Source organism: Pieris napi, chromosome 10, assembly GCF_905475465.1.
Source record: "Pieris napi chromosome 10, ilPieNapi1.2, whole genome shotgun sequence".
Classification (NCBI taxonomy): Eukaryota; Metazoa; Arthropoda; class Insecta; order Lepidoptera; family Pieridae; genus Pieris; species Pieris napi.
The window spans coordinates 11713427-11917099 of NC_062243.1; the positions used below are offsets into that span (position 1 = coordinate 11713427).

General features: G+C 33.8%; 11 protein-coding genes, 1 long non-coding RNA gene and 1 pseudogene across 21 annotated transcripts; 5 read left to right on the top strand and 8 right to left on the bottom strand.

Moving 5' to 3' along the window:
- Positions 1 to 35516: 35516 nt before the first annotated feature.
- On the top strand, positions 35517 to 40661 carry LOC125053170 (protein Asterix). Its single transcript, XM_047654399.1, has 4 exons — positions 35517 to 35761; positions 35911 to 36022; positions 36272 to 36387; positions 40440 to 40661. The coding sequence occupies exons 2-4, from the start codon at positions 35911 to 35913 to the stop codon at positions 40536 to 40538; spliced, it is 327 nt and encodes a 108-aa protein (XP_047510355.1). The 5' UTR covers positions 35517 to 35761; the 3' UTR covers positions 40539 to 40661.
- Positions 40662 to 41072: 411 nt separating this feature from the next.
- On the top strand, positions 41073 to 58094 carry LOC125052977 (obg-like ATPase 1). The gene is made up of 11 exons (XM_047654114.1): positions 41073 to 41207; positions 41445 to 41629; positions 48415 to 48475; positions 49876 to 50003; positions 52345 to 52520; positions 52631 to 52708; positions 53045 to 53142; positions 54010 to 54150; positions 55783 to 55879; positions 56521 to 56668; positions 57221 to 58094. The coding sequence occupies exons 2-11, from the start codon at positions 41449 to 41451 to the stop codon at positions 57304 to 57306; spliced, it is 1194 nt and encodes a 397-aa protein (XP_047510070.1). The 5' UTR covers positions 41073 to 41207; positions 41445 to 41448; the 3' UTR covers positions 57307 to 58094.
- Positions 51883 to 52332, bottom strand: LOC125052980. The gene is made up of 2 exons (XR_007117515.1): positions 52186 to 52332; positions 51883 to 52005 (listed from the first exon to the last, which is right to left on the bottom strand). It is a non-coding gene; the product is annotated as an uncharacterized LOC125052980 (long non-coding RNA).
- Positions 55306 to 55424, bottom strand: LOC125053440 (annotated as a pseudogene).
- On the bottom strand, positions 58084 to 69836 carry LOC125052973 (protein PTHB1). Its single transcript, XM_047654109.1, has 11 exons — positions 69198 to 69836; positions 68352 to 68440; positions 66655 to 66919; positions 66263 to 66374; positions 64971 to 65112; positions 63844 to 64155; positions 62345 to 62788; positions 61502 to 61785; positions 60073 to 60248; positions 59190 to 59319; positions 58084 to 58620 (listed from the first exon to the last, which is right to left on the bottom strand). Exons 1-11 carry the CDS (start codon positions 69449 to 69451, stop codon positions 58402 to 58404), a joined length of 2427 nt encoding a protein of 808 aa, XP_047510065.1. The 5' UTR covers positions 69452 to 69836; the 3' UTR covers positions 58084 to 58401.
- A 1084-nt stretch (positions 69837 to 70920) lies between these two features.
- On the top strand, positions 70921 to 72771 carry LOC125052978 (caspase-1). The gene has a single exon (XM_047654115.1). It carries the CDS (start codon positions 71112 to 71114, stop codon positions 71997 to 71999), a length of 888 nt encoding a protein of 295 aa, XP_047510071.1. The 5' UTR covers positions 70921 to 71111; the 3' UTR covers positions 72000 to 72771.
- Positions 72772 to 73310: 539 nt separating this feature from the next.
- On the bottom strand, positions 73311 to 102856 carry LOC125052972 (GATOR complex protein Iml1). Of its 8 annotated transcripts, none has more exons than XM_047654103.1 (27): positions 102497 to 102856; positions 102219 to 102356; positions 101901 to 102070; positions 101304 to 101570; positions 100921 to 101063; positions 100484 to 100671; positions 99665 to 100142; positions 99182 to 99321; positions 97553 to 97732; positions 96757 to 96900; positions 95551 to 95703; positions 94701 to 94715; positions 91925 to 92142; positions 90513 to 90724; positions 89098 to 89272; positions 88373 to 88567; positions 87472 to 87549; positions 86532 to 86617; positions 84714 to 84785; positions 83684 to 83882; positions 82764 to 82869; positions 81816 to 82037; positions 80485 to 80645; positions 79503 to 79671; positions 76120 to 76348; positions 74096 to 74195; positions 73311 to 73547 (listed from the first exon to the last, which is right to left on the bottom strand). In XM_047654103.1, exons 1-27 carry the CDS (start codon positions 102537 to 102539, stop codon positions 73344 to 73346), a joined length of 4485 nt encoding a protein of 1494 aa, XP_047510059.1. In that variant the 5' UTR covers positions 102540 to 102856; the 3' UTR covers positions 73311 to 73343. The 8 variants fall into 8 exon arrangements, with proteins under 8 accessions (XP_047510059.1, XP_047510061.1, XP_047510058.1 ...); XM_047654105.1 differs by lacking the exon at positions 86532 to 86617 and adding an exon at positions 85512 to 85552 and having other exon boundaries at positions 97553 to 97744; XM_047654102.1 differs by having other exon boundaries at positions 86532 to 86614; positions 97553 to 97744.
- A 53-nt stretch (positions 102857 to 102909) lies between these two features.
- On the top strand, positions 102910 to 107153 carry LOC125052979 (sugar transporter SWEET1). The gene is made up of 5 exons (XM_047654116.1): positions 102910 to 103143; positions 103218 to 103295; positions 103371 to 103597; positions 103803 to 103978; positions 105216 to 107153. The coding sequence occupies exons 1-5, from the start codon at positions 103067 to 103069 to the stop codon at positions 105321 to 105323; spliced, it is 666 nt and encodes a 221-aa protein (XP_047510072.1). The 5' UTR covers positions 102910 to 103066; the 3' UTR covers positions 105324 to 107153.
- A 375-nt stretch (positions 107154 to 107528) lies between these two features.
- Positions 107529 to 114422, bottom strand: LOC125052976. The gene is made up of 5 exons (XM_047654112.1): positions 114305 to 114422; positions 111030 to 111195; positions 110288 to 110546; positions 109068 to 109353; positions 107529 to 108709 (listed from the first exon to the last, which is right to left on the bottom strand). The coding sequence occupies exons 2-5, from the start codon at positions 111187 to 111189 to the stop codon at positions 107549 to 107551; spliced, it is 1866 nt and encodes a 621-aa protein (XP_047510068.1). The 5' UTR covers positions 111190 to 111195; positions 114305 to 114422; the 3' UTR covers positions 107529 to 107548.
- Positions 114423 to 114545: 123 nt separating this feature from the next.
- On the bottom strand, positions 114546 to 123732 carry LOC125052975. 2 transcript variants are annotated; one of them, XM_047654110.1, is made up of 5 exons: positions 123604 to 123732; positions 117136 to 117386; positions 116631 to 116874; positions 116168 to 116462; positions 114546 to 116082 (listed from the first exon to the last, which is right to left on the bottom strand). In XM_047654110.1, exons 2-5 carry the CDS (start codon positions 117362 to 117364, stop codon positions 114874 to 114876), a joined length of 1977 nt encoding a protein of 658 aa, XP_047510066.1. In that variant the 5' UTR covers positions 117365 to 117386; positions 123604 to 123732; the 3' UTR covers positions 114546 to 114873. The 2 variants fall into 2 exon arrangements, with proteins under 2 accessions (XP_047510066.1, XP_047510067.1); XM_047654111.1 differs by lacking the exon at positions 123604 to 123732 and adding an exon at positions 121836 to 121955.
- Positions 123733 to 127246: 3514 nt separating this feature from the next.
- On the bottom strand, positions 127247 to 186267 carry LOC125053181. 2 transcript variants are annotated; one of them, XM_047654417.1, is made up of 10 exons: positions 186074 to 186267; positions 155894 to 156029; positions 138215 to 138346; positions 134730 to 135332; positions 133367 to 133572; positions 132804 to 132891; positions 132182 to 132329; positions 129591 to 129716; positions 128757 to 128881; positions 127247 to 127791 (listed from the first exon to the last, which is right to left on the bottom strand). In XM_047654417.1, the coding sequence occupies exons 1-10, from the start codon at positions 186128 to 186130 to the stop codon at positions 127763 to 127765; spliced, it is 1650 nt and encodes a 549-aa protein (XP_047510373.1). In that variant the 5' UTR covers positions 186131 to 186267; the 3' UTR covers positions 127247 to 127762. The 2 variants fall into 2 exon arrangements, with proteins under 2 accessions (XP_047510373.1, XP_047510372.1); XM_047654416.1 differs by having other exon boundaries at positions 132792 to 132891; positions 186074 to 186266.
- A 3068-nt stretch (positions 186268 to 189335) lies between these two features.
- Positions 189336 to 191806, bottom strand: LOC125052944 (isocitrate dehydrogenase [NADP] cytoplasmic). Its single transcript, XM_047654047.1, has 2 exons — positions 191658 to 191806; positions 189336 to 190718 (listed from the first exon to the last, which is right to left on the bottom strand). Exon 2 carries the CDS (start codon positions 190706 to 190708, stop codon positions 189482 to 189484), a length of 1227 nt encoding a protein of 408 aa, XP_047510003.1. The 5' UTR covers positions 190709 to 190718; positions 191658 to 191806; the 3' UTR covers positions 189336 to 189481.
- A 2372-nt stretch (positions 191807 to 194178) lies between these two features.
- LOC125052943 lies at positions 194179 to 201887 on the top strand. The gene is made up of 9 exons (XM_047654046.1): positions 194179 to 194589; positions 194661 to 194864; positions 194993 to 195061; positions 195345 to 195485; positions 195635 to 195826; positions 196578 to 196718; positions 197177 to 197884; positions 198804 to 199024; positions 199800 to 201887. Exons 1-9 carry the CDS (start codon positions 194455 to 194457, stop codon positions 200359 to 200361), a joined length of 2373 nt encoding a protein of 790 aa, XP_047510002.1. The 5' UTR covers positions 194179 to 194454; the 3' UTR covers positions 200362 to 201887.
- Positions 201888 to 203673: the final 1786 nt, after the last annotated feature.

The window sequence follows — 203673 nt, forward strand, 5'->3', positions numbered from 1 at the left end:
TCAGTTCATGAAAAAAATACACTTTAACATTTTGATATAATCATTTGCTCAGTTTTTTGTTTGTCCACCGTTGGATATAGGCCTTCTCCATCTGGTTCCACTCATGTCTGTCGTTTGCCAGGCACGGCCAGGTGACCCCAGCGACGGCGGTGATGTCATCCGCCCAGCGCCGGCGCGGGTACCAGTACAGCACTCTCTCGTTCCATCGGTTATCGCACTTTCTTGCTGTGTGCCCCACCCACATCGGATTCTACCTTACCGTTCTATATACGAAGGCTTCAAATAGATTTCTCAAACACAAAATGACCGTCCCATGTGTGGTACACACTTTTTAATTAATAATAATATCATATTAGTTTTGCACAAATTCCCATGAAGAAATAAGTTTTACAAGGAATTTTCGACTTAGTTTAAATGTATTGTTCCAAATCCCATACCCAACTTAATGAATACCAACGATTATTTAATATAAACAGTAAAAGTCACGAAATATATTGGATTACGAACTTGTTAACCTCTATAATCGAATTGCATAAACAGTTATTGAAACAGAGCCCTCTTAATGAGAGATTTATCGTCCCTAATACAATTACGAATGTATTTGGGGGAGCTTTTAAAAACATCAGTATATGAAGATTTTGTAAGCAAAGTGAAAATGTAAATTTGTTTATATGTATTTTGTTATCTAGTTAAAGTAATAACAGTTATTTTAGACGATTACGTGCTTTTCTGCCTGTGTTTTTCGATTGGCGGTGAATGACTTCCGTCGCTGGAATCCCTGCTAACATGCACGGCCTGACGAGATTAAGAACTGCCCCCGTGAACTTCGTTTCCCCATAATATGATTTTTTACCTAGCCTACCTATATAGTAGCTATATAGTACATTTGGAACATTTTGTAATGCTACCAAATAGAGTTAGCGTTTTCGGAATAAAAACCAAATTACTAAAAAGACTAAATTTTTAATTTTTTTCATGAGAGTTTTGCGCTTGGCAACATATTTTGCTTGTAATTTTTATTTATATAGATTATTACAATTCAAGAGAATTCTATTTTTATTGGTTAAAAAAACACAAGTCGATAATAACAACGTCTATAATAAGCTATTTTTTTGTAAAATGTCTTTAGTCATTCTATAAAACATCACATATTAAAGTCATTTGATAATGCTAAAACAATTTAATAATATTTATAACATTACTCGCAAAAGACAAACTCTACAAAATTTAATTTATGTAACAAAACAAAACACAAATTTATTTGTATTTTAATTTCTGGATAACGCTTTTATTTTTATCTATTGTCAAAAATAAATAAATCAGTCAGCCCTCGGAATTCTGTATATGTTTCATTGATCATTTCTCAATATAATAGTAGTAGGTGTTCAGCCTCCTGTGCCTAATACACGCTGGCTTTTTGGACTAAGGCAAGCCGGTTTCCTCACGATGTTTTCCTTCACCATTCGAGAGTTAAGCACAGTCGCGTATTGAACCTACGACCTCAGGGATGAGAGTCGCTTTAGTCACAAGCCGAACTCTACTCTAATAGGATCAACTTATTAAAAATCATAAACGAATATGAAAAGTGTTTCAAATAAATCTATGTCATATTAATTAGCAAATAAACTAGATTTTTTGCGAAATGTTCTCAGAATATGATCAGACACGTGTTGCGGCTTCTTTGCTTTACGAGGGTCAAAATTTACGACGACTTATTCATCTCACATTAATGAGCTGGTTTTTGTGTTAACTTTGTACAGCTTATCCTAACTTTGACCGTCCAATGTTTGCGAAATGTTTATTTTAATATTTTTTAGAAGCCTTTTTAGAGCCTCATACGCTTTGACCATGAATCCTGTTCCCCTGTAATTAAACCCAAAAGCGAAGATTTTTTTAGTGTTTCCTTATTGGGTCCTTTCCTTCGTGCCACCTAGAAGCAGATATATATCGACCCTCTGTGAGTTCCATTCAGTGGGTTAAATTTAAAGATTATATTTATAATACTTGTATCGTATTCGCAAGTCAATTCTATTCGAAATGCTTTTAGTACGTATGCGGTAGGTATGCGTCCGGCACTCCTAGTAAAAAGTAAAACACTCCGTCGGCGAATTGGAACACTTGCTGTCAAACGGAGGACTACAAACAACGCCATCACTATAAGAATTATTTAAATTAAACATAATATGGCATCTGCTGTTGGTACAGAATATATTTAGTATGTTTTCTGTAATATGATTGGATTTTTATCGTTTCGGTAAGATAAATATTATAAAACAGTCCCGCCTTGTATGATCTGATAAAATCATTGAAAACTTCTGAAAATATAGAATCTCTTCTGACAAGAGTACCTCGAAGTCGACCTTAGATACATTTTGTAATATGTTGAAAATAAGTTACTCAGGGATAATATAGCATTCTCTTGAAGAATCGAAATCTGTCCAGTAGTTTTTGTTAATATAAAAATAAATTTTCCTATTAGACTAAAGATTAGAAGACTAAGATGGATATATGCTGCTGCAACTTAATGGTAATGGAAGGTGCTTCCTTGCTCACCACGACATGAGCTGCCGATCGAATAGAGAGAGGAGGGTTGGAAGTTTCTGGTTTCGAAGGCCAAGACACATTGCAGAATCAGTGTAGTGAGTGAGTGAATCTTGATAAAAGCAACATTGTTGCGAACAAGCGAAGAACGGAAACACAGGCAGTTTACAACTTTTTAAAAGCACAGTCCGCTCGCAGTAAATCACGAGTTGTAGACCCTTCAGAAGTAATATTGACTTCTCCGAACTCGCATTAATCTGCCATTTCTCATACAATGAATGTTATACAGATTTTTAGTGACTGCGCAAGCATTTATTTCTTGTAAGGGCAAGTATTTTTAATACGTAAATTCGTAGTATATTTTTACGATATGACTGTGAATTCTACTAAAAGTGACCATGATATAGCTAATATAGAAAAAATTCGGTCATACAATTTCTCGATACCATTATATGTAAGTAGTACGTTTTATCTTTAGCCTCCAAATAGGCTTCAGATTCGGTGATTACCTCTTCATCAGCGCAAAATTTCTGTCCAGCTAGCATTCCCTTGGGATCACAGGAAAAAGGGAGCCAAATCTGGAGAATACGGTGTATACAGAAGAAATCCTAAGCCCAATTTATGGAATTATGCTATCGTTTAAATTGATTTGTGACACGGTGCATTGTCTTGATAAAACAGAACTTTGAATAAGTAGGTACCTACTCCTGAACTGTATTGAAACGTATTGAAAAAGACAATTGATATTTTACTCTTCGAGACTCGAACTCAGATACTTAACGCTTAAATATTCAATTATTGAAAGTACGTGCCTAAATATTGAGAAAGGTTATAAATTTATAAATGTAATTCATTTCTCTTCCCGATTATCTCATAATTACGTTTCATGTTCGATTACCAATAGACCATTTTAATTACTAAAAACAATCTCGTAATTTGGAATGTAATATAAATAACAAATGCCTATAACACGCATGCGCGACACAACTGTCAAGTTTAAACGTCATAATTTAGTGTGGCACTCCGTCATATCCGCCATTCGATACCCCGAAGTGATAAATCTGGCGCGGAGTCGCAATCACGGATATGAGTTTTTACAATGTTCCACTCGAGTGCTACTGTTTTAAGACTTCATCTGAACCATCAAATGGGAACGCGAATGACAGGGGACTATTTATATTTTTTACTTTAAAGAAGTTATGGGATTTCTTACCCTCTTACCTTATGTTTTTATAGTATGAAACTTATAAACTGAGCTTTTTTCACTTAATAAGACAATCAATAAGAATAGGTATATTTAACTAGCATATTTCATATTAGAAAAGGCCGGCAACGCACTCGCGAGCCCTCTGGCATAGATAGAGCGCTGGTCCTAGATTACCAATAGTAATAAAAGTAAGAACAAGATAAAAGTAAAATCTAGGGAGGGTTTATGAATAATTTTCCTCTTTTTATTGAACAGGCTTACCTGATGTTAAGTGATACCGCCGCCATGGACACTCAATGCCAAAGGACTCGCGTTGCCGGCCTTTTAAGTAATGGTTTGCTAATTTCGTGAAGGACCCTAAGTTAATTTGGAAATTTTAGAAAAATTTCGGAAATCCGGGTTCTGGTTCTACATAATTATGGTGCGGGCAAAACTGTCTTAAAAACGCTCAGTTGTGAAACAAAAAAAAGCGCTTTTTTTAAAATAAAATTGCATAATTCTATAGAACGGTAAAAACCATCCTGAGGAAACCGTCTTGCCTTAGACCCAAAAAGTCGCGGCGGGTGTCAGGCACAGGAGGCTGATCACTGGCTGTTTTATGGGCTGCAGCTCCGGTTGCCCTCTCCTATCCCTGTCCATACATTGTGTTAGTTACAATATTATCCTAAATATTATATTAGTAGTTTAACTTAGAGTATTAAAAAAAATCAGAAGGGCACATGCAGTCCATTGCATTGACCCATGTAAGGGCAATTTGCTATTATTATCTACCGCTAGCATGCTGTTAGAAACATAATATAATATGAATATGAACAATAAAAACAAATTCACATAACGGACATAGTTCTTCTAATTTTACATTTACTGCCAGTTCTACAACCTTTTTAGGTCTGGGACTCAGATTTCTCTATCTGTTTCATGATCATTTGTCAATCTAAAAGGCAAGTAGGTCGACTATTTGTTGTGCCGTCGACGATGTTTTCCTTCACCGTTCGAGCAAATGTTAAATGCGCACATAGAAAGAAAGTCCATTGGTGCACAGCCGGGGATCGAACCTACGACGGAGATGAGAGTCACCATACATGAATAATTAAAGCAAAAAACCTTCTCAGGCTTGTTATTGAGAAAAACAAGTGAATAAATCAGCGTTGACACTTCATTGTTTCCTTAATTAAATTACTTCAACATTAAAACAAAACCGACATAATTAAATTATAACGAATGGCTACGCCTCAAAAAGCGTTAATTCTGTTGTCCAAACATTAAAATAACCGGCGTGTCGGTTTCCGCTCATGCGATATAATTCAATAAATTTTTCAGTCACCAATTAAGGGAACAATCGGCGCGACCGAGCGGAGAAAAGCCAAACAAAATATTGCCGTAAGTTGGGCGGCGCCCTGGCACAAAGGGTATTCACAAAACAATAAGCTCTTTATTAAAAAGACATTCAATTTATTTTATTCATTATTTACAGAACAAAAGTGTTGAATGCAGGCGCGATAGACAATTTTAATGGTATTATTTATTTATGTGTGAGAAATTTGATATAGGTAATAGACAGACATAACAGACTGACATACATTATTACTAACGAAACACACACACAGAAACACACAAAAATAATAATCAATAAAGAAAAATAACAACAAAAATGGAAAAAAAGGAATAAGGTACATACCTAATGTGTGTAATGCGTGTGTGTTGTGGTAGTTACTGGCCCTGGCTCAGCATTATTCTGTGGAGCAGATGTACCACAGCGCTGGTCATTCTGCCAGAGACCACAACAGTTAGTTTGCGCCACAGACGCAAAAAATTAATGTAAAAATAATTTGTACTTAGAATAAAATGGGCTTAAAAAAGATAAAGCATATCATTGGAACAACACAAGAACAGAGTGTCTTCCATTTATTAGAGATTGTAAGTATTTGGATCGTGTCTTAAATATGCTTAATAGTAAATTAGGTTAGACTTAAATTACTTATTAGTCTTAGATCTTTAATCCCTTTCCCTGAAGTCTTAGTAACACATGTATTAAACAATAAAAAATAAAAGGTCATTGAACCCCGGCTGTAGATCCAAAGGTGTATTGCTCGTACGGTGAAGATAACATATCTTCCACGAACCTAAACTTCGTCAACGATACTCGAAGCTCGTATTGTTCCTGTATCAATTGTGTGCGCCTAATTGAGTTTAATTAAAGATATATGTAACTAGTATATCAGCCGTGCGATTCTGTAACTCACTTTTCCAACTCACACAGCGGTTTTCGCATCGGCGGTCGCTCTCAAATCAGTCGTGATGCAGTCATTTTATGATTTGGCATTCTGATAAACAATAAACTACAAGCTCCCACCTTTTGAGAGTTACAGAATCGCAAGGCAGTGTTAAATAAAATTGTCGAGACTATATGTGGTGATATTTAGTTGGTTGACAATGGACTTATTAATCTACATATAACCCCGTAAACTAGAATTCGTAAAGGGAAATTTATATATCAATGTTATATTTTTAATATTTGCACTCGTCAGGCGTCTGACACGTAATCAAGGAATGTTCAAGCAGCTCATATGACACACCATCTGCCAGGGGCGGTTTCAGACATTTTTGGCAAATAGTTGCGTAATTACATACTTCCGTGTCCGGAAACGCGTGCGCAGACGTCGTCACTCCCGCCCACTATGCAATGCGATATCTTTATCGCACCTTTAAGAAATGTTACAATTGTGGTAAAAAATCTATTGTACGGCGCAGAGCAGGAAAATAAATAAACGGCTCAAATATAAGAGTCTTTCCTTCAACTTAAAGTAAAGTAAAGTAAAAAATCATTTAATCACATAGGTAAAGAAATACATATTAATGCTTCTAATTTTACATTTCAATTTTAAGAAGTTATGGTCTTGTCTTTGCATATTTTTGCGTGTTGTTCCCACGAGAATGTAAGTGCGTGTTTCTATTTCACCATTTCTAATGCTGATAGAGGCCAAATCTTTGCTTTTATTTTATTTTTTATTAACTAACTATTAATTACTTAAGATTTCATGTGGAACATGGTGTAATGGTTGCAGCTCCTTACAAACATTTTGTAAAACAAAAAAATGGCAATTAAAAAGAGTGGCGGAGAGTTTATTGCCAGTTCTTTTCGTTCTACGCCCTTGATTTGAGAACTGGCAGTAAATGTAAAATTAGCATTTAATATGTATGTAACCAAAATGAATCAATGATTTTGAATATTATTTGTCTTTTTACTCTCATATCTAATGCTATGTTATTATATACCTAATACTGACAATTCATTAATTTCCATTCAACGTCAAGAATTCACATTAAATGAAGGTCCCGAGTTATTCCAAAGATTTATTTCGACATTCAAAGGAATTTTCGTTTTTGCTCTGACACACGACAGTCGTTAACGCTTATAAAGTGGTTTAACAAAAACTTGTCAAATCTTCTAATTACGTCTAATATTGTCTTAGAAACTTGGGTTATTTGACATTATTTATTTGCTCAACGGTATTCCTACAGCTACTTACTAAACAATATTCAAACAATTACACTGTACACAAAAGCCAAAAACGGAATAAACATTTAAACGTAAACAAAGCAAAACAAACAAATACAAAAAATATACAAAGATTTATTGTTTATTATAATATACATTTAATATAAAGGAAGAATAACAAAGTCATTGTTAATAAAAGATACCAGAGATTTTTAAATAATTTTTTAAAAATTTTTTAGTTACATATAGACATATTAAATAAAAAATACCAGTGGCTACATTTTTGGCCTCAGTTACCGTTCTTGATATTTTTTTTTATAGCAGTTAGGTAGGTTTCCTCGCGATGTCTTCATTCACCATTCGAGCTAGTGTTAGAAGAGCATAGGTATGTTAGAGATAGAATTCAGTTGCTTTTACATATAATTTTTGTTTAATATTACGGCGGAATATTATATAAAAGTATCATATAGGTAATGAACGAACTAACGTTTAGATTTACATGTAATATTTTTACAAGTAAAATAAAACTTGATTAATAAAAACACGAATTTCCTTTCGCCTTAGTAATTACTAAGCCTACCTTTTTCGTAGCTACCTATCAACATATGAAACATTTTGCTATGCTACCCCATAGACACTGTTCGCTTTTCCAAAAACAAAAACGAAATCTTTCATAAAAATCGTTAAAGAATTAAATTTAAAAAATGTCTTCGAGTCTTGCGCTTAGCAACAAATTTTGCGATTCATTTTTATTTATATCGATTATCATAACTTAATTAAAATTTAATTTTAAATATAACGTATCAGTAACCTTAGTTTGCGATAGTACTGGTTACCCCAGAGCTGGTGCTTTCCTCGTTCATCAAATAAGTATCACAATACAGTGAGGAAACGCCGGCATTAAAGGCCACAGGGACCAAACTTTTCAAATTTGTTTTAATTTCCTATTAATAATTTTTTTTATTTTTTTAGTATGTAGGTGTATTACTGTAAATACTATATATTTGTTTCGCTTTAAATTTGATATACGTAAGATTTATATGATTTAGTGGTGTCAGCCTTGCGATTCTGTAACTCACTTTTCGAACTCACACAGCGGTTTTCGCATCGGCGGTCGCTCTCAAATCAGTCGTAAAGCAGTCATTTTATGATTTGGCATTCTGATAAGGTGGGAGCTTGTAGTTTATTGTTTATCAGAATGCCAAATCATAAAATTACTGCTTCACGACTGATTTGTGAGCGACCGCCGCGGCGAAAACCGCTATGTGAGTTCGAAAAGTGAGTTACAGAATCGCAAGGCAGTTTCCAATTCTCCACAGATGCTGTCAATTTTAAATACACACGTAAACAAATGAACCTAACTGTTGTTGTAACGGAACTGATTTAACATAACACTAGGGCGGTGAAACATCCTACAATAATATTCACTCGTAACGTTTGATTGGCGAACGGCGAACGACTTACGACTCGCCGACAAAGCCCAAATTTGCATTCACTTTGTCATTCATGTCGCCTCTCAAGCTCATTCCTATTCTGCGCTTATGTCATTGAATGTGGTATGCTAATCGGGTTCAACTGCTTCCCAATTTCTTTTATAAACGTAATTTGAATCTTAAGTTTTTATGTTCACTCGTTTTGGGTACGATTCGTAGATATTTCGTGTTCCCGATATAGGAAACCTCCTTAATGCGTTTTGTTTTTTTTTTAAACAGAATTCTGTTGGCCGTCTTCCAATTGGAAGACGTTTGGCCACAATCCCACCTGAAGTTAAGTGAGATGTAGCCCATTGAAGGTCCTGTCCAGGAAGTTCCTATTTGACCGCCGCTTAAATGAATCCATGTACTGTCTAGGGAAGATGGAAGCAAGGAGTTCCACTCTATTGCTGTTTTATAAGAAACGATGCGATCACGAACACCTGGAGATGTCAACAACGAAGAGGTGGCAATCCAGAGTGCTTATGCATGCCTGTTGGAACTACTCAAGTATTACCCATCCTTAGTAGCAAAAAAAATCATGTGTCCAATTGACACGTGGTAGAAGTGAAACCTTCAAAAACAAAGTTTTTATAATTTTAATATGTAAATTAGACTTTTTCTCTATCTAAATGTAGGATCTTTTCTTTAAAAAAAATATATTTTAATATTAAATTTTTATTTATAACTTTAATATCAATCTTTTATTTGGTAAAAACTAAAATAATAAAAGTTTAAAATAAATTCACAAGATCCAACGTGGGAGAAAATGAGATAGGAAGCATAATACAGTGTATAAACTTTTAATTAAGTGTAGTACGAAGTTTTCACTTCAAAAAGTTTCTATAACTAATGATTTGTAAATAAAATAGATAAAATATAATCTAATTGTATAATTAAACTACTTACTTGACTTACTTATTTAATTTTCATCAAATCTGTTTATTTTTATTTCAGAAAATGTTCAAATACACACTAATTTAAAGTATATACACTGTATAATGCCTCCTATCTCACTCTCTCTCACGCCAAATCCTATTAATTTATGTGTCTGTCACTTTTTACTGTCGCTTTTTCCGTTGCATCCGGTTTGAAATCACAACGTTTCTAAAGAAGTTTCACTTCCAAAATTCTGGTAGGTCTGGTAGGTCTATTGGCACCACATACCCTTGTTATTTTGAGGAGCAATGCGCAAATGTATTACCTCAGTTTAAGAAAAGGCAATTTCACTGTAAAATCGCAATTTCCTTCTAATGTGGATTTCTGAAGCCATAAACATTTGTTCTGTTTTTTAAATTAGTGAGTAAACTATTCGTATATATTGACTGATAGTATATCTAGATTAAATATATATTATAAAGATAAAATAACCCTTAATATGTACAATTATTTTATCATTAGAACCGTACAAACTAATTCCCTAACCTGTATATTTTGATCATATCGTAAACATATACCTACAAGTGACGAATAAGTTTTTCAGTACTTAAATATTCTATATATTTTTAATCTGTTGCTATGAATAAGAGTCCAAATTCAACAAGGCATTGAACCACCGTCATTGTTCACGCTTAATGCAAACACCGCGGTGCTTTTATACAAGAACCCACAGTATAGAAATGAAAGCAAACACTAATTACTTGCCCTTGAGAAATGATTACTGAACGCAACAATAAGCCACTGGGGACTTTACAAGTGATCACATAGAAAAATATTTGCACAAAGTGAAAACAGAAAGTGAAGCAGAAAGTAATAAAGTGACGCGATTGCTTTAATGTACCCCAAACGAGGGCTGATTGAAACGCTCCCTAACGTATTTGCTGAATAGATAATTTGCATCCTTTAAATATATTGAACTTATGCTAATCTGTGCTCACTGTATATCTTTTGATTCTGTAATTACGCTTTTCGTTTGACACATCAGTCACAGAATAAGCAATAGACAATTTATTTTAAGCGAGGTTTTAATTATTCTATAGATAACTGAAAAATTAGAACAATATCTATATGAACATACATTATATTTTTCTTGAATTTTTTTTTAATATAATAGGGGGGCAAACGAGCTTGCGGGACGACCAAAATGGGCAGTCTACGCAGCCCATAGACACCCATTTTAGTGGGTGCGTTGCCGGCCTTTGAGGGAGGAGTAGAGTCGCTTTTTGAACATTTGGAGGTCGTATCTCTGAGGGAAGACCCCCGGGAGCCGATTCCACAGTTCGCTAGTTCGCAAAAGAAAATGCCTTGTGAAACGGACTGTGGAAGACCTCCAACCATCAAGATGATGCTGGTGAAATTTAGAGGTCGTTCGGCTCGTACGGTGTTGAAAATACAACGCAACGGAGTTCAAGCAATATTTTTTAATTAATAATTAAAATTTTATTAGGTTGGCTTCAGCAACGGGTTGGTGGAACTGTTTCGGTGCCTCCCCATAGCGAGCAGATGGGGCTATTGGATTTTGTTTATAGTTCTATTGCACCTCACAGACCGATCCGCACATTCCCCGCGTCACTTTTAAAAGTTGCTCCGGCGCAGGCTTCTGCAAATTAATTTCCCAATAAGAAAAATTGGTTGATAGTAAGATTTATGTTTTACGATAAGATGTTTTAAATTTAATCTTCTAGATGCCTTTAACTTAAAATGGGTAGTTTATAAGTAAAGTACAGTTGAAAGGTTAGTTAAAAGTACAACAGCGAAAAGGGTCGTGAAAGTGGATCCGAGAACAATTTGTTGTCATTATTTTATCACGTCACAAAGAGACGGATTAGTTGAATATTTACAGAATTTAAATTCGCTTGACAGTGTGTGAAAACAACGCCCCTCGCTTTTATTAACTCCCTAATCTTATTGATTTTCGTTTACAAACATATTGCGGAATAATGTGTTCCGTGCACTTCTGAATCTGTTTTATTATGCTATAACCTTTTTAGGTCTTGGCCTCAGATTTCTGTATAAGTTTCTTGATCATTTACCAGTTTTCTTCTGATATTTTTTTTTCGCTGATTTACGTTTGTACAAACAATGATTATATTGTTATTTAATATTAATAGAAATCATTGATCTGTTCTATATTTTATATGTATATACAATTATATATCAAGTAGGTTTCTCAATAAATTATAGATTGTAATACACGGCAGATTTTTTTTTTCATTTTGTAAAATAATTTGCAGTAACTCTTTCGTTGCCCTTAAGGGCCTCCAGACCTCTAAATCCGACACTGACTTATAATTAGAAAACAATCTTGTCAAACACTTAGTGCTTAATGCATCTAACTTAGAAGTCTAGACTTCAAATTTTTTCCTCAGATGACCAGCTAAGTTCAGTGAAACAGACACAGAAATATGTCCGCAATCAAACCCATTGTCACGGAGCTTAATTCTAAACATACAATTACTTTATTTTGAAATTATTGCGGTTAGACACAACCTAATAATTTCACGGCAGTTTGAAGAGCATAAGGAAATAACTAAACTTTCTACACGACTGTACTTTCATTTCTTTATTAGGTACATAATTATCATTTAAAAATGTAATGTATGCATAACAAAAGCTAGCGGGTTGAGTTTCAAAGAGTAGGATGTAATTATGGCGACAGATGGCGCTTTACCTAACCACAAATTCGTCCGGTGACGAACGCTCCGACCACAGATGGTTTAACATTGTGTTTGAACTGGTACAGATTATATTAATGACAAATAAATAAGTTAACCTATAAATACAGATAAAGTTCTCGTGTCATAGTGTAACTAAACTCCTCCGAACCAGATTGAGCGATTTTTATATTTTTAGAATATGATTTTTTCCTAAGAGATAAAGGTGGTCCAGAACCAAACGACATTATTTTAGTTGATTTTTTTTAATAGTGGTATTAGTACTGAAATAATCATTAAATTAATAAGCAATATTTTCACGGTCAGCTAGCATATAAATGTAGGGTAGACCGAGGCGAATCGGATCACAGGGCGAATCGGATCAAAATAAGAAATGTGTTGATAATTCAAATATCACATTCACATAGAACGCACTCAACCGGCGTTTTGTGTCTGTCCATTTACTGAGCACCTCCCGACATAAGCAGTATTTCGATCGCGCTTGTGGATCAGTGGCAATGCCGCTCGTCAGCCACTCGGTTTTTTGTGTGTATCGCAATTTGGCGCTCATCTAAGGTTACGTACTTACGATTTCTTTGTGTCATATGACGGATTTGTCTTAAAATTTAACTACATTGCTTTATATTGTTAAGCAAGGTGTTAATATTGAAGAACCAATTCGCTTTTAAGTATAACCTTAGAGGTTAACGTCTAAAATATTTATTTCAAAAGTCTTAATTACGGGGCTAATCGGATCATATCCTTAGGGGCGAATTGGATGATACTTTTAAACTGATTTATTACATGTTTGAGGTTATTGATTCATATTTATTTCATGACCACCGGAGAATGGTGTCAAGAAAAAATGAAAGAGGCTGTAAATTAAGTCCAGAACAAAGAGTTGACCTTGCGTAAAGCTGCTAAGAGTTTTTCAGTACCGTTCACGAGCTAACAGAAAAAAGGACCATAATATATATGTGAATTATGTGCCAATAATTAAAATTGATCTTATTATTATATATTTTTACTGATTCCAAAGTTATTTAACACTATACCTTAAAATTTTGTTATATTTTGTGCACGATCCGATTCACCCCGAATGTTGGGGCGAATCGGATATTTTCCTTTTTTTAGTTTTTAATAGCTAATTAAGAGATTATATGTATGATTTAAGTTTTCAAATATTTATTTCATAGGTAATTGTTACTTCTTACGATTTTATCAATAAAAATAGCATTATGTAGCACTTTAGTATGATTTACTCAACCTCAAAGAAAAAGTGATCCGATTCGCCTCGGTCTACTATATATGTTAAAGGCAAAACCAAGAAAACAATAGAGGATAAATAGAGGTTGATTTCAAAAGAATTCAAAAATGTAACGATATATAATATATTTTTTATATAATAGGAGGCAAACGGTCATGAGGCTCAAATACAACTTTAACGATATAAGCCCAAATTACAATATTTACATAAGTCTAGTACCTACTTTGCAACGTCGTAAGCCAACAAGAAAAAAAAAGAGAATTAAGAAAGGTCTGACAAAAATTACGTAGATTTTTATCGTTCTTTTATTTAATTTTTTCAAATTTCTCAGGTCCTGTCATTTTCAAATCCCTGTGAAACAATAGTTGAATGGGTTTCAAAGCTATTAGGAAACTCACGTGGTATATCGTGATTTTATTTTTATCAATATGTTTAACAGTACACAACAGTCCAAATTCTTCCACTTGTCCCTCATCCTCGCCCTATTCCAATCCTTCCCCGCTATCCCTTTTATTGAATAAATAAATAACTATGAATGAAAAAATAACTATCTCAAAAATACTAACAAACGTCGCTGTCTGTAAATGATAAAACTATTCTTTACTAGAGACTAAAGAACAGAGTTTGGGGCTTACACTTAAAGACTAGTGAAATAAACAATAGAACTATGTTATACTGATGACGTGATATATCAAATTAACAATGATATATCTTCCTAATGTGACAAAATTGCCCTTATTGATCGGGTAAGTGAATAACGCATTGTCAGACGACAAAATGCCAGCTGGAAGCAAACGCGACCGCTACTCCACAATTCTCTATGCCTTTTTGACTTTGATTTATTATTTTTTTATACACCATTCAATGGGCCCTTTGCGTTACGGAATACGATTAACAACTTTGGGTGAATCACGCAAGGTTTATTATATAATGAATAGCGAAGTATGAATTTATACTTGCGTCTGCGCAGAGTATCGCTACGTCACCTAATAGTAGGGGCCGTTGAGTTTTTATCGCATTTTCACAGTAATTTATTTTTGTATAGATGTTATTGTGTTTAATTTTAAAGCAAATATGTACGAGTTTGAAGGGAGTGTAGGGGATACGGTTCACACCCTCTCAAAATCCATTGATTATGATATGATTAGGAAAATGTATTGATTGAGTTCTACCTTAGTATTATTCTTCTTTATTTTGTCTATTATTTTCTTCCTATCATACATCGATTCGGTCAGAAGATGTTATAATAAAAAACAGTAAAGTGGAAATGGGCGGTGCACATGGCAAGAGGAACAGAAAACTGGAGTATTAAAGTACTAAACTGGTGCTAAGGTACAGCAAACGAAAAAGAGGAAGAAAACTTAGAAGGTGGAAAAACCAAATTAAGGAAACAGCAGGTGGTACATGGCAGAGAGTGGCACAGTGCAGAGAGGAATGGCAGGATTTGGAGGAGGCCTTTGGCAAAAAAGGACACACAGATACCTAAAAGAAGATTGAAATAGAAACGTGTTTAATTACTAGATGATTGCGATTTCTAAATCTTTGAACTTTAGAACTAGTATTGCTTTATATATAGCGCAATTTAAGTTATTGTCATTGTATAATCATAGAAAATGAATTGATATATTATATGCATTTAAAGCAATTAACAATCAGATTGATTACCCCAATCTTTTAACTAAATTTAAATTTCGTGTACTCTCTAGATATCCCAGGCCTCTCATCATCCCTTTTGTCCCTCCTTTCTGAAGAGCACGTTTTGGTCAAAATATCAATACTCAGATTCTTAAAACGAGCGAGGTCTGGATATCCATAGCGCCCCTCACACTTTGAAATGGATTTTCGTTTAGTTTTTACAATTTAATTGTTCTGCTTAATTATTTTTTATCTCCAGAAACACCCCCCCCCCCCCCCCATAAGAGTTTTTTTTAAGTAGGTATAGAATTAGGCCTAAGTCCAATATTTATATTATTGACATCCGGGAGTCAGACTAAGTGCTTAGTCTCGCTTATGAATCTTACCGCCTTTTTTTTATATTTACTTTGGTGTAATCCGCTAAACCGCCGTAAATAAACATTCCTGACCTCAAAAGTTAAACCAATATTTTATACGCGGTAAGTTACAAGGATCTATAGAACATATTTGCTTTATTATTGAATTTCGAATTCATACCTATAAAAACAACATTGAAGAATTGTGAGGCAAATAAAGGGACCGATATGTCTTGTCACCCGCAAGATATAATAAAATCGATTTGTAGGTGAAAATTACACTTACAAAAGTGATTCGGTAAAATCGCATTGTACTACAATGACGACAAAAGGTTCCCAGAGCTTCGGTAGCCAACAATGTGGCGGCAAGCGAGAGGGGCAATTTGTCAGAATCGACAATGCCGCTCGACATATTGACCATAATTTATGATCCCAGTAAAATACTACGCCAGTTTTATTGCGAGACTGCTCGAACATCGTGTATTACATATGATGACGTCGGATCCATTTTGTTGCGTTATCATTGTTTATGACTGCAACTTTTTAAACATACGTAGAGGAAAGTGACCAAATATGGGATAGTATCCCTAATATGGAATACCCCTATTTCTCCCAAATGCAAACTCACATACTCATTAAACAATGATTTTCTGTCTCCTCTTACTTCCGTTTACGCGTACAAGTTGTCGCATGTCAGTTGAGCAAGAGCTTTCGTCATTGTGACAGTTTTTTGTTTTGTCGCTACCGCATAACTTTCTAAGGTATGTTAAAAATACGTATTTTTCGTAAAGAAAGTGCACACAGTATTGATTTTATACCTTTTGGAGACCGTTTAGACGTTCTTTTGTATGTTTTAGCGGTATTAGATGATATTACTTTCTTAAATATAAAAATCTGAATGTCATTTTGAAATCGTTGGAAAATCCAAATATGGACAGATCACAGTATCCAATTATGGACTATTCCATAATTGGTTCTCTGAAGTATCAGCTGACATGATGATTTTGTTAATTATATTTTTTTTAAATGTTTTACCAAAATGGCGGGCGTCAACTCAAAAACAAAGCGAAAAGAATGGATTCAGAGCATATGGCGGAAGTAATAAAATTAGTAAGAGAGAAACAAATGGGTTATGTGTCAAGCTGGAAAATACTTTGATGTGTCAAGATCTACTTTGTTTTGATTATGTCAGAAAAACGAATTTTCTCCAGAACAAGCCGCAGCTACTACACTGGGAAAGAAAACTGTCGTGTTGGCAAAAAAAAAGAAGTAAGAATGAGAAAATATCAAAAGGATAAAACCAAAAGAGAAGACTAAGCCTAATTTAGATAATGAGGAGGTGATGCTATTTGATACTGACAGTGAACCCGATGCCTTGATAGGATATACAGCTCCAGAATCTGAAGATTCGGAGTGTATTTTCTGTGGTGTGCTGTTTTCGAATGATACTCATGGGGAAACATGGATCAAGTATCTTCTGTGTGGACTCTGGGCATGTAATGATTGCGCTGTGCCAGAGTTTGATACCTGGATTTGTGACTTTTGTAAAAAAATTGTGTACCTTTCTATATTTTTACCAAGTTTCCAAAGAGTCTCGTGTATTTTAAGGTTAATTTTTGATAGTGTTTATAGTATTCCATATTTGGGGTACCTATTCCATATTTAGATACCTAAATCTTTATTTAGTTTCTTAAATTTTTTCTTACCTTAAACTAATCAATAAAACCTAAACTTATTACAAACTAAAGTGCAAATATATGATTGTTAATAATTACCACAAAAAGTTTTTTATTTATAACACTTGTGGAAATTATGCCTAAAAATCAAAATGGTATTCCATATTTGGTCACTCTCCTCTATGTGCAAACTCTGGTTCAAAAATTTCTAAACTATACTTATACATATAGTTAAAAAAGCAGATTTTATTGCACCAATGGACTTTCTTTCTTTCTTTAACATTTAACATTTGCCATCTTAGAAAAGTCGACGGCGTGTGTCAGGCACTAGAGGCTGATCACCTACTTGCCTATTAGATTTAAAAAAAGATCATGAAACATATTCAGAGGCCAAGACCTAAAGAGGTTGTAGCTGTTGTATTTTTTAATAGAAGCAGAAATTTAAAATAGTTTTACGTCCACCTGGGCGAATGTTATATACCAACTGTGGTTTGAACAATTCTAAATTATACTTATACATGTAGTTAATAAACAGATTTTATTGTAGTAATAGAATTTACAACTTGTAATGTAATGCGTTTCAACTTACATAATTAAGGTTTTTGTAGTAGGTAAGTGAGATAAAAAATAAAAATGTGTCAGACTTCCCAGCTCTTCCATAACAAGCTTAATAGTTATTAACAATGTTTTGGTTTTTTTCATTTTCTTAACCTAAATAGTAATAATAAAAACAATTATAAATTTTAAAAGAAAATTAAAACAAATTTAAAAAGTTTCGTCCCTGTGTACTTTTAACGCTGGCAGCAGCTGAAAGCACCAGCTCTGGAGACACCGGTACTATCTACCAGACGCCAACTTAAATCTTTAATTAGCGCCTGTGCACTTGAACCCCACGGTCCAAGAGTCTACTCCAAAGGGCACAAAATGGAAGTGCCAGTGCTTTGACCGTTTCACATTATGGACAAAGATATGAAGATAAGAATACAATCGGTATTAAACCAAGCTTGGATCTTGTTGCACACTTATATTGTGTTTAAACTTTGCCTTTTAAAACGCTATTTAGAGCTGTAATAATCAAGAAACATTGTGAGCAAAAGTTTTTCTTCCTTCCTTTCTTCCTTCAATGTTTGTACTGTAGTTGCTTATACATGGAGCATAAACCTAACGCCCAGAACTTTTTCGAAATCGAGTCGAGTCTTAAACCGCTGTGTGAGTTCGAAAAGTGAGTTACAGAATCGCATGGCAGGCAATAGACTGATCATATCTGAAAAGTTTATTCATTAATGTTGATGAAACAGACACAAATCTTCGCCATGACAGGATTTCAAATAATATAACAGAAATATCAACCATTTTGGAATGGCTTCAATTATAAGTTTTTACCTAAAAACAGATTCTAACCATCTCAGACTATTTCTTATTAAAGACATATCTTTAAAGGCACAGGGTTATGGTGGGTATATTTTGTATGATGTATTGACATCCCACGGAACTTTCTAAATTGTTTACAAGTGTTTACTTAACAATGAAGGCCTAATAGCTTATTGAATGTAAGTCGAAGCGAATCCGCGAGGCGGTTCGGTGCCGCCCCGACGCCCCCTCAGCTGCCGAACGTGCCAAGAACCAGCACGTGTGGGTCATACCACTACTTACTATAGACTCCACTATACTCCGGTGTACTTTGCAATAAGGCCGATTTACATTATCTTAGTGTTTAGGAGAGTGCTTTAGGATAGTACTTTAGTTGAAACATGTAAACGCTACTTGCTTTAGTAAACGCTACGCTAAAGAACTTGCCTTTCAAGTTGTACTAAAGCACTCTCCTAAACACTAAGATAATGTAAATCGGCCTATATTTGCGTAAGAACACGGAATAAATATATATTTACGTCGTACAAATTTAGAAGTTTGTAGTTCCGTAAACAGTTAGACAGTTTTTTGTGTCTGTTTCATTGAACGACTTTTAAAAGCAAAGAGGTAGAAGATTATAATAAATATTGTTTCATCTGGACTCAAATCAAGTCTGTCCATTCGAGCTTGTTACCAGGTCAGGAAGGTGGAAGGTTTTTTATTTAAATATAAAGTATTTTAGTTTATTGAACAACTTCGTCGTTTACATCGTAATCTCCATCTAGTGATAGTTTTAGAAACTATGAAACTGTAATTCAGCGCCCTCTATTAGCGAGTAGCATTATATAAAGTATTAATGATTGAGTATTCATTTTAGAAATATTTTACTAAATTTAAAAGAAAATTTACAATAATGTAGATAATGCATAAGCGACCGAGTATATGATGTGAAAAATGCGTGGCTCACGCTTGGCACGCGATGGGGGAATAATATGAACAACATTTGCATTTTCAGGCCTCATACAAAAATTATTGAACAGGTCCAGTATATGCGAAAAACGATTGTATTGTGAAAATTTTAGTTTTTTGTAGAGCTTTGTAATAAAAAATCTTTATGCTTTTTGTTACTTCTCATAATCTAAACGTATCGATTCAAGTAGGTTTTGAGATCCAAAACAAATAAAATTATTTATTTATTATAACTTCAGTTGTGTGGTTAATATATATGTCACCGTAAAATTGTAAACACCGTTAGATAGTAATCTATCTCGCGAGATTGTAAACTGTCGAAAGATTGTGAACCTCAACGAACTGCTTACAATTTAACGTATTATTAAAATTACCTAAAGAGATATTTAAAAAATACTTAAACATAGTTCTGTAACTAGATACTAGGATAGATGCCCTTAAAATGAGGTACCTATTGGAGGATGCTCACAAATCCTTGGACAGCGAAAAGGACGAATTCGTCAATTAAAAGACAACTACCAGTGACAATCTTTCTTCAGTGTGTTGCCAAAGGACAGGATCCTTCTATGGACATACACACATTTTCTTGATAGCTTAAAGAAGCTGGTGGTGACCGGTAAAGTTGAAGTCGCGAGCCTCCGAAGCCGATCTTCTACTTGCTGGACCGACAAACTTATGATCCTTACAGCTATAAGTGATATACAGGCGCTGAGGCTTTCCAAAGACAATTAACCCCAAATTTCATCCACATCACCTTGACAACTGGAATTCCTCCACGGTCGACCAACGACAAGATACGGCAACTCAAAGGCCGGCAACGCACCCACTAAAATGGATGTCTATGGGCTGTGCGATGCCCTTTTTGGGCGTCCCATAGGCTATTAAAAACAGATTATAACTACGAATGAAAGATATGCAACACCAATATTACCTTCAGTAAAAGCCAGAGTTAAAAGCAAAAATAAATCTTCTCCTAAAAACGGATATGAAAACTCGACTCAAAATCTCAGTTACGCGACAAAACTTATACTTATTTTACTAAACACTTTATCATTTACATACATATATTAATCTAACTAGATACAATTAATTTATAACCAGCTTTATTAAAGTCACATCCCATTCCAAAATATAATTCAGGCAATTTAACTGTAAAGTTGCATTATAAATGTTCATTTAATTTCGTAGGCTATAATAATGATACAATCTTTGTCAAATTTGTGTCAATTTGGAGCAATAAAGGTAGTTTTATGTCGCATTTAGTTTGATGCGGTCGATAGAAACGTGTAATTACGAACAGTCAAAAAGCCTTTTCTTCGACAACCTCTATTTCGGTTTCCTATTAAAATTATATTATGTTTTAATGTGCGATTCTCGAAGATTGGTGATTACCTTCTTGTCTTAAAGCTGTATATTTCATCATAGGTGGAATTGTTTATTGAAATACTGTAAGCAGATATTTTTTATAACTCGTAGTTATAATGCGACATCCCTGAATCACCGTAACAAAATTATCAGTTTTTTACTATCCTATGTGTGTATATTTGATTGTTATGATTACTAATAAACAATATATTCAAAGTCATGAACTATATTTCAAATGTATGAAGTGCTTAGCCTAACCTAACTTGTGCACTACAATAAAATCATTAGTTTCATCATCGGACGTCGAGGCAGAATTCCACCCGTATCATCTCGATGTCCGTCGTTCCACAACAGAGCGTTTTTTAAGGCAGGTCGCGCACTATGTGAAACCAACTGCCCACTGAAGTATTTCCGAAACGAAATTCGACGTTCCTTCCTTCAAGAAAAGAGCGTACCAATTCATAAAAGGCACTTGCCAACCTCTGGCAATGTGAGTGTCTAAATTGATGAAATTAAGCTTTAAAATATATTATTTTGTGCCTATATATACAGTGAATTACCTTTGAATTACAATAGAAAAGGCAACACAATAAACTCATAATTTAATAAGCGCATAATTTTCCGGTTGGAAAACGACAAAAGCGTGTAACAATAAAAGTGCATCTTTGTTAATGCATTCCCGTAACCAATGCCGCAAACACAGCCATCACAAACATCAACTCTATAATCTAGCTGCCATTATGCATAGAAAACATTGGTTGGAACATTAAAAAATTTCCCGCAATGGAAAATCAAAAGCTATTACGGGCTATTACTCGAAGCTAACTTCTATGCCCCGACCGCTGGGTATTGTTTGCAAGTGGTTAGAAATTTGCATTTTTCATACTGCACTATTCATTGGATTTAGGTCTGAAGCATTTATTACTGACAGCATTTGCAATTGTTTCACAATAACATACATTTTTTAAGTCAAAGGGAATTGACAACTGGCGAAGTAGACTTGGGGAAAAATGTGCTATGCCACAAATTTATCTGGATACAAAAACAACTTTTGTATGGCAATCAAGGTGTATAATAATTTATAAAAAAACATTCAAAGATCTTTTGGAAAAAATGTATTATTTTATTAATGATACGTGAAACATTACAATTGACATTAATTTGATGACGTAATAATATATTTTAATCATGTAGTGATAAAATAATATAAGAATTGACTATAATGATATGGCTCATAATGTAATTGTAACTTCTATGTAAAATTCTACCTTTTAAGACAATTAAAATAAATAAAAAATACATCAGTGTCGCTACCACCTTTTTAGGTCTGGGCCTCAGATTTCTGCATCTGGAAAAATCACTATAAGGATTAGGTGCACCCAATTATAGGCTAGGTAACCTAGCTTGCTTATGGCATTGACCGAATCGCTGCAGCCGTACTCTCTTCTCTTATGAATGAAACCGCGTCGTCAAACAAATTGTTATCAAGTGAAGTCAAGTCAAAATCATTTATTCATATAGGTAACACAGTGTACTTATGAACGTCAAAAAAGAAATATATATGAAATGCTTCTAATTTTACATTTACTGCCAGTTCTTAAATCAAGGGCGTAGAACGGAACAGAAGAACTGGCAATAAACTGTGAGCCGTATTAACTCCAACTTCACAAGACTTTGTGATCTGCGAACTGTGGTTCCACTCCCGTTGGGAGTCTTTCCTACCTCCAAAAACAGCCAGCAAAGTCCACTTACTTGGGTGCGTTGCTGGCTTTTTTTACACCCACTGGTGACCATGGCCTTGTTGCCCCTAAAATCTATTCAAACCTTAGCAAAGAAATATCTATCAATACTTTCAAGTGAAGATAACTGCCGTCATTATTCTATTCAAAATAGTCAGGTGCGGCACTGCGCCGCAAGGAACAATTCGTTTTGCAACAATCGCTGACCGCTGCGCTTTCCGCCTTCAAATGACTGTTATCACAAGGAGACGAAAGCCTCGGGGTCGGATTATATTATTAGGCTGGACAATCTTTGATACCGTTGAAGGCAATAGCCGTGAGTTATAAGCCGGGCGTTATGGGCTAAATGTCTTTGATGTTCTGTAATTTGTGGTTAAAATAGATTTAAATGCACGAACGACTATTGAGTATGGATTAAACGAACAATTCTTTTCTTATAATTAATTTTATTATTTCATGCAAAGAGTGCTTTCGTGTTGTGCTGCGATATTGCGTACTCGATTGTTTGAAGTTGCATGGATCTGGCGCCTTCATAAGTTCTAATGATGCTTTCACACATTTATTTCCTTTCTATAACATATTTTCATATGTATCTGATTGTTCAAACTCAAACTCAAAATATCTTTATTCATGCAGGTAAACGTACAAAGTACACCTTTGAACGTCAAAAAAGAAGTTAAATTAATTGTAAATTTACATTTACTACCAGTTCGCAAGTAGGCGTTGAGCGGGCAAGAAGAAATGGCAAGAAACTTTCCGCTTTTTAATCGCTAAGTTTTGAGTCATACAAATTGTTTGAATTGGAGCAAATCAATCCCAACGATTAGGATCATTTAAGTATTCGTCAAATTTATAAAAAAGCTTTATTGACACACACACACACATTTTAACATGTGTGATGTTTGAGAGCAAAAATAAAAAACAATAGGTATTTGTAAGGAAGTAACAACTCTGGTCATTGGGGCTGGGTCGTTTATATATACGTTATTAGAGATACGTCAATAGATTCTAAGTACTTCATTTAATATCGTTGTTAATGGTATCACAAGTCAAGTCAGTCATTACCAACTCCGGGGAAATAAATACAGATAGGTACTTAACACAACTTTTTCTACAGCTGTGATACTTTTTGACATTCAACACCTTTTGTCTTTAGTAACCGTGAACACGCACGCTGTAAAGCACGCGAAACGTCGGTTAAATTTAAAATAATTTATTATTATTATTATTTATAAAACATAACTTCAAACCCGTTAAAAAAGTGTTAATCTATTTCCAAGTCAGTCAAGTCAATCATAGACAAAATCCATAAAGAAATCTAATAAGTGGGACGAGAGATTTCAAATGTACATTCTTACAATTGATTTTGACTTAATAACATCGCATGCTTAGTTCACATGAGTTACAAAATTTGCATAAATAAAAATGCAAAGTACGACTACTGTGCAGCGCGCGCGCATTGGTGCCTCCGCCTCCAATCGCCGTTGAGAGTCACGCCCCCGTCTATAACTTCATATTTTTAACACGTATGCACTTTGGTTTTTCCATTTGCTTGCTCCTATTAAATCACACTATTATTTCTACGTAATTAACAAGTTACAGCCATGATAAGGTACTAACAAAAAAACTGTTATTATTCATATAGGATTCCTTCAACAAAGGAGCATCGTGCATGATGAGCAGACCCCACATACCCACCTTCACGTTCATACCCACTACACCATCACACAGCACAGCTGAATTTGGTATTACGTATTTAATAATTTTTATTTTATTTTTTCCTTTCGTAAATGTTTAAACATATTTGTATAGGTATATATTAGATAAATATTCCATCTTTAGTATAATTGTTTCATGTTGTATAATATTTCAAAAGTGTTTATTTAGCCTAAAATTCCTAGCGACGTTTTAAATTATTATTTAAAAAAAATATTGTTTTTTATTTATACGATCCTAGAACTTTCTATAAAATAAATAAGCATCAGTGGTGCTATAACCCCTTTTTATTTCTGGGCGTCATATTTATGTATGATCAATTTATTTGTCAATCTAATAGGCAAGTAGGTGATCTGCAGTAGGTACACACACCGTCGACTTTTTGTGTCTAAGGCAAGCCGGTTTCCTCACGATGTTTTCCTTCACCGTTCGAGCGAATGTTAAATGCGTACATAGAAAATCCATAGGTGCACAGCCGGGGATCGGACCTACGACCTCTGGGATGAGAGTCGCACGATGAAGCCACTAGACTAACACTGCTCTCACATAAATGTTTTACTGAACTGTCTATAATGTCTTTTAACGACATAATAAATTGTTACCATGGAACTTAGGTATATCGTGGAAACTTAATAGAATATCAGGAAAAGACTGGCAGACTACTGGCAAAGATAGTGCCATAGTTAAGTTTAGCCATAGCTAGTTTATAGAAATTAAACAAGGCTTTATTATTATTATTAAAAATAGCGCAAAACTCTACCCATATTACGTCCGCAAAATGCCTCCACTAACGATTCAGCTTCCTAAGAACATTTAAAACTCCGATATTACCCATAATTGAAGATATCCAATCATTATCTGCCGGTTACTATTTATTACTCGAAGAATTATGTACGGACTGCGCTTCCTAATAACTATGATAACACATATTATACGATTTGTTCGGAATTTTGTTGGAAATGGCGAAAACATTACAGAAAACTACAGGTATCCAAGTAGCCTGGGGCGGGAGGCGAGTTCTCCGCCTATATGCAAATTAATCGCAATCAAAATAATCATTTTCGTGTCTGAAACGAGGTGAATTTCCACCATGTTGGTTAGATTGCCTTTTTGTTCTGGAATTTACATAAATCTATATATAAGACATCTTTTAGAAGGAATGTCTACTAACAAAGACTAGGTATGTAAATGAATCATATAATATAAAAAAACAATAATTATTTATTTATAAGTAATCTTACACCTATACATATGCATGTTATAAAAGACAACAATTAGACAATATACAAAGCCAAAACAGATTACATTGATAAATAAAATATACGAAACAGAAAACAGAAGTCAATTTGAAGATGGAAAACTGAAATTAAACATTAAACACACGACAACTTAATATTTTAAAGGAAAAACTATATTTCTATTTTCTAGTGCTAAATGTCAAAGTTTTCCCGCTTCTTAAAATATTTCCTCACACCCTTATTGGTAAGGTGTAAATAACTATTTACAATCGACTATTTGAATCTACATGCGTCCCATCAAAAATGTATTGGATTTTGACATAAAGCCGTAAATTTCGCGCCATTTTCTAAATCATAAAGTATTGTATAGTCTGTGTGATACCTACAAAGAGTGTCATCAACCACTTGACATTCATTCCTATTACGCCGTAGTAGAAACCGCTATTTAATTAGAGTCACGCTTGGTTTGCACTGAAGCAATGATTACACTAGCAATTGGTTGCGATTAAAAATAATTTTCTCTATGTCATACATTAGTAAGCCTTGGTAACTGTTTGATGTGGCTTATTATCTATGGTTTAACACCATTATTCACTACTTAGAAATAATAGACAATTGAAGATTGGTCATATCAATAGATAGGAATATTTAATGGCGATTTCCGTTCCGTTTCTGAGTGCTTGATTTACGGCTGGACCAAATCTAATTCTCGGCTTGTTCTTTAAATGCTTTACAGTCACACAATATTGTCTTGCGCGCTAGGCCCTACTAAAAATCAGTAACACCCTTTTTCGGTCTGTGCTTGAGATTTATGTAGGTATCTGTTTTATGATCATTTCTCTAATTGACAGAACATATAGCCAAAATGGAAAATATAATGTATATGTTAACGTAAAATTGTAAATACCGCTAGATTGTAATCTATCTCGCGAGATTATAAACTGTCGAAAGATTGTGAACCTCAGCGTACTGCTTACAATTTAACGTATTATTATTCGGTAGATTGTACTCTATCGAAGTGAAACCGTCAAATTACAATCTAAAATTGTCAACTGTCCGAAGGTTGTCCCTGATTGGGCGGCTTTATAGTAGACCGTTAATTAGTAATAGGTACGTTAAATTGTAAGCAGTACGTTGAGTTCACAATCTTTCGACAGTTTACAATCTCGCGAGATAGATTACAATCTAACGGTGTTTACAATTTTACGGTGACATATACAAAAAGATTCAAATAATTACGAAAGGAAAAATCTATAAAAATTAATATCTAATTCGACTGTGCTGTGTGATGGTGTACTACGTGCGTTATGTGGCACCTAACATTAGCATAGACGTAATGTCAAAATGATTCCGGCTTTCAGTGGAATTATCAGCAGTTCAGCAGTGCGTTCGTTGCGCAATTTACCTCCATTTGTTGTAATGACAGACCGCGTCCGTGGATGCTGCATAATGAGCCGTTTGATCCCGACTATCCTATATAACGTTAAATAGTATTTAGGAGTGTGGGTTAGGCGTTAATTCCTAAATTCAAGACCTCAACGTAACTATATCTAAACTAATATAAGGGGAAAGATTTGTATGTTTGTTTGGCTCATAAAATACTGGACCGATTTTTGAAATTCCTTCAGCATTTGAAAATTATCACTGATTTATATAGGCTATTGCTTATTGCCAATTGCAAGAAAAAAATAAGGATTCCTCCTTAAATTACAAAAATGTTACCCAAGGTGTAAAAAATGCCTATAAATATCATTCATCGCATGCGCTGCGAAAATTATTGATGATAGAACAAAAAAATGTTCCACAATATTAAAGAACATATCAATATCTACAAAGGAAATTAAAGATTTACTAAATGTTTCGCAATATTCAGCTTTTTTTTATTATATAATTCTACATATCTATGTAGAACTATATAATATATAAAAAAATCTGTGGCGCTACAACCTTTTTAGGTCCGGGCCTAAGATTACTGATCACCTACTTGCCTATTAAATTGACAAATGACGTTGCATGATCATTTGTCAATCTAAAAGGCAAGTAGGTGATCAGCCTCTTGTGCTTGGCGCACGCCATCGACTTTTCTAAGGAAAGCCGGTTTCCTCATGATGTTTTCCTTTATCGTTTGAGTGAATGTTGTACGTAGAAAGAAAGTTCATTGCTGCACAGCCTCAGGGATGACAGTCTCACAGAGAGAGACATTTAAAGATTTAAGTTGGTGCCTGCTAGATAGTACCGGGGACCTCAGAGCTGGTGCTTTTCTCGTTCAACGAATAAGTATCGCAATACAATAAGGAAATGCTGCCAGCGTTAAAAGTACATTGCCACAGGGACCAAACTTTTCAAATTTGTTTCAATTTCCTCTTTATTAATTGATAATTTTTGTTATCACTTTGTAGGTTAAGAAAATTGTAAATACTTAATAGTTATGATTACGAATTATAAATATACTTTAACTATATATTAAACACTTCTAAAGATTGGATATAAACGGGCTTTATTATTATTATTGTGGTCTACTAACAGACTGTAATGAAACAATTAAAGCAGTAAAATCTTATAACAGAATTATATTTTATTTATATAACAGCAGTAACCGAATATTTCTCAAACCGTTTGCATCAATGTCACGTGCGTATAATACAGTCTTAGGGGGCGGAGTTCCTACATCAATATGACGCTGAGGTTACTTCCGGAGCCTGCTGCTTGGCAAATTGATGAAGAAAGGGTACCGTGCGCCGCCATTGTCAACCGATCCCATAACAGTAGCGATTGGTTCTTTGTGCACAGTAATTACATCACTGAAAGGGTCATATTTTCTATTAAATTTATACTTAATATACAGCGTGATTTTATTTTACATTTAGTTATGTGTATAATCATGAAACAGACAGAAATCTGAGGCCCGGACCTAAAATTGTTGCTGCACTTTTTTTTGTTTGTTGACAAAGACAATTTAAATTCAATTATCTTTGGTTTACGGGTAGGTAATTCTTTGAATAAATAGGAAACAAATAAGCTATGATTTATATAATTTTTATATCCAGGCCTCAGATTTCTGTATCTTTTTCATGATCATTTGTCAATCTAATAGGAAAGTAGGTGATCAGCCTCCTGTGCCTAACACGCCGTTGACGATTGTTAAATACGCACATTGAAAGAACGTCCATTGATACAGGGATCGAACTTACGACCTCAGGGTTGAGAGTCGCACGGTGAAGCCACTAGGCCAATACTTCTCGTTATATAAACTATGTGAACCAAAACGCAACTTCATAGGCACTTTAGTTCATAAGAAACACCCTGTAGATGGAGGCATGCGGTGGCCTGAGTGCATTGCTATTGTTCCCTCATGAGCAGATTACTATAATCATTGCTCACGTAATGCGGTAAATGATAAGGTGCGCACTAACATTCAAAACATATGCTTTTGTGACTCGTTCGTTGCGCTAGGACCTTCTGCCTTGTTTTGTTTAAGTACCCCGTAAAATTCGTTTCCTTTGTACGGTAGGGTTTGTTGTACATACTCCGTGATCGATGGACATTATTCACTTAAAAACAACATAAAATAATAAGGATGTGAACCCTGTCTCAATAGTTCCGATTATTTGTCCACCACCGGAATAATCCCAAGCTTCAAAAACCCATTTATATTATCCTCCATCAGTTAAATACGCAAAGAATAACCCGCAAATTTCTACAAGATAACCCAGAAAAAACTGTGTTCACTTGGCTTAGGCCCATGTGCAACAGTGTACCATGATTCATTCAACCCTTAGCTAAAGTAAACAGTTACTAAACATTATAATAATTTATTATATGGTACAAAAATATTATGGTTGTAAAATTTAAACGTCTCATATTCTGCCACTTACGGACGTGCAAATTTATCTTAAAGGTAGAATTTACGCCGAAGTTATATTAAACATGAATCATATCATTATAGTAAATTATATTATTTTGTCACTACATCACCACATTACTAAAACATATTATTACATTATCAATTTAATATGTTACACTCAAATAATCATTTTTAAAAACTCTAGTATCTTTAAATCTTTTTGGTAAGTTATAAACCTCGATTTCCACACAAAAAGATTTTTCCTATACCAATGTCTAAGATGCCTATCAGAAAGCAACACCTTAAAACTAATATTAACCAAATTAACATAAAAAGTGTTTTTCGACGGTCAATCTCTGTTTAATTACCCGTTTAAGCCACATGAAACAAATAACAATTCGTTTATTTTGTTTATATAATAATAATAGACATCTTTACCTAATTTTTATCTGTGTTTTAATTCTCCTCTCGATATAACAGTTTATTTGGGTTTAAGCTTAGTTTACATTAACAAAGCTTTAATAAATACTGGTGGTTGTTCATCAAATTAAATGGGTTTTTATTATATTGAAGATACTACTCAATCCCGCTGAGCTACACTTGCCTATCTCTTCTCACGCACTCCCAAGGGAGCTTGGAAAGTAATTTTCCAAAGCTAAAATTTAGTGTCGCGTATTGATTGATTCACATTTAATATGAATTAAATTTGAAATTAATTTAATAAATAATTAATTCCAACTTATTCAGTCTCAAAACTTATAAAATCAAGAACAACACAGAAGCAGAAATGCTTTAACCAAAGTGTCGCAAGCGGACTAAAACCACGTACTTGATTTTGTTTTGTTTTGTATAAATATTAAATTATAACGATTCTTGAGGCACTTCGTGAGAATTAACTCTTTCACATTATAATTTAGACACGCCACAGAGACGCCGAAGACAGACAAAATTAAGTCTTGTGACCTTGAAAGCAACCATTCATTACCGAATTATTGCAGCAAAGACTATACTTAGCTTATGATCGATTTAAATAGTATTACTATAATATTGGAGCATTCTCTATGTCTGTTAATTTATTTAATACAATTATTATAAACATATCAGTCTAATTAAACTTTTTTTTATTTATTAAAATTCACCAGTAGGTATCTTATATGAAAATTATGGTAAATATTTAAATAATTACAAAATTTAAATTACATTTCCAATTTTAGATTTAACCAGTAATTCCTTGCTTATTGTTAAATAAAAATTAGGATTAGGTATCAGATAGGCACTTAAATTAAAAAAACATTGTTCAGTGACTACGGTTCCAATTTATTTTTATTCTGTGGAGACAGATGATAGTTTAAATGCAATTGTTTTATTTAATTGTATATGAAATAGTTTAACGTGCTAAGCTACTTTCAGTTTCAAAAACAAGGGCTTAGTCTGAATCCCGTAGGTACGTCAAAAATTTAATTTTGACATTCGGGGGCCTTGTATCGAGACTTTAGGATAATATATATCGCATTTTGAATCCGAAGTAATGAGGTATTAAGTTATTACTGGGTAACGTAATAGGTTGTAGACTTAAGAATAGTAATGTTAGATTTTTATACAATAACGCAAGCAAACGACTGAGCAACACATAAAACACGGAAAAATAGTAACTAATTGGATATATGACACCGTAAAAATAAATTATGACAAAACACTTAATAAAAAAATATTTTTCCATTCTCTATGGGGAAAAGCTGTCCCGACGAAACACCATGCTTTATGGGGAAAAGGTAGAATTTCAGTGGGTGTGTTACCGGGCTTTAAGGGATGAATATACAATTATATACCAGGCAAACGATACACAGGCAGACCCTACGCTCGATGGGATGATTACATCAAAAAAGTCACGGGTCCTCAATAGATCCAAATAGCTCGAGATAGAGAAAGATGGCAAGCCTTGGAGGAGGCCTTTACCGGAGAGGGTTCCTGATACATACTAACTGGAAAAGATATTCACTAACACATGAGATAATTAGTTATTTTTGTATTAAGAAATAAGTAAGGGTACAAAATTAAAAAAAAATACAATGATTTAATCAGTTGGAGGTTCTTCTTCTGCATCCCCCAGGGAAGACCCCCACAGGGAATCGAGTCAGGAAGACTTCCAAGGTGATAATTTATAAGTTATGTTATTATTTTAAGGATATTATGTAGACAAAGCCGCGAGAAGCCCGTAAGCATTGTGTTATAGTTTCAAAAGGCCATACTAATGACCCGTATTAACTTCAATCGGTAATAAAATTGGGTTCACCACAATATTGACTTAATTCGCTACAATCATTTCTGAATCAGACACGCAGATTGTTAGAACTTTGAACGTCCTTTTGCAGGCGAAAAAGGTTAACAGCCTTTAATTTTAAAGAACAGACAAAGATTCAGATTTCTGTTCCTTTCCGTGATTTTTTGAAGTGATTCTTTAGGCGCATGAGGGTAAAAAATTTTCACGAAGATGTGCAGCATTTTTGTCGAAGAAAAGGAAGAGACCGATTGAGAGAGAGTGAGAAGGGTGAATTTACCTTATAGAAATTCTAATTTTCTTTCTATATTCTATTCTATAACATATCGTCCATTTCCCCTCCCTCTAAGTCTCGAAAATCTAAAGTTTTAGATTTGTATGAATATGAAAAAGAGTTAAAAATTAGTTTGCCAAAGAAGTTTCACTCCAGACATATATACTTTGAACGCACGCACTTATTTTTCTAATAGGTAAGTAGGTAATCAGCCATCTGTGCCTGACGTTGTCAGCCTTACAAGTATTAAACCCTTACAGAAAAGTCTATTGGTGCTCAGCCGGGGTTCGAACGACCACAAGAATGAGAGCTGCACACTCAAAGCACTACCAAGAGTGCTTCTGGAGTTCCTACACTCTTAGATAATAATTTCTGTCAACAATTTATGTATTTCATAAATCGATGATATTTTGATTGACATATCCCAGACCAACTGATTTTGTTAAGACATGATGATAATATAAGGCACTGCTTTTATTTGATACGAAATCTAAAGCAATATTTTTTCCATTCCATTTTTACCAACAACTCTCAGTTTCACTTAATCAGTCAAGGTAATATGCTTAGAACTAGTTTAGGGAACATCGGGGGACGTAGAAATCAGTGCAGAGAAATTTTAATAGAGAAAATATGAGAGGATTTTACTAATAATTTAAATCACTGGTGCATTATATTACATATAATATAATTTCTACCTCTAAACGTTTATGTATCTACGCCTGGTAAACTAATAAATTAAAATTTCCATAGACGATAACAGATTATACTATAGTATAGACTATACAATTAATATACATGTGCAGACTTATAATTGAAAAATAAAAACTGCCATCTTCTTGAATAGAAACGTCATTATTTCTTGGAAAAGATAGTAATTAATCCGCCATATTAGTTAATTGTTCCCGCCTTTTTCGTTCGTTCCGGTAGCTACTGCGATACGCTTCACTCGCGATCGGATAACCACACTAATTATTCGCAACAATTATATGTTTTTTAATACATTTAATGAATAATTTAAAAGAAGTTAATTTAACGTAGGTGTTTTAGTATGTTTTGCTTAATTAAGATGTTTATATTACTGGTAATTATTAATATACGATTTCATAATGATAGTACTTAAGACCGTATATATATTGACAATAGTGTGAAGCCATCATCTTAATTTTTTGTCTAGGTTTTCCGCATAAAGATTTTTTTCAAAACATTGGTGCGCTCTTCGTTGCACACAGAAATAAAATAAAAATGATATAATTTAATGAAAAGGTGGGCAACTGGCAGCCTTATCACTTTCGACCTTTCTCTTCCAGGCAACCAGTGTAAGAAAAAAGTTAAATTAGATAAAGTTAGCAAGAAATGCAAAAATACATAATACATAATATAAACTAAAACAGGAACACAAAACTAAAACTTTATTAAATGAAAAATCAACTATATTTGTTAATATTTCAAATTAATTTATATTCCGTATACCAAACAGGGTTTTTTGTATTTACAAAAGCTTACCAACGGTCGACGCACTGGTAGGTACATTGGTACATAACGAAAATAAGATTTAATGTGACAGGCAACTTATAGGTAAACATAACGAACACGAAGAGAAAAAATACATCGATTACTAAATTATAAAACTAAAGGATAATTGATTTGAAAGTGTGAGGGGAGATATCCAGGCCTCGCTCGTTTATCAGAATGCACATCTGGATATCGGTGAGTTTTGACCAAACGCGTTCTACATAATGAAAGGACAAATAGATGACTGAATACCTGGCGTATCTAGAGAGAAGACACAACCAATTACAGGACAATTATTAATCTCAAAATATAAATAATAAGATAGAGACAATTACGAGCCACTGTCTCCTTAATAAACTTCTCTTTGTCCTAGACGCGACAGACAGTCCCTTGTGCAGAGCCTGTTTCAGAAATGCTCGGAGCAGCTCCTTGAAGACTATGAATTGCTATGGAAACTTCTGAGCTTCTGAAATTGAGTCCACTACTAATACTAATAGAGGGTACACGAAATTTAAATTTTGTTTTTAATTTAATTTAAAAAAGATACAGACGTATAGTTTCATCCAAGTTTGAAAACATATTTGTGTCAGTATAGTGAGGTACAATTCAGTACTTATATTTGATATTTTGCGATTTTAGAAAAAAGTGCAGTTTTGAAATTATCGAAACTATCTTTCAGAAGCTACTCGATGAGATTAATTATACGAGAGTAATTTTAAGGTACAAAAATTTGTGGCTCGTTTATCTACCCCGTTGTTGAATGTTTGCAATATTGTTGACATAACACAAACCGGGCATTCGTGTGGCCTACAATAATAAGGAGTATAATTTAAATGTTGTTAGAATAAGGTACTTAGATGGCGCCATCGATTAGCTTCTTGGATTGTCTTTCTTTTTGTCGTGTCGCAATCAGAGAAAAAACTCGAAAACATTTAGACAGATATGCCTGCTCCTCCGAGGACTAGGTAGTTCTTCATTATAAGCAGTAAAGTGTGAAAAATAATTGGACCAGGGAGGAACAACATTTATAATCGTCATGACATGTAATTGTGAGTAGTCACTAAAATGAGGAACGTTTAGTGAAATCTCGTGTTTCAAGTCGTAAGTGCACGTAATTTACATATGTGATACCAGTTATGTAATTTCAGATTTCACATACAAATCGTTGGGCGAGGCACTGCGTGCCTCGGGTGGTGGGCGTGCGGCAAACAGCCAATAGTCAGGGATTTTTCGAACCTACAAATATATTATTATTAGCTGGGTAATTGAGATGTTTTGCATAATTTTAACATAACATCATCGCGAATTAAATAGTTAAAAAATTCTTGGTTTAAAACATCACTATGTTTTAAACTGCTTTTATAATAGATAAGCATCGTTATTAAACTTAGCAAGTTCATAGAGGCAAAGACAATAGACGTTAGGTAAGCTCCCAAACCGTAAGAGTTGACCATAGAGTTGACTCTAAGGTAGTCTCGCGTGCAAACTCTGGCTTTGCACTTAAGAAGGTTACCTCTTATCGTGAAGTAACAAGCATACTTACCTGTTTTAAAAGTTCGAATTCTCCTTTTTCTTGATGCACTTAATTTTAAATTACATGTTGTTTGCATTTTGCTTAAGCCCTCCGTGATTGAGTAGAAGTGCGATCGTACACGCTCTGTGTACCTAAACCGTTTTTATACAATTACTAACGCCATCTAGTAGCGAGTAGACCGAACAAATATCTGTAAGGTGATATTTTTTAACAATTAAGCGTTGCTATTTTGAAACTACTTCAACATACATATAACATTCATTAACAAATAACTCATTATGCAATGAGCACTTTATAAAACAATAACTAAATAAATGTTTTTTTTAAGCTGCCTTGCTGACACAGAGACGAGATTGTCTAGTCTAAGCAATTTTAAGTTTTGTATTTCTATCTGTCGAGTCCTGTCATACTCGACTTTTGTCAAATGCCAATTTTAACTTGCTGATGACGAAACAAGTTTGAAGTTTTAAGATTATTTATTATAATTTAGTTGGTTTTTTTATTGCTACCTAAAGATCAGTGATATTATTTAAGTTTTAATCGCTCCTTTATTTTCCACAAATATTGATACAGGAAAATATCTCATTGATCAGCAACCTGCAGTGAAGAGAAACATACCTATTAATAATATTGTTTTATTAATTTGGTTTTTTAAAAACTGCAATTATTTGTGGGCCATTAATTACATTACGAAAGGTAATTCATTTGAGTAGGAAACTATTTAAAGGTGCTACTAACTTTCGTACTATGAAGGCTATCACAAATCTATTTTAATTATAAGGCTTTTCTACTGAAATCAATCTAATTTAGATAATGATAATGACCTAAATTATGATATTTTTTAGATGCAGTTGTCTTTAGATCCAAGACGAGCAGATCGCGAGCGTCACTACAAACCACCACCACCTACCTCAGCACCAGCTGAAGATCTTACTACAGATTATATGAACATACTTGGTAAAACTTAGTATACTTAAGGTTTAAAATTAGATATTGTAATTATATTCCAAGCTTTTGCCTTGACTTTACCTTCACCTTTATTGTATTATTATGGCTAAAATCATTTTAACAGGAATGAAATGTTGTCTTCTTAACAAAGCAGAATATTATTCCCATACCATCTTTTTTATATAACTTAAGTAATGTAATAATAGAAATAAAAATTCTAGCTGCATACATCACTAATATTAATATATTAAATAACAGGTATGGTATTCTCAATGTGTGGACTGATGATGCGGTTAAAGTGGTGTGCTTGGGCAGCCGTGTTTTGTTCCAGCGTAAGTTTTGCCAATTCCCGGATTACTGATGATACTAAACAGGTATTGTGAGATATTTTATATATTAAAAATACTTTATTTTTCATTTTCTAGTTTGAAAAGTTGTAAACCATTGCAATAATAGCAATTATATAGAAGAAATATACTACTCTCAGATATTTATTAAAACTTATGTTTGAAACCCGTCAATTTGCCAAGAAACATAACTACTCGTGCTGGCATTCAAATGGAAGAATACTTTTGCGTAAGGATTCGACTGGTAGACCGATTTTAATCCAATCAGAAAAATGCTTATCTCAGCTGGCAAAGGAATCATGACTCATTGTATGTAACTGCTTTCTCATTAACCTATATTGCCAATTAACTGTATATTGTCATTTATTTCTATTGATTTACTTTAGTCTTGCTAGTAATAAAATTACCTTAGTCAATTTTTTCATGTTAAGTTCTCGTTTAGTCTATAATGTATTTTCGTTTGAATTTGTATTTGCTCTTACACTAATTTTAACCTATATTCACACACTCACTGAAATTATACATCACTTGCACTCAATATATACAAAGTGTACTCATAGAAAGAATGTAACTGTTAACAACAATCTCAGTCTGTTTTCGTGCCGTGTGTATGTGTATTGTGTTGGTCTCATTTGTGTGGCGTTGTCCCCGGGATTGTGGAATCCTCGTAGGGTTGTGCTGTACCGCGTGCCTTTTTGTCTTACCATAGTTGCGGACTCAATAAATAAAATTCGATAAAACTAATGCAATTATAAATGATATCGATAAACTTGATGTTGCACAATCTTCTCTTTGTGACATAGAGGACTGCCAGAGACTTATGAACTGCCCGAATAAGTGTCTAAAAATTATCCATCAAAACATTCGTAGTATAAACCGTAACTTTTCTGATTTTCAAACCTTATTGTTTAGATCCAGGACTGATTGGGACTTAATAATCTTAACGGAATGTTGGCTGCATAATAATCGTAACTTACCATCTCTTGAGGGATACAACTCTGCTATAACCGAGAAAAACTTCACACAGAATGAAGGAGTTGTAGTATTTTACAAAAAACATTTGAAATTAGTTATATCCGAGCCTGACCTTTGTGATGCCAACTGTTTACTGATTAACCTTGAGGATAATGTAACACTAATTGCAGTATATAGACCACCTGGTTACAAAGATGTTCAACGGTTTTTGGTATCTCTTGACAAACTTCTTTCTGAGATTAGTAGTCCACATAAAGTTCTGATAGGTGATATCAATATTGATATATTGGATAACAATAAGGATGTTAATTCTTCAACGTATTTGAATATGTTGGCTTCTCACGGTTTATTGCCAGCCCACATATTTCCAACTCATGGCAGGACTTGTCTTGACCATGTAATACTAAAATGTTCTTATCGCGTCTTTTGTTATGTTGCTGAAACCTCAGTCACGGATCACGACACTTTAATTCTGAAACTTGAACGTAGCACTATGACTGACAAATACTCATCTCTGAAAAAGATTGATTACCCGTCTCTGGACGATGCTATGAAGAACTTAAATCTAAGCCTTGTATATAAAATGACTGATCCCAATGAGGCAACAGCATTTCTTCTGACTGCGCTTGACACTGTAATTAAAGCAAATACGAAAACTTTAACCATCCCAAATCGTAAAAGGATCAAGAGGCCTTGGATGACTGCAGGTCTACTAAGATGTGTAAAGCATCGTGACAAACTACATCAAAAATCAAGAAAAAATCCTAGTAACGAAATATTAACGTTAACTTACAAGAGGTATAGAAATTTCTGCAACTCACTTTTAAAAAATATTAAAAATACTTATGAGAGCAACCGCCTACTTAAAGCTGCTAAGACTAATACAAAAGTTCTCTGGGACACTATCAAACAACTAACCTACTCTAACAATACAACTAGCACTGCACTTGAATTGGTCTCTCCACTGGACCCGATGGTCTCAGTCAACAACATTAATAAATATTTCGTTTCTATCGGGAAAGATATTGCCGAAAAATCATATTCTAATAGCTCTTATAAAAAACCATCAATCAATCCTACACTGTCCTCATTCGTCATGCTACCTACTGATGAAGTTGAAGTTCAATCTCTTATCTTGCAACTGAAGAAGGACGGTGCTGCGGGCAGAGATAATATTTCTGGAGCCTTTCTCAAACGTTATCATGAAATCTTAGTCCCTCCACTTACATATATATTTAATTTGATTCTTTCTACAGGGATCTTTCCGGACCTATTCAAGCTAGCTGAAGTAATTCCGGTTTTTAAAGGTGGTAATAGAGATTGTGTCGGTAACTACCGACCTATTTCTAAACTATCTACCCTATCCAAAATCATTGAGAAATTGATTAACAAACGCCTCATCGATTATTTAGAAAGTAATAACCTACTCTCCAGCTCACAGTTTGGATTCAGACCGGGTTCATCAACAAGCGACGCAGTTCATCAATTAACTGATCATATTGTTACAAAACTAAATAAGAAAAATAAAATTTTAGCTGTATTTTTGGACATTGCGAAAGCTTTTGACGCGGTCGCTGGTCCTATTCTGCTGGATAAATTGGAGGCTTTGGGTATACGTGGTTTGCAGCTTAAACTATTTGAAAGCTACTTGAGTGATAGACAGCAAAGAGTAAGGGTGGGCAACATTGTTAGTGACGATTTGCCGATACGCTATGGTGTGCCACAGGGTAGTGTTTTAGGTCCGACACTGTTTCTGGCATTTATCAATGATCTTTGTGACCTCCAGTTACAAAATGGTAAAATAATAACATTTGCAGATGATACTGCACTTGTGTTTCATGGTGATAGCTGGAAAGATACTGTCGACATTGCTCAAAGAGGATTCGACGTTGTTAACAAATGGCTCAGAATGAATGCCCTAACTATCAATGTCAATAAAACTAAATGTATACCGTTCTATATAAAAACTCCTGGTTCTAGTACTAACCTTGGTTTAACTGCTCATGTATGTTCTGATACTGATTCTTGTGACTGTCAAAAGATCTTTGTTGCCAACAATACTAAGTATCTAGGTGTCGTTGTTGATAGCACGCTAAATTTTAACTACCACATTGACCTGCTACTATCGCGAACTCGGAAACTTATCTTCACCTTTAAGAATCTCCGTAATATTGCTGAAAAATCGATAATTAAAGTGGTTTATCAATCCCTCTGCCAATCCGTTTTAAGCTATTGTGTTACTGTCTGGGGAGGGGCTTGTAAAACTAATCTTATAAAACTGGAGAGGGCTCAGCGTGCGTTATTGAAAGTAAGTTATTCTAAACCATTTTTTTACCCTACCAAAGATCTATATCTTTTATCTGACGTGTTGAGTGTTCGTCAACTATTTATACTGAACACTGTGCTCAAACAACACTCCATAACTCGCTATGATCCTTCTTTGAATGACAACAAACGATGCAAATATAAAGTCTGCACCTCAGATACCCGTTGGTCCACAGCTTTCTCAAGAAGGTTTTTTGGTTTTATGGGCTGTCACCTATATAACAAGATAAACAGGTTGATCAACATATATCCGCTTACTAAATATGAGTGTAAAAAAGCTACAGTCAAATGGCTTAAAAATCTAGACTACGAGGGGACTGAGAAGTTGTTAGTAGTCCTCAGCTAATACCTAACACTAACACGTTATGTATACGAGTACATAGGTACACTATCACCCAGGCTCATATATGCTTCACTAAGACATATATACACTAAGTCATAAATTCACTAACACATACATACATTAACACTTACATACACTAAACCATACATGCACCATCACATACACCCACTTAAATGTGAGTATATTTGTAATATTTGTAATAGTTTCTCGATCAAATTGATGTACCTACTTAAATTCCATTCGGTCCGGATGCGGAGGGACTGGCAATCTGTAATACAGGTATCCTAGTACAGTCGCCAGTCTCTCACACAGATTTTGCCTGTTAATGCTGAAATTTGTATTTTGTGTCTGTATTTTTTTTTGTGTGAGAGAAAACAAATAAATATTTTATTATTATTATTATTATTTATTGACTCATGTAATTTTATCTTTGCAGATCATCAGCTCGTTTATGTTATCCGTATCTGCAGTTGTTATGTCTTATTTACAAAATCCAGCTCCTATGTCACCTCCGTGGGCCTCACTTATATCATAGACCAATTATGGTTATAGCTTTTAAGATAATAACTTATTTGTATTCTTTAAATAAAGAGTTTTTAGTCCAATTCAACTTTATTAAAATGTTTAGTGTGGCAGGTCATTAAAAATCTAAAAGTTATTACTTTTTTTTATTACTTAAAGAAGGCATGGCATGCTTATATGATATCAGCTGGTATCTTAATACCAATAATGAATCATGATTCCCTTAAAATAATGATTCTAGTGTGATGAGAGGCAAGGAGTAAGGACGCATATTACGCAAAAGATTGTCTTTTTACGTAGAAGGTTGTCTCTACATTGATACTTTTTGCACGAGATGTACTAAAATTATAAGTGTCAAAGGCAAATCTTTAAGATAATATATTTCATAGAATGTGATGAATTTCTAGTCTCAGTCTTCGTATATTCAAAATAAAGAATAAGATTGTAACTATCTATGCAATTTGTGTAAGCAGCAATAAGCATGTGTACACTGTACACACATCAGGACTACGTCAAACTTCAAAGTTGTCAATGTACGGATTGACAGATTTGTTTGACATTACACATACCGGTGTTGTGTTCAATTTTGCATGGCATGTGGTACCTATATCTTATGATAAAGCTAGAAATATATATTAAATAAATAGTATTAATTCATTTAAATTGAGGAGCCTTATAGAATGTATGTATGGACAAATAACTTTTTTTAATGTTATACCGCGCAAACTTAATTCACTTTTAAATGTATTCAACCTTAATTAGGTTATACTTATAATTATACATAATATTTATCTATTACCTAATTATCATTAAAAAAATCATTAATATTGGATTTAGGTCATTAAAATGCAAAAAGGTTTTATATTTACACAATAACTAAACAATATAAGTATTCTTATTGGCATTTTGATAATTTCAGTATAATGCCACCTAAAAAAGTAGAAGAACCTGAAAAGAAACCACTTATTGGCCGTGTCGGAACAAATTTAAAAGTGGGAATAGTTGGTGTACCAAATGTGGGAAAGTCAACATTCTTTAATGTTCTCACCAAGAGTCAAGCAGCTGCAGAAAATTTCCCTTTCTGCACCATAGATCCTAATGAAAATAAGTATCCAATTTGTTCATCTCATTTTATAATTCACATATTATTGTGACATGAAATTTTATTTTGTTTATTGTTTAGAACTATTTGTATTAATGAGAACTTTAAAACTTATATTTTTAAACAATTTCTAAATTATATTGTATTAAACTAAGGCTATTTAGACCCAAATCTAGATAGGAATCTATAAAATCAAATTCCATGTCACCTTAACACCAAAAGGGTTATTATTATTATTATGTATATAAACACACTAGCAGCTTAATATGCTGATGTGCGCGTATTTTGAGATTTGGTGAAACTATCCAATCTATTTTTAAAAGAGTTCAAAGATGGTGCACTGATTACACTTTCCGGAAGCCAATTCCAGTCAGCCACTACTCGGTTTGCGAGAAAGTTCTTTAGAGAATCAGTAAGGTCAAGTGCTTTTGGACGCTCATTATAAGATTTCTTCCAGAGTGACCTGATCATTTTCGTGGCTTTTCTTTGAACCCTTTCAAGCATACTAATACCGTTTATGAAATAACGATCCCAAATGCAAAGCAACCTACATGCTTTAAAGTTTTATATGCCATTTATATAGATTTTTTTAGCATTTCATGTATGACACATTTCTAATTGCAAACTGTTCAAGCTGAATTGATTTTATCTTGGCTACTGATAGTCACATCATATAAGTTATATTTAATGAGAAAAATACCTTTTCTTATTTCAAACAAGAATTACCTATAAAACAATACATACAACACATTTCATTTGAGTTTAAAGCATAAACCTTTTTTAAAAATAAAAATGTAATACTGTCAAATAATTACATGTCATTAAGCAATGCATCAATTTAAAAAGGCAAAATGAATCAATTTGAAAAATATTTTTCAAATGTAGAAATTAATGATGAAAACTATATAAATGAAATAGAAATTTGCAACGGTGTTTGCTTTAGAGGAAAATATAAGTTAATAAAGAAACATGAAAGTGTTTGTAAATGTCACCCACCACCATTAGGTGCTTCAGTTCTTGGGTTAGAGAACACCGATATACCTATTCCAGATAATTTGGAGTTTTTCAATGCTTGGACAGATGCAGATGCGCAAGAAGCATACTTAAAAACAAAACCAACCTGCTACTTAATCTTAGGAAAACCTGGTACAAATTCATACACTTTGGGGGAATCCCTCTCAAAAAAGATGAACTGTGTTCACATTTGTCCAAAAAATGTATTAAACGATGAAATTGACCAAAAAAGTCCTACTGGACGCTGCTTAGACTATAATATGAAACTTAATAAAGTTTGTCTAATTGATAATATACTGCCTATAATGAAAAGAAAATTGGAATCAGCAGCAGTTAAACATAGAGGCTTTGTTATATCAGGAATACCATTAATATCATATGAAAGAAATTTGCAAACCTATTTTAACAGTCTCCATGGTGAAGAATCTATTGATGTGGTTGAGGGAATGCTCTTTGACATTATATGTAATTTGAAGAAAAAAAAGTCAAAAGCCAAGAAGGAATCAGCTACATCGTCGGTTACTAGTGGAGTTGGAGTAGGTGAAGAAAATGAGGAGGAGGAAATAGAAGAGGAACATGAACAAGAACCGGAAGAGGAAGAAGTACCGCGGGTTGAATTGCCAAAACACATCTTAGATACATGTTCTAATATAATTTCTTATAAGAAACCTTATTTTGAAATTATGAGAGCCATAATCATTCATCAGATTGAGGAAGTATTTAATTTTAAGCCAGATATTTTAATTCATATAACATGTCCTAACAGTGATTTAATAACAAAAAGAAGTCATAAGTATTTTAACTATTTGACCGGTGCCAATACTTTGTGCCCATTTACAGTTAATCCTGATAGTGAGATAAAATGGCCATCAAAATATTATTTGCGAGACTACAATCAACCGTTTGATAGTCATACATTTAATCCTAAATATAACTGTAAGCATCCAAGTAACTTTTCTTATAATGTCGAGAAACAAATATGTAATTTTAAAGATCATCTTTTTGAATTTTTGGACACTAAAATAAAAAGCTATGATCCAAAATGCCTTATTAAATTGGATGGCCGTGTTTCAATTCATCAGATGATGCATAACATCATGGAGAGGATAACTCTACTACCTATAAAACCTGTTTTACTTCCTGAGCCACTGTACTTAGAGGAGCCACCAGAAGATATGGATGAATTTTGGAAAACAGTAGAGGAATTGAATGTTGTTAGAACTCAGAATGTTAATTTTAACAGATATTCTTCACCATGGTACAATAGATGTCCCGTGGAGTTAATGAAAAGAAGATCAGTGCAAGGAAATCCTAGATTTGCAGTATCATTTTTTAAACATGTGTATTTATTGTCTTCACTGAATGATATGATATCATTTTGCAGAAATCCTCGTCCTTTTCTAAAACTGAAGTACCTAGAGCCCACCTGCAGAATTATTGTTCTAGGTTCAAAATGTTCTGGAAAAACTCTTGTGTCAAATTGCTTGTCGTGGTTGTTTGATGCAACAGTCATTAATTATTCAGATATTTTAAATAAAGAAACAGAGAAGAAGTACAATTATTACTCAAAGAACATTTTATCAGAAATTATAGCTTCTATTGAAGATGCTAGATTTATGAAATGGGAGAGTAGTGAGATTCAGAGAATATCAGACTTGAATATGTGGTTTAATACAAATCACAATATTTTAAATAGATACATACAAGTGTTGCAAGAAGTTTTGACTAAAAAGCAGGGAGGTGAAGTTGTTGGTGGACCTCTATTGAAAAAATTAAACAATTTGAAAGTGAAATTACCGTTTATTCCATTTTTGAGTGATATGGAACTATGTCAGGAAGCCGTACAGGGGGAGAACCTGCAGAAATATGCTCCAGCTGATTTGTTAATTGTAACAGAAAAACCAAAGATACCAGTTCTTGGTGATGAAGATGTTACTAAGGGAATAGCTGAATATATAAAAACAAATGATTTACAAAAGGAAATTGAGCCAACTTGTGAAGAAATAATGACAGAAATTATGAATCACCTTAAAGCTATTGAAAATGACTTTTCGCAAAATTTCGAACCATGTTATGGTAAATTTATAATCGATGGTTTTCCATCTGAAGTAGAATATTGGGAATATTTATCTGAAGCTGACATGCTACCTGACTATACCATTGTATTAACTGAAAACCGAGAAATTGATGACGATCTTTTACAGCATTATAAGGGAATAGAAAAAAGCATTAAAAATTACCAAGAGCGATTTCTTAATAGCAACGACTCATTAGTCAAAACAAAGCTTCTCAGAGGTCTTCCTTTAAATTCTACATATTTAAATATGAAAACAACTGTGAATGAAATCATAGATAATATATTAGGTTTGATATCGGCTGATGACTTATCTCTAGAAGGCAATGTCAATCCTGATTTACAAATGTTACTCACTGAAGGAATAGAGAAATTTCGAGAAGGTTGGGAATCAGTAAAAGCCAAACTAGACAATTATTCGAAATGGTATGGAGAAGTAGAACTTGAAGGTAAGACTGATATAGATGTCTTAGACGAAGTCTTGTTACGACTGCGAAGAGCGTACTGTACTGTTTCCATTGTTGATGAAGATAGAGATGGTCAGGACCATGACTATGATAATGAAATAAACCAGGACGTTTTAACATACAATGACGACCGCAATTTGTCAGATACCAATATATTTTGTCCAATAGCTTTCTTTGATTATAATGTGCTTTGGGAAGGTAAACCCGAATTAAGTGCCAAATTTAATAATAAAACTATAATGTTTTGCAAAGAAGATTGCATAGAAAAATTTCAAAAAGATAGCATACGTTTCCAATCCTTAGTAAAACCCTTTAAAAAAACGCCTTGTTTGAGAATTTGCACGATAGGTAATATAGGCAGTGGAAAGTCTACTTTATCAAGACGCCTAGCTAAAGAATCTGGCTTATTATATGTAAACTTTGACGAGTTTATCAATAACTATGTGATTCCAAAACATTTTAAAAAGGTTGGTTGGCAATATGAAAACAGTTTTGTAGAAAAAGCTGTAGAAGAAGAAAATGCTATCGAGTTTCAAATGGATGAGGAGAACGCCAACCTTATGTCGGACTTGCTTTTTAACGAAGCTGAAATAAGAAGAACAATCTTTAATTATTTTGAACAGGGCGTCCCATTGCCATCTTTACTGTTGCAACAAATCTTAAAAATATTGTGGTTTGAGGAACCTTACAAGTCAACGGGTATTATAATTGATGGGTTTCCAAAATTGCCAAATGATGTAGAGGATATGGTATCATCTTTTTGCATTCCAAACGCAGTAATAGGATTAGAGGCAAGTACAGAAAAAGCGATAGAAAGAATTTCACCAATCATGTTTAAAATGTGGCGAAATCAATACAAAGAGGCAAAGCTGCAAGCTCAGGCAAAGTTCGAACGTGAAAAACAAGAGTGGTTCGATTTTATTACAAAAAATATAGTTATCAAATTGATTGTGGATGAAATGATTGAATTAGTAATTCCCAATGAAAACGAACTTGTACAAAATTTGTCTGTGCAAAGCACAATTTTTGATGCCAATCCTTTAGGATCCTCAAACGTTGATGTAAATTTATTTAACATTTATAACGAGGTTATACAGGAGTACCCAGCTCCGGTCGATCAAAGTGAATGGGAGAAGCCGGACGATGTTTCAGAGAGAATAAATACAAGAATCGAAGCCATCTTTGAAGTGTTTGAAGAAAATATCCAATCTGCAATGGATACTCTAACAGAACAAAGAGTGAAGGTTATTGCTGTGAACGGCTTAAAGTCTATAGAAAAAGTATTTAGAAATGCCTTGGACAAATTATCTCCTTTGTTAAACAGAAATGAATCGTTTTTAGAACAAACATTTATTATAAATGGCGATATAGCTGAAATGTTGATTTATGAGGGTTTTTTCTTTTTAAGCAAGTTTAATAGAATGTGTCCAGTTTTCTTATACGATAATCCGTTAACACTACACAACCCATACTATATTCGTAAACGTAAGGGTAACATATTTCCTGTTATTCATCGTGCCTACATATATTTTATTTCATCTGAAGATAATGTTAAAAAATTCAGGTCTAACCCCTTAAAATACATTAAAAGTAGGCGTATCGAGGCGTATGTAGAATATCCCTTACGGATAAGCATTATTGGGCCACCTAAATCTGGAAAATCTACGTTGGCTGCGAAACTTGCGAATCGATTTGGATTACTTTGCGTCAGTAGAGGTACTTCGATTCGACATATTATGGAGAATATGAATTGGACCCAACTTAATTCTAAGATAAAAACATCACTTGAGGGAGGAGATACCATAGACACAGAAGAAATTATAAAGTCCATTCAAACCACAGCTATTGACCATAGATCTATATCGTACGGATTAGTGTTTGATGGTTTTCCAGAAACAGCTTTTGAAGCTTCTGAATTAGTGAGACACGGTCTTTATCCTTCAATTGTTTTCGATCTTAAAACAAGTCTGTCAAAAGCTTTAGAAAATACCCACAGGGAAATACATTTTGATATTATAAAGGAAAAGCCGACGTTTTCGAAAGCATTTGTCGAGTATCGATTTCGTGAATGGGAAAGAAATAGCTCTTCCGTACGAAAATGGATTAACGGTGACATTCAAAATATTTACGAATTACCTGCAAATGGTACATCGTGGCAGTGTTTTCACACTTCACTGAATATTATTGAAGATATATCAAAGAAAGTTCATCACTACTTATCCAATTACGATTTAAAAGTTGTCAGTGCCGGTGTTATGGGTATCACGAATGAAATATTTGTATCAAAAATGTCTGATTTTAAAAACTTTTGCCCAATGTGCTTCATGAAGAAAATATATATAAACAACGATCACCCTGTGGATAAATCTGGAGTTGTTCAGTATAGAGATGTTTATTACTGGATTTGTCGGAATCACATTAAGGATTTAGATAAATTACCAAACATTCTGTCTTTGCAAATGAAAATAGAAATACCTGAAATCCCAGCTATCGTAAAATCCATTTACCCATCACTTGTCTATGAAAATGGAGTATGTATAGTGACATATGCTGAAAATCTTCCATCACAGAATATAATAAAAGGCAACAATAACTTTGCGGCAGTCTACAATGGTCGCTATTACTTATTTTGTAGTTCCAAGTGCCTGGACTCATTTATGCGTAAACCCTACTTATATTTCGACATTGAAGTTTTTAAAGAAACGTCAGGATTTCCCGAGATATCTCTAAAGACCTTGCCCAATCTTGGGTATCTAGAACAAGCCGTGGGGAATATGATAACAGCGGCTTGTTGCGCCGTCAATGTACTACGTCCGAAATATCTTGGACTAAACGTTTCCATCTCCGGGGTTATTTATATAGCACTTTATTTTAAAACTCATAATTGTATTGATTCGTCACAATTGAAGTTATATAAGAAAGCTTTAAAGGTGTATGAAGCTAGATGTAAGCTTCCCATTGATGTAGGCTTGAAGTTACGATCTATGGATAATCCTTTTGCTGACTATGTAAAGTGTTACGGCAGAATCAAAAGTATTATGGGAACCGACTCTGGTACGGGAAAACAATCGAGTACGGAGACTAATGAAACTTGGAAATAATTATTAATAAATTGTGTTTTTAATAATTAGTTTTATTCCTAAAATTGCTGCGTTCATATTTACAAGGTAATTGTATTTTCTACATTATGTTATTCCATACAAATGTCTAACCAGATCATTTCTTCCAGCACGTCGTGTACCGGTCCCGGATGAACGATACGATTATCTTTGCCAGTACCATAAACCTGCCAGGTATATTTCTTTGCCTTCAGATATAATAGTAATTAAGCCTTATTTATTCCTTGAAACAATTTTTTTTAATAAATAAAAACTTTATTAATGACAAATAGGTTGTGACAAAATTCATCTATCGCTAATCCCCACTACTAGATAACAATTATTACGTGGTACATGTTTAAAAAGTAATGTGTGTATCTTTTGTAAATAATAAGAATTATTTACAAAAGATACACACTATACAGAACTATCTCTTAAGAGTAAAGCCCTTCTCCAACCGGCTCCATCTCTTTCTCTATCTTAAGCACTTCCTCGCCAACTTCTTTACGCTCATCAGCTCACCGTGCAAGAAGACGACTCCACTTTTCTTTGGTGGGCCTTTCCACCATCCATCATCTCTTGCGAGCGGTGTGGCCGCCCATTTCCACTAAAGTTTTTTCTGTGGTACCCACTATCGTGGGTCAAAAAATATTGTTTTCTTTCTTATTTCTCTACTTCTTATATTGTCTTTTACACGTACGTGAACCAATAAAAAAAATATGTGTTCTTACACATACCTATAACCTCGGTCTACAACAATTATGTATATTTGTTCATGAAGTTTAAACGTATTGCGTGAGAGAAGAATAGAGAAGATGAAACTTTATTATACACTATTCAAAGGGGGAACGCTGCCAGTATCCTCGGAACCTAAAGGGACTCCTTTTTATAATATATTTTAGTTATTATATTTTAAGGTTAGTTATTCTTTTTATTGTTATAAAAAGGATATTTAGGCAATAAGAAAGTACCCATACTAGTATTCCCTGTGTCGCGGGCAGACAGTCTCTTCCTTTTGACGTGTTAAAGCTAGTTGACAGTAATTTCTATATTACACTTGCATTTTATAATTAAACTATTGTTGCACAATGGTGTTTTTTTTAAGATTTTTAGTCAATGTATATATTGTTTTAATAAATAAAATAAAAAAAATAAAAATAGCCTTTATTCGAGTACATTATAACTACAGTAAGTCCATGTCTTTTAAGTTTTACACTTGTACTCGACCTCCGATGGAGTGAAGGCCTCCTCCAGATTCTTCCACTTATCCCTATCTGATGCGACAATTTTCCAGTTTTTTCCCGCTATCCCTTTTATATCATCTTCCCAAGTTTTCGGTGGGCATCCTCTCTTTCTTCTTCCCACTGGGCCCTTCCAGCCCATTTCCACTTTAGCCTTTTTTTATAAGTTACAACATCTTTTATTTTTGTACGACTTCGTATCACCTTGTTTTTTATTTTGTCTTTAAGCTTCAATTGAAGAATGGAGCGCTCCATGGATTTTTACAAAGCGTTAATAAAAAAAATTGTAGTATGTCAAAGGGCTATGGAGCGCTCCATTCTTCAATTGTTTTAATATGTGATAGTAATTTCCAGTAAAGTGCCTGCGTTTTTGAACGTGGTGGACATCGCGGGGTTGGTGCGAGGGGCGGCCGAAGGTCAAGGACTGGGAAATGCCTTCCTGTCACATATCAAGGCCTGCGATGCAATCTTCAACTTATGTCGTGAGTATTTAATACAAACTTATTCTTACTACTATGTGAAACAACTTCAAACTGAAGTATTTTCGAACCATCTCAACTTAAGGTCAAGAAAAGAGCATATCAATTCTTATAAGGCCGGAAACACACTCGCCCTCTGGCATTGAGTGTCCATGGGCGTCGGTATCACTTAACTTCAAATGAGTCTCATGCCCGTTTGTTTTTGTTTAAAAAATTTCACCCCAATTAAAACCATAGACATTCATAGATCACTACTCACTGAATATTAAATTATGACGAAAAATTACGTAATTATTTTTTTAGAAAAAAAAAACAAGGTAATACTATTATTACTAGGATACTAAGAACATTACATATACAAATGAATGCTAATTCGAAAGCTAAACATTGTTGTTCTGTGTTTAGTGTAAGAGTAATGTATTACAGTAATTTATCTAATTATACTGTAGAGTAAAAGCGTTTTAAGATTGTTTCACCGTTTAAATACGGACGACACAGTAACCGCACATTTTTTTTACTAATATCAAGAACGCACTAATTGTATTACCACTATTTTCGCGGAAATATGGTGAAACATTATTACCACTCTTTGTTTTTAAACTGTCGCAATCTATTTCAGGAAAGTAAAATTAGATAAACTAGTATTACTAACCTTTTGCACGAAATAATTTCCGTAGAATAAAGACATCCTCGTGATCGCTTGATAGAGGACAAATCTTTGTTTTTAATTTATTTTATTATTATTAATTAACTATTAATTACTTGAGGTTAAATGGTGTAATGGTTGCAGCTCCTTACAAACGTTGTATATAACAAAAAATTTGGCGAATAAAAAGAGTGGCGGAGAGTTTATTGCCAGTTCATAAGTGTACATATATGTATGTATAAATAAATGATTTTGACTTGAAGCGATATATTATGTATTCCACCTCTGGCTATATCTTTAGTATAATAGTTTTTTATTATATATAATTTATGTTAGTTGTAGGATTACGAAATAAATAAATATAGTTTTTGGACTTAATTGTTAACCCTAGAAAGATAACGTTATTTTTTTGTACTGAAAAGATAAACATGCGCCTGAGAGGCGCACTGTTTTAATACCAGATTTTTTTTATGAATGTCAATTATTTTTATTTCATTCACTACTGTAAATTGTTGAATTATTAATAAGTAAATAAAATACATAAGTATTATCATAAATTTTTATTCAAAATATGAAAATTTGTAGGTATTTATAAACCCTTAACAAAATTTTTAAGTCTTCTGTACTTAGGTAGAAATTTTTAAAAATAGGTAATTTTTATAGTGTTTTTTCTTATTAAATAATTAGTTATTATATAATCAGTCTCAATTTTTAAAAAATACTGGAAAAATCAACGGCTAAAGACAATTGTTGAAAACATCTTTTTTATGTTCTCCGCACACTGTCTTTTTACATTTTGTGCAACTCATCTTGGACATTCTCTTCTTTTTTTTGTATATAAGCTACAGTACCGTCGAATTTTAGCTGGAGGTTCCTCATCAGCTTCTTCAGACATCTCTCGGTTAGTCTGTGGGAGGATATTCTCAATATTTTGTCTTGAATAATCTCGTCAGTTATAAGTAACTCAAAGCATGGAAGTGGTTCAAAAATATTTCGAGACATGCGACTAGGCCCTCTATTGGAATGAAGTATATTGATCGCAGACGTTCTTCTGTTATTTTGTCCTTTAGCAGTAGCCCAAACATGCCTATTCTTGCCCCTAATCACATCATTAGGCGGCGTTGGTCATGTCCAGTATTTTCAGTGACATTCTGCGATGAAGGATCATTCGAATTTTCATAAATCATAGCTTCAACTACGTACTCATCACCAGTATCACTTTGCACATTGTCTTCACTTACATGGTCCTCGATCTCACTGTCACTGCCGACATCTGCGCCTTCATCTTCTTCATTCAATAAATAAACAATTTCTCTTTTTTACCAACACTCTTCTGCTCGCCATGATGCGAAAACGCTCCTAAAAACAATTAATTACAATAAGTATTCACCAATAAAAAAACCTACCTTTAAACTTACCGTACATTGGAAAAAATTATAAAAACAAAATCACTATGAAAGTGGCGAAAGTTACACAAAAGATAAACATGCGCCTCCCGAGCGCAACGCATCGCTCTAACAGCAAACCTGTGGTACTTACCGAACAGATGCAGCCGTCTCTCGGAAGTGATGACCAAGGACTGAATTGGCGAGGAAACACAAACTTGTATGCGCGTCGGTAACAAAATGGCAGCGAAATATATATTTCGCGGGCGCCTCTGAGGCGCACGTTATCTTTCTAGGGTTAAATGCGTTTCAGGTGCCTTCGATGATGAAGACGTGATCCACGTGGACGGTGATGTGAACCCCGTCAGGGATTTGGAGACGATTGGTGAAGAGTTGCGGTTGAAGGATGAAGAGCAGCTGTTGCAGAATATTGAGAAGTTGGATCGGGTGGTCGTCCGTGGTAATGATAAGAAACTCAAGCCGGAGTATGTAAGTGATTAAAAAACTGCTGTTTTTTTTCTAAATTCAGAATGATATATACTTAGCCAGTATTAACCAATACATATTTGCATATAAAAATTATTTATATTGGTTTCCAGGACTCCCTGATGAAGATTAAGAGCATTTTAGTTGATGAGAAGAAGCATATTCGTTTCGGAGACTGGAGCTCATTTGATGTAAGTGAATGATAATTAACAGACACAATATTAATTAAGATATTGATTAAGAGTTATCACTTTGACCTATACCTAATCAATTTGGGTTCCAAGCATGTGTGCTGAATTTCGTAAGTGTATGTATGTCCACTTATTTCTCAGAAAGTTGTGGTTATGCACTTCTTGCACTTTGTTTCTGGATGAGATTGCTTTTTAGCGATAAGCATCCCTTATAATTTTTATGTATTATGTTATTTGTTTTTCTATAAATGTAACGAAGTGTAAATAAATAAAAATAAAATAAATGATTGACTCCGCCATTTTGCCTTTATACCTAAGCTATTTTTTTAATTACAGATTGAAATTTTAAATAAATACCTGTTCCTCACTTCGAAGCCAGCGCTTTATCTTGTGAATTTATCGGAAAAGGACTATATTAGGAAGAAAAATAAATGGTAATTTGGTTTCTTTGATAAATAGGCTTTCAATTTGAATAATGTTTTGTTAAACGTATGGACTTGTAGATATCGATGTCTTCTATAAAACTGTAGTACATCACTTTGCTCTATTGTCAATAGTTTCCACACCGTACTATTGAAATATTCTATAGCCTATGTTCTTTGAGCAGTGTTGGGCTAGTGGCTTTAGCGTCTTTCATCGCTGAGGTCGTAGTTTCGGTCCCCGGCTGTGCACCAATGGACTTTCTGTCGCATTTAACATTCGCTCGAACGGTGCCTTAAACCCAAAAGAGGACAGCGTGTGTCAGGCACAGGAGGCTGATCACTTACTTGCCTATTAGATTGACTAATGATCATGAAACAGATACAGAAATCTGAGGCCCAGACCTAAAAAGGAAAACGTAGGGTTATGGTGAAATAATTTTTTAAATCGGCACTGTAGTTTTGGAGCTTGAAGGAATCAAAATATCATTCCTATTTATAATGTGTTAAAATAACCTGAAAAAAATAAATCTGTATTGCATTGCTAATCATCTGTCTCATCGCTGTTTGACAGAAAGACGAAAGAATTAAAAATCTTTTCTGTGTAAACTTGGAAACTGTCGAGAGTTCAAACCCCGGTTATGAATTCTTTTTTGTGTAATATTTATTTTTTTAACGTTTTTTATATTTTTTTTACGATCTACTACAATTTTATTTTTCAAACTACTCCATTTTTGTTTCACAAACTTTTTAAGGTTTTTTTTTCTTTATTTTTACGAATTTCTACTATTTTTCCGAACTACAACTTTTCTATTTTTGTATAACATCTGTCCGTACCTTGAAAGAAACATTGTAAGAAAATTTCATATATTTGTTTTTCAGGCTACCAAAACTAAAGGAATGGATCGATAAGAACGACCCAGGTGCACCTTTGATCCCCTTCTCTGGAGTCTTCGAGAGCAAACTACTGGACATGGACCCAGAAGAGAGACAGGCCTTCTTGAAAGAACAGAATGTTACTAGGTATTTTTTCTAAATTTTAAATTTAATGCTTATAAGAAATTGCGTTTCGTTTTGCGAAAACAATATTTAATGTCTTTTCCCGGGCTGCAATAATTATATTATGTTATTAATCATCATACAATATTCCCAACAATAAAGGGTATGTTCCGATATACACTGCGACCACTGTACAGAGTAACGTCAATTTAGTATACTGTGAAACCGTTTCTCTATAGCCAGCTATACTGGTTACAATTTAAAACGGAACGCAGTCCAGTATACTAGTCAGCTTCGTTTTTCGACACAGTTTTCAAATGAGTGCATCAAAGTTTTTCAATTCAACAAGAAAAACTATTATTGGAGTATTATCGCATTAAAAAAATCTATATTAATTTTAACTGTCAATTTAATTAATACTACAAAGAAAGTAAGTTAGAATTTTAAATGTTTGTTATTAAACTGTAAGTTATATCAGCCGTTAGGCATTCAAGTGGTTTTGATTGATCACGTGATCAAAGCACTGCGAGTACCTTACCTCGAAAACGCCAGTGCTCGCAGTAGAAGTATAGCGGGGATTTGTGACGTCATATATTTCCCTAGGACGCTGCGGCTGTATACTGGCAGTCCATAGCGGAACGAATTTTTGAACAGTGGGAGCACTATACAGTACTCGCAGTGTATATCGGAACATACCCAAAATAAACTAAAAAAATATAACCTCATTGGATGTCACTCTTTGACATTGAGCTGTCAGATATTTAATTTAGTTTTCTCCAAATTTATTTCTTTTCAATTAATAAACACAAAAATACGACAATTGTATCCAAACATGGACCTTCATATTTTTCTTTTATTATTTTTCTTAAATAAACTTTACCTTTTGACTAATTTCCATTTAAATGGACGCGTGTTTAGATGACTTTGTACATATATGTTTGATACCTGGCATATCATTAATATATGAACACTTCGTTGCATTTATAGAAAAACAAATAACATAACAAGCGATCCCATGTAGGCAGCCCTAGTAAGGAAAAAAACTAAAAAAAAAAAAACTTTAGAGGTGTCAAGGGACACCCGGATGGAACGAAATTCCTTTCGATTAATTTATATGTTAATTGGTATCATAACAGTGTGATAGATTTTCTCGACACCAATCTTACGACGAAAAAAAAAAGCCAACATCACGAGGTGTTCTCAGGCGGTCACCCATCCAAGTACTGACCTCGCCCGACGTTGCTTAACTTCGGTGATCGGACGAGAACCGGTGTATTACAATAGACAAAAAAAGTGTCGTGACAACTTTTCGTAAGAATTTTTTCCGTCTAGCCCCCTTTCACAACGCGCGATAAGGAACTTCGTTCCAAAAAGAATTAAAGAAAGAAATGAATATTACATTTTTTTGCCTCTGAGGCGCAAACAAACTGTTGTGATGTCTAGCAGAACACGTCTGTTCCACAGCGTAATGCTGAGCCAGGGCCAGTTACAACCACAACGCACACATATTACACACTTAAGATGTACCTTATTCCTCTTTTTTTTTTTAATTTTTTTTCTAGTTCTTTTTTGATTATTGTAATTATAGTTTCGTGAGTAATAAATGTGATGTCTGTTTGTATCTGTCAAATACAAATAATTAATTTTACATTTCAGTGCGTTAGATAAAATTATTGTCCAAGGGTACAAAGCCCTGCAATTGGAGTACTTTTTCACGGCGGGAGCGGACGAAGTTAAGGCTTGGACTATTCAGGTAACAAGTGATTAATATATCGAAAACTTAACATTCCTTCGTTTTCGAATAGTAATCTTATCGTAAAGTTAAATTTCTTTTGGCTTTTGCCAACCATTAATGTTGCTAGGGGGGGGGGGGGGGGGTATGAGTTCAAACGGCGTGTCCAATAGATTTTTCTAGCGATTTGTATTAAATACATGGTCATACGGTAAGCTGAATAATCTATTTTTAGCCCTAAAACAGGCATATCGCAGGACAATAAAAATTAAAAAAAAATAGTCATACTACGGAATTATCGCATTAAATAGCCATAGTACTCGCTTTTCCTAAGATACGCGGACAACGTACTGTAATGGTATGTCAATATGTAAAATGTCTGCCATTTTTTTGTATTCAAGGGGTTCTAATAAATTGAATGGGCTCAATTACAGCTACAAGCAAATGATTTAGTAGAACTTATTTTTTGCATTTTTACATCTACCTCCTGTGAATCCTGTGATAATGCAGAGATCTGATTATAGATTTTCTTCATTATTTAAATTTTATTGACCACTCACCCCTGAGGCAGACACGTGCAAATGATTGAATATCGATTTTTTTTTTTACAAATTAATTTTTTTTTTCGTATTAATCCGAAGTTTTTGCAAAAATATTCGCAGAAAGGCACCAAAGCCCCTCAGGCCGCGGGTCGCATCCACACGGACTTCGAGAAAGGTTTCATAATGGCTGAAGTGATGCACTTCAAGGACTTCAAGGAGGAAGGCTCCGAAGCCGCCTGCAAAGGGGCCGGCAAGTACCGGCAGCAAGGTAAATAAATATTTATTCATGTGTTTGGATTCCTCTGAAACAGAGCAAGTTTTTTTGGGTAGGTTAACTATTTTTAGCCATTAAGTAAGTGCGCCCACCATTTTGGCCAATTCTTTTAATATTTGTCATCAAAAAAATTCAAAACCATTTCTTCATATTACACCAGGGTAGAAAGAAGCCTTTAAAAATAGTAAAAAGTAAAAAAAAAATTCAACGAACAGAAAACACAGCAACATTTTGAAAAAAGCTGATATTTTGACGGGTGAATTTTCGATTGAAATTTAGGGTGCTTTTTCGATATTAATTCAATAAAACGTGAAAAAATAACAGCGTATTTAGGACATAAAAAGGTAACTTTTCACCAAATTTCGTGGGAAAAAAATTAATTTTGTTGAAAAAAATAAAAAATATAGATAAAAATAAAAAACCAAAAACTTGTTTTTTTTTAATTTTTCACATTAATTTTGAGGTTATGTGAAAAATGTGAAAAAAGTTTTAAATCTTTTTATTATCTATTCTATTTATTATCTAAATCTATCTTTTTTTTTTCAGGCCGTAACTACGTAGTAGAAGACGGCGACATAATTTTCTTTAAGTTCAACGCAGGCGCAGGTTTGAAGGACGCAAAGAAGAAATGACGTGACAAAGTCCTCTTACTTCTAGTGCATATGCTATACATGAACCTCGCTCTTTACTCTTTGCTACACGTCGCTTGATTTGACACAATTGTATATCGTTAGTTAAGAAATATTAACTCTGTTTTCCTGTGAATATTATTTACCTAAATACATGTATCTTAATAACGACTGAACCGATTTTGATAAATGTTGAATAGTATAACATACTGATTTTTTTAAGTTTGGTTAATTCTTTTGTATGATTTTTTAATATAAACACTTAGTCATAAAGCGTTGTAGAGAAATCCATAAGTCCAAATTGAATATGGCATAGTATAAACACAAACCACAAAAATTAACCTCATTCATAATAAAAACGTGTTAAATAAATTAATACGCCATTTTCAATGTCAAAAATGTTAGCAATATACAGAGTGTCTTATATATCAAAGTCAAGCCGTAGTCATATAGGGCCTGTTATTGTCTTCTTAAAAGGGCGGCAACGCACTCGCGAGCCCTCCTAAATACGTGACAGAATTTTTTTTTTCTGGGGTTAACTAGAACCTTTCCTTTCATCCGATTTCGGCTTGACGATAACTTTATCCTGTATAATGCGTATATTTTAGTTTTCTAAATCGAAATTGTTGTGTCGTGTAAATGAAACCTTTGTAAATTATTAAATATCATAATTTCAGTGTGATTTTGCTAATCCTGTTGTTTCATTCTCACATATTGTAACAAACAATGTTAGAATGAGATAGCATACTGGGTATGTACCTTGGTACATTTAATAAAACTGTTATATTATATTATTTTTTTTATTTTAATATCCCTTGGTATCCCTTAAGTGTAAGTTTGAACAAATTTTAAAACAATGGTGAAAAATTAGGATAATTTTTCGAGAATTTTTCACGTGACACACGTGACTGAGGTATAAAAAATTATTTTTTTTAATAACGCTTTTTAAAGTTATTTTTACACATATTACTCTCAATAACGCTTTATTTTGAATGGCAAATAGCCCATTACCATTTACTACAGATACAACTTGAATGTAAATATTATCTATGCTGTGTTTCAATATTTATACTTTTTGGTTTTGACCACATTCTATTTTCAAATCACTTCAACGAATTCTTCTATACGTGTTATATTTTCTGATTTTTCGGTCAAATTTTCGAGTATAAATTTAGTTTGCTTGAGGAATCTTTTAATATTGACTTGTGACAGAACATCTTGGTCGGTTACGGGAGATATTTTTTCTTTATCTTTGCTCTTCTTGAGTTTTGAGTTGAGAATGTAGGAGGACGCTTGAGTAACTGACTCCTCCCAGTCCTGAAAATAAATTATTCTTATATTCTATAAAATATATATATATGTAATATCTCGTAACAAGTTATAAAGGACCGTGAGACATTTACTTAAAAGGGGAGGATCTAAAAAATTTATTGCATGTTTTTTTTAATAGAAACTTCTTTAGGAGGGTAACATTTTTACGGATGAAACGCAATAATAATAATATTAGCGTCACGAAGATGTGCAGCGTTTTTGTCGAATAAAAGGGAGAGAGCGATTGAAACCGATTGAGAGAGAGTGTGAAAGCATGAAGCAAATAGCCATGGAGCAAGCAAGTAAGAAAGATCGAGAGAGAGAGAGTGAGATAGAGCGAACGTCGCATCACTCCCAGTGCCATGGAGCTAGTGGTGGGAGAGAGCAATAGTGAGAAAGATTAAGAGATCGAGTAAGGAAGATCGAGAAAAATACATCACTATTGGTTGATGTATTCGTTTCACTGACATGTGTACTTTGTACGCACGCACTTTTTATTTAACAAAATCGTTACAGTGTTTTAAATTTTCTAAATTACTTTTATTATTTCGTATTATTGCATGTCTATTTTATACCTGAATATCATCACAGAATGTGTCCAATGATAGTGTTTCTTCGAGTATTTGAATTTTTCCTTCTTCAATACCAGAATGTTTGAGTACGCAAAGCACAAGATGTCCAATTGCACTCACCTCACACGATATACTAAAATAAAATTAGAAATAATGTAGTTTTATTAAATACTTTTAATAAACAGTGTTACAGTCGTCCTGAGGTCGTTCCTTCATTAATGTACATTTTGTGCACAAACACTCGATCATACGGTGATGGAAATCCATGAAAAGGCCGACTATGTCACGCACAGAAGGCTGATCATCTACTTGCCTATTATAAAAATTATCACGAAACAGATAGGCATGGTACTCTCAGATCATAAATTAATAATTATTATTGGAACGAAGTTCCTTATCGCGCGTTGTGAAAGGGGGCTAGACGGAAAAAATTCTTACGAAAAGTTGTCACGACACTTTTTTGCTATTTGCTATTGTACACCGGTTCTCGTCCGATCACCGAAGTTAAGCAACGTCGGGCGAGGTCAGTACTTGGATGGGTGACCGCCTGGGAACACCTCGTGATGTTGGCTTTTTTTTTTCGACGTAAGATTGGAGTCGAGAAAATCTATCATACTGTTATGATACCAATTAACATATAAATTGATCGAAAGGAATTTCGTTCCATCCGGGTGTCCCTTGACACCTCTAAAGTTTTTATTTATTTACATCACAATAACACAAAACAGGAGAAAAAAAATACAATACCGAACTTAAAACTTCACTAAACTACTGTTTATAAAAGCCTTTACAGATTATAAATTTCCTGAAAGAAGTTTCACAAATCTGTGTCCGACTTAGAGAAAATTAAACACATAGATTTTGCCTTGTATAAAGAAAAACTTACCTGATTACTTTATCTTTACATGCTAAGACATCTTCAGCAGTTCTAACAATCATTGAATATGTGTCTCGCATTAGAAATTCCAGGGCTTCACAGTCACCCGGTGGCAAAGACCCATACTGGACCAACAGCTTCTTTTGAATGAGAGTGAACTGTGATTGTAAAACGTTTAGTTCGGCCTGAAAATAACATTCATTATTAGGTTTAAAGAAGTTTATTCTTAGTTACATGAGATAGAAAAAAAGTAAAAAGCAAAATATATCACGCCATCCATCTACTAAAAAACTTTGCAGGCGTATTTGAAACGTGTCCACTACTAATATTTCACATATCTCTAGAGGCAAGCAGTTGTAAATACTCGCTCCGAAATAGGTTATATTTTTGCGACCGTATACGGTACTGAGATGTATTTATTTTGATATTTATTATTTATTCTGATCTGTAGGTAGATTAGTTGTGATGGCAGATGGTTCCAAAGACACTTGCAATGGCCCAGTGGAAAGAAAAAGGAGAGCCCACTATAAACCTGGGAAGATGGAATAAAAGGGATAGCGGAGAAGGATTGGAAAATGGTAGCGAGGATGAGAGACATGTGGAAAAAAAAAAAAAAAAGTTTAATTTCAAAAGAGAAGTAATATATATTCTATATATTTATATTGTTACATAAGCAGATTTATTGCAACTAATACCCCCCCCCTCCCCCTCCTGTTGTCAGCAAAAGTAAGCAAAACTCTCAAAAATAATAGTTCATAAACGTATTAATTTTTTGTAGGAATCGTCGAAAATGCATTTCGTTTTCAAGCATAGACAATGTGTGGGTAATGTGTGTAAAAATGCAAATAATTACTGTTGACGTAACCACCAAATAAGAAAATCAAAGACGCCCCCCATAAGGTGCGTCGTACGTAATACTTGAACGGCCACTTTTACATTATCGAAGTTTTCATGCGGTTTCCTTACTTTAAAAAAATATTCTACACCCAAGTTCATAAGGGTTGCAAGATTCTAATAGAGAGATAATTATTCAAATCGGTCCAGTAGTTTTGGAGCCTATACAAACAAGCAATGAAATCTTCATAATATTAGTGTAGATTTATCTAAATAAAAAAATCAATGGCGCTACAACCTCTTTAGGTCTGGGCCTCAGACTTCTGAATATGTTTCATGATCGTTTGTTTCATCTAATAGGTAAGGTTATCGGCCTCCTGTACCTGACACCGTCGACTTTTTGGGTCTAAGACATGTCGGTTTCCTCACGATGTTTTCCTTCACCGCTCAAGCGAATGTTAAATGCTCACACAAAAAGAAAGTCATTGGTGCACAGCCGGGGATCGAACCTACGACCTCAGGGATGAGAGTCATACTCTGAAGCCACTAGACCAAAACTGATCAGTATCTAAATAAAGGCAATTCTAAAAAAAGTCTACCAAACCTCAAATTTCTTCAAAACAATGCGTTCCTTGGCATGCTTTTCGATGGATTTTAAAAATCGATGAATCATATGTTTGTACAGCTCGGGATCAATTTTAAGCATTACTTCTAAATTATTTATTCCCATTTTCCTGTAATGTTCTTGTAATTTATCAAGGAAGTAATTTAAAATCGGATATATCTCCGTACAATCGTTTCCTTCAACCGCGTATTGATCGTCCATAGTTCTAATTGTCACTGTTTTATTTTTGTATGAAAACGTAATACTATTTGGATTAATTGTGTCTGAAAGAAAATATCTTTAAATTAAAACAAAGTATTTTCTGTGTAAAGTTGAGTATTAAAGTTTTTTATATACCTATACAGTATACATATTAGCCGACCTGACAGACTTAGTAGAAATCTTCAATACAAATTTAACCAAATCAGTTCAACCGTTATAAGGAGTTTAATTACAAACACACACACAGATTTAAATGTATAAATATATCATTTAATTTACATAAAATTTCCTAGATTTCCTAGAATTTTACTTGGCTTTAATCAATTTAAAGTAGAACAAAAATTTCAAAAATATAGCAATAAAGAATATGTTATAATAATCCAGTGGGGCTACAACGTGGCCATCCGATTCTTAATCAATATTTAATAGAGAAGTACGCTTAATTGTTTGATCAGCCTACTGTTGTGTTGTTTATCTTTACCAAGCAAGTGCTAATTGGGCACATAAATAACATCGTGTAGCCATGATTAACACAAGACGCCAGAGATGATGCCAACGTTTCATAGAAAAATCTTAACGTACCAAGTTTGTATTAAGAAATTTATATAACGTAAAACTTACCTTCAAATACATTATCTAAACTAATACAGCCAAGATTAATTTGTAAATACAAAATAAATGCATTATTTTCAACAGTATCAACTACACGAGTATACAATGACAGCGGTACCAAAACATCTTTAACCAACACATGGATCTTTCCAGAACAATCTGTTATTGTAAAAATAATTTTAATTTTATTATTTGAAACGCAAAAATCATTGAGAGAAATTCGCGTTTCGACAATCTCTGTTCCATTAATATCGTCTAGGCATACACACGAATCGCTAAATGAAAATGGCTGTTTGCAGAAGTAGGTTATTTGTATATTCTGGATTTGTTTAGGTTCACATGTGAGGATGATTATTAATGAACAGTTGGGTGTTAAAACGTCGTTGATGAAGCTCTCAACTGGTTTTCCCATTTCAATCTTTATTTTGATAAGCTCGGGCGTAGGGAGGGATTCTGAAAGAAGACAATAAAATTATGTCTATTATAGCACGATATTAATTAAACAGGTCGACGTATAAAGTGATAAAAAAAGTTAAACTTCTTTGGCAAACAAATTTTTAAGTCTTGTTCATATTTATACAAATCTAAAACTTTATATTTCCGAGACTTAGAGGGAGGGAAAAAGGAATATATGTTAGAAATTTAATGAATTTAATTGTCATTAAAATGTTAAAAGTGTCGAAAATTAATACAAATAATAAATTTAGTTCATTTCTTCGATAATAAAAACACGTGAATTATTGTAAGGTAATTCACCCTTCTCACTCTCTGTCCCAATCGGTCTCAATCGCTCTCTCCCTTTTATTCGACAAAAACGCTGCACATCTTCGTGATGTTCCGTAAAAATTTTACCCTCATGCGCCTAAAGAAGTTTCACTTTCGAAAACTCTTTTCAGACGATATTCAAACTCAAACTCAAAATATCTTTATTCAAGTGGGTAACCAAGTACACTTTTGAATCGTCAAGTTAAATTAATCATACATTTACATTTACTACCAGTTCGCAAGTCAAGGGCGTAGAGCGGGTAATAATATTACAGCTGCACCGAGTGTGCATAGAAATGAAGTGCATGTCGTCGAAATATGAATGGCATAAGCTGGAGAAGGAATATAATTGGATTCCAAACCTTCACTTAAGTTCCAACCAAACCAAACCAAATTCCTTAATTTTATATATTTTTTGTTTTGTATTGTTTTTCATATGGTTGTAGGTAATTACAATAAAGGCTTAATGTACTTAGGGTAAGATTTTGACATACAAAAGCGATAGTGAATGTTGAGTTTCGACTTGAAATACAAGAGCGAACTTTGTCTCGCGTGTCAAATTGTCAAATCCTACTATACGTTTACACATATGGGAGTTATACTTTGTACCATCCAGATTCTGGATCTAATTTATTTGTATCTAAGTTAATTCTATCACTCTGTGCCTTATTTGTCTAGTCTATGTTTAATTTAAAGTCTGTTATATACAAATCTAAATAATAAATAGCAATGGAAGCACGTACCTTCGTTCCCCATAATTTTCTCAAGAGCTTCCTCAATGGCCCCTATCTCCGCTAGGATATCTTCTGGTTCAGCAGCAGCCGTCATCGGTACTATAGCCGAATTCAGATCAGGCTCCGTTCCCAAATAGCTCACACTTATAATTCCATTCGTGGACAGTGTTACAATTCCTCCAGCTAAGTTTTTGAGAAAACATCGAGATATCGCCATTGTATTATTTAGTAAATCACACGACCATAACAACGCTGTGTCTTCATAGATGAAGAGCTTTGCATCGTCGGATACAACCATTATAATTAATCTTGAATTTGGTTCTGAAAATTTACGTTAAAATACGATTTATTGGTTTTTACATCTAGGAACTAGGAAGTGGACTGCGGACAGTGGTGTAACAATAGGGTGGCAGGGCTGGCAAAATGCCACGGGCCCCCGACCCAAGAGGGCCCCTGCCCAAGAGATGTTATGTTGCATGTATACATTGGGCTAGCGTGGGGACTACAGACCATTCCCTCTCGCCTAAGAGAGGAGGCCTATGGCCATTAGTGGAACATATACAACGTGTAATTGAGTACGCTGAAAAGTTTATTAAAATTAAACTGAGTACAACGTGACAATTTTTACTGATAGGGCCCCATCAAAAGAATTTTCCACGAGCCCCAGATAGTATAGTTACGCCACCGCTAGATATAATATCATTATAATAAGACCTAATATTGTAAATGCTCTACATGAATATAATGCGTCATTTAATTATTTTTAATTTAATAACTTTATTTTTAATTTTAATAACTTTATATTTAATTTAAATTGTTATATCTTTAATATTTTTAATGTACGTAAATAAATGTAACTAGGCAGTCACAGGCACCTAAAACGGAATTCCTTTACAATAATTATCTATTCCCGAAAACATTACCAATCTGACGAAAATCAGATGTGCATGTGTTTTCTGTTTCTGACCTAGCGGTAGTAAACTCCGATTTCTGACAACGTAAATTTGAAAGGAAGGTCAGGAACCCGTGCCTCTTCCAGTACTGATCACCCACGAGGTCTTAGAATAAGCGCTTCTCAGTGAGGAAATTTAGCAGCCATGGAGAAACTGGTTTGAAACTAAGCTGAAGATACATACCGTAGTACCAACCAATAAGGTAGGCGTAAAAGCAGACGGGCATAAAATCAAATCGAATCATAAATTTCATCAATCCATTATCCTGGAAACAATAGAGATATCGCTCTCCCAAAGCGATTATGCTGGAAAAGTTACTGCTTGTCTGGAAGGGAAAACGTGTGTATAACTAATGCTTTTCATTATTTCATTATTTTTCATTTCTTTGAAAAGCATTCTCGTACATACGAATTGCAAATAAAAATTAAGTTGGCGAATTGTAGATAGTACCCCAGAGCTGGTGGTTTCCTCGCTCAACAAAAAATGCGATAGTTATTCTTCAACAGGGACGTTTTCCTTTTCGAATTGCATTTTTCTTGTCCATTTTAATAGTCACTTACAATGATATTTTACAATAAATACTATGTTTTTATCACATAGGAACGGGCTTTCTCGTATAGAAATCATTATTTTGGTTTAAATAAACCCGACTCTGAAAAACACTACACCATGACAGACAATGCAACTGTCGATAAAACAGAGCAAGCGCCAACTAGCAGTGTTTGAACAGATATTCAGGGTGTCGGTTTTTTGTGACGATGTGCACGCGCATCGTAAAAATGTACTCTCGTAGTCTTTCCCTAACGCGCCAAAAGAAGTATAACTTCAAAAGATTGGTCCCTCTGGCAGTGTACATTTAACGCTGACAGCATTTCCTCGCTGTATTGCGATACTTATTCGTTGAGCGAGGTCCACGTCCACCAGCTCTGGGGTCACCGGTACTATCTACCAGGCGCCAATTTAAATCTTTAATTAGCGCCTGTGCACTTGAACCCCACGGCCCAAGAGCCTCTACTCCAAAGGAAACTAAATCGAAGTTGGAGGAAAGACGTTTATTATTTTCCGCCTGCTCTGCGGCCGCCCCAGCTTTATTGCTTGTCCGAGGGAGATGAGACGGGGCTAACGTGTTCACACAAGTAGCATCCCATACCAAAGCCCGCCCCATCTTCCAAGGGATTAACGACATCCCATCCGGCCGCTTGCCATCCACGTCGTTTTTTATTATTTATGATAATATTATTACTATGTAGGTTAAAATTGTAAATACTGTATATAATGTATATTTGATTTTTATATTTAGGTTTTAATAAACGATTTACATTAATGTGTTTTGGATTATATTATTCTATTATAAATTTTAAAAAGTAAATTTTAATTATACACCTAATCTTTCCTCGAGAACCACACTATCTGTTGTCGACTATTTCAGAGCCATCTGTAAAGTACGATTTAATTTTCAAATATGTAAGGATTACCCGTATAACTTGCAGAGCTGATATTTCTTCGCCAGGACTATATGTCCATTGCGGAATGTTTTTCTTATTCTGTCGGCCACTTAGTTCACTCAACTCGCGTAATTGCTGGTAACTAAAATAAAGTTATATACGAATTAAATAATCGAAATAACGCTATAAAAACTATTTTCAAACACATATTTTTTTCCTAAAGAAATATATCGCTTTTTCTCCTTAAGTGTAGCTGTAATGTTGTATAATATGAGTTCGTTTCCCGATGAATTAAAATACATTTCCTTCTTGTATTTAAAATTGATAAAGAAATATGGTTTATACGATGACCACATGCTAAACTAAATTTCTCCTTTATTGCCAAATTTAAACCGGAATTAAGACAGTTCTGTAAGTTTTACCTGTATATTTCCATAATCCACGTAGATTTGCAAATAATAAATACATCACTACTAGGCACATAGTTGATAGGTGTCGGTATTATAATATCATCGAACAAACACATAAAGAGAAATGTGTCTTGGTCGAAAAAACTCAAAGCGCCATCTAACGCTTGAATACAAATAAGGTCTCTGCTTCTTGTTACGCCAAAGGGCCCAACAATAACACTAGACGCTTTTCTTGTAAATGAGTGTTTTAATACGGGTCTTAGGTAGTTTTGAACACCTGAAATATCATGTAATCTGAGGGTAAAGGTCACGTCCTATAAAAAATAAAAACGAAATGATTCCATAGGTACATACATAAGACGACTTCTACCAATTGTCATTTAGAAAATAGAATTCTGTTTTTTTTTCTATTTAATAAGTAAAGTATGCGCTACACGGTATGAAACGGCGGTTTGAAACTTTGGTTTCAAACCGTGTGGATAGTTGTTTTATGCCAAATTTCGTTTAACCTTGGTATGCCCTTGGCAGCACGCTTTGCGTTGCAAACCGCGACCAAAACCGTTGGTTTGAAACCGTCTAGCCGCTTGTTTAAAACCACGCGTTCGGCAATCGGCAGTCGTGCTGCGGCGGCGAGGGTAGACGCACGCGACGACGACGTTCTTCACAATGGCACAAGAAGCAAATGAACGTGAAGTTATTACCGAATTGCTCGAATTATACAGAGAATTGCCATGTCTTTGGGATAGGGATGTGAAAAAAAAATCTATTTTTTTTTTTACGTGATTTTTATATTTAAAATAATCGATTATTTTTATAATTGAAATCAATCATAGTCGATTTTTTATCTGCCACCTCCCGACATTATATCTGGAATTTTGGCCTAAAGGTCCAGGCCATATACTCCAAAAAAAAAAAAAAAAATGTCTGGAATTTTATAACCCGGACCTCGAACTATTAGGGATATTCGATATACAACGATGTTTACAATGCGATACATTGAATCCGATTCTTTGAAGATGTATTGTTTTTTTGTAAAACATCGAAAGGATAATAAAACTATAACTTAAAAGTAAAATAAATTTATTCAGCAGCAAAAGACTACATACAATTAAAAATACAACAAAAATACTGCAATGTGCTACTGAAAAGGCATACACTCAGCATTTATCAAATTTCACCTAAAATCTATCAAAACGAAATTTAGTTAATTTCGATTTTGATTATTCTTAAACGTTAATTTGTGTTTATAATTTCTATTGTTTACTTTTAATTAAAAAAACCATGAAAAATAAAAAATTAAGGGTGTTTATTTTGAAATTGATTCAAAAATTAGGAAAAAATCGATTAATAAAAAATCGATTTTTTTATGCAGAATGTCACATCCCTACGGAGACGTCTTATCAGCGCAACGTTATTTTGGACACTGTTGGTTTTAAACCGTGTAGCCGAAAAGCGCAACTCGCTTTTATTTCGTTTCAAACCGCCGTTTCATACCGTGTAGCACATGCTTTAGTGAAACGAAAATAATCTGTGGAACTTCAAAACCGATTTTTAAAATATCTGTGTTTTCCTAAACAGCAACTTATTTTCAAAATTTGTATTCATTTCTATTTGGTTAATTTTGTGTATCCGATCTCTATCTGCTTATATCAAACAATTCACGGTATTGTATTTTTGCATATATTTTTAAAACATTAAGGAAATCGTACCCGCATCAATATGTCCATCCTTCTTCTCAAGAAAATATGTTGCATAACTTTGAGGATGCAATATGAAAATTTGTCTATCACTGGAATCCCTGGAATACATTTAGTTTTGTATTAAACTGTTGAGATAGGTTATCATGTTTTTAGTTTATATTGCATTAATATTAAGTAATGAATGTAAGAATAGAAAATAATTTATATTTATATATTATTTATAGTGTTTGTGTCTAACCTTCGGTTGAAAATTATATCAAAGTAGGAAACAGTGTAATACAAAAATAACAGACGTCGTAACACATTAAAAAAAAGGCCAGTCACATTTCACCAGTGATGTGATAGCGTGAAAAGATTGGAAAATAGTGGCGAAGATGAGAGACAAACGGAAGAATTTGGAGGAGGCCTTCACTCCGTCGGAGATCGTGTAATATATCTAATATTTACACCAATAACTTAAACTTAATGTAATTCGTATTATAGTAATCGAATACAGGCTATTTTTATTCTGGATTTTTTTATGGAGCCTATTCCAGTCAATCACTACTCGGTTTGGGAGAAAGTTCTTTAGGGAATTTATATTGAGAGGAACTACCTTTTAACCAATGCCTATATAATAAAAAAAATATACTAAATTTCAGTTCAACAATTTTGAAGATAATTTTGCCGCGATTTTAGGCACCATAGACATTTAGCTTTACCGGTTTGACAAGTATTAACGCTGACGTCTGCGACCAATTAACATAATTCGGATTAAAAAAGCTTACAGCGCTATAACAATAAACGAGTAGAAAATAAACACAAACAAGAAAATTCATATGAATATGTAAAAACTATCCGGTAAAATAAACTTACATAATAAATTTTCCAGTTTCAATCTGTAGGATAACATCTTTTTGGTCAGATTCTAAAATAATATCAGATTCGGACTCTTTGCTGGGTTTATAGATCTTCAATTGTCGTCCTTCACAAGCAATTATGCAGTCGCTATCATTGTGCGAGTTAAATTTATCCACTTTGACGCAATAGCTATTTTGAATACCTTCATCGTATGCTTCGCTTTGTAATTTCTCGTTAGACCAAAATGGTTTCGATTTAAATATAGACATTGGTGTCTATTGAGTATTTAGTCGCTTAAGCGTTGAAATTTGTTTACATGATATGGTGGCATAGCAACCATATAAAACCAAGTTTAGAAAACTTGCCTAAAGTTTACTAAATAGTGGTTCTAAATCACTAAACAAAGTAAATAATTAAAAAACAAATGTGCTAGTCATAAGTCGCAATATTATGCACCTTCACCTAATATTACTACATTAGTTACCTTAGGTGGTATTGTACAGTGTACCCCAAGCTTAATTTATTAGCCTGCCTACCCGTCTCAAGTAAAACCACTTTACAATGGGCGCAACACTAATTTGTTTTTACTCTCGTATGTATGTGTTATGTTGCTCAGCGTGAGGTTGTGCCATTTATACAATATAATAAAATAAAATTCCTTTTAAGACAAATATGCACGCCATTATGTGTGGCAGAATGTGCGAACTTTAGATTGTACCACCATAACATTTTTGTACCATATTCTTGTATACCGTATGCTTCGCTTTGTAATTTCTCGTTAGACCAAAATGGTTTCGATTTAAATATAGACATTGGTGTCTATTGAGTATTTAGTCGCTTAAGCGTTGAAATTTGTTTACATGATATGGTGGCATAGCAACCATATAAAACCAAGTTTAGAAAACTTGCCTAAAGTTTACTAAATAGTGGTTCTAAATCACTAAACAAAGTAAATAATTAAAAAACAAATGTGCTAGTCATAAGTCGCAATATTATGCACCTTCACCTAATATTACTACATTAGTTACCTTAGGTGGTATTGTACAGTGTACCCCAAGCTTAATTTATTAGCCTGCCTACCCGTCTCAAGTAAAACCACTTTACAATGGGCGCAACACTAATTTGTTTTTACTCTCGTATGTATGTGTTATGTTGCTCAGCGTGAGGTTGTGCCATTTATACAATATAATAAAATAAAATTCCTTTTAAGACAAATATGCACGCCATTATGTGTGGCAGAATGTGCGAACTTTAGATTGTACCACCATAACATTTTTGTACCATATTCTTGCAAATAAAATATTATTATTATTATAGTGTGGCGTAATGAATGGATTATGCTATAGGTAGGATACCTACCTGCGAGTAGAGGTAAGAGGCAGTTCAGAAAAATACGTTTTATTTTTAGTAAAAGTCACTCAGTTTTCGAGAAATTTAACATTTTGAAAAATTCGAAAAGGTAATGAAATTTCAATGCCACTCTTTTTGGTGCGAAGCCTTCAAAACTGCCACAATGTCCTCTATCCATAGGTACTATATTATCTATTCATTACGCCACACCCTGCATATTCCATGAAATAAATATAATGATTTTGTCTCAGGCCTTGTCGCGCTAATGTGCGTCAGTTCTTTGACTACAACAGAGCACAGAATATATTCATAATATTATGTGCTAGACCGACCTTTCACCTTAGGAGCATCCATTACTCTGTGCATTTGTGGAGATCTATGGATATAAATCGAGTCGCGTTGTTTTGCTGAATGCTGGCTTTGGTTTGTTAATCGATTCAATTATTGGTACTCTACACTCGTCTCGTGGTTGTTTTTTGAAATTCAGTTTTAAATACCCATTCGTTGGCTAGCGTGTCTACGTAGTGAGTTTGATATCATTCCGTTTTTATATGTAGAAAGGTTTAACATATCGTAAAAATGTCCGACATTGAAGTGCAAGACAATGCCAATACTGATAAAGAACAAAGAACCAACGGCGGAGGTGATGAAGGTGATGCATGGGGAAGTCATGAGTCTTCCTCAGTTCGACGATACGCTAAGATGCCTGTTGATAAAAATGCTCCCTTCTACAACATGAATCACAAATACCGTGGTATGGCAATAATATTTAACCATGAACATTTCGATATCCACAGTCTTAAATCTCGCACTGGCACGAATGTCGATAGTGATAATTTATCCAGAGTCTTGAAAGGTCTAGGATTCCGCGTCACGGTTCTAACTAATTTGAAGTCGGAAGATGTAAACAGGTACCTACAACAAACTTCAGAGATGGATCATTCTGACTATGATTGTGTTCTTATAGCAGTTCTAACTCATGGAGAAATGGGCATGTTGTATGCTAAAGATACCCATTACAAACCTGATAATTTGTGGTATTATTTTACAGCTGACAAATGCCCCACATTAGCAGGAAAACCTAAGATATTTTTTATCCAAGCTTGTCAAGGGGACAAACTGGACGGTGGAATAACACTGACTAGCCGATCTGAGACTGATGGCTCTGCAAGTGCCTCCTACAAGATACCTATACATGCAGATTTCTTGATTGTGTTTTCGACTGTTCCTGGTTTTTATTCTTGGAGAAACACTACTCGTGGTTCTTGGTTTATGCAAGCACTTTGTGAGGAGTTACGTTATTCAGGAACAGAAAGAGACATACTTACGCTGTTGACTTTTGTTTGTCAAAAAGTAGCTCTTGATTATGAGTCCAACACTCCAGATGTGATGACCATGCATCAGCAGAAACAAGTTCCATGTATTACAAGTATGCTAACTCGTTTACTTGTATTTGGCAAGAAATAGATTTATTGTAGTAATCCTTTGTTGTTAATTTACAGTAATATTTTTTAGTATTTCTAGAACAAACTATTTTACACTGTTAATTTTTATTAACCTTGAGTTACTTGCATGTTAACTGCTAGATGCATTGTAATTTTTTCTTTTTTCATTGTTTATATGAAGATGATACTCATAGTTGTTTGAGTAGGTGTTATTTAGAATGTAAGATAATTATTTAGAAGCAATTTTAGATTTTATAAGTAAATGAATCTCTATGCTCAAACATTTAGATGTTAATGCACAAATTGTCAATTGCTTGAAAAAAGTACTTAAAAAAAGTGAATTAACGCACAATTTGCATTGTAGATTTTCTACATATCATATATTGTAAATGCTTGCACACTGCAAGTATTGCTTAACTATTAGAATGATTGAATTTATTTCATACTTAAATTACAGGCCTGTTAATAGCATTTATATCTAATGTAAGAAATTTCTAAGTAATGGAGATCTGCCATGTATATTTTCTAACTTGCCCATTCCTTAATGTATTTAAAATTCTTCAGTATATTTGTTAATACTGATAGCATTGATTTTCTATGTTACTAGCGTGGGTTAGATAAAGTATGTTTTAAGGACTGATTAAAATTGGTGAAAGTGATTGTGCCTTGTTGAAAGACACTTAGAAAAATATGGATTATGAATGAATTTCTTAGTTTTGGTAAGCAAAGTGACATATTTTGTTACCTACAATAAGTATTTTTGTATTTTATAAGCAATACATGTCTTATCCAGTTATAAAGCTTTTATTTTAATCACGAAATTATGTCAACACATTCATAGATTTGTTTATAACATATATTCCCAAAGGTTCCCAAATTTTACGCAGTGTAATGCATATCTATATTGAATAAACATAATTTTCATTGAAAAAATCTAAATTGAAGAACTTTTATTGTAAAGATTTTTTGGAGAAAAAGTTTATTTGCCTGAAGTCACTATAATTAAGAAACACTCACTAAAATTCATGTCTAGTCAATGGGACAGACTGTTTTACTGATACATAAATGTAAAGACTTCTATGACTATTAATGCAAAAAAAAAAATTTCATTAAGCACATATCAAGAACTTCTGAATTCTTACTATGACGACTAACATTACCTATGAATTATAAGTATATACGAAAATTGTGAAGAAGTATGTTAGGCCCTCCTTATTATATTAGATTATTATTTACAATTAATTCATGCAAACAAAAAAAGGACTATACTAAGAGTGTTGTAAGCAAAACAACTACCTCTGCTTGCCAAACTAGTTGGTTGATAAATAAATAATTGCAATTCATTAATTTATTAAAAAAATATAAACTAGCAACATTTTATCCCTTTGGCTTTCTCTTGTAGTTCCCAACATTGATCCCAGAATTGGCTCAGTCTTTGTTCTTGATTTGCACAAAAGTGTTTGAAGTCCCTTAACATTCTCATTTGAAAGGGTTCATCGCCTGTTGCAAGTGATTGTGACCACTTCCATTTCTTTGAGATCATGTGATTCCATGACCAGAGGAAACCCATCTGTAACATTAAAGATGTGTCATATATATATAAAATTTATTTCAGAAAAAACAGTGTTTTATAGACACAAGTCCACACTGTTGTGAGTGATCTAAGTAAGGCAAATTTTGTGTGTTCATGTACACGCGCTTTTTTTTAAATAAATGCATAAGACTAAAATAAGATGTCTATTATAATTTTGATTAACCCAGTCATCAGCGCACAGTATCACGTGTTTTTAATTTGCAGAAATGAATAACGTTGAAAACTATAATTTACGTTTAAAAAAGTACTTGTCAAATTATAATGTACATCAACACAAGTAATAGTTCTCCCTAATATTAAACTAATTATTTATAGTATAGTGGGGCAATAAAAGGCAGTCATCGCAGCACATTTGAGTCCGGCGTGGAATAAGTTTTTTTAAACAATTAGGGGTCATATCTTCCATGGAAGACCCTCACCGGAATACGATTCCACAGTTCGTAAAAGATCTTAAATATAGAATCTTGTTCTGAAGTCCATATTAAACAGTAGTTCTAATTGTATCGTCGTTTTAAAATACATACCCGGCGACTATTGTCGTAGTCGTCCTTATTTTTGCCACTCACGTGACGAGTTATGTAACCCTCGTGCGGACTCGGAGCAGCTTCGGAATGGACAGGATATCTGATAAAAATAAAAAATACCTGTCAAAATATCGAAAAATTCTAATGATTTATTTCGCCTGGTAAAGTCTAAAAATAGGACTATACGGTATACCGTATAGTCTCAACAAGCTGAAAGTTAGGGTTACCACTCTAATGATATGCTGAAAATTTCCCATCAATTTCGCGTTGTAAAAAATTGTTCAAAGGTCAAAGGTCGGTTAGGTTATCGTGTTTTATAACACAATAGTTTGATAACAATATTACTTTAATACTAATTTTCTAAAGGAATGTTCACGTTTGGAATGGAGAAACAAAATCTATTAAACCGATCAAAAAGATTATTCCCTCTTCAGAGCTTCCCTCCAAGTTCCAATCATTTATTGGCAAAGGTTATATTGACCTGACCATTGACCACGACGGAAACACAAGGTCACAGACTTTGTACAGTCTAATAACAAATTGTGGGTCCAATATAAACAAGTTGTGTTAAGTGGATATACGATAAGCTCCGGTCAGAGCTCTCCCGTAAACAATTATTCTAAGAATATGACATTTCAAGATTGACCATATGATCTAAACATTCTAAACAAAGGCGCGTGTGACGTATGCCCTACATGGCTAGTGCAATTTATCACTTCACACAATGATTCATTGTTAAATAAGAGGCTAGCGAACTTTTGAGTGCATTTAGTTCATTGCACGGCGCGTCGGGCTATTCACTAAATATCGATTAATTTCTATTACGTCATGAAATGCCGTTAAAAGTGACCGAACTCTTGCCCTTATAGATGACCGGCGATACACAAAGGCTATACTCAGAACCATGATTAATGTTTGCCCTAAATTAGTATAATTACATTGCCAACTAGACTTGCAAGGTGCTAAATAAAGTAAAACAGTTTTCAAGTAATTTCTCAATAATAGAAATAGATTGACTAGACACAAATATCTCTTTTACACGCCTGCTCAAGTATTTGATTTGCCTCCTTGTGTGTGATATTTGTGAGCAAAAGTAAAATATTATTTCACACGAGACCAAAACTTAGCGATTAAAAAGAGTGGAGGAAAGTTTCTTGCCCGCTCTACGCCCTTGACTTGTGAACTGGTAGTAAATGTAAATTTATAATTAATTTAACTTCTTTTCTGACGATCATAAGTGTACTTTACTTGTATATGAATAAAGTTATTTTGACTTTGAAAACAAAATAACATATCCTGCTGCAAAGATTACTGCTATAATCGATTAGATTTATGGTGAACTTTTAAAATCTAGGTAAGCGAAATGTCTTTACTAACCGCTAATGGTCAACACTAAATACGGCTGTAAACTTTAATGGTAGTGCTTTAGATACTACTATCTCTGAACGCGTCATACCTTGAAACGCAAGAGCTAAGCGCACGGTATGTACCTATTGCAAAGAATGATATAAAAATAGTATATAGAGACTGTCGATAACTACGTAAACTAAACTGAATGTCCAGTGATCTTTTGTTCTTTCTCTATTAAATAATAAGTTGTTTACAACATCGTGATTTATTTATACTATGTATATAATTTTAATAAAATACATAGCTAAGTCTTTATCGGCCATTTATTTAGTATATAGGTAATCATCGGAGACTTGTATAGAGATTTTTTTATCGAATAGGGGGCAACGGGCAGGAGGCTCACGAGGTGTTAAGTGATAAACTCAAAATAACTTTATTCATATAGGTAACCACGTACACTTATGAACGTCAACAGAAAAGATGTGAAATTGATTCTAAATTTTCATTCACCAGTTCCTAAGGCGTAGAGCGGGCGAGAAATTATCTGCCACTCTTTTTAATCGCCAAGTTTTGAGTCATACCGCCCATGGACACTATCAATACAAGAGGGCTTGCGAGTGCGTTGCCGGCCTTTTAAGAATTGGTACGCTCTTGAAGGACCCTATGTTACGTACCTGCTCGCATTCAACGGCTTATTTATTGGTTTTCGAAGCGCTCGTTGTTCCGATTTCACCGTTGTAGGGATAAGTATGAACATATTCCCCGTCACGTGGACGTACAAATGATCTCCAACACCTGCAGCGTGTGATGTACTCTCTACTGTACATTTGATGAATCCAAACCTCCCAACTATCGCCTCTTGGAAAAGGAAGAGGCGCTCCGGCCACTCTTCTTCAGGGAAACCTTGGACAAAGAATAAAAATCAGTGGCGCTACAACCTTTTTAGGTTTCTGTATCTGTTTCATGATCATTTGTTAACCTAATAGGCAAGTAGATCAGCGTTCTGTACACCCGCCGTCGACTTTTTGGGTCTAAGGCAAGCCGGTTTCTCTACGTTTTGCTTCGCCGTATTTTTTATTTGATAATTTAAAACTTATGACTTGAAATCAGAGGTTTATATAGAGAAAAATTCACAGAAAAACCTAAAAAGTTTTCACTCCAGAAAACCGAACAGGCTCTGGGGTAGCATAGCAAAATGTTCTATGTTGGTAGGTACTAAAAAAGTAGGCTGAGTAAAATCCCATTAAGCAGAAACGAAGATCGCGGGGGCAGCTAGTAATAATATATATTTTTCTATACATTTAATAATTGCAAGAGAAATTTAATACTTAATTGCCTTACGTATTTACTAAATAACCTTGGTAACTTATTAAATCATAATAATTTATTAAACCATGACCTTTCCCTAACATTGCAGTAAATGCAGAAAGGGCGTCTTGCGTCAGCCAAGCGAAAATAATATTTTATTAGACATTAGTGACACATTTTCCTCTTCAAATATAAACCTTGAGGAAATCGTGTTATTACGCGAATATAAGGAAAAAAATTAATGAAATTAAATCATGCGATCAGAACATATTTGCTGTCTGATCTAAATAGTTTAAATAAAAATTTGATGGGTAAAATTCTATCATTATTATTCGACGAGTTGTCTGACCAAAGTTTGAACGAAGTCCAAACCATAGGGTTTGGACTTCGTTCAAACTTTGGTCAGACTTTGGACAGACAAGCAAGGTTTTCTAAGTGCCAAGTCTCATCATATAACCAGATATGATTTTGTACGATATGGTAATGTGAATGAACTTTGGAAGGGGATATAAACCCTAAAAACTTTGCGAAGGACCGACACCCTTATCTACTAAGGCCATCCTAACGCGTAAGACAAAACAATATTAGGAGTTGTTTTCTTCAACCAGAATATCTTAAACAATTATCTCAATATATCTACTAGTGCAAAATTTTGTTTAAATATTTATGATTTACGGAAAATTTAAAATTAATATTACTTTATGTAAACAATAACATAAAGATATCGCTAAACTTACTCTAATGTATACGACACACTTAAATTGATGGTATTTAAAAAGCTTGTATTAATTGATAAACGAAAGAATAAAGCACACTCGTGAATATGCTGTCTCATTCACTCATACACATATGTCATATAAAGTTTAGAGCCAAATAGCTATGCGTCCACCCTTTTTACACGCTCTCTCGGTTTCCACATAGTCCTTGTTCTTAGGGAGTATCGTGTCATATCACGCCATATCTGACGTCACGCGGTAATTATCGCACTTGTCTATTAGATTAATAAATGATCATGAAACAAATAGACAAATCTGAGGCCCAGACCTAAAAAGGTTGTAGCACCATTGATTTTATGATTACTTAAGATGTCACGTGGAATATGGTGTAATGGTTGCAGCTCCTTACAAACATTGTGTAAAATAAAAAACTTGACGATTAAAAAGAGTGGCGGAGAGTTTATTGCCAGTTCTTCTACCGATTATGTCGTATCACGCCACATCTGTCGTCATAGTGTCTATGACCCCTTGCGCATTTGTGATTGCCAGTGGCACGACAAAGGCCAACCATAGATCAATGCCCTTACAAATTGTATGGGAAATCTATTCGTTTGAGCCATCAGAAACTGACATTACTGTATTGACATAAAACTTGACAAAGTTACAGATTAACGCAAGTACATGTTTCGTGTCATATCACGTCAATTGTGACGTCACGCGTTGATGTCTACGCCTCTTCGCATTGGTGCATTGAAATTTAATTTTTATAATATTCTCCTCCTTTCCTAATGGGTTTCATACTACTATAATTTTTTTGTTTTCAAAAATTATCGACCCTGGTCTATAGGGGTAGTGTATGTATTTATTAGTAAATAAATTTGAGAGACAGTCACATTAATGCAAGCGCATATTGCGTCAGCCAGACGCATTGCAAGAGTAACATTATTTAGTCAAACATATTCCTCTTCAAGAATAAACCTCAAACATCCTAATTTTACACTCATATACGAAAAAATACAAATAAAATTTAGTTAAAAACCAGACGTAAATTTTATAAGCGAATGGTTTATATAATATAATAGATTTCTGCGGTTTTAGATATTTTAATACAAGAAAATTACGTCACGCATCTAGTGTCTATGACCTCTTGCGCATTGATGTCTTTACTATGTCCCGCCCGTTTCCTAATAACTTATGTAAGCTGCTTTATATATGTATTTTTTTGTATAAGGTAAGGAAGTGTAAATAAATAAATGTGTTCTTAATTGTCTAAATTATTACATAACAAATAGATACCTCGGGAAGTACGATATATTTTAATATTGCTGTGTTATAGTGTATTTGAAAGACATCGCGAGCATTTCAGTTAAGACTCGTATCGAACGAACTTTCTGAATACAATAGGTATACTGGTATAGCATGTCGAAATAGAAAAACCACAATCAAGGGAAATATATAAAAAATACGATATAAAACATACAACATAGATAAAATAATTTGATAACATAACCACATAGTTTGTATATATGTTTTGTAGGTATTTAGAGAATGTATAAAATAGCAATTCAATTCAGAAACTCAAATTTCACTTAACTATTTTTCTCAGTTGTAGAAAGAGGACAAGTGTAAAAGAAGAGGAATGTGAATGAAGAGGGGTGTGAAAGAAGGTAAGTGTAAAAGAAGAGAAATGTGAATGAAAAGGAATGTGAAAGAAGAGGAATGTGAATGAAGAGGGGTGTGAAAGAAGATGAGTGGGAAAGAAGAAGTATGTGAAAGATGCGAGTGAAAGAAGATGAGTATGAAGGAAGAGGAGTGCGAGGATATAGAGAGAATTACAACTTACTTGCGTATATTTATATGCGGGCAGGTACAAATTTGGTTTTAAAATCATTATTAATTTATACGACTGAGCCGAAATACCTATATTTAAATACATTTAAAAAGGAAATATCAACTGTAATAAATCGACCAGGGTGGGATCTCAAATGGCCAAACACTTATGAAATGGGTATTGATAAAAATAGTGTAATTACCTTGAAACAAGGCAGTTTTTCCTCTTAGCAGTGGTTCTTCGTTCAGCGGGACATAAATGGGTCCCCGGAGAGGGTCCGACTTCTCAGTGAAGGGCAATGCTAGGGGATCGGCGGGTATCGGCACCATTTGCAATCTACAGCTTTGCGCTTTGCGAGCCCAACCGAATATCTGCCAAATATTTTTATTTTATTTAACATTAAAATATTTTGTTCAGATAAATTTATCCAGAAATTATCGTGATGAATATTTTAAATATGTTTTCTATCGTTTCTAAACGTTCACAGACAAAACGAGCTGTCAAAATCTATAATCTATGCGACATTTAATGTTGACAAAACTGTCATTAAAATTTGATTCTTGATACCTAATATTAACAAAATAAAAATATATATTTTTTTGTGAATAAATATGTTAAAAGTAGTGTTGGCCTAGTGGCTTCATTGTGCTTTCCTTGAGGTCATAGGTTCGAGTCTCGCCTATGAACCTGTGGAGTTTCTGTCTATGTACGCATTTAACATTCGCTGAAGGAAAACATAGCGAGGAATCCCGCATGCCTTAGACCAAAAAATCGTCTGTGTGTGTCAAGAACAGAAGGCTGATCACTTACTTGCCTATTAGAAATGATCACGGAACATATACACAAATCTGACGCCTAGACTTTTACTTTTAAGGCTAAAGTTTATAGAGAGGTTAGGGTGCAGGCCTATACCCAGGATGGGGTTCCAACCTCAAAGTAAATACTCGACCAAATCCTGAATTTTATACGTTCTTAAATAATTATTTTTTCGTATATCATCAAGTTGAAAATACAATAAAGCGTCAAATTTTACAGCTTATTGAGATACGGGAGTCATTCTTAACGCTGCTCTCAATAAACCTTCACTTTACTTAAGTTTTGCTTGCCAAACTACTGCTCTAGAAAGTTCCACATATTTCACACATAAAATAAATTTCTTAATAATCTAATAATTAGAATCTTACCAGATCGGAGACAATATTTCCGCTAGCCACAGCCCACTGTATGCACATCTCGTACGCCTGGTCAGGTCTGAACGTGGCCTGATAACGCGCATGGCCCCATTCTATACGATCGCTTTTGTTGTTCACGTCTATGTCCAGGTGAGTGTTTTTGTATAGAGGCACTTTGGAAAACAATTTACAATTGATAACCATAAACAATTTCTTGGCACTGTACATAGACTAAAGAATTCCTCTCAAGGAAAGAAAGAAACCTTTCCTTTTTGTAGAGGGCGCTGTTTGTTTGTTCCATTCAGTTGAACGTCAAAAATCTCCGTATTTTTTTACGAATCTGATTTTTACAAGTTTTTCAATATGTATTCTATTTGGAGAAGAGCAGTGTTGGCCTAGTGGCTTCAGCTTGCGACCAGCGACTCATTCCTGAGATCGTGGGTTCGATTCCCAGCTGTGCACAATTGGACTCTATATATGCGCATTTAACATCGCTCGAATGGTGAAGGAAAACACCGTGAGGAAACCGGCTTCCCACGACGACCAAAAAGTCGATGGCGTGTGTCAGGCACAGGAGTCTGATCACCTACTTGCTAATGTATTAGACAAATGATCATGAAACAGATACAGATATCTGAGGCCCATACCTTAAAAGGTTGTAGCACCACTGATGTATTTATTTTTTATCCTATTTGGAGAATTGCAGTTTCCTTAGAAATTGTTTCAAAATCTATAACTTTGAAGTGTACTTAGTAGATAACCTACAATAATCAGTTGCTTTAAAATTAACTCTTCTCTATACTCTTTCCCATTTTCTTCTTAGGGTGGGATTGGAAGGGAATTTATGTGAACTTATTTCTTTACATCCAAAAGCCTCACATCCATTTAATAATAAAACGTAAAAAAGTTTTATAATTTACTATGGAGTTTGACAGTTTCCCTGTAACAAACATTTGGCGCCCTCTACAAGGAACCCTTTGACAGTAATCTTCCCCATTGACGTTTCAAAGTTCAAACTCAAACTCAAAATAACTTTATTCATATAGGTAAACAAGTGCACTTATGAACGTCAAAAAAGAAGTTAAAGTAATTGTAAATTTACATTTACTACCAGTTCGCAAGTCAAGGGCGTAGAGCGGGCAAGAAGAACTGGCAAGAAACTCTCCGCCACTATTTTTAATCGCTAAGTTTTGAGTTATACAAATTGTTTGAACTGGAGCAAATCAATCCCAAAGATTAGGATCATTTAAATATTCGTCAAAAATTAAAAGATTTATTAATTAATTTACGTTTAACGAGGGCTAAATGTCTCCAGCTTGAATTAAAATTAAATTGCCACTCACTGTCATCATTTCCCAATTGCATATAATTTGGGTCAATATGGTCGCAGAGGAAGGCGGGTATTCCCGAGTCGTCGATAACGGGGCTCGATCCCGATATATCGATAGCGCCAGTGTTCGACTCTGTCCTGAGTATGGGCGAACGAGGGCCTAAGACCTCAACTTCCATCCATTCGTTCTCGAAACTTTGCAAATCGCCTAACGGCTTCACGTAGTCTGGCATTTCTGAAATGACGGTTCAAATACGAATATCTTGGAGTACAATATTTTTGAAGTCAAACTTCTTTATCGGCGTTAGAATGAATTTTTTATCGACGTATGGGAGAAATTTTGTAGTAAATCGTCACGTTTTCGGTTACGCGCCATCTTTTTCTTGTCTTGTCATCTGTTGATCCGAAGAGATTCGAAGCCATTAATAACAAAAATATATAATAACGATAACAATAATTAATGAAATTCTGTAATAATCTTAGTAGTAATAAGGTAAAATGAAATAATTGTATTTGTATTCATGTCTATGATAAATAAAAGCCTTTTGTTAAACTTTATCTAATTTAACTTTATTTAAACAATTTCTGTAAAGTTGCATAGAGGTTTCACTTCTGACGTGTGTACACTAGTACACGCACAATTTTTTTATTTTTATTAAATAGGTAATATACTTTATTAATAAATTTTTGTTGTTAACAGATACGTAATTATAACACACAGAGTCAACAGGCAAGTAATGTAACGTCATCGATCCAAGTCATTTGCCTAGCTGTGGTCAACTGGCTGAACATCTTTCAGGCCGCTAGTTAAACAGCGCTGTTTAGTTAAAAGGCCAGGCTGTTAATTGAACGGCTAAATACGCTAGTTGGCTGCGACATAAGATAGAAAATACGATAGATCGTCTGTCACTTTCCCTCGTCCTCAGGGGAAAAGAGACAGACAAGTCTCAAATGAAAATACCTTTATCTTTCTTTTGCGGTAAAATGTGATACATGTAGTAGCCGACGACGTATCGCTTCAATGTGTCACCCGAAGCGTGGCATATCATTTTCTCTTGCAGTAATTTCTGAAAATAGCATTTGTATTAGTTATAAAATAGGGGGCAAACGGGCTGGAGGTTTTTCCTTGTCTTTATTTGTAGCATAATTGTTTGACTTATCCAAAACACAAACGCCACTTAGAATAAAAAAAACGGGCCGGAGGCTCACACACTGCGAGGCTTGCAAGTGCGTTGCCGGTCTTTTAAGAATCTACATGAAGTCGTGTATTTATTATAGACTTGTTTGGTCATATAATTATTATTTATATATCAAATAGTATTGCGCAACTATTAATATGAAATAATCGTAATTCATTACGATTGGAATGTAAATTTTACGTATATACGTACGTTACGTACATATATGCAAAGATCTTATTGTATGAAATACAGCACCATTTGGGATGGACCCGAGACTTCCTGTACTGGGAAAGAACATGCTAAACGTTTTACGATTAGTTCAATACTACAAAGCTGGAACGATAATGATAAAATATACCTTAATTTACTTAAGGTAAAAAAAAACATTGAAAAATATGACATCTTTAAATGTTTTGCAATTTTAAACAACTGATCAGTCATCAAATTTAGGTCTGGGTCTCAGATATCTATTTCATCATCATTTGTCAATGTAATAGGCAAGTAGATCAGCGTTCTGTACACACGCTGTCGGGTTTTTGGGTCTAAGGCAATCCAGTTTCCTTACGATGTTTTCCTTGTGTGTTAAATGCACACATAGAAAGAAAGTACATTGGTGCACAGCCGTATATCGAACTTATGACCTCAAGGATGAGTTTCACACTGAAGCCACTAGGCCAACATTTCTCTTTTCTATACTTACTTCCATAATATTAGTGGCCTTTTCATATGTTATATTCTCCATATTGGCTTGCAACCAATGTATAGCATATATAGATACGAATGTGTGTGAAGGTAAACTGACAGTTTGCTGCAAAAACGCTATGCCAAGAGATGGATTTCGCATCCTTTCTATTATCTCTGACAAGGTCGCGTTGGCTTTGAGTTTCGGCTCTATGACTCTGTAAAAAAGTATTTTTTTATAGTTTTTCGGATAAGCCAAGAGAGTACTTACTACTACTACTAATAACGGCGTCTAGTGGCGCTATTCTATACTATTTGCATACATTTCTTTTGTTAATTTTTGAAGTGAAACTTGAACTTGAGGGTAACATTTTTACGGATGTAACGCAATAATAATAATATTATCGTCACGAAGATGTGCAGCGTTTTTGTCGAAGAAAAGGGAGAGATTGAGACCGATTGAGAGAGAGAGTCAGAAGGGCGAATTACCTTATAGACATTCTATTTTTAGGGAATATTATAAAAAAAATCAGACAAATCGGCCAAGCCGTTTTCATGTTACGTCGTGACAACGGAAAACGTGTTTCATTTTTATATATATAGATATATAATTTGTATTAATTTTCGACACTTAATATTTTAATGACGATTAAATTCATTAAATTCCTAACATATCTTCCTTTTTACCTCCCTCTAAGTCTCTGGTTAGCATAGTCAACATTTTAAAATAAAAAATGTCCATTTCTTTAATTATGTAGAAATACTTTTTGTTGTGATATTTAAATAAACTTTATTTAACTAGATAATGCGTTATAACAAAAATTTCAGTGTATTCAATACCTTTTTTCTATTGTTAGTGTTTTTTGTACAAAAGTAGAATCGCCTTATTCTAACAAGAAAAAAATCTTTTTAATATAAATTTTTTTTAAAGATTTTTATTTTGGTACGCCAAAGATGTACGTATATAACTTCTAACGCGTGTACATAAGTACACACACTCTTTTTTTTCATTCCGACTCATCCTTAAAATAAAAATTCCTCGAACTCACCCATCATCGTAGCCATCTTCACATTCGCCAGTTTGAGATTGCGTTCTTTCTAGAACAGTTTTTGCTGCTTGTCTGAAAACATTTTGTAATGAGTGTATGTAAGGAGATTTCTTCCAATCGCAAGCAAAAGCAGAAAGCATAATGAGGTAATGAGAATAACTGAAATCATTTATGACGTAAAACACTGAAAATAAAATAAGTTTTCACTAACAAAGTTTTCTACAAAATCACATCTTGAAATCTATGCAAAAATAAAGACATTTTTAAAATTTCCGTCATTCGTAACAATACAAACGAAACTACTTTTATACGATATTGTAATAGATTTTTGAAGTGAAACTTCTTTATCGGGGTTGGAAAAAAATTTAGTGTAACATTTTTTCGTTACGCGTCACATTTTTCCGTTACGCGCCATGTTGCTTTTTGAAGTCAAACTTCTTTATCAGCGTTAGAATGAATTTTTTATCGACGTATGGGAGATATTTTGTAGCAAAATAACGATAACAATGATAGTAATAATTCTATTACAATTAATGAAATACTGTAATAATCTTAGTAGTAATAAGGTAAAATGAAATAATTGTATTTGTATTCATGTCTATGATAATAAAAGCCTTTTGTTAAACTTTATTTAACCAATTTCATTAAGTTGCATATAGTAGATCAATTTTCGAAAAATAAGGTCATAAAGAAGTTTCACTTCTTACGTGTGTACACCTAGTACACGCACACATTTTTTTTGCACAACTTAAAATAATTTTAATAAATGATATCAGTGTGAAGAAAGAGGGTACTCACTTGGTCCCTTGGCTACTTATTGACTTAGTAGGCGAAACTTGCTGAAATGAATAGAAATATCAAGCATCTAGAGGAAGAAGCATTGGGTCAAAAGGTTGAAAGACTCTGAAATTAGTCACAAGGAGATTATGGGTAACATTTAGAGAAGACTGTATGAATTCTAAGTCTTCTAAGTGTTACCCTAAGGTTCAGATAGGTAAATGACTATGTATTAAAATACATAAGTCAAGCTGTAAGAAGTAAGCTGTAAGGTGAAATTGTATGACAAAACAAAAGCAACACGCAAGCAAGCTCCTACAACTCATCCATGAAACTACGATACCACAGCTTAACAATTGTACCCCATCCCGAGTATTTCATAGGTCCAAATATTTTGCTTTTGACAGCTTCTGTATTTAGTATTGTCTTTTATTGACATAACCTTTACACATTTAAAGAAAAAAACTGTTTAGCCGGATTAAAGTTATGTATTATTATAAATTTACAATTATTTAACATAATTGTAAATTTAACCGACGTTTCGCGTGCTTTACAGCGTGCGTGGTCACGGTGACTGAAGACAAAAGGTGTTGGATGTCAAAAAGTATCACAGCTGTAGAAAAAGTTGTGTTATCTGTATTTATTTCCCCGGAGTTGGTATCGACTAAAAGATGGAGGATTTTGGCAGAAATGGCTCACGGTGTCCTCTATTATAATAATACATAACTTTTATCCGGTTAAAAAGTTTTTTCTTTAGCTTCTGTATTGTTTATATTTTCATTTAAAATTAAACTTTAAAAAAATCTCAGAAAAGTCATTCGAAAATCTATTACGAATATTTTCCTTTGATAGAAGAAATACGTAATAAGCTGCCAAAAGTAAAATCATGTTAACGTGAGCATTAAACCAGGTCTGATACACAAAAATGCATTAAACGCAATCAAAATAAATGCACCAGTTCTGCTAGAGCTCATATGTCCCTCTCAGTAGCGTATTTAATGATAAGGATAGCATTTGGTAAGCTAGTCGCAAGGTACTGACATAGCTTCGATGCGTAGACGCGGTCGGTCTGGAAGTCTGGTGCTGCCCACGCGCTCTCTGAAGGGAGAGCTCGATACACCACCCTGCTACACCATATACCTCGTGTTATAAACGCTTTATAAATTGGCTATATAACTAAATAATAATTATAAATGAGGTAACCTGCAGTTATGTTATCTAATATTCTGATATTAGCACGAACCATACGTATAATCGTTTAATAATTAATTTTGTATGAAAGCTTGGTCGTAAAGAAACGCAAGCGCGTACGTGAAGAAACGTACACAACAGTCTTGTACATACAAATACAGGATACACTAATATTATTAAATACCAGAACTAATTGTAAAGTTCGTGTTTAATTATTAAATGTTGGCAATGTGTCCATTTGTGGAGCATTGTAAATTTAAATTTTCAACGTTCGTGTAAAAACACCTAATTTTTACTAGTTTAGTTAAAAAAGTATTCAAGCGCTAAGAAGACTTATACAGCTCTAAAAGTTTCAAGAAAGTTTCTTTATCTCCGAAGTACTAAAGCCAGACAGCTACAGTGTTGTGCGATCGTGCAATATTGATAATTTAAGCGGTGCTCATAAATAGGCAGCTACTTACTAATGAAATGACTTACAAGCTTCATTTACTATTACCAACTACTGTACACTTTTCTTGAAACCCACGCTCTAAAAGTTTAGGAATTAATACACTATGTTAACTTGTTAAAAAATGCCAATTACATATTATAATTTCACTATGAATGAGTAAATAAAAGGGCAAAGAAACGCGTTAAATCTGCGATCGAAATACCTTCAAAATCACTTACCAAAAATGTTTGCCAAAATGAATTTTGCTCAAAAACTAAAAGGCCGAAAACTAAAAAAACCAAACCGAAAGACCGAAAGAGATTTTTTAGTGTTCGGCCGGGACGGGCCTTGCCCCTATACCTGGGCGTTCCGAGTGACGATAGACGTGGAATGTCTCCGACGAGTGAGCGCGCTCTCCGCGTTGCCCGACGTCGCCATCTGCACACAATCACTTTCCAAACGCCCGTTTCAAAGGAAATTTTGATAATTTGGAATAAACGCCTCCAACGGGCCGGGTCACCTCTCATCTGCGCGTCAAAATCGCAAATGGGCGCTAGACTTCCGAGGTATTAGTGCATGCGACTCAAACGAGAACTTTTAAAGCATGCTCAGATATTAAAACTTCTAGTTTGAGGGTGTAAGTATTTTAGAAGCTTTGTAAGTTCTGTGCAAAATTTCATCATGCAGTGCAGTAATCTACGTGTCATTCGTTCGAGTGTAATCATGCTGACATTTCACAAGGCTCGCGACGCATCATGGATGGGACGGATGTGACGTCATATGAAATTTATTTTTAAAAACTCGGCTTTGTACAAAAAAATATTTAATGTGACAAGCACTTGTAGGCGAACATAACAAACGCGAAGAGATAAAATAAATACCAAAAAATTCAATTTATGTATTGCGTTGTAGAAGAAAAAAATCAAAGAATGGTAAACATGACAACAACAGCGTATCGCATTTATATATAAGGACGACATTAGAAGAAATTTTGATCAATTATTGACAGCACGCTTGACTAATATTTTCAAATCTTACTATACCATCCGTAAATTAAAAAATATTTCAATGGATTCATAGATTATCTTTGAATATTAAATAGCATACATTGAAAAGGGATCATCCGCTGTACCATCACATAATGCGTCGATCGCTTACTCTAACACAGAAGACAAATAACAAGAGACAGCGAATCTGAGTGTCAGTAATGACAGCTGACATTTGACAGATCAACCTAACCATAGTGTTTACCGCTACTCACCCGCTTATTAGGTCTTTTGACCTTATTAAAATAGGATTCTGTCATTTTTAAGAAACCCTCAGTCAGGTGATCCAAGTCGTGGCGCGTGGGAGCGGGATAGACGTCACAATGGGTCGTTTCGGCCTCTAATATTTGCTTGGTGGCTGGGTTGTTGAGCGGGAGGAGCAATGTGCGGAATCGCCAGTACTTCAAAGGCTGAAATTAATATATAACAACTCTCAGCTACGCACACATCCATTCACATACTCACACATTCACGCATACTCAACGACTTATGATTGATTAGTTGTAACATTAAAACGTCTTAAAAAAACTGTTTTAAGCATGTACCATCCAAGGAATAATTGTTATCTAGGAAGTGGAAGAATTTGGAGTAGGCCTTCACTACATCGGATGTCGACATCATGATGATAATAATAACATAAACTTAATGTAATCCTTATTACAGTACAATATCACGTGGAGATTTCTCAAGATACATTTCAGTAGCGTGAAATTTATAATAATTTGTCAAGTCCATAATTAGTTTTGGGTACCTTTGCACATGATTCACCTGTTATAAAATTAAACTACAAATATTAAATTCGTGTTCCTAGTTCTTGAATTGTTAAAAAAACGAGAATACTCCTATAACGCGATTTTCCATAGGAGATTATTGTACTCGAATATCCACTATTTTTGTAATTATTAGAAAATCATCGTGATTATTTAAATCCGATAATTACCTCGACAAGTGCAAAGTCAGTATCTCCCCTCGTACATATGTAATGGTCCATATAATTCCAGTTATAATTCTCCAATTTCTCAGTGGTGAAGGAAACCCAGGAAACTTCGTATGTGTCGTGATTTGGCGCATGAAATCTGTATCTATAGTGGATGTTGAAAGGTGGGTAGGGGTGTCTGAAATCAACGATTTCCTCATATAATACTATACAAACTTTTTGAAGTTATACTTCTTTAGGCGCGTTATGAAAAATTGATGAGATTTTTACGATGCGCGCACACCGTGACACAAAATTACCAGAATGAAGTTGCCCACGGAAGATGCTACGACATTGGACATAATTTAAAAACAACATTCGAATAATAATAGAATTTATGTTACACTTAATGTAAGAGAATAATAATAAATATTTATTCATTTAATTTTTCAAATGTAAACTGAACTTTTTTGACTATAATGACTCCGTTTCCAGTCTTTGATTATTTTATTGTAATTAATTATTTGCATGCAATCAAAAACTATTTTTAATAATGCCAAAAAAGTATAACTTCTTACGCGCGTACATAAGTACACGCACCTTTTTTTATAGAATAGGGGGCCAACCGGCAGGGACACTCAATGCCAGAGGGATCGCAAGTCAGTGCCGGCCTTTTATAGTCGAATTAGTTCGGAAATACTTTAAGAAGCGAATAAAAAAATCTATAAATTAAATAGTTTTTTTTTTCTAAATTGTCGGGTCCAGACTAGATTAAAAAAAGGAAAATGATCCGTGCGGGTCGCACTTTAGACTTCTAGAACTCGTACGACAATCTGACTAAAAAAATGGATGTTTTTCAATACGACGTGTATATTTTAAGCATAGCTCTGCCGTCTATGGATAATTGACACCTCAAATGATTAGGATTTGCGGCATTAGGTTCCGTAGAACGAATATAATAAATTATAATCTTATTATATTATTATAATCATTTGATTCTCTTGATAGTACAATAACTTGCAAATAACATTGTAATTTCCTTTTTACATTTCCCTATATGGTAGATAAAAACACTTTGTGCCAGTAGTTTGTATAAAAATGGTCACGTGATAAAGTCCGTCTGTACGTTGTACATTGACAAATTTCTAATTTAATAAATATATAGTATTTTAAATAACAGCCTAAAATTAATAAATAAATAATATAATATATAATAAAAAATATTCTAAATTCTAATATACAATGTATGTCTATTGGCTTTGATACATAGACAAGATTTTTTTTAATGTTTTATTTTATATAGAATAGGTGTCCTGAGCAGACATCGCAGCCCATGTGCACCCATTTTTAGTGGGTGCGTTGCCGGCCTTTGAGGGAGGAGTATACTCTTACTTTAATAACAATATGTTCCTTAATATTATTAAACAATAGCGACTTACCTTGGTCTATATCTAGTAACGGTAATAGTAGAACCAACAAGCGTCAACTTATGGAAAATCCTTCCAATGGACAGCAGATACCGTTTGGTGGGCGCCGAGTTCACATTCTTCCCGCACTGCGGCGCCACCTTCGAAGGCGGCGGCGTACGCGCAGACGGACAGTGAGATTCTATTACTTCGTACTCATTTACCCCCACGATTAGTTGGAAGCCCTGAAATTTTATAATTAACTAGCTTACCCGGCAAACGTTGTTTTGATATAATATAGTATATTATTTGTAGGATTTGGAGGATTAGTTCAATAAAAATTTCTATAACAAAAAATAGGGGTTGATTGTAGAGGGGTAAAAATTAAGGGTTGTATGGATTTTTTAATTTTAAATTTTAATCATAAAAAAATAGAAATTAAAAATTTTGTCTAAAAAATAAAAATAAAATTTAGGGCTGGACTACCCCTTACATTTAGGGGGATGAAAAATAGATGTTGGCCGATTCTCATAGATACCGGATAAGCACAAAAAATTTCATCAAAATCGGTCAAGCCGTTTCGGAGGAGTATGGCAACGAAAACTGTGACACGAGAATTTTATATATTAGATTTATTTAAAAAAAAAATTTTGCCTCCATAACTTAAATCGATTTTCGATATCTGCGTCTGGTCTTACTTGCGTTGCACCTAATATGCATAGACAGTAAGGAATTATACTTTTTATTTATTTCGCAATCCAAATAAATAAATAATACAAATTTAAATACTAATCATATAGCCAAAGATGTAATACATAATATGGATGGAATACAAAAAGGTTCAATCATTTACGAAAAACAATAAAACATATTAAATACATTTAAATAAATAAAAACAAGTATTTATCTTTCTTTTTATGATTATTATTTTGTGTGTTGTGTGTGTTTCGTTACGTTATAAATGATATGTCTATGTCCCGGACACACGAACATAGTGTCAAAACATTACAGAACTAAGACTGTTAATGAACATTACCTTAGTTTTAGAGCCATTCACTAGTATTGTATAAAATTAAGTCAACATAATATTACTTATTCGCCAAAATTATTGTATAGGCTAGAATGTAATTCATGTAAAGTCGCACTCTTTTTTGTTTACTTTATTGTAGGAAACAAATGTCTTTGTCTAAGTGATACCTAATGGGGAAGTATGTACGCACGTAAGCAAGCAACGCACGCAAGTATGTAGCACACACATACGTATAATACCTAAAGGGTATGTATGTGTGTGTGTGTATGTGTGTGCTTCGGATGCCGGTAATTTAGCGCTATGGATATTTTTAATACTCCTTTTAAGCATATTCCGCGATAGAAGAGCACTTATAAGTGATAGGGACATTGCCCGTAAATTATCACCATTACTGCGTGAAACTATTTTTGCATACCTGCGCCAATCGTTGCGAGACGAGTTCCTTAAAAACCTCCATGGTGGTCAGAGGCTCCTTATATATCGCTCTATTCTGTGCAAAATCTGCGTTGACGTCATCCGGCAACAGATTATAATCAGACACCAGATAATCATTTTGCAACGAACGTTTATCGGGGAAGTAATCTGTGGTTATTGGCAGACACGCCGGAATCGTTAACGATTTCCAGTCAACTCCTGTTTCAGAAGATAATATTTATAATTGCGGTCATTTAAAACTTCCCAACTCATCCGCACTTAATGCAGCTATGTATTATGAAATTTAAAATGTTAGTAATAATAATGATTACGTAATGAAGCGATAACTGTTTTATTAAGATAGCCTAAAAGTAGGAAATTTTGACACTTGTATCTTTTAAAATTAATGCATAATTGCTGTTAACACAGATATATTATGTGAATTTCAGTAATAACTATAATCTAGATAATTTTTTTTATCAGATTTTACTTATTATTTTGCGCAAAGTCGCTAGTAGTATTTTTGAGAGCAGAACGAATGTGCAGGACGTTACAACCGTCGTTCAGGTAACTCACATTGACGGAAATCTACCGTTACCGGCCTTTAAGTCGTTGTAAAATCCAATGAAGTATTTCCGAACCAATTCGACTTAGGGTCCTTCAAGAAAAGCGCGTACCAATTCTTAAAAGGCCGGCAACGCGCCTCTGGCGTTGAGAGTGTCAATGGGCGGCGGTGTCACTTATATTAAATGAGCTTCCCGCCCGTAAGCCCCTTGTCTATAAAAAATCTAATAAAATTGTTTACTAACGAACGCTCTCAATACCGTAAGGTGCAAAAGCGTTCAACATCTCCCCATCGAAACCTACAGAAAAGCATTGGGGTAATCCTAACCATGCATTTTCGTATTTTCATTACCCAAGCTTCCTTATTCATGCAGACGCGACACCGCACTAAACGTTTATCGAGAATCTTGGCACGAGTTAGATATATATTTATTTATTAAAATAAATAAATCAGTGGCGCTACAACCTTTTTAGGTCTGGGCCTCATATCTGTTTCATGAATAGGCAAGTTCAGCCTGTGCCTAACACGCTGTCGACCTTTTGGGTCTAAGCCGGTTTCCTCACGATATTTTCCTTCACCGTTCGAGCGAATGTTAGATGCGCACATAGAATGAGAGTCCATTTGTGCACAGCCGGGGATCGAACCTACGACCTCAGGGATGAGAGTCGCACGCTAGAGCCACTAGGCCAACTGTGCTCGTTACATTTATCAACTTAGTAAAAAGTAGCTAAATTGGACCATTCTTTAGATGTTTTATCTGACATATCACTGTAAATTGCGCTTTGAACTTTTTTTTATGGATTAAAATATTCGTATTTCTAAACGCTCCAAGGTATTCGATAAACGTTTTATTCCAGCTATAATCGACGTCTACTACACAATTAAATAAATGAATATATAATAGTTAACACAATAAGCGATAAGTGATATTTTAGGAACATTGCCGACCAAAAGAAATAAAAAAATCTTATAGGTCTTAAATACGCGGATTGGGCATATTAAATCAATACAACATATTGTAAGCAAATATTGCAGGATATATAACAAAAACCCTATTAATTTAAATGATTTGAGAACATTCAACCAATTATGGTTTCAAAAAAACTCCATTCATTTAAATGATTTGAGATGAATGATGAATGTTTCAACCAATTATGGTTTTAAATTGGGGTCATTCAAATTACACCAAATTTTGAAAACACAGGATTTTTGTTACATATTATACGTATTGGTGGATTTTAAGCATTACCCTCATTTCTAACTCGTATAAAGCATTTCTTTAAGGTTTGGCTACGTTAATATTACCATATTACCAGGTAATGTGCGTGTTTTGAAAACTAATACTACCTCCATACAGTGTACTTTTGACAGCGCTTTGACTCAAATTTAGCTTGAAGACTTCTTAATTATGTTTTTTTTAATGAGCAATAAATAATGGAATTTAAAGTAAAAAAAAAACATTCTGATAAGTAAAAGTGAGGTACATAAGTGTGACAAGGATATGAATGAGAATGGTTAAGTGGTTTCGTGTAGAACTGGGGCCGTTCAAGCATTACGTAAGCACTATAGGGCTTTGATTGTCTTATTTGGTGATTACATCAACAATAATTATTTACTTTTTAAAACATATTACCCACACATTGTCTTTGCTTGAAAACGAAATGCATTTTCGAGGATTCCTACAAAAAAATAAGTTTTTGTACTATTATTTTTGAGAGCTTTGCTTATTTTTGCTGACAAGAGGAGAGTGATGATGATATAATATATAAGTAAAAAGGTTTTCTTCATTCATATTGGAATAACTAACATAAGTTTTAGGATAAAACAACTTCGACTTTTTGCGTCTAAAACATGTCGGTTTCCTCACGATGTTTTTCTTCACCGTTCGAGTAAATGTTAAATGCGCACATAGAAAGAAAGTCCATTGGTGCACAGCCGGGGACTTTTTTAAACGAACCAACGACCTCAGATATGAGAGTCGCACGCTGAAGCCACTAGGCCAACACTGCTTTTTTAGTGGGATTATCACGTTGAAATCATTCATAGACACTCAAATTTACTGTCATTGTTCTTCATAATTTCTTACATAAGAAGTTTTATACAGAAAATGTCAAAGTCAACTGTCAAAAACATGCTTGCCTTTAAAATACGCCCATAACCTGGTAATAAGCGGACTAACTACGATGCAAATCCAATGATAAGGATATCAAACCTATTTCTCGATTTGCTTTGGGCCGCAACGTTCCAAAATGTTCGTCGATATCATGAAACATCAAATGATGATATTAAAAAAAACAAAAAGCCTTCTAAATGGGAAATTAATAAAACTTCTTTAATATGAATTAATTTATTAAAAATTAGGTAATAAATCTAAATGCTGAGGAAAACAGGTGTTCTTATATCTTTCAGATAATTAAAAGAGAATAACAGAGCAAAGCAAACAAAAGAAAATAATTAAAAAAATGGAACTTAAGGATTCATTCACTGAAAAATTATAGAAAAAAAATAGATGAAAAACTACAACCTGTTTTATAGAAAATAAAAACGTAACCATAGTATAAAGTTATTTAAATTAACTTCAATTCATATGGTTAGATGGAAGGAAACGATAAGAGATATCAAAGATGGGAGAAGATAGTGGAACTAATTACGAAGTTATGCAGAAAATAGAGCAGCGTATAAATCTTTTAAAGAAGTTTTATTTTTTCGATAGCGTACGCGTACGTATACGGCAACGTAAACACAAATTATATCAAAAGAAAATATATATTCTGTACATAATAAGACACATTTTCATACTTTTGGATTTTGTCTTATGGATTTAACTATGAAAATGAAATATGGCCTATTAATTAATGTTTTTTTATACGTTGAAATTAATGAATTAAGCGGAGCTTAACACTTTTTAGTATTAAATATTGGTTAAAATTGAGGTTTATCTACATTTAATAAATCTTATTAATAATTTCAAAGAAAATTCTTTAATAAAATAAAAGACTTTGATTATTACATATAATTTGCAGTACTTTAAGAATGCAACTAATAAAATAAATTGAGGTTACCAGTGGTTAAGGCCGGTGTCCACTCCTGTTCGCCCGTAGCACCCCACAATAAGGCCAGTGACGCATTGTTGGTGGTGGGTGTTCCGACTACAGTCCCCAAAACGCTCAACACACCGGACGCACTGATCATTCGCTTACGACTCATCATATTGCCTGAAAGTAAGATAGACCGGTCTCAATAAAACCTCTTTACTAATTAAAAAAAAGTGTGGCGTTATTAGGGGCCGTTCAAGTACGTAAGCACTATAGCCACAGGGGGGTCTTTGATTTTCTTACTTTTGATGACATGAAGGGTTGGGGGGATCTAGATGGTGATTACGTCATCTGTAATTATTTACTTTGTACACACATGGCAACCCACACATTGTCTATGCTTGAAAACGAAATCCATTTTCGAGGATTCCTACAAATAATTAATACGTTTATGAAATCGCTTAGAACTGAATAAAATAGGGAATTACCAACATATATCATAATTGTATATGTAATTTACTTAGTATCCTAGCATAACTTTCTTTTATTTTTTCTGAAAAAAAAAAAATTGATTTTGCTTTCACGACTGTTCCTCGGGGAAAGGATATATTAAGCTGAAAAATGTCAAGACGCGTCGTAAGGGGTAACTAACTAACTAGTTATGTATATGTTTTAAAATATATAGTGTAGTTCATTTCGTGAATTATTTATTTTAGTAATTTTATATGTTAATTGCTAACTATACACTATGTATATTTATATAGTTAGCAATTATATATACTCTGATTTTGCCCGTCCAGAGCACATTTTTCAGTTATGTATGCATTGTTAGTTGTATGCATTTTATTAAGTGCGGTGCTCCACATAATATGTGCTTTACGGAGAGTGATAATTATGTCTCTTTTCATCACAAACAGTAAAAAACGCACAATAAAATTTTTTTTTAAAGGTTTACTAAACCTGGAATTGTTGACTGTAGGCAGTGATGCCAGCCAAAGAATAAAATAAAGTAATTAAAGTTAATTCGATATATTGTTCGTGATATTGATATATTTATTATTTTTGTATTAGGTCACTTGAGTAAGTAAATATTTAGATTTACATTTTGTAGGTAAAACAAAAAAAACGTAGCATTTTTTTATTGCCCTCAAATACGTCAAATTTGTCCTTTTTTCGGTGGAGAACTTTTTTAGTAGCAACACTTATGCAATGCCAGAATTATTACAATCTCACCATCGACCTGGTATACAGAGTGATTATTGTTGATGCCATTATCTTTGGGTCTGTCGTATGTGTCGTGCTCCTCATGCGTCTGCGTGGCCTCACCGGCAGGTCTGGCCTGGTAGTGATGCTGCTGGATCAACACACCCGTTGGACCTGGAAACATCGAAATACTTATTCTAGTTAATCCCAATACTACTTCTTGACCGTCGAAGTAATGACGAAGTAATTTTAATTGGTGCCGCGATTCGAACTCACGACCTCAAGGCTGAGAGTGGCTCAAACCACTAGCTCAACGCTAAAAATACTAAAATAGGGCAAAAAAAAAAAACATCAACTGCTACTCTAAAAACGCGGCCTTTTTTAGAACAGGGAGCAAACGGCTGGAGGCTCACATGATGTTAAGTGATAGCGCCACCCATGGTCAGTTAATGCCAGAAGGTCGCGAGTCCGTGGTCGGCCTTTTTAATTTTTCTATTTTTGTTTTATTCCTTTTTTTTATGTTTAATTCCCACTATCAATGCTTTAATTAGAGAAAGATTCACAAATTTTTGTATTACATTTTTACGTCCTTTTAAATCTTGAGAGTTGCCTGGAAGAGATCGCTTAAGGCCGCCAGTTGCCCTCCTTTTCATTTAATTATGTCAATTGTATTATATTTCTGTATTCAGCACCACAGAACAAATTCGCTCATAGCCTTAGGGCTGATTGCAAATACCCGCAGAAAAAAAAATCTGTATGCAACGCAGTGTTAATAAATAAATAAATGTGAACAAACACAAATATTTATAGATTATTTCAAACAAACCTTTAGGGAATATGTGCGTCCAGCGTCGTCTGTTACTCGTTAGTTTAACAGTGACATGCGAAGGATCGAACGGGTTGATCAAGGCCCTCCCAGTCCTGATCACCGGCTTGTGACCAGTCACTGAGCTACGGGGAGACAGGCGGTTTATGGAAATCGGTGAATCCGTTGTATCGGCACCCTCTGTAAATTTACCTGGAATTGTTTAACCGCTAGATAAATAATATAAAAGAAATCAGTAGCAACCTTTTTAGGGCTGAGCCTCAGATTATAATAATTATAATCTTTATTTTCTTCGCTCACATATACATACAAGGTTACTATGATTAAACTAAGATGATAACATTTGGAAGTGTATCTGAGAGACTGGTCTCTGTAACAGGAGACCTGAGTGACAGATAACCATCCTCTCCACCACCGGACCGGAACACGTACAATCATGTCATTGTCATAAGTTACAATAGAAGAAAATAAGTATTAAGTGCTAAAGAAAACATTGCAAACGGAGTCTTAAAAATAAATTTGGTGTGTATTTGTGTGTGTGTGTATGTGTGTGTCTCTCTCTCTCTAAGTGTGTGTATGCGTGCGTGGGTGTGTGTATATGTGTGGGGGAGTGGGTGTGTTACAGAATAACAGTTATTAGATCTTCTGTTTCATTTTTCAATGTAATAGGCAAGTAGGTGATCAGTCTTCTGTGCGAGACTTACGCCGTCGACTTTTTGGATCTATTGGGTTTCCTCGCGATGTTTTCCTTCACCGTTCGAGAGAATGTTAAATGCGCACATAGAAAGAAAGTCCGACGCTTTGGGTCCGAAAGAGTCAGACGCTAATGCCACTAATGTGTAATATTTTTATTATTTTTAAATTTACATTCATCGAAATTGTCATGTACTTTAGATTAAATAGATTGTAAGATACTTAATTAAATAAATAAAAGTAAATGGAAAGGACCAGATTGAGCATCATCTGTTTCCGAGAAATTTATGGACAAACATACACACGTGCTTTAAGCCTAACTTTTTTTATAAATTGTCTCTGCATCATTTTACATTACGATCTAGCCTAACATAAGACTAATCTAAATAAGGATATTTAAGATAAGAAAGTGTTCAATAACACTCTCCATTAAAAGGAAGACACTCGCTTGTATTCTATTTTTTCACTAAACACTGTTTAGCACTTAAGACTAACGTGCTTAAGCCTTAAGCTAACATTACGTACAGGGCAAAGATTTTTTATAAAATAGATAGCTAACATTACGTATAGGGCAAATTTTTAATAAAATAGATAGTTCACATTACGTACAGGTAATTTTTTTAATGAAATAGATAGCTAACATTACGTACAGGTAAATTTTTTAATAAAATAGATAGCTAAAATTACGTACAAGATAAACTTTTGAATAAAATAGATAGCTAACATTACGTACAGGGCAAAGTTTTTTTTTATAAAATAGAAAGCTAACATTACGTGCAGGGTAAACTTTTTCATAAAATAGATAGCTAACATTACGTACAGGGCAAACTTTAAATAAAATAGATAGCTAACATTAGGTAGGTACATTTTTTAATAAAATAGATAGCTTACATTAAGTACAGGGCAAAGTTTTTAATAAAACAGAAATACCCTTACCAATACTTAAATCCACGGAACTGTGGTGTATGTCTGGATCGGACATTTTCCTCTGATGCATGATGGAGGAAGGTGGACTCTTCCTATTCATTTCGAGACCTGCCATCGAAGTTTTCTTTGTTCGGGCCACTCTTTGAACACTGAAATTATGATTCACTCATTTTTGTTCTTTAATTATTATATTAAATAAAGTTAAATACTTATATTCCTTTGTTCTATTTTAGTCATATGGAAGGGAACGTTAACAAATCGTTTTTTTTTATTAATCTCAATGGAGTTGCTGAAAATGTCCACCGAGTTATATTTTATCATCAGTTTAGATAATAATTTTTATATGTATCACATACTTGAGAATTTTAAAATTACACAAAATTACAAACACTTATATAATAACACATAAATAATATATGTACATAAGGAATGCAATGAATGCAAAATCTGAATATTGACGACCTGGAAACCAAGAAACGTCTAAAAACTTACCACGTGCTATGAGCTGGCGGTAATTGAAACACTTGGGCGTCGTACGCGTCATAATCAAATATCGAATTGTGCATATATTCATCCTCCTTCAACAGCTTCCCTTTGCATTCGTCTTCGTACATTTTCTTCAACGGCTCTTGACTTTTCCGAGGTGGCAACTTTATTCTCGGTATAAAATTCGAGTAGGCAACCTTTTTGTTTGTCGAATAGAACGACAGGTTGATCCAATGCGGCATAGAGTAATCGTCTATGGAATTCAGATTGCTATCTTTGTTGTGGAACTTTAGGAGCGGGACCGCGTGTAACGGTTGCTCCCCGACACAGACTAAATCGCTTCCCACTCCGTTGTCTATGATTCTTTGTTTTGTGACATTTGTCAACTCTCTGTCAACTTCAAAGACGCCTACGCCGGGTGTAATGACGACGCTTAGCTGTCCGGTTCTGTCAAAACATCTGTCTAGGTAATGCTTCTCGAATACTGTAATGCAAAGCGATTATCAAAATAATGTAACCAAAGTTATATAGGTCTATCCCTTATCCTGGTCTGGTCTAAATGGTCTTTCATTCAAACCATAAAGTAGTAAACAACAATATAAAACTGATGTAGAAATTTCTTTGTATTAATTTAGCAGCAAAACACAAAAATTATTGATATTTTTTATCGTTAAAATCGACATGAATTGTTTTTTTTTTCACGAAACTCACTAGAGTCCAATAGTTCTAGTTTAAAAAAAAAACTTCTAAATAAGTTTTTAATAAAAACATATCACTCAAATAAGTTATGCCAGTAAATTATAAGCTTTCATTATTATTTCATACCATTTAAACTCATATTGAGCACTTCGAGAAAGTTTCCTTGGGCTGCCGTAGAGTTGATAGCAGTTGGTATCTCCATATTGGGGCGTTCATGATATTGGAGGACAATCTTTTGGTAATCTGTGAACAGCCTCCTCAATTGCAAAAGTACGTTAGACCAATCTTCATACCTTTCGTTTTGGACTGCCACCCTAAAAAAACATAATTTTTTTATAAATTTTAAGAACTGGAACAATTTTCGTATATGTGAACTCTATTATTAAATGATTTCTGCTGGCAGTTTTTTTTAAATTTATCAAATACGGTAATATTGCAAATCCTCCTTGGGTTTAGTCGGTTAATAACTTATTTTAAAATTTATATTATTAATAAAAATAAATACTATACTTCTAGTAACCATGTAGGATATGTAGACATTAAATTAATATTTGTGTGTTTACCTATAGAAGTCCTCATAGAACCTCCCTCGATAGTCTTGTTGAAGGCATTCTTTCATATGTTGTGGAAACTCTTCTAATGATTTGGCTTTATAAAATGTTCTTGAGAATAAAACTATTGTGACTTCATGATTACTTCCGTTTTTCTAAAATAAAATGGCAGGTAAACAAACAAATTAAATTCAAATAAATATTGTTGACAAAAATGAGGGTAGGCTTGTTGATTGAATCTACCCACCGAGTGTAGTCATGACTATGATAACATGTTAAAATTATTAAGACATTGTAAACCATTAGAAAACAATAATTGTTTCAAGCTGAGTAGTGCAAGAGGCACATAACATTAGGACAGTCCAGGTAATATTTTAAGTGCATAAAATACATACCTTCCACTTAGCAAATAGATCAGCAAGGAATCCATTTACAGCTTTTTCAAAGTATAAGTCACCATGTATATCAAAGTCCCACATTTCTGACGACATTTGTATAAAAAGATAAACCATGGATGTTGACGATCTGAATACTATCTTTGTGTCTTCAGTTATAACGCCACATGCAACTCTGTCGCCTTGTGACCACATTTCATATACCTGACAGCGTATGGCACCTCCACAGTATTCTATCTTTTTATTAAGGTATACACAAGTGCCTACCTAGATGCACAAGCATTTATCAATGTTAAAATTTAGGATTACGGTGTAACAAAAAAAAATACTTTTCATTTATTGCCCAAAATGTATAAATAATGTAACATTACCTATCTTACAATATGGTAAGTGCCAAAAACTTCTAATAAGTCATATATTGCTTAGTTTTATGAAGTATACATATTTTAATAGATTTAAATATTATTAAGACAAACTGTCTAATTAAATATACTTTAATGTATATTTTACCTTTGTTAATATAAATATAGACCACATTTAGAACATTATATATAAGGAACAAATGGTTTATAACAAGAATAAATTGTATATACTCACTAAATGATTCTTTAGTCTCCACATTTCCGAACGACCCATATACTGATCCTTGAATGTAAGTTCCACTGAGTCCAATGCAACATCAGCTACATTGACAATATTAACATAAACATCAGCAAATGTTCGTAATTGAAATGTTATTGCAATACTCTGTTCCACACTGATAGTGTCTAGAATTAATAAAAGTATGATTGTTAAAATCATATTAGCTTAATAAAATACTTATGCACACAGCATTGTATCAGTTAGAACATATCCAATTACATATTAAGTTATTTTTTTAATAAATTTTAAAATTTGAAGGCATTAAATACTTACCTCTACCTCTTCCTGGTGCATCAACTTTAGACACTTGAAGTAACAATCTTGGATAATCATTTTCAGGATGGTATATTTCCACGACATCTTTTTCTTTTATTCCAGGATAATCTTTTATATTGATAATCAGTTCTTCAGCTAAAATAATTCAGATTAGATGATGTGATAAATTAAATTTTAAATTTGTATGATGATTTTTCCCATAAAATATTTGGTTGAGAGAAATAATATAATATGCAATATTGGCGATAGGTATATATAAGTAACTAACTACTTACTACTAAAGCTGGGTTGATGAACTATAAGCTTGAATGATTTCATTGTGTATGCGATTTGAAAAGGCCTTATTGAGATAATCCTTATTTTTAATGATTAACAGTATTGCAGGAATGGCTTAATGCTAAATTCATCGTAAAGGTAAATATACAACATTACAACCGAGATAACAACAATATTTACTCAATAATTTCTTTATCACAACTATTTACATATCATTTTTTGGTACTCCTATAAATCATTGTAGGTTTTACGTGGTATTGAACTATTTCTATTGCATTAATAACAATTATTAATAATATATAATAATAATTTGAGCAAAATCTGCGTTCAATTCATTTATCACTATTTACATGACAATTCAACACAACACTGGCTAATCATCATGCTTGAGTCAAAATGACAGTGACAGACAATGTCATTATTCAAGTCAACGCAACGAATAAAAATATTTTGCTCATTCAAAAGTTATAAATCGAGCATGAAGTCGTCAGTCTTTTTTAAGATCAATGAAATGAATTTTATTAATGAAAAGGCACAATTTTAAAACGAAGTGCTAATGGAATGTAGCAATGTATTTATACGACATAAAAGAATTGGTAGAATGTCTTGCCGTTGTCACTACGATTATTCAGTTCCTATCGGGCACGTAAGTTCAGATTCAAAGTTTTATTAGGGATCTTCTGTTTCAAATTATATCCTGAATAAGAACTCTTCTTTCAGGTTAGTTTGCAAGCAATATGTTTCTAATCGTACGACTGGTGAAGCTTCACCCTTGCCTTTTACCTGTGGATTTTTTTCGTAAGTTATCCCACGCCAAACCCACGTCATTATTAATTAAAACTTATCCTAAACTCTAATATTTATTATTTCCAGCTGTAGCATATGGCTCCTTTATGGATTGACGAAGGAAGATGGGAATATGATTTTAGTCAATGTGGTTGGTGTAGTCTTCATGGTTGCATATACAATAGTATTTTATTTATATACATTTAAGAAAAGTGTGGTATTGAGACAGGCATATATAACAGTTGGTTGCTGTATGTTTATGATTTGGTATGTTAATATTGAAGAGGATAATGAAGTTCTTCTAAATCGTCTTGGTAAGTTTTCATACAGATGTTTTGTTATTCATAATTTTTAAACATTATCAAGTGAAAAGGAATGAGATTTTATAAAGTACAGTATATTTCTTAATGTAGTGTTTAATTCTTTTTTTAACAATGATTAGTCATAATTATTTTATTAATTAACATATAAATTTATTATTAATACCTATACTTTATTGTGATAATAATACATTTTTAGGACTCTTAGCATGCAGCCTCACATTACTGACTGTTGCTTCGCCAATGAGCAAACTGCTTTATGTTATAAGAACTAGAAGCACTGAATGTCTACCGTTTCCTATCATTCTTATGTCATTTATTGTTATGTCATTATGGTTCTTTTATGGTTTAATTGAAGAGGATATGTATCTTACTGTAAGTACACTGTTATATATTCTAGGTTTTATTACAAACACAAATATAAGTTAGTTTTTATAGAACAAAATATAACTGTACTACATAATATGGCAGTTAGATTAACTGCTTTGTTAAGTACCTACCTACAAGTTTGACATAAATATGAAAGTAAACACACAACAATATACTTCAATTAACGTCTTCCCAAAAGCAGTAAAAAAAGTTACTCAAAGCCCAAAAAAATATATTTCTAGAACTCTGTATTATGAATAAATTTTTTGCCTTGGAACATGTTCCAAGTAGGGATCATCACATCTTACAAAGGATTATTACAGCATCACTAGATTACAGCTCAGATTTTGTTTTTGCAAGTTCATTCCCAGCATTTATAAAAAAAATTGGTGGCTGTTTTTCCGCCGTTATTTGCTGAAAGGTCAGATTTTTAATTCTAATATAGATATAATCTTGCGGTGATATGTATTCTAAGGTCTGTTTCTTTCACCGCGCACATATTCGTAGAAAGAGAAACATTGATCCACAACATCGAATTAAATGTTTAACTACTAAGGCCGACACTGCAAAAACCTTTTAAATCAGAATTACAAATGATTAAATATTGAATAATTTTTGCTCCAACTAAAAATTTGCATATTTTATGGGCATGCTTTTCGATTTCAAAAACAATACTTGCAGTAATGAATTATTATCTTTACGGTAATGACCATTACAATTACACTCACGGTCATAAGAGTAATGGACTCAGTGAATTAGATAGAAATATTTTGTAATTGCAAATTATTAATTGCTTACTTGTGCGTTCAAAGTTCAAACCCCGATGGTGCATCAATGGATATTTCTTTGTATGTGCGCAATTAACACTTGTTTGCTTAGAAAACATCGTGAGGAAACCGGCATCTCTTCTGTTTTTGACCCTCACATAAATAAACTCATTTTATTCCTGCCTCAAAGGCCGGCAACGCACCCTCTAAAAATGGGTGACCATGGGCTGAATACTGCCCTTTTTTAAAAATAATTTTAATACATGTGTCTTTATTAAGACATCATGGAACATTACGATCTAGGCTAACTTAAGTCTAATAAGTAATTTAAGTCTAACCTAATTTACTAATAAAGATATTTAACATAAGAAAGTGTCCAATAACACTACTTATAGTCTATTAAAGCGAAGACACTCTGTTTTTGTGTTCTATTTTTTCACTTACCAATAAAAAAATAATTATAAATATTCTTACAGATACCCAACTTTATTGGCGCGTCACTGGCGCTTGCGCAGCTGTCTCTGTTCGTAATATATCCAAGTAAACCCACATCCCCACTTTTAGTTAAGTCGTTATTAGCGTAAGGATTATGACATATTTTTTTTACATCAGGTATTAAAGAAACAAATTGGTAACGATAATTAAATAATACAATTGGATGTAATTCAAAATTTGAAATAAACGTTCAAATATTTTTGTAGAATTAATATAATTTATTTAGAACAATACTGACATTCACGACAAGTATTGTATAGGTTTGTTAATAAATTATATTTTATTGATCTCCCGTGAGTGAGAACGCACAATAGTTTTATGTAATATTTATTCAGGTGGTTTGATTTTCCTTATATTCCCGCCCTCGAAACTGACTGTGTATAATTCGGAAATCACTATTGTTTATGCGCAGGAGCAATTAACGTTATAAAGGCGAGCAAAGTTTTGATGAGTTAGAGAGATTATAAAGTTATTAGTTTTATTTAATTTGAATGTTATATGCTATCAATCAACACATGGTGTCAATTATCTAAAGCTACTTTCACTAAATAATTTAAAACTCAAACACAAAATAACTTCGCTCATATAGGTAACTAAGTACACTCTTATGAACGTCAACATAATGTTTAATTAATTCTAAATTTCCATTTACTACCAGTTCGCAAGTCAAGATCGTAGAGCGGGCAAGAAAATCTCCGCCACTATTTTTAACCGCTAAGTTTCGTGTCATACAAATTGTTTTAACTGGAGCAAATCAATCACAAGGATTAGAATAATTTAAATAATCGTCAAATTTATAAAAAGCTTTATTGATTAATTTACGTTTAACGAGTGTTATGAATTTATTCAGTGATAATTCTCTGATTTCGCTTGGGAGTGTTGTAAAAACGAATACAATTTCCATATAAGGAGTGGTTTATCTTCTGGAGCCTGGTTGGTTGTACGCTTAGATAAGTTATATTTCAAGTATTATACTGGTGAAAGTCACCATTTGTTTTAAAATTGTTTATATTTTTTTGTACATAAAACTAGGCCTCAAGAATATATTGACCAGATAGTGTCATGTTTAATTCCTTAAACTTATTCCGTACCGACACCCTTGGGGAAACACAATAAATACCCCGAACAACCGGCTTAAAAATTTAAAGCTCCGATTTTCTTTTTCCTTCGCAGTACAGTTATCCGAGGCCCACTGAACGGCAGTTCTGGAAGCCTAAATTTATAATTGATATCGTTACAAAGTTAGTTTATAATTATAAACTAACTTTGTAACTACTTACAGTTTCATGTAAAATTATTCAAATCTCTCACTCTACCAGTACATTAGTGCCTAGAAACACACCTATGTAATGTAAAGTATATAATGTACTAGTAATTAATTATGTGTATGATTTTATATATAAAAAAAATTGACTTTGTGTGATAAAGTGTGTCGCACTATTTAAATGAAACAAGTGTGTATAAGCTTATTACCATGAGTGTCAGTATTATATATCATAGTTACCGTGCCTTTTATGTTTGTATTACATTTTTTTAATATTAAAATGTCCTTAAAATTCCTGGGACTTGGAGTCGACTTAGGTAAATATGACTCCCGTAACACTTTTGATAAACGGTAGTTATACTTGGCGATACTTTAGACCTTATTATAAAAATAGGGTATTTGAGCTTTATGGCGTAACCGCCGAAAACGCTGCATACAACGCTAAAAATATTAATTTGGTGCAGACGTTTTTTCCAGCGTTTTAACCTATACTATAAACTCATGGTTTGGCTGGATGTTGAGAGAAAATATGTTTATTGTATTTTATTGATTAAACCATATTTCCCCAGTTTAACAATTATTTACAGGTTGAGATAACCCGTGATGGCATAGAACATACGTCGGGACAGTTTTATTATATAAAATTGTAAATCCACTAAAGTGTTTTTTTTAATGTGCTCCTACATTATATTAAGATCGAATTGTTGCTACATATTAAAATTAAAACCATACTTTTTTTTTTTAAAGGAATCTCGCTGTTGGCCTTAAGGGCCTTTACAGCTCAGCTCAGGCTGTTTTGGCGAGCGTAGCTCGGCCTGATCATCGTAGCTCGCCCTGATAAACCATACTCAGAGTCGACCGTTAATGTATACCTAAAGCTACAGTGCAACCATTTAAATAATGATGCTTCTTTAAATCTTTTAACTTGATCTAAGTATCCTTAGTTTTAATGGTCGACTCTGAAGTACGGACAACAAATTATATAGGTGTTTATATTAAATTTAAGAGTCAGTAGAGTATAAAAAATAAGTCAAATAATCTCTCTTTTATTTAGCAAAGTTTAACGCAAATACAATAGGCGCGATGTACGGGATTCAACACACAATTGCCTCTTGTATTATACACGGATATCGTCTGTGTTGTGTCCAATACAGTAAAGTTATCTCCCCTTTGTTCGACACTAGCTTCGTACGACACATCACCTGGGGTCATTTTAAACGCGAGAACAAAAATGGTCGCATTTAAAGTGTTGTAAGTATGGGCACGTAATAATTTATTCAATTCGAGATTTGCACATTGCATACACTTTGTTGTTTCGATTTTTTTAATAATATCATCTAAATCGTGTATGGCTGCGTCTATTGCGTTTTTGGTAGCGACGTGGTTAGTTGCTTTCGTCAAGGGATGGCAACTACACCATTTCTCGTGGACGTGCGCATCTGAACACGTTCTATTCGGAGATAATTCGTTGATAATACTGATGCAGTTCGGACATGCGATGGAGTTTTGCTCAGTGTTATTACCTATTTCTAGAATACTCAATAAGGTAACATATATATCGTATGGGGTGACTAGTCTGCTCTGATTTACAAGTAAATTTTTAAACATTTCGTATTTTCTCCTAAAATCATATGGCACCCATAAATATAGCATTGGAAGACGTTCTTCATAATAAGATTCGTATGGCACTCTCATTTCGCCATATCGCAATCCGTGATCGCTTAAAAATAAAATAAAAGTATTATTTAATATACCATTTGTATGAAAGTTCTCAAAAAACTTTGCTAGATCCGAATCGATGAGTTCAGGTACATTATTTAAATTATGACTAAAGGAATTAAACCAAAACATTCCGAAGAATTTGTCGTTTTTATACGTATTCGTAAAATCTAGTGCGTAATCTAACAAATGGTTGGCGGATGGTCTTTTCTTTGTACAAACAAGGTTTCCAATTGAATTTTCGCCCGTAAGGAAGAATGGCCTCATGTAATGATCGGTAGGAGCGTTTTTAAACCCGTCATATCTCGTAAATGTGTCTGGGAGACGCAAGAAATCCTCCCCACTAGCAGTGTAATATCCGGCCTTCTTAAAATAACTCCACAACATTATATCATTGCATTGATCCAAGCTCTTGTGACACTCCGCGTGTACTTGTGACAGGTTCCTTCCTGTCAATAAGGCCATCACGTTGGGAAATGTGTTGTACCCGACCTGGAATATTAGTAACTTGTGTATTTTTCCTCATACAAAGCATTAAGAAATGGGTATAATACAAACAGTACTAAAAAAGCTATTGTTGAATGTGCGTTGATAGCTTTCGCTAACAACAAAAAGTTTGTGAAGTAAATTGTTGCATCGTGCATAATACGCTGACCTAGTCCACACGATGATACTAGACGTCATTGATTTTCAAAATCATTTTTAACTTTCCATAAATAACGACAGAAATTCCAATTATATAATTACGAGTATAAAAACTAGGACATATCTCATGTATTATAACAACTTATCAAATCGATAAACCATCGTTATCAAAATGTTTTTTTTTTGTTATGATTAAATTTCTTACTTTCTGATATGCCCGAAAGTCCAGCCAGTGATGATTTCGTAAAAATTGCGCTGTTTTTGGCATACTACTGATTAAACGCGCTCTTGACATCGTGTCCATTCCTAGAATTAGCACGTTCCATGGTGTTTCTTGATTTAAATCGTCATATTTCTTGGTTTTTAATTTTTTTACAAATATATAAGCATCTTCATAAACTACTTTTAATTTTGTAGCACATTTTACTACGATCATTTCTTCTAATAGCTCTATTTTTGTTTGATTTTTAAATGGCACGCAAGATGAATATCTGTGAATGATATACAGTAGATTTAATATAGTTCTTAGCATCGCTTAGTTTTCAACTTATTCCAAAACAAAGTGCTCAGGGGAATAGTCAATGCTCCCTGGTATATTCGCAATAAAGACCTCTATCGGGACCGAAATGTATAGGTCAGGACGTCGCCACAATTATAAAAAGACTGCTGGAGCCCACGAACAGAGGTCATCCACCATCACGTGAATGTCGAGGCTATTCACCTTCTTGACACCACGGGCGGAGTGAGAAGATTGAAAAGGACAAATCCATTTGAATATGTGAATTAGTGTTAGCGCACGCTAGTCTTAAGTGAATTAAAAGAAAACAAGAACAGAGTGTTTTCCCTTTAATAGAAACTGGACACTTTCTTATGTTAAATAATATCCTTATTAGTAAATTTGGTTAGACTTAAATTACTTATTAGTAATTATATATATTATATAATTGTATTATGTAAGTCTGGCTAGATCGTATTGTTCCATAATCTCTCATTAAAGTCACATATATTTAAAAAAAATATTTCTTATAATTGTACATATAAGATTAAATAATTATAAAAGTTCTTGGAGGGTTTAATCCTAAAATGAAAGGTTTCTATTGGTATTAAAATCTTTGTAAATATTTAGTCGCACCTATATTTATGGGTTACAACGGCGTTCAGGCGTAACAGATAGAACGTCTTGCCGCAAATACCGTCCGTCAACAAACAAACAAATTTTTAAATTAAAGAACCTCTCTACATAGTACCATTTCATGTAAGCGATCACGCAGATCTGTGGTCGAGAAGCTAGGCAGCAGGGTGTCAAATCTCCACTTTCCCAAAAAGGGGCTTTATTTGCTCAAAAGGCTTGGCATCTCCCGCCGGGCCCTACGAATTTCAGTCAATTTACGCAAAATCATAATGAATTATCCTATGTAAACAAACCTTATTTTTCTCTGATCCGTGATGCCTTCAACAACCTCAGGTGTAACAAATTGATAGCAACAATTGTAATCGTTTCCTTTACTGTATTCGTTAATTGTTTCATCAATATTGATAAATAAATATTCTTCAGAAATTTTCTCAATGAACACAGCTCTCGTTCCGCAAAAATGTTTAATTATTTTTGCTTCTCGGAATTTCAAAGTTTTTCCGTAATTTGGTATGTAACATCCTGGTGTTTTTATTAAATAATCTTCTGTACCTGAAAATATAATTATACAGTATTGTCGTCTCCATTTTATTGGCTAACAATATTGAAACATATATACATATGTCGCGTGTATATGCATACAAAAAGTTTAGCTATTCAGTTAGGACGGAAACTAAAATATGTATTAATATGCTATCAATAAATGTCAAAGAGTATCTATTTATTAGTAGTAAGTAGTATTGAATCCAAATCCAATCAAACCTAGTAACCACGACGATACAAGCTACCAATACTCAAGTCAGAATTTTGTTACGTTAATTAGACGGAAAAAACTAAATTAGTTATTTGGAGTTTTTTTTTATAGAACAAGTGCGCAAGGCGGGCAGGAGGCTCACCTGATGTTAAGTTATACCACCGCCTATGGACACTGAATGCCAGAGGGCTCGCGAATGCGTTGCCGGCCTTTTTTAGTGCGTGAACTAACTGCCTTAAAAGCAGAATAGCGTAACAATAAATTATATTTCTTGAACATACCATTATATGTTAAAATCTCTTCAAAACTTAAATCTTTATTGGCGCTGATTACAATTTCTATTCTTGGCTTAATAACTGCACATATTGTATCATAATAGTATAGTGAAAATGTGATCCATGATGCTATCACAAAAACACAGGAAATTCTTCGTACGTTCATCGCAATCTGAAACAATAGTTACCAAATTTTTATTAAAATAAATAATCAAAAAAATATAAATAGAAGTTAAAAATAAAAAATATAAAAATTCCCAGTAGACTATTTGGGATTGAACAATCTGGCATATGTCTGTGACATTCAATTTAAAGCCCAAAATGTCACAACCAAAAATTCTGACATAAAAAACCTACTGGCAATAATCTGCGTAGAGAAATATAGAGAAAGCTGCAAAGAAAAAATGCTGAAACCAAGGTCAATTGTGTATTTAACCATGCCACAGGAATTAATTTATTACCATAAAGTATTACGATGACAAAATGATTTCAGGACGCGGTCATATAAAATTCGTCATATAATTTTCAGTTCCGTAATTTTGTTTCTTTACACTAACGGATAGTTTAAACTACAAAAACTTTGGAGTGTAGTAAAAATACGTCCGATTCTAGCTCGGGCCAGCTTTACGGAGCTACGACCGCTTACGTGCCCCGATGACTTCTTTTGTGACATGACGGTCTAGCAGAACAACATTTATCAAGTAGAAAAGAGTCATACATTTTGGAAAAACCTTGCTCAGTTTCTTTGCGATTTCTTGTCAGACCTTTAAGGCTCTGCATGTAAGCATTTTTATTTTTATATAGAGGGCGAACGGGCAGGGAGGTCATCTGATGTTAAGTGATATCGCGTTGCCGGCCTATTAAGAATTGGTACGCTCTGTTCTTGAAGGACCCTAAGTGGAATTGGTTTGGAAATACTTCAATGGCAGGTTCTACATAGTGGTGGTACGCGGCAAAAACTACCAGTTGTGGAACGACGGACGTCGAGGTGATACGGGGAAGCATTCAAGAACATTCTTTAATACAACTGTGACTGTACCCGAGTTCTAAACACAAACAATGAGTAACTTTATATAGGTATGTATTTGACATGAAAAATAACATTATCATTACAGTGGAAACGTTTTATTGCGTTATCCATTATATTAACGTGTCCGGATGCAACTAGCGATAGATATGTAGGTAAGTGCTCTAGTTCGAATAGAATAACATTTTTGTATTGTGTTTCCTGCATATGACTGTTTCATATGTTATGTTTGCCTAGTATATCTATGATCGTATCGTATCTTATACGTACAATTTATTATTGCAATTTTATAGAACAAACAGGGACAGGGACAAACCAGCTTGGGGCTCACCTGACGTTAAATGATACATGGACACTCTCAATAACAAAGGGCTTGCGGGTGCGTTGCCGGCCTTTTAAGAATTATGCATAATGCTTCTTCTGCTGTGAAGTGTCGAACGAATATTTGTTTGAGATTGGAGGGTGTACACGGATGATGATTGGGATCACCTTGGGATCGGTACAAAAATTCAAAATTGACGTGGGGCTCGCAATTTCTATAGCTATTTATGGACTCACAGTATTAATATATTATATTATATATGTAGGTTCTATTTTTTTTATATAACATTTGGCTCTGCACTTCTCGCACTCGTCATTTTCTTTTTTTAGTTTTTCTCTTTAACTAGGGTTGCCTGGAAGAGATCGCTTTAATTAGCGATAAGGCCGCCCGTTGCATCCCTTCTAATTTTTATGTATTGTGTTATTTGTGATTCTTTTATTTTTATTGCAACGAAGTGTAAATAAATAAATAAATAATACTATTAATTTACCGAAACTGATCTAAGAGACATGTAGAAATTTGTTTTCCCTGTATTATGTTCGGTACATTTTATCTTTTCTAAGTAATTGTTTGTAGGTGTATCTGCGAAGTATTTTCCGTGAAAAATAAACATTATCTATGGCCTTCATTTGTATGTCGGTGGTAATACGTATTATATTGTTTGACGCTTTTACAACCTTGAATGGGCAACATAGGTAAAATATACTGCAATGGTTCTATTTGTATTTAATATATAGTGCAGTGTAGTTATCTATTTTAGTTAAAGTCAGTTTTTTAGTCTGTTTATGGGTAAACTCCAGGGTAAACTGCGTGTTGGTCGAAGGAATAAATCATGGCTTTGCAATGTTAGGGAATGTATGGGTATTGGGACTGCAGAATAGTTAAGCAGTATTAAACAGTCGAGATTTAGATATACCAGTGATCTGAAGGGCCTTTTAAAGTCTGGGCCTCAGATTTGTGTATCAGTATTCTGTTTGTATTCTAATAGGTGATTCCTTCTGTGCAGTCTTTTCAGATCTAAGACATGATTTCCTCACGATGTTTTCGTTCACCGTACGAGTGAGTATTAAATGCAGAATCAAATCAAAATCATTTATTCATATAGGTAACACAATGTCCACCTATGAAGGTGAAAAAAGAAATATTAAATGCTTTTAATTTTACATTTACTGATTCTGAAAGACGGAAAGTCCATTGGTGCACAGCCGGATCGAACCTACGACCTCGTGTATGAGGCTTGCACGCTGAAGCCAACACTACTTGGTCTTATTCCTAACAACATGTTTGTCTGTATGATTATACAACAAAAAGTAACGAACGAATTTTTGTACAGTGTTTCATTAATAGTGTTATTTCTGAAGAATGCTCATGATACGTGGTTTTATATGACGTGTAGTATATTGTTAAATATGACGTAAATATGCATAACAGATATGCACAACTCCAGCAGCAGGCAGCTTGCAACTTTTTTTTTTTAATTCGTGTTTATTTACTTACTTTCTTTCAAATCAATTGTTACATACTCGCTTATGTAACAGCTTAGAACATACTCTACTAATATATAATAATACACTTTCATTGTAAATAAAACATTTTGTATTTTGTTTATATAGCGCGGGACTTACCTATACTATGACTAAGCAAAAAAAGTAATTTTTTGTTCTTGGAACAAAATTTTTAAGGAAATCTATTATAGGAAATTGTATGTATTTCGTATTTTGTAAGTCATAAAATATTACTAATTATTTCAAAATAATTGGTTTTCAATAGTAATTAGATATTCAGGAAACTTCTTTAAGCCTTCAAATTTTTTTAAAAATAAATAATGGAAATTTGGTAAAATAATGATAGTATTTCTAATAAATAATAATATACTATAAAATATTACAAAATACTGCATATATATTAGTAATTTAATTAGATAATTCTTACCTTTCATTTTAATTATCCACCACAGATAAAGAGCACTTCAAACTGTAATTCACGAATGCAATTTTGCTAAAAGTCCGATTCATATCATCCACACTGACCGACTGAATAGTAACTGATAAATATGTACACACGATTCTACAACCATTTTTTTACTCATTTCGAGGTGAGGTCACACTAATTAAAAAGAACTCAAAAATTCTTAAGCAAAGAGAAATTAAAGGGTCTAAATAAAACACAGATATTATTAGATCAGAAAGATTTGATTTAAACATTTACTAATTCACATTTATAAGTTCATTACGATAATATAATTCCTAATTCTAGAAGTAAGTAGATAAATAGGAAATACTCTTATAAAAATAAATGCAAGATGGACATTTCAAACATACAAATCTTAGAATTAGTAATATCAATCAATAAAAATACCTAAAAATATCACAGACAAACGAAATTAAATTTCGTGAAAATAATCGAGAGTATTAACTAAACATATAAAAATGTAAATAATTTAAAAGATCCAGGTATACAGATAAAAACTACGTAAGAGGTATTTTCAAGGACGATTACATCTAACAATCATTATGACATACACAGAAAATACGATCTTTATAATTGTTACTGATAGTACAGGATCCGAGGCCCTTGTAACCCGATATAATGTTAATAGAACCCACAAGTTCCATTTCAAGACCGCGACGCAATACTTTTGCCTCATAAACCATCTCTCCTGGAGTCATTTTAATTGAAATTACGTAATATACGTTGACTTTCTCATCATCATAATAGAAGTGTACTCGTTCAACACTCTCCAGGCTGGTCTTCATGCAGCTTGTGCATGGTTTGGTCACAATTGTGTCAGTTTTGTTCTGGATGTGATCCATAACAAAGTGAACAACTTTGAGGCCGTTAGTGTCGTGCTCTGCGAGGGGATACAGTTTGTGACAACTGCACCACTTCTCACCAATTAGTACGTCCTGACAAGTACGATTTCCGGGAACTATGTTGAAAAGACTTTCGTGATTGTTAAATTTTTTGGTCATGGTTTCTGTATAATCTGTCTTGGAGCTACATTTAGATATTACATATATCTCCAACATCGTTTTGTGAACGTCATATGGGGTGACCAATCTAAATTGATTCACAATCATTGACTTGTATTTCTCGGGATATCTGGATTTAAATAATGTGGGAGGCAAGATGAATAGTAAGGGCATGCGGTCATCGTAATAGCCCTCTACATTCAAACGATCCTTTCCAAATCGTACTCCGTGGTCACTGACAAATATAACGAATGTGTTTTTCAGGACGCCAGTGTAGAAGAGACGGTTCAAGAAATTTTCGTAGATCTTGTCGACGTCTTCTGGGTGATTTGATGGGTTGTGACTAAATGAGTTCATCCAAAACAATCCGAAAAACGGATCATCTCTGTAGGTCATAGCGAAGTCGTAGGCATAATCGAGTAACTGTTGTCCAGATGTAACTTTTCCTGAACATAAGTATGGTGTTCCATCGCAAATTTTGGTTTTTTCGGCCATTTTGAAGAAAGGTTGCATGTAGTGGTCAGTGGGTTTAATTGTTAATGTATAGTTCTTGCTGAATGTATCCGGCAGAGATACGTAATCTTCCCCGTAAGCTGTCACATATCCGAGACGTTTGAATGAGCTCCAAAGTAGTAGATCATTGCAGGGGTCCATTTGTCCCTGACACTTGTCCGAAAATACTTGAAACTTTAGACCAGTCAATATCGCCATTAAGTTTGGGAATGTGTTATCATCAACCTGAAATTATATTCATAAATAATTACATGGAAAAGGAATTACTGATAACTGTCAATTATAATTAATTTATGATAAGGCAATATACCTTGTGATATCCCCTGTAGCTTAACCAGAAGTTACTTTTCATGAAGTTGAGTGTTTCTGTCATGGTCTGAGCAAATCGGGGTAGAGACATTGAATCCATTCCTATCATTAGTATGTTGAATCGCGTGTCACATTTCTTTTTCAGCTGGGGTCTCTTCTTCTTGCAGAAAGCGTACACATCGTCATAAATCACATGAGATTCGTTTTCACTATCGTAACCAAAGCATTGAACGTTTGCGAAGTCGCTTTGTAGCAGAAAAGTGTCTCCATTTTCACATGTGTTACAGCTGGAATACCTATATAAAAATAATTTATTAAATTTCTAAATTATCAATGGTATGGGATATCTATCTACTAACTTGTATCTGATTAAATATTGAAGCTTGTATACAATGTTATTATTATTATTTAAAATACATATATATCTATAAGAACCAACATAATTATGTTTTGATTTGACTTACTCATCACTATCTTCGCTATCATCAACTCCCTTGATATAGAATCGTAAGCAACATATATGGTTTTTGTAGCTTGAATTCTTTTTTAAAACATCATCTTTAATCAAAACCCGTATTTTGTCGGAATCTATTCTTGTCAAAAAGACCAATCGTTTTCCGCAAACATCAGGTTTTGCTTTTCGTTCTCTTTTCTTGTACGATACCATCATGAGGGGAATTTTACATCCAGGCGTCCATAGCATATGGGCTGTAATATTTTTAATAGAATTTAGTATTTATTTATGTTTAAATTGTTAAATTACATAATTAACACCTAAAATTTCGGCCTGGCATTAGGCGTAATATTTAACTGACAGATCGGTATCTAGCTAAATATTCTTCATGATTATTAATTGTCTTTTGAGCCAAACGGTAACAAAAACTCCCCCAACAGTTTTATACAATATTTCTATTGTATGTAAGTTATGCAAGTTTGCATTTGCTAGTTTGAATAAATTAAATTATTTACGGTTGGTATTGTCCTCCTCCATAGAATAATCCGACTCATTTTCAAATTTGTATAGTTCGTCTAATGGCATGTGGTTCATTGGCACTGGTTGATTTTTATCAGCGATCATGTGCAGTTCCGTAGTGAACTTTGAGGTCGAATATGGTGCTTTGTAAAGGTGGTAAATTATCAATGTGATTAAAATTGATCCAACGGTTACCACCCACAAACTTGTTTTAAACTGCCTCATGTTGAATTTTCTGAGGCCTAACCTGGAAATAAAATATCCTATGATGCGACTTATATATGTTAACGTAAAATTGTAAACACCGTTAGATTGTAATTAGACCAGTGCAGATAGCCTTTAAAATAAATAAAAAGTGAAAAAAATTACAGTAGGATGAAACCCATTAGAAAAGCAGGGGAATATGATCAAAATGAAAGGAAAAATAAATTACGGTCGATCTGAGGTCGGGAAGGGGTAGGGGGGGGAGTTTTAAGGGTAAAAAACGGTTTATCTCGATTTCCGGCAAAACTACAAGTCCTATCGAAGAAAGTTAAATGGCAAAGTTGGAGGTAATAAAAAGATCTAAAACTTTTGTATTCACACATTTTTCACATAACCTCAAAATTTATGTGAAAAATTCAAAAAACCAAGTTTTTGGTTTTTTATTTTTATCTTTAACAAAAATATTTTTTTTTTAACGAAATTTGGTGAAAACTTACCTTTCTATGTCCCAAATACACTGTAATTTATTTGATTAAAAATATTTATTTGTTCACCTTATTTTGAATTAATATCGAAAAAACACCCTAATTTTCAATCGAAAATTCTGACGTCAAAATTTCAGCTTTTTTCAAAAAGTTGGTGTGCTTTCAGTTCGTTGAAATCTCTACTTTCCTATGGTAAAAATATATATATATATTACCATAGTAAATCATATTAAATAATATTTTTAATCAAATAAATTACAGTGTATTTGGGACATAGAAAGGTAAGTTTTCACCAAATTTCGTTAAAAAAAAAATATTTTTGTAAAAGATAGAAATAAAAAACCAAAAAGTTTGTTTTTTGAATTTTTCACATAAATTTTGAGGTTATGTGAAAAATGTGTGAATACAAAAGTTGTAGATCTTTTTATGACCTACAACTTTGCCATATAGTTTTCTTCGATAAGACTTTTAGTTTTGCCGGAAATCGAGATAAACCGTTTTTTACCCTTAAACCTCCCCCCCCTACCCCTTCCCGACCTCAGATCGACCGTAATTTATTTTTCCTTTCATTTTGATCATATTCCCCTTCTTTTCTAATGGGTTTCATCCTACTGTAATTTTTTTAGGTTTCAAAAATTATCGGCACTGGTCTAAATCTATCTCGCGAGATTATAAACTGTCGAATGATTGTGAACCTCAGCTTACAGCTTACAATTTAACGTATTATTATTCGGTAGATTGTACTACACTAACTTAGTTATCATTCAAACTTCTTTGGTCAATTACAGATTAATTTTACTTTCCAACAATTTCATATAACTACCGAATAATAATACGTTAATTTGTAAGCAGTTCGTTAAGGTTCACAATCTTTCGACAGTTTATAATCTCGCGAGATAGATTACAATCTAACGGTGTTTACAATTTTACGGTGACATATGCTTCAACATCGGGAAGAGTTTCTGGTCAGAATTGGATAGAGGAAAGAATAAATTCTAATTGAAATTTTAGAAGGAGGCCTGTAGGTACCCATAGGGGTCTATACTGTATAACGGATGGAAATAATTATAACTAACGTAGACTAAATGTATAACTAATACTAACACCCATCTGATGTGTAATTTGTAGTATGAAATTAAAGTGGCTTTATTATTATTAGATGAAACAGTCGCGGATAAATTTGTTTGTTTATTTTCTTATTTTGTTTGTTTACACTTCGTAGCACTTCGTACTGTGTCATTAAAATAATTAATAATCATCAAAACAAATGATCAATCTCATCATCACAAATGATGATCGAGAAAATAGTTCAAAATAAATAGTGAAACAGTCGCAAATGTCTACTTCGCTTGAGTAACGCGCTGTAGTTATTTAGAACTGTAGAAGATATAAACATGAATTTATTACACTTTCTTCGAGGTGCCGTCGTCGTCCTTAAATACAATAGATAATATTATTATTGAATATTCTTAGAATAGACATAGTCGTCCCTTATGCCTAAGGTTCAAACTCAACACAATCTTCCGTCAAGAGTTCTGGCGCCACTCAGATTTTTCGCGAATACAACATACTGACCGTCACTTATTCAGAGCTTGATATATTCGGTAATGGGCTGATTAAATTTAAATCATAAAAAGCGTTGTTAAGAACGTATCGGATACCTAATACGTATTTTTAAATAGATAAATACTAAGCAAAAACTAAAATATGTAGTTGCATATTTTTTCTATTTTGGTCCTTCAATTACGCTAGTACCAATGTTTAAAGGCCGGCAACACACTTGCGAGCCTATGTTATATGAGTGGCCATGGGCTTTATAACAGCAGGTGAGCCTCCTGTCATATAATATCGTTTGTCCCCTGTTATATAATAAAGTGTAGTACTTTATTTTTTTCACCGTAATTGTCATGTATTTTAGAATAGATAGATTATATCGTAGAAAATGTATTATAAATACAATATATTTTGCTAATTAATTGTATTGAATTATAATAATAATAAGAAAAACTTTATTCATGAAGGAAATTAACTGGTAAATTGGATTCATTTATAACAAACCAAATTTTCATAAAAATTAAATTACACGGTAGATTTGAGTTTCTTCGTGCTAAATTTGACTTCGAGAAGTTTTATAAAACCTTGTACCATTATAATTATAATCACGAATTATTAACAAATCGCATACGTAAGCTTTGATGATTCACGGTCGTCACGATTGTATAGAAAAAAATCTAACCTCGACGGTGAAACACACTTTAACACTTTGAAAAAATAAATGCAACATTTTGAATCCATTAAACAGTGTGCGTTGAACACGGCTATGACTTCGGTAATGAAAATTCAATCCATTTCCTTGTTTAATAAACAATTGACTACAAAGAATATTTTTATTTGTAACGGCGTGATTTAATCCGAGATTTAATTGTGATATTATGTTCGTTTCTATTAGTTGATGTTTATCTTTATACCGTGACTCGGTTCAAATAAATTATTTAAAAAGTAATTTCATAGCATTCAATAGCACAATGATTGAACCAACCAATCTAAAGTATTTTCCTTACATAATGGAGACATTCATACAAATATGAAATATACAATCAATTTTCCAGCCATTTTGGAGTCAACAGGCATCGTTAGATCAAAAAAGCTGGAGCGGCCGCAGAGCAGGTGGAAAATAATAGGGGTTCAAGTGCACAGGCGCTAATTAAAGATTTAAGTTAGCGCCTGGGAGATAGTACCGGTGACCCCAGAGCTGGTGCTTTCCTCGCTCAACGAATCGAAATACAGCGAGGAAATGTTGCCAGCGTTAAAGGTACACTGCCACAGGGACCAAACGTTATATTTTATTATTTATATTTTTTTTGTATTTATTATTTATGTAGGTTAAGACAATTGTAAATACTGTATATTTAATTATTATGTTTAGGTTTTATTTAAAGAAATAAGACATACTTATGTGTGCCTTTCTTTGTCTAGTCTACAAATTAAAAAAAATATTATTTAAAAACTCCAGGGGATAAACTATGTTCGTTAACCACAGAGCCACGGGGGTTTAGGATGATATATTTGATTTCGTGTCAGTTAATAATTATTAACACACTTGCAAAATCCACGTATATATCGTCTATGACATATGTTTATTCAAAGGCTCAAGTTCCAATTGTCTACAAGATTCTTACGCACATTAAAAAAACAGTTATTATGTGTCTAGAATCTAAATGAATCATTTATATTTAAATTTATAAAAAAAGAAAACTTTACAGGTGTCAAGGGACACCCGAATGGAACGAAATTCCTTTCGATTAGTTTATATGTTAATTGGTATCATAACAGTATGATAGATTTTCTCGACACCAATCTTACGACGAAAAAAAAAACAGGAGGAGGTGTTCTCAGGCGGTTACCCATCCAAGTACTGACCTCGCCCGACGTTGCTTAACTTCGGTGATCGGACAAGAACCGGTGTATTACAATAGCAAATAGCAAAAAAGTGTCGTGACAACTTTTCGTAAGAATTTTTTCCGCCTAGCCCCCTTTCACAACGCGCGATAAGGAACTTCGTTCCAATAAAATTACAAGAGCACTATTATTATTTATTTAATTTTTCTATATACCGGAAAAGTTTGAAGAGCAGTGTTGTTAAGTGGTTAGGCTTACGAGGCCAACTCTTAACTGTCATGCGTTCAATTCCCGGCTGTGTACCAATATATTTATTTGCGAAAATAACACTTCGTACAGCATCAGTGTAAGACCCAAAATTCAACCACAGTTCTTAACTTTTATAAATAATTAAAAATGCTGTTTCAATTACCGGAAATTAATATCTTGTAAATTACTTAATAATTAGAATATCATATTATTAACTGACATATATTATTAGGACAACACGAAGTAACGTCAACGACCAGTTTCTATACCATACGTGTCGTTAATTAGTCTAAAGAATGACTACGAGTCGTAATAACGATTGATTTATTGAATAGCCCGTATTTATAGATATTACTCACCTAAAATTTGTTCTACTATTTATATATTACACTGATTATTGACTAGTCTCACAGGTCCAGATTCAGATTTACGTATAAACCCTGACATACAGTTCTCCAGCTATCCTAGGTTTTCGAGCATGCGCAGAAGTTCCCAGATATCCAGGGGCCAAATACAGGACTCAGGACATGCGCGAAGCTGCCTCACCCAGTAACCTATATTAGCTAATTCGAAATATATTGCGACATAGCTAATATAGGTATATCATATGAGAGACTATGGTTTAGGAAAAAAATAACTAAATAACAAGTACAGTAAACCCTTTATAACGAATTTCAAGGGACTGAGCAGTTTTTTTCGTTATACGGAAGAAAGAGAAAAAAACAAATTTAACCAATTACAATAATTTATATACAGTGTAAATTCTTTATAACGACATTTTTTAAAACAAAAATCTCTCTATAACGTAAAAAAGAGTTAGATTTATTTAGTTTAACCCAATACCCATGCATAAATTCTTCTCTCTCTATAACAAAACGTCACTACAAGGAATAAAAATGCTCGGTCCCTTGAAATTCGTTATAAAGAGTTTACACTGTATATATAATAGATAGGTGACGAAGGTGAATTTAGTAACTGAGACCAAAATTTCCTACAGGCAATGTAATCTAAAAATAATGGCACTCGTATCAATGAATCCGTTGCCTAGTACCCATAACACAAGCTTCACCAGCTTAGCATGGGTCTAGGTCAATTGGTGTGAATTGTCCAATAAAAAAAAATAAAAAAAACGCAGGCGAGACGGCTGTTTATGACCTCAGGTGTCTTTATTAGAAATTTCGGCACATCAATAGCTTAGTTTTGTAAGCTGATTATAAAAACAATTACACATAAGTATTGTTGATGTCTAAATATGAAAATATTTCTTCGTATTAGAGAATGGCTGTTGCGTTATAAAGGGAGAAATAATGTATGGGTTTGTGTTACACCAAAAAAATTTAACTCATTTTTACGTTATAAGTTAAATATAAGTTTTTCGTTATAACGAATGACGTTATAAAGAGGTTACACTGAACTGTAACGCAACGAAAATTTAGACCAAAATAGATGTAAATTACGATTTTGACCTGACATACACTTTCAAAGTAGGTACATATTATGTAATCATTTATAATATTGCATGATAGGATTAGGATGTCTGTTTGTGTGTAACAATGCGTATAAAATTTTCGCAAAGCTCATATGTAAGATATGTTTTTAAAAGAGGCCCGGGAGAAAAACCCTAATTTTTCACACAAAAATCAACAACAATTAAAAGAATATATCGTTTCTCTGTTCTAAAAGCTGATTTTATGATCTAATGACCATGGCGCATACAAAGAAGTAGAAATCAAGCACATTTAATCTTTTCAATGTATAGTTTTTGTTCGCGCGATCTCTAATAGGAAGAGATCGAATATTAAGGACATTATCAAAATTGCATAATCGGAGTTGGTATTGATATCGCTATTTGAAATTACATTGCAAGTTATAATATCAATTTATTTATTAACCCTTCGTTCCATAAACAAAATTAAATAAAAAGAGGCCAACTGGCGGCTTTATCGCTTTCGAGAGATATCTTCCAGGTAACCATTGTGAAAAAAAATAAAAAATTAACTCAATCTTTTAGACGTCGGTTAAAATCTGACGTATGCGGCTGCGCAAGATTGTAAGAAAACCTTTGCTTATAAGCTTATCATTTATATTAATAATGCATTATCAAATTAAATACAAAATAATACATACCCAGAAGTACGCACAACCAGGACCCAATAAAGATCTCTAAAAAGTGGTACAGCCTCGGAGGCTGCACCTTAGGCTTTGATGGCCGGGAATTGCAGGCCACGCATGCGTGATGCCGTCCGTCGATATTAACTGCACATGCACCTTGCTATCAATTATATTGATGTTGTTACTAGGTCAGGTGTCCTATCCTAGGCCCCGGGTAAACATGCGCACTAAAGCTCTGATTTTTTTTGCCACTGAGGCGCTAACTAGCTGCTGTGGTCTCTGGCAGAATGACCAGCGCTGTGGAACAGTCTGCCCCTCAGCATAATGCTGAGCCAGGGCCAATTACCACCACAGCACACACGTATTACACACTTAAAACGAACCTTGTTCTTTGAAGAGAAAAAACTGTTATCTCTCATAATATTTTTTTTCTTTGTTTATTGTTATTGTGTGTTTTGTAACAGTAACAAATGTTATGTCTATGTCTAAAATATGTTTAATAGTGATATTTTTATATCATGACACAGGTATTTAATAGTTAAAACGGTTACCAAATATTACATTATAGTAATAATGAATAAATACATTTTTTAACTATTGCGAAAATAGGCAATAGAATGCCTAAAAAGGTTTAAAAAATATCGCCGAACTCAGCTTGTCACTTGGCATAGGCCTCCTTTAATAGATTTGTGCTTTTTATGATTAGTAATTTTTCTAGAAGGTGCTAGTCTTCTTTCACGAGAACCAGGTAGTCTTTATTGTGTTGAAGGGCTGAAGGAAGCTTTTGCAGACCGGATCTCCTATTAAAATACAAACGTTACATTGTTCTCTCACGTTAGTAATGAAAATCATTTTCTATTTTGGTGTAACATTAAATAATTTATAATTTATTAGTGAAGTTCGCCCGCATGATAAAAGTACAAGTATAATTCGATACAGGCTAAGGTACGCGTACTTAAAAAAAAGGGTGCGTGTACGCGCGTAAGAAGTTATACTTCTTTGGCATTATTAAAAATAGTTTTTGATTGCATGCAAATAATTATTAATTACAATTAAATAATCAAAGACTGGAAAAGGAGTCATTATAGTCAATAAAGTTCAGTTTACATTTGAAAAATTAAATAAATAAATATTTATTATTATTCTCTTACATTAAGTGTAACATACATTGTATTATTATTCGAATGTAGTTTTTAAATTATGTCCAATGCCTAAGCATCTTCCGTGAGCAACTTCATTCTGCTAATTTTATGTCACGGTGCGCGCGCATCGTAAAATTTCACTCTCATCAATTTTTCATAACGCGCCTAAAGAAGTATAACTTCAAAAATAACCATTTAGGTAGGTGTTCTCTTTTTAAAGAGCCGGCTCGTTTCCTCGTCTTGTTCCCACGGAATAGTTGTTATCTAGTTACCCACAACACAGGTACTCCCTAGTGTGCGAAATAGCGATCGATAAATTTTGAACCTATTTGTCATAAATAAAGTTTAGAAGTGAAAATGTCTTTAGCATTGTTGTGATTTGAAAGTCGATAGCAAAGTTTGATAGCACGAAAAAGAATCAGTGAAAAGAGATAGACACATAAATTTATAAGATTGAACGTGGGAGAAAATGAGATAGGAAGCATTATACAGTGTATAAACTTTATTACACTCGGCGTCAAAAAAATCGCACCTTTCCTAAAATTCGTGTCAAACGATTATAACTCCGAAGATCCTTCCTGTACCCTATCAATATTAGTATCATTTGAAAGCTAATGAAATCCTTTATTTGAAAACGGTAGGAAATTGGCCACCACCCCCATAAAAAAAGGGAAATTCTGGGAAAATGTGAAATAATGTGTATTCTGATCAAAATTACAAAGAAAAGGAAGACTACAAAAATTAAAAATAAACAATGACAATCCTTAAATTAGTCTTAAAACCTAGTTTTGCCTCCTCTAGCCCTCCGACCAGCTTCCAAACGGTCAGTCATGGACCTGATGAGCGTCACGACGTGTTCCTGGGGAATGTTATCCCACTCCTCGATGACGGCAGCTCGAAGCTCATCCAGAGTGGCAGGAGCTGGATAACGGGCCCGAACTCGCCGTTTCAGCTCATCCCAGAGGTGCTCGATAGGATTCAGGTCGGGGCTTCTTGCTGGCCAGTCCATAACCTTGATGCTAACTCGACGTAGGTAGTCCTTGACAATCAAGGCTGTGTGGCACCGGGCGTAGTCGTGCATGAACTCGAAGTTGGCGCCGACAAAACCTGCACATGGGACCACATGCTCCTCCAAAATCAAAATCAAAATCTTGGTGATATACCGGTGGGCAGTCAGAGACCCCTGGCCGCGACCATTTCCAGCTGTGGAGACGCACACGAGGTCTGTCTTGCCGTCGATAGAAATGCCGCCCTAGAACATGCAGGATCCTCCTCCAAACCCGACGGTTTCCACGGTGCAGGCTGGTGTGAAACGCTCCCCTGGTCGCCTGTAGACTCTCTTACGCATGTTGTTGGGTACAGGCACACTCGGGTTTCGTCGGAGAACAGGACATTCCTCCACTGGTCGAATGTCCACGGCACGTGCGTTTCGTAAAATCGCTTCTTTTTCGTCCGGTGGATGGCAGTCAATTGAGGGCCTGTAGCAGCTCTCCGGGGCAGCAAATTCTTCTCTCACAGCCTTCGTCTGATAGTGGAGACGCTGTCAGCTGTCCTTCGAGTAACTCAAAGCCGCTGCTGCAGCTCCACAGCGTTGGAGAAGCGGTTCCGCAAAGACGTCGACACAATGGAGCGATCACCTCTGACGGTAGTGCAGCGTCGTCTCCCGGATCCATGTCTCCTGATGTAACCTCCAGTCTCTTGGAACCGTTGGTATACCCGTTGCACTCGAAATCGGCTGATTTTCAGTTGCCGAGCAACTTCAACCTGCCGCAGTCCGATTTGCAGTAGGGCCACCACTTGAGCTGCTTCTTTGTCATGGTATCCATTTTCACTAGGTTTTTTCTTGTCGAAGCTCATTAGGTGTGACCTCTGTGACGTCTGGATAGCGAATAACCTTGACTTTTACCTCCTCGTTTAATACGCCTCCAGGGTGGTACAATTAGTGAGCCTCCAAACGCGTGCATCGCCACTTTTTAATCAAAGTGCTGGCGATTTGTGGTTTTTGATTTTCCGTTAGCAAATGATTATTTTTTTGAAAGCTTATTAATTGAGCTTTCACATGATACTAATAATGATAGGGTACAGGAAGGATCTTAGAAATTATAATCGCTTGACACGAATTTTAATAAAGGTGCGATTTTTTTGACGCCGAGTGTATTTTAGTTTTTATAAACATTAAAGATTGATATTAAACTTAAAAATTAAAATAACATTACCTCGAACCAAAGTTTTTAAAGGTTTCACTTCTACCACGTGTGAATTCCACACATGTTTTTTTTAATATTATTTTTATAAGGGATAAGAAATAAAATTAAGTTTTTCCTTAAAAATGTAAATATAATTTATCACATTCACACAAACACATTATAATACAATAAGTTACATCACCGACACTCTCATTAAACTAAATCTAGAAGACTCTCCTTACAATTAAAAGTGCAGTAAAAATAATTCACAAAGCTACTGGCTGACAAACATCTTAAAATAATAGCCACAGAGTATATCATAAGTAGGTATATATGCATTTAACAGATCAAACAAATTACGAAATATATATATAATTAAAATTTTGAAGGTTTGGAAAGTTGATACTAAAATTCCAATTCATATCCCGAATAATATCATGAACAATTCAAATATGTCAAACTTAATTCAAACAAAATAGTTTGACAGCTTTTGAAACTAAAATGACGTTGACATTCCCGAATACTGGCCTTACGTCATTTGAAAATGGTCTGGCAAAATTTAACTTCCAATTGGACTATGGAAAAGCGTGCTATCGAAACTGACATTAATATTAAACTATCGTAAAGTTTGGTGGACTTAGTCTATGTATTTACAGCTATATAAAAATGAAATGCAAGATATAGAGTATAACTCGTCAGTCTTATGAGCGGGGGTTTATAATCGGTGTACGTGCCTTTATGAACTTTTTATATCAAACAAAAGATTAGGCCATTGCTATTATAAGGAAATAATTTTAGAATATGCAGAAATTTTCGACCGCAATTATCTAATGTGATTTTTCCAGTTCAAGGTGCTTCTGGTGCTGATGGACATCCTGAAATAATTCATTCATTATTTACCACAAATATTAGTGTATCCTATGAAGGGAGAGATTTTAATAATGTAAGTAATTTAACAAAATTCAAGGGTAGCCATATCATAAAAACATTTAAAACGACTTTTGTGAAATTTGACTGTTCCCTAAGTAGGTAATAATTGCGAAAAAAATCATCATAGTTTGTAGAATAATGTAAAGTTTAATTAATACATTGTAAAGACTAAAAATACTATTTTGTGTGTATAAACTTTGTAGATAATTATTTAAAAATATAAAGCTACACGTGAAAATACGGTGAGCTAAATATTGTGTCAGTATTGAAACAGGTGGTTTGTTCAGGCGTTTAATTATATTTGGTATTTGGTTATGTCACAATTTCATAGTTTAAAATCGATACCAAGAGGTTAAGTTTCGAATAACTGTGAAAAGATTTTTATTTAGAGCTTAAACCGATTTAATTTTTTGTTTGAGATTTAGAAGATTTTTAGTGTTTAAAGATTACATTTCCTGAAAATACTGATATGAAACAACATTGCCAATATAACAATTAAAATCTAAGAAACTCGTAAGGCGAGGTTTCTTTATAGAATCAAAAACATATTATATAAAATGAGAAGGACATCTAATTGTAGAATATATTACATACACCAATTTTTTTTATTGTTATTTAAACGTGATCAAATTATTATAAAACAGTATTGTACGAAGCAATACCGGTGTTTTATTAACGAAACGATGAAGCTTGGTTAGAATTTAGATTGCGACTTACGCGATACGGCTTTCATTCAAAATTACATGTTGGAAAACATAGAGGAAAGACGCCGAGCAGCTTGTGCTACGACATCTAGCGACAAGAATACGTAGTTTTTTATTCGCTTAAAGCCACTTAAGTCATGCCGCGTCATGTCTATTATTTCTTACGTATTTTTTAGAGTTGTATTCTTAATATCCTTAACACTTACTGCAGACTGAGCAGGCTATCTCGTCACTGTTATCCCCACAACCATCCCGGCCCGAGCAAGCCACGGCTGTGCTTCGACATCGTCCATTGCCACAGCGGAGCGGGCAGAAGTCTGCTGCGCGCCATCTATCGGACGGAAAGTAGTTTACTAAGTGAATAAGAGAGGGCGCTGTGATCAACGTTAGCTATTAGCATTTACTGAAATGCTGCTCAAGATACAATGAAAGATGGTGTTAAAAATATAATTTTGTACATTTTTGTATGATAGTAATTTATTTTGATTACTTAGTATTATGAATGCTTCTCTGCTTTCAAACCTGTGAAATATTTATGCTTAAAAATTAACCTTACGTGGTTTCAAATATAACTTTTTTTTATTGACCTGAATTTTTTTTTATAGAACAGGGGCAAACTAGCAGAAGGCTCACCTGATGTTAGGTGATACCGCCGTCCATGGACACTCAATGCCAGGAGGCTCGCAAGCGCGTTGCCGGCCTTTTAAGAATTGGTACGCTCTTTTCTTGAAGGACCCTAAGTCGAATTTGTTCGGAAATACTTCAGTGGGCAGCTGGTTCCACATAGTGGTGGTGCGTGGCAAAAACTGCCTTGAAAAACGCTCAGTTGTGGAACGGCGGACGTCGAGATGATACGGGTGGAATTTCGTATTCTGCCTCGACGTCCGATGATGAAACTCAGCTGCAGGCATTAATCCGAACAACTCCTCTGAACACTTTCCATGGTAAATGCGGTAGAATATGCAGAGTGACCCCACATCTCTACGCAACGCCAAAGGATCAAGCTGCTCATAATTAAACTAATATTTAATTTTACATACCTTGATTGTTCATTACATAGATGAGGTGGTTCGTCAGACGCGTCCTTGCAGGAAATGATAGCGTTGCAGAACTCGTACTCAGGGAGACATTCGCCCGAGTTGCAGCGGAATGTGTGACGTGGACAACTGAAAGATAAAATGAAATAATTAAATGCCCAATTAATCTCGCCGGGAATCGAAGCAGGAACTCCGGCTTAACGAAATTTACATTCAAAGTTGTAACTCAGGAATGGAACGCTCAAACGCAACGCATACGAAATGTAATAAAGTTAACGGTGAATTCAACATTCTAATTACACTTTTGAATGTACATACTTTGAATGAAGGAATTAATATTATAAAGTAAGGTTTGTAAACACTTCTGGACCGATGTCAAGAGTTCTTTCAGCATTAGAATCCGCTACATAATTCTAATGCAATTTATGAATCCGTGAGGTTAGCTTTTAGCTTTGTTTTTTTTTGTATTATTTTAGATTAATTATTTTGTTACTTCTATAATGGTTCAGTGTTAGTTGTAGTTTTTTGTTGATTTGGTTATGCACTTTACCCTGAATTACGTTTTTGTTGCAGTGAGTGTCGTACTTTATATGTACATATATTTCCATTCTGCAATAGAATTGTAATAGTATAACATAGGTTAATAAGGTAATATAGGGTAAATATATAATAATTATTATTACCATGTTAAGAAAATTTTAAATACTGTGTGTTGGAAATAAATACGAGTAGAAACAAAAAAAATACAGGGTAAAATAGGTTTGGAAATATTGAACATCCAGCCGCACCGGGACCGGTGGATAATGAGTTTTACTAAAATGTTAGTGAATAATAAATCCGTTTTTGACAAAATTTAAATATGCAAAAATGATAATCCAGTGGCCTACCACTCTAAATGGGTCTGGGCGTCAGATTGCAGGATCATTTTTTATGTCATAGACAATAGTGTAAGATGCGCTCATAGACGGAAAGTCAATCGGTCTTTGAGGATTGGCATATTAAATACAAATAATTTATTTTGAAGAGAATGAAATAAATTGTTCGCTGTGTTTCAAATCTACCTCAAAACACGTTAACTTCGAAAATGAATGCAATATATTTATTTTTGGGACAAAGCAGACTTCTAAACGTGAACAGAATGACCTGACGACTCATTGGTCTAGTGGTTAGTACCCCTGACTGCGAATCCATGGGTCCCGGGTTCGATCCCCGGCTGAGGCGAACATCGATGTGATGAGCATTTGGTGTTGTTCTTAGGTCTTGGCTGTTTAAATATGTATTTATATGTATATCTATCTATAATATGTATGTATATCCGTTGCCTAGTACCCATAACACAAGCTTCACCAGCTTAGCATGGGACTAGGTCAATTGGTGTGAATTGTCATTTAAAAAAAAAAAAAGAATTAATCACAAAATAATGATAGAGCCACGTTGCCATAATAAACATATATTTGTCATCGGCGCGACAGACAGTCCCTTGTGCAGAGGCTGTTACGCAGAGGAATCAGTCAAGGTGGACCTGGAATCTACGAAGCAGTGATCGCTTCGCAAAGCCCAGGAATGTTCTGAGCTTCTAGAAAGAGCTATACGGGCTAAATTAGCCAGGATTTAACGCACAACGGACAAAATGGACGTCTAAATTCGGAAACTGAGTTCACACTACATATGGTATAAAGGATGTGCAAAGCAGGTTAACTGGTAATACCAAGTATTGTATAACATATTGTTGGATGAAGGAATGTGAACGGTGAAACCTGTTCAGTATCTATTACGTTGAAGTAATTACATGCGTGGGAATTGTTTGTTTACACACTTCGTCCATTGTGGGACCACATATGACGAATTGATGTAACGAATTATTGAAGCGACTTCAAAAAAGGAGGCTTACTTGAACGCATTTTTGTACACATTTGTCGATTGATATTAAAAAATTTTGAAGTAACTTTTTCCTTTCGTTTTTTATATAACAAGGGACTTTATGTGGGAATATCCTATGTAAAATTGGTGTATGTACATCATAACGACTGCGCATTTAATAACTGTTGCCAAATTATACCTATAATTACTAAATATACTTGGTCACGTATATTTAGTAATTATAAGTATAATAAAATAAAGAGAAAATGTATGTTTGTGTAATAAATAAATTACACATACATACATTTTTCACTACTAACACCTGAATAAATATTTGAATAATAATAATTTATTTGCCCGAATACGGTGCAAGTTTTTTTTATGTTACAGAAGGCGTTTTACTCACCTGATGGCAAGTGATACCACCGCCCATGGACACTCAATGCCAGAGGGCTCGCGAGTGCGTTGCCGGCCTTGTAAGAATTGGTACGCTCTCTTCTTGAAGGACCCTAAGTCGAATTAGTTCGGAAATACTTCAGTGGACAGCTGGTTCCACTGGTTGTGGTTTGGTGGAACAATAATATACAGTAACATCTATCTAATATAATTTTTTCCTCATTTCCTGCGAGTTACGTGCAAATTTGTCATAGACAATTTGGGGAAGTTTAGAATTGAATATTTAAACTACATCATAAAATTATCTATATATTGTTCCATAAAATCTATAAACATACCCTTTACGCCTAGTCGCTTTGCAATTCCTCTCATCCTCTCCTCCGGGACATTGTGGCGTCCCGTCACACCGTGACGCGCGGGACACGCACGGCGAACCAGGGCCGCCGCAACGGAACGCGTGCATCGGACAGCGTTCGCCCATGCCGTCTTAAAAGTGAACAAATTTCCGTCAAATCTTGATATAAGAAGTGTACACATACATTTCCTGAATATAATATATATGTAATAATGTCTAATAACACTAATTAAGCACAAGTCAACTTAAGAGAGCTGCTTAGGACCGATCAAATAATAATATTTTCTACGCTGGATCTACACTTTAAGTCACGTAAGTCAGGATTGAACTCGAAAGGTTACTTATTCATAAACGTTCAATTATAAGTTTCAACATTACAACACTACAAACTTTCTTTTTTAATAGAACAGAGGGAAAGGTAGCAGTATCATCCCATGGACACTCCCAGGCTCGCAATTGCGTTGCCGGCCTTTTTAAAATTGGTACGCTCTTATCTAGAATCTTCTTTAACTAATAATGAAGTATTAGTAGGTTTTGAAAGTTAGACAAGTAACGAGTAGTGCAAGGGATGTAGTAAGGTGCTAGACAGTTACCTTTACCAGTACCTAAGCATTTCTCGTCGGAGCCATCGGGGCAGTCCTTCCGCCCATCGCACACGAAGTACCAGCTGATGCAGGTGCCAGTGGATCGACACTGAAAAACCATTCTCCATGACATGTACGGTTTTAAAACAAAAATATAATCGATAAATAGGGAGTGGAAGTGGTGTCGTCTGGCTCTACCGTGACGACCGGCCGTGGTGAGAGAGAGGGGGGCTGTATTATAGTGTGTTATTATTGTATTGGTGTAAAACAAAAAACTTGTCGATTAAAAAGAGTGGCGGAGAGTTTATTGCCAGTCCTTCTCTTTCGTTCTACGCAGTTCTGGCAGTAAATGTAAAATTAGAAGCATTTAATGTATATTTCTTTTTTTCACGTTCATAAGTGTACATTGTGTTACGTATAGGAATAAATGATTTTTGACTATTGTATTGTTTGTGAAGAATGGGATTGAGTTGTGTGGATTTAGTTGCTTTTGTTAAGTCATTTTCTGTACATATTCTTTTCTGCTGTAACTTCATCGCGCGAACGTTCAGTCTTTTTTTACAAGAAATATTAATTAATCTTACTTGGAAAGTTCCCGGAAGACAGCCCCTATTTCTAGCAGAACACGCAGCAGTGGAATTAGTACGGTACATGCAGTCACAGCGTTTGTTCACGCACTGTGCGTTAGGATCCACCTTCTGGCATTGGCTATCGATGTAACAAGGCATACCCAAGGACACTGGCCCCAGGTCCAGTTTAGGCACTCCATCTGCCCTTACGCGTTGCTTATCTGAAATGACCGGTTTTATACTTACCTAAATCTTAGGATTTTTGAACGTATATATTTGACTTTGTTGGCATTATTTGACAGTGCTCAAGACGACATTATGACTTGAGATACGAATTAGAATATGGACCTTAATGATGATCAATATGTGAATGTAACCGCAATCCTGTTTAAAATTAAACTCATAACTCTGGCAAAGTACTCTATCAAATACTATAAGTACGAAAACATTGACAGTAAAATTTGACGATGTGGATTATTTCTATACAGTGCCACATACTTTTTTTATGGCTCTGGCACGGTTTGTGCATTAGCCAGCGTTAAGTATAAGATTTTTATTATTCGTGCTTTTTGCCTTAGAAATTCGACCATGTCCTCCATGTACGGTTTAGGCACTCGCCCGGTACCGCACAACCCTCCCAAAGGCCGAGAGCAAATTTAAATTAAATTAAAACTTGCCCTCGAACCGGGAATCGAACCCGGTACCCCTCACCTAGCTGCCACTTAATAAGACCGCTAGGCTATGAGGCCCTTTGCCACATACTTTCTTGGCCGGCGGCTGAAATTGGTTTCGCCATTTTGAAATGTCAGACTGACATTGTTTATTTTCTGTAATTTTTTGGTGCGCAATAAATAATTTTACTATCTAACAACATCTAATATAATCCAACTATAATGTATTTATTTAATTTATGCGAGGAATAAAAATAACATTTAAGGCTTTAATTATCGTAGTGCTAGTTATCTTAAAAGATATTATATTAATAGTACAGGTAACAAAAGCTATCATATCAGTTGTTCCTAAGTTTGTGTTACATTTATTTAAGCCTAGAACTGTATTTTCTAGACATTTATTAAGACGTTTCAATAAATTATTAAGTTGGCCTGCATCAAATTACTACCCTTATAATGGTTATTTTTTGTTTACTGGCAATACTAATCCATGACAGCGACGCTCTTACCGGCCAAGAAAAGTACATGTGGCACTGTAGAAAACTACTCTCCTAAATTGTATCTACAAAGAAAAATAATATATACAACTTTAAGGTGACATATTAAACCTCCTGAAGGATTTTAAATCAGTTCTAGAAAGGACTATGGAATCTTGTCAATGATTCTTTTTGGCCCAAATTGCCTAACAACAATACATTGCAATTTACCTTTGAGTGACGATTTCTTCTGATGCCCTTTCTGTTTTGCATTTTCTTTAGAACCACTCTTTTTGTTAGACTTCTTATCAATCGAAGGTTGTGTAACAACTCTATAAACTGGCTGATCATTTGCATGTAGATTCGCAGTCATTTCATCAACCTTAAGTTCATTAGATTCTCCATCCTTCCTATTGGATACTGGTAGACGTTTCGCTTGTTCCACAAATGGTACTTTCATAACGGCTTGCATCAGCGGGCTATCCTCTTGAGTGCTTAGAACATCATTCTTGCTTGTAAACATTGGTAGCTTACTTGGTTTTACATCTTCGGATGCGATGACTAAACTGGCTTGTCCTGAAGGGTCTTTTAAGCTAGCTGCTTCGTAGTTATTTGAATTGTCACTCGAATCATTGATGTTGTCTTGCTCTGCAACAACCGCCTCTGTAGCATACGCGGTTAGTTTGATTGGAAGACATTTATTTCCGGATTGTTTGAAATACGAATTGCAGGAACATCTTCCGAAGAGATTCGGTATGACGAATTCACAATGGCTATCCTTGTCCCAAAGGCGGCAGTGTTCGTTCATGTAACACACATGGGATGGTGGAGCGGCTGAAATGGAAGTTTATTGTATAATATCTACCATATATTTATTGTTATAGCATTATCATGTCCACTTAGTAATCAAGAACAGTTAGTAGCTTTCATGATTATGAAGCTATAGTTAACAATTTCATGCTCCAATTATGATGTCTTTGCAATCATACAATTTAAATCCAGTAGCCACTTAGGTATGGGAAAGTTTCTAACACATACTAATTAAAAAAATAGCCAATTAACACGAGTACGATGAATACTAGATTTGTGGAAGTAAAAATCAGTTTCTTTCGTCAGCGCAAATAATTATATTAAGTTAACTCATGAGATAACCTTTGTGCACTTTAGACATAACAGTTACAATACCAACAATACTATTGTCATTTGAATTGAAGCTACATGCCCTAACCATCCATAACAATCAGTGAAACATTCCCATAACATGATCACATTACATACGGAAACTGTTCACGGTAAGTGCAGTGTTTTAGAGTACACTTTTTCCCATAGAACCAAGATAAACTTTAATAACATCCGTTTATGGTAATGTGTTTAAGATAATGGCGATTAAGAGAACTCAAGACGGCACGCAGTTAAACAAATCATGCTTCACGGAATGTAGTAATATTGACCTAAATTTCTACCCAACTAGGTATAGAAAATGGGTTAAAATATGCTGAGAGGAGCCGCAGTGGTATTATTGGGTCCCAAATTATCTAAATAAGCCTATAGCATAAGGTTGCTGCATTTGAATAAAAAATACTATCAGAACTATTAAAAAGGCACTTTTGAAACAAAATTTACCCCTTCCAAAAGGTAGTTTCAAATAGAAAAGAATGGACAAGAAACTGCACACTAATTATTGTTTTAAAATAGTTTTCACAATATTTTGTACACATTAGTTTGATAATTACATGTGAAGACCATGTACCTAGAACAAAAACTCTGTACTAAAATAAAATAGGCGCATGGTGTTATAAAAAACAATGCAGCACTTAACTAAATTATTATGTAGATACATGATACATTTGTATTATTTAAATAATGTTCTTGTATTCTGATATTCTACCCTTCAAAACTGTTGATGCCCAATTACGAGGCGTATCTAAACTTTCATCTCAATGTCAAGATTGTTTATTTGCAGTGATATTTCTAATCGTGATTTCGATCAGCGGAGATCAAGACCCCGAGATCGCGAAAACGAAAGCATCTAACAAAAGCGTATCTTAAATTGCGTAAAATATGAGATATTTATTGGATAATCTAAACGGTTATTTTGTTAGTTTACCACACTTTTTGAAGTTATACTTCTTTAGGCGCGTTATGAAAAATTGATGAGAGTGAAATTTTACGATGCGCGCGCACCGTGACACTAAATTAACAGAATGAAGTTGCATACGGGAGATGCTACGGCACTGGACATACTTTAAAAACAACATTCAAATAATAATAAAATTTATGTTACACTTAATGTAAGAGAATAATAATAAATATTTATTTATTTAATTTTTCAAATGTAAACTTTATTGACTATAATGAACACTTTTCCAGTCTTTGATTATTTAATTGTAATTAATTATTTGCATGCAATCAAAAACTATTTTTAATAATGCCAAAGAAGTATAACTTCTTACGCGCGTACATAAGTACACGCACCCTTTTTTTTAAACGAACGTTATATAAGCGAATATGCAGTCAAAACCGTTTACAAAGACATCGTTTTGAACAACATACCGGTTATATTGACCAAATTCAAAGGTCCCGGCTGAATTCTATTGTATTAGGTTCTTAATAACAACGTCGACAATCGATTTTTACGACCAAATATGATTATTCCCTTCGATGTCGTTTTAACAGATTTTGACTGTACTTGTAGATGGGCGCATCATGAATTTGTGGGGCTCTGGGTTATTACGAACAAATCCCCCGTCATAGACGCGATACACAATACACCGATCAAAAACAAGCGACGGGGAATTTTCCATTCCGTTCAATAGACGCGCATCGCACATGGGTTGATTGATCTCAGGGATACCAACCTTATGATTGGATTTTTTTTAATTTCAGATTATTATTTTTAATTCAAAACACCGCCTATTATTTTCAGTGGGAACTACCCTTTGTATCCACGGAGCCTTGGGCTGCAGGCCAAAAAGCCCATAAGCAGATCTGCCCCTGCTTGTAGAGTTCTTTTTAGGTTTGATTAAACCACTAATTTCATAGACAAGACGACGTATATACATATGAAGAAGGCTAATAACCGCCTTCTGCGGCATAAAACAATAACTTCCTTCAAAATATTTCAGTATTGTACCGATTTCTTTGGTTAAAACTATCTTTTGTCTTTTTCCGCCACAGCGTAAAAGCAATTTGATAGGAGGAGATGAAAAATTATTTTATTTAAACGTGTACAATTCAACTGATTTCGTCTTGATGAAAGGGGTTAGTCTAGGCTGGAAATATATATCTAATATATAAAATTCTCGTATCACAATGTTCATTCCCATACTCCTCCGAAACAGCTCGACCGATTCTTATGAATTTTTTTATGCATACTCAGTAAGTATGAGAATCAGAAATAATTTTTCATGCCCCTAAATGTTAAGGGTGGTCCAACCCTGAATTTTATTTTTTAGACAAACCTTTTTGTTTTTATTTTTTTATGATACAGCATACAATAATACATATAACCCTTAATTGTCACACCTCTACGATCAACCCCTATTTTTTATCATAGTAGATAGTTTAATTTTATTTATTAAATTTTATTTTGTTTTTTAATTTTATTGAACTAAAACAATGTTTCCTAGAAATAATAATAATAATAATATACATGGCAAAACAACGTTTGTCGGGTCAGCTAGTATTTGAATATAAATAGCAAATACTATACTCACGTGAGAGGCATGTGTGTTTTCTGAATTGCAAATGACCATCGGTGCAACGGCAGACGCCGTCCAAGCACGCACTGTACGCAACTTTTAACGTACACTGTTCGGAGACCACGCACTCTGAACCGAGGAGGGTTGCTGAAAATAAATTAAATATACAATTAAATGGAAAATATTGTTACTGGACATAATATATGTTCATCAATATATCATTTATTTCAAATTATATTCAAATTTCAAAAATTCAATTTTTTTTATTCAATAACAAGGTACATTTTTAGCAGTTATTGGAGCCCCTGAACTAAGTCTAGGGAGTACATCAGGGTACTCGGCTCTTCCAATGGTATAACGAAATAGTAACTTAACAACAATTAAAACCAAAATACTACATAATAAAGAAAAACAGAAATCTAAGACTACATGGTTGAGATTTAAAAGTTTTCATTTGTACGCACCAGAATGATAATTATATAATTGTCCAACGCGCAAAAGCCGGCAACGCATGCGCGAAATCATTCAATTAGGGAGAATGCGTGAACGGCTCGGAACCTATAACGCGGGCTTGTTGGAACTACCCTAGTGGCTTTAGTGGATATTACTCACCCAAACTCTGAATAGTAGAAATTCTGGAGTGAGTCCCACATACCCCCCTTGCTCCTTTCGTGGGCAAGAGAAAATTGCTTTACACCAGTTATGTAACCTAACAATAGTCATTTGACATATATATATTATTCAATAATTAAAAGCGTAATAAAAATGTAAACAATCATCGCACACTAGAAGCCAATATGAGCCCTTTAGTTTTTACCACACTCATGAATTGTAATTTAACATTCTCGTTTCCGATAATGTCTTATAACATAAGTGTCACTTAGATTCACGAACTCTCTAATTCAAGTTAGTTTTTTGTTAATTCAGCTTCGCAACCACACTACCCCTAATGTTATCTTAGTTTAAGCTCAAGTTTTGAAGCCAGCTGCAAACAAAGTGTTTCATTTAACATTTATCTGATCATATCGAAACAACAGCCGCCACTGAACTTAATTCACCTCAGACAAAAAAGACTAAAAAGTGTATTTGAATAGAAGTAGACGTTTGAATCTCACTTGTAAGAAATAATGTTAAAAAGAATTGAGAGTAGAGAATATCTAGTAATATTTATTCGATAACTACGACATTTATAATATTTTTAATAATTTCATCCCAACAAGTCAATCACATTTACAAATATTTTGACAATTGACATCATTCCCTTATTGAATGCTTCTTATTTATTCGTTATTTAATTACAATAATCAACAGCTTTAGCATGTGCAGCATGATGATGGTTGCAGGCGCTTACTTGTAAATTTAGCGATTTAAAAGTGTGGCGGAGAGTTTACAGCCAGTTCTAGTCCTTTGATTTGAGAACCGGCATTAAATGTAAATTAAGAACCATTTTTTTCTAACATTAAGTTACCTATATGAATAAATTATATTTTGACATACCGTGGTGCAATTAAACTGTACCTCGGCTTTGGCTAATTGAATGACAGCTTTGATGTTATCAACTTTTAATGCACTAGAACCGTTATGATACAGTAAAGTGAGTAAAAAGTGTTATGGGAACGCACAATAGAATAAAACATGTCGTGTGCAGTTATTTATAAAAATATTCCTGCGTTAGTCTGACTTTCACGTACTAAGTGTTGCCTAGGTCAATTACGAATCCTCAAAATTTGAGTGACGGGGTCGTGATCCGTGACCTGATGTTAGCAAGTTCAATATTTGCCGGCTATAATTTGCGGTTCTTCATGGCTTGTCACGCAATTATGTCTATTTGACGGAGGTTTTTCGATACCTGACGAAATCAACTCGATCTTGTTCGATAGCAATTTAATACGATTGGCGGAAAAATAATTGTTTTTAATATTTTCTGATATACTAGCTGGCCTGGCGAACATCGTACCGCCTAACAGTCTATTCTTTATTTTTTTTTAAATACTTACTCTGCTATTCGGGACACCGGTCTAGCTAGTAAGATAAAAAAAGAAAGTGATAAGACAACAAATATATTATGTTAAAAATAAAAATTTACCTTCCCGGAACCACTCCACTAACACTTGAACTCTATGATATGGTATTAAAGTTCAAATTGACTATTGATTGAAGTATTATTACGAATATTTTGTATGGGAATATAGAAAAGTTGTTTTTAGACTTTTTCACTCATTTTTTTTTAAATTTTTCTCTCCGTAAGAACCATCCTCGTACTTAAAGGAATATTATTAAAAAAAAATCTGACAAATCGGTCAAGCCGTTTTCATGTTATGTCGTGACAACGGAAAACGGGTTTCATTTTTATATATGTATATAGATTACCTACTTGCGTTTAAAACGAAATTCAGGTCATATTGTATGTACTTTTTTAGTAATTTTTTTTAATAAATCTGAATATGACCTTCTTTCATAAGCATAAATAAAGAAGCTTTATTTAAAAAGGCATCGTAAATTTTAAACTCAATTAAAAGTGTGGCGGAGAGTGTCCTACCAGCTCTTGCTCGCTTTACCCCTGATTTGGTAAATGATAATAAAAATTAAATAATTAATGAAAAATTACGAAATATAGTAACAATTCGAAATATTTATAGTAGAAATAAAGAAACTCATTTATCAATCCTCGACCACGGAAGCTGGAGTTAGCTTTATCAGAGGAATTCTCTCAATAGAGGAGGTTTCTCTTCAATCGCCAGCTGATGTTTGAGCGTCGTGGTCAGCAAGAAAGCATCTGGTACGGACTATCTGTTACCACAGGGTCTGAACAGCGGCTTTCTAATAACAGTGTAAAGATTTGAGGACGATGAGTCTTTCACTTGATCGGTGCATCTGGTTGGTGATTGGCCACGTGATCTTTTGCTTTCTGTGTTACCAACAACCAATCAGTTTCTCCAAGTTCTCATCGCATTGTATGGTCGACATAAGATATGGTAGACAGGCGAATCCGTATGCAGCTTCGCAGTCCACAGTATTCTCAGCATTCGCCGCCAGCGCCACATCTCAAAGGATCCGTTGCCTTTCTCCCGCCAAGATAGTCCACGATTCTACTTCATACAGGAAGATAGAATACTAGAGCCCGTTCTAATCTTATTTTGGTTAAACGTATTCTATGTAGACATAAAAAAACTGTTTTTGAAGTCAACATAAATATAGTACGGGAAAATTGCAGTAAATTAACTAGTACATATCAGTCACGATGAACAATTTAATCTAGATCGTGATGTGAAACTATGCGTTATGAGGTTTTTACATGTAAAATGTAAGTAGGTGAAAAAACTTTTACTGTAAATATTTTTGGTAATAAATATGTTGACAAGATCAAGCACTTTTTACACTATACAATAATGATTACGCAAATTGAGCCTTATTTCTTCATAAAGTTAAACTGGTGTATCAGCACAGGTTAAAACAATGCTCCTGATAAATTAGCCTTATTTTTTATGAATGAAAAGAAGAAATGAGATTCCTATTACAAGAATACTGATATTTATAACAAAATAAAATTTACCACTTTAAAATGCTTAAAATTAATAAGAGAAGGGTATTCTTTAAGTTCACATAATGACATAGTTATCTAAATATTTTCGTACGACTGGACTTTTCTTTAATATTTTTGAAATAGCCTATTTACTAAGGGATAATGTAGCAACTTGACAAGTAGACTGGCCGGTGGTTTCTCTCCAGCAGCCTGGAACCGCAGGTCTTGATTGAGCTCAATGTCGGATGAAAACCCAGGTCCCTTGAATGTCTTGGTAAACCCCGAGGGCCCATCTTAAATGTGAGCGCTGAGATGTTTTAAGTGGGTCGCTTAAAATATCGCGCTCCCTTGGAATAGCAGAGGGCTTTAAATGTAGACCCAGCCCCGCAGTACCCGCGTCACGCTCGACTACTGTGGTGCGAGCCTGCGTAAGCGCATTTTTACCTCGTGAAAAAATCCATTCTATGGGTATTTGAATAGTATTCGATACAAACAGACAAAATTACAAATCTTTCCTCTTTATATTAGTGCACCTACACCTACAATCTACAAATGACGTCATACCCTGATTTGCGCTAACAAAGTTATTCCGACCGGTAGACATATACGACCTTAGCCTCTGAGGCATTCGGGCCAGTCAGTCGCTGGTCCTCCGTTAGTTCGGAGGAAGAGTTCACATTCTTCCTCTACATTTATTCTACGTTATTTTCTATGTAGTATAGGAATAAAATAACATATTATTATTTTAAATAGAATAATGTATGACCCAAAAATGTAATTTATTCTAAAAATATTTGAACGTTCCGTGATACAAGGGCGCTAGACACGTGCGTTGAATAGCAATTGTTTAGTTTCAAATTCATAGTACGTACGTAACTGTAATATTACTATTCATTTCCTATATTTTAAATAACTTGAACTATTCGTGGTAGTAACGATTTCTGGCCAAAAATTATTTATTTATTTATAAGTACTAAAACAACGTGTATGCATAAAATTATACAAGAAGATATTATGACATTACAAATTTTACAAATATACACATACATTTTATTAGAACATAAGCAGGGGAAGAATTAAACAAGCAATCACAAAATAAAACACAAATAATAACTAAAACTAAATATAAACTTAAGCCTCGTAAGAGATAAACAAAGTTACGGTAAGTTGGAAGATTGTTGTAAAATATGTATATCAATATTTTGATCAATGTTAGTAATTAAGTTGTAAGAGCGAGATAGCCTATTCACTGGACCAATAAAAGTAGCAGGTGTATTAGCGTATAAATAACCAAAGGGCAGATGAGACCTATAGATCTTCTATTTTTGGTTTTAGACTTTAGACTTTGCAGTTTGATAAGGACCAAAATACTTATAAAGTCTACGGTATGTGTATTTTTCTAGGACACAGCCACGAATCTCACTTCGCGGCCCTTCCGCTACAAAGCCAGTTGGCACGACAGCAGTTTGTCTTTCTAACACAATAAGACGTATTCGAACCAGTAGTTTCTGATATCATCAAAACAAACCGACTCTTTAAATTGAAAATATATGAAATTCTATTACAACAAATTTATCAAGTTAATCGTTCCGGAAATCGTATAGGTACAAAAACGTTAATTAACTAAGACAGGAGTACATGTTGATGGTAATGATAAACTAATCCGTTTAAAGCCGACAAAAACATGCTGTGAGTTAATCAACTGGACATAATCTAAGTGAATTGATAATCTAATAGAAAAAGTTTTGATGATAACGATCATAACTGATTTACATTTTATGCTTTCAATGTTCATTTATTTATAAGTAATCTTACAGCTAACATACATATAATGAACAAAACACTTAGACAATATATAAAACAGTTTACATAGATAAAGCATATATATGAAACAGAAAACTTCAGCAAGTAATACACAAAAACACAAAAAAATTAAAGAAACTGAAATTTAACATTAATTAATACGTCTACATTAAAAAAAACACAAACGACAAACAATACGTAATATTTCAAAGATTGTTAATGCTAAACGAAGGAAAATATCAATATCCTCATATTAAGTTAGATGCAACCCGAAACATTAGTGAATTCGAATTCGTACGAAGCACATGGAACAATAATTGTAAGTATCTTGTCGCATACGGGGGTGGCATTCTTAGTGAAATTAACGACGGCAAATAGTTTCAATGTATGTTCCACCGATTTATTTCATTTTAATATATAAATACCCGGTAAACAAGGCTGCGTTGGTGGGTTGGAGTTGTCAAGGAAACAATAGTTCAAAGATGGACGCAAGAAGCTCGAAATAAATTACTATGGCAAAATAAGCTTAAGGAGGCTTACCCACGAGGGGCTGTATAGTCATTGATGATGATGATGATATAAATACATGGTTGATATATATGAAACATAATATTTACATACGAAAAAACTAATATTATAGACGCTATTACTGTACTGCAAAAAATTTATTAAGACATACAATTCGACGCAATGTCAATTGGACAATGTTGTATTTTAATATGTACATGGTTGATAGATAAAAAACGCAATACTTACATAAGAAAAAGCTAATATTATAGATGCTATTGCAAACTGAAAAAAAATTCAGAAATGGGGAGGCCTTACTCCAATTGGACGAAGAAAATAACAGTTTGGCTTCCACCCAGAAAAAGAGAGGTCAATGGAGAGATCCGAAGAATTTTAAAGATTGGAATTTTGGATATACTTGGCGTAGGATAGAGAAAAATGGAGTGGTATGTAGGAGACCTTTAGTCGTTGCCGTTATTTTATATTACTTAATTTTTTAAGATTACATTTTGATTTAAAAAATTTGGTATAAATTTGTAAGTTAGGTGTAAACAGGCTTAATTTTATTTTCTTTATTTATAAAATTTAGCAGTGTTGGCCTAGTCGCTTCAGCGTGCGACTCCCATACCTGAGGTCGTAGGTTCGATCCCCGGCAGTGAACCAATGGACTTTCTATGTGCGCATTTAACATTCGCTCGAACGGTGAAGGAAAACATCGTGAGGAAACCGACATGTCTTAGACCCAAAACGACGGCATGTGTCAGGCACTGGAGACTGATCACCTACTTGCCTATATGATTGAAAAATTATCATGAAACAGATTCAGAAATCTGAGGCCCACACCTAAAAGAGGTTGTAGCGCCACTGATTTATTTTTATTTTCCTTATTTATATAAATACATTAGAGCTTATTTCAATATTTATCCATCAGTAAAATCCATCATAGAGAAACCTCAAATAAATCATAACAATAGAAGACACGTCTTTCATATCAGACAAAAGAGATAACTTTTCTATAAAAAATGTGAACGCTATTGGGCGTTATGTGTAATACTTAAGACGCCAACTTGTCGCAACCAAAACAAATGAAGTAAAGAAAAAATTACCCAATAAATATAATTTGTTTTGCGACAATAAAAAAAATCTTTGACAAAATTTAAAAAAAATTCGCACAATTTTAGAGTACATAAAATCAATATAATTTAATCCAAAATTGAGATTTCCGTATCTAGAACGGGTTAACACCCGTGAAATAATTCGACTTTTGCGATACTTTGATTTTATCTTTAGCCCAAATTCGTGTCACAGTGACCGCTATTCGATAACTCGAATGCAATTACGTTCACAATTAAATAAGTTTTTACGCCACGAAGTATTTGGTGTAAAAAATTACATTAAGATTCTTATATGAAACGCACGTGCCAAGGTGGCGTGATAATAAGTTATGCAAATTCTTTGTGAGCTTTTATTTTAATAGCTTTTGAACCAAATTTATTTGTATTATTGAAATATTATGAAAGTTACAATTTAATAGTACACATATTATGTATATACTTAATCATGTATAAAAAATATCACAAACACACAAAGAATCTAACAAAATTGCTTTCAAGAAGTAGCAATAACTAAGAATAAGTCTACACGTACCTAGTCGTTTTAAAAAATAACACAAGCTCACAAAGAATCTAAAAAAATTGCATTCAAGAAGTAGCAATAACTATGAATTAGTACACACATAGTCATGTATTAAAAATAACACAAACACAAAAGAAAGCATTTTTAGTTATTTTTTTATTTTATTTTGTGGTTGCTTGTTTAATTTATTCCCTTGCTGCTTTGCTTATGTTCTAAATTCTAATATAATTGATGTGTATGTGTGTACAATTTGTGATGTCATATTTTCGTTTATGTTATGCATACACGTTGTTTTGGAACTTATAAATAAATCTAACAAAATTGCATTCAAGACTCAATTAGTATCACAGGTAGAGTAAGGCTCAGTTATATTCTACTTCAGAAAAACCTATATATACCTGTATAGGGTTCTAGTTTCATTCAAGCTGAAATCAAAAACTGACAACATAATTATAACAATAAAAATTCTACACTTACACCTTGAAAGAATTTATTGCAATTTAATTCGAGACGACAAGATCAATTTATTTGATAAGACTGGCAGCGGTGGTGATACTTTATTATTTAACTAGCTGGTTGGGAGGTTTTTTACTGCTTTGGAATGTAAATACTATTTAACAGGTGGTTAAATTATCTGTTACCTTTTTGTTATAAATAAATAAAGAAGCTACGGTGATGTAAGTACGGTGGTGGTACACTAAGAGTTTTGTAGATAATCTCTATTACAAAAAACATTTAAAAACTTTATTGTTATACGTTACGTAAGCCATTGAATATACTTTCGCTATGTTTTTAAACTGATTATTGTTCATCCAGAAGGACCATTGCTCAGATTTAACTTGAACATTGACATACTGTTGACACGGCGGCTTATTACTTATTACTCACAAGAATAATATTATATATGTGTGAATATGTGTAAGTAGTATTTAAAATGTTTTATAACAATCAGATTTTGAATATTGCTCTGTCTTATTCATTTCTCGCGTCCTCTCGAAGAGGCGAAGACTACTTCAAGCCCTTAATTATCGTGTTGAGCCTGCCCGATAGCTTTGAGATAATCCCACCACCTTGAACCTTTGATCCTACCCGTAGGGCTCTGACTGTTTAGGTCTCTTGGTGCAGAAATCCCATTCTTATTTATATATTTATACATTCACTATTTATGTGTTAGGGTACGTCTGTAGGGCTCGGGTTGTTAGGTTCTTACATCGCACCCTCTCATATATTTAGTTATCAGCTTGGTTATGACCAAGCTGATAACTAAATATGATATTGATACACAACATATACTATACAGATACTTCTGACATTTAATACATATATGTTTAACCACACATTTCATAGTCCACTGACTGGCAAGCTATTATAAAACGATATTATTTTGAATCCTATTCCTATATTAAAATCGCGATACTGGTTGACAAAAATATTTAATTATTCATTAACATGACATATTATAAATGCTAACGTCTAGCTTACGTCAAGAGGTACTTGCTGAGAGGTGTGTATTTTTAAGTATCGTTTAAGTTAAAAAGAATCGAAGTTAATTTTAAAATAAGCCTCTTCAAAATACAAATTAATTTCGCTTTGATCTTGTTCTCAATTGAGCAAATCAATATTTGATGGAATTTATAATCGGTCTCGATAAAACAATTCCGGTTTTTCAATTAACTATTAGTTTTGATTATTTTTACTGTTCCCATATTGAAGTCATTCGTATAGTTTATACATATCAAAAACGATGAACTTGTAAATTACGGGTACTTGTACTCGTAATAACGGAGAAAAATTAAGTCGTATTATTTTTCCGTAAATAAGAGTATAGAGTTTGTTAAGAAAACTGTTGACAATACAGCTGTTAATCAGTCGATACGTTACAGAATGTTCTAACATTTTAATTTAATCAAATTTAACGCGTATTTACATAAAAATATATGTCGATCTTGGGGGCGACCAATTCTTAATTGATACTATATCAGTGTATATATATATATTAAATATATCCAAATTGGTCACTACTACGTTATAAACACGTACACGTGCGCTAAACGACTGCGTGCGACTCTCCTCCCTGAGGTCGCAGGTTCGATTCCTGCCGGTGTACCAATGGACTTTCTGTCTATCTGTTTTAACATTCGCTCGAACGGTGAAGGAAAACATCGTCAGGAAACCGGCTTTAGACCCAAAAAGTCGACGGCACAGGAGGCTGAACACCTACTTGCCTATTCGATTGACAAATGATCATAAAACAGATACATCAATCTGAGGCCCAGACCTTTAAAATAATGTAGACCTACTGGTATGATATAGGTATCAAAGTTGTGTCTTATAACAATCTTTTATGATTTTGAGGCAATTTTACATAGATGTTTCTTTGAAAATTAAACATCAATGTAAAATAGTAACAGATAACGTATGGCAACATTTTACTGGCGCGTCGATTTACTGGTAAATTGTTTAACGTGAAGTTAAACGCACGCATGGCCACTGAATGAGGATTTATTGATATTGTACTTGGTTAAATTGTAGCGGAAATGCTCTAGCGTGCCCGCTGCTTTATCATTGAACATGTTTACGACATCTTTATCGAATTACGAGTAGTGTTGCCCAAAATCGGTCTTGGTCTTGCAGTCTTGGTCTTGTTCTTGCGTTTTTGCAAGACCAAGACCAATACCAAGACCGCCTTATTATAGCAAGACCAATACCAAGACTGAACCCTGCAAGACTTGAGCAAGACAATACTTAAGCCTGCAAGACTCTTGCGTCTTGCAGTTAAGACAAACTGAGATTTGGGCGTTATTAAGTAGGTATTTGGTTTCAATCCCGATTTTGAGAAACGTTCCCCAGTATCAAAACCGTAGGTATCACATATCCTAACACTAAACTAAGGGCTGCAGTTGGCAACGTGCCGCTCGTCTGAAAGCACCCTGAAACGTATTGTATTGATTAGGTAGGTAAGTACTTATTATATTTCAACAATTTATTAAGTAGGTAGCGTGTTAATACTCACAAATCTGTTCCCTAATAACTTTCTAGCAAAGTTCATATCTTGTAGGTATCTACCTATAATAATATGTTATGCTTGTTTATGTCCAGATGTGCAGATCTAACGTTAGTACCTACTCGTAGGTCGGTATGTGCTTAAAATTATAGTTAACAAAATTATATAAACATCATGTAGGTGTGAAACTTATGTTTCAAAGTTTATATTATTCTTCTATTTAGCAAAATTTAAAACTAACAGCGAGTCGAGTTACGAGTAGGTCTAGTAACAGTTTCTACGGCAGCCAATACTATGGTACAGACGCCAGCACATCAAGCTACTACAATCTATCAAATTTCTTCAACAGATTTTCAAGTTTATCGCTAAAGAATTAAGGTTCAAAGTTGATTGGGGAAATGTGACGTTCTGCGAATAAACTGTTGGTCGGTCGGTGTATTAAATACCTACTTATTTGATAATTTACCGACAAAGACGCGGTTTGCAACAAGTGTAACACAGCATTTGACACTGAGCGCCGCATTCGCCGACAAAGAGTACGGACAGAGGCACACAAATTTTTACCTATTTCTGTAGGGTTGGTATAGGAGTATAAAATTAAATGACCTTGAAGATGTCCCAGCAGTAGGTAGGTATAAATTGAATGCTCTGAGTTTTTTTTATTTAAATACATTCTCACACTGGCTTGAATTCGAACACTACAGCGTTAAAAGCTGTCGGGCGAGATGATAATTAATAACTAAGTAGGTATTGCATCTATTGAATTGCGAATATTTTGATTTCGAAATAATCATTGTTAATATCGGTAAATGATAGATAGTGAGTGATACCTAGGTACTAAAATGTGAGCAGCAAGATTGAAAAGTGTATATGCCATGTCAGTGCTTTCAATAAGTTTATTTTAAAAAAGCTCTCTAGTAAGATTTAGAGTTTACCATTCAATTACACACAAAAATTATGAAAAAGATATTTAGACTGAGTACTTAGGGTCGATTCGACCAAACAAGAGTAAATCTTAATCTTAGAATAAATCGTCAGTTAATCGAGAGTAAATAAATTTTACGTTTTACCAACTACAAATTCTAAGAATAGTGGGCTTATTCGGGAATTGTAACTATACCGCCGTTTCGCACGGAATAACAGCTATTCCTAGAATAATTTAATGGCGTCAGTCAGTCCAATCAGCTGATTTCTATCATTTCACAAATATGTGTTCTGTGTTTTAATTTCAAGTCAACGTAACGCACTAAATTAATAGTCTGGCATTGTATAATGAAACGTTTAAACAATTTATTATTTATTTATTTATTTTTAGATTTTTTATTTTCTATAATATTAGAATGAAATTCAACTGGGCTCAAGAGAAGTTCCTTTTTAGACGAAAGCCTCAAACAAACAAGAAATAAAAACTTTTTGTTGTCGTTTGACACCTGTTAAAAGCTACTTTTTCACACTATAATACGGCAAAATCGAGTTGACATGATGTATGCTCTTACACTGTCCCGTTGTAGAACAACATTTATTTGCCGAGTTTTATTTTCGTTCACCATTTTCTTGCTATTCGCGTATTGTTATTCCTAGCGCAATTATACTATCGATTACGTGGACAAACGACTATGGATTTACTCGAGATTAAAATCATGGAATAGATTATTCTTGGTATAGTTACTCGTGTATAAATTGAAGTTTGGTCGAATCGACCCTTAGGAAATTAGTAGGAAAAATATTCTATCGTGGATACCTAGTTATTGAAAAGTGGATAAACGTTGTGTTTACTTAATTTTATTTTTCTGTGCTAATGCCAACATTGACAACCCCACCAAAATAGGTAAAAATTTAGTCCGCTTCTAGACTTTGTGTTGCCGCCGTCGCTTTCATGTCAAAGGTCGCCGCCACTGCCCATGTTCTAATGAATAAAATAAGTTTCCGGGTGCTCAGAACGGACGCAAATAGATTATGTTGTCCTCGCAAGGAAGAATGTAGTCGTAAGGATAGGTAGATTTTATAAAAATTGTTGTAAGTAATAAAAATATACCTAGTTTATATTATTACTAGCTGGCCTGGCGAACATCGTACCGCCTAACAGTCGATTCTTTATATTTATACTTATTCTGCTATTCGGGACACCGGTCTAGCTAGTAAGATAAAAAAAGAAAATTGATAAGACAACAAATACATTATGTCAAAAAATAAAAATTTACCTTCCCGGAACCCCTCCACTAACACTTGAACTTTATGCTATGGTATTAAAGTTCAAATTCACTTTTAAGTATTATTACGAATATTTTGTATGGGAATATAGAAAAGTGTTGTTTTTAGACTGATTCACTCAATTTTATTTTAATTTTTCTCCGTAAGAACCATCTTCGTACTTCAAGGTATATTATTAAAAAAAATCAGACAAATCGGTCAAACCGTTTTCATGTTATGTCGTGACAACGGAAAATGGGTTTCATTTTTATATATATAGATTACCTATTATACCTTTTTAAAGGACATTGCACTGCAAAATTGGAAGTGGGTGATTTTAACAAACTTGAAACGTGCATTACGCATTTTGTTTTAAAATCATCGAGAATTGCAGTGTCGGTTTATCAACTTCTATCGTACCTACTCTAGTAGCGACTATTGTCTTCAGCGATGATTTACTAAATAAATAAAAATAATCGTCGTGTAGGTACGACGATTATTTTTCTAAGGAATACAATTTTGTTGTAGTAGGTACCTACATCGTTTCTTACTTACACATACTTTAACGACAGTACCTACGTAGCAAAGCGCGCCAGTCACGAGTACGACAAATTGCCTAAAAAATGTACCTACGCACACTGTAATGAAATCTGCTAATCTCAACACAATGCCTGTAGCCTGCCTGCTATTATTAGTTGATGAACATTGTACATTAGTGAATGTTCCAGGATAGCCCGCAAGCCCCCACAAATAGCAATAGGCAAATAGGTATTTGCAAGTCTTGCGAGACTTGCAAGACTCTTGCTGCAAGATCAAGACCAAGACCAAGACTGAGAGCGCAATACCAATACCAAGACCGAGACCAGGTGTATTGACGCAAGACAATACCAAGACTGGCCTAAGTCTCGTCTTGGTCTTGCATTTGGGCAACACTAATTACGAGAAAGTGTAAAATTGCCTCAGATTATTCTCTTTTTAGCGCTTTTTAGGGATTTTTATAGAATTGGAACTGTTTAAAAATAGTTTATCTATTAACGTATTTTTTTAACTAACGTTTTAATGAAAGTAATAGATATTGTAGTTTTATTCCTTACTAGAGATGCCTGGAAGAGATCGCATGTTTGTGATAGGGCCGCCCGTTGAATCGTTACAACATGTTTATTTGTAATGTAAAGAAACAAGTTTTCTTGTTTATTTTTAAAATGTTGAACAACAGTAACTTTTTATATACGACTTAAGTACGGTCTCTAAGTCAAGAAAGTATCACTTAGTTCATTCAGTGAGTTAAATATGTATGGGCTAAGCTATGAGGTTCTATTCCCAGAGAAACAAGCTTCGAAGGCACGGAGATAAATGTTTTAAAAAAGTTCAAATCCGCGGAGAAAGCTCGTAAACACCAGGATCTAATTCACACAGAAACTCAAGCGTCAAGAACCTTTTAAGAATTGGACGAAGAAAGCGAGACGCGTGGGATTGTTTTCACAAAACAATTTATTTTATTACACTTTGCCCATATTCCACCATCAAAACGTTACTAATAGTTTATAACTGTATATTTTATTGGTTTAAATTATTTTTAATCTATTGTTTTGCGATATAAGGATTGAAGTTAAAGTCTATTGGGCTAAACGAATTACTTTTAAAGTCCTACTTAATCTTGCTGTAGATATTCAGAAAGGATACGGGAAAATATTCCCTGTATGTGTTCGGTTCCTAGGTCAACGGGATGTTTTAAATAATTGAGAATATTATTTGCTCCTAATATATTTATTGATGAAGAGAGTGCCTGCGTCTGGCTATACTGTCGGGGGGTAACTCCGACTATTTAGGTAGGTAATCACCACGCTTATAAAACTACTAGTAGACTCGGCCAAGCGTTGCTGCTATATAGATAGATTTTTGTTATATTACATAGTAGTAAACTATTTAAGAGAAACGGCAGGAGAACATCAATCCACCATGCTTTTTTGGTGGTTATGCCATTAAATTGTAGCTTATGTGAAACGTTGGTATTTATTTTGATAAGGATCAATACCTAGGTACGAATAAAGAGCCTTTTCTAGCGGTGGTATTTTAATAAAAAAATAATAATAAAAGGACGCTTATTGTAACGTAACTAGAAAAGATAGAGACATGCTGTCGCGACATTTTTTATAGATTTTTTTATAGTCCTGAAAAATTTTAATACATCATTTTGATCTATCATTAATAGTTTTCGCAGCGCACGCGATTGAAGGAAGTTGTTTTGTTTATTTTTTTACACCTTGGGTTAGATTATTCAAGTTTTAGTAAGCAAGTTAGTTTTTTTAAATGAAACATAGCCTATGTCACTCAGGAATAGTGTAGCTTGCCAACGGTGAAAGAATTTTTGAAATCGGTCCAGTCGTTTCGGAGCCTATTCATTTCAAACAAACAAAAAATCTAATCTTTCCTCTTTATAATATTAGTATAGATAAAAGTCGTATACAACCTTGGGTCGTACAGCAGTAATAATAACTCTGTGGCTCTTGAATAAGGTATTTTTATCTGTTATAGAAATAAAAAAAACATTGGGAGTGAGATTTGAACGCCCGATCTCTGGGCCGCTCTTGGCCAACATGGTGCAATACTCCGAGAGACTCTTCAGAGAGCTATTCTTTTTTAATTCTAAGTCTATCTGCACATTTGTATCTCACTTGTGCGGTGAACAATAACACCATGAGGACGCAAATCGCGCTGGCATTGGCCTTGGCTATTGGGTACTTGCCTATTAAGAAATTATAAAGATACAGAAATCTGAGGGCAAGGGTTAAGGCGACACTGATTTTATAAGTTAAGGATAAGAACAACAGGTGTTATTCGCTAAGTAATTTTTTAAATAGACTTCTAGATACAATCGAATAGCTAGCTACCTATTGTAACTACAAATTTACGTCCGAAATTTATCGTATTATTGGAGAGTGGATTTTGTTAGGTAATGCCTACGAGTAATGGTTTTTTGAGATCAGAGATAAAAAGTGCCGCGGACGCTTATTGTTATGGACGAGTGAAAGTGAAAATGAAGCCACAAGTTAGGTCTATTACGATAAACGCTTGAATTATTCGACGATAATGATCTTATATCGAAACTTAAAAAAAACTACTATAGAGCAATTGGCCCAGTGGCTTCACCGTGCGACTCTCATCCCCGAGGTCTTAGGTTCGATCCCCGGCTGTGCACCAATGGACATTCTTGTGCGCATTTAACGGTGAAGTAAAACATTGTAAAGTATGCCTTAAACCGAAAAAGTCGACGGCGTGTCAGGCACAGGGGCTGATCACCTATTTGCCTATTATATTGACTGGATCATGAAACAGATAAAGAAATCCGAGGCCCAACCTTGAAGGTTGTAGCGCCACTGATTTATTTTCTTATTTTATCGGATGACTATATTTCTATCTATTAATAATTCTTACGCTAAAAAAGACGGCGCCGTAAAAGCGCTTAGCGCTATGTTTAATGTTTAAAGAACTTTATTTCTCATTACAAAAATTATTTTTTATTTACATGAGAAATTTAATATTAAGTATATACGAACGAGATACACGTCGCCATCAGCTAGCCCAATTTTAGTCTAATGGGCCCATTCTGATGTGTGTCTTTAATGCCCTTTTGAACTGATCAATCACGCTAATGTTACGAACCTTAGACGGCAACCGATTAAACAATTGCACACCCTCATACCTAATATGCTATCTCATTTAATATCTCAATACTTTTTTTAAATTATTGTTACTGGAAAGACGCCTTTTGAATCGCAATACAGGTTTATAATAATTTACCAAAAACATTCATAGAGTTTTTCTATAAGAGTTTTTAAAAATCGACTTAATATACTTTAGGCTAAAATTTATTATTCTATTAATGATTATTTGAGTGAAATATATAAAAATAACAGATAATAATGTTAAATAAAATACATAATAGAAGAATATAATGTAATTTATTTCGTAATGCTACAGCTAACATAAATTAATATAACAATTATGTTTTATTTACAAAACATTCATCACAGGAGACCGAAGACCTCAAGACAAAGAATTAATCTAGCTATTCGAAGGGGGAACGCTGCGAGTATCTTCGGAACCTTGCCTAAAGGGACTCCGTTTAATAATATATTTTACTTATTATATTATATTTTATTAGGGCTTTTAGTTTTAGTTTAATTTAATCAATAAAATAACTAGAAGATCCGGCAAAGCGTTGCTATGGCAAAGGTTTTTGAATTTTTGATATATTTCATAGTAGTAAACTATTCAAGGGAAACGGTAGGAGAACACCAGTCATGGGGACCACCATGTTTTTTTCACCATGGCCATGCCATTAAATGGTAGCTTAAGTGAAACGTTGGTGCTTTCAACTCAACGCCATCTGTTAGATTTCTGACTGTCAAATAATTTCCAATAAAAAATGCGGTTATTGAGATGTTATATTTAATTGAGATGTAAGATATCGTTTCTTTTAAGTTAGAACAAACTGGACACAGTGTGCAAATTTGATTTATATATATTAAGATAACCCTCGAAACAAATCTTGCATTACCTAAAATACGTACGAACTACGGCAAAAAAATTTTTACCTACGAAGGCGCACAGCTGTATAATAAACTACCCACAGATATAAAAAATATTACTTCTATCAATTCATTCAAATCGAAGCTAAGTGAATATGTTAAACAAAATTACTTTTAAATTCATTTCTTATAATTACTTTTAATTCATATTTCTTTGTTTACTTTTATTTTTGAATTTATTGCATGTACGGCTATATTTTATTGTGATTATTTTAAGAACGACTACAATGTTATGTTAATCTAGAGTATTATTCTCATGTAAGTGACATTTTTTTGTCTTTTTGAGAAATAAAGTCTTTAAACCTAACAAAGTTTAAGACATTATTTCTTATTTTATTATTATACAATATTAATCCATTGTTTTTTGTTATTTGTTTTATATAATTTATGTTAGCTGCGGGATTACGAAATAAATAATATAAACACGTGAAATCACTTACATTCAAGACAAGTGGCGTTGTCAACTTGTGCAAAGTAAGGTTGACAGGTGCAGGAGCCTCTTATGCACTGCGCATTGGATACCTTGCAGTCTGAGTTGAGACGACATCGCGATCCGAGCAAGTCCCCATGCGCTATCTGTAAATTATTATTTAAGATGACAAGAACTACTTTGAAATACTATTTTTGGAATGTCAGTCGGCTGGGTTGGGAATTTAGTTGCATTGTCTTAAGATTTATGTTCTATATTTGTAATAAGATTTTTTTATTTTTCATGTTATATTTTTTTTTAATTGTTAATATTTTTGTTTATAGCTGTCATTGCGAGATAGTATAGGCCCACTGAAAATCAGTGCTGACAGCAACTTATAGCTTTGGCTCTTTTTTGATTGAAGTAATTGTGTTTGTATTACTTTTTTTATATATTTTGCTTACATTAATTACGATTATTAATTTAAAAAAGTGCACCGTTTTAACCAAAGTACCTATATCTATCTTTTACATCACAGCGTATACACAATTTGACTTTAATAGTATAGTGAAGACGTTGTTTAAATTGTTGAACCTTTTGGTTATCTATACTACTTTATTGAAGAGTTTTCTGGTTTGATTGAAAATGACTCAAACATAAAAATCGCCGAAGTACAGTGTATAATGTGTCATGAGGTCGTGTATTCGATTCTGAATTACTTAGAGTCGAGCATCGCATACGAATTTATAATTTCAAATATAGTCTTTACTAACCATAGATATTATTTCTAGGAAACATTTTTTTAGTTCAATAAAAATAACTATCTACTATAATAAAAAAGAGGTTGATCGTAGAGGGGTGAAAATTAAGGGTTGTATGTATTTTTGTATGCTGAATTATAAAAAAATAAAAACAAAAATTTTGTTTAAAAAATTAAAAACATTTTTTTGGGGTGGACAACCCTTATCATTTAGGGGGTTGAAAGATAGATAGTAGCCGATTCTCAGACTTACTGAATATGCATAACATAATAATTATATTATATTAAGGAAAAAACTGGAGACACTGTCAGCTTAGAAAAGATCTCCATAAAGCGCACTTGCGACTACAATGCTTTTAAATTCTTTGTCTCACAGAAAAAACTTTCAGTTTATTTGGATCATGGAATGTGGCCAGAAGGCATCATTTTCCGTCGCTTTATTCACTTCAAAATAAAGCGCAAGTTTGAAATGTCTATGAAGGAAGGCAGCACGATTTCCATACGTTAATATTATGAACCTGGAACCAACGTATAAATTTTCTTCTTTCAATTGTAAGAACGTAAAACGGTCCATCGATGACTTACGTAATATGTGTAAAGTTGTCGATATTATAGCATTGCAAGAAACATGGTTATTCTCGGAGGAGATGCCACTTCTTAGTACCATAAGTCAAGAATTCAGTGGCACGGGGGTATCGTCAATGGATGCGGAGGCTGGCTTACTAAGAGGTCGGCCATACGGAGGTGTTGCCCTGCTCTGGAGAAAGAGCATCTTTCAAAATGTCTCAGTGATTGAGTGTCATAACCCGCGTGTGTGTGCGATTAAAGTGATCTCAAATGATAAGCCATTCCTAGTGCTAAGTGTGTATATGCCCACGGACGAGGCGGTAAATGTAGCCGAGTTTACGGATGTCCTTAGCTCGGTAAGTGCTATAATAGACAGTTGTGCGATAGAAAATACATACATTTTAGGGGACTTTAAAGGCGGAAACATACTACCAAAACGCGACGCTACACCACGCCATCCGACGCATGTCAGTACTTATCAATCCCATATATTTAATATGGTCAGATGCACATAGACAACACGCCATGTGATCACACGCGGTAACATCCAATCGATTTGGATCGGCGTGTTGTGGATGTTGTGATGATGACGTCATGCGTCAGTCTTTCGAGTTTTTGACACGAATGTTAATTTATATACTTAGATATTTTTGGATTTATTTGGCGAAATGAACGACGAACAATTTATTGAGTTGGTGAAACAATATTCTGTTTTATATGACATGAGATTACTTCAATACAAGGACAAAAACAGGGAGTTAGGATGTTGTTAGTTTAATACAAATAACCTGCTAATCAATTCAGTTTATTAGAAAAATACAGGATGGGCCAGAAAGATTTGCGAATTTGAAAAAAATATAATAAAAAAACTAAATACAATACACATACAATTTTTTATTTCAATTAAAATAGACATCTAGGAAATTTATTTCTTAAAAATAACATCATCCAGGTGTGCACCATTGCGCTGCAAACATTCCTCGAATCTGAACCTCAAATTGGTAAAAACTTGCTGGCACATTGCGCGGGGAATAAATCAGGTAAATGACTTCTGAATTTGCAAGCGTGTCGTGGTGTCGCGTGTTGGTAATGTGCACGATGGACATCGGGTGTCGACACGTTGCGTCGCGTGGCGTTTTAGTAGTATGTTTCCACCTTAATGCTCATCCATATGAACGTTTTTATCATGAAATGGATAATTTTGTAAGAGAGCAAGAATGGTGTTGCTTTGATATTGAATGCTTAGGTGTCACTTCTGATACGTACACGTTTGTAAGTGATGCTAACGGGTCACGGCGGTGGCTTGATCATTGTTTAGTAACTAAAGCCGCGGCGAAGACTATTCAAAATGTGTATGTCATGTATGATGTTTTTTGGTCAGATCACATGCCGCTGGTTATTGAGTGTAGTTTAGATATGGTTGTTAGAAAACGAATACATTTAAATAACTATAATAATGCAGTGGTTTGGGGGGAAAGAACACATGAACAAATATTAATGTATCAGAGAGAATGTCATGACAGGTTGAGACAAATTGACTTTCCTCCTGAATTTCGTTATTGTAGTGATAAGCTATGTAGTAATCTTAGTCATAGAAAAGTAATTAATAAGCTATATGACAATATTATTCTGGCCCTTTCGGCATCTTCTGTTAAAACTTGTAAGTCAGTACAAAAAAAGAAAAAACCGATTGTAGGTTGGAATAAGCATGTACAAGGGCATCACAGAGAGGCCAGGCAAAAATTTGGCCTATGGTTAGAGCACGGTAAGCCTTTACAAGGAAAGTTATATGAAGAAATGATTTTGAGTCGTAAAATTTTTAAGTCACGCTTGAGATGGTGCCAAAATAACGAAGACCAAATAAAAATGGATATTTTGGCTGCTCATCACGCTAAGAATGATTTTCGGTCTTTTTGGAAATGTACTAATAGATTAAAAGATAAGTCGGGCCTCCCTGTGAGTGTCAACGGAGTGTGTGAGCCCAAGGAAATTGGTGATCTATTTGCTAATTACTTTACAGTTAAATCGCCGATTGGGCCCTCACAGTCGAGGCTAGATGCTGTGACCCAGTGTAAAGGTGGCATAAGTTTGAAACCTTCTATTAAAGAAATAGATAGCACTATAAAGTCTATGGTTAGAGGTAAGTCACCGGGGTACGACGGTCTCAGCATCGAGCATCTAAAGTTTGCAGGCCCACACTTGCCTCGCGTTCTATTTCTTCTATTTAATGCTTGTATAGCGCATAGTTACATGCCTAGAGATATGATAAGTAGTATTGTAGTTCCAATAGTTAAAAATAGGACAGGCGATCTCGCCGATATTCATAACTACAGGCCTATATCTCTGGCAACCATTATATCAAAAGTGTTTGATGGTGTGCTTAACACTCAATTAAGTAAATATATAAAGCCACACGATAACCAATTTGGTTTTAAACCTGGGCTGTCCACAGATGGTGCTATTTTGAGTCTTAAGCATACTATTAACTATTATGTTAAACGTAAGACGCCTGTCTTCGCATGTTTTTTGGATTTGTCCAGGGCATTTGACCTTGTTTCCTATGATCTGCTTTGGAAAAAACTTGAAAAAATCCATTTACCACAGGATACCATAAATATTCTTAAATATTGGTACAAAAGTCAGGTCAATAGTGTGCGTTGGGAGGGTGTCCTGTCAGATCCGTATAGGATGGAGTGTGGGTTGAGGCAAGGTGGGTTGACTTCTCCCATACTTTTTAACTTGTATGTAAATGAGCTGATAGAGGAGTTAACCGGCACCAGAATTGGCTGTAGCGTAGATGGCGTTAACCTTAACAATTTAAGCTATGCTGATGACATGGTGCTGCTTAGCGCTTCTGTCTGCGGGTTAAGAAAATTATTAGCTATTTGTGAAAAATATGCTGCATCCCATGGTCTTATCTATAATGCCAAGAAAAGCCAAGTGATGGTGTTTGAGTCAGGGAGGAGGAGACTACAAAATGTGCCGACGGTTACTATTAACAACTGTGTTTTACAGCGAGTTAGTAAGTTTAAATACCTTGGGCACGTCCTACTCCCCGACCTCAAAGATAATGGCGATATAGAGAGAGAACGAAGAGCGTTGTCGGTGAGAGCAAATATGCTGGCTCGTAGGTTTGTACGTTGTTCTCATGACGTAAAAGTCACATTATTCAGAGCATATTGCACTAACTTCTACACGTGCAGCCTATGGGCCAGTTTTACTCGACAAACATACAACTCGCTTCGGGTGCAGTATAATAACGCATTTAGGATGTTGCTGGGGCTGCCTCGCTTCTGCAGTGCATCAAGAATGTTTGCAGAGGCGCGGGTGGATTGCTTTTTCGCCACTATGCGAAAGCGGTGCGCTTCTTTGGTGCGCCGGGTGCGGGGCAGCTCCAGCAACATCTTACGGATGATAGTCGAAAGAATGGAGTGCCCCTATTTACGACACTGCTCCGACATCTCCGCAGGGCTTTGTTCCTGATAGTTTTTATTTAACTACTTTTTCCTTATTTTTACTAATTCTCTAACATAGATCTTAAGAAACTATTGTTACTAACACACTAATCAATCAATGGACTGTATTTGTCTGATTAATAAAAATTATTATTATTATTATTATAACAAATTTCGAAACGGTCAAGCCGTTTCGGAGGAGTATGGGATCGAACATTGTGACACGAGAATTTTATATAGAGATTATATGACCAAATTAGTAATAAATAGTATTAAATAGCACTACGAAAAAAAACTGATTACCACTTGTAATGCTTAGAGATTTTATGGAGTCAGTTGAAAAAGATCTCAATTCTCAAGAGGTAAAGCAAAAAAGGGCGTATCAAATCTTATAAAGACGGCAACGCAAATGAGCCTTCTGGCAGTGTGAGTGATCCATGGGGGTTTTCTGAAGACTGTTAACATACAGGCTTCAGAAAACCATACAGAATATATATATATATACAGGATCTGAATTCTCTTGGTAATGCGAGAAAAGGGCGTATTAAATTTGAAAAGCCTTCTGGCAGTATGTTCAATGCTCATGTATCACTTAACATCAGATTAGATGCTCACTGTTTTATGAAGAAAATAATAATAATATACAAGACCAATAAATACATACAACATCCCAAAAACTTCCTTATTCAAGATTTGCCAAATCACTAAGCTGTCTAATTCCTTAGCAAATTCTTTCAACCAAAAACATATCCAAAAAACAAATTGAAACATCGACAACTGCAAGCTATCAATCAATTATGTAAAAAACCTATAAACGAAAATACCTCGGTTGACAATTTCGCTTTATGTCGCCTTTGTGCTATTTTTATACAGAAAGAGATAATTGTCCTTTTCAACAATAAAACGACTCCTGAGCTCGTTGACCTTGGGTATGTCTAGGAATATACTTAAATAGCTGTACGCAAAACAAAAGACTGTTCCACAGTCGAGATTAAATATGGCGCCCGTAAGTCAAAAACGTATTGAATTTGACGGCTGTCATATTTAGCGCTTAGTTTTGATTCTAAATGTCACCCTTAGTTCTGTGGAACAGTTATTTGTTTACAGAGCGAGCCATTTGAAATTCAGAAAGAAAATCTTTCTTATATTGTTTATCGTTTACACATAAGACTTGCCTGTGATTAAGAGGGAAAATTTATATGTATCCCAAAAACAATTTTTCTTGGCCCTAAAAACTACGTGTTGACGTAACGCTGTGTAAACATTTTAACAGCCGTTTGATGGGGCTCTAGTAGTTGAGGCGCTTATTAGTAAAGCCGTCTCCAATTAATAAGATAAATTATAGTGTGTTTCGTTCATTACTATTGAAAAAGCAACCATGATTAAAGGAAATTGCTAAACAAAATAACACCACGTAGCCCGGATTGTGTTATCCATTTGATCTATTTTCCCTGAACTATATTATAGTTAAATAAAGATAGTATGTATTAGAAGACTGATTTAGTGCATTGTACCTATTTAATTTTAGAATTTGCATTGTCTCACTTGTAAATTGATGTAATCTTAACGTGTCTACGCGAATATTAGGATATCCTTTTTCCTACGCTTATGATCTGTTACACAATTATTATATAGGGTAAACTAAAAGTGTTATTTCAAATACGACGTTATAACAAAAATAAACTAATAGTCGTAAACCGAGAAACCTGTGTAAACACACCTAAAAAAAAGAAGCATGCTAATTATTGGTACGTGATAAACGAAACAGACGCAAATCGAAGCGCCCCTGGATTATTATTATCTCTCTGAGAAAAGAAAAAGGTTCATTTTGCAATGTTTCTACTTAGTATTGTACCTAACTGTCAGTATCAAAAACAACAACTGCATTTGACAGTTGACATATGATTATAGTTATTTAAGTAGCGGCCTGCTCCAGCCTTTCATGCCTGGACGTATATATTTTGGAAATAAATACAGGATAATGTATAATGGCGATATTTGATCCAGTAATTTTCGAGTTTATTCGTTACAAATGAACAAAAATACAAATATTTTCGCTCTATATATATATAGAGTGTAGATTGAGCAACATTACGTAATCCCACGACTTTTTGGGGACTAAAAAAGCTTGAAACAGCGAGATTACGTTCCATTTCGAATAATATTCACGTGAAGTTATATTGACGATATAGTTATACTATTACCTTTTTCATACTTGACACACAATCTATAAAATTCTGTGCTAAGGAGAACTGCTCAGAATCGATCGAAATTAAAATTTAAAGCAACAATTCGAAACGAAAGTGTAAATTATTCAGCTGTGAAATTATTCAGTACAGGAGGGCTGGAGTGTTTGATATTTCACGAACATTCCCCATTACTTTGAAACTATATTAATATGTAAGATCGATTTGGAGTTCTTTGATATTGAAACCTTATGTATACTTAGTAATTTTATTTGTTTAGTTACTGATAAGGGCTGGAGTGGAGTAAAATGTAAATTTTTTTAGGTAAGACAATCCTATCATATAATGTTAATATTGTCGTGTGGATTGGACGTATAACGCTTACCACGAAGGTTGGTTAGATGACGTGTATCTTAGGAGAAATAAAAGGCTTTTATTTTTCTCATGTTGCCCTAACATAGTAGTGAAATGAAATGAAATGAAATAGTTTATTCTTGCAAGTAGGACTATATAAATCACTTTTACAATGTCTTCCTAAACTAGATGAAGTCGACATTTCCTAACTGACTGCCCTGAGAAGAAATGTCGAAACAAACTCGGGGGTCTTAGTCTCTTTTATAGTCCAGATAATACAATAATAAATTAATAAATTGGTGTAAACAAATGCAGAGTATTTACTGGACTGGTATTTGGAAGAAAGAACCAGATCGATCTGAGCAAACCTGTGCCAGCAGACGGCAAGCATACCCCGAATAGCTCATGCAGCTCAACCATTTTTGAGGGAGCTGCACAACCCGATACACAACAATACCGTCAGTGGCACCATAAAAATATGTGGGGCAACAACTCAATCAGATCGCCAGCCCAAAATAACTATAGACTAAAATGTATCAAATTATAAATCAAGCAAAAGAGTTTATGATATACCCGCATAATGTTTACACTTACAATGGATACAAAATGTATTTTTAAGGTGTACCTTAAAGCAAGGAAAAAATAATGAAATTGAAAAATATAATCGTAATATAAACATTATTCACTTGGCATGTCAAAGTGTAAAATATTGTATGCAAAAGCACAAAACATGTCAGTAATGTAGAGAAAAAAAAATGAATATGCACTAAGCACAAACATGTCAATAGAATAAAATAAAATGCATATGCAAAAGCACAAGACATGTCAGATTGTAAATATGTACAACATGCAAAAAAATAATAAATTAAAAGTGAAAGACAGCTTAAAAAAACACAAGCGATAGCTGTATAAGCGAGCAGCTCAATCCCACGCGTTTCTATCATTTAAATAATCGGATATCCTGTAATATCCTTTAGTTAATAATTTTGATTTAATAAAAAATTTAAATTTCTTAAGGGGAAGTTTACGAACATCCATAGGAATTGTATACAGTATACATTGACCCATGAACGAGTTGCTTATTCTATGAAGGCGAGTAGCATGAACTGTTAAATTATTTTTGTTCCTAGTATTTCGGGAGTGAAGATCAGACAATTTGACAAAATCCGGTTCGTTTTTGTGAACATAAAGTGAATTTTCAAAAATATATCGTGAAGTTACAGTCAGAATGTTTATCTCTTTGAATTTCTCTCGGAGAGAAACTCTAGGACCTAAGTTATATATAGCGCGGACAGCTCTTTTTTGTAATAAGAAGATTGTATTAATATCCGCACAGTTACCCCAAAGGAGAATGCCGTACGTCATCAAGCTATGAAAATAACTGAAATAAACAATTCTGGCTGTATCCACATCAGTAATTTGTCTAATTTTCCTTACAGCATAAGCAGCTGAACTGAGCCTTCCAGACAATTTGTTAATGTGTGGGCGTACTGTAGTTTGGCGTCAACAGTAATGCCAAGAAAAACAGTTGACTCAACAGGGTCCAACTCTACTCCATTCAGTTGTACATTGGTGCTTAACTGCCTCACATTAGGCGTAGAAAATTTTATGAATTTAGTTTTACTTGAGTTCAAAAGCAGATTATTAACATTAAACCAATGGACAACCTTAGATAGTGCCAAATTAACTTGGTCAAAATTTTCAAGTTGACGCTTAACTTTAAAAACAAGCGAAGTGCCATCCGCAAATAATAGGATTTTCTGATCATCCCTTACACAAAAAGGTAAATCATTGATATAGATAAGGAATAAGAAAGGACCTAGAATTGAACCCTGCGGAACACCCATAGTTACCACAGATCCTTTTGATTTTTTGCCATTAATATCTACACTTTGTATTCTATTGTCTAAATATGAACTGAGAAGTCTAAGAGCCTTATTTCTAATACCATAGTGGTGTAGTTTCTTGATAAGTGTGTCATGGCAAACACAGTCAAAAGCTTTGGACAAGTCACAGAATATGCCTAAAGCATCCTGTGAATTCTCCCAAGCCTCGAATACATTTTTAAATGGTTTTATTTAGCTCACCCCGTTTGTTTTATTCTTGGGTCAAATTTAGTAATTCAAATTTCACCCTCTTCCTGTCAACCGATTAATCTGAAATTTTGTATACACTTTGGATTTTGGTGACAATACAATAAACTAAATAAATAAAATAAAAATAAATAAATAAATAAATATTATATAATATATAAATATATATTATATATATATAACATTATATTAAAAACTGTATCTATTTTATTAATTAAATATATATTATATTTATATTAGAATTGATTTATTTATATAAACTAACGGGCAAGGAACCTTGCAATAATGAAGCACTAAATGCATTAAACAGAATGCGAAATAAAAACTAAAAACTAGAAAATAAAAATAGGTAAAAAAACTTTTTAAGTTAAACGGTTTTATGTTAAACATACATTGCAATGTTTAAGATAAATGTACTAAAAACCAAAAAATAATAAAATAGATACAGTCGTGGGAATTATAAACATATGCATAGACTAGACTAAAATAAAACCGTGGGGCATGTCAATTGTCTACAAATTATCGACTTAATGTGCGATAGAAGAATCGTTTAATTCGTCGTTAAAATAGGCAGTTGGCCCGCAGACGGTCAGGAAATTACTTACTATTTTCTTGCTCATGGAAATTCCAATAGTTATACACTCCATGTAAATAAAAGAGATGTTTTAATTATAGTGTAACATTACAAAACAAACATTTTAATCAACGATTGTAGACAATTGACGTGCCCCACGGTTTTATTTTAGTCTAGTCTATGCATATGTTTATAATTCCCACGACTGTATCTATTTTATTATTTTTTGGTTTTTAGTACATTTATCTTAAACATTGCAATGTATGTTTAACATAAAACCGTTTAACTTAAAAAGTTTTTTTACCTATTTTTATTGAGTAGTTCCACACCTGCATCAGCAGTAGACCGACCCTTAGTAAATCCAAATTGTTTGGAGTGATAAAGATTCTGTCTGTTAAAATGCTTTAGCATTTGCTTTAAAATTATTTTCTCAAAAATTTTGCTCAGTGTAGGCAAAATTGAGATATGGCGAAAATTCGTAGGATCGGTTGTACTACTAGATTTGAAGAGTGGAATCACCTTGCTTAACTTCATTAAGTCCGGAAACACACCAGATGCGACACAAGAGTTGAACACAATTGCCAGAAATGGGGAAATACATTCAATTATTGAGGATATTATTTGAACTGACAACCCCCAAAGATCGGTGGACTATTTTACTTCCAAATCTTTAAATGCATCTAGAATGTCCTTAGCACTAACAACTGTAAATTCAAAACTTGTCCCACATTCTGCGACACAGTCTTTAAGTATGTTGTATGCGGAGCCGGAAGACGACAACAAAGTTTGAGTTGTTAATACAGGAATATTAGTGAAAAAAGATTCAAACTCGGTGGCCATCTCCAAATCCGCCCTAACATCTATATCATTAATTTTAAGATGAAAATCATTATTCTTAACTGTGGTTTTTCCTATTTCAGAATTAATAATATTCCAAGTAGTTTTAATTTTGTTTGCAGAGGATCGTATTTTGTTTTTAATGTGTAAAGATTTTGCGGCAGCGCAGGCTCTCTTAAAAGTCTTAGAGTAATTTTTAACATACTCCCTAAACCTTTCACTATGATCATGGTACCTTTCATTATATAATTCAAATAATCTTATTCTGCTTTTAAAGTGTACATGTTAGTTATTTCGACTATGTATTTGCGTGTAGTTCCCACGAGAAGTGCGTGCTCCTCCTCCTGGTGAAAACCATACCTGCTGCTGATAGAGGACAAATCTTTTGTTTTTAATTTATTTTATTATTATTTATTACTTAAGATGTCATGTGGAACATGGTGTAATGGTTGCAGCTCCGTACAAACGTTGTGTAAAATAAAAAATGTTGGCGATTTAAAAGAGCGGACTTTATTGCCAGTTCTTCTCTTCCGTTCTACGCCCTTGATTTGAGAACTGGCAGTAAATGTAAAATTAGAAGTATTTAATGTATATTTATTTTATGACGTTCATAAGTGTACATTGTGTTACCTATATGAATAAATGATTTTGACTTTGAGTAGGTACTACTTAACATAATACGAGCTTCTTTGATTGCAAGCCTCGACAGCAGCATTGGTATTACGTATATAAGTTGCAAACTGTTTATCACTAAAGAAAGCGCTGAACTACCAACTCTTGATTGATTTTTTTTATAGAACAGGAGGCTGACCTGATGATAACGGCCCATGGATGCTCAAAGCCAGAGACCTCGCGAGTGCTGGTCTTTTAATATTTGGTACGCTCTTTTCTTGAAGGACCCTTAGTCGAATTGGTTCGGAAATACTTCAGTGGGCAGCTGGTTCCACATAGTGGTAGTGCGCGGCAAAAATGCCTTAAAATAACTCTCAAAAATTACAACAAATTGAACTTCACAAGACCGAACACTCTTGTTAGTAATGGTTTTTGTTTTTGAAATAAAAGTTGAAAATTGATATAACATTTTCTCCAATTCTTCATTTAGAAACTTCAAATAAACTGGACTTAATTCTTAATAGGTTAACAATTATTAACCGACGACCAACTTCATCAAGGTAGACATTCGTTATCATAGTTACCATTATTTTAACATGATAACAACCTCGGTACAACGTTTTGTAATTCCGCTAATGTCAGTGAACAAGTTTATTACAATTCCCAACCGATTTTATAGTGTGAATTATAGAACTATTTCCGGGTAACCGCAACTATTCATAGTGTTCATCATGACTTTCATCTTGGAGATGCATTAATCTTTTTCAATTGACCATAAATACATCGTTATAATTTTATGGAGCGACGTAAAACTATGGTTAATAAACATGCTAACGATTTAGCGGTTAGACACTTCAAGTTCTTTTACACACGTTTTATTCACACACCCTTACACATACGCACCCACGACCACTCATGCTTTAGTTTTATTTTCTTTTATTACTTTAATTTAATCATGTTTTTATATATTTCCTGTGCTATTACTAAAGGACTTCTATAATCCTAGTATAGGCACCAGCCTCTCACAGAGATGGTCCAATACCTGCAGCATGTAAACTCGTAAAATGCAATATTGCGAAGACACAAATAAACTTTATTATTGTTATATTATTATAGATATTGCAGTAGCAAAGCACTGTAGGCCTAGTGGCTTCAGCGTGCGTCTCTCATCCCGATCCCAATCTAAGGCCCAAAGCTAAAAAGCTTGTAGCTCCACTGATTTTTTTTATTATAGATATTGGTGATAGAACACTTATACACCTGGCATGGTCACATTATGGAGTTGGAAAACCTAGATGCACAAACTATGAATCCTTATAAAATCCATCTATGCAAATAATGTAATTAATTACACGTTTTTGTATTGTTAATAGTTGCAAAAAAAATGCAAACATTTTTACGAAATTTTAGTTTTATTTAAAATATCACTATTGCGTAAATTCCACCTGATAATCCAGTTATTTTGATACTTTACACAGGACTACGAAATGAACTATGGAATTCAGGCGAAGTAAATACGGTATTTAAGGCTCAAAAAAATGTATTAGAGCAGTTTGTGGAGCAAACTATCTTAATAGTTTACCTTTGCTTAAGAAGCTCAAAATTTTATCTCTTCCCTGTGTGTATATTTTTTCTTCGTTCGTTCACAAAAACGTAAATATTTTTTAAGTCAACAGGAACAGACATCTATCGAACTGAATCGGGAGAAATTAGCTGTGTCAAAAATTGATCTGGAATTGTATAGGAAAAATACCTTTTGTATGGCAATCAAGGTTTATAATAATTTACCAAAAACATTAAAAAATTTACCTAATAGCGTTTTTAAAAATCGACTTAATGGTCTACATTTGGAAAATGTAGATATTATTCTATTAATGGTTATTTGCGGAAAAGTTTATAATAAATGTTAATTTGATAACATACCTAATAATATATTTTAATAAAGTAATATTTTATCACTACAAATAATATATGAATTGACTAATTAATATGACTTAATGTAAAATTCCTTTTAAGACAAATTTGCACGCCATTATGTGTGGCAGAATATGCGAACTTTCGATTATACCACCATAACATTTTTGTACCATATTCTTGAAAATTAATTATTATTATTACGATTTACACCTAATAACCTATGGAAAAGCCCTGTAAATGTCGAAATCTGATATGGTATGCACAAATACATAGCAAAGCTTATCGTACGTGCTACGAGTGATAAAAGTTGCAACCGTTAGAAGTCAGGTTTTCTATAAACATTTAAAGCTTATTCACGCCTGTAGGTCGCGGTGCAATGGATATTTTTTGCTTCTATCCCTATAATTTCATTTCACGCCACACGCATATGTGTACGAATATATAATTAACTCGCAGTTTTCACTACACGATGACATCAACCTCTTCGAACACTACATATTATTAAATCAATTAGCATAGCGATTATGATATAATTAACAAGATTCTTGTATGTTTACGAGAGCGTAAAATATTGTCACACTCTGTCACAAATTATAGAGGTTTTACGTCAAGATTGTTTTCTTGACAACGACCAGGCATTGTTTTCTTATGAACAACTCCAACGCAATAATTGAAGAGATCGCTTGGACGCCCGTTACCTCCCTAAACATATTTTGTAATATTTATTTAGTACACCACATCACATAGAATGCATTTCTTTAGTACAAGTTATAATCATTCTATTCCAAAATCCATGACAATATATGTAACGGGTAACATATTTTATAAACAATTTATATACAATTTTATTTAAAAAATATACTTATTCGCGTAAATAAAGACTAATATTCCAGAGACACACAATAAATCTTTACACATACAAATAATGTATGTGAAAAGATTTACTCTTAAAAGTAGGTTTGCTTATTGTTGATTAGAGTGAAGTTGACCGAACATTACACAATTAACTCAATTTAATTGTACTATTAATTCAAATCAAAAAATCATGTCTTTATTGATTTCTTATTTTTTTTAAGAATTTCGTAGTAAATTGGATCGTTTAGCAATTTTCCTATACGTTTAATTAATTTGAAGATGATAGGATTTCGTTATAAGCACATTCTACCCGTGGTATGCGGAAGTCTGTGGTTACATTCTTTCATGAACAGGGAACCACAAGTGAACATTCGGAGTTGTGGTATAATTTATTACCTTTGATTTACCTTTGTTTATTACGCTTTCTAACACTGGTGATTGATTTAGTGTGAAATTTTTTCATTTCATTTTAAAAATAGCAAGTTAATTTATTGTATTACTAGCCATACTTCGCTGTTTTACTCGCGTTGATGCCGATCTCGTGGTAGTGGAAAGTCTACTAAGTCGGACTATAGAAATATTTTTGCTGTCATAAAAGTTTTATTTTACTTAGTTTTTAATAACTTACAGTTTATTAGATACACACTTGCATTCATAATCTAATCAATATATAGATTTTACTTTACAACGAATATATATCTAATATATTTTTAAATCGTCATATAATTTACATAGAATTTCCAACATTAGTAAATTTCAAAATATTCTACAGATATTGAAGAATTCTTGATTTCAAGTTGGTAATGAAAGAAATAGTTTAATCAGTCCAGGAATATTTGGCATGATCTTTATAAATTGTTAAAAACAAAAGCAAAATTTCAAAATGCAAAACTTTCTTCTAAAATATTAGAAGAGATTTATTTGTAGAACTTCAGTGTCTTAAAACTTTCCTTTACACAACTTTTGACGTAGTTTTGTTTTGGGGAGCAAAATAATGTGATGATCTAGAGTTCCGACTCTAGAGTCTAGACCTATAGACCCTAGACCCTTGGCCTACCAACATACAATTGCCCATGGGTAAAACATTCTTTTTGTAGAAATTGATACGTTCTTTAAGACTTTAAAAAATTTGTTTGTTCTATCATCAATAGTTTTCACAACGCACGCGATGACATATTTTCTACATCTTGGGTTATTTTATTGCATTTTTATTAGGATGCCTATTTTTTTTGAAAATGCAATATAGCCTATGTCAGTCAGTGAAGATGCAGTTTTCTAATGGGGAAAGAATTTTTAAAATCGGTCGGCTAGTTTTTGTGTAAAAACATTACAAACATAAACGCAAAAACACAAATGTTTCCTCTATATAATATTAGTATAGATGTACAAAATACTTGTATTTTTCTTTAGGAAATTTAATTCGTGTTTCTGCTATACTTTTTAAAAGTAACCAGAGGCTTAGAAGATTCTTGGGCACTTGCACTTCCCAGGCTGCACGCAGCGACCTCCTCACTATTAGCTATTAGTATTTAAGACCCGTTCTCAGCGAGTGTGCACGAAACTACAAATATTATGATTCAACATACAAAGACGTTTACGTAAATCAATACTGTAACACATTGTAATAGGGTTCATATTCTCATAAATGTAAAGTGCATTTAACTCACCGGAAGCTCACAAGGCGCGAATGCTGAGCTTAAAGAAACGTTTTAATTTTATTTGAGAATGTGTTCTTTACTTGAATCAATATTTATAATTTTTTGTTGTTTGTACTCATAAATAATGTGTTTAATTCAATAAACTTATAAGTTCCAAAGCAAATAAAGCAATTTTTAATAATTCCTCAGTGAGACATCATGGAACATCAACAATCTAGCATAACTAAGAACACTAATAAGTAATTTAAATCTAACCTAATTTACTTTAAAGGATATTTGACATAAGAAAGTGTCCAATCAATTTTTTTTTTATTGATAAAATCTAGCCAAAGCTCGCCACACTGATACCTTGGTAAAAGAACCACAATATACATTTTTTAATTTGACAAGCACTTATTGGCAAACATGACATACACAAAGAAATAATACAAATATTAAAGAAACAATTGAAATTACAAAAACGAAAAACGATTTTAAAGTGTAAGGGGAGCAACTATATATCCAGACCTAGCTTTTTATTAGAATGCTCAATCTGGACATCGGTGAGCTTTGACCAAAACGCGTTCTTCGGAAAGAAGGGACAAATTGAATGATGGGATGCCTGGGGTAATAAAACTACTTACAATCTCTATTAAGGGGAAAACACTCTGTTCTTGTGTTCTATTCTTAAAACATGAGGAACATGGAACATCTAGGTATGCAATCTTCGTGAATGCATAAACACAACGTGAGTCCTTAATTAACTATGTAAATAATTGCTCATAGATTTCTCAGTGACGCTTCATGAAGTTGTCTATGCGTCGGAGTGCGCTCACGACCGCATCACGGCGTGCGCGACGCAATACCTTGGTCGTTGACCGCGCACGCGCCCTATCCGATTTGAGACCTTACTATGCAGATGTAATACAATTGTTATGTTCGTATGTCGTATAGCTATATATATATATATATTATAATCGCGAATAGAGTTAGTCCATACATTTATTAGACAAGGTTCCTACTCAGATACGTCAGTAGGAACCTTGAACTCAGGAAACGTGCATTGCCTTAGACCCAAAAAGTCGACGGCATGTGACAGGCACAGGTGAACACCTACTTGCCTATTAGATTGACAAATGATCATGAAATAGATACAGAAATCTGAGGCCCAGATCTAAAGGTTGTAGCGAAACTGAAAGTTTACTTCGATTTTGTAAGAAATAAACAGCATGTCATTTTTATATATTTATGTTAACGTAAAATTGTAAACACCGTTAGATTGTAATCTAACTCGCGAGATTATAAACTGTCGAAAGATTGTGAACCTCAGCGTACTGCTTACAATTTAACGTATTATTATTCGGTAGATTGTACTACACTTAGTTATCATTCAAACTTCTTTGGTCCATTACAGATTAATTTTACTTCACAACAATTTCATATTACTACCGAATAATAATACGTTAATTTTTAAGCAGTTCGTTGAGGTTCACAATCTTTCGACAGTTTACAATCTCGCGAGATATATTACAATCTAACGGTTTTTACAATTTTACGGTGACATTTATAAGAGATACTGTCAGGCGAGACCCGCTCCCGAAATATAAAAATTTAAGTAAGTATATTAGCCGACCCTTGGTAATTTGAAGATTTCCATACAAAACTGATTGGCGTTTATCGATAACGCTTGTCGCAATTTCTTTTTGTCTAGACCTCTTTAAGGCTCAAGCTTATTGTCAAACATGGGCTGATATTTTTATAAAATGTAATAATAATTTCCAAGTAACAGTATTTGTTATGTACTTCTTGTAGTATTCGTTGTTGTGCAGGGCATTGTTAACCAATTTTTGTGAGAACCAGAGTTCAGAAACGCTTTTTTCGTGTCAAAGTTGAACCGTTAGTAGGCTGTTAATACTGGGAAAGTACAATCCATTAAATTAAACCGCACAGTGACTTGTGTTAACCCAATATTTTAACTAATCATTTATCAGTACGGTAGTTACATTTGGTTTGTCTGTAATAATGTATATATACTAAGGGATCTCTGGATTGACTAAATAAAAGTATAGTAAAATAAAAAATTCAATTGCCTTTATAAGAGTACTATAATAAGCATTACATTTAGTTTATGTTATTATATTTAATATTAGTACACGACCACCGACGGAGTGATTTTTTTAAATATTTTTTACTAATATTTACTTAAATTCAATATATTTTTTTCGACACAAATTGGAGTCCCGCTAGGCGCTTGGCTTGAAATTCCTTGCCGCGAACTGTATGTCAAAATCCAATAAATTTTAGAAGTATAGAAGTCAGACTTATGCCCTATGCCTCGTCTCTGAATGTTACCCTAAATATATTCACTGTATGTATTTAGAACTCTGGACTACCTATGAACGTATGAATCGCTGGTACGTCGCCGGTTTAATTCATAGATTCTATTTCAAAGAGCTATTATTAAAAGTAAAAGTAAGTAATCGTTTTAAAGTAACATCAAACGATCATTTAAGTTAAACGTCGACTTTGACTTTATCGGTTTTTGCCCGCTCATTCTTAACTTATTACGGTAACTCGAATTGAATTAACCGGTATTAGTTACGGTTTTACACAAATTCATTTCACTTTTAATAGACCGTAACCTTGTCTTTATAATACTTTTATCACGACCGAGCACGCGTAACTGGGGGTGAAAATGTTCGACTTTCTATGAGGCAATCAATCAGAATTTATCGAATTGGTACAAGCTATTTTTTTATATATAACGAAGCTTGTCTTGAAGCATAAGATGCTGGAGGCATTGTTCCGGTACTGATAGAAATATTGTTATCAAAAAATATTGGTTGTTTGTAAAGTAGGTTTACGATCGAGATGTTTACGTGATAACGTCTTATTGGTGATATAAGTTTTTGGGAAGTAAGGAATTTATGAAGATAACAATTTTTTCAAATTTTAAATTACATCTATCGTTTTATTCACACTTTTGATGATAAATTTCGCTTGTAATATGCCAGCCTCCGCTCGTGAGGATTCCGCGTGACAAGTTTCACGGAATGACTGGCAGCGCTCGAGATGAGACGGGAGATCGGTCCGTCTCTCTCTCGTTATACCTGCGATCGCGCTCGTGAGGTTTTGGTGTGACACAAGTTTCTGAACATGTCTCCCGACTAAAACGATTTTAAAGACGTTATCACGTCAAAACTTATTAAATTGATCATAGCTTTTTTTTAAGGGTTTATTTTTCATATTCAATTGAAATTCAAAAGTCATTTATTCATCTAGGTACAATTTGTACACTTATGCATGTCAATTTACGCCATCTCACTATCTTATAGCGGCATTAGTGCCCACACATTGTTATCATCTATGTATTCTTGAATTGTGTAATATCCTTTTTTATTAGGGTTTCTTTGATGTAAAGTTTAAACTTATGTAGCGGATGTTTGGTTACATGATCTGGAATTTTGTTATATATCTGTATACATTTCCCCATTAATGATTGAGCAGTTTTATGATATATAGAAGGCTATGAAAAATAGTAAAATAGTGCAAGTGAAATAATGAGTGAGTGCTACCTCCCGCAGCCACCTGTGTGTGTGAGATATTCAAGCGTAAAATGAAGTGTTGCGGCACTGATGTGATATTATTATCAAAAACATATTAAATTGATCATAGCTTTTCTTTATTTACTGTGTTTATTTTCATAAACTCCTAAGGCAAGTGACAGAATCGAAGTGAGTTCTCCCTACCGCAGCCGCAGCAGTGTGTGTGAGATCTTTAAGCGTAAAATGCTGTAGCCATTGTTCCGGCACTGTTTCATAATAAATTTCAAAATCAGGAAACTAGCTTAGACCCAAAGTCGACGGCGTATATCAGGCCTCCTGTGCCTGATCACCTACTTGTCTATTAGATTGACAAATGATCATGAAACAGACAGAGGCTAAAAAGGTTGTAGCGCCACTGATTTATTTTTAGTTGTTTACTTTCTAACATTAAGACTCAAACTCAAACTCACATCTTTATTGCATTCCTTATGTTCATATTTAACACGTGACACGTTATAATTTATTACAATAAGGACCTTGGTTAGGCACAGCAACGTTGTGAGAGGGCATGCTTTATTATAGTTAATTCTATTCTTATATTCTTATAAGATACATGATTTATTTGGGTATATTTGCTTTGGCTTCACGTTGCGAAAAGGTACTTAACATTATTAATAAACTTAACTTTTATAAAGACATCAAAGTCTATTAGTCAGATACTCTGTAACAGTGTATTATCATTTCTTATATAATAATTCCTTTAAAAATTTGGTAAACCTCAAGTTATTTGTTTCATCCTTCAAATTTTCTGGTAATTTGCTATATCCAAAGCAAAGCAAATAACAGCCGCTATATCGAGACGTCAAAATACAAGAAAGCTAATTTGGGTTCATGTCGATGAATATAATTTCATGTATTGAATATTATGTTAAGCCTCCCCAAGGAGTACACCCTCTGTGATCCGTCTAGACTGTTTTGGCGGCATTTTGAAGCTTTGTAAACATAAGAGCTCACTTTTTCATGTAGAAAGCTGACCCTTGCGTATTTAAATAGCTAAAAAGTAGAAATAGGCATGGGAATAAAATGCTTCGTTCCAGTTACTCATTGCTGAGCTGATGTTAAGTGATACAATGGACAATCGGTAAGAAGGCTCGCGAGTGCGTTGCCGGCCTTTAGAGTATATTGAGAAAAAATATTGCGTACGTTCAATTTTTGTTTATAAACTTTTTCTGAAAATAAAATACTAATTGTACTATTTGGCCAAATCATAAAAAAAGCATTATAATGTTATTTATTAGTGACCTAGTATTGTTAGTTTTGATTCTGTTTATTATTAGCTTTAAAAATACAAATTTAACGAATACTATGTTATTTGACTGCGCTTTGTGGCTCATAACTGACGTATAAGTTATTATTTTTAATTATGGATTTTTGATTAATTATTCTACTCTATTTCGATATTTAAAGCTATGATTTATTCTCTCAATAACACTTTATTTTTCATACTGTTTTAGACTAGTGTTTTCCAACCGTTTTTTGAGCCATGCCCCACCTTACCCATTCTAAAATTCTTATGTAACATACACAATTTTTAATATTAAAAAAATAGTTTAGAAAGTTAAATGATGGGTTTTAGAAACAAATAACTTGGAAATTGTAAACGAAACACAGTAAGTAAATTTTCAAAACAATGAAAAACTAAAATTCAAATTTCAAATAAATTAAATATATTTACGAATAGCTATTAACAATCAACCCCCCTGCCATGGACCCCACGTTGGGAAACACTGGTTGTGACTGTTATTACAAGTTAATTATTTATTTAATATATTTCTTCATGTAATATTACTACTCGCAAATGCCTTTACTAAAAATCTCCAGATAGAAAACTGATATAGCATCTTGTATAATTAATAATAATCATAAATCAAGTATGTATGAAACATAAGAAATGTATTTTCCTGGTTTGTATGTTTTATTAGTTTCATAGTCACACATGAGTGCCCATTGCATATATCAGATATCTAAAGAATAGTTTAAAACGCGAGCTTTTTATAACCGTTGCCATGGTTACACTAAGATTTATCCGTATTATAGGATTTGTAACTCATAGAATTCGTACGTAATTTTGGACAATGATTTATAGAACGGGGGTGTGCCACCCTCGTAGGGGCACCAGCCACCACAATATCACAAACAACATTGATTTCTGGAAACGAGAGACTATTGAGTCACATTTTACGTAAATCAATATTTTGTGCAGTTCAAACTATGTTTGTGATTCACCAATCTAACAAAGATTGCTGTGATAAGCAATCAGCCTATTCAGCCGTTGTTAGATATATCGTTCTTATTGGGAAAATAATAGATCTAAATTTGGAAAAACAAAAGCTTGGCTATTAAGTAAAAATAGGCCTGGTCAAATCCAGTCAATACGCGGAGTCATATTTAGCCCTAAATCTGGCCTTTTTGGACTTCAATTGTAAAGTTCAAAATGACAAAATGTATTTACAAACAAGGTTTTGTTTTAACTAATCAATCTCTTACGAACTCGTCACCTTTAAAATGTTAGGTTAATAATTACAAAATGTATTTATTAACACGGTGTTTTTTAACTAATTAACCACCTAAGACTGCATGTTAGTTTCTTAAACAACATCCCTGTCGACAAAAAAGCAAACACTTGTTTAAGTAAAATAAATATCATAACAGTCTACTATAAAAATTAGCCAACCGTTATTTACGTCGTGTTATATCAATTAATAGATAATCTTATTGGGTTATATCTGATCCTAGTTTTAGAGTTTTTGCCGCCTATTGCTGACAGCTCCTGTCATTGCTGTAATCGAATTAAGCGAGCAAAAACTTTGTACCAATTAACTCTTCAACGTTTCGCAGAGATTTTTTATTTTTGACAGGCCGTGCTTTTTGAAGATGTTAAAACGATATAGCGAAAAATTTGCATAGATAATATCAATGTTTAACTGTATTTCTGATGACCTATATCGCCGAAATGAAGTCTTTTCAAATGCTCTAAGTTTGCTAAGCTTCAAAGCGCAGAGCAGTCCCGCGTGCAGGTGTGTAATGCATAGATGAGTAATAGTTCCTTCAAACCTTTTTTTTTAAAAGAAAATATCTCTCTTTCTTTTTGTTTTATTTCCCAATCAAGGTTCAATTTATACTAATATTATGCTTCTTGTTCACGCCATCCAGATGAATACCGCAAAAGAGACAGAGAGGTGTTGTGGGAATGGATGCGGTGACCAGAGAAGACTAAGGTATCTGGATGGCGTGAACACTTCGTTTCATAAGAGTGTGGCAATCTCAAGAATCACCGGTTGCAATTTAAAATAAATGGTTACCAAGTGTATATATGAACCACGGAAGAGTATCTGGTCATCCACAACAGGGATCTCCCTGCGGGGACTAGCGTCTGTATGACTTGCTAACATATAACTGTCTAATAAATTTAAAAAAAAAAGTTGTGTAGTTATACTTCTTTGGCGTAACGAGATAAAAATCTTTTCAAAATTTTTATCTTTCGCCTTATTCTACGTTTTAAGAAAAAACGACACTAACAATAGAAAAAATTTACTCCCATCATTTTTCCCTACCGCGTCAGAAGACTATAGCCAACTTCAGGGTGTCGGTTTTTTGTGACGGTGTACACGCGAATCTTAAAAATTTACTCTCATAATTTTTCCTTCAATAACCCATAATCTTTAAGCACCACCACATTTAGACCGAACATGGAGGCTCACTGTGTCTTCCCCATCGTGGGGTTATAGACAGCTTTACATCGTGACATAAAAGAACGAAAGTAGTTGCCTAGTTGCTATACCCGTTAAAAATCCCAATAACAATCTGACCTAATTAGCTATTCGAATTAACTATTAATTACTTAAGATGTCATGTGGAACATGTTGTAATGGTTGCAGCTCCTTACAAACATTGTGTTAAACAAAAAACTTGGCAATTAAAAAGAGTGGCGGAGAGGTTATTGCCAGTTCTTCTCTTTCGTTCTACGCCCTTGATTTGAGAACGGTCAGTAAATGAAAAATAAGAAGCATTTAAAACATATTTCTTTTGACGTTCATAAGTTACTTTGATTTTACCTCAATGTAACTGGTACTGTTAATATGCAAGTAAATTGCGCGCATTTACGGATCGATAGGGCGAACAGGGTCGTAGACACAGCGACCTGACCATTGACGGAACACACACAACGGTACTATGGTCAACCCATTCAAAGCCTGTTTGATATAAACCATTAAGTCTTGGCATGCAGTTAGGCGCAATGAATACCCAGTTACCTACACGTTTAGTTGAGGAAAATGGCATAATGCATGCGTCTACCTAACAATTCAAAGGATAACTGTATGTGAACCTGGTTTATGGGTTTCTTGAAGTTTTATAAAAGGCAAAAATTTCTGTGTAAAGTTAGATTGGAAGGAACTTTAACAAATACCCTTATTTTATTTATTTATTTATTTTTATTATACAATTCACAACAATTGACCTAGTCCCATGCTAAGCTGGTGAATCTTGTGTTATGGGTACCTACTAGGCAACGGATATTAAAATTAAAATAATATATTAAAATTTTGTGTTGTTTAAATTCAAATTGAAAAACTGGGCAGATAATTTGAGTTGATATCAGTGGCGCTACAACCTCTTTAGGTCTGAGCCTCAGATTTCTGAATTTGTTTCATGATCATTATTCAATCTAATAGGCAAGTAGGTGATCAGTCTCCAGTGTTTGACACGCCGTCGACTTTTTGGGTCTAAGACATGTCGGTTTCCTCACGATGTTTTCCTTCACCGTTCGAGCGAATGTTAAATGCGCACATAGAAAATCCATTGGTGCACAGCCGGGGATCGAACCTACGACCTCAGGGATGAGAGTTGCACGCTGAAGCCACTAGGCCAACACTGCTCATTTGAGTTAACAAGGATCCCGAATTTTAATTAAACGTTCTACAGATTTTGTTTTCACACTCTAAACCCTATAATTAACAAGTATGTGTGTATTGTGTCGGAGTGTCGGATAATATATTGATCTAATGCATAATATAAAGATAAAAGTATTCCTGTATGTTTTCTTTGTTCAACACAGAAATTTATTATTCGTTAATAAACTCAAAAACTTGAAACGATTTCAATGCAATAGTATCCCTGAGATAGGCTAATTTTATTTCCTAAACATTTTATACGCCATACTTGTCTACGCAAAACAGTTAAAATAAGAGAAGATAAAATCAATCCTAACAAATCAGGTGAAATAACAGTTGTTAATTTGGATTCGTATAACAATACGTAAACACTATTGTGTTTCGATCCGATACTTTTCTAAGAAAGTCAATCTCAATTTATTGTGCTTAATAGATGAGATGAAAGATAGTGATTATCCACAATATTATTCACGCTTTTATTATTTTAAGACTTACTTTCACACCAGTTAAAATATATACGCACTACATCTATTTTATTTTTAAGATTATACGAAATTTGATTGACTATAGTGACACTTGACTCATTTCTGAATCTTATTCTAAGAAGTCGCCTCTCGACACTGCATTAATGGATTTCTCAATAAACGAAATAAATATCCAACTAACTTTGCTTGTTACAGGCCACATGTAAAGAAAATTAATAAGGAAACCAAAATCCAAGTCGAATAATAATTGTTCACATAGTATTACTTTAATATGGCCAGTTAAAAAAAACCTAAAACATTGCAATCTCTTTAGAATTTATTGATCGTACACCATATAATTTTTTTATAAAATATCAGTATAAAAACATGTAAAGTGTGATTACAGTGAAAGCTAGGTATGATAGCTGAGTTTAAAACCGTGTTATTAAGCTTTCAGAGCTTTCATATACAGGATACTCTTGTCAAAGCTAATCGCTTTGAATGTGCGATATGTTCCAAATCTGTCAGATGTTAAGTTTTTTAACACATCTTTGACCTACTCATTTTAAATGCTTTTTGTAAGAAACTGTTACAAAAAATAGTATTACTTGTGATTTTTACACTGAACTTTTTGAACTGTTTATAAATTAATAATAATAATAAATCTTTTATTTGCAAAGAAAGTTGTGTATTCGGATTAATTAATTTTATTAAAACAGCACACTCAGCCACATAAAAATACTCATGCAAATGTCAAAGTAATTATTATCATGTCATAATAATAATAGGAACAGTTACGTTTTTAGTAATTGTTGTCAAAACTTATATGGTCTAAATCAGTGATTCCAAACCTTTTAAATGCCCATACATATTAGCCTAAAATTCTAAGCTCATGTATATGTCACCGTAAAATTGTAAACACCGTTAGATTGTAATCTATCTCGCGAGATTATAAACTGTCGAAAGATTGTGAACCTCAACGAACTGCTTACAATTTAACGTATTATTATTCGGTAGTTATATGAAATTGTTGGAAAGTAAAATTAATCTGTAATTGACCAAAGAAGTTTGAATGATAACTATGTTAGTGTAGTACAATCTACCGAATAATAATACGTTAAATTGTAAGCAGTAAGCTGAGGTTCACAATCTTTCGACAGTTTATAATCTCGCGAGATAGATTACAACCTAACGGTGTTTACAATTTTACGTTAACATATACACTCATAATATTTAATAATAAAAAATGGAACTTAAATGATAGGTTTTAGGAAGAAAATTCTAGGAAATTGTTAACGACGAACGACGCAAAACTGCAATAAAAATTCCAAATAATTTTAATCAATTTTTGAACACCCCCCCTTAGCAATCAAATTGCCCCCCTGTGGGGCGTGGGCCCCACGTTGGGGAACACTGGTCTAAATACTCTCCCACACTATAGGAACCTTGCCTTTTTAATCACCTTCCCCTTGAAAGCATGAAAATAAATATCCTATATCTCCTGTCATAAAATTAATATAAGAAGCAAGAAATTCTAAATTTAACCTGCAATCAACATTTCATATGAAATTTTGCATTATAAACTAGATCTCAAAGTTAAATAACAATGCTTCCATTGTTTTTCCAGAACCAAGCTAATTGGATGAGTCAATCTGCCGACGGTAAATCACAGAAAGTAAATGAATTCTAACAAAAGGTGGAATTTCATTAGATAAGTACTTGCAATGTTACAAAATGTGTTTGTACTCGCAAAAACACGAGTATGTAGTTCCCCTATAGACTATTTGAGAGGAATCTGTAGAAAACATGGTTTTTAAAGTCATGAACACGAATTACCTGCATAATTCCCTGTTTCGGGTTTTAGCTAACTATGACACTAATTATGATATTTTCCACTTCACCAAAGAGGTCTTTTTTTTTTTTTTTGATGTTACAGGAGGCAAACGGGCAGGAAGCTAACCTGATGTTAAGTGATACCGCCTCATTGACACTCACACTACGAGTACTCGCGAGTGCGTTGTTGGCCTTTTACGAAATTCTTCTTAAAGGACTAAGTCGGATTGGTAATAGAATTTTTGTCATAAACAATATTAATAGGACATGGGAGTTATATTTTATCTGTTAATATATTTTCTTCACAATAAAACGCGTGACGGACACTTAGCGCGAAGTATGACTCCTATATGTCAAATGTGTTTTTGACATACGGGAGAGGAACTTTGCTCTACGGCATACCGGTTTCTTCACGAAGTTTTCCCGCGCTGTAAAAGCAAGTATTCGATCACACGACCTCACGGTTCATAATCGCACTACAGGCACTTCAAAATTAAAATGTATGTGTATCGAATTGTTTTCGATTCCGCGTATATAGCAAACTAGTTAAGTTTTTTACGTCAGGTTTTCTTTAGCGGAACGTTAATAACATCCGCGTGATAAACAAATTCTTATCCAAACGTAAAAAAACTGTGATCAATTTTGTATTAAAACAATGTTAATCATTGCAAACAACGCGCTTGCGAGCCCTCTAGCAATGCACCGTCTACTAAAGAATAATTTCTTGTAATGTTAAGTTTGGCCTAATAAGTGTTAGGCCCTATTCTAGCACGAATTGCTGTGTCAGTGTCTCGGGGTGGACTGCGGGAGAGCTGTAGCACTTAGGTGCGCCGCGCCGGCCCGTAATAAAAATTATTAAAATTGTATTAAAACAATGTAAATTTATTATGAAATGGGTTACTTGGCTTGCGATTAAATATATCGTGTAAATTTCAAAATCATGTTCTACGTAATATTTTCGTCATAAAATGAACTCAGTGTCAAAAATTGGCTATGATTTTTTTCTATCGAGCGAAGTTATTTAAATCGTGTATCAATCTTTCAAAATGGAGACAAATAACTCAACTCCACCATATATTTTTCCATTCGTCCTACTTCAAGAAACGATGACGAAAAATGGAAGGAAACATTGTAGTTTTTTGGAGTTTAGCGACTATATAGGTCCTTAATCTTTGGCCTGACTTCGTAATCACAGACAATGACCCATATTTAACTTTTATACTTAAAACAAATAAAGGGTGTCTCAGCGCCGATTTTAAACATGAAATATGTTTAAAAAAATTGTATTAGTAATATTATAATTGCATTAAATTATAATGTATTAGTGCGCATTTTATGTACGGTATATTACACCGTCAAGATGTCTTCCATCACGGTGATTGCACTCTTCAAAGCGGACTAGCAAATTTGCAGACACGACGCAGTACATCAACTGATATGGCTCTCACTTCTGACGTTATTTTAGTCTTCAACTGTATGGTCAAAATTCGTAACAGGGATATCATAAACTATTGCTTTGAGATAACCCCATAAAAAAGTGCGTGCGTACAAAGTACACGTCATTTCAGAAGTGAAATTCTTTGGCAAACTAATTTTTAAGTCTTGTTCATATTTATAAATTAGATTTCCGACACTTAGAGGGAGAGAAAAAGGTTATAAGGATATTTAATAAATTTTCTTTACGAAATTTATATTTTTCTCTCCTCGATATCCTCTCACCTCCTATTCTTCGTGACGCTAATATTATTATTATTGCGTTTCATCCGTAATAATTTTACCCTCATGCGATTAAAGAAGTTTCACTTCAAAAAGTCAGCTGGGGAAGTCGGGAGATCTGGGTGGCCACAATTGCAAGATCAAATGGAACATCACTTAACTTTCGTTTTATAGAATCAAAATTTGAATTGAATTGTATTTAAACACTTCAAAAAAATAATCGTGACATATTTGATTGAAAGCAAGATAATATAATAGCAATATCCATCACATAGACAGAAATGCGGTCAATGTAAGTAAAAGACATTACAATAATATATTTTCTCGTTAAAACCGTGCAATCAGACAGGCAATAAAAACTCAATCATGATAGGAGAAATGTATCGTAAAACTTAGATCCGCCTAATGCAGGTTTCATGGCAAGGAATCGCAATAAAAACAGCTCGTATGTAATTGAGCACCCTCCCTACATTCCCTGATTACGCGGCCTGAGACGATTCCCACGAACATGAGATACAGCATCTGAGAGAATTCTTTTGTCCTTTATCATAATGCCGTCTTAGGGCTTAGATATGACATCGAAGACTGACTTTTTTAATTCCCGGAATTAGTACAGCGTGTAACATATTTCTGCGTCATGTGTTACCATATAGGTAATCTTAGAGATATTTCACCGGTATAATCGGTTCTGTGTCCGTTATACCGATTGGAATATTTGACCATTTTTGATGTACCTACATTCTGGAGAAGAAATAGCTAGTTCTTGCGTTACTTTAGCGATGAACTTTTAGTGATAGTTTAGATAACTAATGTTTGAATATAATCTTTTTAAATTTATGATTGATTTTCGTTTATTTCATTTAGTATATGTGTAATAGAACTGTCAATAAATAACAACTAGAGTGATTATTTCGTAATTATTTTTTTTTAAACACAATTTATTCAATAATAAAAAAAATTGAATGTTTTTTTTAAATTACTTGCCATCTCCAGTAAATGTATTTTTCTCTACTCGAAGTTGTGTTGATATAACAATTTAAAACTATCATATTAAACTTTACCAATACTAAGTGTATCGATAAATCGTGATATATTATTGATATTATATAATAGGATTTACGAGCAAATTAGATCAGTTTTATAATTGCATGAGTTTCGATCGAGCGCAGTCAAGATTTAATTAGCGTGTGTTACAGACATGCTAATAAAATCATAAAATTTTAATTAAATTATATATAAATCATCAACATCAATTATTTCTTGTCGCAGTTATTATTGAGTAATGGTTATTAATGAGTCAATAATTTTCATTAATCTGGCAATTTTGTCCTAAGCATCGATGCGAACTAATCTTAACCATCGTAGTCTGTAATTAATAGACACATTACCACGGTGCTTCGCGTGTTTCCTGAATTTCCCCATAATCTGTGATGCTGGTAATTGGGTGCACCCGAGCGGTGCAATTGATATGAGGAGCTAGCGGTACACGCCCTTCGTATGATTGTTGTATGCAATTGAAGAAAAACAATCGCCCCAGTATCTTGTTCGATAACTGGAAGTGTTATTGTGGGGTGCTATTTGCATTCGATGTCAATTGAGCGTTGTTTGTTTTTGTGTGGTAATTTAAGATGGATTTTTGAGGAGACGATTTTTATTTAATGTTTAAGATTCATTAATTTATATTTAGAAATATAAATATTACATTATTATATACTATTTACATTTACAAATTAAAGAATTTCCTATATTTATAAGGGTTGAGAACTAAAACATATTCGCCATTAAATTTACTAATATATTTTATAATATAGATGTTTCGTTATTTTCGCTTTTAATATTCATAAAAAATCTTACCATAAATATATTTAGAACCGCCCAGCACCATATAAACTCGTACACCATAGACTTCATCGTTTACGAATGTGTCACTTAACCGCGTATTCGCAGTTCCCGCCAAATATTTAAAAGAACTGGCAACACAACTTAATAGCGACGCTTTGCCCGCCAAACTGAAGACGCGAGCGAGCTTCGCGAACAGTCTCTGTGGCACATTGCATTACGGAGGGAGGCAGCCGCGACTCGAGAGGGACAATCTTGTAGGGGACGGTTGAATCAAGAAAACTTATTTGATTCAAAGGGATTGTGTAGAAAGCGAAAACGCTTTACTTTCGTGTAAATACAAATATGTAGTGCGTTGACATACATATTACGATTAATTGGTACACTTGTAAGAGTTCGCTTTGTTATGGATTCGATTAAATTGATTAGATATGCCTTGTACAGCGAAGGTTGAAACTATTATATTATATTAACTTTAAAAAAATCTAAAAAGTACAGACTACAGTTATAATTAATGTAGAAATCATAGTGCATCAAACAATATCTAAATCCCAATAAATATAATTTCCAAGCAAATCGAAAGAAGGATATATAACTCAACAGCGTACACTAACTCGAAATAAAAAAATATATATTGAAAAATATAATAATAATATACAAAACAAAGAAAACAATCCATTTACCAATATGTAAATAATATTCTTTTGTTAATATTGTAACTTGATTCTACGTAATTGCACAGAATCGGTCACTTTGTAGGAGATCCTTAATAAATATTTATAAATTAAACAAAATTAACCTATTTTCATAACAGATATCTTCAGTAGTTTTTTTTTATTATTTTTATTATTTTCTACTTAAAATATTTTGAAGCAATTACCTTAACAGAGAATTTACTTTAAAATTATCAGGCGCTTTAAAATGTAATAATGTGTAACTACGATTTAAAAATAAGTAAAAGAAACCTCGCAACTCAGTTTTTCTAACGCAAAAAATTGTGAGATCCATGTAATACCAAGACTGTTAAGTAATTTATTCAGTCCCTACTTAAGGGATCCTTTGCTTTAAGTTATTACGTAATTAGCTAACCTAACATCTTATAGTAACAATATCAATGTTGAAAAACTTTTATGTTTTAAATAAATAGATTGACTTGGCCATCGTGTGAAAACATTATGTATATGTGTTACAATAAATATTATATTAAATTAGATTGATTACTGTTACTAGCTTCTAGTTTTATTCAAAAAGAAGTTAATGGGGGGGACGGAACTGGCGAGAAAATGATTGTACACAGCCATGCCCACACAAGTATTTTAGAAAAAAGAAATTTTCTTTATTTCATAAATCTTACACCAAGAGACTATCTCGGGTCTGACAAGACCGTATTGCCAAAAAGTCTCTATCTGATTTGCAAATCAGTATTGGCAAATCAGATACAGGTCTGAGAACTATATATAATCAACTATATAATATAAAATTAAACTCCCGTTTGTGAAAAACATACTAGATGGTGACATAGGAATAATAGTAGGCGCCCTAAGTCGTGACGCGGATCTCAGGGTACATTGAACGCGAATTTTAATCAAGCAAGATTATTTTAATCACGTTAGTTGTTTTTTATTTTACCATTGATATTATTGTTCACTATACGCATTAATGATAGCTGGGGGTCAGATACATTTTTGCGTATTCACTTTCGTGTTTTTTGATAAGGCCTTATAGCCCGGTCATTTTAGACATAAAAATAGTGATCAAATAAAGAAAATTCCGACAAAGCCAAATTTTCGTAGAGACCTTAGGTTTACCACAAGCCTTCCCAGGTTATACTAATAATGTATACATAAAAGAGACACGAGTAGGCATTTTTGCTTGCTTGAGTACCTAAATATGTATATACGTGGCATATGTGTGCATACTATGTAGAACATGATTCTTACAAGCGCAATATCTGGGAAATAGTGAGTCTTAGGGAAAAAATCATAGATACCATTTTTATAGAAAATTTTAAGATCTACAACTTTGCTCTAAGGTACTTTTTCGATACAACTTACCGTTTTGGAGAAAAATCCAAAAAACCTAAAATTTTGACCTAGGGCCCCGAATAAGTCCCAAAGTTCACATGGGACTGATGGGGACTTTTGACACTTTATTCCTTGTGGTAAACCTAAGGTCTCTACGAAGATTTGGCTTTGTCGGAATTTTCTTTATTTCAATTGTCTAAAATAACCGGGCTATTAATATTTTTCTCTAAAATATTTTTTGGTATGAATTGAGACTAAAAATGCCTCAACACAGTGAATAATGAAAAAACTTTACTTATTACATAATTATGTAAACTACGTGCTTTTTATGACCTAAAATATGTCTTCAAAGCGACATTAGTTTAAAATAAATGTAATCAAATATTATATTTGATTGATATTGTGATTGATTCATTGGAATATGTTGTGCAAAAACAAGTTGTGATTAAGTCATAATTAGGAAAACAAATTTAGTTTGTTAGTAGTTAGTAAACAACTATTTTCAACAAGTTTTTAGAAATTACCAATCTATAAAAAAAAATACACAATTAAGTCATTGTCCACTGGTGATAAGTATCAAAAATCATAATACCAATAAATTTGGGAATTATTGAATCTAGTTTGAATAATAACACGGACCGTTATGGGATGTCAATTCAAGGAAAATTTGCGGTAATATTTAGCATACATATTATCATACTTTAATTCGACCGTATTTATTGTAGTTATTTTTCGTTTCATGTCCTTGAGAACTGGTTTACGAATTGTTAACTTTGAAGTCGTTAAATTAATATTTAAATATTAAAATCGTTATTCTAAACGGCGAAAAGTATATTATAAAGACCATTACGTTGAATTTAGTTTATAATTTTATCCAAACTAATGTCTTAGGTCAATAGTTTTAAATAACGTATTAGTACACGTGAATGGATTTAATTATTCCCATTTACCTCATTGGCATACATTATAATTTTAATTAGAGGTGTGTCTAGAGGCCAGATTTTTTTATTACGGATAAATTACACGTTTATTTGAAACCGACAAAAATATATTTAAATATTTATGAACATGACTAGCGATAACTATATACTGATAAAAATTGCAATTTGCATTATGATAAGAAACAATGCATAATAGATAACTCTTATTCAGTAACTGACCTGTTCTCGCTCTCATTACAAGTTATTAATCAACAAGAATTTATAATCAGTTGTTTATTACATAATTCTTAGGGCCTCAAAGAAAAATACAGATTTGATTTGTGACAGTAAAGATCATTTATTAGTAATATAAAAATTGAGTACAATAAATAAATGCTGTTTAAATAATATACCATATATCCCCTTATAAGTAATAAATAATTCCATTAGAGATGACATAACTTTTGTTCATGTGATAGTCACTTTCCCAGTCTTTTAGCTAAATTCTCTGCCAACTTATCCATAAATTCAAATGTTTCGTAGTAATCTGACCTCTTCACGTTGTTCATGCCTTTGATACAAATGGCAAGATCCTTTGTCATAATTCCAGACTCAATGGTGTCGATGCAAACACTTTCGAGTGCTTCAGCAAAGTTTTTCAGTTCGGCGTTGTCGTCTAGTTTGGCGCGATGCAGTAGACCTCTTGTCCACGCGAAAATGGAAGCAATAGGATTGGTGGATGTTTCCTTTCCTTGTTGATAGAAGCGGTAGTGTCGTGTAACAGTTCCATGAGCGGCTTCAGCTTCAACGGTCTTTCCATCAGGACAAATAAGCACTGAAGTCATAAGACCAAGAGACCCATATCCTTGGGCAACTGAATCTGATTGCACATCCCCATCATAGTTCTTACAAGCCCAAACAAAACCACCCTCAGACTTCATAGCATATGCAACCATGTCATCAATGAGTCTGTGCTCATACCAAATTCCTGCACCTTCAAATTGAGACTTATAATCCTTTTCATATATTTCTTGGAAAATGTCTTTAAAGCGACCATCATATTTCTTGAGAATTGTGTTCTTAGTACTCAAGTACAATGGATATTTCCTTCCAAGCGCATATTTGAATGAAGAATGGGCGAAATCAACAATTGACGCATCTGTGTTAAACATACCGAGAGCTACACCTGCACCCTTAAATTCATTAACAACATATTTGATTGGTTCACCAGAAGGAGGCGTGAATACCAACTCTAACTTTCCTTCACCAGGAACTACAAAATCAGTGGCTTTATATTGATCAGCATGAGCATGACGTCCAATTATAATTGGTTTTTCCCAACCAGTGACAAGACGTGGGATATTCTTGCAAATAATAGCTTCTCTGAACACTGTACCACCAAGAATGTTACGAATGGTACCATTGGGACTCTTCCACATTTTCTTTAAATTGAATTCTTCAACTCTATTCTCATCTGGTGTGATGGTAGCACACTTAATACCAACATTGTACTTTTTAATAGCATTTGCACAATCAATAGTCACCTGGTCTTCAGTTTGATCACGGTACTCCATTCCCAAATCATATGTATGCAATTCTATGTCTAAGAAAGGTAAAATCAGCTTATTTTTAATCAAATCCCAGATTATTCTTGTCATCTCATCTCCAAGGACATCAACAACAGGTCCAGCCTTTATTTTTGACATTTTTATGAGTCTGAAATTATAAGTAAAGGAAAAATAAATAATACTTATACAGAAAAATTATTATATTATGATAATATGACCATAATATATTTTTTTGTTTTATTACCCAATTGTAACTGGGGTGAAGGTTTAATGAGTTTCACATTCTACAAAATATGATAAGGTGTAGTAACCTTGATTTGTTGATTTTATCATTTTACATTTACACTTTATCATTTACTTATCTTACAAAAATACCTTTTGATATAATATCGTCAAAGGTACAAAGTTCATTAAAAAAGGTTTATAGAAGAGTAAGTAAGAAAAGAATTAAAATAATGCTTTACTTGATGAAATAAAGACATATTTTTATGACTACCCTATTTAATAATAAGTATAAAAACATATTTCTTCTTTCTATGCAGGAGTTATTGTTTACTATAATATAATAATAGAATATTGATACCTATTACTGACACAGTTTCTATTATTTATACTTAAAACTAACTATGTACTGAAATACATCACTATTTATTAGACCTTATGAGGAAGTAAAATGTTGAAAAAAATATTGTTTCAAAGTACAAAGTTCAAAAACTCTTCATTGAATATTGTATCTTTTTGGACATATTTGTTAATTATATTTTGAATCATAATGCAAACATTGTAGATGTAATTTAAAATATTTGTTTAGACATAATATTATATATACCAATAATACATACATAGAGACCAGGCTTATAAATTATTATAATATTATATATATTGAATATATTTCCGATGAATATAGCCAATTTCGGATTAAAAATTTGTATTAGGATGAAAAGATCAGATCTAAGGAAAAAATATCAATTGAGTGATATTCTTTAACACCTTGCGAATACAGTAGTAATGAAAAATAATTCTAAATTTAGAACAGCAGAGATAAAATAGAGCAGACTAATTGCAGGGAAACTAGAAATATACTTACATTGAGTTATTAATGGCTTTACAATGAATCCACGTCTACACCACTTAAGTACGCAAGTAAATATTCAACTCCAGCGGCCAACCCCACTCTCGATTCAAATAGTGATGAGAATTAATTCAACACAAAACAGGAAAAGTAACTGTCAGGCTTAGGACCGCTTGTTTTTAAAATGTTCCGTTTTAGCGCTAGTATCGCACGAAGTAATTATCAGCTTTGGTTACGTAAATTTCAAATACGGCCAAACTTGTAGGAGAAAGATTAGCACTGTTACGATAAATAAAATAGCACTACATCGAGATAATATTTAATAATTCATTTTGTCAGAAAAAATGGATGAGGTGGTTGAGCTATATCGTCATGTCGGTAAATTACTTTTTATTGTATCTTTATTTTTAATTTGGTGTTATTTTTGTTTTTATTTTACAATGTTATAGTAAAAAAATATTTTACCTACAGGCTTGATCTTCGTAACCGCTTCAACGGACTTCATGCTTACGATGACTCAATAGACAAAGAGTGGAAACGCATCAAACTGGTCTACATAGAGACCAGCTCTATCGTGTTAGATCACACTAAGCACTCGCACGAGAACTGGATGTCACAATCCACTTGGCAGCTAATAAGCGTCCGTAGGGAACTCCACCTGAAACTGCTAGGAACCAACGACGAGCTACTTAAAGCCGACATCAGGCAGCAGTGTCAGCAGATTCGTAAGAAAATCTATCGCAGCTCACGCAATGACAGAAAGTTGTGGGTTGACGGTATTGCTGACCACGATCAATTTGCTGCTAACACCGGCAACGTGAGAGAGGCATATAAAGCGGCTACAACCTTGGCAGAGAAGAGTAGACAGCGTAAGAAGCCCCTAAAATCGAAAGACGGTATGCTTATCGTAACTTCAGAAGGACAACTACGACGCTGGCGTGAGCACTTTGACGAAACTTTTCGTCCCTCAGCCCCACAAGATCTCTGGTGCCCCACAAGACACATCTCCACCTCTCAGGCCACTTGACATCAATGACGAACCACCTACATGTGATGAAGTAGTGAGGGCAGTCAAGGCTCTTCAGATTATTAAAGCACCAGGTGTTGACTTAATTACTGCAGAAATGTTTAAGGCGGATTTGGCTACCACAGTCGACACGCTGACACCTTTGATTTACAAAATATGGATCAGCGAGAAGCTTCCGGAGGAATAGAACAGGGGGCTTTTTACTGTATGTTGTTTATACTGATCGTGCCCAAAAAAGGTGATCTAAGCCAATGCAGCAATTGGAGAGGTATCACCTTGCTCTCGGCCCCTTCTAAGGTTTTCTGCAGAATTATCGTGGACAGGTTGTCTGGAGCCATTGAGCCGCTCCTTCGCATAGAACAAGCTGGCTTCCGGCCTTATCGCTCATATACCGTGCAAATTAATACTCTTCCCTTATCATTCTCGAACAGAATCAGAATGGCAGAGGGAGATTTATCTTTCCTTTATTGACTTCGAAAAAGTTTTCAATACTCTGAGATGGAGCAGCATATGGTCGTGACTCTCTAACATTGGTGTCCAGCCAAAGATAATCAACCTAGTAAAGGCTAGCTACAGGAACTATTCTTGTATTCTTGTGACTCATGATGGCCTCGTCTCAGACGATATTCAAGTGCACGCGAGTAGTACGACAAGACTGTTTACTCTCACCACTATTTTTCCTGTTTTTTTTCGACGGGATTTTGCATCGCATACATTAGAACAAGCACCGGGGAATAGAGTGGGGATTAACAAACATCTTGGAAGATTTGGATTATACCAATGACCGATGTCTGCTAAGTTACACGCACCGCGACATGCAATCCAAGTTGCATTACATCTTTTCTATACAAAATTTCATTATAAAGTCTGGTATCTTCATGATGGTACGCTAGGAGGTAACGCAGATGTTGTACTTTCAATAGGTCTAACTTTAAATTTTGATAAATGTGAAATATATCACCATGGAGAGAATTTGTTCACCTACGACAGTAAAAATATAATACCTTAGCTCCAAATATAAAAATAATAAATAAAAATCGCTGTCCCTCTTAAGGGCACTAATTTTCAAAGAACCTTTCGAAGAATACATTGATTAATCATTATAAAAATTTGATAACCTCTCTCAACGTCTTCTCGAAATTACCGTCCACTCAGCACTTCATTGTAAAATTCTGTCTTTTTATTCTCAATTTATATTATGTACGTCACTGTTGTCCTCTATGGAATCATTCAGTTCTATCACGTGATTTGCGTAATCTTTTCTTCGTTCGTTAGATAGTTCTTTGGCATCTATTTTAAACGTTCGTTTTCAAACATCTTAGAATCAAGCATCGCTCCATATTCGTTTTGGCGGATTAAGAGTACCTACGCAAGATAACGAGTGTAGGTAGCTTCTAGTCGAGTGTGAGAGTCGAGAGTCTTGCTTTGACGTATTATTATACTCTGGTCGTGTCTGATGTTCTAATAATCATCTGTGATCTAAGTATTGTAGTCTGTGGTTGATTTTTTTAACTTATTAAGTATTTCATATAAATCGGTATATCCAAATTATTTGACTTTGTTAAAACCGTTGATTTTTAAGCAATAACTTATTTTAATGTATCTAATGTTGAGTATAATTAGAAAATAAAGTGCTTATGGGTACTAAGTTAAATATGTACACATAGAAAATAATAATATGAATTTAGTATCGCTACTACAACTACAATTTGGCGTATCTTTCAAGTTGTGTAGTAAATGTATTTAAAAGAGCCAATGAAAAATTAAAACAATTTGCATTCTAAAATGGTCATTCAGAAAAATGCTAATCAGAATGAGAACTCTTCGTCAAATAATCCGAATATGGAAGCTCTTCCTAACTCATGGACTACGCAAGGTCCTAAGACACTAAGCATTCGGATGAACACCAATATGCAAACAGTGAGTAATTGTAATAATTTCCAATTTCTATTAATTCTGACAAAAGTTACATTTGCGACTAATTTTTTCAGAAACAGCCAATTACTCGGCAAATTGCCATAAATACGCTAGCAGCAATGCATCGTCGATTTAGCCTTCCTGGCCCTGTACAACCGCATTCAAGACCCATAGCAGAATTTCGTGCAAGTGCCAATAAGTCACTGGATATGTTAAGGCAAACCATTCAGTCATCCGTAACCCGTGAAATTGACCAAGTTATTAAAAAGTATTTGGAGGTATAATTATTTTAAATAGTTTAATTCTTAAGAACCTATTTGTATCTGTACTACATGGATCAACATAATTTTATATATGTTTATAAATATATAATTATTATTTATAGTATAAAGAGTAATGTTTTCAGAAATTCTTTGTTCCTGCTGTTAATAATATCCGACTGAATCTAGGAGATGAATCTGTGAGTGAAGATCAGGTAAACATAGAACAGCTAACAATATTAGTTAATAGTTAATAATAATTAATATTTTATTGCTAGTTAGTTGAAGGCAAAGTATTCTATATGTACAGAAATTTCATTTGTCTATTAAGAAAATATGCATAAATTACTTATTAGTCTTTGAAGCTTATGGCTTAATACTAACTGAACTAAAATATCTAACTCAAGAGCTATATTATTTATATAACATAAAAGACAGTCACAGGACTGAAATCTATTTCAATGAACATAACTTGTTAAGTATGATTTACGAATTTAGGTGAGAGCTGTTTGCCGAGCTATGCTGGATGCCACACGTTTGTTATATACTACACCTCCTCGGACTTACCAAGCTACACAAGAGTCGAATGACCTTGAAGCTAGTCAAAGTGTGGAAACAAAATTTGTTAAATATGCTGCTGTAAGTACTCTAGCTTTCAAATAATATGTTTCCTGTATATGTCATGTATTTTTAAACATAAAACAGATTTTTTTTTGTTTTTTTTAAATTTGACAATCTAAACCCACAATCATCCTTTTCATTTTTACATTACTTTTACATATTTTCAGGGTCCCTCACAGAAAAGAAAAGATGTTGAAGTTGAATCTGATCCAATGATTAAGAAAATTAAACAGGAGGAAAGTGGTGACAGTGGACGATCTTCACCAATCTGTTCACCAGCAGTCCGAGATCCCGATAAATGGAACCCGGCCAGATTAACCCAGGACACTTTATTCATTATGGGTTCTCATGCTCACAAAGTCAGTTTTACCAAGTAGTTTTTAAAAATTTTTGATATATAAAAAAAAGTAGATACCTTGAACAAGATTATATAATATAAGCAGTTAATTTAGCTACCAATAGGTACAGATACAGGTACCCATGATACATAGGTATAATAATTTAACTGCCAATAAATCTTAGTCAAAGCTGCTTTGACAAAATTCTGACAAAATGTAACAGTTTCAGGATACTATGCTTATAGCATCCTGAAGAAGGATAATGAGCCCCTTGCATTAATAAAAATTATCATTGAAAATTTAGTTCTTGTCCTATGCTTCATTGGCAGGACTTTTGAGATATTAAAATAAATGTTTTATCATCAATTTAAAAAAAACAGCTCTCGGGATTTAATCTTACATGAAAAAAAAATATTGATCTGGTCTTGGATCAGTGTATAATGTATATGGATATGTATTAATTATTTTCTGCTTTTCACATTAATTATGATAGTAAATGTAAGTGCATACTCCTATTTGACCGACAGTTGAGAGGTGTAACAGTCAGTTTTCTTATTTATTTTTTCAACATTTTAAATTTAATTACAATAATTAAATGCTTTAAGATGTGATGAGAAGCAAATACTTATTACAAATATTTAGTAAGAAAAATCCTTGGCGATTTAAAGGTTTTTGCCCTTGATTTGAGAACTGGCAGTAAATGTAAATTTTCTGATGTTCATAAGTACATTTAAATATATGAATAAATAGTATTTTTGCATTTTGATTTAAGGTTCTCGGATTGGGCAATTCACGCGGTCGTTTGTACACGAGACACGCGGATTTACTGAGGTATCCAGCAGACAGCGCTGACAAAGAATGGATTGCAAGTCACAATCTTGTGAATGCTGTCGGAGGCAAAACTTACATCATGGTATGAGATTTGTGTAGTTAATACTAAGTAGAAGATAGTTAAAATTTAATTTTCAAATGGAGTTTTTAACTTGTTATGCAAACCCTAATTTAGTTATCCTTCACATCTATGATTACAGATACTTTATGTTTAAATAAAAATAAAGTATGTTTATTATGGAATATAAAATACAAGTATCACTTATTCCACGTCATTAACTTTTATCTGAATATATAAAATAGAAAATAATACTAAATATTCAATTAGGTTTAAAGAAGTCTATTCTCATTAAAAAAAAACATGTCGCTTTTAAGAAAAATAAAATGAAAATATATCACGCCACTGACGTACCGTGTTATTGCAGTCTTCTATTAAGACAAATATTAGAAGCCATAAAAATGCGTCCCGTTTATTAAAAAGGCAAAATAAAATTCATTAATTAATTATGTATTTATTTTGATAACTCTAAATTTCTCCAGGTTTTAGAAGATATAGAGGAACTGGCTCACAGTGATGCATACAAGCACAATTCGTTGCCCTTACTTGGCGAGCTGACCGGTTTCAAAGTACCACTATTTATGTTGAGGAAGATAAAGGCATATGTCCTAAAGAGAGCTCTGAGCGGGGATCTAAACGCCGATAGCCCACAGCCAACGACGAGCAATCAAGAGGACAAATTCAAGATTGATGATATAAAAATCGAGGCACACGACGACTTCGATTCTGCCAACTTCAATGCCAGTCAATATATGAACAACTCAGACGGCGCAGGCGTCGCTAACGATAACGACTTCGCCGATATAAAAGTCGAAGATATAGATGACATTAAAGTGGATGGAATCAAAATGGAAGATCTGGATGAGATGAAGGTTGATGGAATCAAAGTGGAAGATCTGGAAGCGAACGGTATAAAAGTTGAAAATATAGACGATATCAATGTTGATGCGATCAAAGTTGAAGATATCAAACTGGAGAATGATGAATTTGATTTGTGTAAGGATAGTGATGAGAACAGCTTGGTCGATGGGTTGCTTGAGGCGGATATTGAGTTTCTGAGCCGGAACTTGGGGGATATTGAAAGTGACGCAGATGCAAGAAAGACAATTGAGAAGTTGACAGGTGTCAACCCGGACACAATCACTTTGGTTGGTGACGAATTTGACATCGGAAGTACACTTAATACAAACGTAAGTTTTGTATTCATTACTTTGACTTATCTTTTTTCTATATATATAATAATTTTTAATAATATTTCAATTGCTCCTATAATGGTCTAAGATCCGGCTGCAGGATTAGTACGCTCATCGGTTATTTGCTAAAAACCAAATTTTTATGTATATTTATAATTAGGAGAATGTATTTTTAATGAAATTATTTTGAATTTTTTTTGTGAAAACATTTCGTTCACTTGTCATTTGATTAAAATATAATCGTGATGTATCACGGCAATTTACGTATAGATTTTAAAAAATCGCAACTTGTTAGATTTACATTCTCCTAATTATAAATATACATAAAAATTTGGTTTTTAGTAAATAACCGATGAGCGCACTAATCCTGCAGCCGGATCTCGTACTATAACTGTTATATTTATTGAAATAATTTTTTTAAAGTTAAGTTCTAAATAACCGTTGGTTAAAACAAGTTGTTAAAAGTGTTAATGGTCCAAAGCGCGTATTTATATTTAACAATATAAAATAACTACAAATATTATTACAAATTCAGTGTAAACTTTTTAAAACTATTTAAAGTCACCCCCTAAAACGTCAAAACTACTTTGTTTCTTTTTTTGTCCTTCCAATGAAACGTTTTTTTCTATATAACAATATCTCTCTATACATAATCCTCTGTTTTGGTTGTAAAATCTATAATAAATAAAAAAATATTGGTAAAATCTAAAATTTAAAGTGTAATATTTTTATTATTAAATTTATTATAAGATTTATGTTTATGGTCATATATTTTAGAATATATTGGTAACATATACATTAAATAGCATTATATATTATGTGGTGAACATTAATGAATAAATTCATCAGCTTTTCATAGATTTTAACACAATTTCAAATAATTTTTTAAATAACTTAACTAACCAGTTCAAAACAGTTTTCAGGCAGTCAAAACACAAAGTGCATAACAGTAGCATCAACCACCAGTGGTATGGTGCACAGTGTCCCCGTGGCCCATTTGGCCCCGGGCCGTATCGGCAGTACAGTGCACTACTACACAAGTGGCACGGTCCAAGGCCAGAGGACTGTCCATCATTTGCCTCAAGCCACTGTCACTATACAAAGCATACCGGCGTCTGCGTCTCAAGTTATTCGCGGGTATGTACTTTTAAAGTAGAGTAAAGAGGAGTGTGTGGATATGAAAAGGAATGCTTAGGTAGTAGAACGGATGAGTGAGAAGCGGTTAACAAGTAGGATATACAAGGCAAGCGTGGATGGTGAGGTTGGGTTGGATAGGCCTAGTCTTACCTGGACCAAATCCGGGACGTACTAGTGAAAGGACAAAAGTACCCATAACTGAAGAGCATGCTTGGTGAATGTGAATGTGGATAAAGTGAGAGAGGTATGTCAGGGCCGTAGCAAGTCAAGATCCCTGGGGTCTGCCACCCCTTCATCGAAAAAGGCTTTAATGTGTAAATAAAAAATAGTAGTCTGTGAAGTCTATATGAACTATTTAATGTATGTTGTTGTAAAAATCATTAGGAAAATTTTCACGATCACTTTTCTAGATGTTTCAGGCTAAGGCTTGCGTGAGTAAAAACACTTTAAAAAATCTTCTACGGATATAAACGTAACTTTAAGACATCACTCTTAGTTGTAAAGAATGTTAAACATTTGCCATATTTTTAGTTTTTTTATGTAATAGGAGGCAAACGGGCAAGAGGCTTTCGACACTCACACTGCCAGTAGGCGTGCAAGTGCGTTGCTGGCCTTTTAAGAATTGGTACGCTCTTTTCTTGAAGGACCCTCAGTCTTAAATGGGCAGCTGGTTCCACATAGTGGTGGTGCGCGGCCCTGCCTCAGAAACGTTTAGTTGTGGAAGCACGTATAACACTTATTATTATATATAATTTACAATATTACAATTTTTCAGCATTCCAATCAACGCCAAGTCTGGGACCATTAGTACTGTGATGTCTCAGGGTACGGCCAACACGATCATCGGTTTTGGAACTCACAACTCGACCATCATCACTCCAGGACAATACAACGTGACGAAATCGTTTCCCAACGGCAACATTCTCCATAACGCGATAATGTCAAAAACCCAGAATTCAGGTATATCCTTTTCAGTTCAGCCGGTAACCACTCCGAAGTCGGACTTCGACATCTCCACGACCAAGGAAATGATCGACAACGCTTGTAATTCCTCGGTTATGTTGAAGAAGGTTCTGACTTTGGGCAGTGCGGGTTCAGGCAAGTCTTTCATAATGCATAACACCCAAAAGGTTCTCTCTACCGGGTTCGCGACGGGTTCCACACCGCCACCTAATGTGACCATAGTTAGTTCTGGTCCTGGGCTCTTGAACAGTCTGGGAAATTCTATTGTGTGCCCTGGTAATGGCAATTTAAGTGCGACTCACGCAACTTTGTCAGCGCTTTTGGCTTCAAGCGCTGAGAAGGCTCAGGCAAATAAAAATGATTTTAAAATCTAGAAATTTCATATAATATATATTCCTTGTAAGTTACTTTAGTTAGTCCCAGCGATATTTAATTTAGCTTGTACTAAAGCGTATTAATTTTATCCGCCGAACTTAGTCTTAAGCCATTTACTCGCTCATAAAGCTTTATTGAATAGTGTTGTATTACTTATCTGTGGTTGGATATTGTGACAACTGTCAACTGCCAAAATTAATAGATTACAAGACTTATAGGTGATAGTGCTAGGGTTGCAATTTTCATAGTAGGATTACAGATATTGAAACTTGAATCTTATTGAATTCGGTTGTATTAATTATCTGTGGTTGAATATTGTGACAACTGTCAACTGCCAAAATTAATGGATGACAAGACTTATAGCGATTGCAATTTTCATAGTAGGATTACAAATACTGAAACTTGAATTGTACAATGCATCTTATTAAGCAGTAAATATTTACAAAATAATTTCCTGCTGTTATTTTGCGAGAAGATTGTTATTTTTTATAAGCATTTTTGACTGTTTCATGTTATCTACCTCGTTAAGTTACCTGATTCTATACATTAGTTACTACTAGACTAAGTTTATGGTTACTTTAGCTTGTTTTGTTTATAAAATAGTTTTAATATCCGCCTATTTATTTAAAAAAATATTCATATCTACTACGTGTCCGTATTTTTACAATAGATTGTGTCAAATGCGCTATAGTAAAACGACTCGTTGCAGATACCGCTGGTAGGTTTAACTAGGCGTTTTGTCATTCGTCTCAGACGTTTTTAAGTAATATTATCAGCCTTGTAAAATGGCCTAAATTTTACAGGGTTGTGGCCATGGTTACCCTTATTTTTATTTGGAAATAATATTGTTGCTATGGTAACAAATACTGTAATAATATTAGTGCATGTTTTATAAGGCCCAAGTTTCGTTTGACAGGTTATTTTGTTACGTGGTTGTGTTTCGCTTTAAGCTTTAATTTTTGACTGATTTAGAAGTGTTTGATCTATTTACAAATTCTAAGGCTGTGCTATTTTTTATAATTATACACTTATGTAAGTTAAATTAGCTTTTATGAGTGGCATATTTGCTTTATACTATTTTTATGTGATTTCGATAGGCTATGAAATTTATTTATTATTTATTTATTTTAATTATGTGAGTTAAATAATACATTGTTGAGGGGAATAGTTTACTATCAAAACAGTTGTGAATTGTGACAAAGAGTGGGAATAATACATTCTGATATGAAAAACTTGAGTAGCGCTCCGTCAGCTTAGTAAGAGCTAAAGTATACTTTGATTTTTCATTCCGTAGAATTCTGACATTTCATAAGTGTTGCTACTAAAAATGTTCTCCACCGAAAAAGGGACAAAATTGACTTATGATTCTTATGACATGATCATGAGGGCAATAAAAAAATGCTACGTATCTTATATGTTTTACTTACAAAAAGGAAGGTGACCTAATACAAAAATAACAAATATATCAATATCACGAACAATATATCGAATAAACTTTAATTACTTTATTTTATTCTTTAGCTGGCATCACTGCCTACTAATTCCAGGTTTAGTAAACCTTTAAAAAAAAGGGTGCGTGTACTTATGTACGCGCGTAAGTTATACTTATTTGGCATTATTAAAAATAGTTTTTGATTGCATGCAAATAATTAATTAAAATTAAATAATCAAAGACTGAAAAAGGAGTCATTATAGTCATTAAAGTTCAGTTTACATTTGAAAAATTAAATAAATATTTATTATTATTATTCTCTTACATTAAGTGTAATATAAATTCTATTATTATTCGAATCTTGTTTTTAAATTATGTCCAATGCCGTAGCATCTTCCGTGGGCAACTTCATTCTCTTAATTTTGTGTCACGGTGCGCGCTTATCGTAAAATTCACTCACATGAATTTTTCATAACGCGCCTAAAGAAGTATACTTCAAAAAATGTTATCTTTACTTGTGCGTTTTTAAATATTTGTGATGAAAAGGGACGTAATTATCACTCGCCGTTAAACTACTTTTAATGTGGAGCACCGCACTTAATAAAATAAAAATTAACTAACAATCATATACACTCAGATGTTCTCAGACTGACTCGTATTGAACTTGAAAAAAGGCCAAAAAGGTTTACCATCTACCATTCTGACATGTCAAAAAATGATAGCTGTCAGAATTCTACGGAATTAAAAATCAGAGTATATATGTGCGTTCGAACAAATATAAACCTAAAGTCTGAGCAATATAATTATTTAAATACAGGCGTGTACTGGGTTTATGTTTGCACTTTAAATGGCCTATACAATTGCAATGTTTCGTCTATTAGGTGCATTTTTTAATATTAAAAATATTACCCACCTTTCTGCCCTAGTCTTTGTTTCATACAGAAATGCAAATCATGATGTGTTAGTATATATCACTACATAGTATAAAACAAAGTCGCTTTCTCTGTCCCTATGTCCCTTTGTATGCTTAAATCTTTGAAACTACACAACGGATTTTGATGCGGTTTTTTTTAATAGATAGAGTGGAAGGTTTATATGTATAATAACATCCATTAAATAGTGGAGAAGTACTGTTATTTTTGAGGTTTCTAATGTGATGTCGTAAATAATTACATTTTTTCCGCTTACATTGCAAACGCAGGCTGAACCCTACGAGTTTTATCAAAATAATGTACTAAGTATTGTACACATTGAAAAGGTCTACCGAAAAGTCCGTGATGGTATATGTCTATCTCTTATGGATAACCCACAATAACTTTTTTTTGTCATTTACTTTTTACGACAAATAATGGCTAATTTTCGAAGCGATTTTAACCAATACAGCATTAATCCTTAACCAATTAAATACCTTGAATACATTGTTCATTTAATATAGATCTATATGGCCCTTTAAAGTATATGATTTAAATGAATATTTTCGAAGCTATTACAAATTTAAAAATTGCGGGACGCAGTGCGTCGGAGGCCGCGGTTCTCCCTATACTTTATAGCACTTTGAATTTAGTATCAGCATTGCATCCGTGCGAAGTCGGGGCGGGTCGCTAGTTGTAATAATAAATTGTGCTAACAAAATGATATTATCATGATGAGTCTAATTTATAGAATACCTGTTTTTATTACATACTAGATTAGGAACGTATATAAACTTTTCCGGTTTTTTCTATATGTCTGAAAAATATGGAAATTATTGCGATAATGTATATAGTGCATATTTATTTTTTGAATTATGTATTAAATCAAAGACAATTCGAATGTTTTTTAAAGAACCTTAAATTTGTTATAGTTTATTTTCTTTTTATAATTTCATCTTTTTACACAT

What these genes read in the sequence shown, in the direction of transcription:
- LOC125052973 (XM_047654109.1), bottom strand. Translation starts at nt 69,451, where the DNA reads ATGTCTATATTTAAATCGAAACCATTTTGGTCTAACGAGAAATTACAA. An exon ending in GAAACTGGAAAATTTATTAT is followed by an intron (nt 68,441 to 69,197) that starts GTAAGTTTATTT and finishes AATGTATTCCAG; the next exon opens with GGATTCCAGTGATAGACAAA. An exon ending in TGGATTATGGAAATATACAG is followed by an intron (nt 66,375 to 66,654) that starts GTAAAACTTACA and finishes ACTTTATTTTAG; the next exon opens with TTACCAGCAATTACGCGAGT.
- LOC125052976 (XM_047654112.1), bottom strand. Translation starts at nt 111,189, where the DNA reads ATGAACGTACGAAGAATTTCCTGTGTTTTTGTGATAGCATCATGGATC. An exon ending in AGAGATTTTAACATATAATG is followed by an intron (nt 110,547 to 111,029) that starts GTATGTTCAAGA and finishes TTATATTTTCAG; the next exon opens with GTACAGAAGATTATTTAATA. An exon ending in ACTTTCGGGCATATCAGAAA is followed by an intron (nt 108,710 to 109,067) that starts GTAAGAAATTTA and finishes CTAATATTCCAG; the next exon opens with GTCGGGTACAACACATTTCC.
- LOC125052979 (XM_047654116.1), top strand. Translation starts at nt 103,067, where the DNA reads ATGTATTTATACGACATAAAAGAATTGGTAGAATGTCTTGCCGTTGTC. An exon ending in AGTTCTTCTAAATCGTCTTG is followed by an intron (nt 103,598 to 103,802) that starts GTAAGTTTTCAT and finishes ATACATTTTTAG; the next exon opens with GACTCTTAGCATGCAGCCTC. An exon ending in AAGAGGATATGTATCTTACT is followed by an intron (nt 103,979 to 105,215) that starts GTAAGTACACTG and finishes ATATTCTTACAG; the next exon opens with ATACCCAACTTTATTGGCGC.
- LOC125052944 (XM_047654047.1), bottom strand. Translation starts at nt 190,708, where the DNA reads ATGTCAAAAATAAAGGCTGGACCTGTTGTTGATGTCCTTGGAGATGAG.
- LOC125052943 (XM_047654046.1), top strand. Translation starts at nt 194,455, where the DNA reads ATGGTCATTCAGAAAAATGCTAATCAGAATGAGAACTCTTCGTCAAAT. An exon ending in AATCTGTGAGTGAAGATCAG is followed by an intron (nt 195,062 to 195,344) that starts GTAAACATAGAA and finishes TTACGAATTTAG; the next exon opens with GTGAGAGCTGTTTGCCGAGC. An exon ending in AATTTGTTAAATATGCTGCT is followed by an intron (nt 195,486 to 195,634) that starts GTAAGTACTCTA and finishes ACATATTTTCAG; the next exon opens with GGTCCCTCACAGAAAAGAAA.
- LOC125052972 (XM_047654101.1), bottom strand. Translation starts at nt 102,539, where the DNA reads ATGAAATCATTCAAGCTTATAGTTCATCAACCCAGCTTTAGTA. An exon ending in TCAAAAGACCTAATAAGCGG is followed by an intron (nt 87,550 to 88,372) that starts GTGAGTAGCGGT and finishes GATTGTGTGCAG; the next exon opens with ATGGCGACGTCGGGCAACGC. An exon ending in AGGCCACTAATATTATGGAA is followed by an intron (nt 82,870 to 83,683) that starts GTAAGTATAGAA and finishes TGCTATTTTCAG; the next exon opens with AAATTACTGCAAGAGAAAAT.
- LOC125053181 (XM_047654416.1), bottom strand. Translation starts at nt 186,130, where the DNA reads ATGAAGTCTATGGTGTACGAGTTTATATGGTGCTGGGCGGTTCTAAAT. An exon ending in AAAGCGACTAGGCGTAAAGG is followed by an intron (nt 129,717 to 132,181) that starts GTATGTTTATAG and finishes TTTATCTTTCAG; the next exon opens with TTGTCCACGTCACACATTCC. An exon ending in GATAGCCTGCTCAGTCTGCA is followed by an intron (nt 127,792 to 128,756) that starts GTAAGTGTTAAG and finishes GAATTATTTCAG; the next exon opens with GATGTCCATCAGCACCAGAA.
- LOC125053170 (XM_047654399.1), top strand. Translation starts at nt 35,911, where the DNA reads ATGCAGTTGTCTTTAGATCCAAGACGAGCAGATCGCGAGCGTCACTAC. An exon ending in AGATTATATGAACATACTTG is followed by an intron (nt 36,023 to 36,271) that starts GTAAAACTTAGT and finishes ATTAAATAACAG; the next exon opens with GTATGGTATTCTCAATGTGT. An exon ending in TTACTGATGATACTAAACAG is followed by an intron (nt 36,388 to 40,439) that starts GTATTGTGAGAT and finishes TTATCTTTGCAG; the next exon opens with ATCATCAGCTCGTTTATGTT.
- LOC125052977 (XM_047654114.1), top strand. Translation starts at nt 41,449, where the DNA reads ATGCCACCTAAAAAAGTAGAAGAACCTGAAAAGAAACCACTTATTGGC. An exon ending in CACCATAGATCCTAATGAAA is followed by an intron (nt 41,630 to 48,414) that starts ATAAGTATCCAA and finishes TTCTTCCAGCAC; the next exon opens with GTCGTGTACCGGTCCCGGAT. An exon ending in GAGACTGGAGCTCATTTGAT is followed by an intron (nt 52,709 to 53,044) that starts GTAAGTGAATGA and finishes TTTTAATTACAG; the next exon opens with ATTGAAATTTTAAATAAATA.
- LOC125052978 (XM_047654115.1), top strand. Translation starts at nt 71,112, where the DNA reads ATGTCCGACATTGAAGTGCAAGACAATGCCAATACTGATAAAGAACAA.
- LOC125052975 (XM_047654110.1), bottom strand. Translation starts at nt 117,364, where the DNA reads ATGAGGCAGTTTAAAACAAGTTTGTGGGTGGTAACCGTTGGATCAATT. An exon ending in GGAGGAGGACAATACCAACC is followed by an intron (nt 116,875 to 117,135) that starts GTAAATAATTTA and finishes AAAATATTACAG; the next exon opens with CCCATATGCTATGGACGCCT. An exon ending in GATAGCGAAGATAGTGATGA is followed by an intron (nt 116,463 to 116,630) that starts GTAAGTCAAATC and finishes ATTTTTATATAG; the next exon opens with GTATTCCAGCTGTAACACAT.